Raw genomic sequence first — 288,358 nt, forward strand, 5'->3', positions numbered from 1 at the left:
TTTAATACCCTTAGAATTGTAAACCTGTAAGTTAATAAATTCCCTTTTTTATGTCAATAAAAAGTTCCCCTTTCTGGTACGTTGAATTCCACAGCCTTAGCAAACTAAATACACACTATCTAACTTGTATGGTCAGTTTATTTGAACACCAAAATTACATAAAACCTTAAATAGGGAATGAAATCTTGCTCATTTGTACAGGTTAGTGTGATGTCCCAATACATCTCAGAGAAATCCGGAAAGGACATTTAAAAAGTATTTACAAAATTCCCTTGAGGGACTGGGGGAAAAGGTGGAAATATTAAACTACCACACCTGAAAAAGACCTGATAATCTCACAAACATTTGAGACTGACAAGGTGATGGGCCAGGTACTCAATCTTGTGGCTTGCCCTTATGAAACTTATCTCTGAAAAGGAGAAAATAAGATACTTATGATTATGACTAAGAGTCACCCCCAGAGAACCTCTTTTGTTGCTCTGATGTGGTCTCTCTCTCTAAGCCTACTCTGCAGGTAAACTCACTGCCTTCTCCCCTATGTGAGACATGACTCCTAGAGGTATAAATTTCCCTGGCAACATAGGACATGACTTCTGGAGATAAGCCTGGATCTAACATCATGAGATTAAGAAAGCTTTCTTGACCAAAAGGGGAAAGAGAAATGAAACAAAATAAAGCTTCAGTGGCTGATAGATTTCAAATAGAGGTCATTCTGGATTTTATTCTTATGTATCATATAGATATTCCTTTTTAGTTTCTAGTGTATTGGGATAGCTAGAAAGGAAGACCTGAAACTGTTCATTGTATTCAATAGCTTTGATTCTTGATGATGGTTGTATAACTATATAGCTTTTATTGTGAGACTATGTGTGCCAGTTTGGTGTATGCCAGAAAACTCATGTTCTTTAATCCTGATTCAACATTGTTGTGTGGGATCTTTTTTATTGAGTTGTTTCCTTGGGCATGTGGTGCACTAAATTGTGGGTGGGACCCTTTGATTAGGTAGTTTCTATGGAAATGTGTCTGTACCTATTCAAGGTGGGTTTTTACTGGAGTCTTTTAAGAGGAAACCATTTTGGAAACAGCTTCGGAGTCAACAGAGCCAATATGAGACCCAAACATTTGGAGATGCAGAAAATAAATGTCCCTAGGGAAGCTGTTTGAAACCAGAAGACAAAGAGCCCAGCAGACACCAGCCATTTCTTTCCCAGCTGACAGATGTTCTGGACTCATCGGCCTTTCTTGAGTCAAGGTATCTTTATCTGGATGCCTTAGTTTTGACATTTTTATAGTCTTAGAACTGTAAACTTGCAACATAATAAATTCCCTTTGTAAAAGCTGTTGCATTTCTGGTATATTGCATTCTGGCAGCCTTATCAAACCAAAACACCATGTGATTGTGAAAAAACTCATGACTGATACTCCCTTTATCCAGTGCATGGGAAGATGAATAAGAAAGCAAATCAATAAATCTCTCTCCTTTCTGTCCCCATTGCTAGATGAGGCCCTCAAAACTTTTTTCTACAACTAAAGTCATCTTCAAATCGGCCTTCCTATCTCATATATTAACTAGTTGCCTACCCCAAAACAACTTTACCAGATATCTCTGAAAATGTTTTATTTAATGTCCAGAAAGCATGTGAAAAGATGCTCAACTTCACTAGCTATCAGGGAAATGCAAATCAAAACCACAATGAGATACCATTTCATACACATTAGAATGGCTGTGTTAAAGACAAAACAAAACAAAACAAAAACCCAGAAAATAAGTGTTGGCAAGGATGTGGAAAAACAGGAACACTCATTCATTGTTGGTAGGAATATAAAATTGTGCCACCTCTGTGGAAGATATTTTGGCTAAGTATAGAATTACCATACACCCTAACAATCCCTCTATTAAGTATATACCCAAACCAATTGAACACAGGAACTCAGGCAGATATTTCCATGCTGGTATTCATAGTGGAATTATGCACAATTTCCCAAAAGATATAAGCAAACCAAGCATCCATCAACTAATGAATGGATAAGCAAAGTGTGGAATATACATATGATGGAATGTTATTCAGCATTAAAAAGGAATGAAGTTCTGATTCATGCAACAACACAGATAACTTTGAACATATTATGTTGAATAAAATAAGCCAGATACAAAAAGACAAATATTGTATGATCTCACTGATATGAAATAATTAGAATAAGCAAACTCATAGAGGTAGAAACTAGAATATAGAAACTAGAATACCCATAGAATGGGATTTATGAAATAGATCATTTAATACCTGTAACCATAAAGAAATTTGAATTAAAAAGGATTTACCAGATCCTTCCTCGATATCTGCACTTCCAATCCTAATTTCATCTGAGCTGACTGACTAGAACAATGTTGAGCCACACCCTCTTTAGCAAAGGATTATCCAGTTAAACCCTCATTCAGAAGTTGGCTCCCTGGGGACTCACGTCCGAGAAGCTCAAGGAGGCCCTGATAGAGCTACTTCTGGCCCTAGTCTCAGAGTATACTATCTAGATAGGCTGGAAATTTTTCAAAATCATCAATTGCTGCTTTCTTTATGTTTAACAGCTCAGTTCCCAGCTTCTTGCTTTCCTTTCTTATTTTACTTTAAGCTGCAAGGGGAAAACAGACTGCATCTTCCACACTTAGCTTGGAAATCTCCTCAGCTAAATATCCACGTTCATCACTGACAAGTTCCACTTTCTGTTTGACAAAAAGCTTTGCCCAGTTCTGTACTATTTAATAATAAAGATTGCCTTTCCTCTGTTTTCCAGCAACATTTATCCTTTCCTTCTAAAGCCTCACCAGAAGTACCTTTAATGACTATATTTCTACCAACACTCTTCAAAGCAATCTATGCTTTTTCTATTAAGTGCCTCACAAGTCTTCCAGTCCCTACCCATTATCCAATTTCAAAACCATTTTGACGTTTTTAGGTATTTGAATAGCAGCATTCCAATTTCTAGTATCAAAACTGCCTTAGTTTCTTGGATGCTGTAATAAATAGCACACAATGTGTTAGGCAATAAAAGCAATGTATTGGCTCACGGTTTCAGAGGCTACAAGGTTTGCTTTCTCTTGGGGTCGATAGTGTTCTGGCTGACTGGCAATCCTTGGGTCCCTTGGCTTTCCTGTCACATGGACATGGAGACATCCTCTTCTTTCTCTTCCACATTCCATTGACTTCCTCTTTCTGGCTCCTTCTCCAGGCTTTCTTTCTTATAAGGGCTCCAGTAATAGAATTCAGACCCATTCTGATTCAATCAGCCATACCTTAACAAAAATAACATCTTTTAAAAGTCCTGTTTACAATGGGTTCACACCCTGCTTCAAATTAGTTAAGCTGGATTTTAAATTTGGGTCTTTGTGGTGATCAGTGCAACATAATGGGAAATTGAGACCATAATGCATGTGAGAAAAATGTTACTCCCATGTTTCAGAGGAAGAAGTGTGCCATGAGGGGTCTACAGAAAGCATAATCAGTCCAGGTGGCTCAACCAGCAGGTGGGGAGAATGCAGGCAGAACAAAAGCAACCCAGAACAATATAAGCTTCTGCCTATATTGTGGTCCAAGGGTGGAAGTTAGTAGATTTCCTGTGGGACTCAGCTATAAAAGGAAAATAGGAATACTGTTAAGAGTTATTCACGTTTTGTTTTGTTTTTACTTTCTTAGGCTTAACTATTTCTGACATATTCTCAATTACCTTTGAATGTATGGATGGTCATTATTTTATGATTCCATAAGTCATGGCCATCTGACAATTCACATTAACATTCCTTTTCAACAGGGAAATTGATAAATACAGAAAAGGATGCCATAGATTACTGGGGCAGATGGCTAGAGAAAAAGAAGGGAGAGATTGAATGGGTATTTAATTCTACAAACACCAGACACTGTAACTATTCTATAACTGATAAAATTTTACATTACTTCAAAGATGTCAAAAATAAATCTTAGCCCAGCCAGTTGCTGGGTCTTTTTACATGACAAATGTTTCATCTTCTTGAGGAAATACATTTCCTTTTGTGAATGCAACTTTACAGTCACAATTTTAACAATTTCTTTTGGTGTTAAAGCAAGTTTTTACTCAGCTGTCTTGCAAAATGTGCTCCATGCAATAAATAGCCTAACCTAAACCAAGCCAGATATTGGTTAGACTTCCATCTCCCCAGTGTAAAGACAAAATAAGACTTGTTACTTTCTATTTTTAGCTTGATGTATTTGGTCCAGCATTCTCAATCTGAATCATTGTTGTTACAATATATAAAGTGATCACAGGTAATTTTGACAGCTTAAACTTTAAAGTCAATTTAACCTGAAAATATCTTCAATATCAAAGAGGAGAAATTTAGTTAAACTTGAAAGAAACTATGTATAACATAGTTTCATTTGAAAAAGAATTTTAAAAACATATTTAAGAGATACAACTATTTATAATTTTAGTATTTTATATCAATTTAATATTTTATCAATTTTATATCAATTTAGTCACATCTACTGTTTGTGCCATAATTTAACATTTTCCCCATCTGTACAGAAATATACCTTACCTTCTTTGAACCTTCATTTCTCCATCTGAAATATACGAGTGGGTGCGATGGTGGCTCAGTGGCAGAATTCTCACCTGCTATGCTGGAGACTCAGGTTCAATTCCTGGAGCCTGCCCATATAAAATTAAAACGTGAAAAATTCAAGTGATTTTAGTTAAAAAGTGTAAATACAAAGAGTTGTTCCATTTTATTCCTTTAGTACAATTAAATAGATGCAGAAAAGCTTGCCCCTATAGGAAAACAATTTAAATGTCCTTTATCTTCAGTGTAGCTGGTGTTAAAGTATTGTCTGACTAAAATGGAAAATAATTAAGCACCAAGATAATTAAATGATAATTCTTCCAAATTCTGTCACAATAATTTTATACGTGGAAAGCGTAGTATTTTAGTTTGCTAGCTGCCAGAATGCAACACACCAGAAATGGATTGGCTTTCAATAAAAGGGAATTTATTTAGTTCTTACACGGGAAGGCACAGGGTGATCTCTGCTGGCCTTCTCTCCAGGCCTCTGGGTTCCAACAACTTCCCCCGGGGTGATCCCTTTCTGCATCTCCAAAGGTCTGGGCTGAGCTGCAAGTGCTGAGATGATGTATGCTGAGCTGCCTGGGCTGTGCTACGTTGAGCTCTCTCATTTAAGCACCAGCCAATTAAATCAAACATCATTCATTGCAGCAGGCAGCCTCCTAGCTGACTGCAGGTGTAATCAGCAACAGATGAGGTTCACATGCCATCGGCTCATGTCCACAGCAAAAGAACTGAGACGGCACAACTCTTCCTCTGCAACGAGGTGGGAGACTCATTCTCTCTATGTATAATAGGTGGGTACACTCTCCTGGCTGAGGTTTCTTGGCTTCAGACTTGAGCTTCCATGGTTTTCACTCTGCAAACTCCAATTTGTCCCTTTTGTGTCCCTCGTTGTCCAGATTGGCAGTGGTTTCATTTACACCAATGGTCTCTTCAAGCACTCCAGGACTTCTCCATCATTCTCTTCACAGTTCCTCCAAAATCCTCCCCTTATCCATCCAAAAAAACTGGTCCAACATGTCTGGTATTTGCAAACTGCAGCAGCACCCCACTTTTTGGTACCAAACCTGTTCTAGTTTGCTAGCTGCCAGAATGCAACATGGATTGCAACATGAATGAGATGGATTGGCTTTCAATAAAAGGGGATTTATTTAGTTAACATATAGTTCTTCAGAGGAAAAGCAGCGAACTCTTAACTGAGGTTCTTTCTTATGTAGGAAGGCACAGGGTGATCTCTGTTGGCCTTCTCTCCAGACCTCTGGGTTCCAACAACTTTCCCTGGGGTAAATCCTTTCTGCATCTCCAAAGGTCTGGGCTGAGCAGCAAGTGTGAGATGAGGTATGTTGAGCTGCTTGGGCTGTGCTATATTGAGCTCTCTTATTTAAGCACCAGTCAATTAAATCAAGCATCATTTATTGCAGAAGACCCGCCTCCTAGCCGACTGCAGATGTAATTAGCAACAGATGAGGTTCACATGCCATTGGCTCATGTCCATAGCAATAGAACTAGGTACCTTCACCTGGCCAAGCTGACTCCTGACTCTAACTATCATGCATAGCAATTATCAAATACTTGTCAAGTAAAAATATTTTGCTCAAAAATAGAATCAAAGCTGTAAGTGTCAAACCTGATATTCTTTGCTTATAGGGGATATAGAAAAAGATGGAAATTCTGTTATAATAATATTTCACATTGTGAAATACCTCTTTTAGAAATTTTAATCATAATTCAAAAAATTATAATGCTAAAGAGAATCTCCAAATTTCTATAAAGAAGAAAAGAGATGTGGGTAATAAAAAAGTATTGATAATCGGATTTGGAATTTTGTTTTGTACTTATAATATAACAAGGGAGTTTTCTTGTGATATGAATTGAAATTGAAAATTGAATGATCTCTGAAGTGCCACTGTACCAACTTGAGAAGCACTTGGAAATTTTATAAAAACTATTGAATAGAATTAGAAAGAAACCACAAGAAGAAGACTACCTATTGTAATAAAGACACTGATTTGGTTTTTGATGTTTGCCAACAGCTTCCAAATCTCATCACTCCCACATATAGGCAAGCTGAGAACGTTTGGTTTGGTACCAACAAAATGTTCAAACCAAACATATCCACATGAGTAGGAATATTTATGCCACCATCAATCCCTATTCACAATAAAAGCAGAACATATATTATTTTCCTGCTCTCCTCAGAAAGCTCAGAAAATCTCATTATGTAATAGCCTCTTGGTATGTTTGTGGCATCATTAACATTGACATCCAAATGAAATTCTGGATGGAGGTTCCACCCTGTTACAGCAGGATGACTATAACACGTATCTTCCCTGAACAACCTAATCTAAAAATATATTATAGCAAAATGTTTAACAAAGAACAGTAATATTTCATAAGGCAGATTCTTATTTCACAAAATGATAGATCTAACCATAATATGAGGGCTAAATATTAACAAATTTCATTCCACTATACTAATTCTGAAGCATCAAAAACATTTATCGAACATTTACTACATAAGTCACAGTGCTAAGTGCTAAGGTTGGAGTCAGAGGCAAGAAAATCAAAGGTGAGTAATATATGGTCCCTGACTTCAAGGAGAAAGCCCAAAAAGGACACATAGACAACCAATTCTAACACAATAAAAACTGTTAAATGCAATAAAGTAGTGCAGCTTATTCCTGCCTGAGAATGGTGGGGGAGATACAGAGAAGACAACATTTAATTTCGTTATCAATAGATTCATACATTTCTGTAGGTGGGGAAAGGAACCTTGGAATGGAAGAGATGAGAAAATTCATAATGTGTTCAGGGAAGTGGGAATAGTTAACTTGGCAAAAGCAAAAATGGTAGGGAAGGAAGGAAGGTGCAATGGATTGAATCATGTCCCTCACAAAGACAGGTCCAACTCCTAATGTCCAATCTTTAGATATGAACCCATTTGTAAACAGGATCTTTGAAGATATTATTAGTTAAGATGGTAGTCCTTAATCCAATATGACTACAGTCCTTACAAGCAGAAAAAATGCAAACACAGTCAGGAAGAGACAAATGGGGAGGGGGAGAGAGAGAGAGTGAGTTAATGGATTGTTGGCAAGCCACCACCAAAACACTATAGACTTTAGAGAAAGCATGGTCCTGCCAACACTGTGATTTTGGATTTCTAGCCTTCTAAAGTGTGAGGCAACAAATTTCTATTCTTTAGCCATCTGGTCTGTGGTATTTTGTTTCAACTTCCCTGGGAAATTAAGACAGAGGAAGAAAATTCCATTTCCTTTTTAGGAAGATAATTCTGTGAAGGGATGAAAGGATGGAAGGTAGGCTTAGAAGCAGAGAATGGAGGAAGAAAGACCAATTAGGAACATATTTTAATAGTCCAAATGTGTCAAGAAGGTCTAAGTGAGTGCAGTCACAATCAAAACTGAAATGAGGAACATGATAAACATTTCTAAATTGATAGGACTTAGTACACTGAATTTTAGGGTTGAGGGAGTATACTATAAGAAATGCCTCCAGTTTTCTAAATGGCATGAATATGATCATCATAAAACAAACACTGTACTGTGATATTAAATGTGATTTTTTGGGGGGTTGATTCAACTCCCAAAGCTGAGAACAACAAAACAGGTGCCAAGTACCCCAATCCCTTTAACATAAGGTATGGGACCATCTAGGAAGCATAGTACTACATAAGTGTAAACTGGCCTGCCAGCACTAGCCAATCATCTTGCTTGGTGCTATATAAGGGAATGTAAACAATTCTTCAGTGAGTTGTAGAACCCTGTAATAAAAATTCTTTTGGAGACAACTGTAGGTTTGCTGTGAGAACAACCTTTCCTTCAAAATGCTTTCTTTGATCACAATAAAATGAAGCTGGAAATAAATAATTACCAAATAACCAGAATTTTCACAAACATGGAAATTAAATAACATACTCTTAAACAAACAATAGGTAAAAGAAGAAATTGTTAGCAAAATCAGTAACTACCTGGAGATGAATGAAAATCAGAATATGTAATATCAGAACTTATGGGATGCAACAAAGGCAGTGCTGACAGGGAAATTTATTGCTCTAAATGACTATATTAAAAAAAGAAGAAAAAGCAAAAATTGAGGACTTAATTGCTTATCTGGATGAACTAGAGAAAGAATAGCAAACTAACCCCAAAATGGACAGAAGAAGAGAAATAAAGATCAAAGCAGAATTAAATGAATTGGAGAACAAAGAACAATAGGAAGAATCAATAAAACCAAAAGTTGGTTCTTTGAGAAATCAGTAAAATCGATAGATCCATAGCTAGGCTGACAAAGAAAAAGAGAGAGAGGATAAATAAACAAAATCAGAAATGAGATGGGGGTCATTACCACAGACCCTGAAGAAATAAAAAAAAATCACAAGAGGATACTATGAACAACTATATGCCAACAAGATAGATAACTTAGATGAAATGGACAAATTCCTAGAAACAGATGAACAAGCTACACTGATTCAAGAAGAAATAGAAGATCTCAACAAACCAATCACAATTAAAGAGGTTCAATCAATCATCAAAAATCTTCCTATATAGAAAAGCTCAGGGCCAGATGGCTTCACAGGGGAATTTTATCAAACATTTCAAAAAGAATTAATGCCAATCTTGCTCAAACTCCCCCCCAAAAAAATAAATAAAAAACTGAGGAAAAGGAAAACTACCTAACTAATTTTATGAAGCAAACATCACTCTAATAACAAACCAAGTAAAATGCTATAAGAAAGGAAAACTACCGATCAGTCTCCCTAATGAATATAGATGCAAAAATTCTCAACAAAATATTAGCAAATCAAATCCAGTGACATGACCAAGTGGAGTTTATACCAGGAATACAGGGGTGGTTCAACACAAGAAAATCAGTCAATGTAATACAGTACATTAACAAACTGAAAGGGAAAAATCACAAGATCATTTCAACTGATGCCAGAAAATTGCTCGACAAAATCCAGAATTCTTTTCTGATAAAAACACTTCAAAAGATAGGAATAGAATGAAACTTCCTAAATATGATAAAGATATATATGAAAAACCCATAGCTAGCATTGTACTCAATGGTGAGAGAATGAAAGCCCTCTTCCTAAGATTGGGAAAGAGACAAGGCTGCCCTCTGTCACCACAATTATTCAATATTGAACTAGAAGTCCTAGGTAGAGCAATCAGGCAAGAAAAAGAAATAAAAGGCATCCAAATTGGAAAGGAAGAAGTAAAACTTTCATTATTTGCAGATGGCATGATATTATACTTGGAAAATCCTGGGAAATCTATGATAAAGTTTCTTGAGCTATAAACAACTTCAGCAAAGTGGCTGGATAAGAGATTAGTGCAAAAATCAGTAATGTTTCTATACACATGCAATGAATTAACAAAGGAGACAATTAAGGGAAAAAATCCACTCAAAATAGCAACTAAAAGAATCAAGTATCTAGGAATAAACTTAACTAGGGATGTAAAGGATATGTACACAGAAAACTACATAACATTTTTAAAAGAAATCAAAGATCCAGGTAAGTGGAAAGACATTCCCTCCTCATGGATACGAAGGTTAAATGTAGTGAAGATGCCAATTCTACCCAAATTGATCTAGAGATTCAATGCAATGCCAATTAAAATATCACCAACCTACTTTGAAGACTTTTAAAATCTAGTTATCATCAAAAAAATAAAATACCATAAAATAAAAAGCTAGTTATCAAATTATTTGGAAGGGAAAGAGACCTCAAATAGCTAAAAACAAATCCTTGAAAAGAAGAATGAAGTGGGAGGACTAACACTTTCTGAATTTAAAGCTTATTATAAAGTCACAGAAGTCAAAACAGCATGGTATTGACAGATAGAAGTATTGACCAATGGACTCAAACCGAGAATGCAGAAATAGACAACAAAATCTATGGTCAACTGATCTTTTAGAAGAACCCCAAATCCACTTAATTGGAACAAAATAGTCTTTTCAATAAATGGGCATGGGAAAACTGAACATTGAAAGTGAAAAGAATGAAAGGGTACCTTTACCTTACACCCTATACAAAAATTAACTCAAAGTGGATCAAAGACCTAAATATAAGACACAGTATCATAAAACTCCTTGAAGAAAATGTAGGGAAACCGCTTCAAGACTAGTAATAGGAGTGGGCAGAGCAAGAGGGTGGTATAGTGAGGTGTGGAATATCCAGAGCAGTTAGTAAATAGCCAGGAACAGTACAGAACAACATCAGGGGGGATATTAGTGACTGGACACACAACGTATACCAGTCTGGACCAGGTGAGTGGCTAAAATCCCACACAGAACTGTAAGTCCCACAATCCGTGGAGACTGGCACACCTCCCCCATGGGCACAGCTGTCTGGTTCACTGAGTGGAAAGATTTTACTAGCTTGGTTAAGCTCCAATTGTGGAATTAGTTAATAAATTTTGACACTGAAAATAGGCTCACAGCACAGATAAATCTGGATTAAGAACTAAAGGAACTAGGAGTTTTTGCCCTGGCAGAGAGGGGGTGGGGCTGACAAGAAAAAAAGAACAACAACAAAAAAAAGCAGAGGCTTTTTGAGTTGGACAACACAAAATACTAGGAAAAGGCTCGAACCTAAGAAAAGGGGGCATATAGGGCCTGGAGATACATATAGCCACGTACAACCTTAAGCTCTTGACTGACAAACCTAAGGAAGAGGGGTCCAGTTCTGAAAAGGCTTTCTTTGCTTTGCTTTATTTTTTAACTCCTTAAAAGCTCATCAAATAGAATTGGAAGTACTCTCAGACTCCAGCACTGCCCCAGGAAAGGGTGAAATTAAGTCTATCTGAGAGACAAAGTAACAAGTCAGGTGAAAGGAGTTAATTCCCTAAAGGATGTATCTTCCCCAAGAAAAAGGGGGCAGGGTCCAGCACAAGTGGAATCCCTCATTCAAGGATTTCAGGCCCCAGGAAATGGAAAACTGAAGCAATTAAAGCCATCATAGTACTCACCTCCACCTCAACCATGACCCTGATAGAAAGTCTGCTGAAATTAAAGTTACCATATCATTTCACATTGGTGGAAGCCCATGGGCAGAAGCACCACATATTGGGCAGGATTGGAAAAGCACAGTGTCTGCAGGCTTCATAGAAATGTCTGACAACCTGCTGTTGTCTCACCCTCAGGAACAACTGATGCTGGCTACTCTTTCCTCCAGAGACACAGGTCTGTCTGGTCTGGGAAAATAAGACTGAGGTCGATAATATCTGAGGAGACCCTCCTCAAAATAAAATGGCTCCATATAGGTAGGGTATGAAACAGAAAAACAAGAACTGAAAAATCCTGATCAGTTAAACAGAACCTATGCTAGAGGTCTAGAATAAATTGAACTGAATGTCAAAGAACAGATAGAGAACAAAACCATCCAGCAAGAAAATCCTAGGTAAAAGAGTGAAAACAAACTCCAGAATAACAAATTAAGGAAATCAAATGCCTAGATGCCAGCAAAAAATAATGAGTCATGCTAGGAAAATCGAAGATATGGCCCAGTCAAAGGAACAAACCAACAACTTCAAATGAGATACAGGAATTGAAACAACTAATCCAGGATGTTTGAACAGACCTGGAAAATCTAATCAATAATCAAACCAATGAGTTGAGGGAGGATATACAGAAGACATTGGGCAAACAAAAAGAAGAACTCGAACGTTTGAAACAACAAATCACAGAACTAATAGGAATGAAACTCACTATAGAAGAGATGAGAAGAACAATGGAAACTTACAGCAATATATTTGAAGAGAACAGAAGAAAGGATTCGTGAGTGAGGGGAATAGATGCCTGAAATTCAACATACAAAAGAAAATATAAGAAAAAGTGTGGAAAATATGAGCAGGGTCTCAAGGAATTGAATGGCAACATGAATCGCATGAAAAAACGAGCTGTGGGTATCCCAGAAGGAGAAGAAAAAAAGAAAGAAGAAAGACTGAAAAAGTCCATCTTTCATGAAAGACATAAAATTACAGATCCAAGAAGTGCAGGTTACCCCAAACACAATAGATCCAAATAGACATACTCCAAGACATTTACTAATCAGATTTTCAAATGTCAAAGACAAAGAGAATTTTGAAAGAAGTAAGAGAAAAGCAACCCATCACATAGAAGGGAAGCCCAATAAGACTATGTGTGGATTTCTCAGCAGAAACCATGGTGGCAAGAAGGCTGTGGTATGATGTATTTAAGATTCTAAAAGAGAAAAACTGCCAACCAAGAATTCTATATCCAGCAAAATTGTCCTTCAATAATGAGGAGGAGATTAAAATGTTTTCAGGCAAACAATCATGGAGAAAATTTGTGATTAAGAGACCAACTCTTCAAGAAATATTAAAGGGAGCATTACAGGCAGATAGAAAAAGGCAGGAGAGAGACATGTGGAGAAGAGTGCAGAAATGAAGACAATTAATAGAGGCAAAAAAGAGAAAAAAGTAGATATGACATAAAAATCAAAAGACAAAATGGTAAAAGAAAGAACTGCCTTTATCATAACATTAAATGTCAAAATTAAACTCTCCGATCAAGAGACAACAACTGGCAGAATAGATTTAAAAATAGGACCCATCTATATATCATTTACAGGAGACTCATTTTGACTCAAGGACAAAAGTATGTTGTAAGTGAAAGGTTGGAAAAGATATTTCATGCAAACAACAATCAGAAAAGACAGGAGTAGCTATTCTAATATCTGACAATTTAGACTCCAAATGCAAAACAATTAATATAGACAAAGAAGGACACTGTGTATTAATATAAGGAACAATACAACAAGAAGACATAACAATCATAAATATTTTAGACACCTCTACCATAATAGCTGGAGACTTTGATTCCCCATCTCATTAATGGATAGAACATCTAGACAGAGTTTCAATAAATAAACAGAAAATTTGAATAATAGGAACAATGAACTAGACTTAAAAGATATTTACAGAACATTAGACCCCACAACACATTTTTCTCAAGTGCTCATGAATCATTCTCAAGGATAGACCATATCCTGGATCACAAAGCAAGTCTCAATAAATTTTAAAAGATTGAAATCATATAAAACTCTTTCTCAGATCATAATGGAATGAATTTGGAAATCAATAACAAGGAAAGGTCTAGAAAATTAAAAAATATGGAGGCTAAACAACACATTCTTAAACAATCAGTGGGTAAAGGAAGAAATTACAAGAGATATCAGTCAATATCTCAAGGCAAATAAAAATGAAAACACAATATAGCAAAAGTTATGGGATGCAGCAAAGTTATTGCCTTAAATGCCTGTATTAAAAAAGGAAGAGCAAAAATTGAGGAATTAACTGTTCACTTGGAAGAACTAGAGAAAGAACAGCAAACTAACCCCAAAGCAAACTAAAGGAAAGAAATAACAAAGATTAGAGCAGAAATAAATGAAATTGAGTACATGAAAACAATCGAGAAAATAAAACCAGAAGTTGGTTCTTTGAGAAAATCAATAAAATTGAGGGATGCATACCGAGGCTGACAAAAACAAAAGAAAACAACAACAACAACAACAAAAACCAGAGAGGATGCAAATAAATAAAATCATAAATGCAAGAGAAGACATAACCACTGACCCCACAAAAATAAAGAATGTAATGAGAGGATTCTATGAGCAAATATATGCTAATAAACTAAACAATGTAGATGAAATGGAGAGCTTCCTAGAAAGACATGAATATTTAACATTGACTCCAGAAGAAATGGGTGACTTCAACAAACCAATCACAAGTAAAGAGATTAAATCAGTCAACAAGAAGCTCCCCCAAAAAAGAAAAGTCCAGAGCCAGATGGCTTCAAGTATGAATTCTACCAAGCATTCAAGAGAGAATTAATAGCAATCCTGCTCAAACTCTTCAAAAAAAACTGAAGGGGAGGGAAAGCTATCTAACTCATTCTATGAAGCCAACATCACCTTAGTGCCAAAGCCAAACAAAGATACTACAAGAAATTTTTTTGAAGACCAAAATCTTCAAAGAATATAGATACAAAAATTCTCAACAAAATATTTGCAAATAGAATCCAATAGCAAATAGAATGATCAAGTGGAATTTCTTCCAGGTATGCAAGGCTAGTACAACATAAGAAAATCAATTAATGCAATACACCATATCAACAAATCAAAGCAGAAAAACCACATGATCATCACGATTGATGCAGAAAAGGCATTTGACAAAATTAAACATCCTTTCTTGATGAAAATACTTCAAAGAATGGGAATAGAGGGGAACTTCTTCAACAAGGTAAAGGGAATATATGAAAAACCCACAGCTAACATCATCCTCAATGGGGAAAGACTAAAACCTTTCCCTTTAAGATGAGTAGCAAGACAAGGATGCCCACGGTCACCATTATCGTTCAACATTGTGCTGGAAGTTCTAGCAAGAGCAATTAGAAAGAAAAGGAAATAAAAGGAATCCAAATTGGAAAGGAAGAATTAAAATACTCACTTTTTGCAGATGATAAGATACTATATGCCAAAAATCTAAAAAAAATCTACAGAAAATTTACTCAAGCTAATAAGGAGTACAGCAAAGTGGCAGTGTATAAAATCAACACCCAAAAATCAGTAGAGATTTTTATACACTAGTGATAAGCCATCTGAGGAGGAATTCAAGAAAAAAATTCCATTTACAATAGCCACCAAAAGAATCAAATATTTAGGATTAAATTTAACTAAGAATACAAAAGACCTACATGCAGAAAACTATAAGAAATTGCTAAAAAGAATCATGGAAGTCCTAAATAAATGGAAGGGCATACCATGTTCATGGATTGGAAGACTAAATATAGTTAAGAGGTCAATTCTACCCAAATTGATTGATAAATTCAATGCAATCCCAATTAAAATCCCAAAAACTTACTTTGAAGAAATAGAAAAAAAACAATAACAAAATTTATTTGAAAGAGCAATGTGCCCCAAATAGCTAAAAATATCTTGAGAAAGAAAAATGAAGTGAGAGGTTTCTCATTACCTGACTTTAAAGCACATTATGAAGCTACCGTGGTCAAAACAGCATGATACTGGCAAAAAGATTGATATATTGACCAATGGAATCAAATTGAGTGGTCAAAAATAGACCCTCTCATATATGCACAATTGATCTTTGGTAAGGCATCCAAGACAACCCACCTGGGATAGAGCAGCCTCTTCAATAAATGGTGCTTGGAGAACTGGATATCCATATGCAAAAGAATGGAAGAAGATCCATATTTCACACCCTGTACAAAAATTAATGCAAAATGGATCAAAGACATAAACATTAGAACTAAGAACATAAAACTTTTACAATAAAATGTAGGGAAATATCTTATAAACCTTGTAATAGGAGGCAGTTTCCTAGATCTTATACCCAAAGCACAAGAATTAAAAAAAGAAATAGATACATGAGAACACTTCAAAATTAAAAGTGTTTATGCATGAAAAAACTTTGTCAGGAAAGTAAAATAGCAGCCTATGCAATGGGAGACAATATTTGGACACCTTATGTCAGATAAGGGTTTTGTAGCCAGTATATATGAAGAGATTCTTGAACTCAACAACAAAAAGACAAAACCCCATTTTAAAAATGGGCAAAAGACATGAACAGACATGTCCCAAAAGAAATATAAATGGCTAAAAGGCACATGAAAAGATGCTCAACTTCATTGGCTATTAGGAAAATGCAAATCTAAATGACAACGCGATATCATCTGACACCCACTAGAATGGTCATGATCAAAAAAAAAAACCAGAAAACAAGTGTTGGAGAGGATGTGGAGAAAGTGGCACACATTCACTGTTGGTGGGAATGTAAAGTGGTACAACTGCTCTGGAAGGCAGTTCGACATTTCCTCAGAAAGTCAAGTATAGAATTCCATATGACCCTGCAATCCCATTACTAGGTATATGTTCAGAGGAACTGAAGGCGAGGACACAAATGGACATTTGCTCACCAATGTTTATAGCAGAATTATTTATTATTTCCAAGAGATGGAAACAGCCCAAATGTCCATCAACAGATGAGTTGCTAAATAGCTGTGGTATATACATATGATGAAATATTACACAGCTGCAAGACAGAATAAAATCATGAAGCAGGTAACAATGGGGATGAACCCTAAGAACACTATGATAAGTGAAATGAGCCAGAAACAAAAGGTTAAATACTGTATGTCCTCACTAATATAAACTAACATTCATGACTGAACTTTGACAGTTGAAGTTAAGAACACAAGTTATTGGGAGATAGAAATAGAGTAGAGATTTGGTGCTGAAGGAACGTAGATTGTTCCACAGGACTGACTGTAAAAATCCAGAAATGGATAGCACAATCCTACCTGATAGTCATGCAGTAATATAAGTACACTGAATGAAGCTGAATGTGAGTATGATTGAGGGAGAAGGGCTAGGGGCACATATGAAACCAGAAGGAAAGGTAGAGGATAAAGACTGAGATGGTGTAACTTAAATACCTAGATTGGACAATTATGGTGATTAAATATACAAACACAAAAGGTTTTTGCCTGAGGGAAAACAAGTGAATGTCAATATTGCAAGATGTTGAAAAAGGATGGTAAGCAGGAAAAAGTACAATCAATACAAGCTAAGGTCTATAGTCAACAGTAACACTGTAATATGCTCACACTAAATGTAACAAAGGCATTATGCCAAAACTAAATGTCAACAGGTGGGGTGCATGGGGGAGGGGTAAGGATTCTTTGTGGAAGAAAAAAATGTCTTCATATAGATTGTGGTGGCAAGGTCATGTCTCTATATTAGGTTGGATTGTATGATATGTGAATAAAACAGTTTAAAATGAACAGAAAGAAGAAAAGAGATATGTTTCTTTCCTTTTGCTGGCTCCTGCCTGCCTGCCTTCTCTCTGCTTTGTCTCTGCTTTCTCTCTCTCCAATAAATCTGTTAAACTTTAAAAATAAAAATTAAAAAAAAATGAACAGAGAAACAAGTGCTAAAGAAAACGTGGAGAAAGAGATGTACCTATTCACCGTCAGTAGAGAAAATGAGAGGTGCAATCCCTAGGAGGGCAGTGTGGTGGTTCCACGGGTGGCTAGGGGTGGAGTTGTCATATAACCCTGAAACACTATTGCTAAGTATATGTCTAGAGTAACTGAGTGTGGGGACACAATGGACATCTGCACACTGCTGTGTATGGCAGCAGTGTTTGAGATTCGCAATGGATGTAGGTGGCCTAAGTGTAAAACAATTGAGGAATGGAAGCGGAAACTATGGTGTATACACACAATGGACTACTGAGAGGCCACAAGAAGGAATGCAGTTGTCAGGCATACAAGTAGGTGAATGAACCTCAAGGACTATATATTGAATAAAATGTCAGAAATAAAAAGACAAATTTTATCATGCCTCAATCATATGGACTAACTATAATATAAAAACTTGGTGAACTGAAGTTGAGAGCATGGGTTATCAGGTTGGGGCCTATTGTAAAGGGTCCTGGATTACAAGCTCTTATGGCAGTCTCACATATTCAGGAGTTGTAACTGTTATTTCCAAATTCTGAGATAATAAGCTGTTTGTATATAGCATGGTTTTATTTAGCTAGGATTCTCTAGAAGAAACACAATCAGCAGGAGATATCCATAAATACAAAATTTATAAAGGTGTCTCCCATAACCATGGGATGTAGAGTCCAAGGTCTGTAGGACAGGCTGCAAGCTGGCAGCTCTGATGAAGGTTCTCAATGAAGTCTCAGGGAAGGCTGGCTGAGCAACCTTGGGGATGTAAGGGTCTAAGATCTGTAGGGCAGACCACAAGCTGGCAGCTACAATGAGGGTTCTCAATGAACTTTCAAGAGAGGCTGGGCAACCATGGGGGTGTAAGGGTCCAAGATCTGTAGGGCAGGTCACAAGCTGGCAACTCTGATGGAGGTCCTCAACAAACTCTCAGGAGAGGCTGGCTGGCTGAAGTAGGAAGAGTGACTGTCTCTTCTGAATCCTCCTTGAAATCCCTCTGGTGATTAGATTAAGTGTCACTTAATCCCCTTAGCTGATTACAAATGCAATCAGTTGTGAATGCAGCCAACATGATCATTATTTAAGTCCAAGAAATGTCCTCATAGCAACAGATAGGCCAGCATTTGCCTGAACAGACAACCAGCACCACTACTTCACCAAGTTGACACACAAATCAGCATGGCAGTCCACCCCTTGTCAACATGGCAGCTATACATATCACCTTAAACCATAATTAATCTCTAAATAGAAAACAATAACAGATATATTTTTTCCTTGCCTAACAATACTCAACTGTCCCATGTACAACCAGAAGCACATTAAATCTCTCCAGAATAGGGTGCAAGTCCTTGGGTAATATTCATTCTTAAACTTGATATCTTACAAATTAAATACCATAACATGAACAAAACAGCATTACAGTTCTTGTTTCTGTAACTCATCACATGGTTGCTCAGATGTGGCCTCTTTCTCCAGCCAACACAACAAGCAAAGTCACCACCCTATCCCTGTCTGCATGGGACATGACTCCCAGGGGTGTGGACCTTCCTGGCAATATGGGACAGAAATCCTAGAATGAGCTGAGACTCAGCATCAAGGGATTTAGAAAAACCCTAGAATGAGCTGAGACTCAGCATTAAGGGATTGAGAAAAACTTCTTGACCAAAAGGGAGAAGAATGAAATGAGATAAAGTGTCAATGACTGAGAGATTCCAAACAGAGTTGAGAGGTTATCCTGGAGGTTATTTCTTACTCATTAAGTAGATATCACCTTGTTATTCAGATATAATGGAGAGGCTGGAGGGAACTGCCTGAAAATGTAGAGCTGTGTTCCAGTAGCCATGTTTCTTGAAGATGATTGTATAATGATATAGCTTTCACAATGTGACTGTGTGATTGTGAAAACCTTGTGTCTGATGCTCCTTTTATCTACCTTGTCAACAGACAAGTAGAACATATGGAATAACAATAAATAATAGGGGGAACAAATGTTAAAATAAATTTAGTTTGAAATGCTAGTGATCAATGAAAGGGATGGGTAAGGGATATGGTATTTATAATTTTTTTTCTGTTTCCGTTTTATTTCTTTTTCTGAATAGATGCAAATGTTCCAAGAAATGATCATGATGATGAATATGCAACTATGTGACGATATTGTGAATTATTGATTATATATGTAGAACGGAATGATCAAAATAGGAATGTTTGTGTTTGTTTGGTGTTTTTCGGTATTAAAAAAATAAAATTAAAAAATTAAAAAAAAAAAGATTCTGTTTCTTAAGAATCACTCCCAGTACAAAGCTGTATTAGCTAGAGTTCTCTAGAGAAACAATCAGCAGGAGATATCAGTAAACATAAAATTTATAAAGGTGTCTCACATAACAGTGGGGATGTGGAGTCAAGGCCTGTAGGACAGGCTGAAAGCTGGCAGCTCTGATAAAGGTACACAATGAACTCTCAGGAGAGGCTGGCTGGGCAACCATGGAGATGTAAGGGTCCAAGATCTGTAGGGCAGGCCACAAGCTGGTAGCTCTGAAGAAGTTCCTCAATAAACTCTCAGGAGATGCTGGCTGGCTGAAGCAGGAAGAGTGACTGTCTCCTCTGAATCCACCTTAAAAGCCTTCCAGTGATTAAATTAAGCACCACTCATTGCAGAAGACATTCCCCTTAGCTGATTACAAATTCATTCAGCTCTAGATGCAGCCAGTGTGATCATGACTTAAGTCCATGAAATGTCCTCAGAGCAACAGAGAGGTTAGCACTTGCCTGACCAGACAACTGGGCATCCCCACTTTACCAAGCTGACACATGAACCTGACAACAGTCAATCCCAGAAACTTTGAGTATTTATGTGACAACTTGGATTCACAATGAAATCTCTGAAGCTATGAAACTCAGTAGTACCTCATACAGGAGCTGTTTAAAATGTTGAAAAAGTTATCAGACTTTGACTAGAGATATGAATGAAGTTGATCTTGAAAGGACTAAGGTAGAGCAGAATAAAGGATGATATCGTCCATATTTTAAAACCTTAACTTCTGTGTGAACCAAGGGGAAAGATGTTTATTTGGTACAAAATTTACATTTTGGGTAGTGCATTTCCTAATTTAACTTGTAAGGTCAGTTTAGTTGACACCATCAAGTACACGGAATCTTGAATAGGGTGTGAGATTCTGTTGGTTTGTTCAGGTTAGTGTGATGCTCTGATATATTCCAGAGTAATCTGGGCAGTTGAATAAAGCATTTGCAGAGTCCCTTTAGGAGACTGGGGAGAAAGGAGGAAATATTTAACCAGCGCCCCCCGCCCCGCCCCGCCACCGCTGTCTCTTCATTTGGAGAATTTCTGAGATTCTCTTAAGCAGTGGGGACAACCAAATTGTCCTAGTTTGCTAGCTGCCAGAATGCAACATACCAGAGATGGATTGGCTTTTAATAAAAGAGGATTTATTTCATTAGTTCTTCGGAGGAAAGGCACCTAACTTTCAACTGAGGTTCTTTCTTACATGGGAAGGCACAGGGTGATCTCTGTTGGCCTTCTCTCCAAGCCTCTGGGTTCCAACAACTTTCCCCAGGATGATTTCTTTCTGCATCTTCAAAGCCCTGGGCTGAGCTGCAAATGCTGAGATGAGGTATGTTGAGCTGCTTGGGCTGTGCTACATTGAGTCTCTCATTTAAGCACAGCCAATTAAATCAAACATCATTCATCACAGAAAGCATGCCTCTTAGCCGACTGCAGATGTAATGAGCAACAGATGAGGTCCACCTACCATTGGCTCATGCCCACAGCAACAGAACTAGGTACCTTCACCTGGCCAAGTTGACAATCGAATCTACCATACAAATCAATAGGCTGAGCCCTCAATCTTGGGGTTCACCCCAATGAAACTTATTCCTACAAAGGAGAGGCTAAGCCTACTTAGAATTATGTCTAACAGTCACTCCAAGAGAACCTCTATTGTTTCTCAGATGTGGCCTCGTTTTCTAAGCCAACCTGGCGGGTGAACTCATTGCCTTACCCCCTACATGGTACATGATTCCCAGGGGTGTAAATCTCCCTGGCACATGGTTCAGAACTCCTAGGATTAGCTGGGACCTCGCATCATAGGATTGACAAAGCCTTCTTGACCAAAAGGGGGAAGAGAGAAATGAGACAAAATAAAAGTTTCAGTGGCTGAGAGATTTCAAACAGAAAAGCGGCAACCCTGGAGGTTATCTTATGCATTATATAGATATTGCTTTTTACTTTATGGTATATTGGATTGGCTGGAGGGAAGCACCTGAAACTCTTGAGCTGTGTTCCAGTAGCCTTGATTTTTTTTTTGGTCATGGGCAGCCTCCAAGAATTGAACCTGGGTCTCTGGCATGGCAGGCAAAAATTCTTCCACTGAGACACCATTGCACCATCCTCAGTAGCCTTGATTTTTGAAGATGATTGTATAAAGATATAACTTTTATAATGGGACTGTGTGATTGTGAAAACCTTGTGTCTGATGCTCCTTTTATACAGGGTATGGACAGATGAGTAAAAAAAATATGGATTAAAACAAATAATTGGGGGGATAAGGGGTAAAATAGAAAGGACAGATGGGAATATGAATGATCAATGAGAGGGAGGGATAAAGGGAATGGAATGTATGAGTTTTTTCTTTTTTCTTTGTATTTATTTTTCTGGAGTGGTTCAGTAGTTCTACAAAATGATCATGGTGATGAATACAAAACTATGTGATGACATTGTGACCCACTGATTGTACACCATGTATGGGTTGTATGTGGGTGAAGATGTGTCAATAAAATATTTTTTTAAAAAAGAGAAAAGATCTAGTAATAGGATGTTTTGGTTTGAAAGCTACTGGAATGTATAAACTAGAACTGGAATGGCTTTTCAAGAGGATTAATATGTTACAAGTTTACAGTTTTAAGCCTATAAAAATGTCCAAACTGAGGCATCCAGTAAAAGATACCTTGATTCAAGGAAGCTCAATGGGTCAAGAACAGCTCTATCAGCTGGGTAGTCACATGGCTGGCATCTTCTGGTCCCTTGCTCCTGGGCTCTGTGCATTCAACCTCTGTTCCTGTGGACATTCCTCACTTTGCTTCTCCAGGGCTGGTTTTATCCCTTGGCTTCCCTTGGCTCTCTCCAAGTTCTAGCTTGCTTAACATATCATGATGATGTCTGCTGGGCTCCAAGCATCTCCAAATATACACGTCTCCAGTCTCCATGTCGGTATCTGTGTCAGCTCTGCTCTGAAGTTTTTGTTGGCTCTGACATTTCTGTAGGTTCTGTCATTTTTGATTCTCTCCAAAATGTTATGGAATCCTTTTAAAGGATTCCAATAAACTAATCAAGACCCCTCTGAAATGGGTAGAATCTTATCTCCATCTAGTCAAAAGGTCACACCCACAATTAGGTATGTCACATCTCAGGAGATCATCTAATCAAAAATTTCTAGCCTACCATATTGAATCAGGATTAAAAGAAATAGCTGCTCCCACAAGACTGGGTGAGGATTAAAACATGGCTTTTCTGGAGTACATACTTTCACACCTGCACATAGGAGATAGCTTCCTACACTTTACACCCAAAGCACAAGCAATGAAAGAAAATACAGATAAATGCGAACTTCAATATTGAATTCTTTTGTGCCTCAAAGAACTTTATAAAAAAGGTGAAGAGGTAGCCAACTCAATGGGAGAAAATATCTGGAAATCACATATTGGATAAATATTTAATATCCTGTATACTTAAATCATACAACTCAATAACAAAAGAACAATCTGCCCAATTATAAAATGGGGTTTATTTTATATATCTAAACATATGAATAGACATTTTTCACTAGAGCAAATATGGATTGCTATACAGCACATGAACAGATGCTCATTTTCATTAGCTATAAAGGAAATGCAGATCAAGACTTTAATGAGATACCATCTCACACCTATAAGAATGGCTGTTATTAAACAAACAGAAAAGCTATAAAGGAAATGCAGATCAAGACTTTAATGAGATACCATCTCACACCTATAAGAATGGCTGTTATTAAACATACAGAAAACTACAAATGTTGGAGAAGACGTGGAGAAATTGGGACACTTACGTACTGCTGGGGGGAATGTATGTATATTGGTACAGCCGTTATGGAAGACAGTTTGGCGGTTCCTTAGAAAACTAAATATCGAGTTGCCCTTTGACCTGGCTATACCACTACTCAGTATATACCCAGAAGAGCAGAGTTTTCTGCTCAACACAAACAGATGTTTGTATAGCAATGTTTACAGCAACGTTATTCACAATTGCCAAAAGATGGAAACAATTCAAATGCCCATCAACAGACAAGTGGGTAAACAAAACGTGGTATATACAGAATGATGAAATATTATGCAGCATTAACACTGAATGATGCCCTGAATAATATAACAAGATGGATGAACCTTCAGGACATAATGCTGAGAAAAATAAGCCAGACATCAAATGATAGATACTGTATGATTTAGTTTTTATGACCTTGGTAAAGGTAAACTCAGAGGCTATATTATAGACTATCAGGGACCTAGAGATACACGGAAGCTAGAGATAGGTGAACGGTTAGCTAATGAGGTTGAATTAAAAGTAAGGAAATGGGTAGAAGTGTAGGAAGTTCATTAATGGGACTATAAATAATATTGGCATATTGAAGGTAAACATGATTGAAATGGGCTGTATAGAGCCATGTATCCCATAGATTAAAACTACAAATATAAATAAGTTCTTGCATGAACTACTTCAAAGGTATGAATCTTACATATAGAGTGTATAATATTGGGTATATGGGAAAAACTACTATTGCATGCTATGGGCTATATTTAACAGGAAGACATCAATAGTATCACAGCAATAACAGGGGTAAATAACTGGGGGGGCATGGATGAGTGTTAAGGGAAAGTTTGGATTTTCTATTTGGTGAGGGTGTGTTTATAGGTTATTTTTCTCTTATGAGCAATGAAAATTGTCTAAAATTGAGAGTACTGATGATTATACCACTAAATGAGGATAATGTGAGACACGGACTGAATTTGGACATTATACATGATGTTCAATGGATGAAGGGGCTGAAGGTATGATACACTGACTAAGAAGTAGAATGGCAAACTGTGGTGTATACACATGATTGAAGTCATGAGGCATACAACATTGTGAATGAACCTGTGGGACATTATATGATACAAAATAAGCCAGAAGAAAAAAAAGAGCAAATATTGTATGATCTCATTCGGAAAATATTTATAAGAAAATTAGGGCCTACATTGTAAGCTTTTATAGTAGTCACATTTAATCTGGAACTGTAATTGTTATTTCTAGAGTTTGACAGGCTGTGCTATATATATATATACTGGTATTTATATATATCCTGGTATTTTCCTGAAACTGTGGGTACCTGTGTGACACCAAAGACTCAGAGTAGGAGTTCTCCAGGTTTGAAAGCTAGCATTGTCACATACAGCAACTGTTAAAGAAATTGAAAAAGAGATTAGGGCTTCAATTAGAGATATGAACAAAGCTGATCAGGTCAGGACTAAAGTAAATCAGAATACAGGGGTAAAGAGGACATTGTCTGTATTTTGGAACTTCACATACTCTATGAGAACAAAGAAAGAGATGTTTATTTTGTGCAAAACCTAAATTTTCTGTAGCACATAATTTAACTCAACCTGTCCGGATAGATCATTTAAACAACCCAAATACAGGGAGCCTACAATGGGAATGAAGGCTTGTAATTCTGTATAGTTTAATGTAATGCCTGGATACATTCCAGTATATGTTGAGCAGATAATTAAACAGTATTGACAAAATCCTTTGAAGGATGGGAAAAATAATATGGAACTATAAACTTTACCACAGGGAAAACCCATTACTGTCTCAAACATTAGGGACTCCCAAATCAATAGGCCAAGGGTGAACAGGTGGTTCAGTGGTAGAATGCTCACCTTCCATGCGATTCCCAGATCATGCACCACCACCCCTCAGAAAAAAATCTCACTTCCAAATTAATAGGGTCAAGCCTTTGATCTTTAGGCTTGCTTTTGTGAAGCTTATTTATATAGTGGAGAAGCTAAGCCTCATAAGCCTACCTATATTTATGCCTATGAGTTATTTCCAAAGAACATTTTTTGTTGCTCAGATGTGGCCTCTTCTTGTCACTAAGCCCAACTCTCTGCAAGTAAAATCATTACTCTACCCTCTACATGGAACATGACATCCAGGAGTGAAAGTCTCCCTGGCAACGTGGTATATGACTCCCAGGGATGAGCCTGTGGGATCAGCAATGCCTTCCTGACTAAAAGGGGGAAAAGAATTGTAACAAATAAGGTATCAGTGGCAGAGAGAGCTCAAATAGAGTTGAGAGGTTACTCTTATGCAAGAGTATATCATGATTTGCCAAACCCCAACAAAACCATTCCTGCCAACCCTAAAGAACACCTAGGGCTTTATCTGAGATTCCACAAAGATTCCATGTACCATGATTATTTTCCAGAAACCTACCCCCTCCAAATGGGTTCCTAGGCCATGTAGAAACCCAGAGGGGCCAGTCTCTCCAGAACATCAATTAGTTTCATCTCCCTATCCCATATTATTCCATATAACATAAAAAAGTTAGAATGGGCATAGCCCAAATACTCCTAAGATTAGGAGAAAGACCAAAAGAAGAGGTGGAGTTATCACAGAGAAGATAGAATTTAACAAATGAGTATAACTGCTGAATCATTATATTGATTTTTTTTTTTAGTGTCCAGTTGTCTTAGACCAGTTAGAAAGAAAAACCTAAAATTGTGGAACTGTAACTCACACGAAACTCTGAAATCTGTTCTATAACTAATTGTTGCAGTGCTGCTTTGAAATTTATTGCTTTTTTGTATATAAGTTATGAAAGGTTTTAAGATATGGGGTATTTGAGAGAAAGGAAAGAAGACGAAATGATTTTAGATGAGCATGCTTTATTGGCTGCACTCCCGGGCAGAGCTCACCAAACCCAAGATGGAGTGAGGTGAGTCTGAGCATTGGCTTTGGCGAGTGCAGTTTTTAAGGGCAGGGGTTAGATGATGACATGAAAGGAGTGGCACATTAAACAAAGGATTATTATGCTAGTGGGTTGAGCAGCAGGTGGTCAGATGTCCACAGAACAATGAATAGATTGTAAGGGTTCACCCACCATTCCGGAGTGACTTCATGATTCCAGCCATAGAGCCCTCCCTTATTCCCTCGACCTAACATGTTATATTTAATAATTAAAAAAAAATAAATCCTTCAGGGAACTTCAGTATCATGACCCACCCACTTCCTAATTTGTTCAGCACGTTTTTGAACGTGTACTACCAACAGAACATTGAGATACAAAAACAAGTAATAATGTCTGAGATTACCAAGTTTATGGTGTTTGTTTTGTTTCATGACTGCTAAAGCAAATACCATGTAATGCATTGGCTTTAACAACAGGAAGTTATTGGTTTACAGTTTTGAGGCTGCGAGAAGTGCAAAATTGAGGAGAAAACAGAGCAATGCTTTCTATCTGAAGACTGGTTTTCTCAGTCTGGCTACTAGTAATGCTTGTTCCTTCGCTTTTCTGTCACATGGGCAATGCACATGGCTGCATCCTCTTCTTTCTCTCCCAGTTCTAATGCCAGTTTCTGTTTTCTTCCCATGGCTTTCTCTATAAAGCCTCCAGTAATAAGATTAAGATACATCCTGTTTCAACTGGCCACACCTTAACCATAAATAACATCTACAAAAGATCCTGTTAACCAGTTCATAACTACAGGAATGGATTAAGAACATGTTTTTCTGAGGTATAATTCAGCCACAACAGTTGGGTGGGGTAGAGAGGCATAGTTGGATAATAGTTACAGGAAGGTGAGAATCCTAACTTCAGTGGTGACAAACTGCTACTGGAAAACAAAGGGAAGACACCTACCTCAGTAAAGGGCATCAGATAAAACTTCCTAGGGGAAATGAATGCCTGCTTGAAAACAAAGGTCAGCTAGAAAAAATAGTTTGCTAAGAATATTATAAGAAAGATATAAGCAAATGCCCAGAAAAGAGAGAAAATAGGAGTTGCAAATGTGATTCAATCTGGAAGGAACAGAAGCATGTGACAATTAGAAGTTTAAGACTAGATCTAAATAGGTTTAAAGTACAAAGTCCTTCTTGAAATGCTTTATTTGGTTGTCTAAACTATTAACAGGAACTAGAATCATGTATTGAACTGCCTAAATTAATTGAAGTTTGGTTATTATGAATATCAGTAAATATCTGTAATTAGGTATGTAGTAGAATTTCCTATTTATTTTGAATAGATATTCTCAGAGTTTAAAGAACCAAAGAGACATTGGTGATTACCAGCTTTGGAATGAGTCATTTAAAGTAGAACCTTTGTAATATTAGAACACAACTATTTGGGAACGTAAATAGTGATATAATGTGAAGAGTAAACATAGTAAATATAGCAAAAATAGTAAATAATGTCTTAGTCATTTCTGAAAACAAATGAACACCACAAAAGAGATATTAACAACAAAATTAAGATTGGAAATTTTTCATTCAGGTCTCGAATGTAGTTATTGGTAACTTTGGAGGAAATTTGACTTGTTTTATGAACAGCAAGCAATTCTATTTGCTATTGGAAATTTTCGCTGAGATAAGTGAATGTCAACTTGTCAGCGAACAACTCTATGGTTTTGCTTTGCATTGAAAATGAAGATCGTTTGGGCTTGCTCAAATAAAAATTTTTATATTGTTACGTGAAGGGTGGCGAAAGAGTGGTTTTTAGAAGGTTCAATTTCCTCTTCTACAAAATAACCAGGATAGGCTAGGACGACGATCCTGAAGGCTCCTTCTACCACTCAGAGTTTAAGATCTGAGCCTGTGTTGACTTTATCTCAGGAACAAGCAGTGCGAACTTCAGAGCAACCCATTTATTTTACGTTCTGCCCTGAGACAACACTTGTTCTGTCTTTACACAGTCAATTTACCAAACCTCTCTTGACATCCCACGTTCTTTACTTTGTTTTGTCTTCTCTTCTTCAAACTTACTTGGAAAAACTACGCATTTGAGTGTAGCAAAATAACTCAAACCCAAGAAAGAAACTCCTCTACGCTTCAGAACCGCAGCTGGGACGCCAAGCGAGGAGACTAAATATGAGCTCTTAGGCACCCGTACGTGAATTCCCCGGCCCCAAGACCGGAAGTGACGTGCTGCAGTGGTTTCCTTTTGCAGACGCGAACTGGCGGCTCCTGCTGGTATTCCGTAAACCTCTGTTAAGTCCGAGAGGATGGAGGTAGCGCGCCCTCTCCCGAAGGCGGGGAAGTTCGTGGTGGTCGGTGGCGGCATCGCGGGCGTTACCTGTGCGGAGCAGGTAGGGCAGGCGCGCAGGCTGCTCGGCTTATTTACAGGATATCGGTGGTCGTGGAGGCCTCTCCCGCGCCCCCTCCCCTTGTCCTCCTAACTATTCCCTCTTTCGCTTGGTCACTTTCCGGCACTCCTTGCTTCTCCGATTTTAGAAATCGCGTGTGTTCTTCAGATGTCTTAAGTACCTTAGACTTTGTCTCAGCCTCGGGGAGGAAGAGTGGGGGCCAGATTGTTAGTGGGGAAAACAATGCCGGCTGAACCAGGTCCTGGTCCTAGAGCAGTCAGGAGTTCTTATAACTAACAAGAACTTGGAACAGAAATTCAGCCACCTTTCTTAATTAACTTAGATGATTTAATTCAACTTCTAGAGCGCTGCCAAGTCCTTATTGCATTGTAAGTACTTGGTAATGGAGTGCTTATGTAAGTTTCTTATAGTTGGAACTTCCGAGATAGGGATTTCATCTCTACTGATGTTTTGCAAAACAACAAAAGGGGAATGTTTTTTCTGATTATAATCGTAATCAGATTATTTATACATACACGGCTACAGAATATATGTATATTATATTTCTATAAAAGATTAGATTATTTTGTTGATATAAACATTAGTAGTCGCTGAGGTCATAAGAAATAGCGCCAGCAAGTCCAGTGTCTTTTTTCTTTTAGTCTTTGGATGTATAGTTTCCATTTTTTCACCAAGTAAACACCCTATAATCCAGGCAGTATTCTAAAGGCTGGGTAGTTAAATATAACTAAAGTGTGCCTCCTCAATTGAAAGTCTAGTGGAAGGAACATATGTCAAGAAATCATTTCATCTTTGTGTTAACTGCTTTGTTGAGGTGCCTGTGTGGTTGGTAGGGAGTGGCTTAGGGAAGACGAAGGAGGCATCATTTTATTCCGATATAGAAAAACTAGTAAAAGTTCACCAGGTAGGAAAAAAAAAGAGACATTACCAGCGGAAGTAACAGTATAATCTCAGATGGGTAAGAATGGTACCATCCTGGAGTAGCAAACCTTGAAATACATTATGCTTGGTTAAAGTTACCAAGCATAAAGCTGGAAAGGTGGTCAGAGACAAGATCATAAAGGGTCTTATACGTTGCTGAGAATGTATATGTAGTCAAATGATTTTGAGCAGTGGAGTGACATGATTAAATAAAACATTTTCAAAGATAACTGGTTAAAGTTGATTTGGGTTGCGGTAGCTGGTTAATATATGAGCCTGGAAGGCCAATTTGAAGATGAGTTCAGTAGTAGAAAAAAGTTTTGAGGGCCTGATCTAGCCATGGAGACAGAAAGGAGAGAGATAAATTACAGAATATATAAAGGAAAGGATCCAAGATGAAGAGAGTGATAACCTTGACGAAAAATACAGAGCTTAAATAATAGGACACTAAAAAGAATTAAGAGTGTATAGGTGATTTGAGCATGCTCAGTTTTAGGTTAGTGGTGTTGATACACAGTGAGGTGGGAAAATGCTCTCAAGAAGTTTAAAGTGGGAATGAGACAGGTTGTAGATAGAGAAGGCTGAAGAAGCAGTAATTGCAGGTTGTGACTCTGAATTTTTTTTAAAGCTAACATTAAAATGGCCTTTTCTCTCCAGAATATATATTGGTCAGGCAGTTGGGAGAGGTGGAATAGGAGTGCCAAAGCACTTGAAAAAATTCAGGCTCTTAGTTTAAGAATGTGTTATGGAGAGTTAGCTGTAATTTCATCCCACTCAAGGCAAATACAAATATCCTTGCCCTTTTTTTTGTATACTGTATGGCAGGGTCACATTTCATTCTTTTTCCATGTGAGTATCCCGTTATTTCAGCACCGTTTGTTTCATTTTTATTTTGCTTGTTTGTTTGTTTTTAGGAAGTGCATAGGCCAGGAATCAAAGCTGAGTCTGCTGCATGGCAGGCGAGAATTCTACCACTGAATTACCTGCACACACACACACCCCTAAATTTTATTTTTAAATGAATGGGAGCGGATTTTTTTTTCCTTACCATTTTTTGTATTTTAATTGAACTTTTTCAGTTTTTTTTTTTCTCTTAAATTTTTGCCCGGTTATGACAACTAATTGGGAAGTCACACTTACAATTTATAAACTGTGGTATGAAAAATAATATACACCCCATCAGGAACTAGACCAAACCCTTTTCTTTTTATTGGGGGTGGATTTTTTTTAATTGGAGAAATTTTTAAAAATTACAGGAATTGTACTTTTAAAGAAAATATGATGTTCTCATATACTCTCCCTCCCACATGCCATTTTCCCTATTTTTCACACTGCATCAGTAACAAACTACTGTAACAAACTATTGAAACCAGAATTTTAAAATTATACTATTAGTGAGTCCATAGCTTACAATAGGGTTCATATTTGTGTTGTTCAGCCCCATGGTTTTTTTTTTTTTTTTTTTAATTATTCTGGTTAAAGATACAACCTAAAATTTCTCCTTTTAACCACATTCAAATATGTAATTTGGTGGTGTTAATTACATCCATAATATTGATGGACAGTTGGTTACTTTCCTTTTTTGGCAACTGTTAATAATGCTGCTATGGACATTGGTGTACAAACATTTGTTCTAGTGCCTGCTTTCACTTCTTTGGGGGTATGTACCTAGAAGTAGGATTGCTAAATCATGGGGTTCTTCTCTCTGATTAACGGCCAAACTTTTCCACAGCAGCTGCACCATTTTACATTCCTACCAAAAATTAACAACTGTTTCTATTTCTCCACATCCTCTATAATGACACTTGTTATTTTTCATTTTTTTAATAGTAGCCATTCTAGTGTGTATGAAATGGTATTTCGTGGTAGTTTTGGTTTATATTTCCCTAATGGCAGATGGCATTAACCATCTTTTCATGTGCTTTTTGGCTATTTGTATATCCTCTTTATAGAAATGTATATTCAAATCTTTTGACCATTTTTAATTCAGTTGTTAGACTTTTTGAGTTGAGTTGTACATTTCTTTTTATATTCTGGACATTAAACCCTTATCAAATAGGCAGTTTCCAAATATTTTCTCCCATTTTGTAGATTGACTATATTTTCATAATAAAGTACTTTGATGCACAAAAGCTTTTATTTTAGTGAAGTCCCACTTTTCTGTTTTTTCCTTTCATTGTCCATGACTTTGGTATCAAGTCTAAGAAACCATTGTCTGAGTAAAGGCTCAGAAGATGCTAGTCTGTGTTTTCTTTTAGGAATATTACAGTTTTCATACTTATGCTTAGATCCTTGATCCATTTCGAGTTAAATTTTGTATAGGGTATCAGATAGAGGTCCACCTTCCTTGTTTTGCATGTGGATATCTAGTTTTCATTTGTCTTACCCCATTTAATAGACTTGGCATCCTTGTCAAAAGCCAATTGGCCATAGGTATGAGGGTTTATTTCTGCATTCTTAATTCAGTTCCACTAATTTGTGTGTCTGTCCTTGTGCCAGTACCATGCTGTTTTGATTATTGACTTCGTAAAAAGTTTTAATGTCAGAAAGTAGGAAACCTCCAACTTTGTTCTTTTTCTAGGTGGTTTTGGCTGTTCAGTGCTCCTCATCCTTCCATATAAGCTTAATGATTGGCTTTTCCATTTTTGCAGAGGCAGTTGGAATTTCAATTGAGATTGCCTTGAATCTGTAAGTGACTCTGGATAAAATTGATGTCTGAATAATATTTAGTTTTACAGTCCATGAACACAGAATGTCCTTCCATTTATGTAGGTCTTTAAATTCTTTTAGCACTGTCTTTTAGTTTTCCACATGCAGGTACTTTCCATGTACAAGTCTTTTACATCCTAGGTATTTGATTCTTTTAGTTGTGTTGTAAATGGATTTTTAACCCCAATTTCCTCTTTAAATTATTCATTACCAATGTATAAAATACAATAAACCGACAAGATCTAACAGATAGGTACTTCATTCAATGCTTCACTCAACAGATTATTGAGTTGTTGATTTTCTACCCTACCATTCTGCTGAATGTGGATGTTATGGATGTTTCCAGATTTTCTACCTATAGGATCATGTCATCTGCAAATAGTAAAGTTTTACTTCTTTGTATCTGATTTGAGTGTCTTTTATTTCTTTTTCTTGCCTAACTGTTCTGGCTAGAACTTCCAGTACAATGTTGAAAATACCATGGGCATCTTTGTCTTATTCTTCATCTAAGAGGAGAAGCTTTCTATCTTTCACTATTGAGTATGATGTTAATATTGGGTTTTTCATATATGCCCTCTGTCATGTTGAGGAAGTTTCCTTCTATTCCTGATATTCTGAATGCTTGCATCAAGAATGCTGGATTTTATCAAATTCCTTTACTCATCAATTCAGATGATCATGTAGTTTTTCTCCTTAATTCTATTGATATAGTATATTACCTTAATTTATTTTTTGTGTGTGTTAAACCACCCTTGGATACTTGGAATGAATCCCACTTGATTATGGTGTATAATTCATTGAATGTGCTGTTGAAATCGTTGTGCATACTGAGAATTTTCCATTTATATTCATAAAGAATATTGGTCTGAAATGTTTTCTTGTGGTATCTTCATCTAGTTTGGTATTAGGATGATATTGGCCTCATAGAATGAGTTAGGAATTCCCTTTTATAAGTTTTTTGGAAGAGTTTGAGGAAATTGATATTAAATCTTCTTAGAATGTTTGATAAAATTTATCAGTGAAGCCACTGGTCATGGTCATTTCTTTGTTGGGAGATTTTGGATAACTGATTCAGTCTCTCTATTTCTTATTGGTCTGTTGAGATCTTGTGTTTCTTCTTGTGGCAGTGCAGGTAGTTTGTCCATTTCATCTTGGTTATCTAATTTGTTGGCATCCAGTCATATATAGTATCTGTAGTATCTCCTTTTTATTTCTGTGAGGTTGGTAGTAATGCCTCCCCCCCTTTCATTTCTAATTTTAGTTATTTGTATCCTCTCATTTTTGTGTTTGTAAGTTTAGCTAAAGTTTTGCCAGTGTTATTGATCTTTTCAAAAAGCAACTTTTGGTTTTGTTAATTCTCTCCATTGGTTTTTATTCTCTGTTTCATTTTTCTCAAATCTTTTTTATTTCCTTCCTTCTTACTTTGGATTTAGTTTTCTTTTTCTGAATCCTCCAGTTGTGAGGTTAGGTCTCTGATTTGACATTTTTCTTTGGTAATATAAACATTAGGCTATAAATTTTCCTATCAGCACTGCCTTCACTGGATCCTGTAAGTTCTAGTCAGTTGTATTTTCACTTCAAGATATTTCCTAATGTATGTTGTGATTTCTTTCTTGACCCATTGGTTGTTTAAGAATCTGTTTAATTCTCACATATTCTAGATATTCTAGTTCTCTCTCTGTTATTGATTTCTAACTTCACTCCATTTCGGTCAAATAAGATACATGGTATGATTTCAGTATTTTAAAATTTATTGAGACTTGTTTTATAACCTAACACATGATCTGTCCTGGAGAATGACCCATGTACACTAGTGAAGAATATGTGTTCTGCTGCTGTTGAATGAAGTACTATCTGTTAGATCTTGTTGGTTTATTGTATTATTCAAGTCTTCCGGTTCCTGATTGATCTTTTGATAAGATGTTCTAGCCATTATTGAAGGTGGTATATGGAATTCTCTTAGTATTAATGTAGAACCATTTATTTCTTCCTTCAGATCTCTCAGTATTTGCTTTATATACGGTACAGTAAATTAATGATGATGTCTTTTTGAATTGATCCCTATATTAGTATATAATGACATTCTTTGACCTTGTAACAGTTTTTATTTAAAGTCTATTTTGTTGAATGTTAACATAGCTACCCCAGCTGTCTTTTTGTTTACTATTTGCATGGTATATTTTCTTTCATTTATCCACTTTCAGCCTTCCTGAATCTAATTTAAGGTTGGTCTCTTGAAAAGAGCATATAGTAGCATATAGTAGGCATGCCTTTTAAATCAGTCCGCTGATAGCTGCCTTTTGACTGGAGAGTTTAATTTAAGACTAAACTCTTTCTTTTCCTTCTAGGATTCCCATACTATTTGTTTTTTTGTAAGTTTTTTACCCTTTTTGACCTGAATCCTTCCATTAATGCCTTCTTTCATATTTATTTGGTTTTTTGGTAGTGTAACATTTTGAGAAGGGTCTCATTTTCTTTCTTATATATTTTTCATATATTTTCTTGTCGTTACAATGGGACATAAATTTACCATCCTAAATCTATAACAGTCACAATACTGATTCAGTTACAATGACATACACAAATACTGTTAATATACCCCTCTTTCCCCCATCCTTTTGTTATACTTGTTACAAGTGTATCTTTATACATTGTCTAAAACCATAGATTTATCATTACTTTTTATATATTTACAGTTTAGAACCTGTAAGGAGTAAAAAGTGAATTTATATACTAAAAAGTATAATATAAAGTTCTGGCATTTATAATTACCTTTATGGTTACCTTATTCGAGGACTTTATTTTTTTATGGTATTTTGAGCCTTTGTCCTGTGTCCTTTCCTTTAGTCTGAAGAACTCCCCTTTTTTAGCATTTCCTGCATAGCAGGTAGTGATGATAAACTCCTTCAGCTTTTGTTTTTTTGGAAATGTTTTTGTCTTTCCCTCACAATTTTTTAAGAAAGTCTCAGCAGATACAAAATTTTTGGTTTGCATATTTTGTACCTCTGCCTTCTTGCCTCCATGGTTTCTGATATGAAATCACTTAATCTTTTGGGGACTCCCTTGTACCTAATACATTGCTTTTCCCTTGCAGCCTTCAGAACACTCTCCTTATCCTTGGCTCTGGACGATTTGACTGCTATGTGTCTACATGGTTCTCTTCAAGCTTATCCTATTTAGCGTTCATTGAGAGTCTTGAGTGTATATATTCATGTCCTTTGTTAAATTTGGGAAACTTCCTACCATTATTCCTTTGAATATTCCTTCTCCCCCTTTCTCTTTCTTTTTCTTCTGGGATTCCCCTGATGCATATATTGGTATGCTTGATGGTGTACCACAGTTCTTTTAGGTTCTGCTCACTTTTTTTCATTCTTTTATTTCTGTTCCTCGGTCTGAAACATTTCAATTGTCTTGTCTTTCAGTACAGTGATTATTCTGCCAACTGCAATCTGCTGTTGAAACCTCGTAGGGTATTCTTCATTTGTTATTGTGGTCTTAAATTCCGATATTTCTATTTGGCTCCTTTTTATAAATTTCTTTCTCTTTATTGAGAGTCTCATATTGTTCCTTTGTTGTTTTCCTGATGTTCTTAGTTCTTTCTCTGTGTTTTCTTTATCTCCTTGAGCATATTGAGGATCATATTTAAACAGTCATTGTTCATTTCTTGACCAGAAAGGGGAGGAGAGAAATGAGACAAAATAAAGTTTCAGTGGCTGACAGATTTCAAGCAAAATCGAGAGGTTATCCTGGAGGTTATTTTTATGCTATATACATATCCCTTTTTAGTTTATGGTGTATTGGAGTGGCTAGATGGAAGTACCTGAAACTGTTAAGCTGTGTTCCAGTTGCCTAGATTCTTGAAGATGATTGTATAAAAATATAACATTTACAGTGTGACTGTGTGATTGTGACTGGTGTCTGTACACTTGTGTCTGGTGCTCCTTATATCCAGGGTATGGACAGATGAGTAAAAAATATGGATAAAAATAAATAAATAATAGGGGAGACAAAGAGTAAAATAAATTGGGTGGACAGAAACACCAGTGGCCAATGAAAGGGAGGTGTAAGGTGTATGGTATGTATCAAGTTTGTTTTTGTTTTTTTTTCATTTTTATTTCTTTTTCTGGAGTGATTCAAATGTTCTAAAAAATGATCATGGTAATGAATACCCAACTATGTGATGATATTGTGAGCCATTGATTGTACATCATGTATACAATGTATGTGTGTGAAGATTTCTCAGTTGAAAAAAAAGCCGTTGCTCAGTATCTCAGTATGTCAAAAGTGTAGTCTTCTTCATTGTTGATTTCTGGATTTGTATCTTGTTCTGTTGGATAGGCCATCATTTCCTGCTTCTTTATCTTGTAATTTTTTATAGCACATTGAAGATTTTAATATTTTAATGTGTTAACTTTGGGATTTATGTTTGTATCCAGCTAGTGATAAGACAGAGATTTCCATGAGTGTCAAGATCTAATAAAAACAAAAAATAGACACCTTTCACAGTCTCAGCAAGTGAAATTGGATTGGGTAGTACTTTCCTTCATGATTTAACCCTCCTATAAAGATCAGCCTCCAGTTAAAGTGAAGTATAGGATACTTTTCTGAGCCTGTATCTTCTCCTGCACTTGTTCTCCTTCCTGGAACATGGCCTTGGACCTTCCCCCTTTTACAGAAATACAGAATGTTCCCTCTACTCCTTGTAAAATGGACATTTCTCCTTCCCTGCTGCCTTAGTATGTGTCTTAAAGCAGGTAATCATATGGTCCAGACTGCTTGGACTCAGTTGTTTCTTGCACCAGTTTCTTCTGCCTGCATAGCAGGTTCTGGGGTGGGGAGGGGTCAAGCCAGAGAGGAAGATCCTGATCCAATCTTTAAGCTTACTGCCCAGTAGGCTGGCACTGCATGTGAGTACCCCACTATTTTTATAAGGTTTACTCTGCTCCCTGTGGAATGGGGCTAGGGAACTACACTGGAAGTGCAGGCCAACTCCACACCGAACCAGGGTAGGGATTGGGATGGGGCCAGCAAGGGCAAAGGAATCTTCTCTTGTTTTTAAGGGGTGTTTCCTTGATTTGGCACTCACCCAGTTCCTGCAGCCCTTTAACTGTTTTCTGGAATTGTAAGGAAGATGGGTCTGCCAGTTTTTGCTAGTTACTCAACGATTCTGTGGGGGAATGACACCCTGGAGTGTCTTATGCTGATATCTTGGTCGGTGGAAACCCCAATAGGGGTGACTTTAACTGTTAATTAGAAAAGTAGTTTATTCTAATTCTCTGCATGAGAGCTTTAAATTAGTATGTAAAATAAGTTTACATAAATAAAGGATATCGCTTTATATCACTTTTCTTGTTCAAGGAGGTATTATTATATCTCCTCTATTATTCATTTTACCAATAACCGTGTTTGACGTTACTCACTACAGCCCCATAAATATAAATGAGACTCAGGATAGTGGAGACTTATTAATGAGGAACAGTGAGCTTTTATTTTCCTAGATTTATAGTATTAATAAAATTGCATTATCTCAACTTTACCCCCATGCCAAATATACCACCAAAACTCACTTATATTTTTCACCTTTTTTAAAATAAGTTGGCTGTTCAGTTTCCATCAGAAGATATTCTCCTGTTAACAGCATCTCCTGTCATTAAGGCTGTTACAAATTTCAAGCAGGTAAGAACCTTTGTATGACTTTTCTTAATATTAGTTTTTAAAATTTGAAATAATTTGCTTATCAAATAGGGTGTAATTGTAGTGTTTTAATTGCTTAAAATTATAGGTGTTCTTTTGATAGCCATATTTAAACAAAGCTTGAAGTTTAGAATTATTTAAATCAAAAAACAAAAGTACCCAGAATGATTCTGAATTTGTTCTTTTCTCCCCCATCTTTTCTTCCCTCACAATCCATATAGTTCATTACTTCTCAGAAAATTTCCAATGAGAATCTAGTGAAAAAAAGTGCTATCAAAACTAAATAGGACCATATATATATATGTATATATGTGTATATATATATTTGTGTGTGTACATACATATAGTATCATATACTCTGTTGACACTTCAGAACTTCCCTAGAGATGCATAAGATATTTTAGTAACTAGGTATAGCCTGAAGAGTTATGGGTTTGGAATAATGAGAAAAGAAATTATGGCGATTAATCTCTAAACAAGAAAAGTAAATATTCATTTACATGCTAGGAGCTATTCTGTAGGAGAAGGAAGTATAGGTAAGTCTTGTAATTGTCTTTCCAGAAATTTTAATTTGGGATGATGATCCTAGAGTTCAGATTTTCCAAGTATTTTAAACCTGGGTTCTAAGCCTGATTCTGTTACTTGCTGGCTATATAGCCTCAGCAAATCTGTGTATCTGGGTTGCTTCAACTGTACTATTAGAATAATAATTAGAAAATGCTTTACTTAACAGAGATGTGAGGTGTGAAACAGAGAAGTGAAAGTGATTTGAAATAACATTATACAATATATTAATTCATTTAATCCTTAACTAGCCCTTTGAGGTAAATTTTATCTCCAGTTACAGTTGAGGTAAATGAGTCAGAGTAAGGTTAGATAGATTCCTAGGGTCATACAACCAGTTTTGAATCCAGGCACTTTGGATCTAGGGTCCTCATGATTAATGAGTAGTTCTTTATCAGAATAACTAGTTTCTATTGGGGTGATAGATATGCAAAGAAATAATTATAATACCATGTGATAATTATCCACAAAGAGGTAAAAAATAAAATGAGGTCATATTACAATGTGTATATATTTATTTTTACACGTATACATGTTGATGTATGGGGGTCAGAGTCTACCTTTGAGAATCAAGGAAGGCTTTACAAAGAGGTTGCACTGAAGCTGAAACTTAATGAATAAGTAGGTGTATACCATGTTCATAAGAAGTTGGGTGAAGGCAGGCATCCCAGAAAAAGGCTTAACGATATGTGCCAAGGGGCATGGAATTGTATGACTACATAAATATGCTTACATGGGTACCATTTCAGCATTGTAGGAGTATAAAGTGCGTGACTGAACCAGTAAGCAGGAACCACCTGATCATGACAGGGCTGTATACAATGCTGTGGAATTGCATTTTATCTAAATTTAGGTGGGGAAAACTGCTAGAGCATTTTGAACAGGTGAGAAGACTGAGTTGGAAATATTAATTTAGCATTCATCATTGTATCAGGGTTAGCTGAAGCGATGGGCATGGGATGCAGTTTTTCAGGAAGAGTTAATACAGTGAGAAGAGTGACCCAGTTATGCTGTCTTGTGAGATGGTCAGGAAAAAAGCATAATAGGTCTTGTGGGATGGTCAATGAGAAAGAATAACATGAAAGTGGTTGCCTTTATAGTCTTGGCTCTGGAAGGAAAATTGAGAGAACAGTTTCCCTCAAGCCAGAGAAAGTAAAAATTTCAATTAAAAGGAGTGGTCAGTCATGTCAGAACTTCTGTAATAATCAGGCACAGTAATGACTCAAAAGTGCCTATTTCTAGAGAGTCATAGTGACTTTGAGAAAAACTACTATTTTTAGAAATTAATGGGAAGTAACTATAAAATGACATTGAACATTAAAATCTATCTCTCTTGAAACATGACTGTGAAGAGAGGAAAAATAGGGTGGCAGCAAGTGAAGACATGCTTCTAACATTAAAGGAGGGTTTTATTACTTTAAGATGGAAAAAACTTGTTTATGTTTACCTGATGAAATTAAGAAACCAGGAGAGTAGGGTGAAGATACAGGAAAGTAAGATGCATATACTAAAGCAGGAGTCTTGCAGAGGTGAAAGATGATAGGCTATGGAGCATAGATTAATGAATTCACCTTGAAAAAGTGAGAGAGAATAAATGGTCCAGGAAGGTGGACCACAGCAGAAAAGGAAATAGTAGGATTTCTTAGTCGTTTCTGAACTTAGAAGAAAGGTCACTTGCTAAGAAAGAAAATGGTGAGATATGGTTGGAGAGCATTAGAGTGGTGAAAAGTACTGAGGGGAATGGAAGATCTTTCTAAGATGCTATTTGCTATTTCCATTATATTGATATATGCAATGATGATACATAAGCAGAGGTTTTAAAACTGCTGGTGCTGTAGCACAAATCAAGGCAGAGCTACTACCAAACTGCACTAGGATTCTTTGTGTTCTTCATTACTACACACTGACACTTTTTAAAAAGCCTGGAAAAAGCATTAATTTTATTAAATCTTGATTCTTCAGTGTTCATATTTTTAATATTTTGTATGATAAGATGTGAAGTACACATAAAGTACTTCTGCAGAGCCAAGTAGAGTGTTGTTTCAAGGAAAATCAGTTGTGCAGTTAAATTACAGGAGAACTGATTTTTTTTTTTTCATGGAACATCCTTTTTACTTCAAAAGCCAACTGATAAATTATGGCTATTCATACTTGGATAATGAATGAAGTGAGCCTGTCACTTCAAGGGGAACAACTGACAATATCTCTTGCCAGCGATAAAAATAGAGCTTCCAAGCAAAAATTAGAATTTTGGAAAACTAATTCTCCACTGTGACCCTCCTGTACTTAAAAACTTTTCTTGAATTTTCTGATAAGATTATTCATGATATTAATGAGCATGATTTTTTGATATTGCATTAATATGAAATGAATCAACATTTGGAAGATCTGTATGACTCAGTGAAACAGTGCTGTCCAAATGACCAGTGTTGTTACAAGGTCCATTCAAAGTTAAAGATAGACCACTCGATTTTAAACTAAGAGCATAAAAAATATCTTTGATATAATTTCAAATTCCACATTGCAACTAATCTTTAAGAAACCAAAACTTGTAAAGTATTAGCATGAAAAGTTATTAAAATATTCCTTTACTTAATTGCGTATCTATGTGAGGCTGAATTTTCTTCATGTATTTCAAACAAATAACATATTGCAACAGTTATAGAAGCAGAATGTAGAAGCAGTTTGAATGCAGATGCAGAGAAGCAGCTCTCTTCTGTTAAGCAGTACGTTAAAGATTTTTACAAAAATGTAAAACTACCTGTCTTCTCTTTGGTTTTTTGGGGGGGAATTGGGAAAATAAACTATTTTTAATTATATATGTTCTTTAAAAGTATTGGATTTATGACACCATTCTTCTTAACCCTAAAGAACACCTAGAGCTCTTTCCTGAGATTCTACGAAAGTTTCATGCACTAAGATTACTTTTCTAGAAACCTATAACCTCCAGATGGTTCCTAGGCCAGATAATTCCTGAAACGCAGAGGGACAAACTTCTCTAAGAACATCAACTAGTTTCATCCCCCAACCCCATATTGTCAATACCCTTTTCTAACATAAAAAAAGTTAGAAAGGGCATAGCACAAATGCCCCTAAAGATTGGGAGAGGGATCAAAGGAGAAGAAGGAGTTATAACAGAGAGAATAGAATTTAACAGATGAGTTTGACTGCTGAATCATTGTGTTGATATTATTTGTAGTCCCCAGTGTCTTGGAGCAGCTAGAAGGAAAAACCTAAAATTGTGGAACTGTAACCCATACCAAACTCTGAAATCTGTTCTGTAACCGCTTGTTACAACGTACTTTGAAATATATTGCTTTTTTTGTATATATATTTCACAATAAAAAAATGTTTTTAAAGTGTTGGGTTTATTATTATTTTTAAGTGACTTATTTAAAATTTCTCTCTTAATTTATAATATGGTAAATATTAATAGGCATAATTTATACAAACAAAAGCTCTCTCGGGTCCTCCATAACTTGTAAGAGGGCAAAGAAGTTTGAGACTGAAAGATTTGAGAACTGCTGGCACCAGGTAGTAGGATTTCCATGCTGTATTTTAGGAGCAGCTGGGGTTAGATACCAATCTCCAATGTTTGGTGGTCCTTCTACAGCAGTCCAGGTATAGGACTAAAGAAAGTCAGTGGTTTGATCTGTGGTTTGGGGCTTTTAATGGTTAAGGGACAAGAAAACAAGGTAATAAAGAGTTTGAGCAAAAGACAAAATGATCCACAGTAGAATCTTAGCTGAATAGAAAGGAAAGTGAATTTAAGAGGATGTTGATGGGTTCAGAGGATTGGAGAGAGGCCAAAGATTAGATCACAGTAAGGTTAGTGGAGAGAGAAAGCTTAAAAGGATAAGGAAATAGATAAATTATTTTACTAAATCATGGAACAGCCATGGAGTAAAAAGTAGTTTTAGCCCTCGTTTGACCACTAGGAAATTAAGATTCGTAATGTACATGAGTTGCCCCAGAGTGGCAGAATTAGTGAGTTCACGTCTTAGGAGCAGAGTCTAGTCCTCTTTACACCATGTATAGTGCAATTATCTGACTCTCCTATTTTATGAACGTGAAATAAAAACATATAAAAACAAAAATATTTTTATTAATTAAGATTCTTGAAAGAAAATACTTTCAAAATTTGCACTTTAATTCTTTAATCTAATTTTAGGTTTCTAAAATATTGGAAGAATTTGATGTTGAAGAACAACCAAGTACCATATTAGAAAATCGCTTTCCCAACATTAAGGTTATAGAATCTGGAGTAAAGCAGCTGAAGAGTGATGAACACGTAAGAGATTTTTTCTTAGTGATATTTTCCATTCTTAAAATTGTGGTGAGCTTTGTCTGCCTTCCTTTGACCCCATCTACCTCTGCCCCTACCACCACCGCCATCACTATAACCATTCGAGTCTCTAATATGTAAAGTTTAGTGGAGCGGATTTCCATTATTATTAGAAACATTTATATTTTCTGTGAGTTTGTCAGGAATAAATACTTAGTTTGGTTTGGCATTTTTTATTTCATATTTATTTCAAATTAGCATTAACATTTACATAGTGGTCATTGTGCTCTGGGCACTGTGTAAGGTACTAGGATACAGGAGGAATAAAACAACATACCTGCTCTGGGGTACATGGTGCATATAATTATAATTATATGGTATACCATATACCATTATCATATGGTCACTGAAATATCAGTTTTCTGAAATTAGGGATTTAAGAATACTTCACAGAGGAGGTAATATCTGATATTAGGGATTTAGGAATAGTTCACCAAGGAGGGTAAATCTAACCTGTATTTTAAAAGATAGATAAATTAGGAATTCTCCAAGTGGATAAGGGCATTCCAGGAAGAAGATATTACATATTTATTGACCCAGAGGAAAGAAAAAGAGCATAAAGAATAGTGAGGCTGTCTAAGGGACTGGGTTTTAGATAAATAAAGGAGATTGGCAGACAGGTTTGGAGAAATAAGTAAGGTTGTGAAGAGCTTTTTATATCATGCTAAGTTTTATAATTAATGTAGAAATAGTAGAGAGATTTTAACTGGGGGAGGTGTGATAGAATAGATTTTGTTTTGGGAAGCAATACCTGACAGCAGCGTGGAGGATGAACTGAGGTGGAAGGAGTGGCTTGTGACCAACAACTAGATCATAAGGCAGTTGCAGTAAGGCAGAGATAATAGAAGACCTGAGCTTAGACAAAGACAGTGGCAGTTGGAAAGAATGGACCAGATTTGAGGGAGATTTCTGCCATAAACTAAGGACTCAATATCCCATTGGACATAATGAATAAGGCAACCCTAGAAAAACATGCTGTCAGACACCATCTTTACTAGATTATCAAATAACCATTAGGCAAGATGAAAACTAGGGTTTGTAGTTGTTTCTCTAAAATAGCTCTAATTTAACACAAATAATTTGAAGGAAGAAAAAAAAAGTGGGGAAAAATACTAAGTATTAAGAGAAAAAAATTTGAATCCAGAATCTAGAGTAATTTGCTAATACAGTGTTATCACATACTCCATTTAATATCCATGTCAATTAATTTTGCAAATTGAAGCAGACTCTAAAATACTAATGAATTGTGAAGGAATTTATATATTAGGACATTTGAATGATTCCTTTACTATTTGAAAAAGTGTCCCACATGAATTGCATGTCTACATTCTCTTGTCCTTCCTTTACATTCTTGAGTAAATTACTTCAAAAGTTTAGCAATAGCTAATGAAAATGTTTCACTGTCTGTGCAGTTTGTTTGTTCTTGCAATAGCTAAATGGGAATTATTTTTAAAATTTGGTCAATACCTATTCTATTTCTGAGATAGAATTTTAACCAAATTATCTGAAAGAAGACTTGGAAAAATTCTGTATGGGTTATGCTATGTTGGATCATTGGTTTTATGAATTTGTTATGCAGTGGAAGAATTAGAGTAGCAAATGTGTTAATGGGCATTGAGTTCTGTGCTTTGATTTGCCAAGTTTTGTAATTTCAACATATGGCACAAATGTTAACCCCTAAATCATTCCAACAAAGTATTGCATCTCTCATGGTGGCATGCACCTATATATATATATAAATCTGTGTTCTAAAGGTTACTAGTTTTACATATAGATTTTCATTCTATATTAATGAAGAAAAACAGTGTATTTATAATAGGTATTTTAACCTCATCATTGTTATTAAAAATTAAGTAATATAAATAACTTTAAAGCCAGCACATATTAAGATTAAAAGTTAACATGTTTTTCACTTATATTAAAATATAATCCCCAAACAAACATTTGGTTTGCCATTAAAGTAATTGTTCTTTGGACATAGGAATATAAATCGTGTGCTTTTAGCACTTCATTCAGGGGTTAACATGAAATAGTGACCTCTTCAACCACACACCCTCTCCTTGTACTCATAATAGATATTAAGGTGTGAAATGAATAGAATCACTAAATCTTCTAATAGCAACTTCCATTGAGATCAGAAATATTTATCAAGACCCATCTCAGATATAAGATTATCAGAATGTTCAATTTTAAAATTTCTAAAAATTTAGTTTTTAACCTGAGGTCAGTATCTCTCTAAACATTCATGTAATTCATGTAGTTTTGTGTGAATGTACCTTTTTTTCCACCAGGGAAGTCTAGTTTTTATCAGCTTCTCAAAAGTAGTTTATGACCCTAAAATGATTAAGAATCACTGGATTAGAGAATACATTCTCATACTTACTTAGCATTGTAATTGTGTAAAACATATTGTGTGCCACTAGGAGGCAGCCTTAATATATTTTTTGCTATTATCTTTTTAAATTTCTAATTTAAAGTGACATTGTAACCCTGTCTAAATAAGTTTCCCCTGCTCTCTTCATTGTTATGTGTTTTTGCAGTGCATTTTAACAGATGATGGCAATCAGCATGTGTATAAGAAACTTTGTCTGTGTGCTGGAGCTAAACCAAAATTGATATGTCAAGGAAATCCTTATGTATTAGGAATCCGTGATACAGATAGTACTCAGGTAAGATTTTAAAGTTGTGTCATAGGAAGGAAATATGAAGATCAAAGAAGTACAAATCAATTCCTTAGGCTTTTTTGTGTTCAAATCAAAGTGCTCCACTTACAATGTTAATTCTTATACTGTCTGATGAGAAGAGAGGTTTTTGTTTCATGGCGTGTAAAACAGAAACAGTTCTCAGGCGGTTATAATGTTTTATTATTTCAAGTTTCAGTTTGTTTTTAGTTGATAACTTATCTTATTTAGTTAATGCTGATGTTCTTTGTTCTTTTGATTATGAGATGCCCCAAATATAATAATTGTACTGAATGTCACTACTAAAATTACACACAAATTCATTACCCTCCTTTTTTGGGGAATATGGATCTGCAGCCTAAATCATGTAATGGTCTTTTTCCAAAAAGATAAAGCAAGTCCAAAACTAACTGTCCTATTCTCTAGCAAAGAAATTAATATTCAAAAGATACAATATCTTTGTGGTCTGGGACTGAAAATACTGCTTGGTTTATAGCTCTTCCCCTAAGAATGTGATAAACTGTCCCAATCAGGTGAAACTTCGATGAATGGAATCTTATACAACTTCTTTTGGTAATCTGTTTTCGGTTTGTTAATTTTCAAGAAACTCTTCCTGGTTTCCAGCCACAGAACTCTATATATTGTTACTTCATGCTCATTGTTTTTATTGTGGTTATTCTGTCCCATGAGATGGTAAATTTATATTTATATAATATTCCATATTCTGAAACTGATAGTTTGCCTTCAAACTATTCTTCCCCAATAATTAGGAATTTAGAAAAAAACTAAAAAGTTGTTTTCTTGTAAACATTTTAGGTTCATATTATGAAAAATATTCACCAGAGATTGAGCTCAACTTGTTCCCATTAGGGCCTCTACATACATGAGTGCATTGAAACCTTACAGTATTCCTGTATGATAGTTATTACTCCCATTTTACAAATCAGAAACGGAAATAGAAAGATTTGGTAACATGCTTATACTAAAGTAGCTAGTCAGTTGATCAGAAGTACAATACAAACTCATGCCTTTTCATCTCCAACTCTAGGGCTTTGTACAGATCTTTAAATTGTTCACTGCACTCAATGAAGGGTAAACTAAAATTTGCTTCCATTTTTCTTTCTTGTGGAATTTTTAAATAGAAGTTAATTTCAGGGTTCATTTTTTTAATATTACAGTAAGTTTTCATGTCAATTTAACAGAAATGGTAACTTGGCATAGTAGGAGGAAAAGGAATTTAGCTATTCACATCTTCTGAAGTAATGGGGTTATTATTTACTTTTAAAAGTGCCAGAGGAATGACTGCTGGCTTTTCCAAGCTCATTGTGATCTTTTTTGGGGTGGTAGGACCATCAATTATTTGTCTTATAATGGTAATATCATTTTTCAGTAATTGTTAGACATGTTTATGTACCTGCTACTCCTTAGAACTTTATAGATATCATTTTACTTAATCCTTACAGAAGTCTTTATTAGGTAGAGACAGTAGTTCCACTTATAGTTGAAAAACCTGAAGCTCAGCAAGGTTAAGCAACTTCCCCAAGGTCACCCGACCAGTAACAGGTAGGGCCAGTGACTCCAGAACCTGCGCTTTTGATAACTACAGTGCACCTCTTTCCTGAAAGTAAAGACTGAATGACTCCAGGAAAGTTTCAACTCAGGAACTAATATGAAAAAAAAAGGAAAATTCCTTTATCTTGGATACAGATTAACATCAGGCTAATGAATTGATATGATCGAATAATTAGGAATGTGGTAAACTAAAGAGACTACCTCTTGCTTAAGATTCTAAGGTACTCTACGTAAAAGACAAGGGAAACCAGGAGAGGCATTGCTATGAAGGCATCTAGGGTTGAAACATAGAGAACATATGTAATGTTAATTGGGAGGGTGCACCCTGGTAGAGTAGGAAAGTATTTTGTCATTCCTTTTAAATTAAATAAAATATTTACACGTTTAGTATACTATCTGTAAAACTTCTTACTTCATGTATAATCCACAATTACAAAATATTATCTCATTATTTTCTTTTTAATATAGGAATTTCAGAAACAGCTCACTAACGCTAAAAGAATAATGATCATAGGAAATGGTGGTATTGCACTTGAGTTAGTGTAAGTATATATTTTTAAATAATTTTTAAGAATTACTCTGATTGATGTGATTATTGGAAAACTAGAAAACATCTTATTAGCTTAAAAATAAAAAATAAACATAACTGTCTTTCATGTTTTCAAAGAGAAAAAATTCACCTACTTTTTAGCTTTCATGGACTACATGAAATCCATAACTACAGAAATTTCCTTATAAAACATTAGTTTAAGGAATGCTTTAGGTCTCTAGGAGTCATTCACTGGTGACTGGCAAGATTTGTCCCATTGGTGTATTTTATATGCATATACTGTGTTCTAAAATAATTTAAGTGTATACATCTTTAGAAATTTCTAGGCATTGCCCCACCACTTCTTACGGCTTATACCCACCTATCTGTTACCTTTCTGTCCCATGAAACCGTAAGGGTTTGTGACTCCTAATTTAGGTATGTGGTACTCCCAGCTCTTGGTTTTTGGAAGTTTAGGAAATATGAACACATTATTATAAAATATTTTCATATAATTTATCTTAGTTAAGCTCAGAGAACATTGAATGGCTGACATGGAATAGTCTGAATATTTTTCAGGCCAGGAAGGTGTATCAGACCACAGAGGACTTATTTATTTCAAAGTAGGGAATCTGTGAGACTTTTATCTTTGCTCATTTTCATCCATTCCAACTCTCTGATTAGATTTTTGCCCTGTCTTTTATTTAGAAGAGGGTCAATTCCAGTGGAAGTCTGTAAGAGTTCTCAAATTTCCTGAGTATTAGAGGTGGCAATTCATCATTACCATGATTATGTACTTTGTGGTATTGTACTGAAAAGTGCAGAGAATCCAAACCAATCTGTGGGGAGACAGTGATTTACTGTAAAAAGGGCTTTAAATACTTGTGCTACACATGACAAATTTTCTCTATCAACTATCACCAAATATATACTTTATTACTATTATTTATTATGAAAAGCCTTCTTATGTTCTGAAATGTTCAAAGCCACACATTTAAATCCTATTCCTCATTTTCATTTTCAAAATCATGATTTTGTATTTAGTAAGCTCTTCTTTGATAGTTTAAAAAAAGACCCTTATAGTGCAGTTCTCTTATTTTTAGGTCTGCTATAAATGATTGATTAGGTCTTTGTCTTCTCATGATGAAAACTGATATATCCAAACCCTTTACTGTTTAATCCCCATGTTCCAATGAGGCTAGTATTAATTTTCTTCAGTATACTTTCATATTAGTTATCTCTCTTTTCTCTTTCCAAGTGTAGGTTAATCTTTCCTTTCTAAACATGCAAAGTTTTTCATACTTGCCCAAAGTCAGACCTGTCAATCCAGTTTGTTTAGAGTGGCTTTAAAAATGAAAGCATTATTTCCTGTATGTATGATGATATCTTTGCATTTGTGCATCTTGCTAAGAGTATAATATAAATTAGGATAAAAGGATTAGTGAATGTACTGTGAGGCAGAGCAAGTACAGAAGTTACTTGTAGTGTTTGCTTACAATAACTATGGCTTGCCAGTCAGTCATCAGCATTTTCTACTACATTGATAGTAATATTTACTTTTACCTTAAAATACTCCAAATTATAAAAATTAAGGGAAGCATTTTATAACTTTATGCCTAAATGTATATTGAAATATAAATTGTATTGCTATATATGTGTGTATTTTGCTTTCTTTTGATTAGCAATGATATATGAGCTGAGCAGCATAAACTAGAATGTCCTTCAAGTAATTTGAAGTTTAGTGACTATAAATGTTTTTTTCTGGCATAGGAGAGCAGCAAAAAATAAAGGCTTATGGAAGAGGCAAGGGACTTGTTCTAGTCTACCAAAGCTGCCAGAATGGAACACAACAGAGGTGGATTGGCTTTTAATAAAAGGGGATTTATTTAGTTGAAAATGTAGTTCTTGAGGGAGGGTCAGGATGGTGGCTTAGCGAGGTGTGGGATTTGGTTTGTTTTCCAGAGCAGCTAATAAATAGCCAGGAACAGTACAGAACAACTGCTGGGGCCATGTCAGTGACCAGATACACAGCATACCCCAGTCTGGACCAGCTAACAGGCTGCAAGCCCACCCAGAACCGTGAGATCCCCAAGCCATGGTGGCGAGCGCCCTTCCCCCACAGGCTGCTTCCCAGAGGGAAAAGGAAAGAGATTTTACCAGCAGCAGGGGCTGAGCACAATCACACTCCAATTGTGGAATTAATTAACAAAGTCTTACTACTAAAAATAGGCCCCCAGCTCAACTGAACCTGGAGTAAAAGCAGAGGTTGCTGGTTTTTGTCGCGGTGCAGAGGGGTCAGGGTTTATGGAAAAAGAAAAAAAAAGAACAGAGGTATTTTTTGGATCTGAACAGGTCTGGGCCCTGAAGGAAAGGAACGGGCACATAGGACCTGCAGATAGAGCAGTATACCAACTTAAGCTCTTGACTGGCAAACCCAAGGAATGGGGGTCCTGCTCTGAGAAGGACTTTTCTCTTTTGTTTTGGTGGCTGTGTTTCTACAGCTTGACTGTTCTTTGGATGCAGCTGCAAGGCTTCTCAGGCTCCACTGCCCCGGGCATAGGCAGAATTAAGCTTGTTTGAGTGTTTGTCTGGAGAAGGGTGGGGCCCAGCTCAGGTGGAATCTCTCCCTCAGGGAGTTCAGACCCCAGGGTCTGGAAAAGTTAATCAGCTAAAACCAGACTACACCTCTCCTCTGTCTCCACCATGCCCCCAGCAGAGAGAGTCTGCTGAAGATAAAGGAACCGCATCACCTTATGCTGGAGGGAACCGCAGGCAGACAAGCACCACATACTGGGCAGAATAGGGAAAAGAGAGAGCCCAAAGGCTTTATAGGAAAGCCTTTCAGTCTGCTGGGTCTCACCCTCAGGGAAACCTGATGCAGGTGACTCCTCCTGACATGAGGCCAATTTGGTCTGGGAAAATCTGGCTGGGATCTATAATACCTACGTAGACTGTCCTAAGGGGGGGGGTGTGCGGCAACGGCACCATACAGACAGGGCAAGAAACAAGAAAACAACTGAAAAATTCTGATCTGTTAAACAAAACCTAAGCTAGAGGTTCAGAATAAGCTGAACTGAATGTCAAAGAACAGATAGACAACAAAGTCATCCAGCAAGAAAATCCTAGGTGAAAGAAGTGAACACAGTCTCCAGAATAAACTAATTAAGGAAGTAAATGCCTAGATGCCAGCAAAAAAATAACAAATCATACTAGGAGATATGACCCTGTCAAAGGAACAAACCAATAATTCAAATGAGATACAGGAATTGAAACGATTAATTCAAAATGTTCAAACAGACATGGAAAACCTCATCAAAAATCAATCAGTGTATTGAGGGAGGATATAAAGAAGGCAAGGAATGAACAAAAAGAAGAAATCGAAAGTCTGAGAAAAACAAATCACAGAACTTATGGGAATGAAAGGCACTGTAGAAAACATGAAAAAAAAAAACCAATGGAAACCTACAATGTCAGATTTCAAGTGGCAGAAGATAGGATTAGTAAACTGGAGGATGGGACATCTGAAATCCAACAACCAAAAGAAAATACAGGGAAAACAATGGAAATGTATGAGCAGGGACTCACGAATTGAATGACAACATGAAGCACACGAATATACATTTTGTGGGTGTCCCAGAAGGATTTGAAGGGAAAAAGGGGAGAAAAACTACTAGAAGAAACTATCACTGAAAATTTACCAACTCTAATGAAAGAATTAAAATTACAGATCCAAGAAGTTCAACATACCCCAAACAGAATAGATCCAAATAGAAGTACTCCAAGACACTTACTAATCAGAATGACAGATGTCAGAGAGAAACTGAGAATCTTGAAAGCAGCAAAAGAGAAGCAATCCGTCACATACAAGGGAAGCCCCATAAGACTATGTGTAGATATCTCAGCAGAAACCATGGAGGTGAGAAGACAGTGGGATGATGTATTTAAATTACTAAAAGAGAAAAACTGCCAACCAAGAATTCTAAATCCAGCAAAATTGTCCTTCAAAAATGAGGGAGAAATTAAAACATTTTCAGACAAAAAAATCACTGAGAGAATTTGTGACCAAGAGACCGGCTCTGCAAGAAATACTAAAGCGAGCACTAGAGACAGGAAAAGGTAGGAGAGAGAGGTGTGGAGAAGAGTGTAGAAATGAAGACTATGAGTAAAGATAAAAAGAAGGAAAATTAGATATGACATATAAAATCCAAAAGGCAAAATGGTAGAAGAAAGTACTCCCCATACAGTAATAACACTAAATGTTAATGGATTAAACTCCCCAATCAAAAGACGTACATAGGCAGAGTGGATTAAAAAACAGTACCCATCTATATGCTATCTATAGGAAATGCATCTTAGACCCAAGGATAAACATAGGTTAGAAAGTGGAAGGTTGGCAAAAAATATTACATGCAAAAACAATTGGAAAAGAGCAGGAGTACCTATACTAATATCCAACAAATTAGACATCAAATGTGAAACAGTTACAAGAGACAAAAAAGGACACTATGAATTAATAAAAAAAAATTCAACAAGAAGACATAACAATCATAAATATTTATGCACCAAGCCAGAAGGCTCCAAAATACATGAAGTAAACACTGAAAAGAGAAATAGACACATCTAGCATAATAGTTGGAGACTTCAGTTCCCCACTCTCATCAATGGACAGAACATCTAGATAGAGGATCAATAAAGAAACAGAGAGTTTGAATAATACAATAAATGAGCTAGACTTAGCAGACATTTATAGAACATTACACCCCACAATGACAGGATACACCTTTTTCTCAAGTGCTCATGGATCATTCTCAAGAATAGACCATATGCTGAGTCACAAAGCAAGTCTCAATAAATTTAAAAAGATTGAAATCGTATGAAATACTTTCTCATATCATAAAGGAATGAAGTCAGAAAACAATAAAAGGCAGAGTGCCAGAAAATTCACAAATACATGGAAGCTCAACAACATGCTCTTAAACAACCAGTGGGTCAAGAAAGAAATTACAAGAGAAATCAGTAAATACCTCAAGGCAAATGAAAATGAAAACACGATATATCAAAATTTATGGGATGCAGCAAAGGCAGTGCTAAGAGGGAAATTTATTGCCCTAAATGCCTATATCAAAAAAGAAGAGAGAGCAGAAATCAAGCAAAAATATTAACTGTCCACTTGGAAGAACTAGAGAAAGAACAGCACACTAACCCCAAAGCAAGCAAAAGGAAAGAAATAAGATTAGAGCAGAAATAAACGAAATTGAGAACATGAAAACAATCAAGAAAATCAACAAAACCAGAAGTTGATTCTATGAGAAAATCAGTAAGATTGATGGATTCTTAGCAAGGCTGACCAAAAGAAGAGAGAGGATGCAAATTAATAAAATCAGAAATGGAGGAAGAGACATAACCACTCATCCCACAGAAATGAAGGAAGTAATGAGAGGGTACTGTGAACAACTTTATGCTAATAAACTTGACAATGTAGATGAAATGGCCAACTTCCTAGAAAGGCATGAACAACCAACATTGACTCGAGAAGAAATAGACAACCTCAACAAACCAATCACAAGTAAAGAAATTGAATCAGTCTAGAAGCTCCCGAAAAAGAAAAGTCCAGAACCAGATGGCTTCACATGTGAGTACCAATTCTTCTCAAACTCTTCAAAAAAATTGAAGAAGAGGGAAAGCTACCTAACTCATTCTACGAAACCAATATCACCCTCATACCAAAGCCAGACAAAGATATTACAAGAAAGGAAAACTACAGGCCAATCTCTCTTATGAATGTAGATGCAAAAATCCTCAACAAAATTCTTGCAAATAGAATCCAACAGCATATTACAAGAATTATACACCATGACCAAGTAGGATTCACCCCAGGTATGCAAGGATGGTTCAACATAAGAAAATCAATTAATATAATACACCATACCAACAAATCAAAGCAGAAAAACCACATGATCATCTCGATTTATGCAGAAAAGGCATTTGACAAAATTCAATATCCTTTCTTGTTGAAAATACTTCAAAGAATAGGAATAGAAGGGAACTTCCTCAACATAGTAAAGGAAATATATAAAAAACCCACAGCTAACATTATCCTCAATGGGGAAAACTGAAAAGTTTCCCCCTAAAATCAGGAATAAGACAAGGCTGTCCACTATCACCACTGTCATTCAACATTGTGTTGGAAGTTCTAGCCAGAGAAATTAGACAAGAAAAAGAAATACAAGGCATCAGAATTGGAAAGGAAGAAGTAAAACTCTCACTGTTTGCAGATGATGTGATACTGTATGTTGAAAACCCCAAAAAATCCACAGCAAAACTACTAGACCTAATAAAGGAGTACAGCAAAGTGACAGGTTACAAGATCAACACTCAAAAATATGTAGTGTTTCTATATGCTAGTAATGAACAATCTAAGCGGGAAATCGAGAAACAAAATTCCATTTACAATTGCAACCAAAAGAATAAAATATTTAGGAATAAATTTAACTAAAGAGAGAAAAGACCTATACATAGAAAACTACAAGAAATTATATAAAAGAAATCACAGAAGACGTAAATAAATGGAAGGGCATATCGTGTTCATAGATTGGAAGACTAAATATAGTTAAGTATCAGTTCTACCTAAATTGATTTACAGATTCAATGCAAGACTAATTAAAGTCCCAAAACTTTGTGTTTCAGAAACAGAAAAAAACAATAACCAAATTTGTCTAGAAGGTCAGGGTGCCCAGAATAGCTAAAAGTATCCTGAGAAAGAAAAATGAAGTCAGAGGTCTCACATACCTGATTTTAAGGCATATTACACAGCTACAGTGGTCAAAACAGCATGGTGCTATGTGATGATATTGCGAATTACTGATGATATATGTAGAACGGAATAATCAAAATAGGAATGTTTGCGTTTGTTACGTGTTTTTTGGTATTTAAAAAAGTAAAATAAAATAAATTTTAAAAAACATTTCATGAAAGTGATTTTTAAACTGGAAAAAAAACCCAGCATGGTACTGGCATAAAGACAGATATACTGACCAATGGAATTGAATAGAGTGTTCAGATATAGACCCTCTCATCTATGAGCAATTGATCTTCGATATGGCAACCAAGCCATCTCACCTGGGACAGAACATTCTCTTCAATAAATGGTGCCTAGAGAACTAGATGTCCACATGCAAAATATGAAAGAGGATCCATATCTCACACCCTATACAAGAATTAGGTCAAAATGAATCAAAGACCTGAACATTAGCTCTAAGACCATAAAACTTAGAACAAAATGTAGGGAAATATCTTATAAGTCTTATAACAGGAGGTGGTTTCCTAGACCTTACACCCAAAGCACAAACACTAAAAGAAATAAATAGGAACTCCTCAAAATTTAAACATTTTTGTGCATCAGAGAACTTCGTCAAGAAAGTAAAAAGACAGCCTACACAATGGGAGACAATATTTAGAAATGATATATCAGATAAAGGTCTAGTATCCAGAATATATAGGAGATTCTTCAATTCAACAACAAAAAGATAGACAACCCAGTTACAAAATGGGCAAAAAACTTGAGCAGACACTTCTCAGAAGAGGAAATACAAATGACCGAAAGGCACATGAAAAGATGCTCAACTTCCTTGGCTATTAGGAAAATGCAAATAAAAACCACAATGAGATATCATCTCATACCTTCCAGAATGGCTGTTATCGATAAAACAGAAAACAACAAGTGCTGGAGAGGATGTGGAGAAAGAGACACCCTTATCCCCTGAGGGTGGGATTGTCAAATGGTACAACCACTGTCAAAGACAGTGTGGCGGTTCCTCAGGAAGTTAAGTATAGAATTGCCATATGACCTGGCAATACCATTGCTGGGTATCTGCTCAGAGGACATGAAGGCAAAGACACAAACAGACAGTTGCACACCAGTATTTATAGCAGCATTATTTACAATTGCCAAGAGATGGAAACAACCCAAATGTCCATCAACAGACGAGTGGCTAAACAAGCTATGGTATATACATATGATGGAATATTATGCAGCTGTAAGACAAAATAAAGTTTTGAAGTATGTAACAACATAGATGGACCTTAAGGACATTATGTTGAGTGAGATTAGCCAAAAACAAAAGGACAAATACTGTATGGTCTCACCAATATGAACTAACATTAGTGAATGATGAATGAACTTGGATAATTTCAGTTAGAAGAGAGGTCATCAGGAGATAGAAATAGGGTAGATATTGGGTAATTGGAACTGAAGGGATACAGATTGTGCAATGGGACTGATTGTAAAAATTGAGAAATGGAGAGCACAATACTACCTAATATAATACAATGTTAGAACACTGAATGAAGCTGAATGTGAGAATGATAGAGGGAGGAGGCCTGGGAGCACAAATGAAATCAGAAGGAAATACAGACAATAAAGACTGAGATGATATAATCTAGGAATGCCTAGAGTGTATTAGGATAGTGACTAAATGTACAAATTTAAAAATGTTTTGCATGAGGAAGAACAAAAGAATCTCAATAATGCAGGGTGTTGAAAATAGATGGTAATAAATATTTTAAAATTTTAAGTGTGAGACTAAAGCAAAAAATGATTAGTGCATTTCCTATTATAACTTATTTGGACAGCTTAATTGAACACCATAAGTACATGGAACCTTGAGTAGGGCATGAGATTTTGTAGGTTTGTCCAGAGTGATGCCTCGATAAATCCCAGAAGGATTTGAACAGGAAATGAAAAAGTATTTGCAAAGTCCACTTGGGGGAATGGTGAGAAAGGGGGAAAATTCAGCTTCCCCAAGTGGAGAATTCTTGATATTCTCACAAGCAGTGGGGACAACCAGAGCAATAGGCTGAGCCCCCAATCTTGGGGTTTGTTCATATGAAACTTAACCCTGCAAAGGATAGGCTAAGCCTACTTAAAATTAGGCCTCAGAGTCACCCCCAAGAGAACCTCTTGTTGCTCAGATGTGGACTCTCTCTCCAGCCAATACAACAAGCAAACTCACTACCCTACCCCTCTCCACGTGGGACATGACTCCCAGGGTTGTGGACCTTCCTGGCAACAGGGGTAGAAGTCCTAGAATGAGTTGGGACTCAGCACCAAGGGATTGAGAAAACCTTCTCAAATGAAAGAGGGAAGAGAGGAATGAGACAAAATAAAGTGTCAGTGGCTGAGAGATTTCAGACAGAGCCAAGAGGTTATCCTGGAGGTTATTCTTACACATGATACCACCTTTTTTAAGGTGTAAAAGAGACGCTGAAGTGAAGTGCCTGAAAATGTAGAGCTGTGCTCCAGTCGCCATATTTCTTGAAGATGATTGTTTAATGATATAGCTTATGCCCACATGACTGTGATTTTTTAAAACCTTGTGTCTGATACTTCTTTTATCTACCTTATGGACAGATGAATAAAACATATGGATTACAAATAAATAATAGGGGGAACAAATGTTAAAATAAATTTAGTAGATTGAAATGCTAGTGATCAGTGAAAGGGAGGGGTAAGGAGTATGGTATGTATGAATTTTTTTCTTTTTCTTTTTCTTTTTATTTCTTTTTATTTCTTTTTCTGAATTGATGCAAATGTTCTAAGAAATGTACATGATGAATATACAACTGTGATGAGAGAAAAAATGTTCATATTGTATGTTGATTGGTTTTATTAATAAAATAAAAAAATAATAAAAACATACACACACACACACACACACACATATATATATATATATATATATATATAGTTCTTCAGAGGAAAGGCAGCTAACTTTCAACTGAGGTTCTTTCTTAAATGGGGAGACACAAGGTGGTCTGTGCTGGCCTTCTCTCCAGACCTCTGGGTTTCAACAACTTTCCCCAGGGTGATTCCTTTCTGCATCTCCAAAAGCCTAGGCTGAGCTGCAAGTGCTGAGATGAGGTATGTTGAGCTGCTTGGGCTGTGCTATGTTGAGCTCTCTCATTTAAGGTTCCAGCCAATTAAATCAAGCATTCGTTGCAGCAGGCATGCCTCCTCCCAACTGCAGATGTAATCAGCAACAGATGAGTTTCACATCCCATTGACTGATGTCCACAGCAGAACTACACACCTTCACTTGGCCAAGTTGACACCTGAACCTAACTACCACAGGACTCTTTTAGCATATATTGAAAAGCACAAGCATCAGGTGACCTGGAGTCAGATGTACTAACCATTTTTTCCCATTATTTGCTTATTAGTGAGCCTTGAAAACTCATCTAACCTATGTTATTTTATATTGGTCTATTAAATAAAGAGGGTAGTACTTTGTACCCAAAAAATGTTAAAAATTAATATATTAATAAACTGTTCAAATAAAATCCTATGATAGTAAAGATTACTATATGATCTGTTTGTCCAGGACAGAACTAATTTACACCTGTTGTACTAAAACAGTTATTAAGAGTAGATAGTGGCTGGGCCACGGTGGCTCAGCAGACAGAGTTTCCCTGCCTGCCATGCTGGAGACCCGGCTTCAATTCCCATGAGACAAAAAAAAAAGAGAGTAGATAGTATCCCAGGTTGGATGATAAGTTATATGATAAATGTAATTATAATGGATTTCAGTGGATTCTGTGAAATAATTACTAAGAAAGCCATATTCTCAGTGTCCAAATCTACAGATACAAGAGCAGATGCCCAGGAATTCTGGCTAGCTTATGAAATGGTGATAGAGGGTGGCTAATATTTAACATAACAATTCTTTTCTTCCTCTAAGATCTCTCATCTTTCTTTGAGCAGAACTTTCTTTGGCTAGTTGGCTTGTCATTTCTGAGATGAAGGGAATTGTGGGATAATAGTTCTTTTTAACAAAGTTAAGATTTTAGTTTATAATGCTCCCTTTTTCTATCAGTTTCCAGACTGTGGTGCTTGGAGTATATGAACAGTTGTGTTAACACAATTGTAGTCAGTTATTCTCAATATTATTCCTGTATACCATCCACCCACCATTGTTGATTACATTATGGCCAGATAAACAAACACTGCTTCCTCCTGGGGCCCTTAGGGGACAGGCCATAAAATAACTTTTGCAAACATTTGAAATGATATTCATGGTAATGAAATTTTACCTGGTATTCAATACATTATTTGTCCCCTATAAATTCTTTCAGTAAGCTGGTTGAATTTCTTTTACTATTTATACTATCTGCAACTTTTATTATCTTGAAAATGAAATATTTTTATAGTCAGTTTTTTCCGGTTTCCCCTAAAATATTTTCTTATTTTAGGAGACAGCATACATGCATGCATATATATATATATATATTTGTGTGTGTGTGTGTGTGTGTGTGTGTGTGTGTGTGTGTGTGTGTTAGGGAAGATCATTTTTATTTGCAGGTACAAATGTTTCTACTCATATTTTTTTCATTACATTTAAGTAATTTTAATTGATCTTTTAGTTATGAAATTGAAGGCTGTGAAGTGATTTGGGCCATAAAAGATAGAGCTATTGGGAATACATTCTTCGATGCAGGAGCAGCTGAATTCTTGACTTCAAAGCTCATTGCCGAAAAACCAGAAGCTAAAGTGGCACAGAAAAGAACAAGATATACAACTGAAGGTAAGCAGAGTATCTGGCTCATTAATTCATGGATGAAGCTTTTGTGTTTTTAATTATAGAGAAAATAACTATGAGAAAATTTAGCAAAATACTATAATTGGGAGATAGACATAAATTATATTTATTTCTGTATCTTTGCATGAATTATTCACATTTTCTAGAACATGTATTTTATGAAAATTATATATAATTAAAATCGTAATTTCAAAGTCAGTTAAATAAACCAGCATATTTGCACCTTTGCAAGCAGAGTCTACAGTTGGACAACATGTAAAGTAGTTTTGTAAAAACTGCAATGAGTTTAAAAACTAATATACTCTCAGTTTCAGTTTTGAAGTTTAAAATAACTTTTTTTTTTTTTTAATGTTTGGCCTATGAAATTTAACAAGAACTTTGTAAGTTTGGAAATGGTGCTAAAAATTGACAAAATTTTGAAAATTTGATGACTAATTTTCTTACTCTTCACATTAACCAGTATGTGAACATCCAAAATATATTGAATGTTACACTCAATGTTCAGTTGAAAGTTTACCTTTGTTATAGCTCTCATTCACAAAGTATGAAAATAATGAATTAAGTGATTAATATGGATGACATTTTAGTTTAGTCATCCTGTATGAGAATCATTACATTGCCTAATAAAAGTTTCAATACACAGGTATAATTCTCTCACAGTTTTTACATCATTTGACTTTTAACTGCTTTTTATCTCCTTAGGAAAGAAAAAGGAAAGAAGAATCAAAGCTAAGACTGGTAATGTAGGTAGTGCATTAGGACCTGACTGGCATGAAGGCTTGAATCTTAAAGGAATGAAAGAGGTGTGTTCTCATATACTGATTAAACATGTCTGAATGCAATTTTAAATTCTTGAACCATTTGATAAAGACTGGTTAAAATATAGTTAAGAGAAGCAGGGCAAGATTGCAGTTTAGTGAAACACTGAATTTAGTTCATCCCCCGGAGCAGTTAGTAAATAGCCAGGAATGGTAGAGAACAACTGCAGGGGGAACTTCAGTGACCGGACACACAGCATACACCAGTCTGGAACAGGTGGAACAACTGAGACTCCACATACAACTGTAAGTTCCCCAAGCCATGAAACAGGCACCCCTCCCCCCAGGCATGACAGGCTGGTTCCCCAAAGGGAAAGGGAACAGATTTTACCAGCAGCAAGAGCTTAGCTCAACAATCTCCAATTGTGGAATTAGTTAACAAATTCTGACTGCTGAAAATAGGCTCCCAGCACTGATTAAACTGGAATAAGCACTAAAGGTACTAGGAGTTTTTACCCTAGCAGGAAGAGGGTGGGGCTGAGGGGAAAAATAGAAACAGAGGCATTTTGAGTTGAACAGCACAAAATACTGGAAAAGGGCTGGACCCCAAGAAAAGGGGGCACATAGAGCCTGGAGATACACAAAGTCAAGAGCTAACTTAAGCTTTTGATTGACAAACCCAAGGAGCAGGGATTGAAGCTCTGAAAAGGCTTTTTTTTTTTTTTTTTTTTTATGTTTTCTACTCCTTAACAGCTCATTAGATAGAACTGGAAGCACTCTGAGGCTCCAGCACTGCCCCAGGCAAGAGCAGAATTAAGCTTGTCTGAAGACAATTCAGTAATTACTCACTCAAAAGGAGTTCATTCCCTCACAGGTATGTCTTTTGCAAGAGAACTATGGGGCCCAGCTTAAGTGGAATCCCTCCTTCAAGGAATTCAGACTCCAGGGACTGGAAAACAAACAATTAAAGCCATCTTACAATCTCACCTCTGTCTCAACCATGCCCACCAGCCTGGTGTGACTGCTGAAGTGAAAGGCACCACATCACTGAACACAGGTGGGAAGCCACAGGCAGACTAGTGCCACGTGCTGGGCAGGATAGGAAAAGCACAGTCTAAAGGCTTCCCAGGAAAGATTGTCAACCTGCTGGGTCTTACCTTTAGGGAAAATTGATGCTGACTACACTTTCCTCCTGAGACATGGACCTTTCTGGTTGGGGAAAATCTAACTAGGGTCTATAATATCTGAGGAGACCCTATTCAAAAAAAAGAGCACCCATATAGGCAAGAAAAGTACAGAAAAACAAGAACTAAAAAATTCTGACCAGTTAAACAGAACCTATGCCAGAGGTCTAGAATAAGTTGAACTGAATGTCAAAGAACAGATAGAGAACGAAGCCATTCATCAAGAAAATCCTAGGTAAAAGAATGAAAACACCTCAAGAACAAACTAATTAAGGAAATCAAATGCCTAGACACCAGCAAAAAATAACAAGTCATACTAGGAAAATTGAAGATATGATCCAGCCAAGGAAAAAAATCAACACTTGAAATGAGATTTCAGCAGTTGAGACAACTACTTCAGGATGTTCAAACAGATATGTAAAACTCACCAAAAATCAAATCAGTGAATTGAGAGAGAATATAAAGAAGGCTTGGGCGAACAAAAAGAAGAACTCAAAAGTTTGAAAAGACAAATCACTGAACTTATGGGAACCAAAGGTACAATAGAAGAAATGAAATTAAAAAAACAGTGGAATCCTACACAATAGATTTGAAGAGGCACGTAAAGGATTAGTGAACTAGAGGACTGGACTTGAAATCTGACACATAAAATATAAGGGAAAAGTTAAATATGAGCAGGGTCTCAGGAAATTGAATGACAACATGAAGTACAAAAATTTAGAGGTTATGGTGTCCCAGAAAGAAAAGAAGGGAGAAGGAAACAGAATAATGGAGGAAATAACCACTGAAAATTTCCCATCTCTTAAGGAAGACGTAAAATTGCAGATCCAAGAAGTGCAGCATACCCCCAAAAGAATAGATTCAAATGTATATACTCCAAGACACTTAACTACTCAGATTGTCAAATGTCAAAGACAAAGAGAATTTTGAAAGCAGCAAGAGAAAAGCAACCCATCACATACAAGGGAATCCCAATAAGACTATGTGTGGGTTTCTCAGCAGAAACATGGAGGCAAGAAGGTAGTAGCATGATCTATTTAAGATCCTAAAACAGAAGAACTGCCAACCAAGAATTCTATACCCAGCAAAACTGTCCTTCAATAATGAGGAGATTAAAATAATTTCAGACAGTCACTGAGTGGATTTGTGACAAAGAGCCCATCTCTTCAAGAAATACTAAAGGAGACAGGAGAAAGGAGGAGCCAGAGGGCTGGAGAAGAATGTAGAAATGAAGACTGTCAATAAATGTAAAATGACAAAAAATTTAGATATGGCATATAAAATACAAAAGAGGGCAGGCAACAGTGGCTCAGTAGCAAAGTTCTCGCCTGCCATGCCAGAAACCCAGGTTCAATTCCCAGCGCGTGCCCATGCAAAAGACAAAATGGTAGAAAAAGTACTTCCTTTTCAGAAATAATATTAAATGTCAATGGATTAAACTCCCCAATTAAAAGATACAGACTGGCAGAATGCTTTAAAAAACAGGACCCATCTGTATGCTGTCTACAGGAGACTCATTTTAGACCAAGGAACAAACATAGGTTGAAAGTGAAAGGTTGGGAAAAGATAGGTCATACAAACAATAATCAGAAAATAGCAGGAGTAGCTATACTAATACCCAACAAATTAGACCTCAAATATAAAACAAGAGACAAAGAAGGACACTATGTACTAATAAAAGGAACAATTCAGCAAGAAGACATAACAATTATAAATATTTATGCACTGAGCCAGAGTGCTCCAGAATACATGAGGCAAACACTGACAGCACTGAAGGGACAAATAGACATCTCTGCCATAATAGTTGGAGACTTCAATTCCTTGCTCTCATCAATGATAGAACATCTTGCAGAGGAACAGTAAAGAGACAGTGAATTTGAATAATATGTACGTTGGTTTGAAAGTATTTACGTACCCTAGAAAAGCCATGTTTTAATCCTAATCAGTCTTGTAGGAGCATCGGTTTCTTCTAATCTGTAGTTGGTACTATAGGTTGGAAACTTGATTAGGTTATCTCCACAGAGGTGTGGCTAGATCACTTGTAGGGATTGAACTTGAGTAGATGAAATGTGTCTCTACCCATTCTCCATGGGTCTTGATTAGTTTACTGGAATTCTATAAAAGAAAAAGTATTTTCGAGAAAGCTTCAGAACGCCGCAGGATCACGAAGCAGAGTGTCCACCAGCCAGCAGCTTTTGGAGATGAAGGAAAACACCTCCAGGGAGTTTCATGAAGCAAGAAGTCTGGAGAGAAAAGCAGCAGATGCCACCATGTGTGCCATGTGCCCTTACAGCTAAGAGATAAACACTGAATGTCATCAGCCTTCTTGAACCAAGGTATCTTTCCTGGATGCTTTAGATTGGACATTTTTATAGACTTGTTTTAATTTGGGCAATTTCACAGCCTTAGAACTGTAAACTAGCAACTTATTAAATTCCCCTTTTTAAAAGCCATTCCATTTTTGGTATATTGCATTCCGACAGCTAGCTAGCACACTAGCACAACATGATAAATGAATTAGACTTAACAGACATTTACAGAACATTACACACTTCAATAGCAGGGTACATATTTTTCTCAGGTGCTCATGGAACATTCTCAAGGATAGACCGTATGCTGCATCACAAAGCAAATCTCAATAAATTTGAAAAGATTGAAATATGAAACACTTTATCAGATCATAATGGAATGTAGTTAGAAATCAATAACATGCAGAGGGCCGGAAAATTTGCTAATATATGAAATTTAAACAGCACACTCTTGAACAACCAGTGGGTCAAGGAGAAAATCAGAACAGAAATCAGTAAATATCTCAAGGCAAATGAAAAGGAAAACGCAACATATCAAAATTAATGGGGTGCAGCAAAGGCAGTGCTGAGAGAAATTTATTGCCTCAAATGCCTAAATTGAAAAAGCAGAAAGAGCAAAAATTGAGGAATTAACTGTTCTCTTGGAAGAACTAGGGAAAGAACATCAAACCCCAAAGCAAACAAAAGGAAAGAAATAACGAAGATTAGAGCAGAAATAAATGAAATTGAGAAGATGAAAACAATCAAGAAAATAAAAAACAGAAGTTCTTTGAGAAAATTAATAAAATCGATGGACACATAGCTAGGCTGACAAGAAAAAAATAGAGAGGGGATGCAAATAAAGTCAGAAATGGAAGAGGAGTCATAACCATTGGCCATGCAGAAATAAAGGATGTAATAAGAGAACTATGAGCAACTATATGCTAATAAGCTAAACAACATAGATAAAATGGACAACTTCCTAGAAAGGTATGAACAACCAACATTGACTCAAGAAGAAATAGGTGACCTCAACAAACCAATCACAAGTAAAGAGATTAAATCAGTTATCAAGAAGCTCCCTCCCCCCCCCCAAAAAATCCAGGACGATAGCTTCATGTGAATTCTACCAAGTATTCAAGAAGAAATTAGTAACAGTCCTGCTCAAACTCTTCAAAAAAATTGAAGAGGGAAAGCTACCTAACTCATTCTATATCACCCTAACGCCAAAGCCAGACAAAGATACTACAAGAAAAGAAAATGACGGACCAATTTCTTTAATGAATATAGATGCAGAAATTCTCAACAAAATGCATGCAGATAAAATCCAGCAGCACATTAAAAAATTAAACACCATCACCGAGTGGGATTTATCCAAGTATGCAAGTCTGGTACAACATAAGCACATCAATTAATGCAGTACACCGCATCAACAGTTCAAAGCGGAAAAAACACGTGATCATCTCAATTGGTGCAGAAAAGGCACTTGACAAAATTGAACATCCTTTCTTGATAAAAACACTTCAGAGGATAGGATTAAAAGGGAACTTCCTCAACATGATAAAGGGAATATATGAAAAACCAACAGCTTACAACATCCTCAGTGGGGAAAGGCTGAAAGTTTTCCCTGTAAGATGAGGAGCAAGACAAGGATGCCCACTGACACCATTGTTATTCAGCATTGTGCTGGAAGTTTTAGCCAGAACAATTAGACAAAAAGAAATAGAAGGCATCCAGGAGCCCACCCAAGTGCACCCGAGCCCATGGTCCCAGCCCTGGCAGGGCAGCCACCTCACTCCTGCTGCAAAAGAGGGCAGGGCTATGGCACAAGGGGTGCTGCTTCAAGAGCCCCAGCACAGCACTTCAGCCTCCGGAGCCACTGATGAATCCACTGATGAGCAGATCCTGTGGAAGTCAGATGGCAGAAACCCTTCTATGGAAAGCAAAATCATCTCTCTCCTTTGGCATCCAGCCCCTTGAGATCCTGAACTAGAGTCCCAGGTCAACCTCTCTGTCTTGAAAGACCTAGGCTGTAGATGTGGGGATTTCAGTAGGAAACAGATCTGTGGAGCTGCTTATTTCCAGTGATGCTGATGGAGCCATCCAAAAAGCTGGAAGATTCAGAGTGGAAAATGGCTCTTTAGATGAGGCATGGTACCATGGCAGCAAAGGGAGGCAGTACTTGGGTTGGACCCCTCAGTAGGCATCCACATATATCTCATCTTGAATGATGTCAGCTGGCCCACAAAGAAGAAAGAATACCCAGTGAAATTTGCTTCTGAAGCTTGGAAATGGCTTTCCTCAAAGTGACCCAGCTCTTGAAATAAGCAGTCTTATCATCACAGACTCAGGCTGCCAAGGGTGTCCCAAGAGCTAAGCCAAGAACCAGAAACATTGAGTCCTCATTTTCCAGTGCTCAGAAAGCCAGCACCTGCCATGCTGAGTTTATACCTTGAGAACCTAAGTACCAGAGATCCTAGAGGCTGCCATCTAGACATGCAAGACATCCTTCTGCTCCCAAAATTTTGCAGAACTTCAGCCCAGCCAAAAATGAACAAACTGCATTGGACTTTCCTACCCCACATAAGTACAACTCTAGTCCTTGCTGGGACCAATGTCTGGAGGAAGTCTATACCTCCCACGAGATATGTAAGTGAAGATTTCATAAGGTCCTGGGATCACAACAAATTTTAGTCATCAAATACTGCTCACTTGGTTCTGTCACCTGGTTCTGATAATCACCAGAGGACAGGTTCTGGGATCTGGTCAGGGATTGGAAATCACCTGAGAAATGCACTGGTTAAGTTCTTGCATCAGACTGCCTGGGTTCAAATCATGGCGTCACTACTCCCCAGCCGTTAAGCCTGGGGCGGTTCACTTAACATATTTGAAACATATTTGGTGGAGTTACTGATTTCAAAAATCATTGTGGTCTGTTGTGTTCAGAATACAGACCTGTTTCAGATTGCTTTTCTGGAACTTATGATATCAAGGCTCAAATTCTGTTGTAGATTTTGTTTTCACCCAAGTTACTGAGCATGAGTATTGAGTTAGAGCATCTCACCCATGTTTTATGTTGATGGTCCTCAGTGGAGCACTTCCAGCCAGTATTAGTGCACAGCCTAATAAAGTTCCTTAGAGGAACCTGAGATTCAAAGCTAAAAAACCCAGCTTCTTCTGAATTAATTAAAGCAGTGCATTAGAAGACTCAATGTAGCTGCTTAAAATTTTCCAAGCCCACTAATAAAGCTGCAAAAAAAAAAAAAAGGACAGTAAGAAGTAAAACAAAACTAAGTGTTTGATGATGACATGATGCACCTATGTTAAAAATCCCAAAAAAAATCTACAGCAAAGCTACATGAGCTAATATCTGAGTACAGCAAAGTGGCAGGGTACAAGAATAAACAGCCTAAAATCAGTAGTGTTTCTATACACTAGTAATGAGCAGTCTGAGAAAGAAATTAAGGAAAAAATTCCATTTACAATAACAACCAAAAGAATAAAATATTTAGGAATAAATTTAACTAAGTATACAAAAGACCTATATACAGAAATCTACAAGAAATTGCTAAAAGAAATCATGGAGCACCTAAATATAGGAAGAGCATATGGTGTTCATGGATTGGAAGACTAAATATAGTTAGGATGTCAATTCTACTCAAATTGACTTATAGATTCAATACAATACCAGTTAAAATCCAAATTACTTTGCAGAAATAGAAAAACCAACAACCAAATTTATTTGGAAGCACAGGGTGCCCCTGATAGCTAAAAATACCTTGAGGAAGAAAAATGAAGTGGGAGGTCTCACACTACCTAACTTTAAAGCATATTATGAAGCTACAGTAGTCACAACAGTATGGTACTGGATAAAGATAGATATACTGTCCAGTGGAATTGAATAGAGTGTTTAGAAATAGACCCTCTCATGTATGGACAATTACTCTTTGATAAGGCAGTCAAGCCAATATTTGAAGGGTCTGGGACAGGGCAGCCTCTTAAATAAATGGTGCTTGGAGAACTGGATATCCATATGCAGAAGAATGAAAGGATCCAAATCTCATACCCTATACAATAATTAACTCAAAATGGGTTGAAAACCTAACTATTAGAGCTAAGACTATGACCATAAAACTTTTAGAAGACAATTTAGAGAAATATCTTATAAACCTTGCAATAGGAAATGGTTTCCTAGACCTTACACCCAAACCACAAGCATTTACAAAACAAATAGATAAATGGGAACTCAGTAAGATGTTTGTCAAGAAGGTAAAAAAGCAGCCTACAGATGAGTAAAAAATATGGATTAAAATAAATAAATAAATAAATAATGGGGGAACAAATGTTAAAACAAATTGAGTAGTTTTGAAATACTAGTGATCAATGACAAGGAGTGGTAAGGGGTGCAGAAAAAAATGGAGCAAAAGTTAAAATATATTGAGTAGATGGAAATACTAGTTGTCGATGGGAGGGAGGGTGGGGATATGGTATGTATGAGTTCTTTTCATTTCTTTTTCTGGAGTGATGCAATGTTCTAAAAAATGATCATGGTGATGAACATAATAGTATGTGATGATATTGTGAGCCATTGATTCTACACCATGTATGGCATTTTGTATGTTAAGAATGTCCATGTTTGTGTATTGTTTTGGTTTAAAGGATATGGTGTTTTAGATTTTTTTATGTCTTTTTTTTTTTAATAATGAAAGTGCTCTAAATAAATAAATCATGTGTACCTTAGGGGAATGTATACATTCCTACAAATTACTTTTTTAAAATTTAACTGTTAAGGTTTTTGATTATACACTATGTGTAGAATGTTTATATGTCAAAGAACATTTGTATGTTTGTTAAGGTTTACAATAAAAATATTTAAGAACTAAAAATAAAATAATCAAAAAAAATTTTACAACATGGTCTCATTTATGATCTCCCGATGTAATTACCGAATCTCTTATTAAGTACTGAATGAATGAATTTATACCCCTTTCATATGTAGAAAATGTGAGGGTTATTTTAGAGCATCTAATGTATTGTCATTTGTATTATAATAATTATATTTTTTATAAATTGTTTCCTATGTATTTTACAAACTTCGTTTTCATCATCTACAACTCATGTCATTCTTTTTAGAATAGGAGGGTGATCATTATTTGTTTACTTTAGTTTTTTCATAAGATTCACATTGAAACCATGTGTGAAGTAAAGAAAATTTACCTTCAGGAAGAATTTAGAATTTTGAAGAAAAAGTCCTTGGCTTTTCCAAAAGACCATCATAATAAGACATCTAAAACAACTGATGAAGGTAAGTAATGAAATAAGAAAAATAGATATCTGCTTACTTAAAAGTAAGATAACTTAATTTTGCTGTTACTATATTAAAAAACTTTAAATTTTCATATGAAATTTAAACATGAAGAGTAAAAATAAAACTCAGTAATGTTTCATTTACACAGCTTATTCTTTAAGTTTTCCAATAAATTAATTTGTATTGGGCTTTTATATTTTACACAGGGCTCATAGTGTTGAACCATTGTAACTGAGTCAATCAGAGTATCCTGCAGATTAAAACTAAAGAAAGAAACTAAAACTAAAAAATCCTGAAACTTTCAGAGATGACTATCCTAAATTCAAACAGATTGAAATCTATAAATTTGGCCTAAAACGTAGTGCTCCTAATTTCTGTTCCACACATCCTGTAAGAATTGCCATCATTGGAAGAGGTATACTCACCCAAACTAGTAGTATATGAGGTATTCCACTGTTCTGAATTCTTTGAATTTTTTCATAGGAAAAGGGAATATTAAAAGTTGGATATGAATATTCAGAGAAAAACGTTGAAAATGAGTAATCTAGTTGGGCTAAACCCTAAGTGGAGTATAACAAAGATTTATGGAGAAATAATTGAAAAAACTCACTTTAAATTTACTTTGTTGGCATTATGTCTAAATTTGAAAGAGAAGCTGAATGTCAGTTTTTGTAATTATACCAAAAACAAGGAGATGGTGTTAATTGCATTATAATTGTTTATTGTGATTCCAGAAAGTTTAAAGCCCAGTTAATAGGATGAATGAATTATAATAAAGTTTTAGCAATTGTACTTTATAACAGTTAAGAGTTATTAAGGGGTGTTTTAAAGTTATCTCTTGCCTTCCTTTTTTAATTATTTGTGTTTGTAATCATTAAATTCATGTAACACTACAGACACAGCTGTTGGTGATTACATTTGAGAAGAAAATCTTTCTTTTTCTTTTCTAAGAGACGTGGCCTGTATATGTGGAATTGACTAATGAAAAGATATATGGCTGTGATTTCATTGTCAGTGCTACAGGAGTTATACCGAATACAGAGCCTTTTCTCCATGGCAACAATGTAAGGAGAAATATTTTGTTCAGCTATGGATATTTTAAAGTACTAATTTTTTATGAAGATTGCTGACTTTCAAGCATAAATAACTGTTGTATTAATAAGTTAAGATTGCTAAAAATAATTGATTATATGCATGTTTTGATTTTGCACTATCCTTTACTGCTTAAAATCCTTAAGCCACTACCATCTCAACACAAACGTCATCTTCAATTGGACATAATGCACAATTTATCTAATGGCTGATAGGAGACTAACTGCTCCTATGAATTCTGAAGTGATTCTTTTAGAGAAAGCATCTTGTATCTTGCTATTTTTATCATATGAGCCTTAGAAAAAACGAGAATATTCTTGTAGTTGGGTGAGATACGGTTATTGAAATTCTAAGAATTATATGGGTATGTCTTAAGTAGGAATTTGATTTGCTGGAAATTCAACTTTGGTGACTAAACTCTGCAGATATTTTTTATTTTTCAATTAAAGATCAGCCTAACAAGGTAAAATCTGACTTGGTTTTTTTACTTCAGTCATATTTCTTTTTTCTTATTATTTTCATTTACAAGGAAAAATGTTTAGTTTGATCTAGGACAAGATGGTGGCCTGAAAGTAGATGATCATATGCAGACGTCAATTCCTGATATCTATGCAGCTGGTGACATCTGCACTGCGTCGTGGCAGCCCAGCCCAGTCTGGCAGCAGGTAATCTAGCATACATGATTACATGTTTTTATCAGAGATCTTGTCTCAATATAAAATGGTTGTTACGAGCAAATCTAGTTTTCTAGGTTTTCAGTGCTACTTTATGAAAGAAGCTATTAATGGTGTTTTGTGACATTAAAAAAAAAACACTAGAATTTTTTTCCTTCTTAGTAAATTATATAGTACTGGTATTGAGTAGGTTATCTTTTAATTTAAAAGACTTGTTTTTCATTCTCAGGTACTTTATCAGCATTATCCAATAGAATTTTCTGTGATGATGGAAATGCTGTAATTCTAGTATCCAATTTGGTAGCCACTAGACACATGTATCTTTGAGCAATTGAAATGTGACTAAAGTGACTGAGAATTTTTTTACTTTTAATTAATTTAAATTTAAATAGCTAAATGTTACTAATAGCTACCATATGAGCAGCACAGCTTTAGGTCATTAAAAAACCAAAAAAATCTACCTTGATTATAAAACACATAAACAGAGCATTCTGTTCCTGGTTGCACTATTCTATCCCTCTGGGAGTTATGAAAAATTATCCTATGGTGAGCAACCTTCCTTAGCCTGACTCCTCCCAGCTGGATCTAGACTTCTTCCTCACAGCGTTGCATACCTTCTTCACACGGTGGAACAGAAATAATAGAAGACAAAGAAAATGGCCATAGGTGAGGTTGTCTGGGGGCAGGGTGTGTAAGAGTGTGTGTGTGTGTGTGTGTGTGAGTTGGGGGCATTGGTAGATGTTACAGAATCATCCAACACTTTATCTTTGTTAAAGAACAGCTCCCAGCTGGTCTGAATAAGATACTATAAATTCAGATTAACTGTGAATTGAGTATAAAGTAGTGGAAGGGCTAAATGTATTTTAAGAGGCATCTTTACTATATTTTACATATAACATTTATAACAAGAGTTAATCAGCCTGTTTAAGTGTTTCTAAAATTCTTCAAAGTAGCTGGTTTTCAGTCTTCTGTACAATCTTGTCCTTTCTGTGGCAGAAGTGTCACAAAGCCTCAATTAGGAGTTGGTTTTTTTTTTTTTTATTTAACATTGCAAATCCCCTGAGATTAAAACCCCTGGGATTATACCCAGAAAGTCAAAAATTTTGTCAAATTACAATAAAAGTAGAATACAGAGGAAATTAACACTTTTGTAGAGAGGAATTCAAATGACTTTCCATAATCAGTTGCTGAAATCTCATATGTCTTGAGGCTGGGTACTAATTTATATCTGTCTGACCATTGAAGTTAACAGCAAGGTATCCTTAACTGTCTAGGTAGTACCTAAAACTGAAACTTACTGGAAATGAAACAGATTTTTCATTAGATTGGCATGTCTATTAATGTTGGTGATAAGCTTATACTGGCAAATTAATTTTATTCTCACCTGGAATAGGTTGAAATATTAAAGTAATTTTTAGTAGAAATTTCATTGAAACATGCATAATTGGTGAGTACATGCCTTTAGTTTTAGAGGCAGTGATTTAATTTTAGAGGCAGTGATTTAAATAGAATTAACAAATAATCAGAATCAGTTTCTTAGTTTGGGTTCGTTATTGCTTCCATGGCAAAGATGAAAAATGGCTAGATCCTGCTGATCTATGTATTGTCAAACTTGGAACCCCTTTAAAGGAATTTACAAAGTTAAAATGGTAGCACTTTCCAAATAATAATGAAAAATGGTATTGCATAACATTTTAAAATTATTTCAGATGAGGCTGTGGACCCAGGCTAGACAGATGGGATGGTATGCAGCAAAGTGCATGGCTGCAGCCAATTTAGGAGACACTATTGACATGGATTTCAGCTTTGAACTTTTTGCTCATGTAACAAAATTTTTTAACTATAAGGTAAGATAGTTAAATTAATGCCTTTTCATGACTAAATATGATCATCTAATTTTCTCAAATTTTACATGGTTTTAATCATTTTACAAAAATGAAATCTTTTCTCATATCTTTGAAGTCAATATCTGGCATTACCACTGGTCTTAATTCCTAATTACATGATAATCACTATTCACCTTCCAGCTATACAATTTTATAGTTTAAGGGGGAAAAAAATCACTCTCCAGATTTGTTCCATTAGTGCATTTCTATGTTTTATTTGTGATTCATCCTTCCTTTGTACGTGGAATAGCTATCACACATAATAATGAACCAGTTATTTTCATATACATATTATGTTATTTAATTCTCTTACTCTGAAGCAGGATTTTTCTTAATTTACAGATGAAGAGAAAAACACACACCAACTCACAAGGATTAAATAATTGTAATTTGACCATGAAAGATTTTAACTCAGTTCCTTATTAGAATTTTTAAACCATGACTCTGGGCTAATAAAGTCCATACCCTACAAATTTATTAATTTTAATTTGTTAGATTTTTAATGCTTATAAAGGTTGTGCACTAGTGTCATCTGTAGACTATATACATATAAATGTATAAATTTATATATACATGTATTATTTAAACTTTTCTTTAGAAACTTCCCCAGTAACATTTTTAGCTGTCAAGTTTTGTGACTAGATTTTAGCATAACACAAAATAAATGCTTATTATGATTCCTTTTAGATACTTATTAGAATTTTTTTTTATCCCTATATATAGGTTGTGTTGCTGGGAAAATACAATGCGCAGGGTTTAGGTTCAGATCATGAACTAATGCTGAGATGTACCAAAGGACAAGAATACATCAAAGTTGTCATGCAAAATGGGCGAATGATGGGAGCTGTCTTAATTGGTGAAACTGATTTGGAAGAAACATTTGAAAACTTAATTTTAAATCAGATGAACCTTTCATCGTATGGAGAAGGTCTGTTAGATCCAAATATTGATATAGAAGATTATTTTGACTGAAGAGAGCATTTCAAGAACCACATAAATTTCCAAATAAGACAAAAAAAAAATTCACAAGCCAATGTTGTGAATGACTGCACTGATTTAATGATAACCACATTGAAGATAATTTTAGTGGAAAAATATGAAAAAAAAATTAAAATCTAAGAATGAAATCAGTTCTGGTTAATACATATTTTGTAACAAAATTGACTACCTGTTGTGTAGAAAATTGTAAATTATTCATCTATTTTTTAAACTTAAACATGTTCATTCATGATTTAGATTTTGGAGCAGATTTAGCTCGGTGGTTATCTATTTAACCAAAATATAGATCAGAAAGTCATTCTTTGATGAAGATTTTGAGTTGTCAAAATAGGGCTGTGATTGGGGAGTTATTGCCTAACAAGTACAAAATATGTTTGGAGTAATGAAAAAATTTTTATAATGGACAATCACGATGGTAGCACAATATTGTGTAATTAATATCTCTGAATTACATACTATAGTGGTTAAAACAGGAAATTTTGTGTTGTATATAAGTCACCACAATAAAAATTAAAAAAAAAACTTTCTCATTTACTTGGGAAAACTGGTTAGATATTCCTTCATAGTTTCAGACTGGCCAGTTTAACTCAAGCCTGAAAGGTCATTCTCCTTAAATACCCAAAGGATTTATAGTTTAGAAAACTGAAGATATTTTCATTAATAAATCAATTTATTTTAAAAAGAAAGAAGTAAAACAGAATGTGGTTTCAATGAGCTTATAGATTTTTTCTACTGAGAGATGAATATCTTATAAACTAATATTTGTATTGATACCTTATCCCTTTTTTGTTTAGATTCTATAGCTGTTTTTATAACCTGAAATCATCCACATTATTCGGCTTTAAATATAACTCATTTCTAGTGACAAAACATATGTAAAATTGTCAGTATAATATTTCTGTCAAGAGTTATGTCAAAAGAAAACAACAACTAAGATATTAAGGCATAAAGAGTTTAAGATAAGATGTGGCAAATTCTCTTAAACATCTTACATGTGAATATTTCCTATAAGAAAATATTTAAATTTTTCTCTTATATACTGTAAAATTATATAAGTTATTCATGATCTCAAATTTTCAGAATGTGTAAACTACAATAAGACAAGTTCTGAAAATATATGTCCATATAGATGAAGCATTAATGAAATTGTTTAGACATTAAGATTTTGATTAACTATAAAAATGATATAAATGTGCAAAAACTCATCTTTTCCTAGAAAATTTAGCAACAGTCATCTTGGGCATCATCAATTTTTCTTTTTTTAGCCCCTGTATTCTTGGCTTCAGATTGGTGAAGCATGTTGGCAGACTTCTCAAAGTTACCAAAACTTTTTTCCTCCTTCTTTCTGTCAGCTTTTCCAGAATGACAAGTTGGAGATGATTCAGTCTATGAAACAACAACAAAGCAAATGCCCTGGTAAAAATTCAGCCATTCAATTTTCTCATGAGAGTCATAATCTCAAAATATTTGTTTTATGTCATTTAGCTCTTTAATGGTCCAGTGGTCTGGCTGTTATCTTCAAATTTCTACTCAAATATGAGCTGAATTTCCCACTGTTGAATAGAAGGAGCTATGCTGTTAATGAGAATACATGAAACGTCTGTAGAAAAAATGGTACATGGCCTGACTTTGCAGGCTTGATAGCATATGGTGTTTAAGAGTGGTTTTCAACCTCTGGATCCGCACAGACAGATGTCTCAACAAAGATGATCACAAACAATATCATGGAAGCAGTGTGCATTAAAATGGAGTCCTCACATTCAAAAACATTGGAAACCCTACTCTTATATTAAAAGACTAGAGACTCGATTCCTCCACTAATATCTCCAAAACAAAGTTCTTCCACCCCCAGAATGTAAGAAAACTTATTTTTCTTGCGTTCAACTGGACCTAAACAAATACTAGGCAAGTAGAGGAAAGCCTCCCAAAAGCTTTAATGTACTTTTTTAATATATAAAAATTGATAATTAATAGCCAGTTACCTTGAAAAAGCTCTGTGTGGTTTTCTTTACTTGTACAGTAATAACATGTGCTTCACTGTTGAGAAGATTAGCTTTGGGTCCTATTTTCAAATATGAAATGGTAGCATAAGCTGTAAAACTGTAGTCTTCTCTGCAGAAGATAAAGATCAACAATCAGAAAGGTTTTGAAGAAGTCACAGAAATCAAACTGAAATTTATAAAGCAAAGTGCAATAATTCTAAGTAGCATGTTGATATGAAATAAAAACATACTATAAGAATGCAAATATTCTTTTAGAAAGTATTTTAGTTTTGTGCTTTTTTGACTTGTAAGTAATCGCTGTTTGAGCTTGCCTTGTGTGTAAATTTCCTATAGTATTTAAGAGTTTACATGGAACAACTGCAAAACCATTTATTTTGCTGAGAATAAAAAAATAAGAAGAAGCAATCACTAAAAACAAGACATGATTTTGTATATACTTAAGATACTGCTGCAGAAGAAAGTGTGCGATCATTTTCTCCAGGTCTTCACGAGGAAGTTTGGGAGGAGCAACACCTGCAACTCTCAATTTTGCTGCACCCTTTCCCATCCAAGAATCAATCAATTTCAATGGAGTTAACTTTTCATTCAGTTCCTCTGCCTGCTTCAAGATCTTGATTAGATCTCTGCAGTATTCTGTTACATTCTTTCTTTCAAATGCTGTAATGAAAGACACATGGTGTAGGCCGTTGACATTTATAAAGCAGCCAAACATTTAGAACTACTTATCTACATGAGGCACCCTCAGCATTGATTTTCTTATTGTGTTCTGAGTTAAGACTAGACTATTCTTCAAGTCTGTATCACTAAAACAAGTTACAGTGTCTGGAAGGCACTGGGGTTTACAGTGATGTAAAGAAAATAACTTTACTATCTGAAAGTCTTGCACTAGGAAACAGAGAGTGTCTGCAGGCTGTGATTATGACAGTTACTAGGAGATTTGGTTTATAACAGAGCCAGCCTATTCTTCATTACCTGATTTGTGCTCATTAAGCAAAACACTATAAAACTAGTATGGGTTCCTAGTCACTTTGATTTAAAAACAAGGATGTCCTGGACAGTTAACTCCCATTTTTAATTAAGTACCTAGCACACTGATTTAGATCAGACTTTTGTTAATTTGGTCAGCATAAGACAATCTAGTTAACTAAAAAACAAATTTCTCTAATTGCAGAGTTACAAATGTCCATCAAACATCAGAATTCCATGAGCCTTGCATTTAGTATTGGTTAATCCTGATCTCAAAAAAAAAAAAAAAAAATCACATGCACTCAGGATGAAGTTAAAATACTGTGTCAAAACAATAGTAAGGGCCACAGTGGCTCAGCAGGCAGATTTCTACCCTGCTATGCTGGAGACCCGGGTTTGCTTCCCGGTGTCTGTCCATGAAAAAAAAAAAAAAGTAAGTTACTGTCTCATGAGTAAAGCCATTATCAGGATCAAAAATGATTCACAATAATCTCTATTTTGCACTAAATTTCTCTTCCTAATTGGCAGCTATTAAATATTAGAAAGGTTAGCCTTTGCTTATATAAACAGAATTTCTATTCAGAGATAGCTGAAATTTTAGTTTCTTAAAAATTTCATGTGCCCTCAGTATAGCAATAGAAAATATGTATATACCATTTATGACTTTTTCCCTTATTCATCTTTGTTTCAAAGCTGTTACTCCTTTTGAATATGAGTGGAAAATTCTACTCATAACCCACTTAATCTTTTAAATCCATTCTGGGATCTAGATATACTTGCTTCATGTAGTCCTAGCTTATATATTAGCTCATAAAGTTTTTTAAAAAACAGTAAACTCACAAATGCCTTGAGAGCAATTATCACACATTTTGTTACATGCTTCTAAATTCCACACTTCATCAAACTGTTGAGCTATCAATACACGGCGACATCTGAAAACACATTTAGAGATACAAATTATTAAATGATATAAAATTTTAAGAATACCTGTTTTAAAATATAAGGTTATATATACATTTTATTAGTTTCCCATTGTGGTAATTATCACAAACGTAGTAGCTTGAAACAACACAAATTTATTATCTTACAGATCTATAAAGTCCAATGCAGGTCTCACTGGATTAAAATTAATGTGTCAGCAGGGCTGCATTTCTTCTAGAGGCTCTAAGGGAGGATCTGTTTCCTTGCATTTTCCAGCTTCTGGAGGCTACCTGTATTCCTTAATGCCCACCTTCTATCTTCATAGAGTGGCAGGTTGAGTCCTTCTTACATCACATCACTTAGACTTCTACTTCTGTCTCCCTCTTCCACTTTTAAGGACCTTTCTGATTATACTGTGTACACTAAATAATCCAGGACAATTTCCCTATTTTAAGGTCAGCTGATTAACAACCTTAATTCTTCACTGCCATGTGAAGAAACATACTCACAGGTTCCAGGGATTAGGATGTGGACCTTAGTTAAGATGATGTCTGGGTTTCATTTTGAGATTCAATATTTTATAACCAACAAGAGAATCATCTTGATAGCAAAGCAGGTTCTTAAATTTGCCAATATTAATATATGAGTCAATTAAAAGAACATGCTTCATGGAGAGCCACTGGAGTTTAAGGAAATTTTGGTTTTCCCATATCTTTAATGGGATTACTGTTGCATCTATAGGAAAAAAGTATCATATACTATCACTGTCCAACTACTGTTCATGATTCAACATTTTAGAGCCCTTCTTATATGATGGGCAAGAAGAGTACAAAGAAGATGACTAAGACTTTATCGTATAATTAAAACCACTAAATAAGTTTATACTTATTGCTGAAAGACAAACTTGATCCTGCTCTGAATTATTTCATGGATCCATCAGCCCATAGGATGGCATGTATTACTGAGCTCAACCTTCAAATAACTATCTTACTATAGACCTTTTCAAAATTATTAAAGCATGTCACTGAATGCCAGTGTCAAAGAGAAAAAGCCTGAATTCGCTATTTGTATTGAAACCACCAATTAAAACAATAGTTTAGAGGATTATCTCAAAGATTGATAGGTAGGTAAATGGAAAAGATAAAGAGTAGATAGAGGGAACATCTTTTCTTGGATTAGAGCAGGTCCTGGAGCTTCATGTACTGGTTCCCATCCTGCAGACATCTGCTTTTATGAATTTGCACCACAGTGTTATACCAATGTGTCTACTCACTTTAGTAAGTACTCAAAATAACGTCACACACTTTCATATCTGTGCATGTCTTTAATTGTCAAAAATTATAAAAAGGAATGTGACTTACTTGCTTATGTTTTGACAGTATGACACCATCTCATAAAGCTTCTGTTGTCCCACATTTTCCATCACCACCATTGAACTTATTCTGAATATATCTCCAAAGCCATAATATAAAATACAGTCTGCTCTCATGTCATCTCGACCTATGGTTTATGAGAAATCTTCAGTCCTCAAAGTTAATTTAAAAAATTCAAAACATACAAAAATAATATATGTAATATTAGCGAGCAAAGCTTCATAGTCTAAATATACCACATTTAGAAATTTCAGATGTGAAAGTTAATCTGTAATAGCCACTGTCAATTAAAAAAATAAAGTGACTAAGATTTATCAGCAATCAGCTTTAATAAATTTTTAAAAATGTGAGATATGTAACCCCGTTGTTTAATTTATAGACTTGAAAACACTAATTAAAAATTCAGGAGGGAAGGGTGACATCACATATTCTTAGCAAACATAAAAACAACTGATACACTCCAACAGAGCACAAATAAAACTTTTCTATATCTCAGTAAGTGTAAAACTACCAAAAAGCCTTCACTGCTTATTTTAAAACTACTGTAATTATTAAACGTCACTTATAATGTGTTTTCTGGAGAAGCTTTTTCTTAAAATTACTTCTGGATTTGAGTTCTACATACCTGCACGTCCACTCTCTTGGTAATAGTTTTCCATAGATTTGCTCATTGAATGATGAATGACAAACCTCACATCTGGCTTATCAATTCCCATACCAAATGCAACCGTTGCTACTACTACCTAAAATGTTTGAATATTTTATCTGTTAATTAAGTCAAGCATAAATATTTGTAAAGCTAAGTTAGTCTTCTGCTGAAGATATATACTTAACCTGGATATCATTGGCTGACCATTTCCTATGAACTGTGGACTTATCTCCTGGTTCCATATTGGCATGGTAAGCACCTGCATGAATTCCCAACTTCTGTAAACTAACTGTAACTTGCTCAGAGTCTTTCTGGGAAAAACAATATATGATTCCTGTAAAAAATATGCCCAGTTGTTAGTTACATATGGTACAATCCTGAAAGTTTATTTTCAACATGCGCACATCTTCAACATATACACCCTGATGAATATAATGCATTGGAGGGGGTGGGATGGGGGTGGTAATGGTGAGAATAATGAAAAATTTCAAGGGTCTGAGCCCTTTTTTTGATATAATTCAACATTAGACCATCAGCTTGCTCTACAGAAGTGAGCCTTTAACCTCCAGTTTTGGTTCTCATTACCTCTTTTCTCTCTCCACCTTTATCTCCTACTACATAGTATTTCTCAAACTGATGTCTCATAGCTCCATAAGATGTTAACAAGTGTGCTGTGAAAAAAGTTGTATGTGCAAATGAGTTTGGGGAACATTGCAATAAACAAAGTTAAACATGTTTCTCTTTATTTGCAGGGCTTCTCAGAGCTTGTAATATGCTGATATACCCTGCAAAATATCCAAAAGGGATAAATAGCTGCAGCCTTTCTCAAACTTATTTGACCTTGGAACTCCTTTTACACAGGGCACCTACTAATATCTCCTGAAAATCTATAGTACAGCTTTAAAATACTGCTTTTATATGGACTCTTTGCTTTAGTAACACTTCTCTACTCATTCATCTTGGAACAAATTTTTATATACTCTCAACTCTATGCATAACCCATCCAAAATATATGTTTAATTATCAATATTTTAAATATGTCCTTTATCGTAAGAAATCATTTTATTTCTCTTTCAAATTTCAGTACAAAGCCGTATATCTTGTAAACAATGAGTAATTACTAAATATGTCTTCCCGTTAATTCACATTAGGTCATCAGGTCCATTATTTAAGGCAATTAAGTATAAAGAAGTAATTCTATGACCCTTGTAATTTGTGACATAAGCCAATTCTAAGATGGCCAAAAAGTTAATTTTATCACAATATTTTCAAAGATCTGCCATGCATTAATATTTTTCAGTTAGTCATTTATCAGTATGTCATCACATCAGTGTAATATTACTTAGTACTTTTTAAAAGTTATTGCTAAGTCTTCGAAGCTGGCTCATGTTCTGTATTACCTGATTGCCCTTTGTATCTCCCATTAATGAGCTTTACAATATCCTCAATAAAATCTTCATTGTTTGAGGGCTTCTGCCGAACCTGAAAACAAAAATAGCTCACTTATTTAAAACTACATTAATGAGTACTATCCAAGTAGCCATTTACTTACAATTTTCTAGGTGCTTACAATTTTACTTATAATTTTCATGAGCATAGTGGGTTTTTTGTTTGTTTTTTATTTACTTTTTTGCATGGGTAGGCACTGGGAATCAAACCACTGTGGCCCACGCTGGCATAGTATTTTTATTTATTTACCCTTTTGCTCCTATCAGTGACTCACCCCATAAGACTCAACCCTGTCACCTCTCAGATTTTCTTCTTGATCCTTATTTTGAAATTACTAGATATGGGGATGCACAAATCAATGAATAACCTGTAAAGAGGAGGACTTTTAAATTTTTCTGATACTACTTTTATGAAAATAGAAACCACAGCACAAATAACTATTCAATGAAAACCTCAGAAAAATGTAAAATCTATTCTTAAAAAGATTGGAAAGAAAGAAAAAAACAGCTGTTAGGTTATTTAGCTTTCAAGTTTATATATCAAAATCTATCCACAAATTTTTAATGACATTAATGTTTCTATTATCTAGAAATAAATTTCAATAATGAAGTCATTGGTATCCTTGGCACAATTTTATAGTTTCTCTCCATCTTTGCTCAAGAAATAGTATACTTAAATTTAACAAATATATGTGACTGCTCATATCTTTTATAAAAGATAATATCAACCAGTACCCTCTATTTAACCTAACAAAGGATTATGTAGCAAAACAGACACAAGAATAAGCACTGATAAATGAGTCTGCTTATAATCATCTCCTAATTTTAATAACTTTTGTACATAGTTAACTTTTATTCATGGAAATAAATATAATAAAAAGCTAACTATTATGCTGAAGTCATTCACAAAACTAATAAATTGACATAAAAATTTTATACCTCATAATAAAGATTTGGCCGATTAAAAGAAGCTGTAAAAGTAAAACACTTTTCAACACACAAAATTTTCTGAGCATCCTTCAAAACGTGACTTGTTGCAGTTGCAGTCAGCCCAATAAGGGATGTATTAGGAAACTGCCGCTTTAAGATACCAAGCGCCTTATAATCTGGAAAAAAAAAAAAAAGAATATAAAGGGGTCCATCCTCTAAGGATTAAAACTCACCTTTTAACACTATGTAGTTAATCAGTGACTACTGCGATTTTACTTCCATAGGTAGCTTAGTAAATCTGTAGTTACTTCATAGTCTTTTTTAAAACAGGCAGACTTTATTATTCCTTTTTATCTTTTTTTTTGGGGGGGTGCATGGTCCAGGAATCGAACCCAGGCCTCCTGCATGAAAGGCGAGCATTCTCCCAAACCACCTGTGCACCCCTATTATTCTTTTAATTAGCTTTTCAGAAACACTGTCCTTGGCCACAGGTGGAACTCCCGGTTGAAGAGTGGGATTCCAACAAGCTCACACTAGTAGATTACAGAGACTGTTAAACAGTGGATTTTGAAGACAGTGAGTAACCACAAAACTAACAAGAGATGAAAGAGGCCATCTGTCAAAACCCTTCTACCATCTAGTAGTATCATTCAAGTCCATAAATTCAGACCAGAAAAGACCTGGTGAGGACACTGCTTCTATATGACCTTTATCAGGGAAAACACCCTGGGCCCATACTTGCCATGAACATCTAAATAACTTGCCCTTAAGATCCCTTAAGAACTTCGTAGGAAAGTAATAAAGAGATGTCATAGAAATTGCTAAATGCTAAGGTTGAGGACTGCTATGAAACACAAAGAAGAAAATCACTGAGAAGTTGTAAAGGTTTCAAAGCAGAGACAACATTTGAATTGGATCTTAAAGGATGAGGAGAACTTCATACATAAGGGAAGAATAAAACATCAGGTAGAGGATATAACATATATATAGCAGATACATTGGCATGAAAGTACTCAACATGCTCAGATAACAGAAAGCAGTTCAGTGGGGCTAACTGCTGTCTGTTAATAATCACAAGGTATTATGCTGGATGGATCTATTGTCCACTCCATTAAGCTGGGAACTGTCAGAATCCCCTTCATTACATGGTTCCAAGTTAGATCTGGTCAAAAAGGACAATTTGTGCAAGATTTGGAAGACTGACGTGAACCAACTGCCATTACTCTCTCAGATAGGCTAATGGACAGACAGAGGGACCCAAATAGTTCTAGCTTGGCCTAGTTCTTTTCCACTCCTTATTCAGCTCTTTTCCCCAAAGGCAGGGCTTGCCAAATCAATGGTGGCAACAGGCCCACCACCAGATGCTCAGCAGCAAACTCACAGAGGTGACAACTGCTAGGAGAAAATAGCTCATCAGATACCTCTCCAAAAACTTCCCTTTTTCAGTCTCACTTTGGCAACTGGACATGCCAGGTGCAGCTTCCCCTACAAGCTACAGCTTGTCTTGCACATGTGCTTTAGGACTAATCAGTGGCTTTTCTCTGCTCCTCCACCTTCCACTTCAGACCTTCAATTCCCCAGCTCCTCCCCAAACCATGTAAGATCTGATTCCTATGATAGATCCCTTCTCCCATAATATTCATAATGGCTATGCTTCTCTAACTGAAGCCTGACTGATGTTGTTATATGGAGGACTATAAAAAGGCAGGGGTGAATCTAAAGAGCTAGGACTTCATCCCATAGGCAATGAGGACTCATAATGCTATTTTTTTTTTTTTTTTTTTTTTTGACATGGGCAGGCACTGGGAATTGAACCTGGGTCTCCGGCATGGCAGGCGAGACCTCTGCCACTGAGCCACCACTGCCCACCCTCATCACGTTAATTTTTAAAGCAGACAAGAGACACAAGCAAATTTCAGAAATCACCCTTTGGTGGCAGTACAAACAATGGGCTGAAATAAGCAAAAGAGTGAAGGGAGTCCTGTTAAAAGATGGCAGCAAAAGACCAGAAACAGAAAATATTACATAAGGCATGACATAGAAAATAAATGAGAAAGAAAAGACAGAATAGATATATATGAACTAGAACCCCACAAGTCCTAATGACCACTGGAGTATTGGAGGATGGGAGGAAAAAGTCCAATATTCAAACATTCATTAACAGATACATGTCAGCACTTTTTATTAAGATACTTGGAGGTAAGTGGTGAAGAAGACAAAGATGCTATGCCAATAGTTACCATTCAAGCAAAGAAACCAGACGATACAGAGAGTAAAACAATAAATATGCTAATAGAGTGAAAAGTGCTCACCATGATAACCCCAGTTGAGATGGAACATAATGAGTGAGGAAGGTTAGAAATTAGATAGAGATGAGTAAGGCCAAATCACATATGGCCTTATAGGGACCAGTTAAGCAAACAAGTAACATATTTGATTTATATTTGGAAAAGATCGCTTTGGTTGTGGTGTGGAGAATGAACTGTAAGAGTTAGACTGGAATCAGAGACTATTAGGAAGCTATTGTAGTAGACCAGTGGAATGAAGCCCAGTTGGACTTAAGAAATTGTAGCAAAAACAAAGAGAAGTGGCAAATTTGAGATTCAAGTTAGAGGGAGAGATAAGAGATTTTAGTGGTGGACTGGATTGAAAAGGTAGGACAAATCTAGGATGATGTATCAATTATTAAGTTATTTTCTCTCAACTCTAATTCCACCCTCTATACTCTGCTTTATGATGCTGAACAGAAACGCTGTCCACTCCATTTCAGCTTTGCCAGGCAGCTCTACAAGGTGAGATTAAAAGCCTGGCGCCTGGAAATGTCACCCCAGCAAGGCTTCTTCATCCCTGTAGCAGCACTGCCTTTCCTTAGTAGAGGCTGAATTCAGTTGGCAGTTTCTCCAAACTCTGGCAAACCAGCTTTATCAAAGGCCCATCTCACTTCCACCTCTCAAGAGACAACTATTCTAGGTGTCTGAGTGTTCAGAGGTCTGAGTTTCAGCTACACAGGACTCTACCTCTAAATTTCTAAATCTTATGAATTCCAATCTTCTGTTCCTTCAGTCTTAGGAATGATAGTTACTTCTTCCAGGTTCTACCTCTGTAAGAAATTTAGAGTTTTGTTTTTACTTTTTTCAGTTATCTAGTTAACCGCTTTTCCCTAGTTTAACAATTTGTAATGTTAAATTCTCTGTGTTCAAACAGCTGATATGGATTCTGTTTCCTAACTGACCCCCAGCTGATACAGATGACAGGTAAAATTTTGACTTAAGTAAATGTGAATGGTAGAATAATTTTCTAAGATAGGGAACACAGAAGGAGAAATTGTTTGGGGGTGGGGGAGGAAAAGGAAAGGGTAAGGAAAGGAAAGGGGAAGAAAATCAAAAGTTCTTGGTCAAGATATCTAGAGCAACAGGGTAAATAGTGAGTACCTGCTGCAGAAGAGAGCAGTTCTTTGAAGGAATTTAGTTTTAGTCACGCTAATTTATATACATATTTCCACAAAGTTTAGGAATAAGATTATTAAATATGGGTGAGGTAAGTCATAGTAATGCATAAGCAATGGTAACCATAAGTAGACCACTCAGGCTGAGAATATAGGACAAGGGTCATAAGTCAAATGCCTTAGTGGGCACCAGACTACCTGTAGGCATGCCTAAGAGTTACTTCTGGAGGACCTCTACTGTTGCTCAGATGTGGTCTCACTCTCTCTAAACCCAATTCGGCAAGTGAAATCATTGCCTTCCCCTCTACATGGGACATGACTTCCAGAGGTGAAAGTCTCCCTAGTGACGTGGGAGATTACTCCCAGGGATGAATCCGGCCCTGGCACCATGGGATCAATAATTCCATCCTAACCAAAAGGGGGAAAAAAAGTGTAAATAATAAAGTAGCAATGGCAGAGAAGTTCAAATTTGGTGAAGACGCTACTCTGGAGATTGCTCTTACATAAGCTTCAGTTAAACATTGCTAACTATCATAACCTGCCAACCCCCAACCAGAACCATTCCAGCCAATCCTAAAGAACACTTAGAGCAATATATAAGATTCCACAAGGGTTCCATGCACTAGAATAACTTCCCAAAAAGCTACAACCTCCAGATGGGTCCCTGGCCTAGATAAGTCCTGAAATCTAGCCCAGCCTCTCCAGAACATCAGATAGGTCTATCTCCCTACCCCATATTAGTGACAGACCCTTCCAATATGAAAAATTTAGAATGGCCTTAGCCTAAACACCCCTAAAGAGAGGGATGGAAAGATCAAATGTGATGGTGGAGATATACAGAGAAGATAGGATTTAAAATGAATGAATTTTAAATGAATATGAATGCTGAATCATTAAACTGATCTTTCTTTTAGTTTCCAGTATTTTAGAGCAGCTAGAAATAAAAACCTAAAGTTCTGGAATTGTAACCCATGTCAAACTCTGTAATATGTTCTACAACTAATTGTGGTGCTGTGATTGGAAATTTATAGCTTTTTTGTATATATGATATTTTTCACAAAAAAAAAAACGAAGGAAAAAAAAGTCGATTGTGATGATAAAAAAATATTTAAGCCTTCTATCCGCCTATATTCTGGAGTAACTAGAAGGAAAACTATGAGAGGATTGTATCGTAGACCATGATAAACTCTGGGATCTGTCCTGTAACTACTTGTTGAAGAGTGCTTTGAAAACTATTGCGTCTTTATTTCTTTGCTTTGTATATATGTTACACTATACAATAAAAAAATTAAAAAAAAAATAGTGGGGTCCTTGGCAGTAAGGCAAATATATATATGCTATTTAAAGGATCTCAATTAAAAAAAAAAAAGCTTGCCTCAAACAATTCTGAAAGTAGAGAATTCAGCCTTTGGGCTGCAAATATACTATTCCTGGAGACGTGCAAGGAAAGGTAGACTGAGATCAGAGCCCTAAGTAATAGGAAGGAAGGCAGAAGAGGAGTAAAAGTGATGATGAGAATGGAAAGGAAGGAAAAGTGGCAAGGTGAGAGGTGAACAGTATGAAATGGTACTGAAGTTAAGTGGGAAGAGGAATAAAAATAAAAACACTGGATTAAGCCATCAGGGGGTGGGGTCATTGGTGATCTCTGTTTCAGTAAAGTGGTGGAAGCAGAAGCATGCATGGGTGGGAAGATGGCAAAGTAAGAAGCTCCTGTAATCAGTGTTTTTCCCAAAACAGCTATTGAAGTGGCAGGAACTGTTTAAGTCAGTTACTTAGAAATTCCAGAGTCTAGGGGAACATTACGCAGCATCCAGGGAGGAGTGGGAAAAGGCTGGTAAATTGCAATAAATATCAAATCTCTTGAAGATATTATTTTAACTAAGGTGTGACCTAACAGAATAAGAATGGACCTTAATGGATTACAGGAGTCCTTAATAAGCACAAGAAATTCAGATGCAATCAGAGAAGACCACAGAGAGAAGGAAGAAATCAGAGGGAACCTGGAAGAGAAAGGAGAGGATATCATCACGTAATGAGAGAGTCCAGAAGTTCCAAAGTTAGCCAGAACCAGCACCAGAAAGCTACAGATTTGGGGGAGAAATCAAGCCTTGTTGGTATCTCGATGTTGGACTTCCTGGAGCCTCAAAACTGTGAGCCAATAAATTACCATTGTTGGAGGAGAAGGAGGATAAGGAAGTAGAGGAGGAGGAGAAAGAGGCAGTGAAGAAGGAAGAGGAAGCTTGCATAATTCAGTCAGTTCATAAAGGGACAAAGGTGAGAAATGGACATGGTAGGTTTTAAAACTTGATGGTGAAGGGAAGAAAAGAAATAGGCCCAAACCATAAAGGGGTGGAAAAAGTCAGAAGGGAGTTTTAATTTCTGTTTTTGTTTTTCGGGAAGGGAAAAAAGAGATTGATGATGCAGCGATGAGGAGCCTGACTGAGCAAGATTTCCTTAAGAAGGCAGGAAAGGATAGAGTAGGCACGGTCAGTTGCCTTTAAAAAGAAAGAGCTCTTTTTTTTGCCTTGAAAAATAAAAATCTCAGCCTGACACAGTGCCCAAAGCAAAATGATAAAATGGCCAAACAAGCCAGGGAGAGTATAACAGAAGAAAGTGACAACAGAACAGAGGCTAAATAGGAAAAGGGGTACCCACCATGTGGGGGAGCTATGGAAAATAAGGAAGAATTGAAAGAGGGAACAAATGGGTCCATAAAAATGTGAAAAGACTGTTCAGAAGGAAGAGGTTGAAGTCAGGGAGCAGGATTTTTTTTTTTTCTTTTTTTGCATGGGCAGGCACTGGGAGTCGAACCCGGGTCTCCAGCACAGCAGGCAAGAACTCTGTCACTGAGCCACCGTGGCCAGCCCAGGGAGCAGGATTTTTTAATTAAAGATTCTTTGCATAATGTAATTCTGAATACCTTGCTTCAGGAATGACTAGACGATTAGGTTCATGGAGTGAAGAAAAGTGTTCCTGAAATATCTCAGAATTTTAACACAGAGATGTTAGATGTGGATGATGAAGTGAATGCTGAAAATACCCAGGATGATAACTAAAGAAGGAAACTTTGAAGCATGTGCAAATTCCTCAACCAATGTGAGGGAAAACCTAGAAGTCAATAAATGCCATTGACAAGGATGGAAGAGTATAATATGGCAAGAAAACACACACTTACAAAGATAAAGGCATAAGACTAAAAACTGTAACAGGGAGTAAAGAGGTAAAGACTCAGCCTCTTGAGCCACCCTCATATGAACGCAAGAGAAAATGAGTAATAATTACTTGAGAGAACAAGTTTAATGGATGCCAGGATATTTACTATGCAAAACTGGGTGAGGAAATAGTCCCTAACATTAAGTTTTCTAGATACAACATACATACCAGGTCTGAAATCATGTCCCCATTGACTACAACAGTGAACTTCATCCACAGCAATCCGAGTAAATAATCTTGCTTCATAGGCTTTCTCTAGTCTTGACATAAACATTTTGCTTTTTGCAATTTTCTCTGGAGTCACATAAAGTAGCTTTAACTTGGAGTTTTTATTTACCATTTCAGCATGAACCCATTTCACATGCTCCTATCAAAAGGAAAAACAGCCATGATGAAGAACTTAGCCAACAAACTGCAACACTAAGTAGTAAATGAAGATGTTCCTCACTGAAAAGCAACAGTTTTGGGTTGTTCTAGCAGGAGATGCTTACTTAGTTCATTAAACTTGAAACCATGTTTTCATGACAGCTGTGTAAAAAGCATTTAGTTATTTAGACATTGTTGATGATAAAAGGACAATCTCACTTTACAATAAAAATAACAAAAAATGAATGTGAAAAGAAACTTCCATAAAGAACATCTATTCTATGAAAACATAATTCTGAACTGTTTATAATAAACGTCAAAATGTGAGCTAAAAGAAATAGCTATGATAAAAAGGTGGGTTTTATAATTATAACATTATAATCATTTCATAGACATATAAATAAAATTTATTACTGATTTGTTAATCTAACATGCTATCAAATCCACATATCTCTTTACAGAAATATAAAGGTCATGAAGTTTTATAAAGTATCTTATTCATTAAATTAAGATTTTAGTAGAAAATAAATCCTAAAAAGTAGTATTCATTAGATTCTTAGTGCTTTGATATATTTTATATGATATTTAGGACACTACATATCATTTTTTTCCTTCTAACCTAACTGGGGCCAAAAAAGTGTAAAGAAATAATAATGAGAAACTGCTCTCATTGTTTCAGCCAAGATGCTGTTCATTAACTTCTAGAGATATAACCAATTTTGTTAAGAAATGGCTAAAGTGTATTAAGCATTTAAATTGGTCTTTAATGTTCCAGAAACCTTAGGCCATTCCCTCAAAAATGAGCAGGTAAAATATCAGAATCTCTGGAAGAATTACTGGAGGACCAACGTTTAAAAAAAAATGTCTTGCACATATCCTATAAATTAGTGAGAGCAACCAGAAAACTGGACTTGACTTACCTCCTCTCTGTCTCTCCAGCTTTAGATCATATAGCATCATGAACCTGTAATTATCTGCAACTTCTAAGCTACTTTCTATTATTATTACCCTTTTTTTAGTTTGAAGTACAGTATTAGAAAGGCCAGTAAGTTCTCAAAAGATTCATTCTGTTGAGTGAGAGAATAGTTATACTATAGTAACACAAGAGTTTAAAACAAAAATATATGGGAAAAATTAAAAGGGCCCAGGGCTTCTTAGAGAAATGGCTGATTTAATGCTAGAGCAGGAAATGTACAAAATGAGAACAGAATATCTCATTGTAAAAGATAGCAAAGAAGTGATCAAAAGCTATGAAATCAAGGAAGAATGCTTGCCTGACACGTGGGAGACCCAGGTTCAGTTTCCAGCCCAAGCACCAAAAAAAAAAAGCTATAAGATAAGTAAAAAAGATTTGGGAGCCATCTTAAAGTGGGTCTCCCTGCCAAAAGAAGGAACAATTTCAGCAAAAAAAAAGATTAATTAGTATGAATTAAAATATATCAAATACATTTTGATAATATATTCTTTTTTTTTCTTTTTTTGCATGGGCAGGCATTGGGAATCAAACCCAGGTCTCTAGCATGGCAAGCAAGAACTGTGCCTGTTGAGCCCACCGTGGCCCACCCCATATTATACTTTAAAAAAAAAAAGCTTTTAATTATATTTTGTAAAAAACAAAGTAACTTATTGACCAATGTCAGAAAACCAATTCCTTCTGAAAAATGGTTAAAAAAAAAAAAAAAGAATCAAGCATTTTTATCCTGCAAAGAGTTGATAAGGAAAAAGTTCTTTAGAGAATTCTCACTAGTCTATGAAGAGGGAATAATAGAATTAGAAATCACCATTTTGTAACCACCTACATAATAATGGATCTAAGGTATGCAATAATCATCAGTGGCTGCTAAAATCATTAGATGAAAAGCTGATAGAGAATCTGATCATTGTAAACCAGGCTGACACTAATCAAACCCACTGATAAATTACAAAAAGACAACCAGACATTATATATCTCCTAATGTGCTGCCACAGGAAGTGTATACTTGCCAAAATAAATAAATAAATAAAGCCCCAATACAATCAAGTTTCTGAGTCTAATTAAAAAAGAACAAGCTAAACAACATCACAAGGATACCATCAGAAAAATCCAGAATGTAGGAAGATACAGATCAAATAACCTGGTCTCTTCAATAAATAATTAGCAAAGGAAACCAGAACATATAAGGGGAAACTATGGTTAATGCAACCAAATACAATGCATGACATTTGGACATTTGGACAATGATTTAAAAATAAATAAATAAATAATGAGACAGAGAAATATGAATTTTTCATTTTATAATTTTAAGGAGTTGATATAAATGTTTTAGGTGTGATAAAATTTTGGTTAACTTTAAAAAAAAGTTAGTGATACATACTGAAGAATTTACAATCAAAATGATATGATGGGCGGTATGATGGTGGCTCAGTGGCAGAATTCTCACCTGCCATGCCAGAAACCCGGGTTTGATTCCCGGTGCCTGCCCATGCAAAAAAAAAAAATGACATGATGTCTGAGATATGTTTCAAATAAACTAACCCAGAGGAGAGAGGAAGGAAAATGGGAGTCTACAGATGAAACAAGATTGGCCATATATAAATAACTGCTGGGGGGGGGGGGGGGTAATAGACACATGGTACTTAAATTTTCAATTATAGGCTTTCAAAGGATGATTAACTGGAACATGCTTTATTCTACAAAGGGTAAGATTGGGAATGGACAGACGAAATCTCACAGGATGAGATATCTTGTTAGTAACTGATTTATGGATTTAATTATATTGCATAATTAGAAATTCTTGCTTACAATTTTAGAATGATAATGCAAAACAGAGGTCAACAAAAAACATTTCCTATAAAAAGCCAGGTAGTAAATATTATGTTTTGTGGGCCGTACACAGCTACTTAACTTTGCTATTATAGTGTGAAAGATATTATAGACAACATGTAAACCAACAAGCATGGCTGTGCTCCAATAAAACGCATGCTATTTACAGACACTGGAATTTATATTTCATACAATTTTCACATTTCATGAAATATTCTTATTTTGATTTTTGTTTAACTATTTAAAAATATTAAAACCATTCTTAGCATATGGACCATACAAAAATAAAACAGGTAATAGACCAGATGGCCCATGAGTATGTAGTTCGGTAATACAAAGTAGTCCCGATGTAAGTAATTATCAGCAGTTTTATAAACAACTCAATTGCCAGTAAGGTCCCTATTCCAGGGAAGAGTTTAAATAAAAAATGAAAAAAATAAAAAAAGTCACAGTAGCATACCTTAGAACTTGAAGCATTTAACATGGTAGCTGAAACTCCTAATTGTTTTAAAACCATTAATTGGTCTTCCATAAGAGAGATCAAAGGACAAATCACAAGTGTAAAACCTAGAAGAGAAAAATATTGACTTTAAATTGTACACCATCACCAGAATGAGTTGCCAACATTCAACTTCTTTATCATAGCGTGGGTCCCACCCTTCAATTTTCAATGCAGCTTTACAATCTACTATTCTTAACCTCATTAATCAAGTGGTACATGAGAATAAATGATCACCCGAGGTGAGTGAGTGTAAGATAAATAAGCAAATATAAAACTAAACAGATGTAAGACATAAGACTAAATATTTTTAACACTAAATATGGGCAAGCTCATTAAATAAATCAAATTCTATACATTTATATCAGGGAAAATTCTTCCAAATCTTTCCAAAGATAGCATAGCAACATATATGATTAAGAATGACAGCTGCATGAGTACCCTTCTACTTACTGTACCAGATTAATTTATTCTGAGTAGAAATCAATAGTTTATTGTCTACATAAAGTTCTAGTAATATACCCTTTCTCAACACAACTCAAATTGTTCAAAACTACAAGAGCTATTTTACATTGTTATAAGCATATGAGCTTACATTTCTGTAGTTCGATCCTTACAATAACCTCCAGGAAAGGGAGACCCATTTTAAAAACAAACTTAGTTTAAGATCGTATCAGGGATTTTGCCTTCTCAATTATTCTCTCTCCTGTATTTTCACCTCCTTCCTCATTATACTTAAAGTGTCTCATTATACTTAAATCTGGTCAAAACTCTCTCATCTTTGAAAAAAAACCCTACATACCTTATTTATGGCCCTCACTTCTTCCCTTCATAGCCATAATTTTCCTAAGAATGTCCCATATGAGCTCCACTTCCTCAATTACTATCTACTTCTAAACCATTGCTATTGATTCCTATCCAACCATTCTATTAAAATTGCTCTGGCCAAGGTTATAAAAGAGTCCCTTGCCATTAAACCCAAAGTAACTTTGGTCCTTATTTTACTTGAGCTTTTGATGCCACTGGTATTGACCAATCCCTCCTTGAAACACTTCCACCCCAGGCTTCTAATAACACCATCTCCTGATTATCCTCTAACACTTTGGCTGTTCCTCCTTAGTCTTCTTTGCAAGTGCATCTTTCTCTGTTTATCCCTGCCCTCCTGGTATTCTTGTTACTGGTTTAGATCCTCTTGATATAAATTACTTTTATGGATATTCAGTGACAATTTCCACACTGACAACCTTCAACTCATTTCTCTAACTCAGATCTCTCAGACCCAAGCTATAGACCCAAATATGTTCCCAGTCATGGGACGATTCTACTTGGATGTCTTAAGAGCTATCTTCAATTCAACATGTCCCAAACTCAATTCATCTTCTTCCCTCTCTCCCAATTCTCAGACAAGTTCTTTCTACAATGTACCTTATTTCAGTGAACAACCTCATCATTTGCCCAAGCCTAATATTTGGACATCAATCTTGACTATTACTTCTCCCTTACCTCAGATCTAATTAATACTAATTCCTATTCAGTTTCCTCCTAACATTTCTGGAATCCCTCCATCTGCTGGAATTATCCTTCTAAAGCAAAAATCTGACAAGCTTTCTACCTGTATAAAACCATTCAATGGCTTCCTGCTAATCTAAGAGAAATTTTTTTAATAGCTTTAAAGGTTCTTTCCGCATCTCACCACTGCCTGCCATGCTGAAATACTCCAAGGTTACTGAATGTACCCTATGAGGCATGTTCTCCCTTACTTTCATTCACTCACACATATCGCTCCCCAGCATGAACACTTCCTTTCTCCCCTGACTGTTCTGCCTACTCATCCTTTAACTTTCAGCTCAAATGCTACTTCCTCAAGACAGCCTTTCTCAACAACCTCTAAATCAGATCTTCACACTGACTCTTTAATTCCCTATAAAACCTTTACCCCGAAATCCTTAATGCAATTGTTTGTAATTACCTATATTCTCTAGACCAGGGATCAGCAAACTAAGCATTGGCTGTTTTTATAAATAAATTTTATTAGAACACAGTCACACTATTTGTCCATGTTTTGCTTATTGCTGGTATTGGGCTAAAAAGGCCGAGTTGAGTATGTGTCATAGAAACCATATGGACCACGAAGCCTGAAATATTTTTTACCTGGCTCTTTAAGAAAAGTTTGCAGACTTCCACTCTAGACCTTTTCTACTTCCCAAACAGCAGCTTCAGAATCACCTGGGAACTTGTTAGAAATGCAGAATCTTGGACCTCAGGCCTAACTTGGGTCTCACACTAAATCAGAATCTGCATGTTAAAAGGATACTCAGGTAATTCTTACGTACATTAACACTTGTGAAAGCACTGCTCTACATTATGAGCTCTGGGAAGATGGGACTATGCCTATTTTGCTCACTGCTCAGCATCATGGCATATACTCAAAGATACAGGTCTAGTGGCTCCTTTTCCAGTGCATTTTCTCCTACATCACATTTCCGCATTACATTTCAGGAACTGGATAGAAAGCATTACCCTCAGAAGTCAGTAATTTTCCCTTTGAGTGAACTCTTTAAATGTATATTAATGTAAAAAATATATATATATTAATGTAGAGATGAGTAAAACAAAAATATACTTAATACTCACATATGTATGATTAGAAATTATTTTTAAACACCTAAAAGTATATCTGGTAAAATGAAAAAGAAATGAAAAGAAAAATGAATTTTTATTAATACATACCATCTGAACATAATGCCGGTAACTGGTAGCATAAGCTCTTTCCACCTCCAGTAGGCATAACCAGAAATACCTCCCTTCCAGCCATTGTTACATTAATAGTTTCAAGTTGAAGTGATCTGAATTTTTGTAGTTTAAAGACATTTTGAAGAATATCTTTAACCTTACCAGACCAGGGAAAATCTAGAATGAGAAAAATAAGCTAAAAATATTAGAACTATTAAGATTATAAATGAAACACAAAATGGAATGGCAAAGGAATAAGATAATCACACATAAAATTATTAAACTTTTTCAGTAATAATTTTGGGATTAGTTTAACTCACAAAGCAAAAACAAATTAAATGATTCATCATAAAAATTGTACATCAGAAAAAATGAAAACATTTGCCAATTGAGAATTATACCATACCAACAGGATGGTATTTGATCGGGTATTTGAAAAACAGTATAACTGTTTAACAGGGACTTCATGGTATCATAAAAAAAATTCGAACACCAAGAACAGTTAAAATTGTTGAGAATTTTTGGTGTCAATATCTGCTTAGAGCCAATCACTGGAAAGCAATGCCCCCCCCCCCAAAAAAACTGCAATTCCTTCTAAACCTACATTATTCTATTTTAATTAATGATAAACATAATGCATAGCAAAATCTTGAATCAAGAAAGGCTTGTTCACTAAGGCAGGAATATGAACTAGACTTTGGCAAGGGGTTTAAATAATTTCTTTTAATTGTTTACTTTTTTTAGTTAAAACTTAGAAACTTTAATTAAAAATAAATATCTTTTTTTCAAACATTGATCAATGTTGCTAGATCTATATTTGGAAAAAATAAAGTCTGACTAAAAAAGTTTAATTCAGAAAGATGCAGAAAATGAGTAAAGATGGTCTGCCTCCAAGTTTCCTATTCCACCCGATGGAAAGCACTAATCCATTGTTATGGCTTGAAGTGTGTCTCCCCAAAAGACGTATTCATGTCGTAACCCCTGGTCCTGTTAATGTGACCCTACCTGGAAAAAGGATCTCTGAAAATGCCATTAAAATGAAGCCAAACTGGCTTAGGGTGGACTCAAATCCAATATGGTTAGTATCCAAGAGAAGGACTCTGACAGAGACAGACACGGGAGAAGATCACGTGACCACTGAAGCAGAGACGGAAGCCTATGGATTATCAGCCCACCAGAAGCTAGGAAGAGGCAAGGGAGGATTCTACCCCACAAGCTTCAGACTTCTAGCCTCCAGAACTATGAGACAATAAACGTTTGTGGTTTTAAGTCATCTACTGTGTGTGTTATTAGAGCAACTCCAGGAAACTAAAGACACCCATGCAGAACATTTAACTCTAGTTTAAAGAATTAAGAAGGGAAAAAAAGGCAAACTAGCAAGGAAAAAAGGTAAACCTTCTTTATTCCAAGCAGCAGGTGAAGAATCATATTCGTTGCTTGCCCCAGCATCAGAATCCTCTAAACTCTCCTTTATTTTCTTGGTTAGGGCTGTTTTTTTCTGAATAAGCTCTTGTTGCCGTTCTATAAGTTCTTGAATTTGAATGTCCACTGCATTTAGCTCATTAGTTACAGACTCCAGTTCCTCAGTTAGAGCTGTGATGAGGGGAAAAGATAAAATGACTAGCTTAGAATTAACTGCAACTTAATGTTCCTTACCATGTAAACTACAGACAAATTTAAAGTAGTATAGCAGAGTAGTTAAAATCATATGTTTTAGAACCACACAGTCCTGGGTTAAATCTCAGGTCCTCCTCTTACCTGACTGAGTGACCTCAGCTAAGCTACTTAACTTAGCCTCAATTTCCACATCTGTAAAACGGAGATAATACCTAACTTTCATAGTATTGTTATAAAGAATTAAGTGAGATTACATGTTGAAAGTTCTTGGCACCGTATCAGCTATATTATCAAGCATTTAATAAATGAAAGCTTCTTTTATTTTATTATGTGTTAAAGAAGTGACCCAATAATCTCCTAATTCATGTAAGTCAAATGATCAGACAGTGAAGCAAAAGGAAGATATTTAAAAGTAATCACCTAACTACTTAGCTATTATTTCACGAAAATATTCATATTTGGGCTCATACGGTAGCATGATAAGAACTTGGTGATTATAAACACAACGGTTGTAACAAGTAAGAGACCTCAAGCGTACCACTGAAATTGGCATTTCAACTCCATTGTAACTAATTTATAAAGAAGCTAATGTATAATTCTAACTAATCCAAGTATAAAGTCAAAGTGAAATTCCTTTTAACATATCAGTGGAAGCTAGAAAAAAATTTAAAGTCAAAGTGAAATTCCTTTTGACATATCAGTGGAAGCTAGAAAAAAATTTAAAGATGTCCTTAGTGCTTTCTACTATATTCATCTGTATTAGTCAGGTACTTTTAATGTTTCTTCATGTGATAAAATCTTATGGTAATGTATTTAAAGTTTCTATGATTGCCCTAGGAGAAACCTCTATCTCCTGTAGCTACTGGACCAAGATTTTTGAAAACCAGTTTAAACTGGTTTAAATCCAGTCTAAATCCTGGATTTAAACTAAGTCTAAATCCTGCAGGTGGCTGAATTACAATACAATTTTAATTCCTAGCCTCACGGAGACACTTAAGTTAAAGTTAGGACCCTTACTGAAAAGGAATGAAACTCTGAAATTGGACTAGGAACATATAAGCAAACTCCAATGAAGCAGGGGACCTTGTACTACTAAATTCTGGCAAGTCTCTTTTGCCCTTCCTCTTCTCACTACATGGTTTGTCTCCTCCTATCTAAAATATTTGCCATGGTGTCTCCTGAGATAGTTGACCTGCAAAGGATTGCTAATCCTCCTAAGGATCAAACTAGCAAGCCCTAGAGGATAAGGTACTAAAAGTCTGATCCAAAAGACAAGGCAATATTCACCAAAAGAATTACAATTTCCAAAATATATGAATAGAATTACCTTTTCCAAAATATACCAACAGAAATCCAGGGGATACATGTGAGAGTAGATCGTAAGAGTGGGTAAAACATACTGTTAGAGCAACAAAAATTTATTAACATGAGCTCACTAAGAAATTCTGGGTTTAATGTGCTAGGTATAGAGGCCAGGAATGGCTCTAATAATTTGTCTTGCTGGCTTGACTGAAACCTGACCCCAAAGAAGAATGTTAAAAAATTTGGATAGAAACACAGGTACACATTCCAACGAAGTTGAAGTGCCAGAACTTCCTGTATATACCTAAGGGAAGGTACTCCATTACATTAATGAGATCATGATTATCTGATCTGGTGAGCAAGAAATGGAAACTACTCTAGAAAAACTGCTAAGACATATCCATGTCAGAGGATGGAAAATAAATCCCACAAAAATGTAGGAACCTGCCACCCACCGATCCCATGCCTTTCTAGAACGCCCAGGAAGTGGAGTACACTAAGATAACCCTTCCAAGGAGAAGAAAATTGCTACATCTGACCCCTTCTCTTACTAAGAAAGGGGCATAAAGCTTAGTGGGAATGTTTGGATTTGGGAGGCAGCATACATCTCATATGACAACATATATCTCATTTATCAAGTAACTCAAACAGCTACCAGTTTCGAATAGAACCTGAAACAAGAGGTAACGCTGTTTCAGAAGTACAAGCTTTTCTTACCACTTAAGCCATTTGGACCGACAGATTGATGGCACTTTAAATGTCTGTAAGCAGGGATGCTATATGGTGCCTTTGGCCATATAGATGAGTCACAGCACAGACCATGTGGATTTTGGAGCAAAGCTCTGCTATCCTGTAAAGATAATAATTACTCTCCTTTTGGAAACAGTTTCAGGATTGCTCCTGGACCTTAAAAGAAACCATGTTACTATGTGACCTGCAGCGCCTATTTTCAACCAGGTATCATCTGATCCCTCAAGCCACAAAGCAGACCTCTATCATCACAGGGAATGGCATACACAAAACCTAAATGAAGGTATAGGTAAGTAGCCCAAAGGCTCATGGGTCACACTGTTGCTGTCTGGCCTCCTCCCTCTTCACCTGCATCTATGCTTCATGGGGAGTTCCCTAATACTAGCTGACTGAGAAAGCAAAAATGCAAGCCTGAATACAGAAGGATCTTCACAATATACTGGCACTACCTGAAAGTGAGCAGCTAGAGTATTAGAACCTTTTCCAGGGTAGCCCTGAAAAGCAGTGGGTAAGGAAAATTCTCCCAGTTGGCAGGATTTCAAACAGTACACATGGTTATTCATTTGGCCAGAGGTACATAGTCTATAAATTCCAAGGCAGTGGCTAATGGACTGGTTGGATAGTTTGGAACTTGGAATGAGGAAACTTGGAAAATCGGTGGCGATGAAGTCTAGGAAAAAGTTATCTAAACAGGCCTCTCCAAATGGGCTCAGAATGTTATATTGTGTTCCATGTGAATGCTCACCAAAACATAACCTCCACAAAATAACATCTTAATTAATCAGGTGGACAAGATGACCTGTCAGTCAGCCTCTTTTGTACCCACACCTGTCCTTGCTCAGTGGGCTCAAGGACAATGTTTCTCTATTGCTGCAATATTCACTTCTGCTCACCAAGACTAACCTGACTACAGACAAGCTGAGTGCCCAACCTACAAACAGCAAATGACAACACAGAGCCCTCAATGTGTGACACCATTCTCTGGTGGGACAGCCAGACACCTGGTGGCAAAATGATTACACTGGAACCTTCCATGATACAAGAAGCAGCCCTATATTCTGCTATAGATACTTCCTTTGGATATGGATTTGCCTTTACTGGCTGTAATGCTTCTCCCAAATCTACCATTCATTAATGTACAGAATGACTTATTGGCCCCAATATGGTACTCCACACAAAATTATTTCTGACCAAATAACTCATTTTATAGTAAATAAATTATAACAGATGGCTCATGCTCAAGGAATTCACTGGTCTAACAATGTTCCCTATCATCCTGAAGCAACTGAGGTAACAGAATAATGGAATGGCATTTTGAAGACTGAATTGTAATGCCAGCTGGTGGCAATACCTTAATGGCTGAGGAAATGTCCTCCAGGATGTGGTATATGCTATAAATCACTGAACAGTACTATTTCTTCCATAGCTAAGGTTCATGGGGATCAAGCAACAGAGATGAAAGTGGCTCCTCTCACTAATATGCTTGCCATCTCTGCAGCTTTGGACTCCGCGGGTCTAGTAGTTATAGTTACCAAGGAAGAAATGCTTCTACCATGAGACAAAGTAATGGTTCCATTGAGACTGCCACCTGGCAACTTTGGGTTCCTCATGCCAGTAAATTGACAGACAGAGGAGTCACTGTATTGGATGGGATGAGTGACTGGATTGCTACTATATTATAGAAGTAAGGACTATGTCTGAAATGTAGGAGATCCTCTACATGTCTCTTAGCACTCCCAGGTCCTGTAACTAAAGTTAATGGAAAATTACAAAAATATAGGTAGGATTACTAAGGCAAGTCCCCACCAGGCAAGGACCCATGAACAGCTAAGGTGCTTGCTGGGAACAAAGGTAGTAGAAGAAGGTAGTTATAATACCAGCTATGACCATATGACCAGTTGAGAAATAAAAATTATAATAATTATAAGCATCTCTTCCTTATTTTGATACATGTTTATAATCAAGTTGGATGTTTGGTTTTTTGGGGGGGGAATCCCCTCTACTATTCCCCTACCATCCAACATAAGATGTGTGAGTGGTAGCTAATTTTATATCTCAGGATTTAAGTTACAGGATTATAACAGAGGATGTGATTCAGCAAGAAAAGGAATGAGTATCACCCAAAAATGAATAAAGATTATCTGTATTCTCTTTTGGGGAAAGGGTTAGCATATATTTGGCTGCACGAGGGTTAGTTCCATCTTGTTGGGGAGAAGTCTGATTGTGCTATTGCTTTGCTTGGAAGTTACAAATGATTAAAAGATGAGCGTATGGGTGTCAAGTAGACAAGGGGCAGACTATTGTCAGTTTGTAGAATAAAAAATGGTGCACATGCTGCAGAAACAGGTTTGACAGTTCCTGAGACAGTTAAACATAGAACTGCCATATGACCCAGAAATCCCACTTCTGGATATATACACAAAAGAACTGAACGCAGAGACTCAAACAGGTATTTACATGCCAATGTTTATAATAGCCAGGAGGCGGAAGCAAATCAAGTGTGCATCAAAAGGTGAATGGATAAACAAAATGTGGTATATACATTCAGTGGAGTGCTACTCAGTTACAAAAAGGAATGAAGTTCTGATACATGCTATAATATTAATAAACGTTAATGACATTTTCTTTTTCCTTTTTTTTGCATGAGCAGGCATGGAGAAACAAACCTGGGGCTCTGTCATGGCAGGCAAGAACTCTGCCACTGAGCCATCATGGCCCACCCTTTTAATGAAATTTTGAATGAAATAAGTCAGATACAAAAGGACAAACTACATGATCTCACTCATATGAAATAAACAGATTATTCACATTTTATAAAAACACTTCAAATAACTTCACTCGAATTTATCTTAAGGAAATAATCAGAGAGGCATACAAAACTCTGGATTCAAAGATGTTCAAGTATCATTATTTACATTTAAAAAATGGAAACAGTCTAAAATTTCAGCAGCAGACGATTAAGTAAATATTGTTACTTCAAAAGAACCGGACACAGGGCAGGTATTAAAAATAGAATATTTACAATACAGAATTTATCTAAAAATATACCAATATTCTATATTTAAATTACATTTTTGATATCAAGTTACAAAGCAGTAACTCTAAAATGTTACAAATATTGTTGAAAATAATACATCTAAATATTAACAGCATTAATTTGAGTAGTGGGATTAGAAGTAATTCATATTTTCTTCTTTATACATTCTGAGGTTTCCCAGAATTCTATCAAAAACAAATCACTCCTATAATCAGAACTTTAAAACAAGTATATATTGTTAAATAACATACAATCAGAAACAGAGCAGAATGAACAAAAAAAGTAATCATTTCCACTAACCTGTAATGGATGCCATTCTCAAACTGAATCAGAGATCCAAATGTCTTCCTAAAAATGAAAAAACAATCATAACAATTTTTTAAAGAGGGTTCTAATGATACTGCTCAATCAGTGATGGTCTGCCACTACTAGGCCCCAAAATATTAGAAAGTAAATTATATGTTCAGGAACCTTTCAAAACACAGACTGTGATTCTTCCCACCCTAACTTCTATGGGAAATTCTCTGTATTTCAGAGAAGCGTCCAAAGCAACAAACATATACATGACAAGTACCATGTCAATAACACAAACATTCACCAAATGCAAAGTATTATAGCAAAAAAGGGTAAAGAAACAAGCTAATTTCTATGTCAGTTCTAGCACTAAGTTACTGTTTCCTACCCTGTTCATTTAAAACCTCTTTATCTGTAAAATGGGAATGACAGAACCCGTCTTACAAATAACAAGTTGGATAGATACAAATGTCCCAGATTAAGCAAAATCCACCAGTAAAAATGATCAAATTAATCACATAAAATTTAATTAAAATAAACTCTACCTTAAAAGAGTAATTGGCTTTCTAGGAAAGGATTAGATTTAAGAGGAAGAGAACACAGAAAAGTCAGGTAGGAGGGAAATCCGATTTTTATTAAGGAACTTCAAATACACCATGATGACTTAAACTTAGAAGACGTGGGCAAGTGGAAGGAGATGAGGCTTGAGGGTAGGAACTTTAGATTCGCCATATACTCCATGAACACCTTTTCCCAACTCTCTGATATGGACAATCAACATTTTCTAAAAGTAACTTATTACGTTCTCCAAAGATAGCTTCTGCAACACCCTACCCTTACCCAGACTGCTGACCTTAAGCCCTTTCTACTTAGGCTGGAAATAAAGACTGGGTATTATATGACTGGTAAGGTCTTTGGAATGTTCAATCCCCTAAAATAACTTTAAATAGGAGAGTAAACCAAGGACGTATAATTTTCTATCCATATAGACATCTCATCACCTCTTCGTGGAAAAGTAATTCTCCTTCGCTAAACTGTAAGGTTTAGCACGACAGAGGCTGACTCTACAGTTTTGTATTCATATAGCTTAGCAAAGTGCCTTGCATATGTAAAGTACAGGCTCAACTGATTTGCTGAGATTGAAAGCAGGTACTATTGCTATTTTCATGAAAGGATACAATCTATAACCAAATTTTCCCCATTAATACAAACTCCTTTGAATTGAACCGTTAAAAAGACTGCTCATAAACTCCCTCCTTCCCCCAAGTGCTTTAATAGGAAAAGACATCTTTTAAAATGTACTCACACAAATTAACGAGCTACCGCAGGTTTGTCAGTCAGAAGTATGCGGTGGACACCCACAGGAAACAATTTACGGGGTGAATTCCGCTGATCAGTGCTGGAGGAAATGCCACGGAGGTACCACAGGCTAAATCAGATGCACATCTCCTCTCCTCCCTCGCCACCTGCACAGAGGCAACAGTAACCTCTTAACGCTATCATGAACAAGGGGACGGAAGAAGCATCCTCAGTGGTATTTCCCAATAAAGGGCGGGTGCCAATGAACAGCATTTGATATCTAAACCGCCTGCACGGGAAAGGCTGCAGAGATCAAAGGAGTTCGGTCGGCAGGTAAAAGTGTCCCTAAAGCCAGGAGAATAGAGAGATGAAATGTCCTTGTTTCTCCCCTGCCAAAGTGCTGGTGGAAGGAAGTGACCCGTGATAGACCGCCCTCGCTGTCAGGCAGGGGAAAAAAAGATCAAAGGAGCGCACATCCTTGACCCTTCAAAGCCGTCACAAGTGTTACCTCAGAACTTAATTCCATAGAGTTAAAGAAGCCCCCTCCCTTTCCCGGCCTCTACCCCAAAAGCGTCTCAGCCAGGAGCCCGCTACGCACCCCTTTCCGCCGCTGGACAATAAACTCTTCCCGCCACCCGGCTTTCCTCTGTCTTAGCCGGGAGTATCCACCCTTCCGGGTCGATCTATTCAGCCAATCGCAAGTAATGCCCTTCTCTAATTGGTCCAGGAAGGTAGCCGCTGTGCGCGTCACCAAACAAGACCATCGCCGATTGGTTAATATTGGGAGCGGGTTTGGCCAGTGAGACGCGGCTTTGGATCTGGGGTGAAGGTGGCTGCGTGTTTCCGGAAGACGTGGCGGCTCTCGCCTGGACTGTTTCCCGGCTGCATTTCTTTGGGTTCAGCTTCATACCCTGGGCGTCTTGCGTTGCTGCCGCGGTATCTTCTATCGCCGTTGTCCTCATCGCTGCAGCCATGATCTCCTTAACGGACACCCAGAGTAAGTACCTGCTCCAGGGTCCTGCCTGCACCGCCTCGATCACAGCACACCCCTTGTTCGGGCTAGGTCTCGCCGCAGGCTCGCCCGCCCTCCCTTCCTCCGGCTCAGTGAAGGAAGCTCCGCTTTTGGGGCGGCGGCCAGCGAGACTGAGCGAGGGCTGCGGGGACATACAGGGCTGCTTTGAGAGAGAAGGGGACGGACTTGCAGTGGCTGACCTGGCCTGGGAGGAAAGAGGGTGGGGTCGGGGGAGACTTCCGAGCTGGGATGTGAGAACTTTAACTGATCGTCGGTCCCACTGGGTCGAGTTGTACTCTCTCCTCGGGGAGATGGGCGCTTTGTTCCTGGGACGGCAACAACAGAAAGTTTGATGGGCGGTGCCTGCAGCCCACTCGCGAGGATGTTTCTGCACATGACATAGTCAGGGTCCTTTACAAGTCACTGACTGGTTGTTTGGGAGGTCATTTAAATCTCGCCTGTTATAGGATCTTTTTTTTAAATGTGCTTGCACTTAAATATTTTGAATATTCGGCTTTGCCACTCGTTGAAGCAACCTTTCAAAAATCCCTTGAAACTATTTCTCCCCGCTAATGTTTCAATAGTGAAAAGCCACATTGTGTTCAGTTAAAGGGCTTCATTCATTGATATACTATATTGTATTTTATGATTTGATCATCCTGTTTGTACCTGCTACAGAGTTCTCCAGGCCTAATTTCATATCTAAAGTTAGCATCGTTTTCTATCAATATAGCATTTCCAGTTTTCCACCCCTTCATGTCAGCCCTAATAATTTTGGTATTTACATATCTGGCTAAGCCTTGTACTTTCTTATCTTTTGATGATAGTGATAAGTCTCTTTTTGCTTTGCTTTCTATTTCCAGTTAACTCACTCGTTTTTAAGATTTTAGGAAACAGTCTATTGAACTGAAAATATAATTTGATTTAAAATGCCGTATTTTGAAAGCGGCATCTTAAGATTTAGATACAAGCCATGGCAGACTTGTGCTTCACAGAGCTTCTGAGGTGTCCTGCTCACACTGTGAGGTCCCTATCAGGCATCAGGTTTCCCTCCCTCCTTAGGTTGGACTGGATCTACACCTTGGAGCTTCCCACCCATTTAAGTAAGTCTGTTGGCTTCATCTCTTCTGATCAGAGAAAAATAGATATGTACAGCCTTTTTCTGGTCTACCTGAATAATAATAATAATAATACAACAAGTGTATAAAGGTGTCATCTTTCAGTTTACCGGGTATTTTCATATGTGATTACATTTATTTCTTAGAAGAGCACCTATAAGGCAGAGAGGAGTATATCCCTTTTACAAATGAAATGAGACTAAAAGAAATTCAGTGAATGGCCATAGGAAAGTGACACAAACAAGACTTAATCTCAGGTTTACTGGCTCAGATATCTTTGTTCTTTTTCACAGTACCATACTGGCATCTAAGAAAACTTGATATAAACATAAGATCCAAAAGTGATAACATTCTTCCATAGCAAAAAGTTTCAACAGTAGATATTTATCCTATAAAATTACAATGATTTTGTTTATTTATTTTATTTATTTAGGGATTGGTGGGTTATTCAGAGTCCACAGTCCTTACGATTCACAGTGCTCTGTTCCTCCTCATTGAAACCTCAAGCTAAAATTACATTGTCCAAGGACATCAGCAGAGTTTTATATATAAATTCCTAAGGTGTATTCCTAATCTTACTGATTCAGAACAAGTACTTAATGTCTACATAGCTTTCCCATCTAACTGTAAAGCATTATTACTCCTCCTATCTGATAGTATTAGTTCAAAAATATGAATTATTTATCTTGTGCATAGAGAGTCTCTTCTATTGAAGGCATATTGTAGGGATGAGTGCTTGATTTTACATCCTTCCCAAAACCAGAACAGTGGGCTGGTGTTAGAGTATGGGCAGAGTAAGAAATATTCTCAGTATTTAATTGGTGAGAAGAAATTTTACACTTTACTGTTCATTTGCCAGAAATTTTAGGTGGGGCTGTGAATTAAAATGTAAAACGATTAGTGAACCAAAATCTCTTTGGATTTCAGATTATGTTTGTATGTGTGTATTTAGCTGCAAGGATTGGCCTTCATTCAAAAGTGATTTGCCAAGATAATTCTGGGATTCCAGTTCTGGGAAAGGGTGACCAAGCACTGATCAGAGTAGAAAGTAAATAGCAATACATAATTATTTTAAGGGACTCTGTAATAGCATATCTCACCCCTCAGAAAAAATATTTATTTATGGGCACGTTAGCAGGGAAGTGTTCCCAACTGCTCATAGTCTTCGCTTCATTATGTCACATTGCCTGAAATTCTTCCATATGCAATTGAATTAAAAAAAATTCTTTTTATGATATCTACAAATTTTTAAAGGTCACAGACAGGACAATGCTGCCAAAAAAAAAAAATTCCAAATAAGATACAAAAATGCTAACAATGATTGCCATTGGTTAGGGAATTATACATTTCTTTCTTTATTAATTTTCTACAATGAGCTTTTTCAATTAGAAAAATTAGTTTAATTAGGTTGCTTTTATCAGATTAATTTTCTTTTTCTCAAAACATCATGTGGGCATGAGGAATGAAAGTGTGCTAGTACACAAGAGGAAGATTAATTTATTTTATTGTTTATGATTCTGGTAGGCAGAGGCAGCTCCATGTAGGGCTTTTGATAGCCAGAATGCTTATGGAGGAATAAGCAGATGGTAATTCTGGAGATGAGCAAAGGACACAAAGAGGCCAGTTTAAGTCTCTTTTTACCTCTTTGGAGTGGAACAATACTTGGCAACCACAGGGCAGTGTCAGTTTTGGCAAAGTTGTTACAGAAAATTGTTCCCTGCTGGACTGCATAGGTTAAAGAGTAAAAATGTTTTAGTTCCCATGTGTGGTGGTTTGGAACTGTATGTACCCCCAGAAAATCATGGTCTTTAATGCTAATGTATCCCCGTGGGTGTAAACCTATTGTAAGTAGGACCTTTCAATTAGGTTACTTCAGTTAAGTTGTGGCCCAGGATGGATCTTAATCCCCTTACTGGATTCCTTTATGAGACAATGAAATTCAGACACAGTGAAAGCCACAGGAATGAGAAGCTGAAAGCAACAAAACCCAGAAGAGAAGGAAAAGAGCAGGAGACACCGCCATATACCTTGCCATGTGACAGAGGAGTCCAGGATCAACTACAGCTGGAATTCAGGAAGAAATAGGAGAAATCATTTCTAGGATGATGATTTGAACACAGCTTCAAAACTGTAAGCTTGTAAACTGTTGTTCCCTTTGTTAAAAGCCAACCTGTTTTATGGTATCTGCTTTGAGCAGCTTAACTAAAACAGATTTTAGTACCAGAAGAGTGGGATGTTGCTAATGTAAACACCAAAAACGTTAAAAAGTTTTTTTGCAAGATCTATATGAACTGAATCACTGCCAGCTTGGGCTAAAGGGGGCAGAAAAGGAACAGATTAAAGGAAAAATGACTTCAAAGGCAGCACCATGGAAGCTGAGATCTGGACTGAAGACGTCTTCTTGGGCCAGGAGAGGAGACCACCCATGTAAGTTGACTGGGTGAGTATGCCCCAGAGATTGGAGAGGCATGCCTTCACCCCATTGTTCAGAAAGAGTGTTATCACTCCAGTGTTCTCACATGTCTGGGAGACTGTGGTAAATTTAGCTGCCACCCATGCTTGAGGAGGGTGGAGCCTAGAGTCTTGCCACCACCCTAGTGTTTGAAGATGTCGGAGCCTTCACCCCAGTATTTGTGGAGCATATGTCCCCTGCACAAACACTGGAAAGAGTGGGGCTTCTGCTTCATCAGACCCAGAGGGCAAAGCATCCTTCTATGGATGACTCTTAGACCTTGAAATCTAATAGAGTATGTCTTGCAGAGTTTTGGAATTATTTGGGACCTGTGACCCCTGCTTTCCTTCCAATTTCTCCCTGTGGGAGTGGAAATGTTTATCCTATTATTGTCCGTCCTTTGTATCTGGGAAGCAGGTTACTGATTCTCTAGATCTACAGAAGGAGTTCCATTGTGCCCCAAGTCAGATCACACCTCTAACCAATTTTGATGAGACTTTGTATTTAGTATTGTTAATGAAATGGTTTAAAGCTTTTGGAATATTGTGATAGAATGAATGTATTTTGCATATGGAAAGAACATGCCTTTTTGGGGTCCAGAGGGTAGAGTTTGGTCATTTGAAACTGTTTGTACCCTAGAAAATGTTGGTCTTAAAGCTAATTCATTCCTGTGGGTGTAACCTACCCTAAGAAGGATCTTTTGATTAGATTATTCAGTTGAGGCATGACCTGGGTTGGATCTTAATCCTCTAACTAGTGTCCTTTATAAGAGAATGAAACTCAGAGAAAGCAATGGGAGTAAGAAGCTGAAAGCAAGAAAACATGGAGAAAATGGGAGAAACCCGTAGATTCTACCATGTGCCTTACCATGGGACAGGAGTCCAGGATCACCACCAGTTGGTCTGCAGGAAGAAAGCATCATCTCGATGCCTAGATTTGGACATTTTCATAGTAGCTTCAGAACTGTAAGCTTGTAAGTGAATAAATTCATATAAAGCCAATGTGTTTCATGGTATCTACTTTGAACCGCTAAGCAAACTAAATAAAATACTGTTATAATCAATAATATAAAATAATAATAATAAAAAACTGTGTTATAGTTGTAAGACCGTTGGCTGTGGAGTCAGAGACTGGATTTGAATTCTAGCCTGACTTTATACCGACACCACCATTAACCTCCCCAAACCACACACACACTTTTGCTGATTCTGTGACCAAGGCAAGTTATTTAAGCTGTCTAAGTCTTTGGTTACTTATATGAAACATGGGGGTGGTGCTGTTTTTTTTACCTTACAATTTTGTTAAAGGAATTATAAGATATTTGTTCAAACTTGTCATTAAATATGAAACCATATTGAGACATTATCCTCTTTCCTGCACTCTTTTTTTCTAGAAATTTTATTGAGATGTATTCATATATCATACAGTCCATCTAAAGTGTACACACAGTGAGTGGTTCACGGTATCATGACATGGATGTTCATTCCTCACCACATTCAATTTTAAAACATTTTCATTACTGGAAAAAAAAACCAATACTTCCTATACCCTTTATCCTCGTCCCCTCATCCCCACCATTGATCCTTAGCGTTGGCATGGTGCATTTGTTACTATTGTTGAAAGAATGTTAAAATATTATTGTTAATCATAGTTCATAGTTTGCAGTATTTTTTTTGCCGTATACCAGTCTATTATTAACTCTTTGTAATAGTGACATACATAACCTTTTTATATCACAGTCATCATCCATCACAGTATTCACTGTCTTATACAGTCCTCTGTTTTATCCTCTAGATTTCCTTTAGTAACATACTGTATGCTAAATCTTCCCTTTGAATCACAACTAAACACACAATTAATTACTGTTATTTACATTCACAATATTGTGTTAGCATCACCTCTATCCATTTCCTAACATTCACACTTAAACTAGTTAAAATTTCTGCACACATTAAGTATCTACACCCCATTCTCTATCTACATTCTATTTCCTGGTAGCCTGTGTTCCAGATCTTAACTCTAACTAATTATACTTAGTATAATTAGCTCATATTAGTGAGATATAAGATATTTGTTCTTTTGCATCTAACCCGTTTCAGTTAACATAATGTCCTCAAGGTTCATCCACGTTCTTGCATGCTTCAGGACTTACTTCTTACTGCTGAGTAATAGTCCATCATGTGTATATACCACATTTTCTTTATCCATTTAGCAGTCAGTGGACACTTAGGTTATTTCTGTCTTTTGGGAATTGTGAATTGCACTCAATTTTCAATAGGTTCTACTGGCTTCTATTTGGTTATATTTGATAACAAACTATTCTAGTTAAACTTGAATCACCTAAAGAGGTGCCTTTCCTCACAAGTTCAGTATATTCTAATGTCCTGAAGTTTCATTAAAGCAACCATATTTAATCCTAGAGAAAATAAAAAGATCCTGTGGAAAACAATATGGCATAATGATTAAGTGCATGAACTTTGGATTCAGACCTGGGTTCAAATGCCTAGCCAGAAATGTGACTTTAGGAAAATTAATGACCACTCTACACCTCGACTTTTTCCATCTCTAAAATGATGTAGGAATGTCTACCTTGAAAGATATTGGGAAGATTAAAGTTATATATATAAAACACCTTGTAATGCCTAATTATGGTAAGTTTTCAAGACATAGTAGGTATATGTCCATATAATTTTCTGTCTGATTTATAAACATCTCAAAATGTTTATGTGATCATTAGGTTAATTAATATAAACACAAAAAATGAGACATATCTAAATAACACAAGCCAGTGATTAAACCCTGACCTAACTAAACTACTAAATAGATATTTACTGGCATTTTGCTTGTCTTTTTCCTTGACTAAGTTATGTCTGGCTCCTAAGCAATTATTTTGCTGAATTCTCTTAAGAAATTTAAACATGGTGCGCCCGGGTGCGTGCTAGGAGGTCGCGAGGGGGTGCCGCGCGGGGCGGGCTTCAGGGTGCGCTCCGGCCGCTCTGGGCTGGGGTGGGCGGCCTCCGCACCCGGTGCAGCGGTGGAAAGAGAAGGTGGCCGTGCGCTCCTTCGCTCCTTCACTCGGCTCACGACGAGGCCACCTTACCGTGGCGAGGCTGACGGTGGTGTCCGGCGGTTCTAACCTGCTGGACCTCCGACCCGCACCCTCCGTCCGGGCGCCACTTGTCCTCAGCCTTGCAAGATCCGTTCACCTCAGAGCCTGCTGCTGTGACTCGAGGGACTCTAGTAACTGGATTAAGCCCCACCTTGAGTCATGTGGTCACATCTCCATGGAAATAACTTAATTAAAAGGTTCCACCCCACAAGACTGCATTAAAAGAACATGGCTGACTTCCGGAGAAGATGGCGGCTTAGTAAGACGCGCGGGTCTTAGTTCCTCCTCCAGAAAAGCAACTAAAGAAACAGAAACAATACGAAACAGCTCCCGAAGTCACGACAGAGACCAAAAAGACAGCGTACCCCATTCTGGAACAGCTGAATGGGCAGGGAGAATCTGCTGCGGTGAGATACCCGAGGGGCGCGCGTTTTCCCGGCCAGGGCAGCTGGCGACGGGGGTCCCCTCCACGCACGTGGCTCCCCGGTCTGACTGGGAACGTTGGATAGTGGGGCCCTCCCGTCACGCTTGGCGTTTCGGGCCAGCTGGGCAATTAGGACCGGCACTCTCCCAAGCCGCGGCGGCCAGCGACCCCCGCCTCCACGCGCGGTTTCCCGGGCCGACTGCCGTGCAGACAGACGAGCGCCACGAGCACCACCTACTGGGCAGGAAAAGAAAAACAGAGCCCAGAGATTTCACAGAAAAACCTTTCAACCAGCTGGGTCCCACACCCAGGGAAATCTGATCAAATGCCCAGACACCAGCAGAAAATAATGGATGACGCTCGGAAAATTGAAGATATGGCCCAGTCAAAGGAACAAACCAATAGTTCAAATGAGATACAGGAGCTGAGACAACTAATGCTGAATATACAAACAGAAATGGAAAAACTCTTCAAAAACCAAATCAATAAATTGAGGGAGGACATGAAGAAGACATGGGCTGAACAAAAAGAAGAAATAGAAAATCTGAAAAAACAAATCACAGAACTTATGGGAGTGAAGGACAAAGAAGAAAAAATGGAAAAAACAGTGGATACCTACAATGGTAGATCTAAAGAGACAGAAGCTACAATTAGTGAACTGGAGGATGGAACATCTGAATTCCAAAAAGAAACAGAAACTATAGGGAAAAGAATGGAAAAACTTGAGCAGGGGATCAGGGAACTGAATGACAATATGAAGCACACAAATATACGTGTTGTGGGTGTCCCAGAAGGAGGAGAGAAGGGAAAAGGAGGAGAAAAACTAATGGAAGAAATTATCACTGAAAATTTCCCAACTCTTATGAAAGACCTAAATTTGCAGATCCAAGAAGTGCAGCGCACCCCAAAGAGAATAGACCCAAATAGGCGTTCTCCAAGACACTTACTAGTTAGAATGTCAGAGGTCAAAGAGAAGGAGAGGATCTTGAAAGCAGCGAGAGAGAAGCAATCCATCACATACAAGGGAAACCCAATAAGACTATGTGTAGATTTCTCAGCAGAAACCATGGAAGCTAGAAGACAGTGGGATGATATATTTAAATTACTAAAAGAGAAAAACTGCCAACCAAGACTCCTATATCCAGCAAAATTGTCCTTCAAAAATTAAGGAGAAATTAAAACATTTATAGACAAAAAGTCACTGAGAGAATTTGTGACCAAGAGACCAGCTCTGCAAGAAATACTAAAAGGAGCACTAGAGTCAGATACGAAAAGACAGAAGAGAGAGGTATGGAGTAAAGTGTAGAAAGAAGGAAAATCAGATATGATATATATAATACAAAAGCCAAAATGGTAGAGGAAAATATTATCCAAACAGTAATAATACTAAAAGTTAATGGACTGAATTTCCCAATCAAAAGACATAGAATGGCAGAATGGATTACAACCCAGCAATACCACTGCTAGGTATCTACTCAAAGGACTTAAGGGCAAAGACACAGACGGACATTTGCACACCAGTGTTTATAGCAGCATTATCTACAATTGCAAAGAGATGGAAACAGCCAAAATGTTCATCAACAGACGAGTGGCTAAACAAACTGTGGCGTATACCTACGATGGAATATTATGCAGCTTTAAGACAGACTAAACTTATGAAGCATGTAATAACATGGATGGACCTAGAGAACATTATGCTGAGTGAGTCTAGCCCAAAACTGAAGGACAAATACTGTAAGGTCCCACTGATGTGAACCGACATTCGAGAATCAGCTTGGAATATATCATTGGTAACAGAGACCAGCAGGAGTTAGAAACAGGGTAAGATAATGGGTAATTGGAGCTGAAGGGATACAGACTGTGCAACAGGACTAGATACAAGAACTCAAAAATGGACAGCACAATAATACCTAAGTGTAATGTAACTAGGTTGGAACACTCAATGAAGCTGCACCTGAAATATGGTTTTTTGTTTGTTTGTGTGTTTGTATCTTTTGTTTTTGTTTTTTCCTTTTTCCTTTATATATATATATATATATTATTAGTATTATTATTTTAATTCTCTTCTCTATATTAACATTCTATATCTTTTTCTGCTGTTTTGCTAGTTCTTTTCCTAAATCGATGCAAATGTACTAAGAAATGATGATCATACATCTATGTGATGATACTAAGAATTACTGAGTGCATTTGTAGAATGGAATGATTTCTAAATGTTGTGTTAATTTCTTTTCTTTTTTTTGATTAATAAAAAAATTAAAAAAAAAAAAAAGAAATTTAAACATGAAAATCCCAGCCTCAGTTTTCATGGAAAATTTATGCTGTGAAATACATTTGCAGGTGTATTGTTTAGGCAGGTACCCGAATTATTGTAGGCTTACTTTAGAAGAAAGGAATGGCTAAAATGGAAGGCAGTAGTTATTTAGAAATTACGGAGGGTGGGGGATGTAGAAAAAGTTAAAGTTGATATAAATTTTCAAGTTAGCAAAACATTTAGTATGGCTACAGATATTTTAAAGTAATATATAGTTGCATCCTAAATATTAACTTTCTGGAGCCAAGGCAGAAAAGTTAAGTAACAGATCAGAAATCACTAGTAGTGGATTAGTGTGTTTCCATAAATAGAGTGACCTTTACTATAATGATCTGTATGCAAAAAGTGCTTCTAGGTAGAATGAGAATTGGTGGTCATGAAGGAAGTGACTCAGTGGCTTGTGCTTTGTAGCATCAACAAAAATATAACTGTCACCTTAGAAAGTTAAAACTCTTCAAGCTGAAAAAGATAAGGACTAGAGAATGAAAAGTCAATAAAATATTAATTATATGGATTTCAAAGCTTATTCTTCATCTACCGCTTTATACTTAGTACCTAAAACAGTTCCTGCCATATAGTAGTTTATCAGTAATTCTTTGTTTTTGGATGAATGAGTAAAAACCCAAACTATTAACATTAATATTAGCAGCGTTCTGTGAAACTTGAGAGAGGTGATTCTAGGACTCAATAGACTAAATATGTAAATGGATTCAAAGTGTAGATAAATTCGTAGAAGTTAAATCCATAATAAATGATCAAAGAGATATTAAAAGTGATGCCTAATCTGAAGATTAATTTTTGAGGAGACAGCTACCATCTTTCTTCATATTTCTTGTTGCTGCTGTGAAAAGCAGAAAATGTATGAGTGAAGTATATTGTGCTGATCTGCTATAGTATTTCAGATCGATTAAAGAAGAAATTAATTTTAAGAAGTATGAGAAGGGACCGTAGACAGTGTGCATATAAATTATAGAATGTGAAAAGAGATAAATTGATAGAATTATAGGAAACCCATATACTTAATGTCTGCTGTCAGAGGGGTTTGGGGATGGGGGGAGGTGCAGGAGGGAGTATAGCCAAAAGTTTAGAATACTGATTCTTTTTTTTCACATGGGAAGGCACCAGGCACCGGGGATCGAACCCGGGTCCTCTGGCATGGCAGGCAAGCATTCTTGCCTGCTGAGCCACCGTAGCCCACCCCAGAATACTGATTCTTAACCTTTTTTCTACTGATGGATATGTTGTGAGAAATACTCTTTCCTCCATATAAGCATTAGCAATTTACATTTGTATTTTAAATTGTGAGGTAATTTGTTGATGCTAATTTAATTTGTTAAAGATCTTAATCAGTATTATTATGAAATTAACATAAAGTGTTGGGGACTTACTACTTTATATCAAAATACATATATATATGATAAATTTTCAAACTTAGCTTACAGGAATCTTAATGTGACTTTAATTTTTCTCTCCTTAAACCGTACAATTTATATTGCAGAAATTGGAATGGGATTAACAGGATTTGGAGTGTTTTTCCTGTTCTTTGGAATGATTCTCTTTTTTGACAAAGCTCTACTGGCTATTGGAAATGTGAGTTTTTAAAATACATTTTAACTATACTTAAAGAATTTTTAATATGAAATGAATTAGTACCTACACTTACATTTGGGAGAAATAATTCATTATTATTCATATGTAAAAATTCATTTTACATTCTTTATTTCCATTAGGAATGAGACCTGTCAACTTTCTGTTTAAATAAAGGTAAACACATGTGAGGTTTTCTGATCCTGAACTTCTTTGTTAAATGCTTGATGTATAATTTACAATAGAAGGCTGCCTCCAAGTAGGAGTTCAAAATAGATGACTTGATACCTATCTCTTGGCAAATCTGTTAAAATATTTTTACTTTAAATTTCATTCGAGAGCATAAAATAAACATTTTTTAAAAATATTTTAAACCTTTTAAAATATTTGTCTATATTAATAGTTGACTTGCCCAGAATGACGTGTGTATTGTTTATTTGGAATGCATGCTCTATTTCCCATGTGTGGAGGTTGTGCAGGGAGTTCTAGAAAAAAATAATAGTTCTTCTGAGTGGGCAATAGAAAGTTACTGACAGATGATTAAGTATCTTTTGAAGTATATATACCATTGGGCTTTTTTTTTTTAATTTTTTTCATGAGCAGGCACTGGGAATCGAACCCAAGTCTCTGGCATGGCAGGCGAGAATTCTGCCACTGAGCCACCATTACACTGCTCACCATTGGGCTTTTTTGTTAAAGAAAGTTAATAAGGGACAAGGATCACTATTTCTTGTCCACTGTCTAAAACATGCAAAGTGTATGTCTGTTTGAGAACACATGTCTGTATTTTTATTTCTGTCTGCCACCAGATATTCTAGAATTAAGCAAACTACAATATTCCTGGCCTTGCATGGTTTCTTCTTCCAACTTGGCCAGCTTCTCTCCCATCCAAAGGAACTCCTATAGCCCTTAATGAATATTTCAGAACCAGAGGTGCCTTCAGGTGACATACTTATGCCATCTACTTAAATAAGCCATCCCCATCCAGATAAAACTGGGAAAACTACTGCAGATGCAGATATCCTTGGTAACATCTAATCTTTCTTTGTGTTTCTCTTTTTGTCCATTTAATCAAGTTAGAAGAGGAACGAAAAGAGTGCGATACAGCTACAGCTCTTATCATGCTTAACCTCCTTGGTTCTACTTCTTGGTTGTGCATTGTATTCTCTCCCTAGCCACTTGCCCATGTTAAAAGCCAAAACACATGAATTTCTTTTTGTTATTTTTAGCTTTGACCCCACTTTTCAAATTCATGCATTGTGCTTAACTACTTTTTCTATGTTGCATTTTCTTTCTTTTCTAGGTTTTATTTGTGGCTGGCTTGGCTTTTGTAATTGGTTTAGAAAGAACATTCAGATTCTTCTTCCAAAAGCATAAAATGAAAGCTACAGGATTTTTCCTGGGTGGTGTATTTGTAGTCCTTATTGGTTGGCCTTTGATAGGCATGATCTTTGAAATTTATGGATTCTTTCTCTTATTCAGGTAAGGTGATCATTTTATTTTATTTTCTCTTCCAGTAAACCAGAATGTCAGATTATTATTACAAGGACCCAGATATTTACATGGCACAAGTAAGGAGACAGTTATTTTCTTCAAAGAATTTTTATTTAGATTGAATCTTTTATTATAGTTCTAGACCATTCAGACAACTATAAACATACTTATCAAATATAGATGATTGCATATGTAAGGGCATAAGTAATCTTTTAAAGTACTGGTTATATCATAAAATTCACTTTATAAGCATTTTAAGGCACTATCTTTATGTTTGATAGCTTCATCAGCTAAACAGTGACAGAAAAATTCATAGATGGATAGATGCAGCATTTTAATACATAGAACATACATGTTCTATAAACAGTATAGTATCCAAGAACATGCCTTTAAGTAAAGTTAGTCTTAATTACTTGTTCATGAAGTGTGTATTCTATGTTTTCTATCTCCCAAATATTGTATTATCCACAGGAGACATAAAAATGAATTAAATGCCAAATATGCTTTAGAAAATCTCTTATTTCTAGTATGGAAATAGACATATAAAAATACCAGTAGGACACAGTCATAATGCTATTAAATAGGTATAAAGCAGATTATTGTAAGAAAATAATTAAGGAAGATATTAAATCCAGGGTGAGGTAAGAAATGTTAACTGATAAACTGGAATTTGAAGGATGCATAAGAATTCATCTTATAAATGAGAAAAGGAAGGACAGTTAACTAGACAGAAGGAATAGATGAACAACAAAGATTAGGGTCATGAAAGTACATGGCTTGTTCTGGGAAGAATGAACAGTGTGATGGGGCAGGAGTCTGGAATGAATGGAAGAAAATGGTTGGAGATGAGACTGAAAAGGAAGTTTGGGGGGACCCGGTTACAATGTTCTTAGAATGGCTCGTTAAAAATACTGTACTTTATCTTGTAAACAAATTTGGGTGGGGAGCAGTGCTTGGGGAAGGGGAGGCAACAGCGATTTTTAAACTGAGAGTGATATAACCAGGCAGGTGTTTTAGGAATATTGTTCTGATATCAGGTTAAAGTATGTGTTGAAAAGAGAACGACTGAAAGCAGGGAGGCATCCTAGAAAGCTCATAATATTTTAGCGTGGGTAGAGGAAGTGAAGGAAACATTGAAAGAGACTTGGGAGGGGGTCAGAGTAAAACCAAAAATAAGGGTCATTGTAGCCAAAAGAGAAGACAATAAGGAAGAGGAATTGGTCATGACAAGGATATCTCGCAGCAAAAAACCCCAAAGACTGGTAAAGAAGGTAATCAGCTTTTATAATTATAAATTAATTTTAATATTTAGGGATGAAAGTCAGAACTGATATTTGAGATGAGGAAAAAATGGGAAGTCTCATTAGCATTGTCAATAAATGTGAAAAAAATTCACTGGCTTCATGATGGTCTTTAAGAGAAGTTTCTAGTACAAATACTGTTTATTGTTGTTGGGTTCTGTTAGGTTACAAGATATTCTTAGTTTACGCTGTAACACCAAGGGTCTTAGTTATTGTTCATTTGGATATTTGTCATCCTAAATAATAACATTTGAAGTTGCACAATTTTGTATTTTAAAAAAATACTTAAATTTAAACAATAAAAATGATCCTTTTAAATTTAATGTTAATAGAAAATAGTTGTGATCGTCTTTGAAACATATACTATCAAAATTATAACTAATTTTTTTACTTTAATCATTTTTTGTAGTTTAGAGTAATGAAGATAACTAGAAAGTGAGTTAATCTTTTATAAGGTTGCATTGATTTAAAAAGAAGGCTGTTTATATTTGAAATTGTACTATCTAATCCAAGGGGAAAACTTTTTATCTTTAGATACCATGAAAAATAAGCCCTAGAATTTAAACAATGCTTTTTCAGAAAATGGACTTGGTATTGTAGATGTTGCTAATCTGTACTTATGGTGAAAGGGAACCACAAATATAAAATATTGCTAGATCAGGGACTTAAATGCACTTTTGCTGTTAATGTAGATTAAGAGAGAAAAATGTTTTAAAAAGAAATATGTGAAAAGAAAAGAAAGTCTTCACAGGTAGAGGGATGGAATATAATGTTTAATGTTGATGTCATGGAATAACAAAATGGCTTTGCTGGCATGCAAAGCTCCTTGTTTATCTATTTTGTGTATGACTTTTTAAGAATGAAAAGTTATGATTATAATTTTTCTTAGTATACACACCATATGAGTGTTATATCCTCAAAAATAGTGAAATTAAAGCTTCAGATTTATTCCAGTGATAACAGCTTTTACTCAAAACATTTTTAGAAGTCCAGTTTTCAAATTCTTGTTTTATATTTTGCATTCACTTTTTAAATATACTTAACAGTATCATTTTTTTCTCTTTTAGAATGTAATTGATTTGAGGAGGAAAGTAATTCAGAATAATAGTAGTAGTGTAAAACCAGGAAAGTTTTTGCCCATTTAAAGTACAGAAGTGAAATATAAAATAAGACTTTTTTATGACTAAGTCAGAAAGAAATTCCAAAACATGAATTTGTATAGCGTGTAACTGGTTTAAGTGTCTAGCAAAGAAAAACTGAATCTGATCAATAAAAGTCTGCTATGTTTTAAAATATTCTAGTTTACAGTCACACTTTAAATAAAGCAATAATATCAGGTCCCCATATTTTAAGAACGTAGTTTTTAATTACCATCACTTAGCCTGATTTAATCATGAAATTTAAAATTCTCTGCCATGATATCTGTTGAAATACAAACCATTTTTAAAATATGACAGATGAACTTTATGCAACTTGGCAACAGTTTTGGCACTAAAATTTGTGATTGTTTCTTATGTTTACATAACCTGATAAGTATCAAATCCCTCTAACAAGAGGGTCTTCCTAAGAGGGATGCATCATTTACCCGTAAATTCTACAACCTGTGACAACAGATTTTTGCAGGGTTTTAGGTGAACTATGATCATTGTAATTTTTCTAATCATCTTAAAAAGGGTAACAGTGGTCTTAAGAAAAGTAAGACAGGAAAAGTTGATTGTATCCATTAGGGTTTTAACTGAATGGAGCAGTTCCTTATAATAGCAATTGGATAGTAAGGACATAAAACACTAATTTAATATGTATTCAGTTTAAATGGTTATGTATTTTTAAATTGCCCAAAAAAAAAAAATCTTTGTACATTTGAAGATTTTTTCAACAGCTTATTTTCTTCAGTCTCTTAATGTGGAACTTAACCCTCACCAAAAGCAGAAATTGGCAAAAACAACTTTCTAGCACACTTTTTTTTAATGAATGATGGTAGCCTAAAACCAATGCTTATATATTTTGTAATATTGTTTTGTGAATAACTGAAATAAAAGTTTTCACTAAATGCAAAAAAAGAAATCCTACTTTTTATTTAACCTATTCCATATATTTTTATTTCTTACAGATTCTTCTTTGAATCTTACTGCTTAATTACTGAATTCTCACCATTGTAATATTTTCATCCCTTAAGACCCAGGAAAAGTTTATTCCTATGCATTTTTTAAATAAATATTTCCTGTTCTTCCTCTATAGAGGTGGCTTAACTGATCCTCGGTTAATTTTCAACTAGATAGAAGGTGTGAAACTTCTGTAGCCTTGTACTTTGACTGAAAAATAAGAGTGACTTTGAGGATAATCATAACCACTTGTAGGCAGTCATGACAGACAATACTTAGTGTTACTAAGTATTGGCACTTAGTAATTTTTCAGTAAATGATCAGTAAATGATAGCCATTATTATTTTAATGGTTCTTCCTACATTTTATCTCCTGCCCTTTTCTTTTGATCAGTTTCACCCCATACAACTCTCCAAAGTTGAGGAAATCTTCAGCAAAGGAACTGAGATAACTGAGTTGTGTAGCCAGGCTTCATTGTGCTCTTCTCATGTTTTTACCAGAAATCAGAGTATGTTATAATTTTCAGATTATATCATTACACTCATAATTCTAAGTTTGAGTCTCTAAAACATTCAGCATATTAACAGGATCTTTTCTTTTCACTTAGTTACCAGTTGATTTTGATGATAGAGAAAGTGGAGGGTCTGAGAACCTTTGTATTTCCTCCCGCAGGGGCTTTTTTCCTGTAGTAGTTGGCTTTATTAGAAGAGTGCCCGTCCTTGGATCCCTCTTGAATTTACCTGGAATTAGATCAGTAAGTAATCATGTAATTAGCAATACATTTTTTAAATCATTAAATAAACACTTCTTGATGCTTTTCTACTTACAGAAATTTGAGTCATTGATATTTGAGTAATTGATATGATTTTGATTATGATACAAATGCTTGTGTCACATAGATCATGGTTTCCATGAATACCAGAGAAAATAATCATTGCTAAATGTATTAAACCTGAAATTTTGTTTCACTATCCATTTTTAATATTGTTCTCTATTTTAAAATGTTATTCAGAGTAGTGTGCTATACCTTTCTTTTTAAGGGTTCAAGGCATTTTTCAGTTAACTTCCATATGATCTCTAATTTAAGATAAATAACGTAAAAAGGATAGCATTATTCTTTGCAAATATTTTCTTTCGCAGACTGCATTGCCACATGGTGTGGCCTAAGACAATAAAATAAAGCGTTATCGTGAGGGGAAGCAGGATGTGATTCTGTTACTATATGTCTACAACTTGTATAGTGTTGTGAAATCTGCTTCTCCAGAGTGGACCTTGGTTTCCACCCTGAAAAAACAGGAGGAGTCAAATCGGATCATTGATAAATGCAAAAGAGAACGTTTTAAAAATTGACCAAGTGAAGTTTCTTCCCTACATTCAATATTCATTCAGCAATTATCTGATAACAAAACTACTAGCTTGAAGGCTATCACCTCTGTAAAAGAGCTCAGAAAGTCTTTGAGGATTCACTTTAACATTGTTTCTTCACAAAAAGCTTTTCTGACTCCCATGCTTTTATAGCATTCCCTGTGCACATTGCTATCATAGCACTCACCTGTTTTAAACATCAAAAAAAAAGCCTACACGTGGAACTATAAAGTCCTTGAGAACAGAGACAGACTATTTTAGTTGTTGCACATAATAAATACTCAGAACATTTTTGCTGAATGAATGAATGAAGGATGGCATTTCATTGGCCTCAGGGAAATTAGCTGATTTCAAGACAACTCCAGCTGACTTTCTTTTAGCCTGAGTCCTTAAGTTTCACAACTAAGTCCTTCAATTTCAAAAGAATTTTGACAGGGCAGGCAACAGTGACTCAGTGGCAAAGTTCTTGCCTGTCATGCCGGAGACCTGGGTTCAATTCCCCGTTCCTGCCCATGCAAAAAAAAAAATCTGGAATTCAGCTGAGCTGGGGACAGTCCTTTTGGCTCAAATCTGACGTTGGTACTTTTCCTTCTTTTCATGTTTTGGAGTTCCAGGTCTATTCTGAACAATTAGGATAAATTGACGTGAAAAGACCACAAGTTCTAATTAGGTGTCAGGAAATCCATGGACTCCTTAAAGTTGTTTACAAATTCTTATAGATCTCTTTCTGGAGAGAAAGCCCATAGAATTTATAGAATTCTCAAAGAGCTTTAGGGTGGCCATCCCTTAGAAGAATAAATACCACTAAAAGCTTACTCCCATTTCCATCACCAGGTCAATTTTAGAATCAGAACCTTATAGCCAAGACAGCCTAGAGATATTTCATGTTACCCTTGGAGAGAGAATGTTATGCTTTCTCTCATCTTAAATTCACCTTAAAATTCTAATGCATCCATGAATACATTCAGAACAACTTTGAGTTTAGATGTGCCAGCCACCTATTTGTGATAATATATTCTTGGAACCTAACTTATAGGAGTAAGTACTGCTTTCAGTTACATTAATCTCTAAACGCATACAGTTGTCAGTGTTGTTTGTACTTAGGATGGCTTTTGAACTTAACTGAAGCCTCTACTTACACAGTTGAAATCATTATTTATGTACTTAAGGATTCTGAAATATTTGCATAAATGGGCACCCAATATGTAGATTATGTTTCCTTACATCATTATAATAAATGTTTAAATAAAACTGTGAATGGTGCAGTGAAAAAGCAGTTAGATGATTGCTAGACTTGATATTAATATAACCACTTGGGATACATAATTTTTAATACTAATTATACACTTTTGTTTCAATCTTTGGATCACCATCTGGAATATCGAAGAAAGCCAAACTGCTTAATATTTGGGGTGGAGTAACCAAAATAAATAACCACGTACATTAATGCGTGTTAAAATTTATATTCAATAATTATTAATCTGTACTTACATCATTAAATCTATTTTAATGTTGTTGCCATTTCAGTCTGAAGTCCAGAATACACATTTAAAGTATTTTTAGTCAATAGTTGTTGTTAATTATTGAACTTAATGGAGTTAAATCTGTTTGTTCAAAGACCACATAGGCCCAGAAGAGATCCACAATAATGGTCAGTTGAAATATCTTATTGGGTTCATTAATGCATGAATGGCTGACATTTCAGCTTTTTATTTTTTTATTTTTTTGTTAAGCTAGCAGTGTTAATCTCATTTTATCCGATTTATTTATTCATTGTGTTGCATTTTTCATGTTGCACTCAGAAGTTCATATGTATAACATGTCATGCAAAACAACTTATAGAAAAAATTTGATTTTACAAACATTTATGTTGTCAGAAGATGGTGGTGAGTAGTACCGGATTAATCATTGTCAGTCATACCTTAAATTTCCACAAATCTTGCAAAGCTGGGTTTTTTAATCAACATTTTAAATGTTGATATAACATATAATATTGTAAGCTTTTTTTAAATTACCTGTTTTTTTTCTTTACAGTTTGTAGATAAAGTTGGAGAAAGCAACAATATGGTATAACAACAAGTGAACTGAAGACTGATTTAAAATATTGTATTATTTATAAAATCCTTTGAAGAATATTCAGCACAAAATTAAATTACATGAAATAGCTTGTAATGTTCTTTACAGAAGTTTAAAACGTATAACCTACAACGTATCAACAGCGTTAGCAAAGAAGCAATGAAAACAAGCTTCTCTAATCAAGTGATCTAAGCGGTCAGCAAGCAAACTGAAGGAGGTGAAATCTGTTACAACCTTTATTGAAACTCTTGAAGGCTATTTTTATTGTTTTTTCTACAATGTGTGAAATATAGCCATCCTTAGAGAACTGTGGTGCCTGTCCCTTTACTTTTTATTTTGAAAGTACAGGAGCATCCATATGCAAAATTTAATTTTTAGAAATGCCCACTGTAATGGCAGAAATTCTTCGTTATACTGTCTCCAAAAGTGATGCATGAGATAAAATGGATTGTCATTTTAATGTATTAAAGCCAAGGAAAACCCAGTTTTTGATGTATGAATTACTTTTTTTTATAAATGTAGTTACAATAAAATTTTGTTGTTCTTCTAATCTTAATATTGTACACTTGATCTTAGCCAAAAGGCCGAGAAGCAATGAATCCTAATATTTTAAAGCCAGATGAAAATCTGATCTAGATATTCTGTGTTGGGATACGCAAAAGTCACTCCTTACTAGCTTTTAGTACCTAAATTATAGTTAAGCACTCTTTTGGTCAATAACACACTCTGAAAATACTCATACTTTAGGGGAGTCTGACCTCCTAAGTGTCTGTCCATATTCATTAGATCTAAAACATTTAACAAAAAGCACTCTTGACCATGAAGTCATCTGTTACGTAGCTTGTCTTGCCGAATAATCTTGTATTTCAGGTTCTAAGTGATGCAAAACCAAATGCATATTCCTATGTCATGATGTACTTTTTCTTGCTTGCTTTTTTCCTTTTTTTTTAAAATTTTAGTAGCAGTTTATTATTTTGCTTTTCATAAATTAAAATTACTATTGGTAATGCTTACTTTAAGACATGTACAATTTTAAAAGGCTAAATTTATGACTGTTTTTCAGAACTGTTCATTATAAGCTGAGCTTTCTCCTTTTTTCAGCTTTTCATAATATAAAAATTAATATGCCTAGCATATGCTTCATGTCAGCACTCTTCATCTTAAGTTAATGGAAAGAATATCTTAGTTCACATGCTATAGTTATTTTACTATAATTAAACTGGCCACAGTTTCTTAAAAACATGACACTAAAAAATTATGTATTCTCTTCTCCTGTTACTACTTAACAGCAGTAGGAAACAGCAGTTGTTTATTCTTTAGTGGTTTTCCAAGGTGGCTGCATTCGTGGTAGATGTAGGAACACATTTTAATAACCTTAGTACTATTTATTTACCACTAATAATTGTGTTATTTCCTTTTTTTTCAACAGTTGCAAAGCTTTTTAATGCATAAAATCATAATTGAAATTTGTGATTTGTATTTATATACATGTCTATAAAATATATTGCAACTTGTTATTTTTAAGTGAAATATCTTGATGGATACAGAACTCCCAGCCTTCCTCATCTAAAGAAGGAAAGATTGGTACATAGTTTAATGGTTCAGTCTTGTGGATTACTGTCTTTTTGGTACTGGCATTTGACGTATGATATAATCTGTGAAAATTGGCATTGACAAATGGAGACTCCTACCTCAGTAGCTCATGGAATTATAAGAGACCTAGTGTTGTGTCTGATGTTCTTCAAAAAAGTAGTTTCATCCTCACTTGGAAAGTGTCAAATATATATATTTTGGGGATTGACTTATATAAGGTGCCCTATAGGACTCTTTGTTATACATATTTTTGACCAATATCATTTACAGTGGCTAAATCTTTTTAGTGAAAGAACAGTATCTGTTAATGTATATGGAACATCTGTATTATTTAACTTCTTTGTAGACATGAATTTCTATCAAATGTTCTTTGCACTGTGACAGATACTTTTTCAACAAGCTTACTTCAGAAAGCACTGTTTTTGGACAGAAGTATGAAGAGCATGTGATAATCTCCCAGTTCTTAGTAAGACTGAGAAGATGGAATCCTTTTCAGTTTTAAATGTTCCAGTTAATATCAAATATTGGTTTGGGACTGCTTGGCAGCATTATGTATTTTTTATTCAGCACCATTGGTGAGGTTCTTTTTAATCATACTAGTCTTCTGACAGAAAGCACTGCATATCATATTGTCTCTTCCTTTCCAAAATCACCGTCTCTGTGACAAAAGCATACTTTATTTCTGTAGAGATGGAGAAAAGGTCTAATACTACTTAGCCTTAAGTGTTTCTGTCATTGTCCAAATGTATTTTCTGTAACAGAAACATAATTTGGAATGTTTTTCTTTTTCCCTTATAAATTGTAATTCCTGGAATACTGCTGCTTTAAAGTCTCAAGATCAGATTATATGATCTAGCAACTGAATATTGTAAATACACTTATCACTTAATAAAGGGTACTTTTCTATTAATTGATGGTCAAATGTATCTTTATTATGAAATTCTAAAAATTAATTTAGCATTGCAAAATAACCCACTTCATTTTTTAAAAATAGCTTTATATGCAATTTGCTTCTTTTTTATAACATGGTCATCACATCTTTCAATTCCAAATTGTTTAAATGTAATTATAAATACAAATATACTGCAGGTAAACAAGAAAACTTTCAAGTTTGAAAACTGTATAAAAAAAGTAAGTTATGTGCCTTGGGCACTGTGCTGTTAATTAAACTCAGACTCATGTTTATTTATTCAGCTGACATTTTCTTTGAACCTCTTGAAGACTTAGAGGCTGAGTTTGGTAAACGCAGGAGAGTAAGATGTAGTACCTGCCAATGAAGAAGTCATAGTTTTAATATTACTCATAAATTATTAGCCTTCTTTCTAAATAACTCATTCAGTTATGTCACAGATATGTGTGGTAGAAAAATGTGTGGTCTAGAAATCCTAACCACCTCTTTAGCCCCAGTCAGGAAAAATGACATTAGCTTTAACTATGGGAGTTTTGTCCCCAGATGATTTTCTTTGCATTTTTGTTTTTTGGGGCGAGAACTCAAATGTTAACCTCGAGATTCAGAACTCCTACTGGTATTTGTGTATCCATTGAGCTGCTAGGGAATTGCTTTTGCTACAGGCAGTTGGGCTGTTTTTCTGAAAGCTCTGTGCTATCATTAATTGCAAACAAACAAACAAAAAAGTGGGCAATGAATTAAGAAACTAATGGAGAAAATGCATAATTATATTTTCTCAAAATGGAAGGAATATATAATACTTAGGTATTTGAGACCTAAATAAAGCTACTTAACATCAAGAGTGTTTTGATTGTAAATTTTGGTGAGGCAAAGAAATTACTAGCCAAGTCAGTAATTACTTAGTAATGCAACTAAATAAGTGTTTGTTGAATTCAGCAATTCAGTGGATTCAACTATTGCTTTGACCATTGTCAGGTGAACTAGAAGACTTAAATCTGTTGGTAAATATCTGACATAACTTTCTAACGCTATCCTGAGCTGAAAAAACTGCATCCTGTCTTTCTACCACCTGTCCATGAAGTAGGTGGCACAGAAATAGCCTGTGTGACCTGACACGCCAAATCCTGGCTGACACACTTTTCAATTACAATATCTTTACTCAGCTCTCAAGTCCTAATTGAGATGTCACCTCTATCATATTTTTCCTGGCCCCACTAGGCCAAAATAGCTTGTCCTTCCTTACCCTCACCAGAATCGCACTAGTTTTGTATTTGGTTATGAGATTGTCTTCCTCTGGAAAATGGGTACTTTAGGTTGATGATCTGTTCTTTGTAATGTTTTATCTCTAATTCCTAGCATTTAGTAGATGCTCCATAAATGTTAAATAAGTGGAAGTTAATTCTTCCAGCTCTTCTGATGCTGTCCTGTGGATCACCTCTTACGTGTTCATTCCAGCCCCATGGAAGCAGCAGGTTTTCATCAGCCATAAAGTAAAAGAATCTAATGATCTGCCCCAGCTGAAGTCTTTACCTTTCCGCTTAGTCTTCCTTATGAGACACTCTTAGTTTACTGTGCCCAGCACTCTTAGTTTACCGTGGAAAGAGCCATAGAGCCGGTGAAGCCAGACACCTTTGGAGATGAAGAAGGAAAACGCCTCCTGGGGAGCTTCACTAAACAAGAAGCCAAAGAGAAAACTAGTCGACTTCGCCATATGCCCTTCCAGCCAAAAGAGAAACCCTGAATGTCATTGACCTTCTTGAACTAAGGTATCTTTTCCTGGATGCCTTAGATTGGACATTTCTATAGACTTGCTTTAATTTGGACATTTTCACAGCCTTAGAACTAAAAATTTGCAACTTAATCAATTCCCCCTTATAAAAGCCATTCCCTGCCTGGTATATCACCTTCTGGCAGTTAGCAAACTAGAACAGCATCTCTGGGCATTTTTCTCTCTCTCTCTCTCTGCTTCCTTCCCTTGGTTTCATCTCTCTGCTCTCTGTACTCTATAAGTTCTCTCCAAAAATCTCTGGGTGTTTTTTTTTTTCTTTCTCTAAACATCTCTGGACTCTGGGCTTTTACAGTCTTTTTATCCTCTCACAAAGGACTCCAGCAAGGGGATTAAGACCCACCTTGAATTGAGTGGGTCACATCTCTATGGAAACAACCTAATGAAAAGAGCCTGCCCACACCAGGTCTGTAGCCACAAGAACGGAGTAGAATAACTTAGCTTTTCTGGGGTACATAACAGTTTCAAACCAGACATTACCAAATAACTTTCCTTAGTCCATCTGTAGGTTTAGATGTTAAAAATCGTAAAACTTTTATGAATTAACAAAAACATTTTATTGATGGTCTATGCCCTTTGGAAATCTGGCATATTTTTAATAAGACTACAATATTGATAACATGTCAAAACTGTTCTCCTCATTTGGACATATTACATTGAAAATGGCAGCTTTGACATCAAACCTCTGCTTTTGAATTCATCAACTAAACTATTATAAACAAACCACACGTTAATTTTTCCTTAAAATTGCAAGTTCAGAACACATTTATTGGCAATTCGTTTTCCTGTCCCTCTTTCTCAAACCTATACATGTTCATGATGTGGTTGAGGGAGAAAGGCATTTTACCTGTTAGTGATCTAGTAATTAGGTTTTACTTATAACTTGATTTAAAACATATACATATATATATATATATATATATTTTTTTTTTTTTTTTTTTTTGCATGGGCAGGCATCAGGAATCGAACCCAGGTCTTCAGCATGCCAGGCATGTGAACTCTGCCTGCTGAGTCACCATAGTCTGCCCTAAAACGTATATATTTTATTTCTCTTATTGCTCATTTTTAATTGTAGTTGCTACAATCCGTTGTAATCAATATCCTAAAATCTAATATATAAACAATATTAAAATTGTATCAAGTTTTCAGTGTTTGCCTTTTAGCTATTTACTTCCTTTCCTAAAACAGTGGAATTAAAACACAACACCAGTGGCTCCAGCTCTTTCTTGATTTATTTATTCCTTGAAGGGAATAAATATCCCTCAAGGTTCTACCTATGAACTACTTTCTATTTTCTACTTCATTTACTGACTATGCTGGTTTGAAACCGTTATGTACCCCAGAAAAGCCATGTTCTTCTAATCCAATCCTGTAAATGCAGACCTATTATGGGTGGGGACCTTTTGATTAGGGTTGTCTCCATGGAGATGTGACCCACCCAATTCAAGGTGGGTCTTAATCCTTTTACTGGAGTCCTCTATGAAGAGTATAAAAGGCAGAAAACATACTGAGAGTTCAGAGCCAATATAGAGAACAAAGAGATGAAACTAAATGAAGGGACACCAGGAGAGAGAAGCCCTAGAGATTCTGAGAGGAGACCTGCAGGACACAGGACTCAGAGTGGTGTCCCCAGAGGAGCAATCAAGGACCCACAGAAGTTCAGAGAGAAAGCCACTGGAATCAGAGCTGAAAGCAGTGAATGCTAGAATCTGCCATTAGCATTGTAAATCAGTAATGTCCCAGAAACTCAACCTTAGTATAACCACTACCGCACTGGAAAGTGTTTCTCCTGACTCCCATTTTCTCAAAGATTAACTCCAGATTATCCATCTGAGCAGGTTTACAACTGATTGGTGAAGCCTGTGTTATATACCCACACATTACCTGATAGGGAAACTAGAAAAGTGAGCATCTGAAATTTTCAGCTTGTACAATCGAAGGAAGACTCTGCCTCCCTTCAAGATTCATAATTCCATAATTCATAATTTAAAATTCAAAAGAGTTCAGATTTACTGGAAGGCCAAAAAGAGTAATAAACTTTCACTATACTCAAGGTCTTAAAAAACAAAACTAAGCAAAACAAAACTTCTCTAGACCCTGCCACTTTTCACTTTCTACCTCATATTTCCTTTTCTCCTTCCAGCAAAATTTCTCAAAAAGCTTATCCACACTTGTCTTTATTTCCTTTTAGCCTACTCACCTTTAACCCACTCTCCTATAGCTTCTGACGTAAGAAAAAAAATCCATCATATGCCCAAATCCAGTGGACACTACTTGTTCCTCATCTTATTCAATCTTTCAACGTAAGTCGTTTGGCTTCCATGGCCCCAATTCCAGTTCTCCTGGAATTTCTTCTATTTTTCTGATTGCTTCACTTCAACCTTCTTTTCTGACTCTTCCTTTGCTCAGCCTCTATAGGTCTCTTCTCACGGTTCTGTCCCTGTCCCTCCTGTCTAGCTCCATTTACTCCCTAAGTGCTCTCACTCAATCCCAGCCTTTTCAATCCTTATGGGTTGATATTCCTGCCTTTCAAAAATATTTATTAGCTAGTGATCTTTTCCCTGAACTCTATAGTTTTGCAACTGCAAGTATATATTTTGCTCTCCTACTTGGAATATCTGATACCCATTCTAATTTCAATATGCCCAAATGACAGATCTTTACCTCCCTGCAGCATTTCCTCGTGAAGTCTCCCAAGTTTCATTAAATGGGATTCATCATTCATCCAGTTATTTTAGCCAAAAACCTAAGAACTATCCTTGATTTCTTTTTTCTTCCTACTATCACACCTACTTATCCATAAAGCGTGTATTTTCTAATTCCAACATTTATCCCAAATTCATTTGCAGCTAACCAATCACTGCTGGAACCACCCCAATTTAGCCATCATCACTTTTGCTTATAATTATGCTCCCATGTGAACTGGGGCCTTTCTTCCTCTCCAGCCTAAGTTCAAGAATTCTTTCCAGTCACCCATACGATTTTGGCTCCATTAGCCTCCTTCCTAGTTATCATACAAGCCAACCTCTTCGCACTCTCAAGGTTTTGTTTTTGTTTCTGTTTTTTTCTCTTCTGCTTGGAATACCTGGAATATTAATTCCCACTGCTCATCATAAGTCTGGCTCTGCCTTAACCTTCAAGACTGTCTTCAACTTTTACCTTCCCTAAAGCAGCCCTTCTTTAGCACATCATCTTGCTAACTCTACTCTAGAATTGAAAACCTTCTGAAATTATCTTATTTGCCTCTTCACCAGCTTAGAGCATTTCTCCCCTGTCTAGCTGGTAAATCTGATCAAACAGAGACCATGTCTTTTTCTTTCACGGCTGTGTTTTATAAACTAAAAGGAGAACTGACTGACATACAGTCGACATTTAATAGATATTTGTTAAATAATCAAATGGATGAATAAATAAGTGAATGAGTGATGTCAAATTCCATTGAGATTCCTTAACCTTTTCAGTTCTATCCAAGTGACTCATGTTTAGTCATTAGTGATAGCTTGAGAGCTAGTTAGTTACCCAAGGCGTTTTCTTAGTCAAGTTACTTTTGATTCTGCCTGGGCTATCGGTCATTTTTTTTTTAGTGATAATTACTTTAAAGACACCTTATTAATTAAGAAGTTAGTAGGAAAAGCAAAGGCAATGATGCTGATATATTCCGAATGTCTCCTAGCTGATGTGGTCAGTGTCTAAACAGATGATGTCCTTGACTTCCTGCAATTGGCTCTCCCTGGAGGAGTCATCAGATCTTCTCAATCTTGAGACTGACAAGAAGTCCCTGTGGACCCCCTAACTCCACTGCAAATTGGGGAGGGTTCCTTGACACTAAGATTTTAAAAGCCCCCACTTCAGAAAAGATTGGAAAACTCAGATCTAAGGTGATAGTTATTGCAGGGTTTGGGAAAGGAACAGAACATGAAGGTAAGTAAAGTTTTTATTTACTTAAGAGAGTTGTTGAAACTTCTAGCAAATTTTTTGTAAATAAGCATTGTAGAGTCTAAAGGATAATTGAAGAGCAGTCCTAAAAGTAACGGAATTGTTTGATTTTACTGAAAAAAAAATGCACTTAGTTCACCCAATTTCTCATTTGAATGAGGGAATGAAAAGAATATATTTCTAAATACTTTTTAAAATAGGTACTCTGGCTTTATCAGAAGGTGGATTCGATTGGAGAAATGCCCCTACATACTGAGTATGAAAACAGAACATAGTATGAAGGAAGGAAGCAGAAGACCCTATAGGCACAAAAATGACCCACACCCCCTTGGTTGATTGTTCCATGTAGGGACTCAGAAATCTGGTGACAACAACCTTGGCTCTTTTCCTGGTGTTTTCTTTCATGGGGAATTTCAGCAGTGCTCGGCAGGTAATCAAACGCAAAATCTAGGGCTCCTAAATGACATATGTGCCCACCTCTGCTATTCCTTTATTCTTTTTCTAATAGAGGACTGGTTGCAAAGTCTTAATAATCACTGTTCTCTCTGGGTTGTAGAGTCTCTTTGAAAGAAGGAACTGGACTCCTCAAGCTATGCTCTACCTAAAGGGTGCACGTATGTTCCACATACTTTGCTCTTTCTACAGCAATTATGGAAGACCTTTAGGGCTGCATGAATCTATGGGACAGATGGCGGGTAATGGGGGAGAGAATAATATTGAGTCTTTTCCTTTCAATAACTGAGGCCTCCTAATCTGAGCTAACTATGAAAAGTGACAGGGTTAAGGGGTAGAGGTGGGGAAGCGCGCTAATTATGAGCAATAAATGAGGACTCTGGGATTGCCTGGGAAACACCGCACTGGCTCCTAAGGGTTAACGCCCATCTAAAGCCCTCTCTGGGCGTCCCGCAGGGCGCAGGTGGGTGTGCTGGATTTTTCCTCCTGGTCTCCGCCGAGGCGCCTTGCTCAGCCTTGCGCACGTGAAGCGGGGATGCGCACAGAGTGCCCGAAGCCGGGCAGCCCAAAAACTGGCCAGGAGCAATCCACCTCCGCCGCCGCCGTCCCACCGCCACCCGGCCTGGGGACTGCGGGGTGCCGAGCGGCTGTAATTTAACCCCCGATAGTCCCGGACCGGGCGGACCCTGAGCCGCGTGTCTCGCCTTTGCAGAGGGGCGCCGCTTCCTCTCCGACCAGACCCGGAGGAAGGATCTCTCCGACCGGCCGCCGCCAGGTGAGTGATGGAGGGAATGAGGGCGGGGCGGGAGAGCAGGGCGGGACCGCAGGGCGCGCTCCGCCCTGCAAAGACATCTCCCCACTCGGAAAGACGCGGGTCTGGGGCCCGCTAGGGGATAGAGCCGTCTTGGGACGCGCTCAAATTGGCAGCCGAGCGCCGGAGCTGGGATCTGTTGCCTCCCTGCACTAAAGGTGGAAGGGACGGAGGAGGTTGGGGCCGCGGCTCGGGGAGTTTAAGTGGGTCGCAGCTGCTCAGCAGGGCCGCCCTCTGGCCCCCGGGAGTTAACGAGGCGCGCGGCCAAGGCTGGAGGTTCCGCAACGGGGGGAAAGAGGGGTGGGAAGAATTGTGCAATTGCTTCTAGAAAAATAGCTACACGTTTAAAATACTTTTTGAAGTCCTTTACAATCTTCTTAAACGCGATGATGAGGATGAAAACGGTGATCAACCTAGAAACTTTAAACGTATGCCTTTAGCAATTATATTACGAAGATGACTATCAAAGGGATCAAAACAAGATATAGTTAAGAGGTGGGGAAGCAATTAAGAATGGGGCCAGGGACTTATTTTTCATGCTAAACCTTTCAGTGTCTTTAGAATAAAAATAAAATGCAGCTAACTGATAAAATGTTAAAGATTGAAATGCTGCAAATTAAAAGCATATTTATGTATAGGAAAATACCACATACAGTGTTGAACGTGTAGTCGGTGCTTAACACATATTTGTTAAGCTTAAAGACACTGCAAACTTGAAGAAATGAATTTGCTTTATGAGGATACTATTCCCCCATTTTAGTTACAAATTATGGCTTGTGTTAAATGAGGACAGTTTTTCAAAATTCTGTCAACTTAGATTTGAAATAATTTTGAATATTTAGTGCTTTTTCAGCCAAACAATTACCAAAAATATGAATCATTATCTCAAGGTGGAAGGGGTAGTCCAAACCCTAAGTGCCATCATATCTAAACCTTTCTGTTTAGAGAGAGAACATTTTAAGCTGTGAAGAGAGAAGTTTCTCGTAGGTTCTTTTATCTTAATCGTCCCTTGTTTTCATGTAATTATTCAAGTATATGGTTTATTCTTATCCTACCCTATAAAACATTGCAACCAAATATTTATTAGCACTTTCCAAGGGAAGTGTGAAATATTTTTTATGAAGATCAGTCTTCTCTGTAAAGGGACCTTGGCTTAGGTATTGAAAATGTGTGTTGTAGAAGTTTTCCTAGCATTATGGTGTACTGTAACAGGACTGAGCTGTATGATGTCTAAATTTGAATATCATCTGTATACATTTTTGTTTCTCCAGAAAGGCGTAGCCCAAATTCCCAACCACTAACTCTTCCCGAGGCAGCAGCCCTGTTACTGGCTGCCTGGCAGAAACCGCAAGAAAGGTACAAGTATGGTGACCTCTTCTGACTACAAGACAGACACTCCGCTTACTTTTAGAATTTTGTGTTGAATGCAACAAAGTTGACTTTATTTATTGAGATTTTTTAAAAATAACTAACAGTTGTTCCCCTCCACCCCCAGAAATTCACAATGATGTTTGTCATATAAAGATCAGTATTTATCTCACTAATGAGTCCCAAGAATACAAAAACATTCCCTTGGTGAGACTGGAGAATTTCACAGTCCATAGTTTATGGTAACTTTTTTTTTCTCATTTTAGAAGTTGAAAACATGGAATAATAAACTCCTAGAACTGAGAGAGGTCAAAGTTCTACTTCCTATTTTATAGTCGAAGAAACTGAGGCCAAAAGAGGTTAAGTGATCACAATCCAGTTGCTTGTGAATAGAGATTAAACGAAATGAAGTTGCTGAATTTCAACCATCTTTGGATTTACAAACACAGCAGCTTGATATGGTTCACCCTAATAGATATGAAGCTGTTCTAATTCTAAGCCTGTGTAATTTTGACCACTCTATATAGTTTCTTCTACACCAGGATTAGGTATGATTTTCAAATGGAAACACTGTTCAAGTAGCATTCAAACTACTAGTTGAATTAAGGAAGCTTGTTAGTTTTCAGCCAGAGCTTTGAAGCCTCACAAATCCTGGCTCTGCTGCTTCATAGCTGGCTGACCCCAAGCCACTTCAGTGAAAGGGAATAGTGATACTCGTGTGCAGGATGTTGTGAGAGACAAATGTAACAGGGGATGCAGTTTTTATTACTATTAAGAATAGAAGTCATCAAAGCATAATAAATAGACCGAGAGTACTGCCTCTTATAAGTCGTAATGATGCCATATTTTTTACATCATTCAAATATTAAAATGTGTTAAATAATATAGAGAGTGGTCTGGTAATCAGAGCTTATGCTGCTGGCTCAATGCTCTAACATTTGTGCTAATGGAGAAAGTACATGTGCCTGCACTTAGTATTGGATGGGTGATGTGGGAGAAGGGAAAAGAGCAGAGGGCACTTTCCAGCATCAAGCTGACAGCTTCTGTTGTAAAAACAAACAAACAAAAAACAACTATGAGAGACAAGGAAAGACAGTGGGACGAAAATATATTTTGAACTCCGAGTAAGGCCAGGGCTAATGTGAGAGAGGAGGTAGGGCTACATTCCTTAATTCAGCAAATAAATATTTATGTCCTCTAGGTGCCAGGCACAGTGTTGGGTAGAGAAGAGAGCTGATCGAATGAAAGGTATGAGAATGGCAGAGGCAGTCAATATATAGGGTGAGCAACCAGTGCAATAGCAGAACATAGCATCGGTAGCAGGCGACTCCTAGTATTGGCTAATATTTTGAGTGTTACTATAATGCAGTGAACCAGGCACTGTTCTAAGCACTTGATATGGATTTATGAATTGAATCCTTATGACAACCCTTGGAGGTAGGCCCTTCTATTATACACATTTTACAGATGAGAGAACAGAGGCACAGAGAGATTAAGCAAATTATTCCCCACCATAGCAGACACATGGTGGGACTGGGATAAAGACCAGAGGGAATAAAATGCCATATGGATTTTCAGCACAGAGACGACATGGTGAAGGAAGATGAGTCTCATTTGGTACATAGGAAATAAGAGTAATAACAAAAATTAAAACTGATCACGTACTATGCATCAGATATTGTTGCTAATGTTTATAGCTCAGAAAACTGAGTCATAAAGAGGAATATTTACTTGCCTCAAGTCACACAGTTAGTCTGAAGTGCTACTGGGATTCTAACTCAAGTTTGTGTGTCTCCAAAGCTCTTTCAGTTATGCCATGACATGGACCACTTAAAGTTTGGGTTTGCAGAATGTCATTTTGCCAAGTTAGAAAAAAAAAAAAAAAAGGACCATGTTGAAGAGACTGGAGTGGGGAGACCAGAAGGAAACCAGGGAAGTAATACTGGAGCGAAGTGATGAGATGCAGTTAGACAATGGGAATCGATGGAGAGGCCCAATTCCATTCTGCAGTTATGCAGAAAGGGGATGAAATAACAAGATGGGCATAGCTGTCAGCCAAATGGATAAAAGAGAATACAAAGTCAAGCACAGTTTTCAAAGTGTGAGATTTTAGAATGGTGATGCCATGATAGGGAAAGAAAATTTCTACAAATAGGAAGAGTTCAGTTCAGTTCAGTGTACATCCTTCAACTAGGATGTTTAAGACATTCCAGTTTTAAAAGTGTGTATAAATCAATGGTCCTCCAGTGTGCATTTATGGACTGTCACATCCGAATTACTTGGAGAGCTTGCTGAAAATAGAGATTTCTTGGCCATGGGCTCGAAGATTCTGATTCAATATGACTTGAGTGAGGTCCCAGAATCTGTATCCTTAAGAAACTCCCCCAAGTTCTTCTGATGATCATCAGTCAGGTTTGGGAGCAACTGGACATACAGAGCCAGTGGAAGAAGTTGAAATCATGGGAATGGAGATCTTTCCTAGGCCTTGGGCTTGGTGATGGAGGGCATATAGCAAAGGGATGTTAAAAGGAGTAGGCAAAAGTACAAGAAGCAGCAGAATATGGAGTATCCCAGAAGTCAAGGATGGGAAGTTTTAAGAAGTTTTAAGAAGGGAGTGATCAGCAACATCAAATATAGCAGAATGGTTTAGTAAAAATACAGAAATCAAGGGGAAAGGAAGATTATATTTAAAGTGTTCCATAAGACTCACCCATCTCTGCCCAGTGACATGATGTGTCGCTGCTGTGTCCCTTTTGAAAAGCTGTTTAAAGGGAATTTAGGACAAGAATGTAAACTCAGACTTAAGAAAAAAAAACGGACTAAGGTATTGGACAGCTGGCATGGCTCTCTAGTTTTCAGAACTCTTATATTTAAAGGAACTAGAGAAACAGATGAGTAGTGGGAAGGGGATGCTTCATCCAAGGTGGTTGTTTTTAGAATCACGAATCACTTATCCATGTTCCAAGTCCGTAGGGGGAGATCCAGGTAGAGATTAGTTGATAGTGAAGTTGAAGACTTGATTGTTGTGAAGATGTGCAGAACCAGAAAAGAAAGTAAACTGGAACAGGAAAGGAAGAGCATATTTTAAAGAGAAAGTGGAGTATCTTTGTTGGAAATTTTAGGGAAGGATGTGACTATTGGTCCCCATTTAAATCCTTGTTTTTTTGGAAAATAGTTTTTAATTATTGAAGTTTCTTGAGAGGTTTGTTTTTGATATGAAAGGAAAAAGCAAAATTTTGTCAGTCTAAATTGCTGTAAAGGATTTGGATTCCCATATGATATATTGACTGTTAGTCTCTTCAGTATTTCCATACTAAAGTCTCTAGGTATTACTTGGAAGCCTCTTATGATATACAAGGGATTTCTATTTCCGTGGGGTTGTCACAAGGATACCTTTCTTGTACCCTTTTTTCCCCTTTCCCTTTAAAGAGCAGCCCATTGTCTACAATATTACCAAATGTGCCAGCAATTCAGGTTAAAATGTAACCCAGGTATTCAAATTACATTGCAACTAACTGAGGGAAAGTGGTTTAATCTAGAGATGCTCTTGTTGAAAATTAGGATATGCATTTTGCCTGTGCCCACGCCTCCCTACATCATCACAGGTTTTAGTTGTTCCATCTTCTTCCAGTCCCAGTACCTGGCCTAGTCTGCTCCTTGACAACTCCCCGTCCCCACCCTCAACTGTGGTGCCTCATGCTCTAAAGCTTTGCAGTCCCATTCACCTAACAAGTGTCCCTTCTTTTTTGTCTCAATTCCCCCCAAGTGATCTAGCTCACTTAATACAGAAATATTTGCAAATGTGTTCCTAGGTCATCTTTCCCAAATAAGATGCATTTTAACAGGAAATGTATAGAGACAATACCTTGATATAAATGAATGGTTCTAATGATGGGTATTTTGACATAAAGTATTCTTATCAGAGCAAGATTTGTGAACCCAGGATCATGTTGCAGTTTCATCCCTTATGGAGATAAAGAAGTGAAATGAGAATGTATTAATGGATCTCAAACTGAGAGGAAAATTTTTTAAACCAAATCAGTCTAAACTCATCTGGACTTAAATTTAAAATTTTAAATTATTTTAAATTATTATTAAAAATTATTATTAAAATAATTTTTAGCAGCAGAGTGTACAATAGACCATAATTTAGAGGGCTAAATATTTATTTTCCAAGGTTCTCTTCATCTTACCTTTTCTTCTTTAAAAATGCAGGGTGTCTAAGTGATGATATTGTGAATTACTGACTATGTTAATGTTTTATTTCATTTCATTTGTTAAATTTTTTAAATTAATAAACAAATTAAAAAAAATTAATCCAAAAAAATGCAGGCTGTGTTTCTAGTTTATATGTGTTTTTTTCTTACAGCTGGAGGCGAAAACTGTGAGCAAAACAGATTCTTGGAAGAGGGTCTGCTAAACTGGTGAAAATATACTAAGTTACATTTAATTACCATTGTGTTCTTGTTGAAAACATGAACGGAGGGAATAAAGCCCTCAGACCCTTTTTACTCCATTTGTAATCTTAGGTAGGTACACAACTAGTTTTGTCCTTTTAGAAGCAAAAATAATGTGGAGTTCTTAGCTGAGAATGTCATTAATTTCATTGCTTGTTGTTCAATTTAGATCCCCTTGTGTCATAATTTGAATTTTTTAGGCCATTGGAGATTATAAAGCTGAAGACTGTTTTGGGTGTCCTTTTCTTTTGTTACAATCTATCCCTTTCTTGACCTAATATTTTTGTTGTTTTTTTCTTTCTGTTGCTCACATTCTTTCTTTTTCTTACTATTCTGCAGTGATTCTCTCTCTCCTTTCCCCCTTTTCACCACCCAAGTAGGGTAAGGGTGAGGGAAATGCATGGCAGGATGGGAAAGAGGATAGTGCAGTTCTCTCTGTAGCTCATCTGGGAGAGGTCAGTTGTAAGAACATAAATGGAAATGAGGTAGAAAAGAGAGACAAGGGGTGACTGGGAAGAAGCCCTGTGATAAGAATACTTCAGTGTAATTGTTGAGAGATGGGACAGCAGGTGAGGCTGGAGCTGAAGGAAGTTTTGCTGAAGATCCGTAACTGGGAGTTCCCTGTATGCTCTTCCAGGATCTCCCCAAAGTCAGTCTAGAAACATGGATCTAATAGCTACTCATAATAAGCAGATGGAGAAATGCTGTGCTCATGTCTATATTGTACGAAGGGAATACACCAGTATTTTAGAGTAAACCAGTTTTCCATAGCTAAATACGCTTAACAGACTCAAGGCATCACTTACTCTGATTTTCTACAGCTCCAGGTTTTGAGATCATAAAGTTATATAAAGTTATCCTGACAAACATGAGTGCATAGTAATATGCCTAATTTACTCCTTTTCTGAGTCAAGTTGGTTTCATCTGAAAAAAATTCACATGCCTACAGCAAGCATAATAATTTTTTTTCTGAATTAAAATATGGCTGCCATGTTAAATATTTTTGACCTAATTAATTCAGTTATTAATAATATATGTTACTAAAGGAAAGTACTGTTAATTCATGCTATCTTTGGTATATTGTCGTTAGTTAGAAGCTAAAGAATATATGTGAATGTCTCTGTAACTTGGAATTGCAATTTTACTATGTTAAGTAATCAAACTCTGCTTATAAAATTTGTCTGTATCTTGTTTCATAATTGAATAATGAAACCAGATAATGTAACATTGATCTCTGCTAAAAATTATATACTAGCATTAAAAATCTACATGGCATAATAATAGGCACCTGTCATTAATCATGTTTGCACTTTTGATTATAAAATGGGATTTACTAGACTAGACAATGTGAATATGTCCAATTTAATGAGAATTATTTTCATTTATTCATCTGACAAATTTGTACATAAATATTATGTCTATTCCAATAACACTTTTTAAAAATCTATCATATTAAATAATTCCTTCAGCAATTATGAAGAGCAATATTTCTCAAATCTCAAGTATTTCACACTAAAACTAAGTTTTTTTAAGCTACTGAAATATCCAATAGCTGTTAAAATAGTATCAGTTCCAAGTATTACAAATACTTGAACTCCTTGAATACTGTGCAGTTGTGCTGATTAATCACAAAGGACCCTATCCCCAGTAAGTTGTAAATTTTTATCTCCCTTAGGGTGACTTTGCAAATCTCTTTATTTCTGTCTTTTCCAAAACTGAAATGAGCAAGAAAGTAGAGCTCAAAAATTGTTCACGTTAATGGCTTTTATTTTTTATTTATTTATTTTTTTGTGTGTGTGGACAACAACTAACTTTTATATAGTTTCTACCAGTGTGCCAGGCATTATTCCAAGCAGTATATACATTTAACAGATACATTACAATGTGAGAAGAAAAATGTTTTAACACGTGAAAAAGAATAGATTAGAGAATATGCAACTTTTGCAAAAACAAAAGCAAACTTAAATCCATTGCTCATTACATAACTTCATAAAGGTCTTCAAATAGGAACTAGTAATTCTTTAGATTTTCATATGCTTTTTTGTGTCATAAAGTTTTTTTTTCTTTTTTTTATTATTTAAAGAAAAAAAGAAATTAACACATTTAGAAATCATTCCATTCTACATATGCAATCAGTAATTCTTAACATCACATAGATGTATGATCATCATTTCTTGGTATATTTGCATCGATTTAGGAAAAGAACTAGCAAAACAACAGAAAAAGATATAGAATGTTAATATAGAGAAAAAAATAAAAATAATAATAATAAAAAAAAATAAGACACAAACAAACAACCAAGCAAACAAACAAACAAAAAACTATAGCTCAGATGCAGCTTCATTCAGTGTTTTAACATAATTACATTACAATTAGGTATTATTGTGCTGTCCATTTTTGAGTTTTTGTATCTAGTCCTGTTGCACAGTCTGTATCCCTTCAGCTCCAATTACCCATTATCTTACCCTGTTTCTAACTCCTGCTGGTCTCTGTTACCAATGACATATTCCAAGTTTATTCTTGAATGTCTGTTCACATCAGTGGGACCATACAGTATTTGTCCTTTAGTTTCTGGCTAGACTCACTCAGCATAATGTCCTCTAGGTCCATCCATGTTATTACATGCTTCATAAGTTTATTCTGTCTTAAAGCTGCATAATATTCCATCGTATGTATATGTATATACCACAGTTTGTTTAGCCACTCGTCTGATGATGGACATTTTGGCTGTTTCCATCTCTTTGCAATTGTAAATAACGCTGCTATAAACATTGGTGTGCAAATGCCCGTTTGTGTCTTTGCCCTTAAGTCCTTTGAGTAGATACCTAGCAATGGTATTGCTGGGTCGTATGGCAATTCTATATTCAGTTTTTTGAGGAACCGCCAAACTACCTTCCACAGTGGTTGCACCATTTGACATTCCCACCAACAGTGGATAAGTGTGCCTCTTTCTCCACATCCTCTCCAGCACTTGTCATTTTCTGTTTTGTTGATAATGGAATGGCTTTTATTTTGAAATCGGGAAATTTCTGCCTCTGATGCACATACATGTACTGGAACAACCCACCTCCAGATCAGACTTTCAGCACATTCCCAATTGCTCCTCCCCTCTTTGTCCCTCAGTCCTATCTTCTCTGTGGTCGTGTGGCTTCCAGCCTGGGATCTCAGTTTTTCTTTGTTTCCCTGAGTTTCCTAGGTGGATGTCTCTTACCCCCACCTCACAACACCACCATTGTGATCCTGATGGTGGAGAAAGAGAGGCAAAGAGGCCCTGGGGATGTTAAAATAACCTTCACCCGGCATTTCTTCTTTACCTGGTAATGACAATGAAAGCCTATATCCCATCAACCTTGTGTTAAATTATATTACCTGGCCTTAGAAGAAAGAGGAGTTGGGAAGGATGTTCATGTCTCAGTTTGGCTAGATTATGGGATCCAGTTGTGTGGTCAAGAAAGCACTGGCCTGACTTCCGGAGAAGATGGCGACTTAGTAAGACGCGCGGGTATTAGTTCCTCCTCCAGAAAAGCAACTAAAGAAACAGAAACAATACGAAACAGCTCCCGGAGTCACGACGGAGACCAAAAAGACAGCGTACCCCATTCTGGAACAGCTGAACGGGCAGGGAAAATCTGCTGCGGTGAGCTACCCGAGGGGCGTGCGTTTTCCCGGCCGGGTCGGCTGGCGACTGGGGTCCCCTCCACGCACGTGGCTCCCCGGTCTGACTGGGAACGTTGGATAGCGGGGCCCTCCCGTCACGCTTGGCGTTTCGGGCCAGCTGGGCAATTAGGACCGGCACTCTCCCAAGCCGCGGCGGCCAGCGACCCCCACCTCCACGCGCGGTTTCCCGGGCCGACTGCCGTTGCAGACAGACGAGCGCCACGAGCGCCACCTACTGGGAAGGAAAAGAAAAACAGAGCCCAGAGATTTCACAGAAAAAGCTTTCAACCAGCTGGGTCCCACACCCAGGGAAATCTGATCAAATGCCCAGACACCAGCAGAAAATAATGGATGATGCTCGGAAAATTGAAGATATGGCCCAGTCAAAGGAACAAACCAATAGTTCAAATGAGATACAGGAGCTGAGACAACTAATGCTGAATATACGAACAGAAATGGAAAAACTCTTCAAAAACCAAATCAATAAATTGAGAGAGGACATGAAGAAGACATGGGCTGAACAAAAAGAAGAAATAGAAAATCTGAAAAAACAAATCACAGAACTTATGGGAGTGAAGGACAAAGAAGAAAAAATGGAAAAAACAATGGATACCTACAATGGTAGATCTAAAGAGACAGAAGCTACAATTAGTGAACTGGAGGATGGAACATCTGAATTCCAAAAAGAAACAGAAACTATAGGGAAAAGAATGGAAAAACTTGAGCAGGGGATCAGGGAACTGAATGACAATATGAAGCGCACAAATATACGTGTTGTGGGTGTCCCAGAAGGAGAAGAGACGGGAAAAGGAGGAGAAAAACTAATGGAAGAAATTATCACTGAAAATTTCCCAACTCTTATGAAAGACCTAAATTTACAGATCCAAGAAGTGCAGCGCACCCCAAAGAGAATAGACCCAAATAGGCGTTCTCCAAGACACTTACTAGTTAGAATGTCAGAGGTCAAAGAGAAAGAGAGGATCTTGAAAGCAGCGAGAGAGAAGCAATCCATCACATACAAGGGAAACCCAATAAGACTATGTGTAGATTTCTCAGCAGAAACCATGGAAGCTAGAAGACAGTGGGATGATATATTTAAATTACTAAAAGAGAAAAACTGCCAACCAAGACTCCTATATCCAGCAAAATTGTCCTTCAAAAATGAAGGAGAAATTAAAACATTTATAGACAAAAAGTCACTGAGAGAATTTGTGACCAAGAGACCAGCTCTGCAAGAAATACTAAAGGGAGCACTAGAGTCAGATACGAAAAGACAGAAGAGAGAGGTATGGAGTAAAGTGTAGAAAGAAGGAAAATCAGATATGATATATATAATACAAAAGCCAAAATGGTAGAGGAAAATATTATCCAAACAGTAATAATACTAAAAGTTAATGGACTGAATTTCCCAATCAAAAGACATACAATGGCAGAATGGATTACGACCCAGCAATACCACTGCTAGGTATCTACTCAAGGGACTTAAGGGCAAAGACACAGACGGACATTTGCACACCAGTGTTTATAGCAGCATTATCTACAATTGCAAAGAGATGGAAACAGCCAAAATGTTCATCAACAGACGAGTGGCTAAACAAACTGTGGCGTATACCTACGATGGAATATTATGCAGCTTTAAGACAGACTAAACTTATGAAGCATGTAATAACATGGATGGACCTAGAGAACATTATGCTGAGTGAGTCTAGCCCAAAACTAAAGGACAAATACTGTAAGGTCCCACTGATGTGAACCGACATTTGAGAATCAGCTTGGAATATATCATTGGTAACAGAGACCAGCAGGAGTTAGAAACAGGGTAAGATAATGGGTAATTGGAGCTGAAGGGATACAGACTGTGCAACAGGACTAGATACAAAAACTCAAAAATGGACAGCACAATAATACCTAAGTGTAATGTAACTATGTTGGAACACTGAATGAAGCTGCACCTGAAATATGGTTTTTTGTTTGTTTGTGTGTTTGTATCTTTTGTTTTTGTTTTTTTTCTTTTTCCTTTTTATATATATATATATTATTAGTATTATTATTTTAATTCTCTTCTCTATATTAACATTCTATATTTTTTTCTGCTGTTTTGCTAGTTCTTTTCCTAAATCGATGCAAATGTACTAAGAAATGATGATCATACATCTATGTGATGATACTAAGAATTACTGAGTGCATTTGTAGAATGGAATGATTTCTAAATGTTGTGTTAATTTCTTTTCTTTTTTTTGATTAATAAAAAAATTTTAAAAAAAAAGAAAGCACTGGCCTGATTGTTACTGGGAGGGTATTTCATAGGTTTAAATCATTAGTCAGTTGATTGCATCTATGGCTGGTTACATCTACAATCAACAAAGGAGACTGCCTTTAACAATAAGAAAAGCCTCAGCCAATCAGTTGAAGGCCTTAAAGGGAGAACTGATGATTTCAGTAGTCAGAAAGAAGAATTTCTAGCTCTACTTCAGCTAGCCAGCTTCTTCTGGGGAATTCATCAGAATCGTCACTGGCGTTCCCAACTTGCAGCCTGCCCTACAGAATTCGGACTTGTCAATTCCTGCAATAAATCTCATAATATTGCATACATATATATCCTGTCAGTTCTGTTGCTCTGGAGAATGCTGATCAATAAAGAAGTTAACCTATAAATTCCTTAAGGAAGAGTTCATTTCTAATTTAATTTAATTCTCACAACCAGCATGTGAAGTGGGCATTTGTATCTCCCATGTTACTTCACAGAAATTTGGGCTCACACTATAAAGCTTCACTGGACCTCCCCAAGTAGACTTGACCAGTTCCTCTTCTCGTTCCCCTTGTATCCTGGAGGACTGAAAATATAGTACTTGTATCATTTTATATTCTCATCTATGGAAAACTGGCCAATTTGTTTAAAGGCTTTCCATTTTAAACATTAGGAAAATTGTTTCAGTTGGACCATGGTAACATCTATTTATCATTAATATGAACACAAATTCTAGGTTTCATAAGTGACATAAATATGCATCAGGATCTGGAGAGCTGTTGTTCTACAAACCTGATTCTCTGCAAAGCTAGATATAAATTCATGATTCTGACTCATGTGGGAACTGCAAATGATCACAAAAAGTTTGGTTATTTTTTAAAAGTAGGCGGCGTACAATCATGGATAAGATCAAACTCTTTGGTGGGAAAGGGGAGACTTGTTTGGTAGCGTATAGAAGCTATATAAATTCTAGGCAAAGGATTACAATGATGACAATTTAAAGGTTAAAAAAAACAGTAGAAGACAAATTCTTACTGCTTAAATTAACCATTTTTAAAACCCTTCTTTCTGGTCTTTCCCCCTTTAATTAAAACTCTTCCTCATGCTTAAATTTATGAGGAAAAGGAGTTGGGGAAACTCACTTGGATTTTAAGATTTATCAAAATGACATTCACTTAGTTGCTTTCACTTTTTAGGCCCAATTCCTCCATTGCAATATTTAGCAGAAGAAAATGAAAATTTTGGCATTTTCATCCTTTAAATAATCATTCTTATTCTGTTCCTACTAAACTAGCTCTGTTCAGTAAGTGAGGAATTCAGTTCTTGTATTCACCATGCAACTTTTTCTTCCCATGAGGAACAAGAACCAGAGAAAGTGGGGACTTGATGTTTACTCGATCTCTTTCGGCCTCTTCTTCCTCATCATATCGCTCATCCTCATCTTCATCATCCACATCACTGCTCTGAGGACTGGATGCCTGAGACCCCGAAGGAGAAGGTGGCACTGAGGAAGGTCTTGGATATTTAAATCCTTCCGTCTGCCAAAGACACAATGAGACATAACCATTATGACAACTTCTTGTTTTTCAATAATGTAAATAATAAGTTTACATTTAATAAAGAACATTGTTTGATATCTTCTGTGATCTTCAGATGCTATTAATTTTAAGTTATTTTGATTCTGGTACCACCAAACTCAAGAGAAATTCACTAAATAGACAGCTATCCTGTATTAAGCAATAATATGTGCCAGGTGCCATACACAATGTTGCCTTGTTTAATCTCTGCGAAAACACTTTGATAAATTTGTTCTTTCCATTCTACAGAAGAATAATCAAAGCTTAGAGGGGTCAAGTGACTTGACCAATATCACACAGCAGAGCCAAGATCTGTGCCAGGGATGTAATAATTCCAGAACCTTTGAATTCAACAGTCATTACACATTGTTGATAGTGCCAGCCTCTACCTCATCGTTCAGGTGCTCAACAAAACTTCAGGACATGAACATCCTGAACATCCCACAGAAAGAATAGAGAAAATCATGGAAGTGAAGCCACTTAGTTGACTTTGAAATTCCACCAGTTGCTGTTATCTCAGTTGTTGAGCAAATATCACTAGATTTTAATCAGATTGCCCTTCTAACTGAGTTTCTAACTAATAAATTTCATGACTAATTTATTTTAATAAACACCTACTGAGAACAAACTATGTTTCAGGCACCATTATGACACTGAGGCAACAGAGGTTGAATAGCATGATCCCAGCCCTCCAGGAGTACATATTTACAAACATAGAGATGTGTTACAGAATATATTGCTCTGAATTTAAATTATTTGCATATATTATCATTGCATCATATATGTATAGTCATTTATAGCTTCAGATATGCTTCCTGAAAGCAATATAAAAGGAGCTGTTTCCATTTATATTTTGACTAGTGCATTTCCTAATATAACTTATGTAGACTGCCTAATTGAACACCATAAGTACATGGAACCTTGAGTAGCGCATAAGATTTTGTAGGTTTGTCCAGAGTGATGCCCTGATAAATCCCAGAGTGATTTGAACAGTGAATCAAAAAGTATTTGCAAAGTCTCCTTGGAGGAATGGCGAGAAAGGGGGAAAATTCAGCTTCCCCAAGTGGAGAATTCTTGATAATAATTTTCACAAACAGTGGGGACAACCGAAGCAAGAGGCTGAAACTTAACCCCACAAAGGATAGTCTAAGCCTACTTAAAATTAGGCCTAAGAGTCACCCCCAGAGAACCTCTTTTGTTGCTCAGATGTGGCCTCTCTCGCTCAGCCAACACAACAAGCAAACTCACTGCCTTCCCCCTCTTTACGTGGGACATGACTCCCAGGGGTGTGGACCTTCCTGGCAACATGGAACAGAAATCCTAAAATGAGCTGGGACTCACCTTCAAGGGATTGAGAAAACCTTGACCAAAAGGGGGAAGAGCGAAATGAGATAAAATAAAGTGTCAGTGGCTGAGAGATTCCAAACAGAGTCGAGAGGTTATCCTGGAGGTTATTCTTACGCATTAAATAGATATCACCTTGTTAGTCAAGAAGTAATGGAGAGGCTGGAGGGAACTGCCTGAAAATGTAGAGCTGTGTTCCAGTAGCCATGTTTCTTGAAGATGATTGTATAATGATATAGCTTATGCAATGTGACTGTGTGATTGTGAAAGCCTTGTATCTGATGCTCCTTTTGTCTACCTTTTCAACAGATGAGTAAAACATATAGATTAAAAATAATATTGTATAAAACAATCATAATAACATGGATTATTTTAAAAGGTAAAACTAAAATACAAGTCAACAGAAAAAAATCAGGGGTGGGGGTGATCAGAGGTAAAATTCCAAGGTTCTTATATTGTTTTGGAGGTTAAAGATAGGTGTTTTGGAAATTATGTGGAAAAAATAAATAAATAAATAAATAAATAAATAAATAATAGGGGGAACAAATGTTAAAATAAATTTAGTAGATTGAAATGCCAGTGATTGGTGGTGGGGGGGATGGGGAGGGGAATGGTGTATATATATATATTTTTTCTTTTTTATTTCTTTTTCTGGATTGATGCAAATGTTCTGAGAGGTGATCATGATGATGAACATACAACTATGTGAAGATACTGTGAGTTATTGTTTATATATCAAGAATGGAATTACCATGTGGTTAGAATGTTTGTGTTTGTATGTTGTTATGTTTTAAAAAAATTTTTTAATTAAAAAAATGGGAATCACACCTATTTGCAGCATTGTTTCTTAAGCATTAAAAGGGTAAATGCATGAAACATGTTTAGCTCCGTGGCCAGGCCTATATTATCAAATTTCTGCTGCTAGAGTGAAAAAAGAAGAGCTGTTTCCTGCACTTAGAACCTAGCTCAGAATATGTGCTCAATACATATTAGTTTAATAAACAGATAAATGGATGAATATACCTGAATTATCAAAGAGCTGAGTGACTGCCTCTACTCTAAATGATCTATGAATTTAACTCTCTGAGTGGTAAAATCATAAACACAGGAGTTGGAATTTATAGGTAAATGATTAAGAAGACCCTTCCTCATTCTTTAGGAACATATCTGACCTTTGGTTATCTTTCTAGCTCTGTTAACCTGGAAATCTGATGTAGGTGGAATGCCAGTTGTGTTATTAGGCAAAATTGTTTATAGTGAAAGTAACCCATGGCTGGTCAATTACATAAATTACACATGAACTCAGAGAATCTATAAATACGTGGTGGGAATCCCTAACTTTGGGGCACGCCTAAAGGTGGTGGCTCTCGTAATTGGTATACTCTTTGCAGGGAACATGGAAATTTGTCTGTGGAGATTTACATGAAGTATTGGCTCCTGTGGCTATGGAGCATCTACACCAAGGTGAAGCCATTCCCACTGGTGAGCATCTCATCTCTGCACATGAACCACCTGATTAAGGGTACAGAAGAGGAAAAGAAGATTAACTCCTTGACAGCTGTGTAGACTACTGCAAGGAATCTTCCCATGGAAGAGAAATGCCTGATTCTGCCTTCCTTGCAAGCTGTTTCCTATCTTACATCCCCCTAACTGACGACAGTGTGGCCAATGGTAGTCTCATGAATCTAAACATCCAGATGCACCTTAGAAGAAGATCCCTGGTGGGCAGTGCAGCATGGAACATAAATCTCATCTACTCCAATTCTTGTGGTGTTTGAATTACTTTTGACAAACAGGTACCCTATGGATAGAAAATTCACTTGCTGCAAAGGCAGCCCAGTTTATGTTGAAATAATGTGCAGGTTTAAAGCTAGTATGTATCCCAGAAAAACTATGTTTTAATCCTGACCCAGTTTTGTGGAGGGTAGTCATTTCTTTTAATCTTGATTCAATATTATAGGTCAGAAGCTTTTGATTAGATTATCTCCACAGAGATGGGGCATGCCCAATTGTGGCTGTGGCCTTTTGATTAGATGGAGATGTGGCTCCACCCATTCCTGGTGGCTCTTGTTTAGTTTACTAGAGTGTTTAAAAGGGGAAACATTTTGGAAAAATGACAGAAACGATAGAGCCTACAGAGAGAGTCAACAGAAACTTCAGAGCAGAGCTGACACAGATGCCGACACTTGGAGAACAGAGAAACAGATGTTTGGAGAAACTTGGAGTCCAGCAGACATTGCCATGAGATGTTAAGCAAACCAGAACCTGAAGAAAGTGAAGGGAAGCCAAGAGATGAAAGCCAGCCCAAGAAAAGCAAAGTGAGAAATCCCCACAGAAACAGAGGCTGGAAGCAACAGAGTCCAAGGGCAAGGGACCAGCAGATGCCAGCCACATGACTTCCCAGCTGTCAGAGGTGTTCTGGACCCACTGGCCTTTCTTGAGTGAAGATAACCTCTTCTTGGTGCCTGAATTTGGACACTCTCACTTCCTTAGAACTGTAAACTTGTAATTTATTAAATTCCCCTTTTAAAAGCTGCTCCATTTCTGGTATATCATATTCTGACAGCTGGCAAGCTAATGCAAACGACTTCTAAAACAATGACTGTCTAATACAAAGTTCTCAGCACTAAGGAGAGAGAGTTTTGTATGGAGGTGCTTCCCCAATGACATGATTAAGCAGACTGTCCACCGGTCCTACATTTAAGGTTAACTCCAAATCTAGGGCTTTCAGATGGTCTGATTTATCTGTTCCTCTACTCTTTGCTTTGAAACTATGAAAAAGTATAAGAGTTTTCAAAGGTATTGTTAGAAGTGATCATAAATTAAAAACAGGGTTTCAAAACAAATAAACAATACATAAATTTTTTACCGTTGGTGGTGACGTGGGTTCCATTTGGAATTGGTCTGGAAAAGCTCTACTTAAAGTCAGGTGCCTGGCATGCTGGTAATACTATGATAGAAAGTCAATTCACAGGTTAAAAAAAAAAAGATTTAGACAGATCAGTAACCAAGTAATTATATAAAACTTTATATAATTTATTCTCCTACTTAGTATCTTTTTTAATGACAGAATATACTCACCCTAGATTTGAGAATCAGAAAGCAAATCATACTTTATAGTTTTATTATTTTTAAATGCATAAGAAAGGAAATACTACAAAAAGTTGGAGGAAAAGCCACAGTGGCCATTCTAAGCTTTGAATTGAGCTCTAACTGAGCAGCTGAAAACATTGATTTCATTCTACAGAGAGCTGATGTGGTGTGGCAAAAAAATGGGGCTTGAATAGTCAGACAAACTGGATTTAAGTCCTGCTTCTGACCTGACCCTGACATAGGAAAGGTAACGTCTAAGGACCTTTCTATCAAAAAATGGAGATCTATCAAAAAATGGAGATAGTAAGATCAATCACTGAGGGTTGTAATGAGCTCAGTGAACAGCAGCATTTGTCATTAGTGGAGAGAATTTAACAATGTAAATAGATTCATTATAAGAAGGTGAAGTCAATTATTTTTTATCAAATCATCCATTGTTGAGTTATGTGAACATCAGGGTGTTTGTAAACCTATCACATGTATGTAAGAAGGCATTTCCTGTACTTGCTTTGAAAGCAATATTTTTCTCTAACCCACTGTAGTTGATGAATATGATCACATTCTCTCTTAAGAGTGAAGCAAAGTAAGGACTTTTCTCTTGACTTTTTCTCATCTTCATCAAACATTTATACATATTTGTAATGCATCAGGTTAAGCATTGTGAATAGAATAACTGGTGAGATTTATGCCAACCCTGATGGACTTACTGTTATGGAGGCACAGAAAAGTGTGAAGGATTGGGTTTAGGATTTTGAAAACTCTTATTAAGTTAACAAAGCACACGAAAACATCACTGAGAGTTTAGCAATGATGATATTGAATTGACTTTATGGATTATGACTGAAATCAATACTTTTATATTCCAGGGGAATGTTTTAAATGGTTCTCTCTGATTATAACAAGCTTGCTTACTCTGCCTAAGTATCTCCAATCCAGAAGATCTGAGAGCCTCTCAGTTCGATTCCTCTGGATAATTCTTTGACGGCGTGACTGTTTGCAAAATGCATAGAGAAACTGAGTCAGCTGGTTGCAAGAATCATCTGGAGAGCGGAACCGCCTGTCAACAATGTAAATACCTGAATGGCACAAAAGTCAAAGCACAGGTAAAAAGTAGGGCTAACCTTAAACTATTTCTTCTCTTGTTCATCATTTTCTCTTTGGTCTATCTCTCTTAGACCATGTACAGTATCCACTCCCTAGCTCTCATATTGTCTCTGCTTTATGTATCTCCTTCTGAGACTTTGTTTCCTCTGTGATCTCCTTCAGTGGCTTACAGCTGTCACCAACATACAGCCAACAAAGTAGATCTTGCTGAAAAAACATGGCAAGATAGGATACCCTAGATCAATGATTCCCACTAGGGCTGCTCATTAACCAGAATCTCTGGGGGTGGGACCTTGGTATCAGTGTTTCCACTGTACAGCCCAAGGAGACCTCTGTAAAAGACCCCAGGGAATCAGCAGAGAATCCATCCCATTCTAACTCTCCTTGCTCCAAGAAAAGGATATATAGATGGAGATATGCAAATTCTCCTACCATTTTAAATAATTTCAGTGAATTTTGCTAATTTGGCACAGACTTTTAAAGCAATAACTGCTGAGTAATATACAATTTGTAAGATTCCGGTTATTGTAAAATCACTTCTAGGCAGCAGAACTGGTTCAGAAAAAAAAAATGGTAACAGGACAAAGTATTGTTCAAGTTTACCACTCTTTTTCTAGTTTGGCTTTTGGGCTACATATTTAAAGTTTATAGCATTCTTATCTATGGGCCACATCATTAAACCTTTAACTAAACAAGAATTATGAACTATGAACATTAGTGTAATTATCAGGACAGCTTTAGAGTTGGGTTCTGTAAAGGCTCTGTGTTTGGTTTAGTTGGAGGTCACTTCTCCCAGGGCTGGGTTAATGAGGAAAAACCTCACCATATGCTGTAGGATCAGCCACGTGCTCCTGCATGAAGCAGCCGAAGCCAGAGAGGTTAGTTGTCACACTGGGGATCCCCATCACGGTGCATTCAGCTGCCAGAAAACATAGACAAGGACTTGGCTTCAGACCAGCTCCCATATTTGCTTACGCACACAGAGAGAATAAAGCCCTAATAATAATAATTGCCTAATAATAGCCATGTTTTACTTTGTGCTAGGCACTGTACTAAGCATTTTACACATATTAACTCAATCTTCTCAGCAGCTCTGTGACGTGGGGCTATGCTTATCCTCATTTTATAGATGAAGATAGTGAAGCCCAGAGAACTTAAATAACTTGCCCAACTTCAAAAGCCAGGGAAGTGGTACGGCTGGGATTTGAAGCCAGGGGCCCCAGCTCCAGAGTTCTTGCTGATAACTGCTACTCCATACCGTCTCTCACCGCAGCTGCTACTGTTTTGGCCACCATCCAAAGCCTGTCTTTTAAGTTCTTGGCAAGCTTTGTGAGGTAGGTAAAGCAAATTTTAGACATGACTCCCTTCTCCCTTCATATCAATCTCCTTGCCAAAAATCCTTTCCACTTTCTAAGTGCTTAGTGGACTCATGGTCTTTTTCAGTCCTCCCTCCTCTTTTAATCAAAACCTGTTTTCCAGAAAATATCTAATATGTCATTAAAAAGTTGCCACTCTCAAGGCTGTCTGCATCTTTAAAAGGAATTTATATTTAATTTTGGGATTATTTTCAATTTGGTGTGGAGATAGGTGAAAAAAAAAGATCTCTCCATTTTCCATGAAGTAATACCAATTAGCAGCCTTACCTGTCACTCTGCAAGAATTTCCTCTTGGCTTAATTCTATGGCAATGGTTTTCCTATTATTATTATTATTAGTAGTAGTAGTAGTCGTAGTATTTTATATGGAGGGTGGGGGAATGGGGATAGGAAGTATGGTGAGATGATCAACCCCTTTAAGAATGTGGTGAAAACTCTGGAACCTTCCCTAGAAAAATTCTCATATATGTGTGCACAATCTTACCTCCAGTTTCTCAGAAGTGCACACATCCTCCTTAATTATTAAATACTCATTAATACCTTTTAGAAAAATGCCAGGTACCCATGTGAGCTCAGTAAATATTCAATAAATGAATTTAATGATATGAGTATTTATATTCATCGCATTTCCTCAGAACACAAAGCACAGGCTTTAATGGCTACTCTCTGGGGCGAGTTACATGTACTGTCACATAAAAAGTTTATTCTAAAAAAATCAGAGTACTCTATTGTGATCATTCCATTCATCTATCACCAGCTGTATCATTATTTCTGTAATTATAGGAGGTTAAGTAGGAGTGGTCAGTTCCCTTCAGTTAATTTAAAACAGAGAATGACTCATTCACTATGGAGTATTCCTCAAACTCCTCTTCCCTTCTACTCATCTTTTCTATACATCTTCTCTGGCCTTTATTTCAGAACACTTAATACACCTCTCCTGTCGTTTTAAATTAAGTTTAACCTTTTCCTGTAAAATGAAATTTTTTGTCAAAAGAATGTTGGTAGTTTTAAGACATTTTCTCTACCCAAAACAAATGATTTCTCACAGTCCTCGGTCACTCATGCATTTGGTATTATGCTCCTCTGTCCTTAAAATTTCCAATGGTTGATTTTGCTACTAATATGTTAGAAATAATGAGAATAAGGGTCATAGGAAACTATTAAGTTCATCAATGAAATGTGTGTTTTATATATCTCAAAAGTTAGATATTTTTTATAAAAAATTTAAGATATTTATACAGACATTTCATAAGTAAGAAGATGCAACTTTCACAAAAGTGGAACTGAAGTCAATAGCAATTTTTAGAGCTATAAGAGTAGCCAGAGAAATTATTAGATAAATAACTTTCCTATGCCATGTTACAAGAACTGATCATCCTTTTTACCCCCAAGAATATTTTTAACTTCTTATTTGAAAGAATTTAAAACTTAAAGTAAAAGTTGCAAAAAGAACACAGAGAACTCCAACATACCCCCTACCCAGATACTCAGATTTACCAACTTTTAAAACTTTGCTGCATTTGTTGTATCATGCTATCATCTACCTTTTCTCTGAACACTTGAGAATAGGTTGCATACATCATATTCCTTTACCATGTATATTTCCTAAGAACAAGGTTTTCACCTATATAATCACTGTTTCAATGATCAAGTTCAAGAAGTTTAATGGTGATATGAAGTTTACAGTGCATATTCAATTTTTTTCAACTGTCCCAGTAATGATCCTTTGAGCATTTTCTCCTCCCTTCTTGAAGGAGAAAATATGCAAACTGATCCAGTTCAGGAACATGATTTGCATTTAATCATTATTGTCTCTTTAGTGTCTCCCTCATTCTCTCTCTTTTTCGCTCTCATAAATTGTGGAAACACACACACAACATGAACTTTCCCATCTCAACACTCCCAAGCATACAATTCAGTGGCTTTGATCACATTCACAAGGTGGTGCTACCAACCCCAGAAGGTTTGTTTGTCTGTCTGTTTTGTGGGGGGGGGGGGGGGTGGGGGGGGTGCATGGCCCAGGACTCTAACCCAGTTCTCCTGCATGGAAGGGGAGCATTCTACCCAAGAAGTTTTAATATCTTTATAGCTGCTGATACAGTAGTCTTGGTGGAACTTGGGACAACAGACTAGGACCTTATGTCAATAGATACAGGGTTCTCAGTGTCACTCCTATAATAAAGATTACAAGATCCTGTTTATATACAATTTTACATCCTCAATTTAAATCTGGGGATGGGAATACAAAGGTTGGAAAAGTTCTTTCACTTTTTAATTCAGCCTATGATCCACCTAATCTTGGCTCCTGCTATACCCTAATTTGGGCTTTACGTCAATGATGACATTGAGATGCAGACGGCATAATTCATTCTCTAACTACAAATACAAAAATGTTTTCTTTAAAATACATAAATGGAACCATTCCTGAAGTAGCAGGAAAATCTCTAATTACCAATAAGAGATGGAAAAGCCATTACTGTATTCTTTGCATTAGTATGCATTTAAAGGTTTTGTTTCCATTAAAAATTAGGTATTTCAGTACAAATAAAAATTGATCCCTCTTGATGCTAATAGCACCCATGCTAGTAGGAACCAGAGAAGAAAGCAGTTAGTGGATCTGAGAAAACACCATCTGAAAAAAGAGAGGGAGAGGGAGAGGGAAGCTTCTGGATGGAACATGTAATTGCTTATGATAACCATACACCAAATTATCTTTTTTTCTCCCCTTTTTTGAGGGACTAGAGTGTGAGGAAGGCTTTTAATTCTATACCTTTTTATACTATTTTAAAGATATCATTTTTTTTTACAAAAAAGTATCTTCTAAAATAAGTTCTAGAAAACAAAATTGCTGGACTATTATTTCCCTATTAATTCTAATGCAATCCAGTTCATCCATTAATGTATGGGACTGGTAGAAATAACTAAATAGCACATAATCTTTATAAAACACTCTTTTTCCCTGGAATGCAGTGAAGTCATAACTCAGATACCCACGAAAGTACGCCTAACCATACACTGTTATATAATCTTTGTCCTTATGTTTAGTTCAGTATCTACAAAGCATGAAATTGATCCCTGAGATAGACCCAAACAAAATCATTATTAAAACAAACTTCAAAACCAAAACTGCAATAGGAACTACAATTTGAATATTAGATACATGAGCATAAAACAAAATGCAAACAAAGTTGAAAACATTCTGTGGTTCAGTGGTAGAATGCTCACCTTCCACGCAGAAGACCGGGGTTCGATTCCCAGACCATGCACCGCCACCAACAACCACCCTCGCCCCGCCCCGCCCAAACTGCACATGTTACATACCTGGAGTATAACCCCAGGGTTCATAATAGGATGGAAACACTCCAAGATGACAGCCTCGGACAAACTCTTCATAATCCATGGGTAGTAAGGGGCTGGTGGAAGATAAGAACTCTGGATGCAAAATCACCTAACAAAGGAAAATACACATGAGAATAAAAGAGAAAATGAACAAAAAATCTCTTACAATTTGGTTATTTCAACGCTGTAGAATCCTTGTGCTCTAGATTTAGGGAGAAAAAAAGGAAATTAGAAAAGAAAAAGAAAAAAGCCTGGGAATTTTTTTCTCTTTCTCTCTCTGTCTTGTACAGGTAAAAGTACCTACTCTTCAGAGTTGACTTTCCTGCAAGTCTCAAGGTCTAGATTAGGGACTCAGCATGCCCACACTAAACTATATCCTCCAATCCAGCCTTTAACAGTAATGAAGACTGTGGACAATTTTGTCTTATTTCTCGATTCATTTCAAACTTGAGCAAGCATGAGGGGAGCTATTTCCAATGTGCCACTCTCCTACGCCCCAACCATGAGTTAGCCAAGAGAGGTGCTGCTAAGGGACAGAGAACGTATCTGATCTAGGTTAGATCAGACTAGAAGACCTCACCCAAGCCAACATTGGAAGCCCTCACCTCCTAACTGATCTCCCTGCTTTTATGCCCCTAAAAGTGATCCTTTAAAATTGTGTCACGTCCCTTCTCAAAAATCCTGCAATAGCTTCCCTTTTTACTCAAGAGTAAAAGCCTAAGTGTTTACAATAGTGTGTAAGCATACTAACATAAGTTTATTGCAAACTGCATTGATAGAAAGAATGTGTAGCATTCTCTTTCCAAATAATAAAAAAATACAATACTTCAATTAATCCTCACAAAATTCCCTTGCCAATTTTCGCTGAACTCTTGTTCTTAACTAACATATTGTTACAATGATAAATGAATGTCATTCTGACATTAACTGTTAGTTGATCCCTTTGTTAATGAGTAAAAAGAAAGTGAGGCAACAAAGACATTTGTCAATGATTCATCAAAGACATAAGGCACTTCCTTATTTAGTTTTCATATTTAAATGCTGGAAAATATTTCCTCGGCTATTTTGGTCACTCATATGAATGCCTAGAAGACATAAATTTTTAAGTGCGATCTGCATTATTTTCTCCACTGCTTTCTTAATGTAGATAATGAATGAACAATAAATCAAGCATGATTTTTACTGTTTGCTAATTTCCAAGCTGTAAATACTTCCACCATGGCCCAATTTCAAGTTACCAATGTTATATCACTGAACTTGGAGTTGGGAAGAGATGAGCAGTAGCACCTCATTACAGAGTATTTCTACCATACTAGATTTCCACCGCACTTAGACATAAAAACTTCAGGAACATAGGTAGTGGTAAAATAAGACATAAGGAGTTCTGAATATTATCTTTGTTTTGAATACAATTGCTTTATTTTTACATTTATACAATTTATTTTTAACAGTGGCTGTGTTCGAAATTGGCTCACAAAATTTCTACAAATTTAACAATTGGATCTTGTGTACCGGTAAGAGCCAGTTCTCTAACTCCACGGCCTATAACATTCTGCAAATTCAGAGATTCTCTCTTGAGAGCAGAGCTATATTAGAAGATCTGTGACTAGAATAGCTACTTAACTAATTTCCTGCAAAACTATGTGTGAATGAATTCTCCTATTCTCCTATTAATTAAAGTTGTCACTGAACTATTAGAGTCTCTCTCAGCCCTACCTGCTCATAACTAAGTAGTTCTTAGAAACAAAAAATAGATAAATAAAATATCATTTTAAAGTATTAAGAATGTTTCTTTGATGTTTATTTATTCATTTCAAAAAATTCCCAATTTATAGAGAAGTTGCAGGTACGATATGAAGCGATTTAGACTTCTTCCTGGAATCATGTATAAGTTGCTGACTTGATGTCCATCATTCCTAAGTACTTAATGTGTATTTCATTCAAACAAGAATATTCTTACTTATCTACATACCAGCATCAAAATCAAGAAATTAACATTAATATATCACTACCATCCAACCTTTTAACCCCATTCAAGTTCTCCTGTTGTCCAAATACTGTCCTTGAAAGCAAAAAGGTCCAGTTTAGAATCACATGTTGCATTTAGTTGTCACATTGGTTCTTTCAATTTGGAAGAGTTATTGGTCTTTCTTTGGCTTTAATGACCTTAACGCTTTTGAAGATTACAGTCCATTTATTTTGAAATATGCCCCTCAATTTGGGATTGTCTGTTAATTTGTCGTCGATGACTTCAAGTTATACATCTCTGACAGAAATATCACAGAAGTGATGCTGGGTTCATCTCATTGCTATTTATCAGGTGATATACAATTAATATTTTTTCCATCACTGATAATGTTTACTTTAATCTCTTCATTAAGGTGGTATCTTCCTAGAGTCTTCCCTATGAATTCACTCTTTTTATCTCTTCTGTTATTAGCAAGCATTTTGCACAGAGCTATTTTGGAGCTATCTTGCCCCCTAATTAAACCTTTAATTGATTAATTAACATTTGTAGTAGATTCGTGGTTTCCTATTGTATTCAATGCATTCCAAACTATTACTGTCCTTATTAATATTGATAATCAAATTGTCTCTGATTTGACCAGTGCAAATCCCTTCAAGCTGGCTTCTGTATACTTTTGACATATTTCCATCATTCTTTGAGCATTTATTTGATTTTGACACAAGAAGCTATTCCAGGCTTATCTAGAATCAACTATTTCTCCCGGGAACCTTAGTGGAGGATGTGTAGGATTGATTACTACATCCCGGTAGTAATCAATACCCGGATGCTAGGTATGCTCAGTGCTATAGGGGTGTTACCTTCTTCGGGCCCGCCTCTCAGTGGACAAAGAAAAAGGAGCATGCACACAAACAATTTACATCCATCTTTATTTTTGTATCTATCTGTATATCTCAAAAACCCCGAGTTCACAGCAAAATCCCTTCAATTTCAGTCCAACAATCATTGGTTGTGTTATAGTTTTCTCCCTTTTTATATTTGTGCCTCCTTATTCCAACATGAAAAATATAGCTTCCGTTTTCTTTAATGTATTGACTTACTAGATAAATCCCCCTCTGTACAGGGAATTTTCTCTCTCCACTGCTACTCCCTCCCAGGCATGGATGCCCTCCTTCCTCACTAAACCGTGGCTCTTACTTCCCGCAGGGGCGAGTCCCCACCGCTCACCCTGCTCGGGAGGGGAATGGCCCTTCCTTAGCCTGGGTGGGCTCTGACACACTTCTCTGTTCTCCAGAACACACTTTCCTTTCCAGTGCAAACACCTACCATCTGTTGCCCACACAATGGCTTAAGACCTGCATTGTCCAGGAAGCAAAGGGAAAGAGAAAGAGGCAGAGAAAGAAAAAGAGGAAAAATAAACTTTTTAACTAAGCACCCCAGAATTTCTCTTTTTTATTTACAGTAGAAGTATACTTTCTTCTGACGAGATTACTTCAAAGAAAAACCCTAATTTAGATATGTAATAATAATGAAAACATTTGAATAATACAATATTATTTGTATAATACAATATAAATATATTGTATTATATAATACAAATATATATTTAATATATTTATATTGTATTATATAATACAAATTTATATTGCCTTATATAATACAAATAATCTTCACATCTATTATCTCGTTTAATCTTAGCGAGATAGGTAGAATAGAGATTCTCATTATCCTAAATTTAAAATAAGTAAACTAAAACATAAAAAGGGCAATTGAATTATCCAATGAAAATAAATAGGCTTCATTACTTTATAATCTCATCATCTGCCTGGATCAAAGTAAGAATAGTTGTTTTCATGTTAATGGAGCGTTTTAACCTATTGCTGGACAAGGAGTATCAGGCATTATATATACTCAGTGAATCCATAAGTAGGAGACAAGTCAAACTCAAGAAAAAAATTAAATTGCCAACTGTCAGTAAACAGCCAGCACCTAAAAATGGTTTATACAATGCCAAGTATCGTAAAATGGCAAAGTAAAAGTGACTAAAATAGTTTCCCCCCCGAAACATGATTTGAATTTCAACTACACAGGAAGTACTGCCCTAGAAAAAGAGTCAAAAGACTCAGATCCTGACTGTGTCTGGGCAGCCATCCAATCTGCAGCATTGTACTGTTTGGGGAAATCACAGGAAAGGGGGATTTGAGAACCAGTGTGTCTTCTTTGGCACTTCCAAGCTTAGGAAAAGTCGCACCCTCCAGAACCCATTTTGGAACGTGAAAACATCACGGCTCATTCCTTTTGTTCCCAGCCAAACAGAATGACAGCACAACTATAATAAGAAAACAGCTGCTCTGGACCTGAAAACAGCCTACCACAGAAGCTCAGGGTTACTGAGAGGATTAAATGAGATCCTGTATACAAAAGCCCCTCGCAGAGCACCTGGCTCACTGAAGGCCCTTGATCACTGGGAAACAATCTTGTCTGATCCTTTATTTATCCCACAAGAGGACTGAGGGCTCAGGAAGTTAGTTTACTTTCATGGAGTGACAGCTCAGTGTTGAGATCAGAAATGCGGGGTTTTTGTCACTATACCATGTTGCCACCGAGGCAAGATAGGTGATACATTAATTCAAATTCAAATTCAAATTCAAAATAAACTGCAACATTTGCTGAACCCAGTGTTAATATTCATATCAAATACTTTGCAATTGACTCTGAGAGTTAAGAACTACTCTATAGAACTCTATAAATATGGAGGAGATCAAATATCTACTTATATTAGCAGAGGCCCTGAGTTAGTGTCAAATTTTTAAGGATACTCCTAATAAAATAAAATACCTCACTCTGAGTTGACCAGAGTTTATCTTGGTGCTCTGTGTGCGCATTAGATGTCAGGAAGTTGCTATTCTTTTATTTCTTGTATGTGTGGGCATGTTTGCTTAATAATTATTACAAATGGACTTCTCAAAATATTCATGTGCTTAATCACATAATCATAAATTTTGTAGAAGAAATCCATTTCCATTCACTCTACATAAGCCATGCGCTTTTGTGCCCTTTCACTTGCTTTTTTCCTCTGACTGGGGAGACTTCTTCCTGTTATCTGCATGGTGAATACCTGCTTATCCATCAAACTCTAGTTAACATGTCATCTCTTAAAAAATATAGCAAATCCTGCAAGCAGAGATAAGAACACCTTCTACTCTGACCAAACTCTGCACCTCTACTCCTCAAGTTACTAAGTGCCCCTCATGTGCAAGGTACTTGGCCAAGTACTAATAAAAGGTGACATTTAATATACATTTGCTATGTGCCAGGTATTCCATTAATTGTGGCACCAATGTTATCTATCTAAGCCTCATAACAATTTTATGGATATGGGACTACTATTATCACCATTTTACAAATGAGAAGACAGAGATACAGACAGATTACTAAACTTACAAACTGAACAAGTGGCAGGGAGCTAAAGCCAGGCAGGCTAATTACAGTCTTTAAGAAAGCGGCATTCTGATTTCCGTATAGGTGTGGCTGCCCTGGAATGATGCTCAGATCTCCTTCAAGAGATCCTGCTTTGGGATCTTGGCTAACATCCCTAACTGCTTTCCCGCTAAATCCACCAGAGCTGCTGCTCCTGGCCTACAGGAATGGGCAGAGAGGAGTGTCAGTGTATATTTGCTCCGTGGGGGACCCCTGTAATGGGCAACTTTGCTTGGGGAATTCCTTTCGGCCTGGCTGGGAATTTTTCTGAACTGCCAACAGTCTAAGGTTCCTCCTACCTCGTTCTTTCTTCCTTCTCTCTGGTCTAGTGTCTGGCCTGCATCTCTCTGTCTACTCTTGCCCCTAACCCCTTGGTCCTTTATGGGAGTTTTCCCCAATAAATCTTTTGCATATCCAAGCCTGTCTTGGTATCTACCTCTCAGAGGACCCAAAATGGCACAGTATAGATGAGACATGACCTGTGCTTCAAAAAACTCACAGTTTACTTGGAGAAACAGACACATAAATCAGAACAATTCAGTATGATAATCCCTGTAATTGCACTAGATACAAAGGGAATTGGGAACGTAGATAAGAAAACAACTGTTCCAATCTGAAGGAGAAAAGAGGAGTGAACATTAGGGAAAGACAGAGGGAAGAGGTGACTATTAAGTTGGATCCTAAAGGAATTGTTGGAATGGTTGAGATAAGGGTATTTCAGAAAGAGAGAGTTGCATTGGCAAAGACACAGAAAAATGAAAATGTGTAACATGTTTAGGGACATGTCATGTGTCCAGTCCTTGAAGATGGCTTCACTGTTAAACATTTTTTTAAACATACATCAGAACTTATAAATTCAAAGGCCCTTCCAAAGCTCATCAGTGAATGTGTACTGCTGGAGGGCTGGGATCATGCTATTCAATCTCAGTTAAGGGAAACATGACGTATCCGTTCTTTCTCCCAGCCTCCCCTTTTCCTTCTCCCATCTGAGCTCATTGTACATATATATACATGTTCTAGGTACTTGACAGATCCTCAGAGGAACGTCTGTGGATTTAGATGTGAGTGGAAGATAAAGGGTTTGGAGAAAAACTGAAATCTATGGCAAAAGAAAAGGCTTTCCTTGTCCGTACTATTTCATCTCCAAGAGACAAAAAAAAAAAAAAAATTGAGAGAGTAGCAGTTTATTCAGTAAGGGAAAACTATATGAGAATGAGGTCAATTTACAGTTTTATGCCTCTGCAGTGAGGCATAAGGCTTTGCAGATCCAATCCTACTGAAAAGTGTAAACGATGTTCATTGGCAGATACATCCTTGTATCTCTAAGGAGAAATCTGTAACTCCCCATTATGGGAGGTGGCCTAGATGCAGAAATTTAGGAAATACAGAAATACAAAGGAGAAAATACAAATCAGCCAAATGCTGTGGCACTATGCAATATATACATGTAAATGTTTATAGACCTAAACTTATATATAAATATATTAAATTATTATCTAGATATATATAACAAATTTTTAAAAGAAAATATAGATATATATATACAATGCATATAATATATACAGTGTATATAATATATAAATACACAAATATTTTTAAAAGAAAAATTGTATATCACAGCAAACACAGAATATTTTATAACTTGTGTCATTAGATGTTATGAGACAATCCTACCATCTTATACATTTCTCCGCCTTAATTTCTGAGCTGCTGTTCTCTTCTCTCTGTTCCTTCTATCCCTGGTTTCCCAGGGCGTCAGTGTCATCATTCACAAGTGATCACCCAGAGATGGATCTGTATGCATCAATTGCTCCCTTCATGATTGCCTTTAATACCTCAGACCTGTGTTCTCTAAGTCCCTATAAATCACCTCCACTTGGATAGCTCCCATGTAAGTCAAACCCAATTTATCCAAAGCTGAACTCAATTCATGATCTAACCCTTAAATCGGCTTCTGCTAAAGCCTGCCTTGGCTTTTAGAGGGGATTGGTCAGATACTGAAGCCAGGAGCCTCTTCTCCTGACTTGTCCCTCTTTCTCGTTCCCGGTGTCCTTGTGGTAGCTAAGTCTGATCCTTTCTACATCCAACCACCTCTCTCTGTTCCCTCCTCTCCAGCCTCCTGGTTTTGCCTCAGTAAGGGGCATTCCTATCTCTCATCTGTGCCATTGCAGTAGGATTTTAATGTGTCTCCTTCTACTACACTCCCACCTGCCTATGTCAAGGAGGGAATGGAAGCTGAGAAATGAGTTCATGCAGGGGAGACAAGGTTAAGGCACTTTTGTTTTTTGAGGTGGAGAAATGTGGGGAATATTTAGAGACAGCAAGGAAAGGAGCTGGTATTAAGAAGAAAACTATAATAGAGAGGGTAAACAGATAGGGTAAGTCTCCTTTGAATATGGAAGGAAATGAGGCTCTGAAACATCCCTTAGAACCTGAAGGAACAGATACAAGGATAGGCCAGAATCGGATCTGTAGGCCAGCATGGAGCGACACTGAAGGAGGCTACACTTCACTCAAGTCTCAATCAGGGCATCTGCTAAAAGCAAAAAAGAAGGGACGGGGCATGGGGTGGGAGGGTCTCTGAGGAAACTGGTAAAGATTGTGACAATTTGATCTTGAAGATGGTGAATGGAACTGAGTTGGGATAACCAGTTATCTGCTTACATGCTCACTACTGTCTCCCACACCTAGTCTATATTTAGTGCCTGTAACATTGTAAATCTCCAGTGACCGTCATAGAGATTAAGCTCCACAGCGGTAGAAATGAGGTATTATTCATGTAAATACCTCAGTAACTAATGCCTGGTCTTTGTAGGGGCCCAAGAGCCAAAAGATTTAATTGGTCTGTAGAAAATTCCATCGAATCTTTATTAGCCATATTCTTTGAAATTGGAAATTTCTCACATTATCCCCTTAAACTGCACTCTATCAGGAAGAAACAAAAACAGTCTATGTTAATATCACGTATTCATTAAAAGAATTATTATATTTATATCAGTAAAAATTTAGTTGTTTTCTACAATGCTGTATAATGAAAAGAAATATTAGATTTATGAATTGAAGCCATACATATGCTTCAATACTCAAGAATGATTCCAAAATATATACTATTCTCCATCTCTGACAGAAAACAGAATTTTTAAAATAGAAATACGTTTTAAAATGTTTCTGATAGATGCTGAAACAAATAAGGAAGGTTATAATTACATTCTCAAAAAATATGCTGTAGGGTGGGCCACGGTGGCTCAGCAGGCAGAATTCTCGCCTGCCATGCTGGAGACCCGGGTTTGTTTTCTGATGCCTGCCACGTGAAAAAAAAAAGTGCAATATATAATTTTGAAGAGCCGGGCGTTAACAGTTCACGCTACCTTGACTCTGTCGGTGCGGCTGTTGAAAAGTCCGATCCGCCTGATGGTGGTGAGGATGGGATCTGCGGAGTCGTCGATCATGTTGTGAGTGGTCACGGGGGGCAAGGACTGCCTCTGAAGAAACAGAGCCGGGAGATGTCAGTTTGTGGAAAGAAATCATCAGTGTGGCTGATTTCAACAATAGGTTGTCAGTCACATTTCATCCCACCTTTGTGCCCTCAGTCTTTTGTTTGTTTAAATTTTTTTTATTAATTAAAAAGTTTTTTCAAAAATATAACAAAGAAACACAAACATTCTTAGTATATGATCATTCCGTTCTACCTATATAATCAGTAATTCACAATATCATCACATAGTTGCATATTCATCATCATGATCATTTCTTAGAACATTTGCATCAATTCAGAATAAGAAATAAAAGACAACAGAAAAAAATTCATACATCCCATACCCCTTTCCCCTCCCTTTCTTTTTTAAAATTTATTTATTTTTTATTTATGATACAGAACCACATACAAACACAAACATTCTTATCATATGATCATTCTGTTCTTGTTATATAATCAATAACTCACACTATCATCACATAGTTGTATATTCATCATGATCATTTCTTAGAACATCTGCATCAACTCAGAAAAAGCCATAAAAAGAAACCAGAAAAAAATTCATACATAGCATACCCCTTCCCCTTTCCCTTCCCCGATCACCAGTATTTCAATCTAGTAAATTTATTTTAACATTTGTTCCCCCTATTATTATTTATTTTTAATCCATATGTTTTACTTGTCCATCAATAAGGTAGACAAAAGGAGCATCAAACACAAGGCTCTCACAACAACACAGTCACACTGCAACAGACATGTCATCATACAACTATCTTCAAGAAACATGGCCACTGGAGCACAGCTCCACATTTTCAGGCAGTTCCCTCTAGCCTCTCTATTACATCTTGACTAATAATGTGGTATCTATTTAATGCGTAAGAATAACCTCTCCACTCTGTTTGGAATCTCTCAACCACTGACACTTTATTTTGTCTCATTTCGCTCTTCCCCCTTTTGGTTGAGAAGATTTTCTCAATCCCTTGATGCTGAGTTCCAGCTCATTTTAGGATTTCAGTCCCATGTTGCCAGGAAGTCCACACCCCTGGGAGTCATGTCCCCTGTAGAGAGGGGAAGGGCAGTGAGTTTGCTTGCTGTGTCAGCAGAGAGAGAGAGGCCACATCTGAGCAACAGAAGAGGTTCTCTTGGGGGTGACCCTTAGGCCTAACTTTAAGCAGGCTTAACCTACTCTTTTCCTGGATTAAGTTTCATATGAACAAACCCCAAGATTGGAGAATCAGCCTATTGTTTTGGCTGTCCCCATTGCCTGTGAGAATATCAAGAATTCTCCACTTGGGGAAGTTGAATTTCCCCCTTTCTCACCATTCCCCCTAGGGACTCCGCAAATACTTCCCTATTCACTGTCCAAATCACTCTGGGATTTATCAGGGCATCACTCTGGACAAACCTACAAAATCTCATGCCCTACGCAAGGTTCCAAGTACTATGGTGTTCAATTAAGTTGTCCACATATGTTATATTAGGAAATGTACTAGTCAAAATATAAATTTTGTACCAAATAAACATTTTTTACTTGTCTCACACATATGTTAAAGTTTTAAAATATTAATTACCATCTGTTTTCAGCAGCCTGCATTATTGACATTACTTTGTTCTTCTTAATGCAGAAGCATTTTTAAATTTGCACATTTAGTCACTATCATTATACCCTCTAGGCATTCCTAGATTATACCATCTCAGTCTGTATTGTCTATCTTTCCTTCTGATAACATCTGTGCCCCCAGGCCTCCTACCTCTATCATTCTCACATTCAGCTTCATTCAGTGTCTTAACATTATTGTATTACAGTTAGGTAGTATTGTGCTATCCATTTCTGAATTTTTACAATCAGTCCTGTTGCACAATCTGTATCCCCTCAGTTCCCATTACCCAATATCTACCGTATTTCTATCTCCTGATGGTCTCTGTTAACAACTGAAATTCTCCAAGTTCATTCGCTAATGGCAGTTCATATCAGTGAGACCACACAGTATTTGTCCTTTTGTTTCTGGCTAATCTCACTCAGCATAATGTCCTTAAGGTCCATCCATGTTCTTACATGCTTCATGACTTTATTCTGTCTTACAGCTGCATCATATGTATATACCACAGCTTGCTTAGCTACTCGTCTGTTGATGAACATTTTGGCTGTTTCTATCTCTTCGCAATTATAAATAATGCTGCTATAAATGTTGGTGTGCAAATGTGCATATCTACTCATGTCCTCTGAGTAGATACCTAGCAATGGTGTTGCTGGATCATACTGCAATTCTATACTTGGCTTCCTGAGGAACCGCCACACTGTCTTCGACAGTGGTTGTACCATTTGACCTTCCCAAAAGTGGATAAGTGTGCCTTTCTCCACATCCTCTCTGGCACTTGTTATTTTCTGTTTTATTGATAATTACCATTCTGGTGGGTATGAGATGATATCTCATTGTGGTTTTGATTTACATTTTCCTAATAGCCAGGGAAGTTGAGCATCTTTTCATGTGCTTTTTGACCATTTGTATTTCCTTTCCTAAGAAGTGTCCTTTCATGTCTTTTGCCGATTTTGTAATTGAGTTGTCTGTCTTTTTGTTGTTGAGTTGAACAATCTCTTTATATATTCTGGATGCAGACCTTTATCTGATATATCATTTCCAAATATTGTCTCCCATTGTGTATGCTGTCTTTTTACTTTCTTGACAAACATCTTTGATGCACAAAAGTGTTTAATTTTGAGGAGCTCCCATTTATTTATTTATTTCTTCAATGCTCATGCTTTGGGTATAAGGTCTAGGAAACTGCCTCCTATTATAAGATTGATATTTCCCTGAATTTTCTTCTAAAAGTTTTACGGTCTTAGATCTAATGTTTAGGTCTTTGATCCATGTTGAGTTAATTTTTCTATGGGGTGTGAGATATGGATCCTCTTTCATTCTTTTGCATGTGGATATCCAGTTCTCTAGGCACCATTTATTGAAGAGACTGTTCTGTCCCAGGTGAGTTGGCTTGACTGCCTTATCAAAGATCAGTTGTCCATAGATGAGAGGGTCTACATCTGAACACTCTTCAATCCCATTGGTCAGTATATCTATCTTTATGCCAGTACCATGCTGTTTTGACCACTGTAGCTTCATAATACACCTTAAAGTCAGGTAATGTCAGGCCTCAAACTTCATTTTGTTTCTCAGGATATTTTTAGCTATTCAGAGCAGCCTGCCCCTCCAGATAAATTTGGTTATTGATTTTTCTATTTCTGAAAAGTAAGTTTTCAGGATTTTAATTGGTATTGCATTGAATCTGTAAATCAAATTAGGTAGAATTGACATCTTAATTATATTTAGTCTTCCAATCCATGAACACAGTATGCCCTTCCATTATTTAGGACTTATGTGATTTCTTTTGACAACTTTTGTAGTTTTCTTTGAATAGGTCTTTTGTGTCTTTAGTTAAGTTTATTCCTAAATATTTTATTCTTTTGGTTGCAATTGTAAATGGAATTTTTTTCTTGATTTCCCCCTCAGATTGTTCATTACTGGTGTATAGAAACACTACAGATTTTTGAGTGTTGATCTTGTAACCTGCCACTTTGCTGTACTCATTTATTAGCTCTAGTAGTTTTGCTGTGGATTTTTCAGGTTTTTCAACATATAGTATCATATCATCTGCAAACAGTAAGAGTTTTACTTCTTCCTTTCCAATTTTGATGCCTTGTATTTCTTTTTCTTCTCTAATTGCTCTGGCTAGAACTTGAATGACAATGTTGAATGACAATGGTGATAGTGGACATCCTTGTCTTGTTCCTGATCTTAGGGGGAAAGTTTTCAGTTTTTCCCCGTTGAGGATGATGTTAGCTGTGGGTTTTTCATATATTCCCTTTATTATGTTGAGGAAGTTCCCTTCTATTCATATCCTTTGAAGTGTTTTCAACAGGAAAGGATGTTGAATTTTGTCAAATGCCTTTTCTGCATCAATCGAGATGATCACGTGGTTTTCTTACTTTGATTTGTCTACTTGTTGAATTGTTCCTTTTATTAATACATAGTGTCCTTCTTTGTCTCTTTTAATTGTTTTACATTTGAAATCCAATTTGTTGGATATTAGTATAGTACTCCTGCTCTTTTCTGATTGTTATTTGCATGGAATATCTTTTCCCAACCTTTCACTTCCAACCTATGTTCATCCTGGGGTCTAAGATGTGTTTCCTGTAGATAGCATATAGATGGGTCCTGTTTCTTAATCCATTCTGCCAGTCTATGTCTTTTGATTGGGGAGTTTAATCCATTAACATTTAGCATTATTACTGTACAGGCAGTATTTTCTTCTACCATTTTGCCTTTTGGATTTTATACGTCATATCTAATTTTTCTTCTTTTTATCTTTGCTGATAGTCTTCATTTCTATACTCTTCTCTACACCTCTCTCCTGTCTTTTCTTATCTGTCTCTAGTGCTCCCTTTAGTATTTCTTGTACAGCTGGTCTCTTGGTCACAAATTCTCTCCATAAATTTTTGTCTGCAAATGTTTTAATTTCCCCTTCATTTTTTTATTAATTAAAAATTTAACAACAAACGAACAAAAACATTAACATATGATCATTCCATCCTACATATATAATCAATAATTCACAATATCATCACATAGTTGCATATTCATCATTTCTTAGAACATTTGCATCAATTCAGAAAAAGAAATAAAAAGACAGCAGAAAAAGAAATAAAATGAAAACAGAAAAAAATATTATACATACCATACCCCTTATACCTCACTTTCATTCATCACTAGCATTTCAAACTAAATTTATTTTCCCTCATTTTTGAGGGACAGTTTTGCTGGATATAGAATTCTTGGTTGGCAGTTTTTCTCTTTTGGTATCTTAAATATATCATCCCACTGTCTTCTCACCTCCATGGTTTCTGCTGAGAAATCTACTCATAGTCTTAATTGGGCTTCCTTGTATGTGATGGATTGTTTTTCTCTTAGAAAGAGAGAATCTTGAAAGCAGCAAGAGAAGATTCTCTCTTACTCTTTGCTGACATTCTGATTAGTAAAATGTCTTGGAGTATGTCTGTTTGGATCTGTTCTCTTTGGGGTATGCTGCACTTCTTGGAGCTGTAATTTTAAGTCTTTCATAAGAGTTGGGAAATTTTCAGTGATAATTTCCTCCTTTTCCCTTCTCTTCTCCTTCTGGGATACACACAACACGTATATTTGTGCACTTCATGTTATTATTCAGTTCACTGAGTCCCTGCTCATATTTTTCCATTCTTTTCCCTATATTTTCTTTTGCTTCTTGGATTTCAGTTCACTAATCCTATCTTCTGCCTCTTGAAATCTGATATTGTAGGTTTCCATTTTTTTTTATCTCTTCTACTGTGCCTTTCATTCCCATAAGTTCTGTGATTTGTTTTTTTCAGACTTTTGATTTCTTCTTTTTGTTCATACCTTGCCTTCTTTATATCCTCCCTCAATTCCTTGATTTGATTTTTGATGAGGTTTTCCATGTGTTTGAACATTCTGAATTAATTGTTTCAACTCCCGATTCTCATTTGAATTGTTGGTTTGTTCCTTTGACTGGGCCATATCTTCAATTTTCCTAGTATGAGTCGTTATTTTTTGCTGGTGTCTAGGCATTACTTACCTTAATTAGTTTATTCTGGAGATTGCTTTCACTTTTTTTTCTCCAGGATTTTCTTGCTGGATGACTTTGTTGTTTATCTGTTCTTTGACATTCAGTTCAGCTTATTCTAGTCCTCTAGCTTAGGTTTTGTTCAATAGATCAGAATTTTTTAGTTCTTGGTTTTCTTGTGTCTTGCCCTGCCTGTATGGTGCCATTGCCCCACCCTCCCTTAGGAGGTTCTACTTAGATATTATAGACCCCAGTCAGATTTTCCCAAACCAAACTGATCACTTCTCAGGAGGAAAGAGTCATCTGTGTCAGTATTACCTGAGGGTGAGACCCAGCAGATTAAAAGACTTTTCTATGAAGTCTCTGGACTCTGTGTTTTTCCAATCCTGCCCAGTATGTGGTGCTTTTCTGCCTGCGGGTCCCACCTGCATAGGGTGATGCGGTACCTTTAACTTCAACAGGCTCTCCCTGCTGGGGGCATGGTGGAGACAGAGGAGAGGTTGTAGGCTGGTTTTAACTGCTTCCCTTTTCCAGACCTTGGGGTCTGAATTCCTTGAGGGAGGGATTCCACCTGAGGTGGGTCCCACCCCTCTCCTGGGGAAGGCACAGGGTCCAGAGAAGCTCTCAAATAAGCCTGTTCCTGCCTATGCCTGGGGCAGTGGAGCCCAAGAAGGCTTAAAGCTGTATCCAAAGAGTAATCAATCTGTAGAAACACAGCCACAAAAGAAGAAAATAAAAATCCTTTTCAGAGCAAGACCCCGTTCCTTGGGTTTGCCAATCAAAAGCTTAAGTTGGTATGTTGCTCTGTGTGTCTCCAGGTCCTATGTGCCCTCCCCTTTCCTGCAGGGCCCAGACCTTTTCAGATCCTGTTTTTTTTTTTTTCTTTTTTCTTTTTCCATCAGCCCTGGCCCCTCTGCTCCAGGGCAAAAAACAGCAACCTCCGCTTTTTCTGGATTCAGCTGAGCAGGGGCTCTAATTTTAGTAGTCAGAATTTGTTAATTAATTCCATAATTGGCTTTTGGTTGTGCTCAGCCCCTGATGCTGGTAAAGTCCATTTCCTTTACCCTCTGGGAAGCAGCCTGTGGGGGAGGGGCGCTGGCCATCACGACTTGGGGAACTCACAGTTCTAGGTGGGCTCCTAACTGGTCCAGCTTGTCCAGACTGGGGTACGCTGTGTGTCTGGTCACTGACGTGGCCCCAGCAATTGTTCTGTACTGTTCCTGGCTATTTACTAGCTGCTCTGGAGAATGAACTAAATCCCACACCTCGCTAATCCGCCATCTTGGATAGGACCCCCCCACCTCAGTCTTTTGAGATGAAACTAAACAATGGTAAGTTTTTTGCGAGTTTCAGGGGGAGAGACTGGGTGGAAGAACTTCCTTCCCACATTGTGAACACAGGAAGGTTTTGTTCCTCATCTGCAGTCAAGAGGCCTCAGCTTCTTGACTGTTTCTGGGACTTATTTGAAATATAAGGTTGTCTTGAAATCTTAACTCAAGAAGAAACATTCTCTTGGTTCCCCTTAGGGGGGGCGCTCCCAGTGCCCAATACCTCACTGTTAAGATATGAGTTTTGGTGTACACGGGACACAGCATTTGGATTTCCCTTCTTGCCATAATTCCACTTGACTGCAATATTTATATTTTCTCTATTGTGATGGAAAATTCTATGCTTCCTGAAAAATTTGGGAGGATTTTTGTTGTTTCTCCTATATACATATTTTTTCATTTGGATAGATTGGTTCCAAATAAAGCTTTTAAAATGCACCCTGAAAACCACCTATGAAAAGACAAGATACAAAGTGGTGATTAAGGTGAAAACATAGAACGCCTTTTCTAGCTCTCATGTTGAAAACTGTCCCAAGTTAGCATGTGCCAGTAAGTTAAAATGTTGACTTAAATTGATTTTAGTAATTATGGTAAATGGTGGGCACATTTTATCTTTGATACCTGAGTCGAAAAGATGGCTCTTTTCATGATTGTTAGATCATCTCGGTCCAGGATATTGTTCATGTCAGGGATTTCTCCTCTGTGGAGAAAACAGTGTTAGTAATATCAGTAAAAACAGCTGGTTGTGATGCAGTACTGCCTATGTATCAGGGACTGTTCTATGCAAGTTAAAAATAAATGTAAAGCAAATATAGTTTACTGATGAAGCTCCCAAACAAATTCCTAAAGTGTGGAGAAATTTGATAAAGAACACATTTGTGAGTATAAAAATAAATTGAAATGAATTATTAAAGCCTTATTATTAACCATTAGGGGATATTCATTATATTTTGTCCACTCTTGAGTACTACATTTTAAAGGGCCCTGGACATATCCTTATATAAGCTGATTCTTTTCCTGGTAAAAAGAAATGAAATTTAACCCAGGGGTCAGGAGACAACAGGTTTCTCTTCATATTATAACAAAACCTACATACTGTCCATATGTTTTATTATTTATTAATCAGTACGTTAACATGTTAATATACATTTTTACTTAAAATTTCATGAAATCTCCCTTTTCTTCTGATGAGCATATTAATGCTTAATGAAGTTCCCATGGAATTAGAACCTGCCTGCCTATATATAAAGGTCTTTTATTTTACAATCTATTGACATGTGTTTCTCAAATGGAGGATAAAGCAAAACCTGTTCACATGATTTAATGTGTCTTCAAAGGATGTCCTCTATTATAATGCATAACTTGTTAACTTTGAATAGTGAAGCCCTAAATGTTCGAAATATTAACCATTAAAAGTATTAAGCACTCCAAGTACCTACCTTAATAATGCATCATAGAGTTTCTTTCCAAACTTTTCCTTGACAGAATGTGCAATGTCCCTGTTGGAAGTAGAAAAATTTAAAATTTAAAGTCAGAACTTTTAATCTTTATTTGTCACGACAATGTTAATGTTTTGTCAATGCATCTTTTGAAAATATGCAGCTCTCTTTTGCATAGCCTCTTCCATTATTTTCCCTACTTGCCAATTGAACTTGAATTAAAACTCCCAGAGCAGTGGCAGCAGAATACCCTGATGCTGCCAGAGGGCTTAAAAACTCAGTCTCTCTTTTGCTGGAAAATAATCAGGGACAGGGTGGGGTGGATGCTGGTGTTATAGTAGGCAAAGTACGGTTGTAATAAGTTGAACAATTAATTGAAAATTGTTGAATCTGAGTGATGCCTATGTAGGCATCTACATATCTCTTTACATTCATATGTTGGACATTTCCACACACCCAAAAAAAAAAAAAAACTAAAAATTCAACTTGTTTCAAAATTTCTACTGAGGCTATTCTCCTTTAAATATTCCTTCCGTGGTAGCTCATTTCAAAGGTTTAAATTAACACATTTGTTTTGCAGGTATTACATAATTTAGCATAGTAACACAATGATGAAAGAACCAAGTAGTATATGTGCTATAACAATCTTAAGGAAAAATAAAAATCAAGGAGATATATCAGTGATCATTCACTGAAAAAAAAAAAATCCCTTTACATTGATTGCTAGAGAACAGTGACAACATGTGGGATTACCACAACTGTTTTCTCACGGCTTGTCCTTTCAGGGTTTCCACGTTGAAATTATTTGTCTTGGCAGGCATAATGAAAAACACCACCACTGTGACATCAGTTTTATGCATCTGATGAGAGATTGGAAAACACAAGAAAGATAAAATGGAACATGTAACAGATGGACCTTAAACTTTGAAAAGAGGTGTTTTTAAATCTCTTTAGATAAAAAAAGGTTTTATGTATATTTCATAGAATTTATACCTGAGACTTCTCCAGGAATTTAAATTTAAATCTGGCTTTTAACTCTGATTTATCAGTTTACCAATTTGGAAATCCAGATGAAATATTTTCATGGCACTGACAATCTAAAATATATAACCCAATTGCTATTATTATTACTATTTTCTTTCTGTGGCTAAAAATTAATTTAAATGTGAGCAAATATATTATAGGGCCAAAGTTCAGACTGGAAATTTAATGAGTAATTTAGTTTTAATTTATTCTTTTCTTTTTCAATTTATACACACTGATTTGCATAAATAGATTGTTTACATTTTTTCTATTAGATGGCTTGATTCTCATATTGATGTTGTATTTTGTTTCCTAGTCCTCTAGGAAAGGAACAGCACATGCTCAGCACTTCTGGTGTAGCAGAGACTTTGCCAGGTGCTTTAAATACTTAATTCAACCTAACACTTGTGTGGATCCTTATACCCAGCCTAATTCCCTAACTGCTGGGGAAGACAGACACATTCAGCAGTTCAACCCTCGCTTGCCCCCGCCCCTCCTTTTCTTTTGAGTGCAGAGGTTTCCATTCCGAGGGCAGCTCAGGGGAGATGTTTAGTCTAATGAAAAGGCCTGGCCCTATTTGAAACTGTGAAATCAGGCATAAGCAGCCCAGCTGCTTCAGGTTGAGAGCTCTCAGTGGCAGGAGCCGCCCATAGGTTGTTTAAACACTGTCCTCGGGCAGCAGAGATCTGTCTCTTCTCTCTGACTCCAAGTGGGGGGTATGTGGAGCTGCCATCCGCTGTCTCTGACCAGAGCATTGGCCTCCCCAGGTTACTGGCTACGATGTAACCAAGAAATCAGGATTTAAGGGATGATTTTGATGACTGAATCATTATATAGATAATCCCTTTTGCTCTCTGATATATTGGAGTAATAGAGGGAAATTCCTGGAATCTCAATTGTAATTCAGCTGCCTTGATCTCTGACAATGATTGTGCAGCCTCTATCTTCTGCCCCTGTGACTGTAAGGGCCTTGTGATTAACCTTCATTTGTATCCAGTTCTCCAGTTTTTCAATGGTAAGTTCCAGTAACCACTAAAGACAGCCCCAAATGTTTATTCATGAAGGGTTTTGAGTCAGCCCTGAACTAACCCACCTTAAATCCAAAATTATCTTGATAACCCAGACTGGAGCTAACCAGAGTGGACCCACCTGACATACACAGTAGCCTAGACTTTAACCTACAAGTCACCTAGACCTCATTCCACCATTTTCTTACATCTGTTCTGTGACTAAGCATGTAATCAATCTGCGCATGCTCAATAATTAGATCACCTCTAATTAAATTATCTGGGGCCACTGTGCTCATTATCCTAAACCCTGCCCAACCTTTTCTCTAACAAAACTATCAGAATTGCTGCAGTTCAGGGAAACAGATTTTGGGTTGCTAGGCCATCTGGTCTCTCCTACTACGTGCCTAATCATAAAACTCTGTCTCTCTTTGAAACCCCAGTGTCTCAGGAATTGGTTGTTGAGCATGTCAGGCAAAAGAATCCACAACCCTTGTCTGGTTACAATGGTCAGTTCTCTTCCCCTGCTCTTTTGGACCGTTTATGCTATGTGTAAGTAATAAAGCAGTCATTTGCCGAAAGTTTCTTTGTGCCTGAGCTTGTTTTCCCCCAATGTGCCATGTAGCAACTCTCCTCATTTTATATGGAAATAGAAGCACAAGAGGTTATACAATTTGACTGAGCTCTTTTATCTTAAATATTTTGTCAGTGGCAGAGCTGATATTCAAACTGGTATTTTCTGACTCAAAAATCTGCTTTTTTTCCCTTCTTCTTCCCACAAATATCATAGGCCTAGCATCTCTCAGAAGTAAAATGACATATCAACCAGTGTGGTAATAACCTAAACTCACTTAAAACTGCAACTATATATGCATGTTCATGTATTCTGGCAGTAATTACCTATCACCTGTAGGGGGTAGGGAGGGCACTTTGCCATCTGATATGTCACCTTTGCACTCTGGGGCTTGGCCTTCTGTTCAGCAAATCTGTCCAAGCCACAGAATAGGAAACTCACCCCTGAATTAGCCAATGTGCCATTAAAGAGTAAATGTACTATATGGAAAAAGCAGGCCTTCTTTTAACTTCTCCAAGTATTTGAATCATCTCTGATGTCAAGAATAATAGCTATAGGCTTTTCTTCACATCTAAAACTAAAGTGAATATTTAATCAATGTGTGGAGAAATTGATTAATTATGCTCCTAATCATGATATATGTTTGATAAAATTGAGAGCCCATCTATAAAGGTTGTTGAGTATGTACATACTAGGGATTATTATGAAGAATAATCTTTCTGGTCTTCAGTCCTATTTTGCAGACTTGGGTGTTTTATTAATGTATTGCTCTCTTAATGGAATTTGAGTAAAACTTTTAGCATACTTTGTATGACGTCAGCCTCAAGGTAAGGATATATCTATATCTGAAAATCAAAATTTGACTTGAAATGATACAGAGATCAGAAAGCTTTAGATTTTCTTGGTATGTCAATAAAAAGATAATTGAGTAAAATAATACTGTAGTGGTCTCCTATAAGAGTACTTGTTTTATATTTTTATTTGATGGGATTGGAATATAAACCAATGACATCAATCAACAATTATTCCATGGCACCCATTTTTGTGGTTGCTTCTGTTGGCACGTTTTATTGCTGGATTAGTTGGGAACCCATTTTAAGGCCCACCTTCCTGACTGAAAAGTGATTCCACGTTGTTGGAAGCGGTGACCTCCTCCCCCTTCCTTAATGTTTCAGGTGGTGGGACATGCCCAAGTTTAACCTTCTATGCTACCCATCCCTGAGTAGTAGGGGTAGTTAGTGGGTTTGGATGGAACAGCGTTTGTGTGTGTCTGCCCCTTTCTACAGTGAGCAAATGCTCCAGGGTTTGGCTGTCAGTCGGTGAGATAATGGGACTCTAAAAGCTGCCATGGTCATTGGAGGGTGGTGATGGCTGCAGGTGCCTGTGAGGTGCCTCTAGTTCTCGAGCCAGGTTCAGGGTGAGGAGGCCCGTTATTGCCCTAGACCCAAGACACATCTTCCATCTTTATCAGTTTTTTAAAAAGCAGTATTTTGTTCACTATTTGATTGGTTTCTCCATATTAATCTTTTGATTGGTTACAAACTCAGGTAGGGAAAGGGGATGTTATAATGACTTCTTAAAACAAAGCACATATGATGTGATAAACATGTGGCGCTCAAGAAAAATGTACTTAACAATGTAGACACACACACAAGTGAAAATGTGACGACACTAATATGTAATTTGAGAGGCAGAAGCCATTTTTAGGATAGTTTTCAAAATCATATATTAATTGGAAAACTATTTAGGTAGCCACTTCCCACAAAAGAAAATCCTCTCTAAAGGAGCATTGTATCATGTTGTAAAGTTTTCTTACCCTCAGCAGGAAATTTAGCCTGGATAAGGATTCTAGGAAGATGTCAGCTCCTTTGTTTGAAAACTCATATCTCCCAGCAATGAAAAGGAACAAAGTCTTTTCAAGATTAAAGTCGAGATGACTAAAATAAAACAAAAGAGTTTCTAGTGAAATAAAGCAACATCAACAAATATAGATATGAATTGTGTTGAAGCACAAAGAGAGCTGAGAAAGATAAACATTTACTATAACTTATTTTCTCTCTACCAAAGATTCCTAAACTCATGTGCAATTTTTCTCTCTTTTTTAAGAAAGAAAAGCATACCCATAGAAGTGGCCCCGGACAAAATCTTGGATCCTGGCCTTGTACATGGCATGCAGATTTTGAAACTCATGGACTGCTGAAAATTTCTTAACATTCAAGCCATTTGGAGTAATGACATCTGGAAAAGCAAAACAAAATCATCAAGAAAATTCTCTTCCGAAAGAAGGTACCATTATAGAAAACTCTATAAAGTTAAATGCTGTTAATGTTTCTAGTTGCTGACTATGATAGAATTAAATATTCATAAAACTTCAGAATCCCAAGTCTTCTGGTTGAAAAAGGAAACTGGAAGTACCTGACCAAAATAACAATGAGCCCCTAGTCTAATGAAACAGCCTGATTGATAGCAATGGTAATAATTGCTGCAGTTTTCATTTATCAATTGCTTACTAGACACCAGGTACTGCTCTAAACACCTTACAACATAACTCATTTAATATCCTTGCAACAACCAATGAAGTAGGTTTTTGCATTTTTGCATATTTTTGCCATCAGCGTTTTCAGAGGGGGAAACTGAGGCACAAACTTAAGGAACCTGTCCAAGTTCTCATGGTTGGTAACTGGGAGCAGAATCATTCTAGGCTATGACTAGCTATCGTGTCCTTAACCATCACACTAAACTACCCCTTGCCTTGTTATTTTAACAGGAGTGTAGGCAAATTTCTATCCTTTTGGAAATTTAAAAAGGCAGCCCCCCCCCCTTTTTAAAAATACATTATTAGTTCATTTCTGCCTGTGTTGCTCAGGCAGAAAAGATGTTCAGGTTTTTCTAGAATATTGTTCTCTGACAGGAAGGATGAAGACTACTCAGAATATGTAACGGAAAATACCTTCTAAGGTGAATACATAGTTTATTAGCAGCAGTAAAAACAAAGGCAAGAAAAAAGGTGTGGTCGGCAGAATGATGGCCCCCAACACATCCGGGATCTAATCCCTTGGAGCTTGTGAATGTTACCATCCATGACAGAAGGGACTTTGCAGATGCAATTAAGTTAAGGATCTTGAGAAAGAGTGATTATCTTGGATTATCTGAGTGGATAAGGGCCTTTATAAGAGGGAAGCAGAGGGAGATTGGACTACTTTTTAAAACTTTATAATTGAAGCAGAGATTAGAGGTGGTATGCTTTGAAGATGGGAGGAAAGGGCTATAAACCAAGGATGCAGGGAGCCCCTAGAAACTGAAAAAGGCAAGGAAATGGATTCTCCCTTAGGGCCTGCAGAAGTAGTGTGGCCCTGGTGACACCTTGATTTCAGTCCAGGGAAATAGATTTAGATCTTCTAACTTCCAGACTGTAAGAGATACATCTATGCTGTTTAAAGCTATCAGGTTTGTGGCAGTTCATTTCAACAGCCACAGAACCCCAAAAGTCTCTGTCTTCAATCCCTATACCTCAACTTTTTCTCCTCACTGGAGGCAACCAATGTTATTAGATTTTTGCTATTGTTTCCAAGTAGAAGGCAACAAACATTCTATGGTTAGGCAACACTAACAGGAAGGAAAGACACTGACTAAAAAGATCCTGGCTAGTTCATATTAGAGCACCAGCACTGGCTCACAAATTATAATTGCAAAACTATCAATAACCATATTAAAGTACAAATGGCAAATTCAGTGAAAGCAACATATGACACTTAAAGCACATGTGGGTGTGTTTTTGAGTATATCCAATTCTTATGAATCAATAAGAAAAAATGGACATCATGATAGAAACATGCATAGCTGACTAAATGGAAGAATAAATATAAATGTCTGATAAACAGGTGAGAAAATGTTTAGACTCAGTAATCAAACACATGTACACTAGAAGCATATGTGATAGTATTTTTTATATATCCAATTGTCAAAGGCTAAAAAAAAATGTTGGTAAAAAGATATAGAAACACTCTTTTTTTTTTTTTTTTGAAGGAAATATAGTCTGGTTAAAACATTTCCAGGGTGCTATTTGACAATGCCCCAAAATTTGTACCAGTTGTACTTGACCTTGTACTTCTAGAACATTGTGAAAAGTAGTCATTCTATGTAAAACTTAAAAATATGCATAAACTTTGAAAGAGGAGTTTTACTTCTGAGATTTTATCCTAATGTCATTAAGAACTTAGTAATAAATTTAACTATTATGATCATCATTAAAATATTTCATTTTAATGTTACTTAATATGGATTTTTAATATTCAATCTTAAAAGTCTGTGGATATATTGATATAAATATATATCAATTGATTTCCACCTAGTTATTTAAAATGATAGTATTGATATAAGCTGATAGTATATTATTACAAAAAAGAGTAGGAAACAAGAGTGAGTACAGCTTGATCTCATTTGACAAAAATAAAATAAACATCAATAGAGTCTAGAAGAGTATACGTTCAGATATTGACTGTAAATACCTCTGTGTATTAGAATTGTGGGCGCTTTTACCTTCTTCTACTATAGTTTAATTACATTCTATAATTTCCTGTGATTTTCTATACCAGTCAGCCTTTTTGGATGTAAAACAAGTTGGTTTAAACCAAGTCTGAATCACTTAAGTAGAAAAGGAATGGATTAAAATGATGTAAAGGAGCTGACAGAATTAGTGGTGAGGCTGGAAAGTACAGCTCAGAAACCTATGCTGCGACACTGCTATGAAAGCTGTCCAACTGCCCTGGCCTCTGTACTGTTTTCTCAACACTTAGTCCTGGGAAGGAGCATATGGTTGAGTGTGAAACCCTCATTCGTTTCCCACCTGCATCGAAGCAGGAAGAAGTCACATTTTGTCCTCCTTTGGCTTTACTGGTGGAAGGCAGAATCTGCCCTTCCTCCAAGACCACAAAATTGACATTTCCTTAAACCGAGAGTTAACTCAGAATTTGGACAGAAAAGCAAAATCTTTCACAATGTGATGCTTTTGAAATAAGGAAAAATGAAAAGAAATTGGCTATTCTTGATTATGTTTAATTGGTCCAGTACTTTATAGGAACCCCTCTTTTTTTCCTAAAAGCAAAGATGATTCAGCAGGAAAGTGCTTTGTAAATGAAAAATAATATAGAAATTGAACAACCACTGTCTTAAAGCTCTTACTTTGTTTTTGGAGGCACAACTTTGGATTGCAAGTTCCTTAACTTGGATAGGTATAGAGCTGGCAGTATTCTTGCAATGGCCTAAGAAAATAACTTCTGATTTCATTGCTTGTTTCCTTTTGGATACCTGACACATAGGTCTCTATTGTAGAGGTAAATATTATTTCAACAATCTTGGCCAAAGACCGTGTGAAAAATGATGTTTATTGTATCATAACACACAATACCTATGCTATGAATCTAGTAGTTTATATGCACTGTCAAAATATACTACAGAAACTTGAGCTATTTTTTTGAATGCTCTATTTGCAATTGAACTCCTGAGCCTCATTATTATATGAATAATTCACATCACGTAAAAAGGACAGCTAGAAATTTCCTGAACTTAAATAGATTTTGAGGGTCATACCAGTTCAAGGTGGATTTTCTTCAAAACATTCTCTCCACATCATTGCCTGGACACATTGGAATGAGGTACAGAGCAGTGCTTAAGTCCATCTGTGAAGAGTCACAGGAACCTTGGACCCTGAGGATCCTTTCTGGCAACATACTATGGAATCACTCACTAGTTAGAGTATTTTGTGACATTATAAATGCTAAATGTAATTCAATTATATGACATCTTTTGAAGATGACATCACAAAACTTATATTTTCTATGAAATTCTCAAAATTGTGGCACTGGGGTAGATAGTACAGTTCTGCAATAAAACCAAATATTCATATGAGAACCTTGATGCTGTTTGCAAAATTTACATCTCTGAACAAAGCTGGATGACTCTGAATAGATCTGTGCCTTCAAATTTTCCACAGTTTCAAATGACTGAACTTTAGGTAGAAGGGGGATAAAGAGTGATTTTTATAGTAATCAAATGAATCCATGAGCTGCTGAGGGATTGGCATTCTTCAGTAGGAGCATTTTGCTTACTTCAACATAGTAAAAAACTTCTCAGCATGTAATGGATAAGAGGCGGCAATCCGTTTCAGGGTAGTCATGTTAAAGTACACTATTTTTAAGTTTCAAAGTAGATGTGCTCAATTGTATGTCTGTAATTACTAAATTTATATTGCCTTTGTGCCAATATTTTAAATAAAATACTGTATTTTAAACATCAGAAATTATTTTGAGTCAAATATATGTTCAATGCATCATAATATGGCTATAAAAAGACATTATATACTAACTGAGTATATAATAACATTTTAAAAAATATCTGGCTCCATACATAGTACCCATGCAAGGTTATGACCCAGCCAACATTTGCCTCTTGCTCTGGAGCTGTGCCCATAGCATTGTAGGTGTGATTATAATTATAATTGGGGAGGGCTTCAAGGAAAACTAGGAAATAAAAAGCCCATACTTATGCTATATAATGCATATATATTTTTTTAAATGTTCTTGGGAAAGATTTTATGTTTAATGATCTACTAGAAGTCGATTGACCTTGAGCTGCAAAGTGTTCAGAGATTTCACAATTTCAATCCGAGCTACCAAATGACTCTATCACTAGTTAGACGTGACATTGACTGCAGTGTTAAAAGTTCTGGTAGAAGTGCAGGAGCTTGTGGGCAACCAGAAATACAGATGGAGCTGTTGAAACCTAGATAGTGATCTATACAAAATAATGATGACCATTAACTTTTGAGCCTTTTCAGTGGGTCAGGCACTAATCTGTGTTCTTTCTTTTACTTAACAGAACGAATCCAGATAAGAAATTGTATTATCATTCTCATTATACAGATAAAGCATAAAGAGCTTAAATAACTTTTACAATGTGACATAGCTAGAAAACTATATTGAGCAGAAAATCATTTTTAATACTAAATGCAGGCATTTGGCACAAAACCTACGTTTTTTCACCACAACTCTATAGCTGTCTCTCCAAGAAAGTAAGAATTAAAGAAAATAGCATATAAAGAAAACAGGATGTAGCATATGATCTTGGAGAACATTCTCATTTAAAAAGCAGAAGGAAGTTGAAAACCTATTAGAGAACTACAGAAGAATCATGCTAGAATAAACTTCGATTGTGTAGTGTCACGAAAAGTAAGGGAAAGGTATCCACCACCTCTGAATGCTAAGGAATATCAAGGAATATTCTAAAAATAAAGAAATCTGAATTTGGTGACTTTTTTTTGGAAAGTAAATTCAGAACAGTGGTGGGGTTGGAAGCCATGGGCCAGGGTGCTAATGAGTAAGTGGAAGCAGCAGCCATGGTTTATGTTGTTAAGATAGTTGGCAGCAAGAAGAAGGATGCGATTTTGTCCTCATTTAATAAAGTGGCAGTCTGAAAAGTAATTTTTATTTTAGAATACGAGAAAACAACACTTTTGTAAGTTCAGAAAAGAGCTCCATAGACAGGAAAAAAAGAAGCTCTAAGAGAGAATTGAGCATATTGATGGGATGAAGTCCGGTTAAGAGGAATGGAAGTGAGGATCCAAGTGAAACCATAAGAACTCCTTGGAAAGAAGAAAGAGTACCATAGGATCTTTCTGTTGCTACCATGCAAAGTACTTGGATTCTTGTTTTTTTTTTCTTTTTCTTATATAGCACCTTGGAATACCTCCTTTAGACATTCAACTGTTAACTGAAGGAAAGACAACTACAGACAAGAACACAGGGATTCAGCAAGTATATAAAAATTAGGACCATTTGATTGCAAATAATAGAAACCTATTAACACTAGCTAATATAATGAGAAATTTATTAATAGGATGCATGGCAGAGATTGAGCTGGGCCTCTGGAATTAGATTAAAACTATGGTCTAAACATTGCTTAGAACCTAAATAGTCCCACACTTTACTGTAGTTAAATGGTCTCCATATTCCAGGCAACATAATAGAAAAAAGGACACTGCAACAGCTTCAAAGCTGACATCCATATTATACAAGACTGTATCAAAACTGAGATTCATGGGTGGGCCTTAGTGGCTTAGCAGACAGAGTTCTCGCCTGCCATGCTGGAGACCCGGGTTCGATTCCTGGTGCCTGCCCATACAAAAAAAAAAACAAAACAACAACATTGAAGTTCATTTGTTTAAACACCTTCCTAGAAGCATGCTATGCATCCCAGCCTAGGACAAGTATCTTTTTCTGGACCAATCAACTGTGGCCAGGTGGTAGGATCATGTTTTATAAACATGCCTCTTCCCATGGCAACCTAAAGATGATATAGGGGTACATTCCAGTAAAAAATCGCAAGGTGGTATGAGGGAAAAATAAAACAATAAATTTCTACTAAACAGGACCAATGAGGTAGTGCTACAAAATGCAGGGTTGGGGGTAACCTCGTGTTAAATTCTGTTTTTTTTTTTTAGCTTGACTTCTGTTTTTTTCAAAGGGAAGAGCCAGCACAGCTTGGTTCCATACATTAAATCCTTATGACAGTGCAATTCAGACTTAGGGCATTTCAGGCGAGCCCATTTATTCAACAAGAACTGTCTGAATACTTACTATGTTCCAAATATAGTTTAGTGTTGGTTTCATTTTAATGCTATTGAAATTGAGAATTAAAACACATCTAAAGGTTTGGGCAGTACAGGTGAATGCAACTGTTTCTCCAACAGTTACTGCATGCTGAAAAAACAACATATCCATACTCTAGTCATTTAGAACTGAAAAATCAGGAACAAACTCAGGAATAGTAATTACCAGGTTTTCTCTTCAGCATGTGTTCTGCCTCAATTGCTGTTATTTCAGAAACCGTGGTGAACACATGAGCACAATGAACAGAGGCTCGTTCCATGCAGTACCGGTGGTAAATCTGCCTTTCCCCAGCCTCTTTGTCTATGTTAAACTGTTTGAAAAAAAAAAAAGAAGAAAGTGAAACATACGTGTGCTTACACTGAACCTTCTGCACAAGGAAAACAAAATCAGACAATTCTCATGTATTTCTCAGGGCTTTGTGAAGGCTGTGAAATTTTTTACAGAGAAAAATAATGATACATTTTTATTAAGCTCATTACTAAAATTCCTAACTACTTGGCTTAACAAAAAAGAGCTGTTCACTTAACTTCTACTTCTAAATTGCTTTTTAATCCCCTAAGTAAATTATTTTTCACCTTGCTATAGACATATAGAATTCTTAATTTTTTAATTTTTTAGTCATACTTTTATTTATTCCACTTTTGATAATACTGAACTAATTCCTCTCCCCTAGGTATTTATCATATTCGTCCATGTACAACAAAACAAAGCTAACATTCAACTTGACACTGAAAATAAGGATAATTATTATTGTCTTTAATTCACTTAAAGTGAACCTGAAAAAACAGAAAAGACGAACTCTTTTCTTTGCCCTTTATAACTGCAAAGTTAATTTAATTAGACAATGTGCTAGATTGTGTATCTTAAAAGAAAAATAAAAGAACATGCCAACCCCCCAACAGTTGCTTAAATAATTGGCAACAGCTGTGAACTTTGGCCATTTCACTTCGTTTTTTCTCACATAGCTGCACATGTAACTAGTAGTGTCTAAGAGAAAAGAGTATATAACATTTCTGGTGTCATATCAGTTGGGTAATTTTCATAATTAAGATTATTAGTAGCTTTCTGGGCGGGCCGCGGTGGCTCAGCGGGCAAAGTGCTTGCCTGCTATGCCGGAGGACCTCGGTTCGATTCCCGGCCCCAGCCCATGTAACAAAAACGGAGAAACAGAATACAATAAAACAAGAAAATGTTTAAAAATGTTTCCCTTTCTTCCTTCCTTCCTTCCTTCTATCCTTCCTTCCTTCTCTCTGTCTTTCCTTTAAAAAAAAAAAAAAAAAAAAAAAAAAAAAAGATTATTAGTAGCTTTCTAACACTGTGTGCCAGGCATACTCCTAAGCACATTATTTTATTAAATCTTCATAAAACATCAAAACAGACATTTTGGCTTCATTTTATAGAGAAGAAAATTGAACATCACAGATGTAAGAAACTTGTCCAAGTTCACATTCCTGTTAAGCATCTTAGAATCCTAAATTGATCCCCAGTTTGATGCCAAAGTTTGCGCTCTAACCTCCTTTTTTTTTTGTATTTTTTTTATTGTGAAATACAGCAATAAGTTTCAAAGTATATTATAACAAGTAGTTATAGGATAGATTTCAGAGTTTGCTATGGGATACAGTTCCATAATTTCAAGTTTTTCCTTCTAGCTGCTCTAAAACACTGGAAACTAAAAGAAATCAATATAATGATTCAGCAATCATACTTAATTGTTAAATCCTATCCTCTCTGTTGTAACTTCACCTTCTCCTTTGATCTTTTTCCCAATCTTTAGGGATATTTGGGCTATGCCTATTCTAGCTTTATCATGTTGGAAGGGGCTGTCAATAATATGGGATAGAGGGATAGAACTAGCTGATGTTCTGGAGAGGCTGGCCCCTCTGTATTTCAGGATTTTTCTGACCTAGAAACCCATCTACAGGTTGTAAGTTTGTAGAAAGTAATCTAGTGCATGGAACCTTTGTAGAAATCTCAGATAGAGCCCTAGGTGTTCTTTAGGGTTGGCAGGAATTATTTTGGTTGGGGGTTGGCAAACCATGATAAATAGAAATATCTAGCTGAAGCTTATATAAGAGTAGCCTCCAGAATAGTCTCTTAACACTATTTGAACTCTCTCAGCCACTGATAACTTATTTATTCTTTCCCCCCATTTGGTTGGGCAGGCATTGTCTATCCTACAATGCCAGGGCCTGGCTCATCCTGGGATTCATATCTCACTTTGCCAGGGAGACTTTCACTCCTAGATGTCATGTCCCACATAGGGAGGAGGGTAGTGATTTTATTTGCAGAGCTGGGCTTAGAGACAGAGAGACCATATCTGAGCAACAAAAGATCTAACCTGCTTTTTTCATTTTTATAATATTTTATTGATTAAAACAACATACAAACACAAACATTCTGAACATACGAACAGTCCGTACATGATATGCAAACAATGGCTCACAATATCATCACATAGTTGAATATTCATCACCATGATAATATTTTAGAACATTTGTATCACTGCCGAAAAAAAAAGATTACATTTAAAAGTAGCTTACTTTACTTTTGGTCACTAAGCAAATATTATCCAGTATTTTTTTACTAATTTGCAGCACACCTCTCAACAAAAACCATAAACTTTGATTTGGCTAGTTTAAAGGAAGCCAAAGGGGAAATGAGCCTTGCCCAATAAAATGCACATTGCTGTTTGAACTTACTATCTGCACAAACCAACTTAGCCCATTTTAACTAAGGATCCTTTTAAAAAACAGTTGAAAATTGATATAACTATAATATGAACACTGAATTTCATTTATGGATAATGCCTAAATCAAAAGTCTGTAAATCTGTGCAATCAATTGCTTTTTACTCAGCAGTTCTACAGTCAGGGCTAGGAGTAAAACATTTCATAAACACAATCTTTTAGCATCATTCTGCTCAAATTAATTCTATTTTAGAAAACACTGCTTTTAACCTGTGACATGAACAAAGGTTTACCCTTGTGTAGAAAAATGGAAAATGTCTGTCCCTTTTGGGTACAAGTAGAATGACGGATGTAGGACAATTCTAGCTTATACTTCTTTTTCTTTGAGAATAGATATAACTCTAGGAACTCTTCCTTAGAAATGAGGGAAGGAGAGAGAGGGAAAGGGAGTGAAAGAGACACTGTAATGGCAGCTTGCTCCTCATCTCTCTCAAAGCAGGATTTTTGGGAGCTGGTGAGTGGTGAATATTTTGTCTCCTACTATTTTAAATTTCCTTATTAAGTTATAATTTATATTCAGTGAAATGCTCTAATCTTGCATATGCAGTTTGATTAGTTTTGACAAATACATACACAACTCATCAACCTATGACGAAAACATGTTTATCACTCTAAAAGACCTTCCTCATGCCACTTCCCAGTCAATCTCTTACCTGATGCAACAATCAATCTTCTTTCTACTGTAGGCCAGTTTTAGCTTCTTAGATTTTCATGTGAGTGAAACCATAAAATACATACTTTTTGTGTGTAACTTTAATATTTTTAAGTCATCCATATTGTTGCATAATTCAGAAGTTTGTTCCTTTCTATTGCTTAGTAGTTTTCCACTGAATGAGATAATCAATTTATCCATTGCCCTGTTGATGGCTATCTGGGCTGTTTCTAGTTTTGGGCTATCATGAATAAGCTGTTATGAATATTTTTGTACACAGCTTCGTGTAGACACATGTTTTTAATTTTCTTGAATAAATACCTAGGAGTGGAATTACTCAGTCATAGGATAGATGCATGTTTTTTAAAGTGGTTATACTGTTTTATACTCCCAACAGCAGTATATGAGAATTACAGTGATTCATATAGTCTCTAATATTTGATAATGACGATCTCTTTCATTTTTGCCATTCTACTGGGTGTATAGTGGTATCTCATTTTCGTTTTAATTTGAATTCCTGATGACTAATGATATAGCGTCTTTTTCATGTTGCTTTCTGGCCATTGTTTTAAAAATGTGTCTACTCAAGCTTTTTGCCCCTTTTCTTGTTGGTTGTTTTCTTACTATAGAGTTGTAAGATTTCTGTGTATATTTTGGACCTAAGGCCATTGAAAGATATACATATGGTGAATATTTTATATTTTTATTATATTGTAAATGGTATGGTTTTAAGTTTCTTTTTCCTACTGTCAACTGCTTGTCCATAAAAATACAATTACTGAGAAAGGAGTGTTAAAACCACCAACTATGATTGTGGATTTGTCAATATTTACTTCAGTCATGTCAATTTTAGACTGCGTATTTGTAAGCTCTGTTATTAGGTTTATGTACGTTTGGATTTTTATATCTGTTAATTGATCCTTTTATCAGTAAAAAAAAAAAGTCATATCATTTTTTATACTATTCTCTACCGTGAAGTCTACGTTGTTTGAGATTAATATAGTCATACATGATCTCTTGTGCTTAATAGTTACATAGAATATATGTTTCTATCATTTTAATTTCAGGCTGTGAAATATGTTTTTTTTAAAAAAAGAACATTTAGTTAAGTCTTGCTTTTGAATCTTGCCTAACAATCATTGCCTTTTTGTTTGTTTGTTTTCTTTTATCTTTTTTGCCTATTAGAATTGGGTTTCTAGGGAGGAAAAGCTCCTGCATTAAAAACAGCTCATTTAAAAAAAATTCAAAATTCTGATGAATTTTAATCATTGCCTTTTAATTGGGATTTTTTTGTCCATTTATATTTCTTGATATGTTTGGATATATTTCTATCATGTTAGTATTTTATTATGATTTGTTCCACTGTTATTTATTCCTCTTTCCTGCTTTCCATGTCCCTTTGAGTTTTCTTATACCAGTGGAGCTCATGCTATGTATCCTTAACTCATCAAAGTCTACATTCAAAAAATATTCCAATACTTCCCAAGCAATGGAAGAATTTTACAATAGTATATTTCCAATTATTTCATTCCCATTCTTTGTTCTCTTGTTGCATAACTGACACCTACATATGCTATGAACCTTATATTCCTTTGTCAATGTTTTATGTTTAAATAATCAATAACATTTAAAGAGATTGAGTAATATATATGAAAATATAAATAGTTAAGTAAGTATAGGTCTTTTATATTTACTGGCTTATTTACTCATTCTGATGTCTTTCTTCTATTACTGCAGAGCTGTGTTTTTATCTGATATCATTTTCCTTCAGTCTAACAAACAGTTTTAGCATTTCATGTACTGTAGTTCTGCTGGAGTTGAATTCTTTCATCTTTTTTTCTGTCTAAAAATTTCTTTTTTTTAACCTTCAGTTTTAAATGATATTTTACTAAATATAGAATTCTAGGTGGCAGTTTTGTTTTGTTTTTTTTCTATTTAGAACTTTAAAGATGTTGTTCCATTGTCTTCTGGCCCATTGTTTTTTATAAGTCTGCTGGATTCTTATCATTGTTCTTTATGAGGGGTTTTCCTTCAACTTTGGCTACCTTTTAGATTTTCTTTTTATCTTTGGATTTTAGTAGTTTGACAGTTGTCTACCTGTGTTTGTCTTTATTCTCTGAAATTCTTTGAACTGAAATTTTTGTCTATCTTTAATTTTAGAAAATTCTCAGCTATTATTTCTGCATGTATTTTCTTCTGCCATATTTGCTCTCTATTCTTGTTCTGGGGCTCTAATTACATGTACTTTAGACTATTAACATTGTCCCGCATCTCTTGGATGCTCTGCTTTGTTTTTCCTCACTCTTATGTCTCTGTGTCTGTTTAGATAATTTCTATTAACCTATACCCAAATTCACTAATGCTTGCTTCTGCTGTCAGATCTGCCAATAAGACCATTAAAATAATTCTTCATCTCTTGACACTGTGCTTTTTTCATTTCTAGTGTTTCATTTGACTCTTTTTTTGAATAGTTATGTCTCCTTCACAATTCTCTATTTGTTTAAAAATGTTACCCACCTTTTCCACTTAACTATGATAGTTATGTTAAAATCTCTATCTGATAATTCCAACATCTAGGACATATCTGGACCTGGTTCTATTGATGAGGATCCTACTTTCTTCTTTTTTCAGTATCTCTTAATGTTTTCAGAATACTAGATGGTGTGTGTGAAAGAACAATGAAAAATGAAGTATATGATAAAGTAACCAGTAAAGGACTTGTCTACTCCAGTGACAAAGGTGGCTATGTCCATAACTGAAGGTGACTAGTTCAAAACTTGGCCAGAGGAAAGAATTAAAACCCATTAAATATTTGTATATGGATTCCTTCACAGCTAACTAATTCCAAATAACATTATCTCCAGATTTTAATCTAGGAAATTCTGTTATTATCAAGACAAGAGAGACCAAATCATAAGAAAACTAAAGGCCATTTTTAAAACCATTAGCCTTTATAGTTAAGGGGATAGTTAACCAATGGCTGAACTGATAAGGATACATTTGGAAATATCTTCTTGGGGATGCTCAGAAAATTCATATGCTGGCTGAAATGATTGAAATATTGTTTTAGCCTATGGATTTTACTAAAAACTTAGGCCAACATCAGGGCCCTTGTGGATTCGCTACAAACAAAAAATGCTTTTAGTTAGCTATTATTATTTGAATAAAATAATTCTATTCTTTCTGCTTTTACAAAAGTTGAATACTTTTATTCTTGTCTTCATTTTCTCCATGTTTGTTTGCCTGGGTGAGAACTTAACTGAAACTGACTCTGGTTTTTGCACAAAAGACCAAATTATGGCATATTCCATATGATGAACTTTTAAAAACATTTTCATCTAAATAATTGGTGCTTTTATGTATTACTCAAATTCTAAACATCGTGTGAGCATGGGGCTTTTGCTATGAGAAATAATTATGAATTCAACTCAAAATCTGATTCTTGACTATTGTTATCTGTTGACCTCTCTTCTGTGCAGGGCCTTTCATTAAAAAGATGAGCTGGGGTCCAACAGCTTACATTTTATCTCAACCTGTGGGGGCCATTTTAAGAGAGAAGATATAAATTCATATTTGAAGACATTAGCATATAAATACTGACCTCTTGTCAAAAGGATAAAGCTGTAAAACATAACTACATGCTACAATGCATGACTGTTCCTTTAGTCAAAAATAATAGTATGCAATGCTTATTATTAATCATTTTTATTAGTTGCTATTTTATAATACTCATATATCTAAAGGGGAAAAAATCATCAAGCCTCTCTAATACTTTATTTTCACAAAATCGAGTCTGCTTTTCTCCAAGAAACATGGTTGTTGAGCTTATCACAGATACTGTGATTTGCCCTTAATAGCCTAACATTATCATACAACATTAGGAAATTTCCCTGGTTTCCTGACTATGAATTTCTTGGTGACCTTATCATAAAAGTACATCTTACATTTACAATTTAACCTTTAATTAGGCTGATCTTTTACAGGGAATTTTTTTATAGGACTACTCATTGCATTACAAATGTTGAAGTTTGTCAGAAAGAATTTTCTGGCATTCTGTCTTTGAGATAGTATAACTTTCTACTATTATTATCTGAGTATTAGCTGTGTATGATATACACCCACACCACACACATACACTGCTAGATTCCGTTTCATAGAACCCTAGAATTTTTTTGAAATGGGAGAGACTTTAGAAACCTCTTTGCCAACTTACTAATATTCCTGACATTGAAACTGAATCCCAGAATGCTAAATCCTTATCGATTTGATTGGGAATATATATATACCACCTCTGTGGCACTCAAAATGCTTTGTTGATCTTATTGACACATACTTTTATAATCAAATTTAAATGGCTGGAAAATTAAAAGAAAGAAGTCAGAATTAAATGATATTGCATTATGGAATTGAGTAGTCTCCTAAGATAAGGAAGCACAACTGTTTGGTCACAAAGAACCCTGGTTTCCAATGACTTCCTTCTATCTTACCTGAGTCCACAAAACCTCTAGCTATCTGTTGCAGAGTTACAGAAGAAATCTCATAACTAGCTTCCACTTCGGAGACAGAGTCTAAATTGCTCTTGGTGTAAATTTGTATGCCTCAACTCCCTGTTCTCTACCTGCCACTCGGAACGTGGTGAGGATCCAGGATTTTCACAGCATTCCCTAAGCTTCAGGGGAGAAGAGATGCCCAACCTATGTCCGCAGTGGCATTCTCCCACCATCCCCTATGGATCTCTTACTGTGTAGTGGGAGAGAAATCAAGCTTCTCACTTCTAAACTCAAGTTTATTGCACTCTTAACAAAGTTAAACTATATGAGCTGTCTGTCATCCCAGGGGAAATATTGTCATGAATAATGATTAATTAAAAGGGCATTTCTGCCATTCAGCTGGCAGATGAAATGTAAAAATCAATACTTGTCATCCTTCAGCTTCAAGGACCAAAAACAAAGATGAGGAGAGGGCAGAGAGGAGAGAGGAGGACAATTTACCTTATCAAGATGGTTGTAGAAATCAATATTTGCTGCACAGAGATACCTCCCAAGCAGTGTGGCGTGGGTGGTAAATATTGTAGCAATAGGAAGTTTCCGGGCTCGAGAAAGGATCAGTCCAATTCCAGCCTGCCATTCATGGAATTGGGCAATGACGTGTTTACCATCCGCATGATCTGTCACCTACATCAGAGAAAAAAACTTTTAGAAAAGTTGTTGGTGAAGCTGGAATTTGCTTGTGGCCCACAGCATGAGAAAAATTATTTTGACTGCAGATTTTATCACAATTTAAAGGAGTTTAGATATGTTTCATATTTAACAAGTGTAAATTTATATTCATATTTAGCAAGTATAAAGTATTTTACAGAATTCAGTGGCATATTCGTAAAGCCCAGATATTTTTATGTCTTAATCCTCCCTTCTAATGAAGGATCTTTTGTTTTTGTATTCATAGAGAGGACTCATACAGTAAGTGCCCAGTAGGCTCTCAATAGATATTTGTTGAATGGATAACTACATGAATATTAAATAATAATATTATCCTTGAAAATATCACTGAGATGCTGAATTAATTGGGACTACCCACTCCCAAGCTTTTTAAAAAGTAAACAATAGATGTCTTCATGTTTTAAATCAACCTTAGTTGTGTTTTCTGTTCCTTGCAACCCAAAGCATTTTAATGGATATATTATTGTTTTAAAGACTGTGGAAGGAGGAGGAAGAGGTTGATGACTTATTTAGAATCAATAACAATTTCATAATACACTGAGGATCCAGGTCTAATTCCATTAGAACAAACTAGGCTAGTCACCAATCCTTTTACCTTAACAGTTGATCAGACTGGTGGAGGTAAAGAGGGAGGCAGCAGGATCAGGGCTTTCCCAGCAGCGTTGGATATTTTTCAATATCTTTAATTATTTTTTGAACTAGAGGGACTCTCTATTTCTGGAGCAGGTTTTCTTTAGAGAAAACTGGGGTTCTCTCTCTCTCTCTCTCTTTCTTTTTTTTGCTTTTCTCATATTTCTTTTAAAAAAACGATGACAGCAGATACATACACATGCCCTGTTGAGTGGCTGGCCTCAGCCTAGCAGGAGGGGCTCAGGAAGGGAGTTTGCAGAGGTAGATCAAGTTGGTTCCACCAACCATTGCTAAAACAAGATTGCAGATCTGTCAGATTCTGCCAGCACCCCACCTTTCCTTCCCCTGCACTGTCAATTGTCATCAATTGACATTATCTACCTTCCCCATTCACTTTAAGGCATCCCTTCATGTCTGTAGAAATCTGACTTCATCAGTGTGGTAGTTTGGAGCTGTTATGTACCCTAGAAAAGGCGATGTTCTTTTAATTCATCCCTGTGGGTGCAGATCTATTGTGGGTGGGAACTTCTGGTTCAATTGAGATGTAACCCAGCCCATTCAAGGTGTAACTTAATCCCTTTTCGGGGGTTCTTTATGAGATATGTGAGAGAAAATATCCAGAGACATTTAGAGAGTGCTCAAGACAAAAAACACCAGCAGACGCCAGCCATGTGCCTTCCCATGTGACAGAGGAAGCCCGGCTGCCAGCAGCCTTTCTTCAAGGAAGTTTTTCTTCCTTTTGATGCCTTAATTTGGACATTTTCGTGACCTTAGAACTGTACGTTTGTAAACTAATAGATCCCCATTGTAAAAAACCAACTCATGTCTGGTATATTGCACTCCGGCAGCTTTAACAAAACTGAAGCAATCTATCTAAAAGGATTGTTCAAGGGGAATAGACACCTCCCCACCCCTCCAACATAACAGTACTGTGATCTGTCCTTAGACCACATCCCCACTTTGCTAGGGATACTCTTCCTGAACCATCTAACTCGTAGTCCAGGTACAGTCATCTTGAAGTAATAGTTCTACAGAAATCCTTTCTTATATGCTGTGCCAGTTTGAATCTATTATGTACTCCGAAAAAGCCATGTTTTAATCCTGACCCTATCTTGTGGAGGTAGCCCTTTCTTTTAATCCTGATTAAGTATTGTAGGAAGGACACTTTTTTTTCGCATGGGCAGGCACCAGGAATCAAACCCAGGTCCCTGTCATGGCAGGCAAGTATTCTGCCTGCTGAGCCACCGTGGCCCACCTGGGAGGACACTTTTGATTAGATTATCTCCACAGAGATGAGATGTGCCCAATTGTGGGTGTGACCCTTGATTAGATGGTGATATGACTCCACCCATTCCAGGTGGGTCCTCATTAGTTTACTGGAGTTCTTTAAAAGAGGAAACATTTTGGAGAACTCAGAACAGAGACACCATGTTTGGAGATGCTTAGAGCCCAGTAGATGTCACCATGTGCTTTCCCATGAGATGTTAACTAAGGCAGAACCTGGAGAAAGCTAAAGGAGGTAAAGAGGTGAGAGCCAGCCCTGGAGAAGCAAAGTGAGAAACCTCTACAAGAACAGAGGCTGGAAACTGTTTGAAACCAGAAGCCAAAGATTCTAGCAGATGCCAGCCACGTGCCTTCCTAGCTGACAGGGGTGCTCTAAACACATTGGCCTCTCGAATTAAGGTATCTTTTCCTGGATGCCTTAGCTTGGACATTTTTAAACTATAACCTTTAACTTATTAAATTCCCCTTTTAAAGGCCATTCCATTTCTGGTATATGCATTCTGGTAGTGCAGCAAATAATATGTATGCTCTGAGGCATTAGGAGTACAGCCTTGGCACATCTTAAAAACACTGATTTCTAGTGCTTTTGCTTTTGTAGATCTATGGGGTACTCCAGGACTTACTAAGGACTCTTTTATTAAAGTCCTTCACAAAAGAAGGAAAATATCTAAAAGCCCCTTCAGTTTCCAAAGTACTCATGCCTAAACAAAACCAAATATTTCAAGTTGCTTTCTAGAATTTATGTACATGGTATATGTTGTATAATATGCCTTGCTTTTGTATATGCATTGAGGATCTTCTATGTAGCAGACAATTGGAGCATTTTATTAGCATTATTCCATTTAAAACCAAATGAGGCAAGTATTAATAAACAATGTTGTTAGCTTGTTCCAGAAGCTGGCAGTTAGTTAGAGGAATATTGAACCTTTTCTCAGACTCTTTTCCAGTGTGTCAGGGCAATCAGTAATAGCGTCATCTCAAAATTTGGGATCATTCCTGGGCACTGAATGTGGTTGTGCTGCTCCTCTGTGGTAGGACTATATAGTAAAATGTACCTCTTTTAAGAACCAGGCGGTTAAAGATCCAAATATCAGCATATCATTGGCTTCTCGGTCATGATAAGGGATGCCCACATTGCACGCTTCCCAGAGGTCACCTTTCCACCTGTCCAGATTGCAAGCCGAAAAGCCTATGTCAAAGAGCACCGCATAAGGATTGCCTTCTATCAACCATCTTCCAAAATGCACCTGCCAATAAGGAACACATACCCATTTGTAATACTAAGTAGTAAGAGTGAGGAAAATACATTTATGCTTATGGGATATAAGCTTTATTGATAACTCAACAGCAGATAGAGCATGCTGCATGGAAAACTGTAGTGATAATGCAAAACATCTGATGTTTGACACTGAACATAGAACAGGCCTGCATCCATTCATTTTGGATTTCCAAGTTCTTTCTTTCCATTAAATTTGATCTTTTGAAAACAAAACCTGTAGATCATGTAATCTCTGTCTTTCTGTCCCTTGTTACCCTTCTGTGACCTTAAGGTCATGGATATAGGATTTAATATTATGGTCTATGGTTTTATGATAGTCTTAAAATGAAATGCTCTCTATCTTTAACAACCTGTAATTGGATATAATGCCTACCTGTGTCAGTTATTTCCCTTTATGCAATAGGACTTGTGATCTTTCTGCTAGAAAATAGTTGTTTCTGTAGACACGTGTATGATTTGTTACTTCTCCTACCAAAAAAAGAAAAATGCCCCAAATGTTTCCTATTATGCGCTTGCCAGAGATCTTAACTAAATATTGCCCAAGACAAATTATTTGTTTAATTACAATCTTCAAGATGACATTTTTTTATTCCTGATTGTTTTAATTTGTGCAAATTTTAATGCAATATCTGTCTCAAACTCTTCCAATTGCATTTATGTGTTCACTTGTATATCCATGTTTTAATTTCCCCTTTGGTCTCTATTTTTCTATACTAATTCACTTGTTCCTTTGTCTTGATTTTTACTCTATGTTTTTTCTCCCATTAATGGTACACAATTCCATAAACACTTCAAAACTTTTCTCACTGGCATTTAGTATTCTCTACAAAGTTGAAGGTGTTCAGATTACTCACATATTGACTTTTTATTTTATTTATTTATTTATAGAACATATTTCAGAATTTGACATGGATTACAAGTCCATAATTTTAGATCTTTACTTCTAGCTGCTGTAAGATACTGGAGACTAAAAGAGACATCAATTTAGTGATTCAGCAATCATGTTCATTTGTTATATCCTATCTTCTCTGTATAACTCCACCATCACCTTTGATCTTTCTATCCCTCTCTTTAGGGGTGTTTGGGCTATGGTCAGTCTAACTTTTTCATGTTGGAAGGGGCTGTCAATAATATGGGGTAGTGAGAAGGAACTATCTGATGTTCTGGAGAGACTGGGTTAGATTTCAGGACTTAATTGGACCAAGGGACCCATCTGGAGGTTGTAGGTTTTTGGAAAGTTACTCTAGTGCATGGACCCTTGTGGAATCTTATATATTGCCCTAAGTGTTCTTTAGGATTGGCTGGAACGGTCCTGGTTGGGGGTCGGCAGGTTATGATAGGTAGCAAGATCTACCTGAACATATCGACTTTTATAACTCTACCCAAAGCTGAATTTGCAGAGCTTAGAAAACCATTTGATCATTATTTCCCTCCCACAGGATGCAGCAAGTGTGATGTCACTCCCCTCTTCAAAGCAATGCCTTGTCCGAATTTGGGAGACTCTCATTCCATGCCAGTTGCTTCCACTAAGATTTAGAATTTAACATGGTACCCATTCCTTTCGAGATCAGGTTTTCCCAAACAACTTCCACTAGTTTTCCCTTTAGGACATTCCTTGACTCAGTCCCACATACAACAAATATTTACTGAGCCTAATATGTCACATACCAAACAGTGAGGTAAGATCACAGAGAAGTGTTGAAATTACAAGCGGAGAATTAAGCTAGTTTGTTTTGATTCAGTTTTTCGCTCTCTCATAAAAACATTCTTATAGCAGAAATCTATTTAGAATATTGAGTAAAGTCATTTCCATAACACTTTATATCCTTCTCTGCCTTCACAACATACAAGCCCCTTCTAACATTTATTACACCCTATCTCTTTATTACATTCTCTCTACTGCCCTTACTACTGAAGTCATTCACTGGAGGCCTCTAGGACCTCAAGTTCCATTATAAATGAAATATTCTTCCCCTGAAGCCTTATATATGCCTCCTAGATACCACCACCTGTGTGGACACTTTGATTGAGGAGTTCCCACTTTTTCACCCCAGCAACCGTATTACTGGAATGAATATGAAGGAAAGTTAGTATTTAAAAAAAAATTCTCTGCAGTTTGACAACTTTATTCTTTTATTTATGTGTAAAATATCTCTTGGATTTATGCTCTCTAAATACTGTTCTATCAATTACCTGTATATATTCCCACCTTATTGTAGGTGACTTCAAAGTTTGATTTTTAAAAATCTTATCCTACACTCTCAACTCATAGTTACTTGACCTTGTTGGCTTCAAAGAACTTCATGTTTGCTTGAATTTAGCCCCCCAAACTCACTGCTGCATTCTTATAGCTGTCATAACCTAAACTATTATCCTCTGAAATATGCAACTCCAGTATTCTATTACCTGCCCAAAACTATCTTTCCAGTTTTCTCACTGTTTGTCTCCTAAATCATGTATTCATCCTTCTTCCTCTTAAAGACTCCAATCCCTGGAATGTTCCTTTTTTTTTTTTTTTAAGGACATGGTCTGGGAATTAAACCCAGGTCTCCCGCCTGGAAGGTGAGCATTCTACCAGTGAACCACCTGTGCACCCTTGGAATGTTTCTTTTTCTCCCGAATTCTCACTCCTTTCTGGCTTGGATGGGAAATGTCCTTTCCCATCCATTTCAGACACAACTGGCCATCAGGTCAACCCATACTTTAGTCACGCTCATAATTACTACCAGTGCTCTCGCCATCTTGCCTCCTGAAATAACCAGCACTGTAACTCTAGCTATTCAACTTTCTGCACTTTCATTCAGGTTGCTGATGGCTCCTGGAGAAAGTCACAGAGCCATTTACATTTGTGTCACTAAAACACCATGATTATACTTAAGTGTGTTCAGAGAGTCTTTCATATATCTCCTGAACTCTTCTTCCGAATGCCTTCCTTCAAATTTTCTTATTTTAACACTTGCCTACTTGCTCTCATAAGGTCACCTTTCACTCTTTCTTCACTAAGATCATCAAAACCACTGGGTGAGAACACCCAGAATTCTTCATCTACTTACCTCAATTTATATTCATTCTTTATATCCTGTTTGAGTGAAAGGGGCAAAGAATGATCCTTTCAATAGTGTTTTGAATCTTGTGCCCTCCCCCATTTCCAGTGACTTTATTTTCTTCGATCATCCATTTCTTCTTAACTTTCTACCACTCCTTGTCTGCTAGATATTTCATTTTGACATATAAGCATACTTAGGTCTCACCAATAATTTTAAAAATATTTTTATTGATAAATCTTCACACAGATACATTCCGTGCATGGTATACAAACAATGGCTCCCATCACATAGTTGTGTATTCATCACCATGATCATTTTTTAGAACATTTGTATCATTCCAGAAAAAGAAAAAAAAAACTCATGTATCTAATACCCCTTGCCCCTCCCTCTCATTGAAATTGGGTTCCCATCTACCCAATTATTTTACCCTTTGTCCCCCCTATTATCTATTTATTTTTTATTCATTTTGTTTTTACTCATCTGTCTCTACCTGGGATAAAAGGAGCAACAGACACAAGGTTTTCACAAACCCACAGTCACACACCAGTATTTTTTAAAAACACCAATTCTCAAAACCACTTATCTCTCCAACTACCATATTATCTCTCTCCAACAAAAATTTTCACAGCCACATCTGTGTCCTTTTTCTTATCACTCATTCATTCCTCAGCCTATTGCAATCTGATTTAACCTTCTCTTGTACTCTGAAACTGTACATAGCAAGGTCACCAACAACATCAGTATTGCCAGATCCAATTGACCTTGGTTCAATCCTTTGTTGACTTAATCCCTCCTTCTTACTTGAAACTCTCCCCTGCCTGACTAAATAGCCTATTGCTGCTGTAACAAATGGTCACAAAATTAGTGGCTTAAAAGAACACAAACATTATCATATAAGTCTGGAGATTAGAAGTCAGAAATATGCCTTACAGGCTAACATCAAGTGTTGGCAGAGCTATGTTCCTTCTGTAGGTTCTAGGGAAGAATCTGTTTCCTTGCCTTTTCCAATTTCTAGAGGCCATCTGCATTCCTTGACCATGATCTTCAAAGCAGATCACTCCCACCTCTGCAGCTCTTTCCTGGCTCTAACTCTACTGTTTTTCTTTAATAAGACCCTGGTGACTTTATTGGGTTCACTGGGATAATCCAGGGTAATCTCTTTATCTCAAAGGCTTTGCTGTAATTCCATCTGCAAAGTATCTTTTAACAGGTTAGATAATGACTTGGGTATCCTTGGTTCTATACCACTGTCATCTAACTTTGCAGTTTTAAACTTCTTCTAATTTAGCTGCTCTAACATGTTGGCATTCTTAAAGATTGGCTCCAGACTTCTGTTCTTGGTCTGTGTACCCCCAATGAATAATATCAACATCCTTGACTTCAGCTGTAATTTAAATGCAAATGACTTCCCCAGATACATCTGTACATGTGCCTTCTGCTGAACTCCAAAACCCATTATCCTAGCAGAATTCCCCTTTAGTTTTTACAAGGTGGCTCAAATGCAACCAATTTAAAATCAAAGTTTTCTTTCTCACAATACTACTTCTCTTTCCTAAGAAAGTCAATGGTCTTCTCTTGATGTGAGTTCATTTAAATCATGGTCTGCTTTCCTCTAACAATTTGCTAATAGTTGCCAAATGAAGTATCAGTCCTTTACCTGGCAGCCATGCTTATTCATTGTGTCCATTGCTCTTCTAACAGCATCATTTACAGGTTCACACTGTTCCACCTGGGTCTTCATATTATGTTCAAAATATGGACCTATGAGAAAATAATTGTCTCCCCATTCATCTGCTGTTGTTTTGGCCTTTGTCTGAATCACAGTGTAGATGCCACCAACTGTTAAAAAGAAAAGACTCCATTAACGTTCAGGTTAGAAATTCATTCCAGTCATTTTAAGTGATAAAAGGATAAAAACGACATCTGTTTTAACCCTAACCAGATACAATTTTAAGGAAAGTTGCCTCAGAATCCAAATTCCAGCAATAATACATTAAAATATCAAAACATTAAGGTTTCAAAAAAAGACTAAATATATATACACAAAGAAACAGGAAGTGATGGACCAGGCAAAGGAGAAGATTAAGCATTGAAAACCTCAACGAGGAGGACTAGACCTGTGATTTCCATACAAAGAATTTTTTTAAATGATCCTAAGTATTCCTAGAGAGCTAAAGAAAAATATAGACAAATAACTAAAGGAAATCAGGAAAATGACAGATAAACACCAAAAGGAGATTATGAAAAGGAATGAAACAGAGCTGAAAACCATAACAGAAATTAAAAATTCCTTACAAGGATTCAACACCAGATTGGAGCTGACAGAAGAAAAAATCATTCAGTCTGAGGAGAAGAAAGAAGAAAGAATGAACAGTGAACAACACCTGAGGAACTTATAGGGCACCATCAAGTGTACCAATAGAGACACTGGGGAGTCCCAGAAGAAGAAAGGGAGAAAGAGGAAGAGAGAAAATTCAAAGAAATATGGCTGAAAACTTACAACATTTAACAAAAGGCACGATTATATATTTTTAAGACCCTCCATGAATTCCAAACAGGATAAACTCAAATAGACCCACAATGAGACATATTATAGTCAAACAACAGAATGCCAAAGATAGAATTCTGAAAACCACAAGAGAAAAGCAATGTGCTATGTACAAAGGAACCTTAATAAGATTAAGTGCCAATTTCTAATTGGAAAACAAAGAGACGAGGAGGCAATGGGATGATACATTTAAAGTGCTGAGATAAAAAATCTCCCAACAAAGAAATCTATTTATGAAAAAAACTCTTTCAAAAATGAAGGAGAAGTTAAGAAAGTCTCAGATAAACAAAAGCTGAGGGTGTTTGTTTGACCTTATAGAAGATGCTAAATGGAGTTCTACAGGTTGAAAGGAAAGAACAGCAGACTGAAGCCACATGAAGATCTTCTGTGAGGGAAACAACATGGATTTTTTACAAATGCCAGTACTATTGTATTTTTGGTTTGTGACTCCACTTCCAAATGAGAAATGCATAAAGTGTAATAAGAATTCAGTTTTAGGCTCAGAACATAGAAACAGGTACTTTGTGATAAAAACTACACACAGGTGAGGGGGGATGGAGGGAACTAGGAACATAGTTTGTGTATACTATTGAAGTTAAGTTGGTAATAAAACAAGCAATGTTGTTATATATTTAGGATGTTAATATATATAAGTCCTATGTTCAACTATAAAGAAAATATCAGAGAATATGCAAACTCATAGAGACAGAAATTAGAATGAAGATTGGGGTGGTGGTTGGGGAATGGGGAGTCAATGAGTAATGGGTGTAGAGTTTCTGTTTGGAGATGTGGGAAAGGTTTAGAAATAGAAAGTTGTGAGGGTACCTCAAATATTGTGAGTGTGCACAATTCCACTCGATGGTATGCTTGGGAGAGGTGGAGATGCGAAAGTTTATATAGGATATATGTACCTACAATTATAAAAAAAGGAAGAAAGAAAGAAAGAGCAACTAAAGAGATGACAATTAAATGCAGTACATGATCCTTAATAGGGCCTAACAAGGGAAGAGAAAAGGTTCAAAGGGACATTATTGGGACATTTGAAAAAATTGGGATAAGGACTGCATGCTTTATATCAATGCTAAGTTTCTTGAACTTGATAACTGCACTTAAGGTGGTTTAAGTGAATACCTTGTTCTTAGGAAATATACATTGCAGTATTATCTTCAAAGAACATGATGTATATAACCTATACGCAAGTATTCAGAAAACTGATAGATAGAATGATATGACAAATTGGAAAAATGTTAAGGCGGTGAATCTGGGAATGGGATGGGTGGTAGGCACATGTTGGAGTTTTCTTTCTGGGGTTCAGATTATTTTTGCAACTGTCCTATAAGTTTGAATGCATTTCATTCACCTCATTGAAAAGGTGAGATTGGAGTAAATACTTTTTAAAAGATGAAGAAATTAGGAGAGGCTGTTTTATATATATAACCTGATATTTAAGATAAGAATGAAGCTGAACAGGTTTGGGTTAAAGTAATTCAGAACATAGGGATAAGGAAGACAGTGTCTACATTTTAGAACCACATATACTCTTTGAGACCATTGGAAGAAAGTTTTATTTGGTCTGCAACTGAAACTTACTGTAGCACATAATCTAAATCAACCTATCTGTATAGTTCGTTTGAACAATTGAAACGCAGGGAGCACAGAATAAGAAAGAGGTCCTTTAATCCTGTACAGATTATTGTAATACCCAGATACATCCTGGAGTATATTAAGCAGATAATCAAATAGTATTGCCAAAGTCTCCTGAGGGATGGGAGAAAGAATATGGAACTATTAAACCTTACCATCAGGGAATCCCCTGATACTGCTTGCAAAACTTTAAGGACACCCAAAGCAATAGGCTATGCCCTCGATCATGAGGCTTACTCTTGTGAAGCTTATGTAGGTAGCGGAGAAGCTTAGACTACCTATAGGCATGCCTAAGAGTTACTTCTGGAGGACCTCTTTTGTTGCTCAGATGTGGTCTCAGTCTCTCTAAGCCCAACTCTGCAGGTGAAATCATTGCCTTCCCCCCTACATGGGACATGACATCCAGGGATGAAAGTCTTCCTGGCAACGTGGAAGATGACTCCCAGGGATGAATCCAGACCTGGCACCTTGAAATCAACAATTCCATCCTGACCAAAAGGGGATGGATGGAAAAAAAGTGTAACTGTTAAAGTATCAGTGGCAGGGAGAGTTCAAATAGAATCGAGAGGCTACTCTGGAGCTTGCTCTTATGCAAGCTTCAGTTAGACCTTGCTACCTATCATAACCTGCCAAACCCCAACCAGGACCATTCCAGCCAATCCTAAAGAATACCTAGGGCAATATATAACATTCCACAAGGGTTCCATGTCCTAGAGTAACTTTCCAGAAGCCTACAACCTCCAGATGGGTCCCTGGTCCAGATAAGTTCTGAAATCTAGAGGGCCCAGCCTCTCGAGAACATCAGATAGTTCCATCTCTCTACCCCATATTAGTGACATACCCTTCCAATATGAAATATTTAGAATGGCTATAGCCCAAACACTCCTAAAGAGAGGGATGGAAAGATCAAAGGTGATGGTGGAGTTATACAGAGAAGATAGGATTTAATAAATGAATATGATCGCTGAATCATTAAATTGATATCTCTTTTAGTCTCCAGTATTTTTGAGTAGCTAGAAGTAAAAACATAAAATTGTGAAATTGTAACCCATGTCAAACTCTGAAATATGTTCTACAACTAATTGTGGTACTGTGCATGGAAATTTATAGCTTTTTTGTATATATGTTATTGTTCACAAAAGAAAGAAGGAAAAAAAGTTGATTGTGATGATTAAAAAATATTTAAGCCCTCTAGCCTCCTTTATTCTGGAGCAGCTAAAAAGAAAGATATGAGAGGATGGTATGGTAGCCCAGGACAAACTCTGGGATCTGTCCTGTAACTACTTGCTGAAGAGGGCTTTGACAACTATTGCTTTTTTCTTTGCTGTGTATATATGTCCTACTATGGAATAAAAGAAGTTAAAAATTAAAAAAAAGAAACAAAACAAGATGAAGAAAATAGGCAAGGGAGTATCATGAAGAAGAATTTTCTAGACAGAGGGAAAATCTAGATCCAGGAGTAGATGTAATAGACATTGAAAAGAAGAGTTTTGAGATTTGGCAACCAGGCAGGAGGAATAGGGGAGCGCCTAGGGGGAGAGTAGACTTAGGCAGGATATTTTCTTTGGCCACTCCATGCAATAATCTCATCATGAGATTATGAAAAAACAGTCTGAATCTATTTCTTGAGCAATACTTTGTCCATGAGCTATCGACAAGTGGATGACTCAAGAAATCCTGCAAGAAACTCTGGAGCTAATACAGACCTTGGCACCAAACTTCTATTCAATTTCAAAAAGCAATTTCATTTTGCATTTTGAGAAGAAAATTTCTTCTTACTTTTCATTGTTGTTTTTTATAAAGTATCTAATTCATCAGGAAATACAATTTAATAGCTACCAAATTTCTTATATCAGTAACTTTTACTTTCAAATAATAAATCTAATCAATAGTTGCAATCAATGGCCAAAAGGTAGAATTTCATGTGTAAGTTTTTCCCTCAAGCCTAAGACACACAAAGTATACATTTGGAAAATTGCCTTCTGAGACATGAGACACAAAAGCAATTATCAATACTACAGTATGATACCAATGAGATTCATTAATTTGCAACGGTTCCCTTAAAGCCTAGAACTACCAAACGTATTACATGGAAGCAATTTATATATGCACCTACATAAACTATCTTTCAAAAGACATTTTGACTATATCTAAAAGAAATGTAAGCAGTCACTTCAGCAGTCTGTTAATTAAACTATAAATCACAGCTGAGATGGCAAGAGACGAGGTCAGCATGGAACATGTGAAGAGAGTCTTAGAACCTGCAAGGAGAGGCTTCCAGATCAGACTAGAGCAAAAATGATCCATTTAGTCATTCAACAATGAATCTGAATCTACATAAACTGATACCTACATAAAGTGCACCTTACTTATTTCCCCCAGTTCCAGAAAATTTAACGAACTGCTTAAAACTACTTGTTAAAAAAAAAACAATTTAGAGAAACAGTTTACAGGGACAACTTTTTTAGAAGAGGAAATTTTCTTAAATGTGTGAGAGTTTTATCATCATATTTAAATATATATAGTCTTTATAAAAAAATCACTGAGTCTGTAAAAATGTGAAATCTTCGAACGATTGCTCTGCTTCTGTAGACTTATTTCCTTCATCTTCATCTTATCAGGTGACATACCTTATAGGCTTTGGATAGTGCATAGTTATTAAATATCTTATTCATATTTCTATTCTTCAGAACTCCTTTTTTGCAAATTCATCTTTCTTGGAGATCTTATAACATCCTTATTTGCTAAATGATGTGTTTCAAATTCAAATACATTTGGGTAAATGCAAACATTTTTACTTTCAAATGGACGCAAGGTGTGTTCTTGTTGAAAAAAAAGATGGTTTGATATGAGAACTAAAATGCAAAGATAAACATAGCTGATTAATTTGCTACTTCTTTTTCTCAGTTGAGACCTTCTGCCTTGATTTATATGACCACAAAAGACTTCATCAATAATCAATAAAAAGCGTTTATCAATAGTATGGTTATGCTCTTTCGATCTATTAGGAATAAACAAATAAATTTAAAAATGAATTCATCCCATATTGACTGAGGCCTACGGGTACATGAATGTTTTGTTTTTTCTTTTCCCTTCCCATACTTCCTGTGGAGAGGTGCTCTTGGTTCTATGCCATAGGCGCGAGGGCCATTTTAGTCTTTCTCTGACCTCCCCATGTTCATGTGCCAATGTTTCCCTCAGTTTTTACTCTATTTTACCACACTTTGTCCCAAACGTCTTTCTTTGCATGTTAGAGTACAGTGAGTGCAATAGCATGGAGAGAAGATCGCTCTTATTTTCAAATGTGGAGTAAAATCAAAGAGGTTCAATGACATATTTTTCAGCAAATTGTTTGACTGCAGTGTAGGTTGTTGAATTTAGAGTTGCTCTTCCCTTTCAAACATGTACTTTGTATTTCATTGATCTATATTTTCCTGAAACCACATGGGAGCTATCTTTAGTGTGAGGACAAAGTACCAGGCCTTTCATATGAAAGAAAAGATGAGCTATCATGACAAATATATCAATGAAGTAGTTAAAACTCCGGTCATATAGAAATGCTGCTGATATTTAAAGAGACAGGACACCAAAGCAGTATAGGGTGGACATACAACCAAAGAAAGACATTGTATAAATAAAAAGAGTATTCATTGTTTTTTAAATGTTTAAAAAGTTACGTAATTTGGAAATCATGTGGTTGCTTTAGCATGCATGGCTACTAATCGGACCCTTCTATACAAAGACGCAGTTACAGAATCAGGGGTAGTCATTATACGGTTAGAACATCATTCTCTGAGGCAGCAAGTCTACAAGGAAAGAGAGTAAGTGCTACTGGTGACAACTGGTCAACAAATGTTTGTGTGTCCAGTCCTTTGCTGGGCCTGTGCTTTAAATCAAAGTAACTGCAGTGTCAGGGAGTGCAAGGTGACACACTTAGAGCAAGACCACACTCATATTCCACCCTGATTATATTCCTCAATGACAATTTCAGATATCTCTTGCAGGAGGGGTAGGATGGGGGGTGCAATAGTAACTCAGTGGTAGAATTTCCGCCTGCCATGCGGAAGACCCGGGTTCGATTCCCGACCATGCACTTCCCACAAACAAACAAACAAGCAAAGCAAGCAAATGAAACACTAAACAAAAACAAAAACAAAATTCAACAAATGGTGTTACAGTAAGGGGATACTCACATTGAAAAAGAATGAAACATGGCCACCGCCATACAGCATACAAAGAAAAAAGAAAAGGAGAGGTAGGGTAGGATAGCAATCTGATTGAAAAGGAAATAGGAGTCCTAGCGCTTATCTTGAAACTATCTGTATAGAAAGCATGGTTTCTTTATAGACCACGGGTTTCATGTTGAAAAACTTGGGATGCCATTGACATGGCCACTGCATGTCCACGGCAAGCGAGGAAACCTCAACCCTCAATTACTATGTCACCCATGCATTGAAGTAACCCTGATCTCTATCTATTTTCCTCCTCTCTCTGCTTTTTTGTTTTAAAAAATCATAGAAAACTTGAAGTAAAAGCTGGCATGCTTTCACTCTCACTCTCTCACTTTATGAAGAAATACGCCCAGAGATTCCATAAGGGGAAAGAGGAGTCAGTGCATCATGGGTACTGGGTTTCTGTTGGGGTGAAGGAAAAGTTGTGGTAATAGATGATGGGGATGGTAGCACAGCTTTGTGAATGCGTTTAATGCCACTGAATTATATGCTTGGGAGTGGTTGAGATGGAAAATTTTATCTTGTATATATGTTACCACAATTTTTAAAAAAGAGAGCGAGACTAAAGAGACACTGACAATGAAATGCAACACATAATCCTAGACTGTGTTTAATATTAGAGGAAAAAATGCTCAAAAGGACATTATTGGGACCAGCGAAAATATTGGAATATGGACTACGCTTGATGACAATGTTAAATTTCTTTAACTATACTAAAGGTGATTATGTAAGTGGGTGTCCTTGTTCTCATGTCATGTTCTACATTTGTTCTGCATGGAAGTGTTCATGTTAGAAGAGCATGACGTATGTAACCTACTCTCAAAGGTTTGGAAAACAGATGATAGAAAGATAGGTAGTTATAGAATGATAAAACAAATGTTAACAAAACACTAATAGTTGGGAGATCTGGGTATCTGGGTGGGGACTATGGTGGAGTTCTATGTGTTATTTCTGTGTTTTTTAACATTTCTTTATTGTGAAATATAACACACATATATATATATATATGCAATAAATTTCAAAGTACATTGTAACATGTAGTTATAGAACAGGGTTTGGTATGGGTTACAGTTCCACAATTTCAGTTTTTCTTTCTAGCTGCTCCAAAACACTGGAGACTAAAAGAAATGTCAATATAGTGATTCAGCAATTATACTCATTTGTTAAATCTTATCTTCTCCGTTAAAACTCCTCTTTCTCCTTTGATCTATCTCCCAATCTTTAGGGTATTTGGGCTATGCCCATTCTAACTTTTCATGTTGGGAAAGGTTGTCAGTGGTATAGGATAGGAGGATGGAACTAGTTGATGTTCTGGAGAGGCTGGGCCCTCTGGGTTTCAGGACTTATCTGGCCTAGGAACCCATCTGGGGGTTGTAGGTCTTCAAAAAGTAATTTTAGTGTGTGAAATTTTTGTAGAATCTCAGATAAAGACCTAGGTGTTCTTTAAGGTTGACATGTCATTTTTGTATTATTTTTGCAACTTTGCCACAATCTTGAAATTATTTCCAAACAAAAAGTTTAAAAAAAAAAAAAGAGTTTCCATGACTTAGCTTAAGGCATCCAGTTTGTTACCTGTCCCATGATAACTTATGCTAGATCTGAGACAGTACTTTCAACTTTCAATAGGTCTTTTATCATGTGTATGGCATTCCTTCTAAATTTGTCAGTCATTGAGAATTTATGTAGTTTCTAGTAGAAATTTGGGAGAAGAGAGTTGAGAACAAAGACATAGTGAGATGAGGCTTTTTTTTTTTTAAAGGAAAAGGACATGAAATGGAAGTAATTAATAAGGAAGGTATGAAGAGAACTTCTAGGGCATTTTATGAAGATGATAAAAATTGACTATATGTCATAGAATAAGGAACCTCTGAGGTTAGAAATAATAATAATAAGCTAACATAGACCATTAAAATGATAAGCACTATTTAAAGTGATTTATAGTAGACATTCTTTCAATTTGCACAAAACCATTAGAGGTTGCTATTATTATTATCTTCATTTTACAGATGGGGAAACTGAGGCACAGAGAGACTATATGATGGGACCAACATCACACAGGTAATAATGGAGCTGAAATTCTAACACTGGCAATCTGACTCCGTAGCTTTCAGGCTTTAGACAGACAGTATGGTCTCAAGCAAATGTATGAAGCCCCATATTATTAGATCTTTAAAATTGCTGGATGGCATGGGAGGAGAAAGAAAGTAAGCAGTGTCATAAAAAAAAAAGGTAAATTTCATTAGGTCTTGGGGAAGATGGAGCCCTATCTATTCTCTATGGAGAAAGCCATTTGGAAAACAGTAGTTAGGGGAAATAGGATTTATTGTTGTTGTTTATCTAGGTACTTCTTAGTTAACATAAAGAAACCAGAGGCTTAGTGAGCAGTGATTCTTATATCAATCGTAGAAGGCTTTTGGAAATCTGATGAAAGCTTAGGGTCGTTTTTCTTCAGGAAAAAACCCCTGCACATATGTGCCTACAATTTTCTGATGAAGTTTTGGAAGGTTCACAGTCTCCTTGAAGCCCAGTTATAAAAACAAGGGCCCCACCTTTAAAACTGCTGCCTAGGAATAGTGAACTTGCAATTATTACCCATATCTACCATACCATTTTTACTGTAGTATTCAGAGTTCTTCCATGTGCCCTTCATACCATGTAACTCTAAGTATTTTCCAGTAGTATTCTGGCTTAGGGATTAAACAAATTGTTTTTTAGTAGATTTTAAGGTAGAACATTCATTCAGGGACCAACTTTCAGAATTCTGTATATCTACTAAATTAGCATTCATGATTTGTGACAATATTCATTAAACTATTTCTAATTATCCTAAATACCCTTACCATGATAATTGGTGCATAGTCTACACTGATTTGGACTATGCAGGCAATTATAGATCAACAAGGAACAATTACAGAATGGCCTGTGCAAAGAAGAAGAAAGAAAAACTTATTGTTCCTGACAATTGGTCAGACTTTCCATCCCTAGACTCCCATACCATGCCACACTTTCTAACTTGTCTGCCTTCTTCTAGGTTTGCTTTCCTATGCTTCCCAGTAAGAGCAATTTTCCTCCAAAAACAAATAGCACTCTCTACTATTTAGAACATCAGTGGCTTCCAGTTGCTTCAGTACTGAAGATAAAACTCCTTGGTCACCATAACCTTCATAGACAAACTCTTGCTAATCTCTCTGAACTCCTCTTATGTCCTTCTCATTCCCTTTCTGAGCATCCCCTGGATGTTTGCACAGAATATGCTTTCTCACCTCTGCAAATTGGCTTATATGGTTCCCTCACATGGAACATCGTGTCCCTTCATTGCCTTCTCCTTTACCCAATAAATACACATCCTTCAGGTGTGTCAGTTCAGAGGGGCTTTCCAGACCAAAACCAGGTTAGAACCCTCCACCCTCACTTCGATCATCTTGTTTGTTTATCCTCACACTCATTGCAATTGACTATAATTACATATTCAATGTCTATCTTCCTCATAAATTTGCAGATTCTGGCAGATTAGGAATCCATTCTGCATTGTTAAATTCTATCTCCCACATCTCCCAGTGCCTGACACCTAAGAGGAACTTGAGTGATTGAATAATTAAATAATGAGCAGATGAATCAAAGCTAATAAAAATTCAAATTATTTTGAGATCTGAGCATTTATATCCAGTAATGTATTTGTACCTATCTGATTCGTATTTTACATATCATTTTTCGTTGGCTGAATTCTGACAGGGTTTCTTGGATATGAATACATTTCCTTGTTGTCTGCAAAGCGTTGTTAGATGGATGAAGTATGCTGCATTCATTTCATTCATAAAGAAAACAACACTCAGAAGGTTTAAGGGATTTTTCAAAGTCTTAGAAATCCATGACCTTCGACTTCAAATCCTATGCTTTTTCATCTCTAGGACATTTCCTTAGAAAATTTAATCCTGATAAGGCAATGAAAAAGAAAGTTAGACTTGGAGACTTAAACCTGAGTCCGAACTCTCTATAAAATGAGCAATTTGGATTCATGCTCTCTCAGAGGCCTCATATCACTGCTATGAGCTGCAGGGAAATAAGAGTTCAAAGTAAATTTTAAAAAGAAGCTGTAGTGGCAATGTATTTTTGGGGATGGACACGATAATTGCCCATCTATATAAATATCTCTTACACAATCGAATAATGTTAAATATTAAAATAAATATATGTTGAGGATGATGTCAGCTTTTGTAAATCACACCATGGGCCCCCTTTCCACAAATATTCCCTTTTCCATGCAGGGGAAACAATTAAAAATAAACATCAAAGGCACTTAAAAGATGAGGGATAAATGTATTCATTCAATTACTCATTTGTCCATTCAAAAAACAAATACATTCACTGAGCATTTACTATGTGCCAGGCACTGTTCTAGGCCCTGAGATCCATGAACCTAGTTCATTTCCAGCTGTGTATTCCCAGCACCCATGAGCAATCCTCTAGAACATTTGCTAAATCAAGAGAAAACAGAGAAGAAAAGGGACTTTCTTCCAGTGCTGAACTTGTTCAGAGTTCTTGTGGACTGTTTCCTGATGCTAAAGAATCCCAGGTATTTGAATTTTTTCCTCTACTAACAAGATGTATCTTTGCATTCATGCCCACTGTCATGGTCAGGGACATGTGTCAACTTGGCCAAGTTGTGGTACCTGTTTGTCTGGTTGGGCAAGTGCTGGCCTGTCTGTTGCAATGAGGACATTTCATAGAATTAGATCATGATCACGTCAGCTATATCCACAGCTGATTCCATTTGTAATCAGCCAAAGGGGAGTGTCTTCTACAATGAGTGATGCTTAATCTAATCACGGAAGCCTTTTAAGGAGGATTCAGAGGAGACAGGTTCCATTCCTGCTTCTGCTGGTTAGCCTCTCCTGTGGAGTTCATCCAGACCATCCATCGGAGTCGTTGGCTTCACAGCCTGCCCTGTGGATTTTGGACTCTGCATTACTGTGGTCACATGAGACACTTTTATAAATTTTATATTTGCAAGTGTTCCCCGTTGATTCTGTTTCTCTAGAGAACCCTAACTAATACATCTTGGTACCAGGAGTGGTTCTTAAGAAACAGAATCTTAAAAATAGGTTTTTATGATTGGTTTTCTACTCTGACTGGACTCAGAGACACTAAGGACTCTGATTCCCATAATCAGAATGACACTCCCAATCCATGGAGTGAGTTGGCAAAAGAGATACTCAAAATATCATCATTCAATTCTCCTAATGCTTCATTTGTATGAAGCCAAACTCTGGGGGATAATGCTTTTGACACCTTTACAGAGTTTTGTAGAAATAAGAGGTATAGAGATGTTGGTTGGTTGTTGTTAGATACACTGGCTACATTAAGGGGTGAAAGGGATGGGCTTAAGGCTTCAAATGAGAAGCTTAAGCGCCATCTGAAAGATGTAGAAGTTTCTATGAGTATCCTGAAGGAATATCTTATTTCCTGTAGCTGTAGACTTGAGATCTCTGAAAATCAGACTCAGTATATTATTGTTAGAGTAGCAACTTTACAACGTAAACTGAAATCTCAATCTTGCATGGTGTCTGCCATTAAAGTGAGGGCATTGATTGGAAAGGAGTGGGACCCTGAAAAATGGGAAGGTGACATATGGATTGATAATGATGTCAGGGGTGAGGTTGAAACCCTAGATCATGATGAGTTTTTTCTAGATAACCCTGTAATAGTTTGCCCTGAGGACATAACCGCCCCACCTCCAGCCTGCCTTGAGGAGTTGGCCACCCAACCTCCTCCTGAAGGGATTAGCCCTAGAGTGATTATTCCTGTTTCACCAGATAAAACTGCAAATGAAGGCCCTGAAGCAAATGGCTTGGAAGATATTTCTAATTCTTTTCATGACCCACCCCCACCACCCCTCGTTTCTTCCAGATCTATAACTAGACTAAAGTCCCAACAGGCCCCTAAAGGTGAGGTACAAAGTATCACACATGAGGAGGTATGTTATACTCCAAAAGAACTGTATGAGTTTTCCAATTTATATAGACAGAAATCAGGGTAATATGTGTGGCAATGGATTTTAAGACTGTGGGATAATGGCGGGAGGAATATAAGGCTGGATCAGGCTGAATTTATTGATATGGGCCCACTAAGCAGAGATTCTGCATTCAATGTTATAGCTCGAGCGGTTAGAAAGGTATTAACAACTTGTTTGGATGGTTGGTTGAAACATGGATCAAAAGGTGGCCAACATTACTTGAGGTTGAAATGCCAGAACTGCCCTGGTATAATGTAGATGAGGGGATCCAGAGGCTTAGAGAGATTGGAATGTTAGAGTGGATTTATCATGCAAAGCCTGCTCTTACACCCCAGAAATGTCAGGAGGGTGCACCTTTTACCAGAACAGTGAGAAATAAATTTGTGAGACTAGCACCATCATCCCTCAAGAGCTCTGTGGTTGCACTTCTCTGTAGGTCAGATATTACTATAGGAACTGCTGTCACTGAGCTGGAATCCTTAAACACAATGAGGATGACAGGATCCCGAGTTGGCAGAAGCCAGGTGGCAGCACTTAATTGCCAAAGACAGGGTAGACGTGGCTATTATAATAGACAGCAAACTCAGAGCAGGCATCAAAATTATATGACACGAAGAGATTTGTGGCATTGGCTAGTAAATCATGGGGTACCTAGAAATACAATAGAAGGGCAGTCTACTAAATTCTTGTTCGAGCTGTCTAAACAAAAGAGTTCAAGGTCAAGTGAACAGAAGTCTAACCTGAATTACAAAAACACAGAGTCATGGCCTCTTAATCAATTTCCAGACTTGAAACAGTTTACAGACCCAGAGCCCCTTGAATGAAGGGGAGGCCAGGTCCCTTTGGGGGAGAAACCTGTTAACACTGGCACTGCATAGGCCCTCGGAAAGGGTGGGACTGCCAGTTTCTAAAGCCGAAGGATGAATGACTTTCAGACTTGGAAATCCAATGGTATTTGCCCTGCAGGTTTTACATCTGTGTTCTTCCAATTTCTCCCTATGGAAATGACAACCTATATCCTGTGGATCTCCTCCTTTGCATATTGGCACCAGATAATTTGTTTTGATATTCACAGGTCCTCAGCCAGAAGAGAATTTTTTGCACCTTAATATTGTTTAAGGTGATACGTATAGTTGCCAAGTTGACAAGGGGTGGACATATGATAGTTAGATTCAATCGTCAACTTGGCCAGGTGAAGGGACCTAGTTCTGTTGCTGTGAACATGAGCCAATGGTACATGAACTCATCTGTTGCTGATTCACATCTGCAGTTGGCTAGGAGGCGTGCCTGCTGCAATGAATGATGTTTGACTTAATTGGCTGGTGCTTAAATGAGAGACCGCAACATAGCACAGCCCAAGCAGCTCGGCATTCCTCATCTCAGCACTTGCAGCTCAGCCCAGGTCTTTAGAGATGCAGAAAGAAGTCACCCTGGGGAAAGTTGTTGGAACCCAGGGGCCTGGAGAGAAAGCCAGCAGAGACCACCATGTGCCTTCCCACGTAAGAAAGAACCTCAGTGGAAAGTTAGCCTTTCCTCTGAAGAACTAACGAAATAAATCCCCTTTTATTAAAGGCCAATCCGTCTCTGGTGTGTTGCATTCTGGCAGCTAGCAAACTAGAACACCCACTAAGTGGAGAAGGCCTTTATTTCAAGGCACAGCCTGGTATTCATACGGAGTAGAGGTTCCATTCCGAGGAACTTTGGGCTGAAAATATTTTAAAACCTTGTGGTAGGAAAACATATTTTAAAACCGTGTGATTGGAAAAAGGACATGGTAACAGCTACTAGTAAAATACTTGACTTCTCCATAATATGATCTCTATTTCTACCCTTTTTGCTTCCTCCTCCCTTTATCATGAAGAAAAAGAGTGTGCTTTGTTCTCTTACATGTATTCTGTGCATTCCTATATAAGTTTACGAATTTGTGAATCCATGCAAATGAGAATTTTGAGCATTCAGTACAAGGTGAAAATAAGAACAGGTGCCCTGCAATATAAATTTGTGCTGGCTCTGATTAGCCAGAGGGAAGAGGTAATGCATCACATTCGTGTTATTCCAAGTCCTTTAAATTACACAGGTTATCATTACCATTTACCCATCAATCACTTGACCTCTTATCTCATGATTTTGAGTAATTCAATCTTCAAACCATTGATTTTTCTCTACTAATATTTCCCTCAATATTCTTAATATTTTTAACACAAGAGTATCAATCTACAAGAAAAGTTTTTATAATTTTATAGATGCCTTTTTATGAAACTCATTTAGGTTTCAGTTCTCTACCTTGCCTTTTCAAATCCAGCACAGATTAGGTTGTGTACCTTATTAGAAAATTATTTTAGCAAGTTTGTTTATTTTCTTATTTTGTAATTCCCATATATGCATAGCGATGAAGAGAAAATTACTTTGATTCTTCTTAATAGGAGCACAATATTGTGCAATCTGAGCAGCTTCTAGTTACAATTTTAATTCCAATTTCATTTTGAACTATTGGAATAATTATCAAATATTTCATATAATCATCAACAGTGTATATAGTTAAAATTTCTCATTGGTTTTGGTCACATACAGTTCTTCTGCAAACAAAGTTCTTGATTATACTTTTTGCTGAGAAAAAGTTCATAAAATGAAAAAGTAAATATTAGCATTTTATTCCTGTTTTGCCCTAACATGGATTTAAATTTTATTTTTATAATTCACACTACCTGGCAACAACTAATATTTTCAACTTTCTCTCTCTTCAACATATTCTCATAATGAAGTTTTCACTACCTGCTGAAATAGTAACATTAAATATAACCTAAACTTACATTCAAATAGAGGTTTGAATGCTTTCCTCATTCACTAGCAATTCACAACCCTTGAGAGTGACAGGAAAAATCCTAGTCTACATTTTCCAGCAACATTAGAAATATGCACCTTCAGGAGTAGTACAAACCTTTATTGGTCACTTCCCAAGCCACTTCAAAGAGCAGCAGATCCTCCACGGGAAGTTCTTCAGCTTGCCACTGTGGAAGCCCGCTCAGCGATGTCACAGACAGGGACCGGCCCCGCAGCATTCTTCAAATCTTGTGAAATTTCTTTAAACTCCTGATTTCAAGTAATGGTGGTCCCAAGAGAGGAATACTTAGATACACAAAGGTTCAGAGAGCTGGTAGGTAGCAGACTTTGGGTGTTTCTCTTATAGGAATAAACCAGCAGAGTGAAGCCTCCTGAGCTTCTCAGAGAACCCTCTATTGAAGGAGGAATTCCCAGCTCCTCTTGTCAGTCTCTGGGACCAGGCCCCGAGAGGATGCTATCTCTAATTGTTGTTGGCCTAACAACCCAAAGAAATCACAAATCTTCTAGCTCTGGGCTTAGGCAACCAACTCCTCGGATTGTGGAGTCTTCCTGCGTTGAGCATAATACAAATTCAGCCCTTTAGCCCTTGCCCTTTTGACCAAACTACTAGACTGTCACGGTCACCGACGTTTATTTCGTCATTTCCAAAGTGATCCAATATTAGCAATTTCCTCTGAAAGTTTGCAGGCAATTTATAATTAATGTAGAATTGTTTGAGATATTTTCTTTTGTGCTTTAATTCCATTAGGTTCCCCAGATGGTCTTCTTTCTGAGAGTTTTGTTTTATTTTTTATTCCTTGTTCATTTACAAATAAATTCTGATGAAAGACATAGAACTTGTTTCCTTTTTTCTTAAAAATATCCTATGAAAAAGCATAAGAACCGGTTTGTCCTTAGTTATAGTATACGAAGGATGCAATTTTAACCTATCAATTTTCAGTGGTTATAAAATTATATATAATTTTAATGGGACAGTAGAAATTAATTTTTGGTTATTTTTGTACATTTTACCTAAAATAATACCCAATTAAGAAGAATATTCAATGAATGTAAAAATGTTTAAATACGGGATAAAATTGCAAAGGAAATAGATACTGAAATATGGACAGGATCGCATTTTATGCTGATAAATGACCATATATTTGATTTTCCATGTTTTTATATATATATGTAAGTTTTAATTTATATACACAGACATTTATACCCTACATTGTTCCTAAAGGTGGTGAGGACATTCACAATCATGCTTAATTTTGAACCATCTTACTTAACAAATTTAGCCTAAAATCAACATTTTTATGAGATTATTCCATATAGCAGCAGAGTTTAAGCTCACACAAAATATCCTTCACATTTAGAATTATTAGCAGAATTCTCTGAGAGTAATTTGTTGATTGTTGGTATTAAAGTACTATTGTAGAAGCTTTTATTGTCTTTAGTCATTTCTCATGCAGTTGGACCTTTACTTAAACCTATTTTAATAACTCAATTCAGATATGTCGTTATAGGATATCAATAAATCCATGTGAATCAACTAGATTAAATATATCCTCTATAATTTACATATACATATGATTCCCATCTTTGTTTTGAAAAGCAAATTTAAGTACATAGTTCATTACCCCTTTGTTGGAGTCGTGAGAAAAAGCTATTGTTAATCAAGAAAATAAAGTACCACAATAGTACAGATTTGAACCCAGATGATCAAAATGACTGTCTCCTTCACAAAATGATTTCCTTGAGTTGACGTAACCTCTGTGGGTTCTATAAACTGTAATAAAAACGAACAGAAGGACTTGTTGATAAGATGGAAAGATGGGATCAACAGGATGATGACAGAATTCCCAGTTTGCAGGGTCTGCTCACAGGATCCCTGAAATTGTTTTTTGCAGGCTTAAACAAAGCATAGGATCGCTGATTTCCATGGTCTGATTTACACCACGAGACTGATATTTTCATTTTCAGTATGTGCCAGTTACTATGTGTTCCTTTCCCGAGTAGACAAGCGTTGTGAGATTAGGCAATTCTGGGTTCAAGTCCAGTCTGTCACTTACCAGCTATGTAATCTTAATCCAGTTTCTTGACTGAGTTTTGGCTTTCTTTTAAAATGGTGACTCACCAATTTATATAAACGACTTAATGTGATGCCCGGCACCACACCAGCCACTCAATATTTACCAACCTTACTTATCAGATGGTAGTCCATTAAAGCTTCCCCTAAAAGCAGTGGTTACCACTGGAGAAGAGTAAAAGGAAGACTTTTAAAAAATAACCTTGATTATTGTACCATGTGTCTTTATTACCTATTGAAGTTACATAAAACTTTATTGGAGAAAATGACCTTAGACCAGTAGAAATACTTCATAAAATATTAAATGAAAATGAGTAGGTCACAAAGTAGCATAAATAGGATTGAATCCATTTTGGGAAAAAATGTACATATATACTTTTACTTATGAAGTGTATATAAACAGAAGATGTAGAAGAGACATAAACAAAAGATTAGGAGGCTAAATGCTAAAAGCCTTACAATGGTTTCCTTTATGTGGTAGTGATAACTACTAATCTTTGTGTAGTCTTTTTTGTTTATGTAGTAGTGTATATTCTCTTCATATGTGTGTGTATGCCGTGCATAGCATATGCATACCATACAGACAATGAATAAAATAGTTTTTAAATAATTAATCAGATCACTTCATGATTGTTTTACACATTCCCACTCTAATTACTTTGATATTTTGAAATGAAACTCTTTTGATCCTGTTATTCTCAACATAAAGATACCCTTTTCCAATTCTTTGCATTTTAGTGCTGAATACAATTCCTAGAATTGTTTCCTTAGTCATAGATGAAATAAATGGAATCATAGGGACTATGTCAGTTGAATATATCTTTATTTATCCATGTCATCTGGATGAATCCCTGTTTTTCACATATTTGTGTAGAGACTTATGCAATAACATGTGGCGCGGGGTCCAGGAAAGTTCTCTGCTTCACATATCCCCAAATATTCTCTAAAATTGTGCTAGAAACACAAATTGTTGAGCTGGGACAGGAGAACTGTCATGCGGACGGAAAAGGAGGTGGAATAACTGTGCCTGATGCCTAATTTCATGCTCACACCAGCCTTGTATCAGTCAGTGAAGAGATGAGAGGGCAAATAGTAAAAACACGAATTTGCGTTGGATTTTCTTTGTAACTGCTCCAGCAGAGGTCGCTAGATACATTTAGAAAGCCACACATTTGCTTTGCCATTTTGGAATCTTCTTGAACGTCCTCAGGATTTCCAAGGCTTGAGTAGACCGCACCTGCGTATCCGGAATGAACCAGTTAACATATCTATGGAACAACTGCTATGGACTAGGCATGATTTTAGGATCTGAGAAAATTCTCAATGCACAGCAAACAGGTCCCTAACCTAAGGAAGGCATGTAACATGTAAACAAATAAATTACATTATTTCAGGTATTAAGTTTCTGAAGAAGAAAAATATTGTATCTTGGTAGAGAATGTCACAGGATAGAAATAGTTTTTTTAGCTGTAGGGGTCAAGAAGACCTCTGTGAAGAAATGATATGCAAATGAAGACAAAAGATGAAAAAGACAATTTAGAATTTGTTCCCTTCACTGATGTTTCTCAATGAAAGACACCTCCCTTTGCCAGCAGAGTAACCAACTGTTTCTTCTCTCTTTAGCTAGAACTGGAGGAGGTGCCATTGCCCCTACTTGGGGTGGGGGTGGGAAAGGTGGGGGAGGAGAGGGCTGGCAGGAGGGAATTCCTCACAGGATGTGAGGTTTGCAGATATTGACTATGTCCGTCTGCCCCCAAAGCTAGCTCTCAAACAACCTCCCAGGAACCCTGGGGAAGCTTTCCCTTGAAAATCAAACATTAAGAAAATTATTATGTAAATGACATGCAAACACAGTATATTATTAAATACTTACATTTATGCATATACACACAAAAAGATGAAACAGGCAACGCTTGAAGACCTGGGAAAAGAGTTATCAGTAACTTTGTTGCAGGGACAGAATTAAGACCACTGTGCCTGGAGCCTAATGAAGGAGGGGAAGACTGGGAAGGGATGTGAGATCAGCGAGGAAGGCAGGGAACAGATCATACAGAAGTTTGTTGATAGTTTGGCTTTTTTTTGTCTGTGTATGCTGTGTGTCAGGGGTCACATTTCATCCTTTTTTCCATGTGAGTATCCCGTTATTGCAATACCATTTGTTGAATTTTTGTCTGCTTGCTGGTTTTTATTGGTTTTTTTTTGGTTTTTTTTGGGGGGGGGGGCGTGTATGGGTGGAAATTGAACCCGGGGCTCCCACATGCCAGGCAAGAATTCTACCACTGAACTACCTTCACCCTCCTGACAGTTTGGCTTTTATCCTGGTTGAAACAGGAAGTCATTGGAATGTTTTAAGCAGGGGAGTAATTGATCTTATTTATACTTTAGAAAGATTAGAAAAATACTAGAAACTCTCCTGCACCAAAATACATAACTTAAAAAAACAGTTTTTGTCTCCTTCTGGGAGGAGCTTGACACTGGAATAACGGAAAGAGAAAGTCATTATCTATTCTAAATCTTTCTTTCTTTCTCTTTTGATCGTTTTGGAGGGTTCCGGAGATCATAACAACTAGATTTTTACTCTTGTAAAATGATGATAATTATTTGCCAAAATGATATTTATGAAAAATATTTTTATAGAGAATTGACCTCCTTAAACCTGCTTGAGAAATCAGGTAGAAAAGAGTTGATTGTCCCCTGATGCAATTAATTCATTCTCTATTGTCAATGTATCACACAGAAATTCAACTCTTTAGAACAAAGTTCTGTGAGGACTCCTGCCCAGCCAGTTTCCTTACTCTGGACTGCAGAAGCGTGAGTGTAATTCAAGTAACATTCACCAAGTTGACCTATTTAAAGCATACCAGTGTTTGGAGGAATTAATTATTTAAGAACTTTATGAAGACAACAGAGTTAGTTGCTAATGACTGAATTCACATTATGTGGTGAATAATGTGTATAATTTTTAAACATTTAATTTAAATATAATCTATGCAGCAAAATATAAATGACAGTTTTATTATAAATTTCTAGTTTTCCTTGCAAGTAATAGCTAAAAGCCCTTAGTTAGATGTGAGTGAAAGAAAAATCTTCCTTTATATAATTTCTTGATCTTTCTGAAATTCCCAAGCTTTACTGATGCGCTCCTGAACGTTTCTTGGCAATCTGTCTTGTCCATGATACTCCCTGCTGGGAATCACCATCTCATCTCAGGGAATATCGGTATCTGGAAATGTTCAAAGTTTGCATTAAACCTTGAGTTCTATCAGTTTTTTTCTCTTCATATATCTCAAAGGGGTTCATTTCTCTCCACTGCTTCTATTGCCATCCTGCTCCAAGCTATCGTCACCTATAACCTGCTATAAGTCATAGTCTGCTGCTTTAGCCTCCTCTCTCATCCTAATATCTCTGCATTTCTCTCATTGCCTCCCTCCCACAAATACACTGTCCATTTCCCACACAGCAGTCAGAATGGTCATTTTAATAACAAACTATGACCATATTAACACTGTCCATAAAATGCCCCATCTAAATCCATTGTGCTTGGATGAATCCACCACCACCAAAACCACCACCCTTCCCTTGCACCCCTCACCCCACTAAGATAAAAACAAATGCATCAGTTCATTCCAGTGCTGCCTGGATATTCTAGTAATTTTGTATTTGCAAGGACAAATATTTTAATGATATTAAGACTTCCTATCTAGGAAATATGAAATGCCTCTCTAATTATTCAAGCCTTTTTTAAACATAAATTTTATAATTTTCTTCATATAAGGTTTTAATTTTTAAATTTAACGTATTTCATAGATATTTTACAGCTTTTACCACTTGTGTGATATGTGAAATGGGATATTTTTCCATTTCAATTTTGAATTTCTTCTAGTATAAAGGAAAGTTGTTGATGTTTATAAATTATCATGCATTCTGCCATCTTATAATATCTTTTTAGTGCTGATAGGTTTTTTCTTTCTTTTTTTTTTAGGTTTTATTGTTTTTTGTTTTTTTGTCTTTTTATTTTTGTTTTGTGTTTTTTTTTTTTTTTTTGGTTGCTGAAAGGTCTTTTCTCATGGACAGGCACCTGGAATCAAACCCAGGTCTCTGGTATGACATGCGAGAACTCTGCCTGCTGAGCCACCATGGCCCATCCCTGATAGGTTTTTAATGTTGTTTCTTGGATTTTTATTTAGGTAGGCAGTCATCTAAAAATAATTTTTTCCCAATATTTATAACATATTTTGTTTTTATTTGCTTGCAATAATTAGAATATCCCAAGTGATATGAACTAATAATGAGAAACCATAACTTTTTCCTTACTTTAATGGAACTACTTTTAGTATTAATATTTTAATATCATGTTTAGTATTAATATTTTAATATAATGTTAACTATCAATCTCTAAAACTCAGTCTTTATCATGTTTAGCAAATTTTCCTATTTTTCACTTATTTTCACTTTATCAATTTTATTAATTTTTGTTTTCCAATGTGTTAATTTCAGATATAAATTAATTTCTTAAGTAATTTCTTATTTAACATTGATCTCCCACATTGATAGGAACCCTGCCTGTCTTGGTCACTTTTCTGGATGCTTAGCTAACTGCCTGACATATTACAGGCAAGCTGCAAACATTTGCTGAAAGAATGGGTGAATGAGTATGTTTCAATATCTTTTTAGGAGGTTACTGCTAATTTCTTATTGCCCAAGGACAGCTTTATGTCATTTTAATAGTAGTCCTCCGTGATATTTGGGTAGCTATTTCTGTGTTTGCTCTTTGGCATTAGCAATTATATTCTTTTATTTTTAAATAATTTTTTGAAGAGAGTAATTTCCTTATTAGGATCTGACCTGAAAAAAATGGTCTCCCATTGGGCAAGAAAAGGCATCTTCTGCAGGTTATTATTAGTTTAGAGCTAACCATTTCATGCTCCCAGATGATTCGTTTTAAATCATTTCAGCCATGTTTGAATACAATGGAAATCATTTGAGAGTCCTCTTTGACTCCTCATATATCTCCACTTCCCACATCAATCTAAAAGTCCTACGTGCCACGCAGTGTGCTAAAAGCTTTGTATTTATGAAGTACGTAGTCCATACAACAATGCTGTGGGGGGGGGGAGTGCCATTAGTATGCCATTTTACAGATGAGAAACTGAGACACAGGAAGTTAAGGGACTAGTTCAAGGTCACATCACTAGCAAGTGTCAGAGCCATGATTTGCACTAAGCATTCTAGCTCTAGAATCTGCATTCTTGACCGCTAAGAACATGCTGCTTGTTGCTCTGAAGCCCTGTAACTTTAGTCTTCTAAATATGTCCAGAATTCTCTCACTTCTCTATACGTCCGTCCCATTACCAGCACTAAGATCTCTTGCCTAATCTTTGTAATGTTTTCCATGGAACCCATTGCCCCTGTACAACCCATTCTTTCTTTCTTTTTCTTTTTTTTTTTGGTGCATGGTCCAGGAATCGAAAACAACCCATTCTTCACAAAACTAAAATGTTTTTAGGAAAATGGAAATCTGGTTACATCATACTCAAACTGAAAACAACTCAGTTGCTTCCAAGTTCTGTTAAGCTAAGAATTAAGACCCTTTACCTGGCTCAAAAGATCTTGCAGAATATGGCCCAGACCACTTCTGCAGCTTCTTTTTTTTTTTCTTCTTCTCTTTTTTCTCTGAGCCACAACCTACTAGCTTTGTGTCAGTTTCTCAATTAGGCCGTGGTCCTTTCCACATCAAAGCTTTTGTATATGCTGTGCCCTCTGTCTAAAATGCTCTTCCACTCTGTCACCTTTGTGTGGTTCGGTTCAGGTGTCAGCTTGGTCAGGTGAAGGTGCCTAGTTCTATTGCTGTGGCCATGAGGCAATGGCATGTGACTCTCACCTGTCACTGATTACATCTGCAGTCCGCTAGGAGACCTGCCTGCTGTAATGAATGATGTTTGATTTAATTGGCTGGTGCTTAAATGAGAGAGTTCAACGAAGCACAGCCCAAGCAGCTCAGCATACCTCATCTCAGCACTCGCCGCTCAGCCCGGGCCTTTGGAGGTGCAGAAAGGGATCACCCTGCGGAAAGTTGTTGGAACCCAGGGGCCTGGAGAGAGGGCCAGCCGAGATCACCCTGTGCCTTCCCATGTAAGAAAGAACCTCAACTGAAAGTTAGCTGCTTTTCCTCCGAAGAACTGTATGTTTTTAACCAAATAAATCTCCTTTTGTTAAAAACCAATCCATCTCTGGTGTGTTGCATTCTGGCAGCTTTGGCAGACTAGAACAACCTTCAAATGAAACTGTCCCAGAGGGGAAGCCTTCCATGGGATCCTAAAATAGGTCAGGTTCACCTATTAAATATTCTTGTTAGCATTCCGTACTTTTCCCTCATCGTATTTATTACAGCTTGTAATTATATAAGTCTGTTGTGATTGTTTGATTAGCGTTGCTTTCCCTGCTACCCCTGTGGGAAAGGCCCCAGTATCTCTTTGCCCTCCTTTTTTCCCTCAATGCCTATTATATTGCTTTGTACGTAGTAGACTGTGCTGGTTTGAAAGGATGTATGTCCCCTAGAAAAGCCATGTTTTAATCAAAATCTCATTTCATAAAGGTAGAATAATCCCTATTCAATACTGTATGTTTGAATCTGTAATTAGATCCTCTGCCTGAAGATGTAACCCAATCAAGAGTGGTTGTTAAACTGGATTAGAGAAGATGTGTCTCCACCCATTTGGGTAGGTCTTGAGAAGTTTCTAAGTCCTATAAAAGAGGAGACATTTTGGAGAATGGAAGATATTCAGAGAGAGCAGAAAATGCTGCAGCACCACAAAGCAGAGAGTCCACAGCCAGCGACCTTTGGAGATGAAGAAGGAAAAATGCCTCCCAGGAGCTTCATGAAACAGGAAGCCAGGAGAGAAAGCTAGTAGATGACACTGTGCTCATCATGTGCTCTTCCAGGGAGAGAGAAACTCTGACTGTATTCACCATGTGCCTTCTCAGTTGAAAGAGAAACCCTGAACTTCAACAGCCTTCTTGAACCAAGTTATCTTTCCTTGGATTTGTATAGACTTTTCTATACATTTCTATAGATTTGCTTTAATTGGGACATTATCTCGGCCTCTGAATTGTAAACTAGCAACTTATTAAATTCCCCTTTTTAAAAGCAGTTCTGTTTCTGGTATATTGCATTCCAGCAGCTAGCAAAGTAGACATAGACACTTGGTCAAAATTAATTACCAGTCTCATGAGTGAATAAATTTGGTTTTGAAAGCATAGGCAGAATTCTTCACAGTTAGACACTTAAAAGCAAGATCATGCAAGCTTAAGTGATCAAGCATGGGTAAAATATTGAAATATTACAGTTGAAAAAAGATAATGGCCGTATTAGTCAAGGTTCTCTAAGAAACAGAACCAATAGGAGATAGCTGTCAATATTATGAAACTCAGGAATCCAGTAGAACATTGTATAGCTATTTTGCCCCCTCCTGATAGAAGATGCCTGTGGGAGAGGAGTTTCCTAACTCAATCTTTCCCAGCTAGAACGAGGCCAGGAACCCACGAAGGGTCACAGGCTAGCTCCAAACTGCTCTAAACAACTATTTTGAAACTCAGGAATCCAGTAGAACACTGTACAGCATCCAGGGAAAAGCAGGCGGGAGAGGCTAATATATTATAGTAAGTACCAGTAAATTGCTCTCTCAGCATGGTGTTTTTGTGCCTAGCCTCTACTGTCGTGGCCAGCAACAGTGAGGTTTGGTCCCTGGCATAGTTTGCTAATGCCAGAAAAGGACATAAAAATCTAGTTCCCCAAGATCTGGGGTGGGCATGGGCTGGCCTTGGACCACAGGTTTTGATTAGCTGCTTAAGATCACTGGGGGCCCAGAGTGATTTGATCAGTGACTGGAAAAGTATTTTCAAAGTCCCCTTCAGGGAATGGTGAGAATGGGGGAGAATTCAACTTCCCCAAGTTGAATTCTTGATATTCTCACAAGTAGTGTGAACAACCAAAGGTATAGGCTGAGCCCCCAGTCTTGGGGGTTGTTCATATGAAACTTAACCCCACAGGGAATAGGTCAAGCCTACTTAAAATTAAGCCTAAGAGTCACCCCCAAGAGAACCTGTTTTGTTGCTCAGATGTAGCCTCTCTCTCCAGCCAACACAACAAGCAAACTCACCACCCTCCCCTTGTCTATGAGGAATGTGACTCCCAGGGGTGTGGACCTTCCTGGCAATGTGGGACAGAAATCCTAGAATGAGCTGAGACTCAGCATCAGGGGATTGAGAAAATCTTCTCGACCAAAAGGGGGAAGAGTAAAATGAGACAAACTGTCAATGGCTGAGAGATTCCAAACCTAGTCGAGAGGTTATCCTGGAGGTTATTCTTACGCATGAAGTAGATATCACCTTGTTACTCAAGTTGTAATGGAGAGACTGGAGGGAACTGCCGGAAAATGTAGAGCTGTGTTCCAGTAGCCATGTTTCTTGAGGATGATTGAATAATGATACAGCTGTCACAATGTGACTGTGTGATTGTGAAAATCTTGTGTCTGATGCTCCTTTTATCTACCTTGTCAACAGACGAGTAGAACATATGGAATAAAAATAAATAATAGGGGGAACAAATGTTAAAATAAATTTAGTTTGAAATGCTAGTGATCAGTGAAAGGGCGGGGTAAGGGGTATGGTATGTATAATCTTTTTTTTTCTGTTTTCATTTTATTTCTCTTTCTGAATTGATGCAAATGTTCTAAGAAATGAGCATGATGATGAATATGCAACCATGTGATGATATTGTGAATTACTGATTATATATGTAGAATGGAATGATCATATGTTAAAAGAAAAAAAAATCACCAGGGGCTTAGCTCTGAGGGCAGCCATTGTTCCAACCCATTCCAGCAAGGGTGGCAGAGGAGACTTAAAGAGGGTGTGCTTCTTCACAGCTTCGGAAGGGGTGCATTTGCTGACCAGGTAAAGAAAGTGCAGCTTTGGGGGTCATGGAAGAAGCTCCTGGTACCCTTCCTAATCCCCTCCTCAGAGCAGTTTAGAGCTGGCCTGTGCCCCCTTTGTGAGTCCCTGGGAAAGACTGGCCTGGGAAACTTCTCTCCTGCAAGCCCCTTCTCTCAGAACTTGTCACCCAGGCAAAAGCAGCTTGGTACAAGGAAGGCAGTGTAAGAAACACATGAGCTGGAAAGCCTAGGGCAAAGGCTTAAGCACTTGAAAGAGGGAGAAATTCTGTCTCCTGGGAAGTAGGAAGGGCATTAATACTCCTGCAAACAGGGGAAGTCTCAAGGCCAGTAGCGGGAACAGGCCCAGGAAAGGCAGGGAGGACCCTGCACTTCTGCATTCCCCTGGTGACAGGAGGGTTGACTCTCAGGACAGTCTCTGCCATATCATCAGCGGGTTACAGACTCAAGAAACAGACATCTCAGAGAATGAATCCCAGAGAGTACAGTGTACAACAAAGATTATAAGACAAGAAATAATGGCCTATCCAAAGGAAAAAGATAACACACCAATCCTGAAAACACCAATGAAGAAGACCAGAATGTGGATATACGAGACAAAAGTTTTAAGTGATGATCTTCAACGTGCTCAATTTGATAAAGGAAAATGCAGAGAAAGAACTACAGGATACCAGGAAAATAATGAGTGAGTAATATGAGAATCTCAAAAATGAGACCAAAGCTTTAAAAAGGAACCCAACAGAACTATTGGAATTGAAGACCACAATAACCTTAATGAAAAATTCCCAAGAAGTTTTCAACAGCAGATTGGATCTGGCAGAAGAAAGAATAAGTGAACTTGAAGACAAGACAATTGAAATGAGTTAGGCTGAAGAATTATTTTAAAAAAGAAGTATAAAGAATGAAAATAGCCTCAGAGACCTCTGGGAAACTGTCGAGCACACCACTATCCACATGATGGGGATCCCACAAGGAGAAGAAAGAGAAAGGGACAGAAGGAATAGTCAAAGAAATTATGACAGAAAAATTCCCAAACTTAACAAAAGATGTGAAGCCCAAAGAATACCAAACAGGATAAATTTGAAGAAAAAAAGCCCCATGATATATTAATCAAACCGTCAAATGTGAAGGGCAAGTTGAGAATTCTGAAAGCTGAAAGAGAGAAACAATGTGTTATGCACACCGGAGTCCCGATTAGATTAAATGCCTATTTCTCATCAGAAACTATGGAGGCAAGAAGGCAGTGGGTTGAAATATTTAAAGTGCAGAAAGAAAGCAATTGCCAAACACAAATTTTATAACCAGCATGGCTTTCTTTCAAAAACGAAGGAGACATTAAGCCATTCTCAGATAAACAGAAGCTGAGGGAGTTCATCACCGCTAGACCAGTCCTACAAGCATTGCTAATGGGATTTCTTCAGACTGAAAGAAAGGATACTGGGCAGTGATTTGAAGTGGCATAAAGAAATAAAGATCTCCAGTAGAGTTAACCATTTATGTAATTTAAATCCCAGCTCTATCATACTTTTGGTATATAACTCCACTTCTTATTTCCTATAGGTGCTCAGATGCAAATGCTTAAAAAGTAATGACAAATGTGTGGCTTTGGATATACAGTCTACAAATAATTACTCTGTAACAAGTAGTAGAAATGGTGGAGGTGAGGGTGAGGGTATTGGAACAGTGTATGTCTATGCTACCAAAGTCAGGTTGATATCAAATACAATATGATTGTTATATATTTAGGATGTTAAATAGAATTTCCATTTGGGATGATGAAAAAAATTTGGTAATGGGTGGTGGCAGTGGTAGCAAAAATTGTGAATGTAATTAAAAGCACTGAATTATATATTTGAATGTAGTTAAAAGGGAAATTTATGGTTGTATATGTTACTAGAATAAAAAATTTTAAAAAATCCATGGCACTGGGCAGGCCACAGTGGCTCAGCAGGCAGAGTTCTTGCCTGCCATGCCAGAGACTGGGTTTGATTCCTGGTACCTGCCCATGCAAATAAATTAATTAATTGATAAATAATAATAATAATAATAGAACCAGATTGTGATATTAAAAAAAATCTATGGCACAGCACAACGCAATGAACTCTAAATTAATCTGTGGACTATAGTTAATAGTCCAATCAATCAATCAATCAATAAAAGAACAGGTCTGCACTGTGGTACCTAATTCAATCCACTACAGCGTGTAAGAGGGTTGACAGCACTTTGTCAGAATCAGGAGCTCTTCCTTTCCAGTGAAAAATTCCTCCCCTCTAGAACTAATACTTTTCTTTTCTTGAGTCAATCCTCTCTATTTGTAATAGTATAATAGTAGTCAGTTCCTAGGTTGAGGAATTGAGGATGAGGAGGTCAGAGGTTATTCTCTTTTATGACAAAGTACTTTATATCAATGAATTTTTTGAGTGTTTAATAAATAAATAATTCGAAATCCAGTAACACTGAAAAGTGATTATTCAAATGGGCCAAATATTGCCAGAATTCACTATAGAATTGGATATGTCTCTGTACCCTGAACTACCACAATTTTGTCTTATAAATAATCTGGGCAGAAGTGGGCGCCTGCCACCTGCTCCAGCGTCAGCATCTAACACTCAGAACCAAGAACCTGATGCTCCAGCAATATCAGGCTGCATTTCACAGCCCCCACAGCATGCTCTGCGCTGCTTCTCTTCCTGTGCCATCGTCCCCTCTGCCAGGAATGGTCCGTCTGCTGCGCATTCTGTACCTGGCCAACTCGTATTCATCCTCTGTGACTCGGTTCACGTGTCACCGAGACCAAGGCTTTCTTATGCGCCCCTCTTAGGTTGGGTTTTCTGTTCCTCTTTGTTGTTTCTTTGGTGTGCTTTGCCTGTCTGACTACATTTGTCATACCACATCTTATGATAATTGTCTGTGTTTATGTCTACTTCTCCTCTATACAAAGCTGTAGGAAGAAGGGATTGTGGCTCCATTTTTGAACCCCCAGCATCTAACAGAGTGGAGAATAACATTCGATAAAAGTCTTGAGGTTTTGCAGGGGTTTTTGTTTGTGTGGTTTTAATTACTTAGAGTCTAAATTTTTGTTTAGACACATTTCAAAAGGCTTACTATACGTAAGATTATGAGAAAGTAGGACATCTCTAAATTTTAGGATGAATAAAAAAGAATAACAAAATCGAGGCATGCCCAGGAATAAAGTTAAAACTGCATACCATTTCCTTTTGGTATGAATAAGCTTCTAAATTTGTTCTCAGCTTTCTATTACTCCGTATAAAATGGAGTGTCATTTTTTTTGTTTCATTCTCAATATTCACATAATTTTAAAAGATCAGTTTTTCAAGAGGTCTTGTTCAAATACATTTTTGTTTATGATTAAAATTCTAATAACCCTACTATTTAGTTGGGTTAAAGCAGGCTGAAGAAAATGTTTAAAAGCCCTTTAATTTAAGGTGACATCCAAATGTATTATTGACCTGACAACATGTTCCAAGTGAACATGCAGAAGAAAAACAGGCCTTATATATTCATACTGATATTACTTAAATATAACATTTAAGTACAAAATAGATTCCTAACAAAAAATATTTTCTAATATGCAATTCAACTAATATTTATTAAAAATCTGCTTGCACTAAGCATTGTGCTAACAGCCTTGTCCTCTCCCATCCTTTCCACACTATTATTAGGTACGGAAACAAAGTATACTATACCTTCAGATTTTAAGTAAGCAGTTCATGATGTCTTTTTGCAAAGCCCTTGACTAAAATGTATATGTTATTTTTGCCTATGTTAAAAATATCCTTTGCATTGTTCTTAGAATTTAGGTAGCTGATTAGAAATGACCATTTAAGTCTTCAGCAAAAATTGGAAGCATCAGCTGCTTGGCATCGGGTGGGAGTCACAGTTTCCACGCCATCTAGTTTCTCATTGCTCAGAGGACACGCCAGGCAACCATCAGTGCTTTCTAATGCGGGCGGCCAAATGCCATGTCAGTAGAACAAATAAGAGATAATCTTGGAAGCGTGTTGTCATCACCTTTGAGTGATTATTTTTTCACTTGGAAGAAAATCTCCTGTATCGTGTAACCCTTTTAACCTTCCGGAACTTTGTGTATTTTGTAGTTATTTTCACCTAAAACCAAACTCAGAATACTCTCATAACTCTATATACCTGTTCTTCTCTAGTTCTTTTTTTTTTTTTACATTTTAAAAAATTTATTTATTAATTAAAAAATAAAGAAACAAAACAACATGCATAATCAGTAATTCACAATATCATCACTTAGTTGCATATTCATCATTTCTTAGAACATTTGCATTAATTCAGAAAAAGAAATAAAAAGACAATAGAAAAAGAAATAAAATGAACACAGGAAAGAAAAAAAAAGATTGTACCTACCATATCCCTTACCCCTCGCTTTCATTGATCACTAGCATTTCAAACTAAATTTATTTTAGCATTTGTTCCCCCTATCATTTATTTTTATTCCATATGTTCTACTCCTTTGTTGACAAGGTAGATAAAAGAAGCATCAGACTCTTCTCTAGTTCTTAATGGTGAAATTTCTTGGTTGTTTTGAAATAAATTTAATTTAATCTGTTTTCTAGGGATGTAAAAATTTGTTGTTTCTCCAGATTGTCCTGCTAAATTTAATTTTTGGCATCATAAGTTCTGTCCTCTGTAATTGAGCACAAACAAAGTAATACAGTTAATTTGAAGAGAATGGTGGTTTTTCCATCATTGGCTTCTATGGGCTTCAAGCTAATAGTCTAGATAAGGAAATTCATGCCTTGATGCTAGACTCAGATTATTTTGAAACACAGAGTCTGTTCAAGAGCAGCCTATTCCATGGGCTTGAAAAGGGAAGGAGAATTCATTCCTTATAATTAATGCTTATTATCTGTTGTACAGTCAAAGTATCTTACATAAGTTTATCATTCATTAGAATTTCTAACTGTGCCAAGAGAAAATTACTAGATCTTGAAGAAGCTTTGTAACTCTGACTTCTAGAAACAATAACAAATAGCTCTTATAATCATATGATGGCATGGATTCCTTTACCTTGTGACCTAGGCAAGAATACTACAAAAAATCACCACTAGAACATTCAGAATGTTTACAAAGGACCCGTCATTTTTTTAAAAGTTGTTTTTGTTATTTTTTCCAGAGCGTAGGAGACTGAAAAATGAAATAAGACAAAATTAATAACAGAATTTCTAAAGTCAGTCTTTATTTTTGGCCTTGAAAACAAGGTACATAGTCTGTTTGAGTTTGTGTGGGACCCTATAGTGTCTTAATGCACATACGAATAAATAAAAAACGTTCTTTTTTCCTCTCATTTTTGCATAAATGATCGCATAATATATACTGCTTTGCATATTGCTCTTTTCACTTACCAATCTGTGTTTCTATATTGTTATGTAGAAAGCATTCTCATTCTTTTATACAATGGAATAATATATGTAATGAATAAATATACTTTATTAAACAGCTCTCAATTTATGGGCATTTCAGTTGTTTCCTATCTTTCGCTATTACAAACAATAGCAACTGAATAAACTAAAATGTACATCATGTTGTTTTTATGTTAGTTCATCTGTAAGACAAATTTCCAAAAATGGAATTTCTGAGTTAAAAGTCATATGCTTTTGCAATTCTAATGAATATTGCAAAATTGCCTTTCATAAGGGCTTTACCAATTCTTGCTCTTTCTAATGATATATGCGCTACATTTCTCCAAGACACACTGACAGAATATTATAAAGCATGTGGATTTTTCCTGTTGTCTTAGGTGGAAAATGGTATATCAATGTACTTTCAGCCAGCATTTCTTTTGAATGAAGTGAAGGATCTTATGCAGTTAATAACTATTTGCTTCCCTTCTTCTGAATTGCATATTCATATCATTATTTTTCCTACAGTATTTTTAAAATAAATTGATAAGAACTCTTTTATTTATTAAGGAGATTTACCCTTTACCTAAGATATGAGTTAATATTGTCCCTCTACTTCATTGTCTTTTAATTTTACTATGGTGGTGTTTTTTCCCATGCAGGAACTTCTTTTTCTGTGGTTGAATCAAATCAGTGTTTTCTTTAATGGCTGTAGATTTGGAGTCTTAATAAGAATGCTCCTACTAACGCCAAAGTAATAGAGGAAGGTCTCGTGTTTTATTTTAGAGTATATGTGTGCGTATATACATACATATATGTATACATTTATTTTAGTTTAGAGTGTATATATATGTGTGTATCAAAGATACATATATACTCTAAACTAAAATAATTATATACACATATGTGTGTCCTTGATCCATTTAGAATTTGTCTTGGTTTAAGGTGTGAGTCATGTATGCAGCATGTTTTTCCCAATCGTGGTGTGGGGCTATTAATGATCATTTTCACTTACCTAAATTGTATTTTCTCCGCAAAGTCCTTCTTAGGCTACATCATCTAAACTATCTCCACAAAGTGTCTTAGCCTACAAAAATTTGTCTCTTTTCATACCTGTCATAACACTTAGGATTTTACCTCTGTATTGCTGCTTTATGTTAATAATGTATGCATGTAGGGGCTTTACAATTTATAAAGTCCTTTCCCATATGCCATCTGATTTATGCCTTTATTTACCACTTGAAATAAAGGATCTTATGTTCTGCTCACATGGACTGGGAAAAGAGTTGTAAATCTAAAAGTAATATATTTGGACACTGTGTAGTTCTCTGTATACCATACTATACATATAAATATCATGCAACTAAATATACGTTTTGTCTCTCTGAAGACGTGGACTGTGTCTTCATCTTTTTCCACCATAGCAACTGTTCTAGTTTGCTAGCTGCCGGAATGCAATATACCAGAATCAGAATGGCTTTTAAAAAGGGGAATTTAATAAGTTGCTAGTTTACAGTTCTAAGGCCGAGAAATGTCCAATCAAAGGCATCCAGGGAAGGATATCTTGGTTCGAGAAGGCCAACGATATTCAGGGTTTTTCTCTCATCTGGAAAAGCATGTGGTGAACACAGTCACAGTTTCCCTCTCAGCTGGAAGGGCACATGGCGAGCAAGGAGTTATCTGCTACTTTCTCTCCTGGCTTCCTGTTTCATGAAGCTCCCCGGGAGGCGTTTTCCTTCATCTCCAAAGGTTGCTTGCTGGTGGACTCTGCTTCTCATGGCTATGTTGTTCTGCTCTGCTCTCTCTGAATCTCCTTCATTCTCCAAAATGTTTCCTCTTTTATAGGACTCCAGAAACTAATCAAGACGCACCCAAATGGGCGGAGACATCGTCACCTAATCCAGTTTAACAACCACTCTTGATTAAATCACACCTCCCGGGAGATGATCTGATTACAGTTTCAAACATACAGTGTTGAATAGGGATTATTCTGCCTTTATGAAATGGGATTTTGATTAAAACATGGCTTTTCTAGGGGACATACATCCTTTCTAACCAGCACAGCAACCAAAAGAGTTACTTGTATCAAACATTCAGTAACCATTTGTTTATTGTCTAGTTGAATGTATTGTGCCTTCCCTATTTATCCTCTTTTTTTGTTCACATAGATCTATTTGCTCCAAAACTGGAAGTGGCGTTCCTGCTTTCCATTTATCTCTGTTTTCTAATACAATGGCAAATGTCTCTATGTAGGAACTCCAGTAGTAACAGGAAGCAGCTTGAGCCAGATATGAGAAAGTTAAAGGTAGTGAATTTCCCCTATAAAAACCTCCTTGGACTTAAAAACATTACTAAGGAAGAATCTGGATAAGGTTTTAATTAGACTTCACTGAGGCAGCATCCAGCATAAGCTTTTTATTAAACAGCTGTTGAAGACAGTAATACCACAAAGTAAAGTGTGGTAGTGGAAAGGATCACAGATTGGATGTCGGGATGTGAGGATTCTGATTCCGCCTCAGCCACAAGAGAAAACATTCTGGTGTTTTTAACCCCCAGCACCTATTTCCCCCGATGCCTAAATAGAAATAATGCCTTAAATTTCTTCTGGGATCAATCCCTCCATGATTCTCAATTCAAGGGCTTCGGCTCCAGAAGAACCAAAGTGAATGAGATCACTGTACTTCCCAGGCCACAGCAATAGGTTCAGGCACGGGCATTTGATTCCAGAAGAATCAACAAGATGCAATGCGAGCAGCATGCGGCGGGTGGCTGAAGAGCTCAGCGGCCCCAAGGATGTGATCCCTAACACAAGAATTGGAGACATCCTTCTATGGAAAGTCTGACAATCCAAAGAAAAATAAAGCCAATGACCTCTGGATTTCTGATACTGATCAAAAAGTGGCTTGAAGATATCTGCTTGTGAGGCACAAGTGTCTACAAACCATGTATAATAGAAGAACTTCAATTAAAGAGCACCTCAATGAGGTAAGAAAAACCAAGTACTAGTTCTGGAAGAATGGCAAGGAGAGTGGGTGAAGCAAAGCATTTCATTTCATCAAAAAAAAAGGACATCAGATATTTAGAGACATTTGGATACTTATTGTAATGCCAAGAGTGCACATCAGAATATCTTTTCCTCTTTGTGGAAAAGCAGTTGAGACAAGATGGTTTGCAGACCAGGGACACAGGGTGGTCAGTGTGGAGATCAGTGAATTTGGGATTCAAGAATTTCACAGAGCAGAATCTTTCTGACTCAGAAGAACCAGTTGCTGAAATTCCTAGAGCCAAAGTATTTAAGAACTCTCCAGGGAACATTTCATTGTACTGTGGCAGCATTTTTTATATTTCCAGAGTAAATAATGGCAAATTTGACAGGATTTGGGGCAGAGGTTTAAGCACTGTTAATGCAGGTATCGCTATGTTGATATAATGTCTCTAACAAGGAGAGGGTCCCAGTACCTCCCATCTGTTGTTTCTTATAATCCATCTAAACATGGAGGCCCACCATGTTCAGACACTGAATATATTCCAGACACTGAAGTTAAAAGGTTGTTTGGCACAAAATGCAATCAATATTCATTGTTTTGAGAAGGTTGATGCTTTTGAAGAACGTCAAAAAAGTTGGGGAATTGACTACGTATTTAAAAAGTTTTATCTATTTTCAGACAAAATCTAGCATAGCACATGTTTTTGAGCAATTGAAAATCATGCCTGGGCATGAAAATATAATGAATGACTAAAAAAATCATTTACCAATCATAGCACATATTTTTGCCCATAAATGTATATAACTTTTTAGAGAGGAACACATAATAAAATGTTCAAAGTGACTGCCTTTTAGAGGAGTGTAATTAGAGGCAAAAGCAGACTATACTTGAATGTTCTCCTTACGGGCTATAAAAGATTTTTACCATGAGCATGTATTTCTTATATAATTAATACATAAAAGTGAAATGCAAGACATGTAACAAAGAAACATGAGAGAAAAATTGACAGGGAAAGTAAATGCTTTAATAAGATGCAAGATAAAAAGAAAGTAATCTTAATCTCAAAGGAAAAAAGTAATCTAAGAAATCATAAAATGCTAATTTTTACCATAAAACTCCTTATGCACCCCTTTTCATGTCCTCTTATATAATAATTTTATGCATGACACTTAAGAAACAAATTTTAAAGTTTTGTTAAAGGAACTAACTTAAATGGAACCAAGTGTTTTTTGGGGGTGCATGGTCCAGGAATCGAACCCAGGTCTCCCACCTAGAAGGCAAGCATTCTAAACACTCAACTACCCCTGCACACCAAGTGTTTTTCCTAAACTATAAAAATGTTACAAATTTCAAAATGAAGTTTTTTTCCTGCGTTTGGGTAGTTTTTTGTTTCTTCTAGATTGATTTTGTTTAAATGATAGTTTTTTGAAGTACAGTGAATCCAGACTCGTGATTGCTCACTATGAAAAATTAAAATCTGTTTTTCATTAACACTCGTTTTATTAAATCAAACATTGCCCTCTAACTGCACTACCTAATATCTAATTTTTACTGTTTAGCTCATGTTAATATAATAGTGTATTTTATTAAAATTAAATTTTAAAATAGATGCAATGAGATATTTTCTGGAATTACTAAGAAAACAGTACATACAGTTTTCTGAGAGGATATGAGACTAGAATTGCTATAGACAGCTGCCGTCACAAAAAGTCTAATTGAGTAAACAAACAGGAGAGCTAGGGAAAAACTTTATAATCCCATTGTTTTTCTGTCTGTCCATCCATCTGTCCATCCATTCATCCATCCATCATCTGTCTTATCCCTGAATACAGTCTTACTTGATTTCAGTTCCACCTCTGGATTTTTCACTTTAGGTGCACCAATAAATTTCTACCTCCACTACCAGTTTCCTCCCACCCCCGCCTTTTTTTTGTTGTTGTTTTTAAGCTAGTTTGAAAGATTAACCACCAGAGCCTCAAACTAGCTGGGTTGCATTTAGGCAAATCAAATTAGTGTTTTGGTTTGCCTCTCTTCTGTAAAATAGCCTGGGCACAAACCACTCCCAAATCTAAAAGTATGAGATAAAATTATGTTACGGATAAACTCTCCATGTTAGGCCTAATTGGCATGTGTTTTTGCAATTTTGATATTGACTCATGGAGTATCTGAATGAATGTATTATGTTATATTGGGCTTCTACTCTATTCCTAGAGAATGTTAGCAGTTCCAATTCCCATGTTTCCCCAGAAATAAGGAAAGTAGTAAAAGAACTAAAGTGCTCCAACTGAATATGTGAACTCATTTATTTTGATATTATAGTTCTGTTTTGCTATGTATCAATCGCATGTATCTCAATTAAGTTATTTGCTAGCAGCTACCTTTCTTTATGATTTGTCATTCCCAATAGTCTTACAGTGTGCCACACAGAATTTGATTTGGCTAGATGAGACAGATACCCAAAATGACAGTGGCAGATGTTTGTTTCCTCCTAATGTAAAAGAAATTTGGAATCAGGCAGTCCATAGCTGGCACAGCAGTACCATGAAAATGAACAACTCACGCCTCTTCTGGGTCTCAGCTCTGCCCATCCCAAGGGCTTTTGGCTTTGTGCTCATGGTCTTGGACAGCTGTAGGTCTCCAGCAATCACAGATTATTTCCAGGCAGCTGGAAAAAGGAAGAGGAAGGACTGCCCCTTATTTTAGAGGCTTCCTGGATGGCATCCACTTACATCTCATTAACTAGAACTCAGTCACTGGTTACTCCTAGTACAATTGTCTGAGACATGTGGTCTTCACTTTGAGTAGCCACGTGCTCAGCTGAAAATCAAGGATTCTTGGATGGTCAAACAGTTAGGCTAGGTAACCCACAGCTACTGTCCCACAATTAAGTGTTGAAGTGATTAGTTAAGTCTTTAAAAACAACAAACATTCATTAACATCTATGCTAAGTGCTGGAAATACAAAGAAGAATAAGCAAAAGACTGTTACAGAAAATTTTCGTGATTAAATCCTATGAGAAGGAATGCGAGGAGCTAATATGGGAGCAGAGGACAGATGAAAAAATTTAGACCAGGTGATTTCACAGCAGAAGTGGCACTTGAACTCTGACTTGAAGAACAAGTGCTGCAGATGGAGAATGAAGAGCAGAAGCTCAAAGACAGAATTCTAGGCAAGTCCTCAGTCTTACTCACCACAGTATGCTGCCCCCTAGTGTCCTAGAGCTGGATAATTCAGCCCAAACTTTCCTTTGCTTTCACTATCAAATAGAACCACTTCTAAGGAAGTTAATTCCAATTTTAGAACGTTCTATTTGAGTTCCTCCCTTAAGAGAATGCAAATGGTCTTTCTGATAAATGCCATCTGCTGGCCACAGTTCCTTCTTTAGTTGTAACTTCAAAACAGTAACCACATAAATCTGGGTATCTGGGTAGGGTATCTGTTGGAGTTCTCTATATTGGTTTTGGGTTATTTTTGCAACTTGTTTGAAAATATTTCAAAAAATAAAATAAAATAAAATGGCAGTCATATTTTCAACAACAAAAATCATGCCACACGTCCTGACAAAAAGTGTGCTGCTTAGAAAGAAGATACTGGAATGTAGGTAAATTTATGATGCATGGGAAGATTTATCTGTAAGCAAGACTGACTGAAACCGTCCAGAAATCATTAGTCATCTTAGAAGCAGAAGCACACTATGATAGTTAATTTTATTTGTTCAAGGGCTCCTATAGCAAGCATTATACCAAGCATTTGCTTTGATTCCGGGGGCCCAGATTCACATATTTAGGAAGATAAAAGCAAACTGTGATTCGTGTACATGAATGATAACTAATGGCTCAAGGTTAATCACATTGCAGTTTTTAAATTTCTACAGCCTAGAACTCAAACGTCACAGATCCTTCAGGTCCTTCTGGATGTCCCAGAGGGTATCTGCACTCTTCTTCAGTTGAGCAACTTCATCATCCTTCAGCTTCTGGTTGATAACACTGGTTAATCCCCGAGCATTCAGGATACACGGAAGGCTTAAGAAGACTTCGTTCTCAATGCCATACATCCCCTGCCAGGAGCAAGGAAAGTATTTAGATGAAGAAATGAGACCACAGGTGGGAACAGTCAGAGGGTCTCTGTTTGATCAGAGAGAACTGTAGGAAATTTGATAAACACAAACTCATTCTTTAATCTAATTTTCATCACTCCTAGGCACATATTTTCCCAATACTTATGTTTTAAATGAAATGTTATACAAAAGTATGTAAATATACACTATGATAAAACTGGGTTATTATAAGAAAGTAATAAATACTGTTATACTTAGTCTGTAATGAAATTTTATGTCTTCAAAATGGGATTTTAATAAACTATTTTCCATGAAATATTAGAGTTTTACATCAACATATCATTCAGTACTTTCCATGTTTGTAAAGTTCTTCAGTAATATTGGGAATCTAGGATGGAAGATATCCTAAACGGTACCGAGTAATAGCTGGAAGTATTAAAAAAAACTCTCAAGAGTTGCTGAAAACTGATATAATTTCCAAACCCTTTATCAGTTTTTATAAAGTAATTTACTCATGAGGTCAATTTAACTAAATAATTAGATTATTTAATTATATTAAACAAGAGTTAATTTACTTTAATTGAAAATATTTTAATTATAAAAATTGTTATACATACACAAAGGTAGAGAATAAATTCCCAAATATATATATATATCCCGAGACAGCAAATATCCAATTCTTGCCATGCTTACTTTTTAAATTTTGCCTGGGTTATTTTAAATCTGACACCTGACATCATACCATTTTACCTTCAAACACTTCCACATGCATCTCATTTGCATTTGTGTGTAATAGTTTCATAATACTTAATATTCTCTTGCTCTATTGCATTCCCCCCACCCTTTTTGTCCCCCCTGCCATAGACTAACGGAAAATGAATCAGTTGTCTTAAACTATGATTTAATATATTAAACATCGTGTTGAAACTTACAAAATTAACAAAATTTCAATTTTGTTTTAAAAATAATTAGCTTCTAAAACCTTGTGTCTGATGCTCCTTTTATCTACCTTGTCAACGGACGATTAGAACATATGGAATAAAAATAAATAATAGGGGGAACAAATGTTAAAATAAATTTAGTTTGAAATGCTAGTGATCAATGAAGGGGTAAGGGGTATGGTATGTATAGTTTTTTTTCTGTTTTCATTTTATTTCTTTTTCTGAATAGATGCAAATGTTACCAGAAATGATCATGATGATGAATACGCAACTATGTGATGATATTGTGAGTTACTGATTATACATGTAGAACGCAATGATCAAAATAGGAATGTTTGCATTTGTTTTTTTTGTATTAAAAAATTAAAAAAATAAATAATTAGCTTCTATTAAACCACTGTTTTTCTTTCATAGCTTTGGAAATGAAACTTAATTTGCTAAGTAATCAAAGGCAATCTAGTTCATGTACCAATCTGAAATTAAACTCTACTAAACATATTCAAATAGTCATATTATTTTGACAATGTGCTGGATAAAATTCAGAAATATAGAATTCACCACATTCAATAAGGGAGAACTATATACATGTATTTTTCTCTATAGGTTTTGGGCCTTTGTTGTCCTAGGCAGACTGTAGGCTAAGGGAAAAGGTTTATGTGAAACACTGAGATACAGATTAGAAAGAACTGTAGGTTAGGACTTTATAAACTTTACTTGTATGGATACCTCCTACTTAGTACATACAACCTATAAAATGGAAAAATAACATTTTAAACATAATACCCATAGTTATTGTTTAGCTCACAAAAATGTTCATTTTCCAACATTTTTTTCCTTCATCTTCCTCTCATCCTCTTTGATCCATTTAAGAAATACAATGCTAGAAATCATCCTATGTTTTTAACAATTAATTTTACCTTCACCATTGTTGACACTGGATGAATCCTGGATAGATTTTTGAACATGGATTCAATCAGATCAGCCACACTTAATCCAATAGCCCAGTTGGTATATCCTTTTAGCTTGATGACTTCATAGGCACTAAGGAAAAAATTACAAAAGAGATTACTGAAATCAGATTAAACAGTTAATGAAAGCAGACTGCCAGTAGGGAAATGCAAACCCAAACGACAATGAGATACCACTACCATTTCACATCTCCTAGAATGGCTACTCTGTATATGCAAAGGAATTGAAAGAGGGGATTTAAACAGATATTTGTACACTGATGTTTGTAGCAACATTAATTAAAATACCCAAGAGGTGGAAACAACGCCAGTGTCCAGCAACAGAGAATAAACAAAATGTGACATATACATATAACGGACTATTATAAAGCTATAAAATGGAATGAAGTTCTGATACATGCGATAGATGGATAAAATATGAGGACATCATAAGCAAGACACAAAAGGACAAATATTGTATGATCTCACTGATTTGGAATAATTAGAATAAGCAAACCCCGTAAGTGAATGTGGCTGGCGGGGGAACATTTTAGGTTGTATATATGTTACTAGAATAAAAAAACTTTTAAAAGCCAAAGGACTGTACAACACAGGGAACCTAATGTAAACCATGGACTATCTTGTTCTTAGTATAATTATAATATTATTTCATTAATTGTGACACACTTACCTCACTAACTCAAAGGGCCGATTATAGGGAAAACTATGTGTACCTGGAGGGAGTATATGGGAACTCTGTATTTTCTACATGATTTTTTTTTTACTTTTCTTTAATAAAAATCAGTTTTAAAAAAGGCAACATCTTTAGTTGACTGCAGAAAGATACATAGCATAGCTTAAGCACTGTCAGCAATCAATCAGCAAGTGTTTACTATAGGCAATTATGAGAGAACTAGTGCCTGTGCACATTTCTCAATAATTCAGACTTATGTATTGATCTGATTTGAAGGTCATTCTCACTTATTAATTCCATGTTTTACTCCTATTAGCTCTACAACAAAATTTCTCTAGAGGGAAAACATTTGATTTCCCTCGGTGAACATTAAAGCAAGTTTGACCCATCATTATAAGTTAGTTGTGTCAGTACAAAAAGATAGTGGCTGCCACACTTACTGCCTTAAGAGATTACCTGAGGAGGCAGCCACTGAAAATTGTTCATAATTTTATCTAAGTAAACATGAAATTAATTGCTTTTAATCAACCTCCTTCTACTGACCTTTCAACAACCATCTTATGAACTTCCTTCCAATTTTCACTGTCATTGTCTGTTCCCATTTCTGGGTTCAGCTCCTGGAGAGAAACTCCTGCCACATTCACTCCACTCCATACAGCCACTGTAAAAACCACAAACATTTTGGATAGTTTCGACACTCTATTTTTAAAATCTGTTGTTTTGTAACTCATCTCTGATATGAGCTACCGAATACCCAGTGGAACTGCTCTGAAGGGTGGTGACTCCAGTACAACCCCCAAAGGTGGACAGTTGCCTTGAAAGAGCAACACATCTGACCTTTCACGTTTCAATAATTTCATTGCAAAGCAGAATTACTGTGTCACACTTACAGAGAATATGAAATTCTTTGCCACTTTCCTGGTTTGTGAAACTCACAAGGGACTCTAGTTTGGGATGAACCAAAACTCTGTTTGAGGAAAATTTAACTTTCTTCTTACTTATTTTCTGGCTATAAGCACTTCTCTGGAGCGAACAAAACAAATTCTAGGATAGGGTCCAAATATAGTCCCATTATTTCTAGGTCCTCTAATGCCCCAAGTTTAGGCCATTTCTTGAAAGAGACCCGATGTGTGCACAGTAAAATTTTCTTATCTTAACTGGCTGCAAAATTTCCTTCTAAGACAGCCTGCAGAGGCATGGCAGCACAATGGTGATGTGTATAACTGACTGTATCTATCGGATGTTTTCCTGGACCCAAACCACCCTCTTACCTTCCCTTAGTATTCCCAACATTTATTTTGAAGATCTAGGGGTACAAAGATGAATAAAGACAGACTCTGTGCCATGGACAAGTTCAGAGTCTACTGGGAGAAACAGACAGGTAAAGAAATCTAAAGCAAAGGAATATGTGCTATCACAGAGATATAGAGAAAGGATAATAAAACATAAATAAGGATCTGCTTAATTTAGAGGAGAAGAGTGCCATAAAAGGCTATAAAAACAGGCATTTGAACCAGACTTTGAAAAATAAGCATTTGTTCCTCATCAACTTTGGGGGAGAATATTCTAGACTCAAAAAATATGAGCAAAGGCATGGGGTAAAGTCTAATATGGGACTAGAATCATCTATGAAGAGCAAAGCTGTTCATGGTCAAATAAGGCATCCCCTTTGGTCAACAATTTCTGACAATTCAGGCAAACTGCTGAGAAAACTAGGGCATTTTCAAGTTTGTTTTTAATGAAAACTATGAAATCTACATAATGCGTCTATATGACCATGGTTTAATTCTTGTTCATTTCATGTAGACAATATTTAAATATTTAAATTCTAAAGAAAATATTTGAGAAGTTGAGCATAGGGTTTCTTACTACGTAAGTGATTTTGAGACTTAAGACTAATAATTTATGATAAATCAGACTCCATTTGAAGGGATTTACATTATAGACTATGGATACAGATTGTTTAAAAGTTTTTTTATGCAATTCCTTCCTCCTTCAATAAACACCATGGATATAATAGCTCTGTCCAGTGACAGGGACTAAAAGTAAAGACACACCAGTTGCAATGAGCTCAACTATCCCAGATCTTAGTTTCCAAAACCATTTCCCACTGAAAGGAAACAGGACTCATAGGACTCATTGGAGAAACAGATTCTAGGGCAGGGAAAGGGAACGTACAAGATGAGGCTGGAGCATCTTATTGTACCAGAAAGCAAGGAGGTGCTGAAAAAATGTGGCAAGAACATGGTAATAATTGATTCACTCAAGAATCATCAATGGATACCCAACAGGCAAAAGAGTGATGAGGAAAAAGATATTTACCTAATCTCAAAGTATGCACCCACAAATCACTTATAATTACTTACAAAGGAAAGAGTCATTTCACACTATTGAACCGAACACACAACCTTAAACAGGTCCTCACAGTTAACACTGCCAGTAAGGAGACCCACTGACACTGTGTACCTCTGGACAGGATGTCCTGAGAAAGCCACAGCACCTTTCCGTGGTGTCTGTGTCAAAACTGCATAACTCAATCTATCCACGAGGAAGCAGTCAGACAAACCTAAATTGGTGGATATTCTACAACATAACTCACCTAACGCTTCAAAAATGACAAGATCCTGAAAGACAAAGAGAAACTATTCCTGATTAAAGGGGAGTAGGGAGCCATGAAAACTATACATAATGTGTGACCCCAGAATGGATCCTGAACTGGAAAAAAATTCCACGAAAGGTTTTATGGATTAGATAACCAATACCATATCAATGTTAAGTTTCATGATTTTGATAATTGTATTGTGTTTTGGGGAGAAGAGGGCAGGATGACTGCCATTTACACTCAAAGGGTTCAGGGGAAAAATATCGATTGATTGATTCACAGATCAATCAGCCAATAGATATACGAGAGAGAACAAATATAAATGATAAAGCAATTGGGAAGATGGTATGAGAATTAACTACACCATTCCTGCAGCTTTCTTAAGTCTATGAAAGTATATAAAAACAAAATTTAAAAAGGAAAAATTCAGAATGGCAAGATTATTACCCATAAATACACAGTAAATAGTTGTTTTTGTTTTGTTTTACCGCTTGAGTCTCCATGTTCTCCCAAAATCCATCCATGGCAACTGCTGGGATGAATGCCAAGTTTTTCAGCCATAAGATAACGAAATCTAGCAGAATCCAGATTGCACCCACTTCCAATCACACGGTGCTTGGGTAATCCACTTAGTTTCCAGGTAACATATGTTAGAATATCCACTAAAATTTAAAAAGAACATATATAAGCAAATTAAAATGGACCCTAACTGCTTTGTCAAATTAGTTGGTGCCCTGGCTTTCCCTCTGCAATTCCCCAAATGAGATATGGCCAGAAAGATGTAAGGACTTTAACCTTTCATAGTTTGGGGTGATGGGAGTGAGCAAGACAAGAAGAAACTTTAAAGCCTTATATAAAAGGGAATTGCAAAATAGGTAAAGTACAATATTGTTTTTATGTTTATATTATTTCTTGCATCAAGAACACATAAGAACCTTGCAGATTAATTTACTTATTTTAAACTGAAAGAATGGGAAGAAAGATTAAAGAAGATCATCACAAGTTTCTACCAATTCTAATAATCCATGATTGTAATGACTGCCATTATAAACCAAATTTGGTTACCAAATTACCAAAGGAAGCCACTTTTAATCTTCCTGGGCATACAATACCATTCAGTACATTGTTAGAAGATAGTTAACATTTTCTGCTATTTAATGAAAAGACTTCTATGACAGAGCCTTGGAGTGGAATATCCTCAAGTCTGCAGAGGTAACACTTGCTGATCCAGATAAGATCATAGCACTTAAAACCTAAGCTATAAAAAGAAACATGTACACACAGGTAGGCAAAGAGTTGGAAGTTACTTGTACTCTCCACCTCCACAGGGATCAGGCACTGCCTAAAATATATTAAAGGCATTTTGGACACTGGTTATTTAAACTCTTCCTTGCCAACTCTGATTTAATGGGAGTGCCTCACTGGAGCAATAGACTTTGAAGCTATGCCTGGGAAGTTGTACGAATGGTTAGGGATATTTGCCCTAGGCACAGAATGGAAGAACAAAATATATGCATCCATTTGTGATTCTTGGTCTATAGCTATCTGCCATATCTATTTTTAGGTGTTCTATATACAAGATTTAGCTATTTAGCAAACCCCAATCCAAGTTTGCAGAGAATAAGAATACTGAAATAATCTCTGTCCTAGTGGCACCCAACTCTCCCCATATTCAATAAACTCGTAAGGATTCTCCTGACTCTAATTCAAATCTTTGCTCTATGAAGTGTCAGAGGCCAGCAGTTTTATCAATTTATCTATTATGTTCACCAATAAGTAATAAGCTTGGTGGTATATCATAAACAAAGGAAATGTGAAATAGTGAATTTAAGCTATTTAGGCTTAAAAGCAGAATTCTTTTTACCCATAAATTTTAGTGTTGTTCTGCAAATACTGGTTTTCAAGAAAAGCAATTAAGTCACAATATTTGGCTTTAGCATGCATTTTATCCATCAATACCGTTTACTTCTATCTTTAAAAAAGACTGGTTGAATGGGTTCTTCAACTCTGCTTTTCAAAATCAATCTGTTTCAATTATGACAAGTTCTAGAGATGAGGAAATTAGAATTCATCTTCTGGAAAACATGTCAAACCTGCTAAAATAAATTATAAATTGAAGCCACATTTAAATGTTTTACTATGCATCTCAGGATAATCTACAGAATAATTTAAAAGCCTTTAGATTCTACAGTAAACCCAGATGAAGCAAAAAGGTGAGACTGCTTTATATAAAACTTTTCTCACATTTTTGAATGCTTGGCCTGGGACAATGCCATTTGTTTTTCAAACACTACTCTTTTGTGACCCATCATAGAAGGCATGTGGATTGCTTCTGTTAGTGAATAATAGAACAGATTTTTTTAAAGCCCGAAAAAAAACAAAAAACATCCCCAAAACATTGTACATAAAAGAACTCAGCCGTAAGATATTATAGTAATACCTGGGTTGGAAACCACAATTATAATGCAATCGGGGCTGTACTTGACGATCTGAGGAATGATGAATTTGAAGACATTTACATTTCTCTGAACCAAGTTGAGGCGACTCTCCCCCTCCTGCTGACGGACTCCTGCGGTTACCACCACAATCTTCGAATTAGCTGTCACAGAGTAGTCTTGAGGAAGAGAGGGGAAACATATTTTTAAAATCAAGCCTTCAATGAAACATATCATGTATAAGCTTCTAGAACTCACATGAGAGTTAAAGTTTGCTACAGTATAGTTTTGAAGTTTAGTACTCCTGTGGCTTCTTTCTCAGTCAGGTTACCCACAGACTATCCAGCCACAAAACTGGCTCAGAGAAAGGATCAAAGAAACACAGAAGGCCCTAAGTTATGATCCTGGCTAACAAATATGAAACGCTATCGACTTTAGAGAACAATGAATTGTTAGTATTAAAATGAAGAGTAAATAGCTAGTGAGGCCTCAGCTCCAAGGCAGCCTTCCAACAAAGAAAGTGAGTTAAAGCGGCTTTTGGCTTGAAATGTTAATTACATCTATGGAGGGGAAGGAAGGCACTAAAGTCTTTTGTTCTTGGCTAGAAACTAAAACTTTAGATTTTTAATCTTCAATAGTTCCAGGAGGCTTATTCAGTAGAGCAGAGTTTCTCTGGAGATTTTATTTTTTCCTCAAGGAAGTAGTATGTCCTTTTCAAAATGGTGTTGCTTTGACTTTTTTAAAAACTTAAAAAATCTTTTTTATTAGAGCAGTCGTGGATTTAAAGAAATTGCTGTGACTTCATTGTTATTAGTACTTTGTCAGAGTCCCTTAAAGGAAGGTAATTTAGTAACTACGCTCTCTAAGGTTGTTGTGAAGATGAGGTAGAATGAAAAAAAATAAGCTTGCAAAATGCTTTCAACAGTACTTGCCATGTTGATAATTCAACACATAACAGCTACTTTTAATAGTATTGTTGTAAGACACTATTTATTTTGGAGGCCCACATTTCCATACCGTTAGGCACAACCACACTGGGGGGGCAGTATCACTGCATTCATGTACTCATCATATCAGAAGCAATTAGAACATGATTTTATTTATTTCACAGCACTCAAACTACTTTGTACAAATCTTTTTAAGGGCCTGAAACATTCCTATTCTCAGATACAAGTAAACTAATAATTATGACACAATATGCTAAAATGTTATGTAACAAATGTACAAGGTACATATGGGTGAGGGGGTTATAGAGATGATATCTGAATTTGTCCTTAAGGATGAACTGGTAGAACCTGCCAGTGCTAGATTCACCAGGGGAGTGAGACAGGAGAGGATGATGTTCAGATTAGTGGAAATGAAAGTTGTGTCCAAACTGAAAATCTGTGCAGGCCCTGGTAGACTCAATAGAATACAGACAAAGGAACATAAAAAGGCATAAGAAATCTTTTAGAGAAACACTCAAAATTTCATTTTAGAAAAAAAATCTGTTTTAGAAAGAGAAAACTCTTATGGAGTGATCATTTTCTACATATACTTCTGCTCCGAAAATGCTAATTTGCTATCTGTACATTTTTAGTAGAATGGGAAGAAAGCAGATCTCTAAAAATTGATGAAAGAAAATTGGCCTCTAGGTGAAAGATGGTACACAACCCAAACAATGATATAAACCACAATTTGTTTTTGATTTTTAGTGGTGTATATCAATGATCATTTATGGCCAGCAAACTCATTTTTAATAGCTATCCCCTTATCAAGGAAGTGTAGAAGTAATACATTAGAAAGAAAAAGAGTAGAACATTGCAAAAAAATAAGAATATCCTTTTATAAAATGAGAGAAAAGGAAACATTATTTTATAACCAGATGAAAATTTTGTAGTCTTTGAAGAAATCACTAAACCAGAACATGAACATTTTATTATTTAGCAGTTACTAAAATAACTGTACCAAAATTCAACTTTTCCTAATCAAATAATAAATCTGTTGTGAGGTAAGATGTATTCCAAATATGTTTTTCTGTTCTGGAAAAAAAAAAGATTTAATATTAAGTCACTTTGGACATGAACTGAAACTGCTGTACCTTTATCTGCCACAATTTTAGGTGTCTGAAGAAACAAGCTTCCATGCTGCAGATCCATCATTTCTCCTTTGAGTTTATCTTCCAAAACATCCACAAGGGCAAGTTCATCAGCCAGAGACTATATAAACACACAGACAGATTTTAATGCCCTACTCCAGAAAAATCTAAACAACTTTTCAGCTTGTGAGTCAGTTACTATATGGAAACTCCTGTCTCACCAGCTCTTCATAAAATGGTTATCTCTCCCATTAAAACACCACTAGAGATTTTACTGTTTGGGGGGACTACTAGAAAGATGATGCATCAGTGCTGGAGTACCCTTAAAAGTATAAATATTTCTTCCAAGGACAGTATCATAATCAGCTACACGGGTCGAAGAAAGGTAGGTAAAGGGGTTCACTTTGAAGGATAAGGTGGAATAGCCTACAGTGGAACTTGGGGCAACAGGAAGGTATGGCAGCATAGGGGGAAAAAAGCATAGGTGAGACAAAATCAATGAGAAAACCTAACTACTTCAACATGGTAAGGCAGGCAGGTCCTGCTCCCCGTAGGATTCTGAATATAAGCATGGTTCCCTGACTCCAGAAGCCTAGGGGCTGATAACCCTCAAAACGTTGAGCTGTGAGAGGCTTGCCTGCAGGGTTTCTGAGACTAAAGCTACCCTGTGACTGAATGTGTTCTTAGTTCTAAGCAATTGACTTACATGCAAACTTTGAATATGTCTATTCTGTGAGTTGGGAATTATTAGTAAAAATCTTCTCATTTCATTGACATCAAATACTGGTATTAGGGTTACATGTTGGACCTTTAAAAACTGTTCTATTCCTTTGCAACCTCTAACAAGATCACACACAAAACTCTCATTTGTGTTTAGGTCGTATATTAAAACCATATAACTTAGTAACAGCTATAACATTGTGCCAAGGGACTAAGACTAGGAATATCATTCTTATTTTAGTAATAGCACATGTGTGATGCTAAAGTCACCAGAGTGAAACAATTTAGGGCTTAAATGGAAAAGGATGTCACAGGGTCACAGATCCTGTCTTTTTATTTCAGTGGGTTTAGAGAATTGGCTGAGAACTGCATACTCAGCTGGCAAGGAAGGAAGGGATCCAGCACTTAAAATAATAACTGTAGCACTGAATTTAGCTGCCTCTGCCCTGATGAGGAGTTTTCAATGTGAAGGCACATTCAGAAGGGTGGCTAAGTACTGATTCTGTTGTTTGGCTTAAATAAATCTCTCTAGTCATAAATTTTACAGGCTATAAATTACATGTATATTTCACTTAAGCTGTAAATATATTTTAAATTGCTTGAAAAAGTAAGGCTTAGATTAATCAAAGGCAGGAATCTTATTAAGGAGCAAGGTCAATTAGAAGCCAAGAGTATCACTATTGTAACCTTGTTTAATATATTACAAAAATGGTTTTCCTACAATGTCCTGTATGGACCACATGCAGCGATTTGCTCTGCCTCTCATTCTCCTTAACTAATAAATTACTGCCACCTAGCCTTAATATTTTTGATAATTGCATTTTTTATTTTCAACTCTTCAGTCCCATGGCATTTTGTAGGAGAAAATGAGTAACTTTTTCTAAATAATCAACTAAATAGCCAAACACCAAGTATTCAGTAATATGTTTCTCTTTCTGAAAAGCCACTTTTATTAGCTACTATTTGGGTCTCTTTCTGGGCGTTTGGTATGTTCCATTATCTGTCTATTATTGTACAAATACCAAGTTCTTACTTACTCTGTCCTTTCAAGTCAAGACCTGCACTGCAAAAACTACTTTGTGACGTGTCTGTTAATTATACTGCTCCTTCAAAGAGACTTCTTATGCGATATTTGTACCATAAGAACGTAGCTAGAGTTGACCAAACCAAGGACAGACATTCAAACAAAAAAAAAAACTGGGCATGGACACTACGGATTTACAGTAATCTCACATGGAAGCACGGCACAAATCCTACAAGAATGAGGAAACAGGGCTACAGTGGCTCAGCAGGCAAGAATGCTTGCCTGCCATGCCAGAGGACCCGGGTTCGATTCCTGGTGCCTGCCCAAGTGAAAAAAAAAAAAAAGAAAAAAGAATGAGGAAGTCAACACTCAGTTCTCTCTTGGTAATTAAAATGCAGAGCATGTGACTGGTAATGGGGCAGAAGCCCCAAATGGTAGTAGAAGCTGTGAAAAAGTAAAGGTATGATTGAAGCTCCACGAAATGCAAGCAGTGCAGTTTATTAGTATTCTCAGGAGTGCTCATTTAATACATAGTATCGTGTGCCAGATATTATCCTACTTCTCAGGAATACAATAATGAACTGCCAAGCCCCTGCTCTCATTGAACGTATTGGGAAGGAAACAGGAATTAACGAACAGATTAAGAAAAGGTGGTGGAAGCATTATCAAGACTATAAAATAGAGTTAACGTGAAAGTTACTGGGAAAGAAGCTCACTTTCTGTCAGGGAAGGTTGGCCTGAGAAGGCATGACATTTGCAGTAAGACCTGAATGACAAGGAGTCAACCTGTGAAGGTCTGAGGCAGAACAGTCAGGTGAAGGGAGAAGCAAGTAAAAGGCTTTAAGCAGAAAAGAGCTGAAGTAAAGTCAGAGATGGCGCTACCTCTGCATTAGCAGGCGCTATTGGCGTTGTGTTCTAGGTGGAGGGTGAGGGCTGGAACTGTGCACTGCATGGCCCTGGTCTGAGCCAGCCAGGGACAGAGCTGAGGTCTCCGAGCACTTTAGGTATGCGTTTAGTGCATGTGTACTAAAGAACTACTGGAGAGTTTTAAGGAGGGGAGCTACTAATTTATCAAAGCTCAGCATGATTATCATGTAGCCTTGGTAGGGAAAGCAAGAGTTTTAGACACAGAAAGGAAATACTGGTAGGACTTCATAATGGTGGGATATTGCACTAGGAAGCTTTGGATGCCTTTAAGAACCGAGCTAAGGCATGTCCCGTTTGTCTCTCTCTAGCCTTGCTCATCTTCCGGGGGCAAAGCAACGTGTGTCCTCTGTAAAGCACACCAGCCATGAACTCAGAAAGGCCAGATCTGGCACTTTACACCAGTGTGATCTTTAACAAGTTCCTTAACCCAGTTTTTGGGGACAAATACATGATACACCATATAAAACCTGACAAAGGAGGTTCTGATATTTTCCCTTCTCTAATAAACTGGTGTGGTTTCTGATCCTTTCATATCATTTTGAAAGAGTTTAATCTCTACCCGTTAAAATAATATTTAGACATTTTTAGTTAGTAAAATGGTCTTTTAACAAAGCAGTCATTCTTCTATTCTATTCATGCTTTCAAAATAGAAAAGTACATTTCACTGGACAGTCTCCACATACTTCCTAAAGGGCTGCATTCTCATTTTGTAAATGATAAAGGGAAGGGAACATTAGATTGAAAAGCAGAACATCACAGCTTCTAAATACGAAGATTCTTCTGGTGTTAGAATCAGGTCTATTCTCCCAAGAACCTGAGTGGGGCCAAAGTATTATAAAACTTTAGACTCAGCCTCAATTAAAGTATTTACTGAAGAGAATTTAAAATCTATGACTAAAAGGACCATAGTGAAATCCCTTCTAAAATCATGATACCTCAGACAGTTTCCTGAAAAGTCAAATTTTGATATTAGCAGGAGGAAAGATGAATCGTTAGCTAGTATTCCATTAATACTCTAATGCTTTTAACTGCCCAAATCCTGGGATAGGATGGAAAAAAGAGTCACTACGGTTAAGATCTTCAGAGTCCTGAGTTCGAAATACAACTCTTCAGCTACCAGTCAAGTGACTGTGGGCAGCTGCTTAATCTCTTTAAGCTTTCATTACCTCATCTGAAAACAAGGAGATGAGCAGTTCCCATGTCTTGAAGCTATTGTATAAAAATGAAGCATTTTATTTAAAATGCTTTGAATATGATAAGCATTCAGTTTTCTGAAAAAGATATAAGTGAGCTGTAATGCTTTTTTCTATTGGCATGAACAGAGAGCACTGAAAATTGTGATTCAAATTCCTTGTAATTTGGGAAGCAGCCATCCTAAATCACAGATAGCTAGTCAGTTAAAACTATGGAAATGCAAAAGAACAAAACTTATTGGCATACTATATATTTGAGTTGACTTCTTAGATAACCGGTTCTCAGTAAAGATTCAGAATTTGTTCCTCTGGAATTTAAACTTTACAAAGAGAAATATGTTTGGCTAGGAGTTTTTCAGGCAACCCTCACGAAAATACAATGGAACAGCGTGCTCTACTGATGGCAAGGCAGCGTGTTGTTTTTTTTTTTTTCATTTTGTCTCTATTTTTTGGTTCTTACCTTCAAGGCAGCCATCAGAAAGAACAAGGAATCAATTCAGTAAAAGTAAATAAGAAAAGGGGTTCTTTCCTTGAGAGTCTTTGGGGATCAAAAAAACTATGAACTACAAGATGTTATAAGGGGGAGGGGTTATGTAACCAAATAAGGTTTCAGGGGCTAAGAGATTTCAAATAGAGTTGAGTGGTCATTCTGGAGAGTACTCTTAGGCAAACTTTAGCCAGATGTTACAAATTGCCAAGGTATGTCAAACCCATTCCTGAAAACCCTACAGAAAACCCAGGGCTCTATCTAACTCTCTATAAAAGTATAACTTATTAAGTTTACTTTTCAAAACTTAAAACCTCCAGATGGTTCCTATCCAGATAAGCCCTAAAATATACAGGTACCAGTTTTTCCCAGAACCTCAGCCAGCGGTAGTTTCCTACCCCATAAAGTCGACATCCCTTTTCAACCTGAAGAAGTTAGAGTGGTCATTGTCCAAATATTCCTAAAGATTGAGAGAATGACCATATGAGAGGGAGGAGTTGTAACAGAAGTTAGGATTTAATAAATGGTTATGACTGCTGAATCATTATGCAGATATTTCTTTTTAGTTTCTTGTGTATTAGGCCAGAAGGAAATACCTGAAATTGTGGAACTGTAACCCATTCTATACTTTGAAATGTGCTCTATAACTATTTGTTAAACTGTACTTTGAAATGTACCATTTTTATGTATATTTCACAATAAAAAATGTTAAAAAAAAAAAAGTTATATGTGAGGCAAGCCAAAAGTCTATAGAGAAAATGTTTTGAAACATTAAAGATGATGTGGAGGTGATAATAGTATATACGTAATAGCGTTAACTTTCCTGATGTTGATGGTTGTATGTGATTATGTAAGAGCATATCTTATTCTCAGGAAATGCATTCTGAAGGACACAGAATAAAGTTTATGATGCCTGCATCTTACTCTCATAGGGCTCAGGAAATATTTGCATATATACATGGAAAGACAGATGACAAGAGAATATGACAAAGCATTAAGAATTGGTAAATTGTGGATGAAGAGTATATGAAAATTTTAAATCTTGGAGTCACCCTTCTAATTAGGAGATTAAAATCATCACTATCGATGCCCCAACAAATCCCAGAGTGATTTGAACAATGAGTAAAAAAGTATTTGCAAAGTTCCTTTGGGGGAATGGTGAGAAAGGGGGAAAATTCAACTTCCCCAAGGGGAGAATTCTTTTTTTTTTTTTAAATACCAAAAAACACCAAACAAATGCAAACATTCTTAACTTTTGATCATTCTGTTCTACATAAATAATCAGATTCACAATATCATCACATAGTTGCATATTCATCATCATGATCATTTCTTAGAACATCTGCATCAATTCAGATAAAGAAATAAAAAGAAAACAGAAAAGAATTCATACATACCATAACCTTACCCATCCCTTTCATTGATCACTAGCATTTTAAACTAAATTATTTTAACATTTTTCCCCCATTATTTATTTTTATTCCATGTGTTCTACTCGTCTGTTGACAAGGCAGATAAAAGGAGCATCAGACACAAGGTTCTCACAATCACAGTTACTTTGGGTTTAGTAGATTGAAATGCTAGTGATCAATGAAAGGGAGGGGTAAGGGATATGGATATATTAGTTTTTTTCTGTTGTCTTTTTATTTTTTTTCTGAATTGATGCTAATGTTCTAAGAAATGATCATGATGATGAATATGCAACTTTATGATGATATTGTGCATTACTGATTTTATATGTAGAATTAAATGATCACTTGTTAAGAATGTTTGAGTTTGTTATTTTTTTTTAAAAATTAAAAATTAATTAAAAAAAACCATCACCATCAATAACAGGACAAGGAGACTATCATGTGCCTCCTGGTGGCCTTGCCATGACATCACTTGATTGTAATCCCACCTCCTAAATTTAACCTGAACCTAATTGTGAGAAAACATCAAATGAATTAAACTGAGAGACAATTTACAAAACTGACTGGGACTCTTCAAAGATGTCAGTGACATGAGAGACAAAGAAAGGGTGAGTAACATTTCCAGACTGAAGAAGACTAAAGAGACATGACAAGAATATAAAATATACATGAAAACAGTTATAAATGGCATCATTGGGACAACTGGAGAATTTTAAATATGGATACCGTATATTAGAAAATAATGTCAAAACATGGTGTATTAACTCTATTGTGGTTATATAAGAGAATTCCATTTTCTTAGGAGATACAAGTTCAAGTACTAAAAGCTGCAGTGTTACAATGGCCGCAACTTCAAGTTTTTCAGAAAAAAAAATCTCCTTTCGCAGGTCTAATAAAACCCTGAAGTGCTTCAAGTGATTGTGGACACATGCTGCAACTGCCTGTCATGTATGGTGTCCTTGAAATGTACCTTTCCAAGAATGCTGATGGCACATGCCATTCCAACTTGTCCAACACCCACTACAGTGATCTTATTGTTTGGGACTGTTCCCTCTTCTTCTGCAACTGGTGCAATCAGTTTTTCCTTAAGAGTGGCCATTGTGCACTGCAAGAAAAGAATCAAAACATTATCCATATATCCACATGTGAAACTCAAAGAGAAGTATCCTGAAAATGTTACTGTTGCAATTTATGAGCTAAAGTACAATTGACAATGTGCCTAAGGATATCCTGGAACACAAAATATTTTTTAAGAATGTCATCCATTTAATGGAAGTCTTAGATAAAAACATCAGTGAAGCCCACAAGAAGTTTTCTTCCCTTCAACCTACAAATTCATGTTAATATTTAACAAGTTGTCACAGTTTTTTCTTAGGGTTGTCATTTATCAGCTATAAGACATGAATATTTATATTTGAATTAACTGACTTTTTCTGCTCCCCATACAGTAAATTTATAGATTGCCATGTAAAATAAGTTGGCACTCAACATTAACCTGTATTTAAGCTGATCTAGAATAACTATAGTCAGTAGCTGTGAATATAATTTCCATGACCTCTGTCACTCTTGGAAAATACAGACTTTTTCTCCTATTTCAAATCTTAAAGTGTATCATAGTTCACTGGAAATACAGTACGCGGTTAAAAAATACTAATATTCAAAATACACTGCTCTGCCTTTAACAGCAATGGTAGAGACCCCAAATAAGTCTTTTCTGCATAATTACTATTTATAATCCATTAGATTGTCACATCTGAGATCAAGTACCTGTTTCAAACAGTGCCCCTGCCACCCAGCCTTGTTTTTGCTTCTAATCTGCAATGTGCTAAGTAATAAAACTAATTTCAGTAACTGCATTTGTGAAATAAGAGCTAGTAAAGTTCCACATTGGAATAAAATACTCGATTTTGAAACAACCACGTAATAACTATTTTGCTCAATTGCTATTCGAAAAAAAAATTTTCCTCCCACTCTGTAAGGACAAGTTGAAAGGAGAGTAGTGCTTTAATTTTTGCCTTTTCAGAGCACATTTACAACTTCCTGTGAATGTTGCACAGAAAATAAGTAATGTGCAACTGCCTCCACAAATAGATGACTTTTCAATGAAATTCATATGTTCTGTATTTTGAGCGGAATCAGAGAAAAGAATGCTGCATTTCTTGTTGAGCAGAGATGCAAACATAGTTTCTTTTCACTTTATTTTTATTGGTTGGTTTAAGGTACTTTCGGTACAAGGGGTCCCAGTTAGCAGCAGGAAACAAAATTCAGAAATAGCTGCTACACAAATACGGATAAGATGTTCAGGCAGACCTTTTAAATTAACTTTTGGAATTTCAGAAACTACATTTGTAGAGACTCTCACCAGCACCATTTTTTTTCCAGATCTTTCAGGACAAAGATGTTTTTCTTTAATTTTCCCTTAAAAGGAATTAAAGAATTTAGAAGCAAGTATTTTGTACTTACATGCAGGCCTGTGCTGTTAGGCAAAAGACAAACAAGTCAGGTAAATACAGCTTCTGGCTATCGGTCCTTTACATTCCCCCACCCCCTCACCCCTGTGGGACCTTAATTAGCGCAGGAACAAAGATTCTCTTTGCCGAATATCTCTCCAATTCTACCTTTTAAGAATCCGTGGTTTGCTGTCTAATTTTCTCTTCTAAGCAAGTGCCAGCTCTCCCCTCCTCCCCCCTTTCCGGAGCCCTAATTGCAGCTTGCAGGGCTCGCCGCCCACAGGCCACCTCTTCTTCCCGGTGCAGACAAGTCACGAGGGAGGCAGCAACCACAGATCTCCGAGATGGTCTCCAAGGCAAAGTCTAGGCCTTCCTCACCCTGAGCACCCAAAGCTGGCAAAGTAAACAAAGCATCCGAAGCATCAAGAAAAAAGCCAAATAAGAAATGATAGAGCTCCAGGAAGGGCTGCGTTTACAGCCGGGTACAGACCGGAGCGTAGGGACAAAACTACAGATCATAGGATGCCTTTACCTTCAACCTAACAAACACGGAGGTGTTTCTCCGTGACCATGGTAGGAGTTTCCAATACCCAGGTTCAAGCCCCGCCAATCTTCTCCCTGCCCTAGGTCCCGGGCACGTGAGCCGGCTCCCGCCAGCAGGCGCTGGGGGGTGGGGGTGGGGTGTCAATGTGGCAGCCGTGTACAAATCAGCGACACGTAGGGCCGTGTTTAGCCGCAAATTCTACAAGCCCTCCTTCCCCCACAGCACCCCGAAGGAGCACAGGCCCAAGGCAAGTGGCGCGGACAAAGATTTGGGCTCACCCGCAGTCTCCCTGCTCCTCCTTCTGCTCCACTCCCAGGCACGTGCCCGCCGCCCCAGGCGGACTGAGGCAAGGCCCAAGTCTGGATGCTCAGGGCTAAAGACTGTGGGTAGGAGCGGAGGACAGGTGTCCTTTTTGGTCCTTCTCCCAGTCTGTCACACAATTAATCCTCGGCAATTCCCACCGCGTTCATCCGTGAGCCAGGATTCAAGTGCTGATTTGAAACCTACCGGGAGGTGGAGAGGGCTCTCAGGACAGCTACACAAGCCGGGTGGCGAAGACAAAGTCGGCTGCGTGCGTCTAGGCGGACGCAGGAGCAGCTAGGAGGGGGAGGAGGCGGGGCCCGATCCGCAGCCTCTTAGGTTTCTCTATTGTGATTGGAAACCCGAGCACCGCCTACCCCTCCCCTCGGCTCGTTCAATCCCCTTCAAGGACGAGGACTCCAGTGTGCAGAGCCCTCCCCTCCCCAATTGAGGAGGTCACCTTCTGAGGCTTGAGGAGTCCTTGGCTCTCCTCACAGCTCACAGGTTCTTTAATGCAGGCGCCGCGTTATTTCTAAAACTACCCATCCTTTACTCTTCGGACTCTCTTCTTCGGAAAGATTTAGTCCAAATAGAAATAAATTTTTATGTTGCACTCCAGTTCAACTTTAGAAGACCACTTTTCTTAGCTAATGTGTTGACGGTGTGTATTGGTGCACCAGGAATATTATTGGTGCCACTGAGTTCCCATCATCTCCATTATAAACTTCATATGATGAAATAACAATGACCATTAGGTTTTCACCTTAATCCAACAAATATCCTTTGAATTTTTGATAGCTGCCTGATAAGAACAGGTCCCTGCCCTCAGAGAGTTCCCTATAAATCTGCATAGACTCAAGGACAAGCTTTGCCCTTAAGGGGAGATTATGGGGCTACTCAGACAACAGTTTTTTTCTGTTAGTCTTTCTGCAACCCTAAAGCTGGAATGCTATCAGTCATCTCTGTATCTTCAGCATCCAGCACCAGGCCTGTCACCTCAATAAGACGTTGAAGGATGAATGAATGATTAAGCAGCTAGAGGTGTTCTGAGGATTTAACTTCAGTTGTATATTCTTAAAATTAAAACGCGTTTAAGCACAGCAGCTCACAAACTCCCTGTGTTTGAAAGGTGTGTCTTTGTTTTTGGTAAACGGCCATTAATTCTATAAATGCTGCTTTAGTTTCATCTCAGTGTTCAGGACTTAAGGTATAAAGATGAACGTAACATTGTCTAGGCTCGGTAAGATGCCCACAGTCCAATGGAGACACACAAATAGGCAAACAATTGCAACACAATGTTATAAGAGGTAATAGAGACTTGGTTAATGTACAATAAAAATTCAGAGGGAGGGGCCACTAAGAATTGGGTGTGTGAAGAAGAATTGATAAGCTTCAAACTCCAGCATCCAGTGAGTGAGGACTCAGAAGAACTCTGTAGACACCGTCCAATTGCAAATTGAGAGGTGGTGGTAGCACAACACTGTGAATGTAATCAACAGCACTGAATATTTTAATGTTGTTTAAAGGGAAAATTTTGGTTGTATATGTTACTAGAATAAATTTTTTAAAAAGTACATGGACCTCTGAGAGATTTTCTGAACAGAGTTGTGAGGGTATCCTGGAGGTTATTCTTATACATTAAGTAGATATCAGTTTGTTATTAAAGATGTAGTGGAGAGGCTGGAGGGAACTGCCTGAAAATGTACAGCTGTGTTCCAGTAGCCATGTTTCTTGATGATGATTGTATAATGATATAGCTTTCACAATGTGACTGTGATTGTGAAAACCTTGTGTCTGATGCTCCTTTTATCTACCTTTGTCGACAGACAAGTAGAACATATAGAATAAAAATGAATAATGGGGGAACAAATGTTAAAATAAATTTAGTTTGAAATGCTACTGATCAATGAAAGGAAGGGGTAAGGGGTATGGTATGTATAATTTTTTTTTCTGTTTTCTTTTTATTTCTTTTTCTGAATAGATGCAAATGTTCTAAGAAATGATCATGATGATGAATATGCAACTATGTGATGATATTGTGAATTATTGATTATATATGTAGAACGGAATGATCAAAATAGGAATGTTTGTGCTTGTTTGGTGTTTTTGGGTATTAAAAAAAAAATACAGGGACCTGCATAACACATAATAAAAGCATCCCATGCTTTTTCATAAGCATAAATGCTTAACATACAGGATTCCCATATACCACCCTATTATTAACACCTTGCATTTTTGTCGTAATTGATGAAAGCACATTTTTATATTATACTATCAACTTTAGTCCATGGTTTAACTTACAATTCACTGCTTGTATTTTTTCCTTTTTAAAAAAATTACCTTCTGTTGTCAAGTGGTCAGCTGTTTTAAAACCATATCTCTAGAGGTTTAGAATTAAATAGGAGCTTTGAGATAATCTCATACAAAGAAATACTCAGACTTCAGAAACTGGCCTCAAGTTACACCATGAATTAAAGAATAGAACCAAAAATAGCTTTGATCTTGCCACTCTCTGTGTGCGTACCCACGGGAATTCTTTCTAATTCATTTTGCTGTTTTTTATTCTTCTGTGGTCACTAACGGAGATTAGCTGTTTTATTAGAACGGTAAATTCCTTGAGGGAATTTTATTCGTCTTTATTTCTCCAAGAAGCATAATACCTATGACAAGATACTCCACATTCTCCCAACAGATACCTATAAAATTGGGGCATAATGTGAGCGAATAAACATTATTGGTATTTGAGAGGCATCCCTTGGGTCATAAACTATTTTAGATTTTTTTTTTGGCCACTTTTCTTTATTTCTCAACTTCCACATGAATTTTGGTTGGTTGAAGTTCCCTGAAGCTGAATTTTAGGTACGTGAAATGTTAGTCAAGTATTTGCTTATAAATGGAGAGTAACTGGACTTGGTGAGGGTTTCTGTCTACAAGAAGAAAAGGGGCTAAGGATAGAAAACGATCTGAGTGAAGAAAAGAAGAGAATTGAGAGCAAGATGACTAGATTTTAATTGTCTTGCTTTTCATTAGATAGTTGTAACATGGTGATCCTTTTCTGCACACCTACTAGCTGTTCTTTTTAGAAGGGGGATAGGAGTGCTCTCAGTAGAATTGACCTGTGATGCCGTCTAATTGGATTCGGACTAGTTTGTGCAAAGCAGCACCGGGCCCCTAATCGGCCTGAATGACAGGTGTTTAAAAGTAGCCTTGCTGGTAAGGAATTCAAGGGCAGGAACCCAGCAGTGGGTGTGGAATTTTATTCCTGTTCTTCTCGGAGGCTGCTTCCTCCGGGTGTCTGAAATACATCAACCGGTACCTCTTCGGCTACGCATGACCCAGTCATGGAAGAACGCCTTCTTTTCTTCCACTGGAGGAGATGATGTGTCTTTGAAATGCACCTCAGGTGGGGCTTGGCATGGTAAGAGGTCACTCCTCTTAGGGGGATGTAGAGAAGAAAATATATACACTAAGCGAATTGCATACCAGTTTAGAGTGTACAGTTTTTGTGAAAATGAAATTTCAGTTAGGTCAGCTCCAGTAGAGAAAATCAGAAAGCAGAACTTTGCCATAGCTTTCAAACCATCTATAATTTCCCACTCCTTAACCCTGACCTCTTATTCTTTCTGGTGTTGCAGGTTTTTTTCCAAAGTTATAAATGCTTCTTTTCCTATTGTAGAGACTCTAAAGAATATAAGCAACTTTCTGTGTTCTGGTCTTACATTTAAAATAATTAATTTTAAATTAAAAAAAATATATAACAACATACAAACATGAACATTCTTACCATATGATCATTCCCTTCTTGGTATATAATCAATAACTCACAATATCATCACATAGTTGTATATTCATTGCCATGATCATTTATTAGAACATTTGCATCAATTCAGAAAAAGAAAGAATTTTTAATTTTTAGCAAATAAAGGTTGAAGAATGAAATTGTAACCCATACCAAACTCTGAAATCTGTTCTACCACTAATTGTTGTGATGTGCTTTGAAATTTATTGCCTTTTAATGTAGATGCTATTTTTCACAAAAAAGAAAAAAAAAAGCATTTCTTCTAGCCTCCAGGGTTTTGGAGCAGCTAGAAGGAAAAATCTGAAATAGTGAAATGGTAACCCATAACAAACTCTGAAATCTGTCCTGTGTCTACTTACTCACGTATACTTTGGAAATCATTGCTTTCTTTTCTTTGTATATATGTTATATTTAATAATAAAAAACATTTTTAAAAAAGGTTAAAGAATCAAATGGAATGAAAATACTTGCAGTAAAATAAACAATCTCCTGCTCCTTCCTTCTTCTTCCACAGTGCTAATCCTTAGAGCAGCTACTTATTTTTTTGAATTCTTGAATTGTAGTTTTGAGCCCAATTGCACTTTCCCTTTTTTCCTTGTACTCAGTTAAAATATGGGTGTGTAGTCCTTTAAATGCACATTGATTTGTGAGGTGGAAAGTATCATCACTGAGCATTTTAATTAGAAAGCCCTGGAGGCCAATTGTCTAAAGATTTCTTAGAGTTCTATAAAGCAATACACATTTAGGGGTTTGTTTTATATAATAATAATTTTTAAAATATCCATTGATTGAAAATAAGTCCTCTGTGACAGGCATGTGATACATTAACAGCAAAGTGATAAATATAATTACTTGAATTAACTACAAGTAATTAATACTTTATATGTATTGTCATTTAACCTTCATTTCAGTCTGATAAGATGAACATTCTTAATAGCTTGATTTTATAGATGAGAAAACTGAGGCATGCTGGGATAGTAACCTTCCCAAGATTATTGGGAAATTGTTTGTCTATATGTGTATGTATATATATTTTAAATTTGGGGGATCATTCTTAATTTACTTCCTTTTAAAAATACTTACTATAACTTTAATCTCTCAGAAAAAAACATGATTTATTTAACCATTTCCATATTTTGAGACATTATACTTTTTACCATGATAAATAATATTGTGTGAACATCCTTATGCATACTTGTATTTGTATGTTTTAATTCCTTCTTAGGATTCCTAGAAGTAAAATTACTGGGTCAAAGAATATGAACAAATTGTTTTCCCAGAGTGTTGTACCCTTTTATGATCTCCCAGCTATGTCTATCTTATTGCATGCTCATTCTATTGAATATTATTAATGTTTTAATTTTTGCCATTTGTCAGATGAAAATGGTATTTTGTTCTAAATTTGTGTTTTTGTTTTTTGTATTCTTGCACAGCAGTTTTTTGTTGTTGTTTTTTATTTCCATTGTCTGTTCATCAACTAGACATTTACTTTTTGGGTTTTTGTTTGTTGGTTTCTACCTTGCAACTATTCACTTGAATTCTGTAAGCAGTTTTTGGAGCTTTCTGCTCTTCTCTCCCCCTCTTTCGCCATCAAATCCATCAGAGCTTCTAGAAAGGAGGATCTGTCTGAAACTGGAGTCAACCTAGAGAAATACAAACCGAGAAACAGTAAGAAACCAGGTCCCAGTGGTGGCATTTGAGCCTCTGCCTCAGGACCCACCTGAATCAGCCCCGTTCGCTGGGATTTTTTTGAAAAGCAAGTCACTGACCACAGAGAGGTTTCTCACTGATGCATTTCCTTGGCGCATTTTTAATCATAATATCATTATTGTGTTAATACCAAACTATTAAAAGTATGAGCAATTTTTACGAACTTTATATTCTGAAATAATTTTAAACTAACAAGAAGATGCAAAAATTGGATAGAGAGTTAATGCGTACCTTTCACCCAGCTTCACCCAATAATAACCCCTTACTTAACCGCTGTGCATTATCAAAACCAGGAAGCTGACATTGTTTCAATACTGTAAATCAAACTCAGATTTTAACCATTTTTACACATGAATGTTTTTAAAATATAAACATTTCTTAATATTGAATAATTTGTGTAATGAGCACAGATTTCTTTTTGGGGTGTGCATGGTCTGGAAATAGGATCTGGGTCTCCTGCATGGAAGGTGAGCATTCTACCACTGAACCACCTGTGCAGCCGCAGATTAATTTTTTAACTAGAAAATAAATATTTTAAGATATATAAAGCAATGCTTAGTTTTTTATTTTTTGTTTTTTATGTAATGCAATTTTATTGATATATGGTATATATTCACCTACCATGTAATCATCCAAAGTGTGCAATCAGTGGTTCACAGGATCATCATATAGCTGTGCATTCAACACAATCGACTTTTGTCTGTGTGTGCGAAAAATAACACACACAAAGAGCAGTAAATTTCAGAGCACACCACAATTAGTTGTAGGACAGATTTCAGACTTTGATATGGATTACAATTTCACAATTTTAGGTTTTTCCTTCTAGCTGCTCCAAGACACTGGAGGCTGAAAGAAATATCAATATAATGAATCAGCACCCATACTCATTTGTTAAACCCTACCTTCTCTGTATAACTCTACCATCTCCTTTCGTCTTTCTCCCACTCTTTAGGGTTATTTGGGCTCTGCCCATCATAACTTTTTCATGTTAAAAGGGGCTGTCAATAATATGGGATAGTGGGATAAAACTAGTTATTAAATACTTAGGTTTTTAATTAGTGCCAATGGGCTTAAGGAATTACTTTCCTTATTAGAATAGATTATGTTGAAGAGAAAATATACCACGGGCATTCTGGTAATGGATTATATATTTAAGTTAATTTTTATGTCTTGGCCATTATTTAAGGCAGATTAAAATGCAACTTTTTGCAATGTTTTTGTGCAGCACAAAGGAATTTGTTCCTTTCAGACGTCCATCACTAGTGCTGGAAATCAGTCAGCTTAATGGGTTTCTGAAAGCTGTTTCCCTGCGGCTGTGTTTACCCTTCATTTCAAACTTTCTTGGGGCTCTCGTAGCAGTCACATTTAGTCCGGAGTGGTAATTGTTATGTCTGGATTTTGAGAGACTGTTTTATATATGTATAACCTGATATTTAGAGATAAGAATGAAGCCGATCAAGTCGGGATTAAGGTAATTCAGAACACAGGGGTAAGGAAGACATTGTTTATATTTTAGAACCTCATCTACTCTTTGAGACCAAAGGAAGAAAGGTTTATTTTGTCAAGAACCTAAATTTTCTGTAGCACATAATCTAACGCAAACCATCAGGATAGATCATTTAAACAATCCAAACAGAGGGAACGCTGAATAAGAATGAGGGCCTTTAATCCTGTATATCTTAATGTAATGCCTGGATACATCCCAGAGTATATTAAGCAGATAATCAAAAAATATTGGCAAGGTCCCTTGCAGGATGGGAGAAAAAAATGTGGAATTATTAAACTTTACCACCAGGGAAACCTCTGCAACTATGTCAAACATTAGGGGCACCCAAATCAATAAGCCAAATTCTTGATCCTGGGGCATGCTCTTGTGAAGCTTATGTATATAGCAGAGAAGCTTAGACTACCTATAGGTATGCCTAAGAGTTACTTCTGGAGGACTGCTTTTGTTTCTCAAATGTGGCCCCTCTCTAAGCCCAACTCTGTGAGTGAAATCATTGCCCTCCCCCCTATGTGGGACATGACATTCAGGGTAAAAGTCTCCCTGGCAGCATGGGAGATGACTCCGAGGGATGAGTTTGGCCCTGGCACCATGGGATCAACAATGCCATCCTGACCATAAAAGGGAAAAGAAGTGTAACAAATAAGTATCAGTGGCTGAGAGAGTTCAAATAGAATCAGAGGCTACTCTGGAGGTCACTCCTACCTGAGTGTCAGTTAGATATTGTTACATACATAACTTGTTAAACCCTAACCAAAACCATTCCAGCCAATCCCAGATAACATCTAGGGCAATACATAAGATTCTACAAAGTTTCCATGCACTAGAGTAACTTTCCAGAAACCTACAACCTCCAGATGGGTCCCTGGATCAGACAAGTCCTGAAATGCAGAGGGCCCAGCCTCTCCAGAACATCAACTAGTTCCATCCCCCTATTATTGACAGCCCCTTCCAACATGAAAAAGTTAGAATGGGCATAGCTCAAATACCCCTAAAGCAAGAGAAAGGTACAGTTGATGTGGTGTTATACAGAGGTTTAAAAAATGACTATGATTGCTGAATCATTATATTGATATTTCTTTTAGCCTCCAGCATCTTAGAACAGCTAGAAGTAGAAACCTAAAATTGTGGAATTGTAACTCGTAACCAAACTCTGAAATCTGTTCTATAACTAATTGTTGAGCTGTGCTTTGAAATTTATTGCTTTTTTGTATATATGTTATTTTTCACAAAAAAGAAAAAAAACAATTGTGATAATAAAAGATATATATATACTCCTTCTAGCCTCCAGTTTTCTGGAGTAGCTAGAAGGAAAAATCTGAGATGATGGGATGGTAGCTCATGACAAACTCTGGGATCTGTTCTGTAACTACTTGTTGAAGAGTACTTTGAAAATTATTGCTTTCTTCTTTCTTTGCTTTGTATATATGTTATATTAAACAATAAAAAAAGTTGGGCAGGCCACGGTGGCTCAGCAGGCAGAGTTCTCGCCTGCCATGCCACAGGACCCGGATTCGATTCCTGGTGCCTGCCCATGTGAAAAAAAAAAAAGGTGAAAAAAAAACTTTCATGGGTACTTCCTAAGTAAAAGATATAAGGAATATTTTCTCATTTGCATTTCAGTATAATACTCTTTTTTAAAAGTGTCTCCTTTTGTTTTCTCTGATCTTAGCCTAGAGGCAAAGAAGAAAAAAAATCCATTCTCATACACAAAGCCAATGATATACAAAACCAAAATTAAAAATATTAAAAACAAACAAACAAACTAGGAAAATAGGAAGGTGAGCCAAAAGCAACCCCTAAAATTCAGAATCCTGATGTTGTTCCTTAAATAAAAAAATGGATGCTATTAGGAAGCGATACATAAGGGTACTAATGTTTATTGAGACTTACTATGTGCTGATGTCATACTGGGTGCTCTGAATGGCTCAGTATAATCTTGGCAGTATAGTCAATAGTGTCATCATGCTGTTGACCTTGCAACAATTGTCTGATAATATTTAATGGATAAAGAATACAGTTTAATGACAACAAAATCGCTGTAAAGTCAGGGACAGCTGTAAGCCAATTTCTAGCTAGTTAAGTGACACCTTTTAATTCTTCCATTAATTTTATTCTATAAATAGTCCATGATGTTTATAAATATTGAAATAAGAGATAGAAATGTATAGAGTAGAAAGCTAAGACAGTCAGTTTCCCTATTCTCCAATTCTTCTCTCTAATGGTAATCACTATTAAGATTTTAACATCCATCCATACTGTTTCCACATTAAATAAGATACATAGTTGAAATTTTGTAGCAAATAGTCAGATTCTAAAAGAAACCTATTCCTTTTCATAGGCAAATATTTATCATTTATAGTAATTGTAGTTTCAGCAGATTATTTTTCTACTTTCAAATATTGAATCCTTAACATCACAAGTCAGGGTTAATATACCAAGATGTATCTTAGGGAATCTGGAGGTCTGGCCTTTACTCCAGTTTTAGGACAAATCTTTGGAGTTCCCTGTGATAGAAATGTTTTTGTTATTCATGGTGGGCTCAGGACCACACCTGACAGTTCTTATGCCAACAAAGTGGCAGGGCGGTGCCAGCCACACCTGTAGTCTTAAGGTGTGGGTACTCGTCCATGTGATTTGGAGGTTGGAGCTACTCATACCAGCCCCACCTCAAGGAGGGGAGGGGAACTGGAAATTGAGTCCAGCCACATAGGCACTGATTCCACAAATTACGCCTACATACTGGAACCCCAATAAAAAATCTGGATGCTCGAAGCTCAGGTGAGCGTCCCTAACTGATAATATATGTAGATGTGCCAGGAGGCTGACATTTTCTGACTCCATGTGGAAAGGACACTGAAGCTTGCATTTAAGACACCAGCAGACCTCAGCTGTTGTGTCTCTTCTTTTGGGCACTTATGGTATTTATTAGGCTATAATCATAGTATAGCACTTTTTATGAGTTCTGTGAGACATTCTAGAAAATTATTGATTATGAGGGGGTGATAGGAACACCCCAATTTATAGAAAAGTTGGTTAGAATTGTGGGTGGCCTGGATCCGAAATTTGCTGCTGGTGTTTGAGGGCAGGCTCTGGAGGACCTCACCCATGGAGTCTAGCCTAACTCTGGGCAGTTAGCACTCAGTTGCATTGTGCTGATGATTGAAGTTTTTGCAGTTGATATAGTGATATATATTTTCCTCTTATTAGTTTAGAAGTTCATAATATTGTTAAGTTTTATTGGGTAATTACTGTGTGCAAATATTTTACTTATATAAACATATATTAACACAGTTAATCCTCATGAGAACCCTGTAAGCCAGGTGCTGTTACCTCTCTTATTTGACAGTTGGAGAACCTGAGGCATAGAGAGGCCAAATAAATTGATTAAGGTCACACAGCTACTAAGTAGCAATGTTAGGATTCAACCCCAGGAGTAAAATTCCATAACAAGAACTCTTAACTACCATACTGTACTGAAGGTACTTAGCTATTGTTAAGAGGGCCAGGCAACTATATATATATATATAAATATAAAAGAAGTCAGCATTAACCTAGAAATCAGACTTACTCCCATGGGCAGGAATTTCGACCTTTTATGAAAATCAATTTCATTCTTATCCTTTAGTAAGAAATCTGCTATTTTTCATAAATTGTATGTTGTTTTTTTCCTTTCTCTTGGTCTTTGGCAGAAAAAGAAAACTTTTCTCTCTCTTAACAGTATCTGTAAGTGAAATGTGAGAAATTGTATCTTGTGGCCCAAAAATTACAACCTTCATTAGGTTATGAAGTCATATTTCCTTTCCATGTCTGGTGTCAAGAGTCAGAACCCCTATCGCATTAGACTAAACACATTTCTGTCTATTGTCATGTTTTCCTCTGCTATCCAACTACTTCTAACACTATCTGTTCTGTCTCCTTGGTGATCTTTCTCTTTTTAAAATATTTTTATTGTGTACAACAAACAAACATATAAACATTCTTGTCATACAAACATTCTATACATACTGGACAATCAAAGTCTCACACTATCATCACCTAGTTGTGTGTTCATCACCATGATTACTTTTTTGAACATTTGCATCTCTTCAGGAAAAGAAAGAAAAAAGAAAAAAGAAAAAACCCATACATGCCATACCCCTTACTCTTACCTCTCATTGACATTAGTATTTCCATCTACTTAATATATTTTAAACTTTTTTTCCCCTATTTTTTTCTATACCCCATACTCCTTTTCATTGATCGCTAGTATTTCAATCTACTCAATTTGTTTTAACATTTGTTCCCACTATTATTTATCTATTTTAAATCCATATGTTTTGCTCATCTGTCTGTACCACAGGTAAAAGGAGCATCAGACCCAAGGTTTTCACAATCACATAGTCACATCGCTAAAACTATATCATTATACATTCATCTTCAAGTAACATAGCTACTGGCACACAGCTGTACAGATTCAGGTACTTCCCTCTAGCCTCTCTGGTTGCACCTAACTAAAAAGGGGATATCTACATAATGTGGAAGATTAATCTCCAGGATAACCTCTTGACTCTGATTGAAATCTCTCAGCTACTGACACTTTATTTTGTCTCATTTTTCTCTTCCCGCTTTTGATTGAGAAGTTTTTCTCAATCCCTCGATGCTGAGTACCAGTTCATCCCAGGATTTCTGTCCCACAGTTCCGGGGAGGTTTACACCCCTGGGAGTCATGTCCCATGTAGAGTGAGTTCACGTGCCATGTCGGTTTAGAGAGAGAGGCCACATCTGAGCAACGAAAGAGGTTCTCTGGGGGTGACTTTTAGGCATAATTTTAAGTGAGCTTAGTCTATCCTTTGCAGGGATCAGTTTCATAGGAGCGAACCCTGAGATTGAGGGCTCAGCCTATTGATTTGGTTGTCCCCACTGCTTGCAAGTATATCAGGAATTCTCCAGATGGGGAAGTTGAATTTTTTCCCCTTTCTCCCCATTTCCCCATCGAGACTTTGCAAATACTTGTTCATTCACTGTTCAAATCCCTCTGGGATCTATTGGGGCATCACACTAACCTGTACAAACCAACAAAATCTCATGCCCTATCCAAGGTTTCATGTACTTACGGTGTTCAATTAAACTCACCATTCAGGTTAAATTAGGAAATGCTTTAGTCAAAATATAAATTTTGCACAAAATAAACATTTCTCCCTTTAGTCTCACACAGAAGTTGGTGCTTTTAAAAATTTATTTATTTTTGTTGTACTGTTAAAAGATTTATTGCAGTAATACAATAAAAGTTTAGAAAACATTTGCACAACTCAACTGATTTGGAAGTTGAGAGCAAGGGAAATTCCTGCAACATGACACTGTGAGGAGATTCTCATTGAAGTTGTTTTAAAAGCATGCCACTGAATGTTCTTTCCCAAATATCTATACATGAACCCTTAAATAAATCCTCTATTACACTTGATGCTGACATACTGTGTTTCTCCTTAATCTTTAGATGTGCAAAACTTTCCTTAGTTATATTCCATTACAAAAAAAAGTCTTGAACAGACCATTTTCAGAAACCTATTTTGTACCTGTACATTTTTTATTAGTATTACCTTGTTTCAATATATCATTTTTAAATGGAAAATATGACCAAGTTCTACAGCTTTTTGCTTTTTTTTAAAAAAAAAAAAACTTCAATTTTTTGTAGCAAGCTGTTTATGTATGGTCCTGGCACCCACGTGAAAAATCTTAATGACCAGCAAAGAACAGAAAAAAAATAGTGGTTGAAATGTATATTTAGGAATATTTACAGGGTGGATCCAGTGCAGAATAATAAAAACCAAAATATCTCAGCAATGTAAGCCAGTATGTTGGTGTTCAAAACCACTAAAGGATTTGATCACTTACCCCTAAGTAAAGTGCCTCTAGTTGATATTAACAACAAAATACATCCCTTTTCATTCCCTACATTTCCCACATTCTTGTAAGTTTTATTGCATTACCAAAGATTTGAGTGTGCTATCTGGACTCTTGTCTTTAGCTTCATCTCACACTCATGGTTTCATAAGAAGCTTACTTGGGCAAACCATGACTACTATGCATCTAGCAGCTGAAGACCATCTTCTATCTCCAATCCCGTCTTCTTGAGAATAAGCTATTCCTTCTGTGGGTTTGAAATAGCTAGACAATTTTTATTTCATGGAATTTTAAGTTCATTTGGTGTGTATTCAGGTCTACCATACCCACTCTCTATGAACTACAATGGTAAAATGTAAGCCCAACAATTGTAGCTGTGCACTTAGAACAGAGATATAGGTTGTAAAGAACCTACCAGGGCAAGTCTGTCTGTCCCCTAAGTGGAACATCTGTAAGTCAGGGAACTTGGGACTCCTGGATAGGAATAAACTCTCTTCCCCTGCAACTCTATCCAAAACTCTACCAAACATCAAACGTACCAATAGCAAAAGCTATATAGCACCTCGGATTTTGTGGCAAAGTATCAACTATAATAATCACAATGAGAAAAGATGCTAGGGCAGGGCAAACCTCTAAATGACCTGAGGTACTATCATGCTATTCACACTACAAGATATGGTAATAATGCTTGTTAGGAATTTTTCATAGGATTTTTTTTTGTAGTTGTTTCATAGGATTTCTTTTCTGCAGTTATTAAAAATAAAAAGACTACTTACATATTTGCACATAATGCCTCTTTCATTGCAGTTTTCTTATCAGATTGTCACTAAGACAATAGCAAGACATATTAGCTGAGAATGTTCTCCTGGTGAGGGAAAATTCTTTATGTCTGAGTTTTCCCTAGGAGAGAAGAATAGTATCAGCTACAAGTATCTACTCTGCATTTCTGAGCAAAAGTAGTGTCCTTAGAGCAACCAAAGACCTCTAGGAAACAAACAAGTAGGATGATAAAAAACTAAAACAAACTGGATAGTGGTAAAAATGACCAGAGGCCACTTAAGTGGCTTTTAACCTGTGCATTTAGTTTGCACAAGGAAATGATTGTAACAACTTATTTTTTCTCAGAGAGAAGTTCAGTTTCAAATGATAATAATGTGGATGGCAGGAATTGAAAAACCTAAACGAGAATGAGTTTCATTTCCCTCAGAATACAAGGGATTCTTGTTTTAAAATCTCTAGGACATGATTGCATCTAGGATATCTTTCACTCACACATGGGGGTCCTAAAGGGAAAAGACCTTAGTTTCTTTGGTTTGTGGGGAGAAAGCGAAACAGAATTTCTGACAAACTGTTTTAGAAGTTGAAGTTTTAAAATATGAATGAGCTTCTTGATGACCGATTTAATCTCTTTACTTGTGATCCGTTTGTTGAGGTTATTTCTTCTGGAGTCAATGTTGATTGTTCATGCCTTTTTAGGAAGTTCTCCATTTCATCCACATTGTTTAATTTATTAGCATATAGTTGCTCATAGTATCCTCTCATTATATCCTTTATTTTTCTGTGGGGCCAGTGGTTATGTCTCCTCTTCCATTTTTTATTTTATTTATTTGCACCCTCTCTTTTTTTTTTTTTGTCAGCCTAGCTATGCATCCACAGATTTTATTATTTTCTCAAAAAAACAACTTCTGGTTTTGATTTTCTTAATTGTTTTACTGTTCTCAATTTCATTTATTTCTGCTCTAATCGTCATTATTTCTTTCCTTTTGTTTGCTTTGGGGTTAGTTTGCTGTTCTTTCTCTAGTTCTTCCAAGTGAACAGTTAATTCTTTAATTTTTGCTCTTTCTTCTTTTTTTGATATAGGCATTTAAGGCAATAAATTTCCCTCTTAGCACTGCCTTTGCAGCATCCCATAAGTTTTAATATGTGGTATTTTCATTTTCATTTGCCTCAAGATATTTACTAATTTCTCTTGTAATTTCTTCCTTGACCCACTGGTTGTTTAAGAGTGTGTTGTTCAGTCTCCAAATATTTGTGAATTTTCTGAGCCTCTGCCTATTATTGGTTTCCAACTTCATTCCTTTATGATCCAAGAAAGTGCTTTGTATGATTTCAATCTTTCTGAATTTATTGAGACTTGCTTTCTGACCCAGCATATCAAGGGCTATCCTTGAGAATAAGGTGTATCCTGCTGTTGTAGAGTGTAATGCTCTAGAATGTCTGTTAAGTCTAGTTAGTTTATTGTATTATTCAAATTCTCTGTTTCTTTTTGATCCTCTGTCTAGATGTTCTATCCGTGGATTAGAGCAGCAAATTGAAGTCTCCAGCTATTATGGCAGAGGTGTCTATTTCTCTTTTCAGGTTTGCCTCATGTATTTTGGAGCACTCTGGCTTGGTGCATAAATATTTATGATTATTATGTCTTCTCGTTGAATTGTTCTTTTTATTAATACATAGTGTCCTTCTTTGTTTCTTTTGCTTTACATTTGAAATCTAATATGTTAGATATTAGTATAGCTTCTCCTGCAGTTTTCTGATTGTTGTTTGCATGAACTATCTTTTCCTAACCTTTCATTTTCAACCTATGTTTGTCCTCGGGTCTAAAATGAGTCTCCTGTAGAGCAACATATAGATGGGTCTTGTATTCTAATCCATTCTGCCAGTCTATGTCTTTTGATTGGGGAGTTTAATCCATCAACATTTAGTGTCATTACTGTAAAGGCAGTACTTTCTTCTACCATTTTGCCTTTTGGATTTTATATGTCATATCTAATTGTTTTTCTCTTTTTATTTTTTCTGAGTCTTCATTTCTATACTCTTCTCCACACCTCTCTCTCCTGCTTTTTCTTTTTATTAATTAAAAAAAAATAAACAACAAACAAATGCAAACATTCTTAACTTATGATCATTCTGTTCTACATATATAATCATCACATAGTTGCATATTCATCATCATGATCATTTCTTAGAACATTTGCATCAATTCAGAAAAAGAAAGAAAAAGACAACAGAAAAAAATCGTACATACCATACTCTTACCCTTCCCTTTCATTGATCACTAGCATTTCAACTAAATTTATTTGAGCATTTGTTCCCCCTATTATTTATTTTTATTCCATATGTTTTACTCATCTGTGGATAAGGTAGATAAAATCTCCTGCATTTTCTTATCTGCCTTTAGTGTTCCCTTTAGTATTTTTTGCAGAGCAGATATCTTGATCACAAATTCTCTCAGTGATTGTTTGTCTGAAAATATTTTGATTCCCCCCCTCTTTTTTTTTTTTTGCATGGGCAGGCACCAGGAATCGAACCTGGGTCTCTGGCATGGCAGGCAAGAACTCTGCCTGCTGATCCACCATGGCCCACCCTCCCCCTCGTTTTTGAAGGACAATTTTGCTGGATATAGAATTCTTGTTTGCCAGTTTTTCTCTTTTAGAATCTTAAATATATCATCCCACTGCCTTTTCACCTCTATGGTTCCTGTTGAGATCGACACTTAGTCCTACTGGACTTCCTTGTATGTGATGGATTGCTTTTTTTCTTGCTGATTTCAAAATTCTCTCTTTCTCTTTGACATCTGACAGTCTGATTTGTAAGTGTCTTGGAGTATGTCTATTTGGATCTATTCTGTTTGCAGTATTCTGTACTCCTTGGGTCTGTAATTTCATGTCTTTCATAAGAGATGGTAAATTTTCAGTGATAATTTCCTCCATTGGTCTTTTCCTCCTTTTCCCCTTTCTTCTCCTTCTGGGACACTCATAACATGAATACTCATGCACTTTATGTTGTCATTCAATTTCCTGCTCATATTTTTCCATTCTTTTCCCTATATTTTCTTTTGTGTGTCAGATTTCAGATGTTCAGTCTTCCAGTTCACTAATGCTTTCTTCTACCTTTTCAAACTTATCATTGTAGATTTCCATTGTTTTTTTCACCTCTTCTACTGTGACTTTCATTCCCATAAGTTCTGTGACTCATTTTTTCCAGCTTTCAATTTCCTATTTTTGTTCACCCATTGCTTTCTTTTTATCCTCCCTCAACTCATTGATTTGATTTTTGATGAGATTTTCCATGTCTGTTTGAATATCCTGAATTAGTTGTTTCAACTTCTGTATTCATTTGAACTGTTGGTTTGTTCCTTTGACTGGACCAGAGCTTTGAATTTCCTAGTATGACTTGTTATTTTTTGCTGGCATCTAGGCATTTGCTTTTCTTAATTAGTTTATTCTGGGATTTTTTTCACTCTTTTACCTTAGATTCTCTTGCTGGATAGCTTTGTTTTCTGTCTGTTCTTTGGCATTCAGTCCAACTTAATCTAGACCTCTAGCATAGATTTTGTTTAACAGATCAGAATTTTTAGTTCTTGTTTTTCTGTTTCTTTCCCTGCCTTTTTTTTTTTTTTTTTAGGAAGGTCTCCTTAGGTGTTATAGACCCCAGTCAGATTTTCCCAGACTGGATGGGCCTCCTCTTAGGAGGAAAGAGTCACCTGCACTTGGGGGAATGGTGAGAAAGGGGGAAAATTCAGCTTCCCCAAGTGAATTCTTGATGTACTCACAAGCAGTGGTGAAAACCAAAGCAATAGGCTGAGCCCTCAATCTTGGGGTTTGTTCCATATGAAACTTAACCCTGCAAAGGATAGGCTAAACCTACTTAAAATTAGGCCTAAGAGTCACCCCCAAGAGAACCTCTTTTGTTGCTCAGATGTGGCCTCTCTCTCAGCCAATATGACAAGAAAACTCACTGCCCTCCCCCTCACTATGTAGGACATGACTCCCAGGGGTATGGACCTTCCTGGCAATGTGGGACAGAGATCCTAGAATGAGCTGGGACTCAGCATCACGGGATTGAGAAAACCTTCTTGACCAAAAGGGGGAAGAGAGAAATGAGACAAAATAAAGTGTCGATGGCTGAGAGATTCCAAACAGAGTTGAGAAGTTATCCTGGAGGTTATTCTTATGCATTAAATAGATATCACCTTTTTAGTAAGGTGTAATGGAGAGGCTGGAGGGAACTGCCTAAAAATGTAGAGCTGTGTTCCAGTAGCCATGTTTCTTGAAGATGATTGTATAATGATATAGCTTTCACAATGTGACTGTGTGATTGTGAAAACCTTGTGTCTGATGCTTCTTTTATCTACCTTATGGACAGATGAGTAAAACATGGATTAAAAATAAATAAATAATAGGGGAAACAAATGATAAAATAAATGTAGTAGATTGAAATGCTAGTGATCAATGAAAGGAGGGGTAAGGGTATGGTGTGTATGAACTTTTTCTGTTTTCTTTTTGTTTCTTTTTCTGAATTGATGCAAATATTCTTAGAAATGATCATGATGATGAATATACAACTAAGTGATATTGTAAATTACTTATTATATATATAGAATGTGATGGAACGATCATATGGTAAGAATGCTTGTGTTTGTATGTTGGTATGTTTAACAAATAAAATAAATTAAAAAAAAAAAGAGTCACCTGCATCAGTTTTCCCTGAAGGTGAGACCCAGCAGGTTGACAGACTTTCCTATAAAGCCTCTAGACTCTGTGTTTTCCTATTCTACCCACTATGTGGTGCTTGTTTGCCTGCGTTTTCCCACCAGCATAAAGTGATATGGTTCCTTTAACTTCAGCAGACTCCCCTGCTAGGGTCATGGTTGAGACAGAGGAGAGGTTGTAGGCTGGCTTTAATGTTTCAGTTTTCCTGTCACTGGGGTCTGAATTCCTTGAGGGAGAGATTCCTTCTGAGCTGGGTCCCACCCATTTCCTGGAGAAGGCGCAGCCTCCAAGGAATTACCCCTTTCACCTGACCAACCACTTTGTTTTTCAGAAAAGTTTAATTCTGCCCTCGCCTGGGGTAGTTGGAGCCTGAGAAGCCTTGCAGTTCTATCTAATGAGCTGTTAAATACAAAGCAAAAAAAAAAGCCTTTTCAGAGCAAGACCCCCTTTCCTCGGGTTTAGTTAATCAAGAACTTAAGTTGGTATGTTACTCTATGTATCTGTAGGCACTATGTGCCCCCCATTTTTTTTAGGGTCCAGCCCTTTTCAAGTTTTGTGCTGTCCAATCCAAAAAGGCCTCTTTTTTTAATTTGTTTTTCCATCAGCCCTGCCCCATCTCTCCTGGAACAAAAACTCCTAGTACCTTTAGCCCTTTAGCTCTTTTCTGAGCTGAGAGTATTGTTTTTGGTTTGTTTTTTTTTTGCATAGACATGTACAGGAATCAAACAAGGGTTTCTGGTATGGCAAGCAAGAATTTTGCCTGCTGAGCCATTGTGGCCTGCCCCAAGGCCTATTTTCAGTAGTTAGAATATGTTAATTAATTCCACAGTTGGAGCTTGGCTGAGCTAAGCCCCTGATGCTAGTAAAGTTTCTTTCCTTTCCTCTTGGAGGACCAGCCTGTGGGGAAGGGGCTCTGACCTCCATGGTTTGGAGCTTACAATTCTGTGTAGGACTGCAGCTGGTCCAGCTTGTCCAGACTGGTGTATGCTGTGTGTCTGAACACTGATGTTCCCCAGCAGTTGTTCTGTACTATTCCTGGCTATTTACTAGCTGCTCTGGAGGACAAACTAAATCACATACCTCACCAAGCCACCGTCTTTGGACCTCTCCTCCTTAGTGATCTTTCTTGATTGCTTATCTTTCGTAACTTTTATTTTAAAAATGATTCAAAAGGAGAGGACCTTCCCTCATCACTGGTTAAAAATTCTGGCAGGATTCATGCCTTCTTTCATCTCTCCACAGTAGTAAAAGTCCTATGGTTATTTTAAGTCATAATACACAACTTTGACTCAAATATTAGTTTGATAGGTTATTCAACCCACAGACTTTTATGCAAAGGTATGACTTCTACCCCAGTTTCCCCAGCTGGCCCATAGTAGGTGGAGCACCAGCCTTCAAGGTTGGGCGAGGTTCACACCTATCTTTTTCCGTCTGGGCTCTTCCACTATGTCACATGTTAGATAGAGCCCAAGACACTGCTTTCACTGGTCTTCTTCCTTTTCACATTCTTTGTTTCTCCCTATTAATGATTCTTGGTTTCTATTCTCAGTTAGATATTTGGTACCTTCCTACTTAGCTATAGTATTTTCCAGTATTTCCAATGTAGTATTGGCTCTGTCTGGCCCCTACAGTTCCATCTCTATGACCAGGGGTTGAGTTTAGCATTCATTCAACACCCTAGTTTATTTAGATCCTGCAGGTTTCAGAGTGGAGATCTTAGGAAAAATCAAAGAAGATATTCGTTTACTCAACCATTGTTTATTGAGCATTTATTAACATGATAATAATATGTTAAATTTTCTGACTAAATCTTCAAGTACAATTTTGGCTATATTATTATTATTATTGGCTTTTAAAAAGTGAAATTTATTAAGTTGAAAGTTTACAGTTCAAAGGCTATGAAAATGTTCAAATTAAGGCAAGACTGTAAAAAAATGCCCAAACTAAGGCATCCAGGGAAAGATACTTTGATTCAAGAAAGCTGATAATGTTCAAGGTTTCTTTCTCAGCTGGAAAGGCACATGGTGACATCTACTAGCTTCTCTCCATGGCTCTGTTGTTTTTTAGTTGCACACATTTACCATCTGATCTTTCGTAACTAAATTCACTTATCACGTACTGATTTTTATACTTAGTTTTAGTCATCTGAACCACAATTGGAAAGGTGCTATCTTGGAAGTAGGATAAGAACATTTTGTAACTGATAGGATGTGGAAATAAAGGAATATGCTGAGGTTTAAAATTGAGTAACTCAGTAGAGGTGACTTTAACCAAGGCAGGAAGAAAAAGCAGGAAAGGAAGAAACAGCATGCTGTGGAGTTACTTCTTTATGGAAAGGCTGAGGATAAGGTGCTTGGAAGGTAGCCAGGCAAATCTATCTGGAAGACAGATGGATACAGCTCTGAGGCTCAGAAGAGAGGTCTGGGTAGCAGCTGGGGATCTAGGGAAATACATTGATCTCTGATGCCATTATGATGATGTGATCACCAAAGCAGCATGGGTAGATGCTGTGTGAGGTGTGCTGGCATCACATTGAACCCTGGGAAGCACCATCATTAAGGACAGAGGCAAGAAGAGGAGCTAATAACCAAATCCAGGAAGGATCAGTTAAGAATGAATTAGTAATGGTAGATTTTCAGAGTGAAGAAAGAGCACATTTCTGGACCCTTTGAATCATACTGATATGCACCAGAAAGGCGAGACTTGCAATAAACATAAAAGAGAGGTACTGAGAAATTATAGATAGTATGTTGCGATGGTGTGGAGAAGTAAGGAAATAGAACTGATTCATCAAATATTTAATGAATGGTGCCAAGCTTGTGGGAATGGAACAGTGAACAAGATAGACTTTTGTTTTTCCCTGTGGAGTTCATATCTTGGTGCAATTGTAGCTCGGAGGGAATGCCCTAAAATGACCTTTTCTCCTCACAAGCTGGTGGAACTTTCAAAGTAGAGACATCAGTCTCAGGTTGCCTTGATATGTAAATTATCCACTTGAGTTCTGGAGGAGTTTGAAAGCCCTGAAAATATCAATTTCCCAGATGTCTCAAAACTTTTTGCCTGGAAAGAGAGGCTCAAGAGGCAAGTTTGTTAAACCACATCCCAAAGAAGAAATAGAAGAAGGAAAGAAGGTGTAGAAAGAGGTGGAGGAGGAAGAGGAGAAGGGGGAGGAGGGGGAGGGGAGAGGAGGGGGAGGGGGAGAATCAAGCAACAGCAGCAGCTGAAACATCAGAAGGGTTTGAGGCTTCCATCTTTTTATATAATCTTCACTAATTCATCAATTTAAAAGAAAAAATAAATCGTTAAACTATTTTCTGTAATATGTCTTCAACTATTTAGGCACTGGAATTCGGAAGACTGGCCTCTAGGAGTTTGAGGTCCACAATAAATGAACAGACCATCTGAAGGAATGTCACACCACTCTCGAGAGCCCATTCCATACACATGGGCAGGGATTCTGCGGTCCAAACGGATAGCTATACAACTGCTGGGGAAGCAGTAAGAGAGACACTTTCCCCTCTCTGTGTTATGAAAAGATTTCAGAAAGTTTAGGTCAGAAATACAGTTCTCTCTGTGTGCAGCCTTAGTAATCCTTTCAACTGATTTAAGGGAAAGTTAGTCTAAAACTGTAGAATATCTCATGGACTCTAGGGTAGGGGGATCAGCTGGGCTCCAGGGGTCCTATATTTGTTACCAGACAAAGGCTGTGAATTCTTTTGCCTGATGCAATCAATAACCAATTCCTGAGACACTGGGGTACAAAGGGAAAAAGAGTTTATTGCTAGGCACGTAGCAGGAGAGTAGATGGCCTAGCGGCCCAAAATCTGTCTCCCCAAACTGCAGTAATTTGGGTAATTTTACTAGAGAAAAGATGGGCGGGGATTAGGATAATGAGCACAGTGGCCCCAGATGATGTAATTAGAGATGATCTAATTATTGAGCATGCACAGATTGATTCCATGCTTAGTCACCAAATGCATATAAGAAAATGATGGAATGAGGTCTAAAAGTGACTTTAGGTTAAAGTCTAAGCTACTGTTCACTTTGGTATCTAGTTAAAGATAACCTTGGATTTGGGATGGGTTAGTTCTGGGCTGATCCAGGACCTTTCATTAAGAAACATTAGGGGCTGTCCTTTGTGATTACAGGACTGTAGAGTTGAAAAACTGGATAACCGGGGACAAATGAAGGTTACTCACAAGGTTTTTACAATCACAGGGGCAGAAGATCAAGGCTATAAAATCATTATCAGAGATCAAGGCAGTTGGATTACAATGTAAAGATTTCAGGAGTTTCTGTCTACTCCAGTATACCAGAGAGCAAAAAGGAATATCTATATAATGATTCAGTAATCAAAATCATCCCTTAAATCCTAATTTCTTGGTTGCATATTCAGAAACTGGAAATCATCAGGAACCATGGTAGCAACATATTCAGTTCCTCTCAGCCTGGAACCCTTCAGTCTGTAGAGACTTAGAATGTCTAAACTTAATGTGCCTTCAGTTCCAGCCACTAGCCAGGTCAGAATATCTTATCAGCATTTCAATTTGTCAAAGGGAAGTTAACATGACTGTCTTAGCTTGGTTCAGCTGTCCACCTCTTGTCCAAATATCTAGGCAGAAGACCAGGTAGTCAGAGTCTCGTTGTAAAATGGCTACTACCCAATGAGTAGGTGGGACAATTCTTAAATGATGAGGAGGTGGTGATTTGGGGATATCCCCTCTTCCTAACAGAATGCCATTACTTGAGTCCTGGACTTTGAGTTCTTTATCAGGCTTCTGAAATTTTGTAATTTCTCCTTCATTTTGTGAAGTTCTGCCCATTTCTCACATAGCAATCCTCAGCAAAATCCTTAAGGGAAATCAACGTGATCTTATATATTTGGATAGCAAAAATGAGGGTAAAACAGGGAAAAGAGTATGTATCTGCTACCCCAAATCTAGCTGGCACCTCACATGAAAGGCAAACATTTTGAGATTCCTTAGAGATTCTGGGACCTGGGTTAGACAATTTGGGGCTTGATAGGGAGAAAGCCTGGTTTTCGATGAAGTTTTCTGAAGAGTTGGTTTTTTTTTAGTTTCTATTATTTCCCACAGAAATTGGGAAAATATTGGCATGTCATTGTGTTTGTAAAATAATTTCCTTTGTGGTACCTCAAAACAGACTGGATGATTTCATGGCGGCATGGTCACTTCACCTTAGGCATGAATGCCACAAGGTACCTCGGATTTGTGCTGACCCTATTTACAGTATTCCCCCTGTGTTAGTTAGATTCAGTTGTCAACTTGGCCAGGTGAGCATACCTAGTCTTGTTGCTGCGGACATAAACCAGCGGTACGTGAACCTCATCTATTGCCAATTACATCTGCAGTCGGCTAGGAGGCGTGTCTGCTGCAATGAGTGATGTTTGACTTAATTGGCTGGTGCTTAAATGAGAGATTGCAACATAGCACTGCTAAGCAGCTCGGCATTCCTCATCTCAGCACTTGCAGCTCAGCTCAGGCCTTTGGAGATGCGGAAAGAAGTTACCCTGGGGAAAGTTGTTGGAACCCAGGGGCCTGGAGAAAAGACCAGCAGAGACCATCCTGTGCCCTCCACGTAAGAAAGAACCTCAGTGGAAAGTTAGCTGCCTTTCCTCTGAAGAACCAACAAAATAAATCCCCTTTTATTAAAAGCCAATCCGTCTCTGGTGTGTTGCATTCCGGCAGCTAGCAAACTAGAACACCCCCTGTCCCCCACCCCCACTCCGAGATGGCATTAACAGCCTGAGAGGGGAGAGACATTCAAGGCAGGTTATCTCCGAAGTTTCGTTTTCAATTGCTGGCTTCCTCTGAATTCTTTCGGTGTCTGTCAAAGCTTGAGACTATTTTAACCTCAGGCAAATTCTTTTTTCTTGAATGTGTGTATCCAAATATAATGAAGAATATTTATATGTGCCTATGCTCTCTATGGAAATTCTCTGCATATTGTTAAAGTGGTTGCTTCTGGGGAAGGGGTCTGGATGACTGGGTACAAAGTGGGAAGAAAATTTACTTCACTGTACATCTTTGGGTAGCTTTACAATTTTATATCATATGTACGTATACCTCCCTAAACAATAGTAATTACGAGTTTAATGAAAGGAGATTTCTTTTTTTTTTTAAGCCAGAATGCTTAGGTAGGGCTTTTTATTTACTTAGAGCTACTCAGAGTGTGGCCCATGAACTGACAGTGACCCACAGGCTGCTCGTACATGATAAGTACAAAAATTGAAGAGAAACCTTTATATATGTTTATAGTAATTTGACTTTACCATGACATTCATGAGCCTTTTAAATTGTATTTTATAAAAGGATCATTCTATATAGGACTAGAAAATTTTTTTTAAAAAGGTATTTTACAACAATGATAGTTAAGAAATTATGTTTCACTTGTACCAAAAACTACATGTATCTAAAAACTTGTGGAGATGTGCATGTTTTTTGATGTTAAATATTGTTGTAAGCTATCCTAAGCAGAATTCATTTGTTTCTAAATATTTAATTTTTGTCTTTATAGCACATTATTTGCAGGCAGTGGCTGAAGATAACTTAGAGCTACTGAAATCTTATACTGCTGCAGCAGTAAAAGTCAGCAATGCTCTCTTCTGTAAGTTCCGTGGAATGTGCTCTATAAAAGACTTGGGTGGCAGGTAAACTTTAACCATATGGAGTAGTCTGAAAGGAGATCTTTACTGTAGAATTCACTCAGCAGAAATTGGCAGCTTGAGACCTCAGCCATGAGGGGGCTGCCCCTTACTCTTTGAATGTTTGCTTTGCTGAAAGTGAGAGAGAAGATGGGATGATTTATTCATGGGTACATGCTGCTTTTAAATAAGACAGTGGGAAGGCAGTGATATTATTTCAGGTTGTCCTGAAAAACGGTTCAAGAATGCCTGGACTTTAAGCCACCTGAATTTAAACACTCAGCACGGGCATAAGTATCACGTGCATGTGTGTATATATTCATTCATTCAAAAGCATGTCCTGGGCACGCACTGAATGCCAGCCATCATACTAGGAGCTGGGGATATAAAACTGAATACCTCAGTTGCTGTGCTCAAGTTGCTTAGAATCTAAAGGTCACATGAAACAATGTGCTAATGAGCACAAGGTATTTTGGGACTCTGCCCTAGTCTATAAACAGAGAGGAGTTAGGGAAGGCTTCCTGAAAACCAGGAGGTCTGATCTCGGTTCCAAGATCGAGCTGAGGGAGAAGAGCAGCCTCTTTCAGTGGATGCACAAAACCTCAAAATATTTATATAAAGTTGTGTGTATTATTATAGTGTATTATAATGTGCATTATTTCAAGGGAGAGAGATTCTTTTGAGACTCTCATTAGCAGTTTCTCAAAAGAATGTCTCTCTCTCCCTTTGTCCCTCTCCTACTTTCTCCCTTTTTCCCTTCCTACCACCTCCTATCTCTCTGGTGTACACGCGAACACAAACACACACTAGATGTGGGTATTTCTTTACTTACAAACTTTTAAAATGCAGGTAACTCTGGGACGGTTAAAGCAATTCTCAGACATTGATTCAGCTCCCAAACATTGGGAAACTGGCTGTTGTAACCCAGAAGTTAAGAATTAATAAACAATTATGATTACTGAATCATTATATGGATGTTTTTCTTTCTGAATCGTAGACTAGGCAGAAGTAATACCTGAGATTACTGAAACTCAATTAGTCTCAGCCCCATTTGTACTTGCCCCGCCTTTGATCACACTTACCATTATAATGGTCAGTCTAGCCTAGTCCCAGTCTGTGTATATTGCGTATTTCCTGTTGTAATGGTAACAGCTTTATCCTCCTTGTTGGAACCCATAAAAACCCTGATCTCCTTAGACTTGAAGACACAGATTCTGGGGCCATTAGGCCATCTGATCTGCTGCACCCGTGGCATTAAACTCTTTCTCTCTTTGAAACCCTGGGGTCATGGGTTGGCTGCTACATGCATTGGGCAGAGAAGTCAGAGCTTTTGTTCGGTGTCGCTATCGGTGCTGGAAAAGTCTTTACCTGAATGAAGTCTCCAGCTTAATACACTTCTGGAAGCTCCACATTGGTGATTAGGGCTCCTGGGTGCACAGACCACTATTTTTGTACCTAGTAGCTACTGCACAAATCCATGCAAACCCTTGGATTTTGAGGTGTTTAAGGAGTAGAGCTATACAGTCCCACAGCACCCTTCTGTTATTATTGACTGGGAGACAAGTCCTACGAGCAGTTGAGAAACTGCTAATTTCATGTCTAGTTTTATGGGTGGGTTATATAAACACCAGCCATTAGTATGTATTTTAAATGAAATAGGTGCTCTGTGGGGAATACTGTACTTAATGAATTGTCTAAGATATTAATTCCTCCTGTCTAGAACACACTTAAGCTATTTCCAATGGTATAAAAAAAGCATTTTCTGTTACAGAGCCATTTCCAAATGGAGATTAGGTTTTTCTGCCTGACATGGTGTTCCTACAGAGAAAATGAAATATGAATATGGGTGACGTGTAAATGTATTATCTGAGACAAATATTGAGCACGGCCACTGCATAAATAAAATGATTATTGTGTCCTTCATTTACTCAGACGATCAATCATGTCAGAACACTTCAACTTTATTATGGCTATTTGGCAGTGAAATTGACAGGAAGAAAAGTAACACAATGGATGGCTTTTATTTTAAAAGATTATAAATATATAATGGACTTTATCTTAATAAACCAACACTTTCTTTTCCTCAGTAAAATCTTCCTTTCTACCTTGCTTGTCTATATTTATGATATACAATGATTATAAATTTTAATTTTCTTCCCTCTCCCAAAATATCCAGGGAAGAAATGATCATTTTATTGATCATATTTATTTATTGATTTTTTAAAAGATCCAAATGAATATATATATATGTGTGTGTGTGTGTATATATATATATATATATAAAATCACGAGTGTGCATAGAAAGACATTTACTAGCTGTGTGACCTTACAAAAATGCTGTCATCTCTCTAATCTAAAGTTTCCTTTGCTGAAAATTGGTAAAAAGGGAGCACACAACTCATAGGGTTGCAGTAGTGCATAAATTAGTAATTAACGTCATCACTAAACCAATTATTTAAAATAATATTATGATATAATATTACCAATTAATTCAAAATGATGGGATTAATTTGTTGATGGAGGTGAAGGCCTTATCACAGCAACCACTACAACTGCTTAGTTATTATTATTTTATTTTATATATATTCACGCTTCTATGTCTTAGAAGTATACAAGATGATATATACATTTTAAAATTTGATATAAATCTGTGGTGTTAAATGTTAGGGTAGTGGCAGTGGTGGGTTGTGTCTGGAAGGGGCCATGAGTGAGTGGCTCCTTGGGTCTGACAGTGTTTGGTTTTTAGTTCTCGGTTTTGGCTGCAAAAGTGTGCTCACGTAGGGAGAATTCATCCTCTGCACCCTTATTATGTGTACACTTTTCAGGATATGTATATATATCATATTTCCAAAAAAGTATACATGAAGATTGCAAAAAAAGTAAAAAGAAGAGGTAAATATTATGCACATTCAATTCAAAGAGCCTTGTAAACATTAATTGCTCACTGAGAGAAACCCCTTTTGAAAGGAATGTATATTCTAAAGCTTATTTAATATGAGAAAAGAAACTATTCAGAGATGCCCCTTTGGATATATAAATATCTATAAACATTTTAAAACATATGTTGAATAAACTTTGTATCAAAAATTTCAGGATAAACGTGTGAAAATATAAATTATTGTAGGAAACTTGTTTTCATCTAAGCACTGAGAAAACGCATAGTAAAGATGCAAAAAAAAACCCATATAATTAATCAAGAATAATGCCTACAGAATGTTTTTTGAAGAGTATTTTGCAGGAAGTGGGGGGTGCATGGATTGAGAAAGAGAATGAATCAAGGAGTTTTTTTTTCCCTTCATTCTCAAGGAATTTTTTGACCGAGAGACCCGTGGGTCCCACGATGCGGGAGGGGGAGCCCCAGCAGTGCTCCCAGGCTGGCCTGCGGGGTTGTCGGGCTGGATGAGGGGTCAATGAGCCAGAGCTACAAGCAATGACTGCAGAGGGGTTGGTGAAAGGCCTTTAACTGTTAAGGAAATGTGACCTTATGTTCCTTTCTAGACAAAGTAATGCTACGAGCATTCTGAATTCCTAT

The 288,358-nt window shown here is 36.6% G+C and overlaps 6 protein-coding genes across 8 annotated transcripts; 3 read left to right on the forward strand and 3 right to left on the reverse strand.

Annotated features, from left to right (window-relative positions):
• The first annotated feature begins 28,835 nt into the window (after nt 1-28,835).
• PYROXD1 (pyridine nucleotide-disulphide oxidoreductase domain 1) lies at nt 28,836-79,198 on the forward strand. The gene is made up of 12 exons (XM_077170247.1): nt 28,836-28,993; nt 38,237-38,317; nt 43,071-43,190; nt 45,785-45,913; nt 47,966-48,039; nt 59,445-59,605; nt 60,323-60,423; nt 69,017-69,155; nt 70,110-70,222; nt 70,793-70,915; nt 72,634-72,771; nt 73,534-79,198. Exons 1-12 carry the CDS (start codon nt 28,910-28,912, stop codon nt 73,780-73,782), a joined length of 1,512 nt encoding a protein of 503 aa, XP_077026362.1. The 5' UTR covers nt 28,836-28,909; the 3' UTR covers nt 73,783-79,198.
• Nucleotides 72,031-104,146, reverse strand: RECQL (RecQ like helicase). The gene is made up of 16 exons (XM_077170246.1): nt 104,056-104,146; nt 103,465-103,624; nt 102,165-102,212; nt 96,554-96,751; nt 95,156-95,335; nt 92,387-92,493; nt 88,926-89,124; nt 82,109-82,275; nt 81,122-81,203; nt 79,907-80,055; nt 79,698-79,815; nt 79,061-79,199; nt 77,619-77,710; nt 76,250-76,469; nt 75,792-75,921; nt 72,031-75,195 (listed from the first exon to the last, which is right to left on the reverse strand). Exons 3-16 carry the CDS (start codon nt 102,178-102,180, stop codon nt 75,031-75,033), a joined length of 1,962 nt encoding a protein of 653 aa, XP_077026361.1. The 5' UTR covers nt 102,181-102,212; nt 103,465-103,624; nt 104,056-104,146; the 3' UTR covers nt 72,031-75,030.
• Nucleotides 104,147-104,281: 135 nt separating this feature from the next.
• On the forward strand, nt 104,282-126,314 carry GOLT1B (golgi transport 1B). The gene is made up of 5 exons (XM_077170248.1): nt 104,282-104,454; nt 115,385-115,476; nt 116,777-116,955; nt 121,043-121,124; nt 123,770-126,314. The coding sequence occupies exons 1-5, from the start codon at nt 104,430-104,432 to the stop codon at nt 123,806-123,808; spliced, it is 417 nt and encodes a 138-aa protein (XP_077026363.1). The 5' UTR covers nt 104,282-104,429; the 3' UTR covers nt 123,809-126,314.
• Nucleotides 126,315-132,379: 6,065 nt separating this feature from the next.
• Nucleotides 132,380-139,167, forward strand: SPX (spexin hormone). Its single transcript, XM_077167941.1, is given in 5 exon segments — nt 132,380-132,466; nt 132,593-132,650; nt 133,202-133,264; nt 134,572-134,656; nt 139,038-139,167. Coding segments are annotated over 5 exon segments (312 nt in total). The 3' UTR covers nt 139,057-139,167.
• A 2,398-nt stretch (nt 139,168-141,565) lies between these two features.
• Nucleotides 141,566-218,129, reverse strand: GYS2 (glycogen synthase 2). Its single transcript, XM_077170249.1, has 17 exons — nt 217,663-218,129; nt 201,945-202,126; nt 197,017-197,208; nt 193,820-194,002; nt 185,596-185,740; nt 178,885-179,002; nt 178,581-178,701; nt 174,914-175,020; nt 174,161-174,220; nt 173,343-173,421; nt 165,677-165,790; nt 156,845-156,971; nt 152,972-153,067; nt 151,957-152,120; nt 150,821-150,901; nt 145,061-146,568; nt 141,566-142,587 (listed from the first exon to the last, which is right to left on the reverse strand). Exons 1-16 carry the CDS (start codon nt 217,781-217,783, stop codon nt 146,347-146,349), a joined length of 2,112 nt encoding a protein of 703 aa, XP_077026364.1. The 5' UTR covers nt 217,784-218,129; the 3' UTR covers nt 141,566-142,587; nt 145,061-146,346.
• A 19,837-nt stretch (nt 218,130-237,966) lies between these two features.
• LDHB (lactate dehydrogenase B) lies at nt 237,967-260,097 on the reverse strand. 3 transcript variants are annotated; one of them, XM_077170250.1, is made up of 8 exons: nt 259,982-260,097; nt 257,451-257,585; nt 250,721-250,838; nt 248,646-248,819; nt 246,694-246,867; nt 244,147-244,264; nt 242,880-243,003; nt 237,967-241,021 (listed from the first exon to the last, which is right to left on the reverse strand). In XM_077170250.1, exons 2-8 carry the CDS (start codon nt 257,577-257,579, stop codon nt 240,854-240,856), a joined length of 1,005 nt encoding a protein of 334 aa, XP_077026365.1. In that variant the 5' UTR covers nt 257,580-257,585; nt 259,982-260,097; the 3' UTR covers nt 237,967-240,853. The 3 variants fall into 3 exon arrangements, with proteins under 3 accessions (XP_077026365.1, XP_077026366.1, XP_077026367.1); XM_077170251.1 differs by lacking the exon at nt 259,982-260,097 and adding an exon at nt 259,753-259,975; XM_077170252.1 differs by lacking the exon at nt 259,982-260,097 and adding an exon at nt 258,944-259,705.
• Between the last annotated feature and the right edge of the window lie 28,261 nt (nt 260,098-288,358).

This window comes from Tamandua tetradactyla, chromosome 7 (assembly GCF_023851605.1).
Source record: "Tamandua tetradactyla isolate mTamTet1 chromosome 7, mTamTet1.pri, whole genome shotgun sequence".
In the NCBI taxonomy this organism is placed as follows: Eukaryota; Metazoa; Chordata; class Mammalia; order Pilosa; family Myrmecophagidae; genus Tamandua; species Tamandua tetradactyla.

Excerpts from the sequence above, each read along its gene's own strand:
- PYROXD1 (XM_077170247.1), top strand. The coding sequence starts at position 28,910 with ATGGAGGTAGCGCGCCCTCTCCCGAAGGCGGGGAAGTTCGTGGTGGTC. Across the intron at positions 59,606-60,322 it reads AACAAGATATACAACTGAAG|GAAAGAAAAAGGAAAGAAGA; the intron begins GTAAGCAGAGTA and ends TTATCTCCTTAG. Across the intron at positions 72,772-73,533 it reads CAAAATTTTTTAACTATAAG|GTTGTGTTGCTGGGAAAATA; the intron begins GTAAGATAGTTA and ends CCCTATATATAG.
- RECQL (XM_077170246.1), bottom strand. Across the intron at positions 79,816-79,906 it reads GGTCAGCCAATGATATCCAG|GTAGTAGTAGCAACGGTTGC; the intron begins GTTAAGTATATA and ends CAAACATTTTAG. Across the intron at positions 75,922-76,249 it reads CTTCTGCAGCAGTATCTTAA|AGAAGACTACAGTTTTACAG; the intron begins GTATATACAAAA and ends TATCTTCTGCAG.
- GOLT1B (XM_077170248.1), top strand. The coding sequence starts at position 104,430 with ATGATCTCCTTAACGGACACCCAGA. Across the intron at positions 104,455-115,384 it reads CTCCTTAACGGACACCCAGA|AAATTGGAATGGGATTAACA; the intron begins GTAAGTACCTGC and ends TTTATATTGCAG. Across the intron at positions 116,956-121,042 it reads GGATTCTTTCTCTTATTCAG|GGGCTTTTTTCCTGTAGTAG; the intron begins GTAAGGTGATCA and ends TTCCTCCCGCAG.
- GYS2 (XM_077170249.1), bottom strand. The coding sequence starts at position 217,783 with ATGCTGCGGGGCCGGTCCCTGTCTGTGACATCGCTGAGCGGGCTTCCA. Across the intron at positions 178,702-178,884 it reads GTCCGGGGCCACTTCTATGG|TCATCTCGACTTTAATCTTG; the intron begins GTATGCTTTTCT and ends GTTTTATTTTAG. Across the intron at positions 150,902-151,956 it reads ATTGGAGATACTTAGGCAGA|TATTACCAGCATGCCAGGCA; the intron begins GTAAGCAAGCTT and ends TTTCTATCATAG.
- LDHB (XM_077170250.1), bottom strand. The coding sequence starts at position 257,579 with ATGGCCACTCTTAAGGAAAAACTGATTGCACCAGTTGCAGAAGAAGAG. Across the intron at positions 250,839-257,450 it reads CCATCAGCATTCTTGGAAAG|TCTCTGGCTGATGAACTTGC; the intron begins GTACATTTCAAG and ends GTGTTTATATAG. Across the intron at positions 248,820-250,720 it reads TAAAATTGTGGCAGATAAAG|ACTACTCTGTGACAGCTAAT; the intron begins GTACAGCAGTTT and ends CTCTTCCTCAAG.